This window comes from Antedon bifida, chromosome 3, assembly GCF_963402885.1.
Source record: "Antedon bifida chromosome 3, ecAntBifi1.1, whole genome shotgun sequence".
Lineage (NCBI taxonomy): Eukaryota > Metazoa > Echinodermata > Crinoidea > Comatulida > Antedonidae > Antedon > Antedon bifida.
In genome coordinates, this window is record NC_136228.1 from 25,326,975 (window position 1) to 25,570,767 (window position 243,793).

Here is a 243,793-nt window from a genome sequence, read left to right on the forward strand (position 1 = left end):
TTTGGCTAAATCATACCTGATTAATTTGGAAACTTGTTCCTAATTAAATTGGACAACTCGTACCCGATTAATTTGGCTAACTAGTACCTTATTAATTTGGACAACTCGTACCTGATTATTTGGACAACTTGTACCTGATTAATTTGGACAACTCGTACCTAATAATTTGGCTAAATCATACCTGATTAATTTGGACAACTCGTACCTAATTAATTTGGCTAACTCGTACCTGATTAATTTGGACAACTCGTACCTTATTTTTTGGACAATTCGTACCTGATTAATTTGGACAACTCGTACCTAATAATTTGGCTAAATCATACCTGATTAATTTGGACAACTCGTACCTAATTAAATTGGACAACTCGTACCTAATTAATTTGGCTAACTCGTACCGGATTAATTTGGACAATTCGTACCTGATTAATTTGGACAACTCGTACCTGATTAATTTGGACAACTTGTACCTGATTAATTTGGCTAAATCATACCTGATTAATTTGGATAACTCGTACCTAATTAATTAGTCTGGGCTCCAGACGGAGTTTTGTAATAATATAAATATGTTTGCACATATGGCGTTTCATACGTGTATTACTTGAGTTTGGATACTCCGTCTGGGGAAACACGCATAAGTCACGTGGTTTGACACCAAGAATTCTTGGTGCATAAATTATCCAGTTGACTAGTTTCAGCCGCATGCCATTGGCTACTCACTCGTACGTCGTTTTAATATTCATATTTCAGACTTTCAAAGACTCAACATCTAAGACGATGCGCATGCGCTATGTTACGTTTAGGGTTTAGACAATGTGTACTTGGTTGGGTACATTGATGAAAGTTTCTGAAGGCTAGAAATGATTTTATATGCCTAGTAGTCTGGTAAACATTTGATGAGATTTTTCCCAAGAACATGAAAACTCGTCTTGATATGATAGGCTAGCTTCTCCGCCAAATCAAAGTTTGAATGGATCAGTTATTATGCGGAGAAAATTTGATTTAATTCCCACCCAGACCCTGTCCTGTTCTGTGTGGTGGTGTAGCCCTGTTGTGTGCCGGTCGGTAGTGGTATGTACCTTATTGGCGTTTTATTTGGCAGGTCACACGTACGAGTTGAGTAGCCCTACGAAGGAGGCCTAGGCCAGGACTAAACAATTAATAAACAAAACAACTTGGCAACACGATTTTATATTTCAACAGTTGTTCAGTCTCTATCGTACATTCAGCACTGTACGTACGTACTCGATCTTTTTCATTTTGAAACAAAATGATCATTGGTTGATTCGAAATCCATATTTACATACCGCCCGCCCCATATAGCCAAATACGGTATGATAACCTACGTCATTCTTATCGGATGTTTGCGGTCTGCAAATCGATTTCTATACGTGTTTCACAAGTCTGTATTTTCAGACAAAAATCGCGGTCGAAATAAAACAAATAAATAAAAAAAAAGACAATAAATACAGACTTGGGGCAAGTCTACTAATTAATTTGGACAACTCGTACCTGATTAATTTAGCTAACTCGTACCTGATTTATTTGGACAACTCGTACCTAATTAAATTGAAAAATTCGTACCTGATTAATTTGGACAACTCGTACCTGATTAATTTGGACAACTCGTACGTGATTATTTGGACAACTCGTACCTAATAATTTGGCTAAATCATACCTGATTAATTTGGACAACTCGTACCTAATTAAATTGGACAACTCGTACCCGATTAATTTGGACAACTCGTACCTAATAATGTGGCTAAATCATACCTGATTAATTTGGACAACTCGTACCTAATTAAATTGGACAACTCGTACCAGATTAATTTGGACAACTCGTACCTAATTAATTTGGCTAACTCGTACCTGATTAATTTGGACAACTCGTACCTGATTATTTGGACAACTCGTACCAGATTAATTTGGACAACTCGTACCTAATAATTTGGCTAAATCATACCTGATTAATTTGGACAACTCGTACCTAATTAAATTGGACAACTCGTACCTAATTAATTTGGCTAACTCGTACCTGATTAATTTGGACAACTCGTACCTGATTATTTGGACAATTCGTACCTGACTAATTTGGACAACTCGTACCTAATAATTTGGCTAAATCATACCTGATTAATTTGGACAACTCGTACCTAATTAATTTGGACAACTCGTACCTGATTAATTTGGACAACTCGTACCTTATTTATTTGGACAACTCGTACCTTATTAATTTGGACAACTCGTACCTGATTATATGGACAACTCGTACCTAATTAAATTGAACAACTCGTACCCCATTAATTTGGACAACTCGTACCTAATAATTTGGCTAAATCATACCCGATTAAATTGGACAACTCGTACCTAATTAAATTGGACAACTCGTACCTAAATAATTTGGCTAACTCGTACCTGATTAATTTGGACAACTCGTACCTGATTAATTTGGACAATTCGTACCTGATTAATTTGGACAACTCGTACCTAATAATTTGGCTAAATCATACCTGATTAATTTGGACAACTCGTACCTAATTAAATTGGACAACTCGTACCTAATTAATTTAGCTAACTTGTACCTGATTAATTTGGACAACTCGTACCTGATTAATTTGGACAACTCGTACCTAATAATTTGGCTAAATCATACCTGATTAATTTCGACAACTCGTACCTAATTAAATTGGACAACTCGTACCCGATTAATTTGGACAACTCGTACCTAATAATTTGGCTAAATCATACCTGATTAATTTGGACAACTCGTACCTAATTAAATTGGACAACTCGTACCCGATTAATTTGGACAACTCGTACCTAATTAATTTGGACAACTCGTACCTAATTAATTTGGCTAACTCGTACCTGATTAATTTGGACAACTCGTACCTGATTATTTGGACAACTCGTACCTGATTAATTTGGACAACTCGTACCTAATAATTTGGCTAAATCATACCTGATTAATTTGGACAACTCGTACCTAATTAAATTGAAAAACTCGTACCTGATTAATTTGGACAACTCGTACCTGATTAATTTGGACAACTCGTACCTAATTATTTGGACAACTCGTACCTGATTAATTTGGACAACTCGTACCTAATAATTTGGCTAAATCATACCTGATTAATTTGGACAACTCGTACCTAATTAAATTGGACAACTCGTACCCGATTAATTTGGACAACTCGTACCTAATTAAATTGAACAACTCGTACCCCATTAATTTGGACAACTCGTACCTAATAATTTGGCTAAATCATACCCGATTAATTTGGACAACTCGTTCCTAATTAAATTGGACAACTCGTACCTAAATAATTTGGCTAACTCGTACCTGATTAATTTGGACAATTCGTACCTGATTAATTTGGACAACTCGTACCTGATTATTTGGACAATTCGTACCTGATTAATTTGGACAACTCGTACCTAATAATTTGGCTAAATCATACCTGATTAATTTGGAAAACTCGTACTTAATTAAATTGGACAACTCGTACCTAATTAATTTGGCTAACTCGTACCTAATTAAATTGGACAACTCGTACCCGATTAATTTGGACAACTCGTACCTAATAATTTGGCTAAATCATACCTGATTAATTTGGACAACTCGTACCTAATTAAATTGGACAACTCGTACCCGATTAATTTGGACAACTCGTACCTAATTAATTTGGACAACTCGTACCTAATTAATTTGGCTAACTCGTACCTGATTAATTTGGACAACTCGTAACTGATTATTTGGACAAGTCGTACCTGATTAATTTGGACAACTCGTACCTAATAATTTGGCTAAATCATACCTGATTAATTTGGACAACTCGTACCTAATTAAATTGAAAAACTCGTACCTGATTAATTTGGACAACTCGTACCTGATTAATTTGGACAACTCGTACCTAATTATTTGGACAACTCGTACCTGATTAATTTGGACAACTCGTACCTAATAATTTGGCTAAATCATACCTGATTAATTTGGACAACTCGTACCCGATTAATTTGGACAACTCGTACCTAATTAAATTGAACAACTCGTACCCCATTAATTTGGACAACTCGTACCTAATAATTTGGCTAAATCATACCCGATTAATTTGGACAACTCGTACCTAATTAAATTGGACAACTCGTACCTGATTAATTTGGACAAATCGTACCTGATTAATTTGGACAACTCGTACCTGATTATTTGGACAATTCGTACCTGATTAATTTGGACAACTCGTACCTAATAATTTGGCTAAATCATACCTGATTAATTTGGAAAACTCGTACCTAATTAAATTGGACAACTCGTACCTAATTAATTTGGCTAACTCGTACCTGATTAATTTGGACAACTCGTACCTGATTAATTTGGACAACTCGTACCTGATTAATTTGGACAACTCATAACTAATAATTTGGCTAAATCATACCTGATTAATTTGGACAACTCGTACCTAATTAAATTGGACAACTCGTACCTAATAATTTGGCTAAATCATACCTGATTAATTTGGACAACTCGTACCTAATTAAATTGGACAACTCGTACCCGATTAATTTGGACAACTCGTACCTAATTAATTTGGACAACTCGTACCTAATTAATTTGGCTAACTCGTACCTGATTAATTTGGACAACTCGTATCTGATTATTTGGACAACTCGTACCTAATAATTTGACTAAATCATACCTGATTAATTTGGACAACTCGTACCTAATTAAATTGGACAACTCGTACCTAATTAATTTGTCTAACTCGTACCTGAATAATTTGGACAACTCGTACCTGATTAATTTGGACAACTCGTACCTGATTAATTTGGACAACTCGTACCTAATAATTTGGCTAAATCATACCTGATTAATTTGGACAACTCGTACCTAATTAAATTGGACAACTCGTACCTAATTAATTTGGCTAACTCGTACCTGATTAATTTGGACAACTCGTACCTGATTATTTGGACAACTTGTACCTGATTAATTTGGACAACTCGTACCTAATAATTTGGCTAAACCATACCTGATTAATTTGGCTAACTCGTACCTGAATAATTTGGACAACTCGTACCTGATTATTTGGACAACTTGTACCTGATTAATTTGGACAACTCGTACCTGATTAATTTGGACAACTCGTACCTGATTATTTGGACAACTCGTACCTGATTAATTTGGACAACTCGTACCTAATAATTTGGCTAAATCATACCTGATTAATTTGGACAACTCGTACCTAATTAAATTGGACAACTCGTACCCGATTAATTTGGACAACTCGTACCTAATTAATTTGGACAACTCGTACCTAATTAATTTGGCTAACTCGTACCTGATTAATTTGGACAACTCGTAACTGATTATTTGGACAAGTCGTACCTGATTAATTTGGACAACTCGTACCTAATAATTTGGCTAAATCATACCTGATTAATTTGGACAACTCGTACCTAATTAAATTGAAAAACTCGTACCTGATTAATTTGGACAACTCGTACCTGATTAATTTGGACAACTCGTACCTAATTATTTGGACAACTCGTACCTGATTAATTTGGACAACTCGTACCTAATAATTTGGCTAAATCATACCTGATTAATTTGGACAACTCGTACCCGATTAATTTGGACAACTCGTACCTAATTAAATTGAACAACTCGTACCCCATTAATTTGGACAACTCGTACCTAATAATTTGGCTAAATCATACCCGATTAATTTGGACAACTCGTACCTAATTAAATTGGACAACTCGTACCTGATTAATTTGGACAAATCGTACCTGATTAATTTGGACAACTCGTACCTGATTATTTGGACAATTCGTACCTGATTAATTTGGACAACTCGTACCTAATAATTTGGCTAAATCATACCTGATTAATTTGGAAAACTCGTACCTAATTAAATTGGACAACTCGTACCTAATTAATTTGGCTAACTCGTACCTGATTAATTTGGACAACTCGTACCTGATTAATTTGGACAACTCGTACCTGATTAATTTGGACAACTCATACCTAATAATTTGGCTAAATCATACCTGATTAATTTGGACAACTCGTACCTAATTAAATTGGACAACTCGTACCTAATAATTTGGCTAAATCATACCTGATTAATTTGGACAACTCGTACCTAATTAAATTGGACAACTCGTACCCGATTAATTTGGACAACTCGTACCTAATTAATTTGGACAACTCGTACCTAATTAATTTGGCTAACTCGTACCTGATTAATTTGGACAACTCGTATCTGATTATTTGGACAACTCGTACCTAATAATTTGACTAAATCATACCTGATTAATTTGGACAACTCGTACCTAATTAAATTGGACAACTCGTACCTAATTAATTTGTCTAACTCGTACCTGAATAATTTGGACAACTCGTACCTGATTAATTTGGACAACTCGTACCTGATTAATTTGGACAACTCGTACCTAATAATTTGGCTAAATCATACCTGATTAATTTGGACAACTCGTACCTAATTAAATTGGACAACTCGTACCTAATTAATTTGGCTAACTCGTACCTGATTAATTTGGACAACTCGTACCTGATTATTTGGACAACTTGTACCTGATTAATTTGGACAACTCGTACCTAATAATTTGGCTAAACCATACCTGATTAATTTGGCTAACTCGTACCTGAATAATTTGGACAACTCGTACCTGATTATTTGGACAACTTGTACCTGATTAATTTGGACAACTCGTACCTGATTAATTTGGACAACTCGTACCTGATTATTTGGACAACTCGTACCTGATTAATTTGGACAACTCGTACCTAATAATTTGGCTAAATCATACCTGATTAATTTGGACAACTCGTACCTAATTAAATTGGACAACTCGTACCTAATTAATTTGGCTAACTCGTACCTGAATAATTTGGACAACTCGTACCTGATTATTTGGACAACTTGTACCTGATTAATTTGGACAACTCGTACCTAATTAATTTGGACAACTCGTACCTGATTAATTTAGCTAACTCGTACCTGATTTATTTGGACAACTCGTACCTAATTAAATTGAAAAACTCGTACCTGATTAATTTGGACAACTCGTACCTGATTAATTTGGACAACTCGTACCTAATTATTTGGACAACTCGTACCTGATTAATTTGGACAACTCGTACCTAATAATTTGGACAACTCGTACCTGATTAATTTAGCTAAATCGTACCTGATTTATTTGGACAACTCGTACCTAATTAAATTGAAAAACTCGTACCTGATTAATTTGGACAACTCGTACCTGATTAATTTGGACAACTCGTACCTAATTATTTGGACAACTCGTACCTGATTACTTTGGACAACTCGTACCTAATAATTTGGCTAAATCATACCTGATTAATTTGGACAACTCGTACCTAATTAAATTGGACAACTCGTACTCGATTAATTTGGACAACTCGTACCTAATTAAATTGAACAACTCGTACCCCATTAATTTGGACAACTCGTACCTAATAATTTGGCTAAATCATACCCGATTAATTTGGACAACTCGTACCTAATTAATTTGGACAACTCGTACATAATTAAATTGGACAACTCGTACCTAATAATTTGGCTAAATCATACCTGATTAATTTGGACAACTCGTACCTAATTAAATTGGACAACTCGTACCCGATTAATTTGGACAACTCGTATCTGATTATTTGGACAACTCGTACCTAATAATTTGGCTAAATCATACCTGATTAATTTGGACAACTCGTACCTAATTAAATTGGACAACTCGTACCTAATTAATTTGTCTAACTCGTACCTGAATAATTTGGACAACTCGTACCTAATAATTTGGCTAAATCATACCTGATTAATTTGGACAACTCGTACCTAATTAAATTGGACAACTCGTACCTAATTAATTTGGCTAACTCGTACCGGATTAATTTGGACAACTCGTACCTGATTAATTTGGACAACTCGTACCTGATTAATTTGGACAACTTGTACCTGATTAATTTGGCTAAATCATACCTGATTAATTTGGATAACTCGCACCTAATTAATTTGGACAACTCGTACCTGATTAATTTAGCTAACTCGTACCTGATTTATTTGGACAACTCGTACCTAATTAAATTGAAAAATTCGTACCTGATTAATTTGGACAACTCGTACCTGATTAATTTGGACAACTCGTACGTGATTATTTGGACAACTCGTACCTAATAATTTGGCTAAATCATACCTGATTAATTTGGACAACTCGTACCTAATTAAATTGGACAACTCGTACCAGATTAATTTGGACAACTCGTACCTAATTAATTTGGCTAACTCGTACCTGATTAATTTGGACAACTCGTACCTGATTATTTGGACAACTCGTACCTGATTAATTTGGACAACTCGTACCTAATAATTTGGCTAAATCATACCTGATCAATTTGGACAACTCGTACCTAATTAAATTGGACAACTCGTACCTAATTAATTTGGCTAACTCGTACCTGATTAATTTGGACAACTTGTACCTGATTATTTGGACAATTCGTACCTGACTAATTTGGACAACTCGTACCTAATAATTTGGCTAAATCATACCTGATTAATTTGGACAACTCGTACCTAATTAATTTGGACAACTCGTACCTGATTAATTTGGACAACTCGTACCTTATTAATTTGGACAACTCGTACCTTATTAATTTGGACAACTCGTACCTGATTATTTGGACAATTCGTACCTGATTAATTTGGACAACTCGTACCCGATTAATTTGGACAACTCGTACCTAATTAAATTGAACAACTCGTACCCCATTAATTTGGACAACTCGTACCTAATAATTTGGCTAAATCATACCCGATTAAATTGGACAACTCGTACCTAATTAAATTGGACAACTCGTACCTAAATAATTTGGCTAACTCGTACCTGATTAATTTGGACAACTCGTACCTGATTAATTTGGACAACTCGTACCTAATAATTTGGCTAAATCATACCTGATTAATTTGGACAACTCGTACCTAATTAAATTGGACAACTCGTACCTAATTAATTTAGCTAACTCGTACCTGATTAATTTGGACAACTCGTACCTGATTAATTTGGACAACTCGTACCTAATAATTTGGCTAAATCATACCTGATTAATTTCGACAACTCGTACCTAATTAAATTGGACAACTCGTACCCGATTAATTTGGACAACTCGTACCTAATAATTTGGCTAAATCATACCTGATTAATTTGGACAACTCGTACCTAATTAAATTGGACAACTCGTACCCGATTAATTTGGACAACTCGTACCTGATTAATTTGGACAACTCGTACCTAATAATTTGGCTAAATCATACCTGATTAATTTGGACAACTCGTACCTAATTAAATTGAAAAACTCGTACCTGATTTATTTGGACAATTCGTACCTGATTAATTTGGACAACTCGTACCTGATTAATTTGGACAACTCGTACCTGATTAATTTGGACAACTCGTACCTGATTAATTTGGACAACTCGTACCTAATTATTTGGACAACTCGTACCTGATTAATTTGGACAACTCGTACCTAATAATTTGGCTAAATCATACCTGATTAATTTGGACAACTCGTACCTAATTAAATTGGACAAATCGTACCCGATTAATTTGGACAACTCGTACCTAATTAAATTGAACAACTCGTACCCCATTAATTTGGACAACTCGTACCTAATAATTTGGCTAAATCATACCCGATTAATTTGGACAACTCGTTCCTAATTAAATTGGACAACTCGTACCTAAATAATTTGGCTAACTCGTACCTGATTAATTTGGACAACTCGTACCTGATTAATTTGGACAACTCGTACCTGATTATTTGGACAATTCGTACCTGATTAATTTGGACAACTCGTACCTAATTAAATTGGACAACTCGTACCCGATTAATTTGGACAACTCGTACCTAATTAAATTGGCTAAATCATACCCGATTAATTTGGACAACTCGTACCTAATTAAATTGGACAACTCGTACCTAAATAATTTGGCTAACTTGTACCTGATTAATTTGGACAACTCGTACCTGATTAATTTGGACAATTCGTACCTGATTATTTGGACAATTCGTACCTGATTAATTTGGACAACTCGTACCTAATTAAATTGGACAACTCGTACCTAATTAATTTGGCTAACTCGTACCTGATTAATTTGGACAACTCGTACCTGATTAATTCGGACAACTCGTACCTGATTAATTTGGACAACTCGTACCTAATAATTTGGCTAAATCATACCTGATTAATTTGGACAACTCGTACCTAATTAAATTGGACAACTCATACCTAATAATTTGGCTAAATCATACCTGATTAATTTGGACAACTCGTACCTAATTAAATTGGACAACTCGTACCCGATTAATTTGGACAACTCGTACCTAATTAATTTGGACAACTCGTACCTAATTAATTTGGCTAACTCGTACCTGATTAATTTGGACAACTCGTATCTGATTATTTGGACAACTCGTACCTAATAATTTGGCTAAATCATACCTGATTAATTTGGACAACTCGTACCTAATTAAATTGGACAACTCGTACCTAATTAATTTGTCTAACTCGTACCTGAATAATTTGGACAACTCGTACCTGATTATTTGGACAATTCGTACCTGATTAATTTGGACAACTCGTACCTAATAATTTGGCTAAATCATACCTGATTAATTTGGACAACTCGTACCTAATTAAATTGGACAACTCGTACCTAATTAATTTGGCTAACTCGTACCTGATTAATTTGGACAACTCGTACCTGATTATTTGGACAACTTGTACCTGATTAATTTGGACAACTCGTACCTAATAATTTGGCTAAACCATACCTGATTAATTTGGATAACTCGTACCTAATTAATTTGGACAACTCGTACCTGATTAATTTAGCTAACTCGTACCTGATTTATTTGGACAACTCGTACCTGATTAATTTGGACAACTCGTACCTGATTATTTGGACAACTCGTACCTGATTAATTTGGACAACTCGTACCTAATAATTTGGCTAAATCATACCTGATTAATTTGGACAACTCGTACCTAATTAAATTGGACAACTCGTACCTAATTAATTTGGCTAACTCGTACCTGAATAATTTGGACAACTCGTACCTGATTATTTGGACAACTTGTACCTGATTAATTTGGACAACTCGTACCTAATTAATTTGGACAACTCGTACCTGATTAATTTAGCTAACTCGTACCTGATTTATTTGGACAACTCGTACCTAATTAAATTGAAAAACTCGTACCTGATTAATTTGGACAACTCGTACCTGATTAATTTGGACAACTCGTACCTAATTATTTGGACAACTAGTACCCGATTAATTTGGACAACCCGTACCTAATTAATTTGGACAACTCGTACCTAATTAATTTGGCTAACTCGTACCTGATTAATTTGGACAACTTGTACCTAATAATTTGGCTAAATCATACCTGATTAATTTGGACAACTCGTACCTAATTAAATTGGACAACTCGTACCCGATTAATTTGGACAACTCGTACCTAATAATTTGGCTAAATCATACCTGATTAATTTGGACAACTCGTACCTAATTAAATTGGACAACTCGTACCCGATTAATTTGGACAACTCGTACCTAATTAATTTGGACAACTCGTACCTAATTAATTTGGCTAACTCGTACCTGATTAATTCGGACAACTCGTACCTGATTATTTGGACAACTCGTACCTGATTAATTCGGACAACTCATACCTAATAATTTGGCTAAATCATACCTGATTAATTTGGACAACTCGTACCTAATTAAATTGGACAACTCGTACCTAATTAATTTGGACAACTCGTACCTAATTAAATTGGACAACTCGTACCTGATTATTTGGACAATTCGTACCTGATTAATTTGGACAACTCGTACCTGATTAATTTGGACAACTCGTACCTAATAATTTGGCTAAATCATACCTGATTAATTTGGACAACTCGTACCTAATTAAATTGGACAACTCGTACCCCATTAATTTGGACAACTCATACCTAATTATTTTGGACAACTCGTACCTAATTAATTTGGCTAACTTGTACCTAATAATTTGGACACCTCGTACCTGATTATTTGGACAACTCGTACCTGATTAATTTGGACAACTCGTACCTAATTAAATTGGACAACTCGTACCTGATTATTTGGACAATTCGTACCTGATTAATTTGGACAACTCGTACCTGATTAATTTGGACAACTCGTACCTAATAATTTGGCTAAATCATACCTGATTAATTTGGACAACTCGTACCTAATTAAATTGGACAACTCGTACCCCATTAATTTGGACAACTCATACCTAATTATTTTGGACAACTCGTACCTAATTAATTTGGCTAACTTGTACCTAATAATTTGGACACCTCGTACCTGATTATTTGGACAACTCGTACCTGATTAATTTGGACAACTCGTACCTAATAATTTGGCTAAATCATACCTGATTAATTTGGACAACTCGTACCTAATTAAATTGGACAACTCGTACCCGATTAATTTGGACAACTCATACCTAATTATTTTGGACAACTCGTACCTAATTAATTTGGCTAACTTGTACCTAATAATTTGGACACCTCGTACCTGATTATTTGGACAACTCGTACCTGATTAATTTGGACAACTTGTACCTAATAATTTGGCTAAATCATACCTGATTAATTTGGACAACTCGTACCTAATTAAATTGAACAACTCGTACCTAATTAATTTGGCTAACTCGTACCTGATTAATTTGGACAACTCGTACCTAATTAAATTGGACAACTCGTACCTGATTAATTTGGACAACTCGTACCTAATAATTTGGCTAAATCATACCTGATTAATTTGGACAACTCGTACCTAATTAAATTGGACAACTCGTACCTAATTAATTTGGCTAACTCGTACCTGATTAATTTGGACAACTTGTACCTAATAATTTGGCTAAATCATACCTGATTAATTTGGACAACTCGTACCTAATTAAATTGAACAACTCGTACCTAATTAATTTGGCTAACTCGTACCTAATTAATTTGGCTAACTCGTACCTGAATAATTTGGACAACTCGTACCTGATTATTTGGACAACTTGTACCTGATTAATTTGGACAACTCGTACCTAATAATTTGGCTAAACCATACCTGATTAATTTGGATAACTCGTACCTAATTAATTTGGACAACTCGTACCTGATTAATTTAGCTAACTCGTACCTGATTTATTTGGACAACTCGTACCTGATTAATTTGGACAACTCGTACCTGATTATTTGGACAACTCGTACCTGATTAATTTGGACAACTCGTACCTAATAATTTGGCTAAATCATACCTGATTAATTTGGACAACTCGTACCTAATTAAATTGGACAACTCGTACCTAATTAATTTGGCTAACTCGTACCTGAATAATTTGGACAACTCGTACCTGATTATTTGGACAACTTGTACCTGATTAATTTGGACAACTCGTACCTAATTAATTTGGACAACTCGTACCTGATTAATTTAGCTAACTCGTACCTGATTTATTTGGACAACTCGTACCTAATTAAATTGAAAAACTCGTACCTGATTAATTTGGACAACTCGTACCTGATTAATTTGGACAACTCGTACCTAATTATTTGGACAACTAGTACCCGATTAATTTGGACAACCCGTACCTAATTAATTTGGACAACTCGTACCTAATTAATTTGGCTAACTCGTACCTGATTAATTTGGACAACTTGTACCTAATAATTTGGCTAAATCATACCTGATTAATTTGGACAACTCGTACCTAATTAAATTGGACAACTCATACCCGATTAATTTGGACAACTCGTACCTAATAATTTGGCTAAATCATACCTGATTAATTTGGACAACTCGTACCTAATTAAATTGGACAACTCGTACCCGATTAATTTGGACAACTCGTACCTAATTAATTTGGACAACTCGTACCTAATTAATTTGGCTAACTCGTACCTGATTAATTCGGACAACTCGTACCTGATTATTTGGACAACTCGTACCTGATTAATTTGGACAACTCATACCTAATAATTTGGCTAAATCATACCTGATTAATTTGGACAACTCGTACCTAATTAAATTGGACAACTCGTACCTAATTAATTTGGACAACTCGTACCTAATTAAATTGGACAACTCGTACCTGATTATTTGGACAATTCGTACCTGATTAATTTGGACAACTCGTACCTGATTAATTTGGACAACTCGTACCTAATAATTTGGCTAAATCATACCTGATTAATTTGGACAACTCGTACCTAATTAAATTGGACAACTCGTACCCCATTAATTTGGACAACTCATACCTAATTATTTTGGACAACTCGTACCTAATTAATTTGGCTAACTTGTACCTAATAATTTGGACACCTCGTACCTGATTATTTGGACAACTCGTACCTGATTAATTTGGACAACTCGTACCTAATAATTTGGCTAAATCATACCTGATTAATTTGGACAACTCGTACCTAATTAAATTGGACAACTCGTACCCGATTAATTTGGACAACTCATACCTAATTATTTTGGACAACTCGTACCTGATTAATTTGGACAACTCGTACCTAATAATTTGGCTAAATCATACCTGATTAATTTGGACAACTCGTACCTAATTAAATTGGACAACTCGTACCCGATTAATTTGGACAACTCATACCTAATTATTTTGGACAACTCGTACCTAATTAATTTGGCTAACTTGTACCTAATAATTTGGACACCTCGTACCTGATTATTTGGACAACTCGTACCTGATTAATTTGGACAACTTGTACGTAATAATTTGGCTAAATCATACCTGATTAATTTGGACAACTCGTACCTAATTAAATTGAACAACTCGTACCTAATTAATTTGGCTAACTCGTACCTGATTAATTTGGACAACTCGTACCTAATTAAATTGGACAACTCGTACCTGATTAATTTGGACAACTCGTACCTAATAATTTGGCTAAATCATACCTGATTAATTTGGACAACTCGTACCTAATTAAATTGGACAACTCGTACCTAATTAATTTGGCTAACTCGTACCTGATTAATTTGGACAACTTGTACCTAATAATTTGGCTAAATCATACCTGATTAATTTGGACAACTCGTACCTAATTAAATTGAACAACTCGTACCTAATTAATTTGGCTAACTCGTACCTGATTAATTTGGACAACTCGTACCTGATTATTTGGACAACTCGTACCTGATTAATTTGGACAACTTGTACCTAATAATTTGGCTAAATCATACCTGATTAATTTGGACAACTCGTACCTAATTAAATTGAACAACTCGTACCTAATTAATTTGGCTAACTCGTACCTAATTAATTTGGACAACTCGTACCTAATTAAATTGGACAACTCGTACCTGATTAATTTGGACAACTCGTACCTAATAATTTGGCTAAATCATACTTGATTAATTTGGACAACTCGTACCTTTTTTGGCTAACTCGTACCTGATTAATTTGGACAACTCGTACCTGATTATTTGGACAACTCGTACCTGATTAATTTGGACAACTTGTACCTAATAATTTGGCTAAATCATACCTGATTAATTTGGACAACTCGTACCTAATTAAATTGAACAACTCGTACCTAATTAATTTGGCTAACTCGTACCTGATTAATTTGGACAACTTGTACCTAATTAAATTGGACAACTCGTACCTGATTAATTTGGACAACTCGTACCTAATAATTTGGCTAAATCATACTTGATTAATTTGGACAACTCGTACCTAATTAAATTGGACAACTCGTACCTAATTAATTTGGCTAACTCGTACCTGATTAATTTGGACAACTTGTACCTAATAATTTGGCTAAATCATACCTGATTAATTTGGACAACTCGTACCTAATTAAATTGGACAACTCGTACCCGATTAATTTGGACAACTCGTACCTAATAATTTTGCTAAATCATACCTGATTAATTTGGACAACTCGTACCTAATTAAATTGGACAACTCGTACCCGATTAATTTGGACAACTCGTACCTAATTAATTTGGACAACTCGTACCTAATTAATTTGGCTAACTCGTACCTGATTAATTCGGACAACTCGTACCTGATTATTTGGACAACTCGTACCTGATTAATTTGGACAACTCGTACCTAATAATTTGGCTAAATCATACCTGATTAATTTGGACAACTCGTACCTAATTAAATTGGACAACTCGTACCTAATTAATTTGGCTAACTCGTACCTGATTAATTTGGACAACTCGTACCTGATTATTTGGACAATTCGTACCTGAATAATTTGGACAACTCGTACCTGATTAATTTGGACAACTCGTACCTAATAATTTGGCTAAATCATACCTGATTAATTTGGACAACTCGTACCTAATTAAATTGGACAACTCGTACCCCATTAATTTGGACAACTCGTACCTAATAATTTGGCTAAATCATACCTGATTAATTTGGACAACTCGTACCCAATTAAATTGGACAACTCGTACCCGATTAATTTGGACAACTCATACCTAATTATTTTGGACAACTCGTACCTAATTAATTTGGCTAACTTGTACCTAATAATTTGGACACCTCGTACCTGATTATTTGGACAACTCGTACCTGATTAATTTGGACACCTCGTACCTAATAATTTGGCTAAATCATACCTGATTAATTTGGAAACTTGTTCCTAATTAAATTGGACAACTCGTACCTAATTAATTTGGCTAACTCGTACCTGATTAATTTGGACAACTCGTACCTGATTATTTGGACAATTCGTACCTAATTAATTTGGACAACTCGTACCTAATAATGACGGGAGGTGAAGGGCGCCCCCGTGGATTTGAGATGTTTTGTGCGGATGAGGAGAATGCACGAGAGAGATGAACACGACGAATGGAGTTGAGTGGACGTTTCCGAGTGATAATTGATGTTTATATTACTTGTTAGTTAATAATTTGATGTTTAAGAGGTATAATACGACGTTGGAAATAGAATTCGAGTGTGAAGATGTTTACTGTAGTTCGAAATATACATCGGTTGTAAAAGATTTCATAGATTTGAAGTAGATTATTGGATGGAAAGTTTCAATGTTTTCAATGTTATAACAGACCAAGATCGTTGGAGTTTTATCGACATTGGGATTGTTTTAGTTTCAAGACAAAGAATTGTTGATACTGTTGAGTACTTATTAAACTGTTGTAAAATTGTATACTTATCGTATTCACTTTATTTGGATTCTTTACAATCTGAAGGGGATATACATATTAATAACCCCACACCCCACATTACGACAAATGGCGACGAGGATGGGATGTAGCAGTTTGTAAGTACTGTACAACTACCATATTTATAAACTTCTAGCATAGGCTAGGCCTAGATCCCGATTACGGTTAATGACATTTCCGAAAGTAAACTAGGAAGCGGTTTAGCGATTTATTTATAAAAGAAAGGATTGTACGACGTGGCGTACGTGTGATATAAACAGATTGTTGTGTTTTACCGTTGCAGTGTTTTACCGTTGTAGTGTTTTTGTTTAATGACAGTTCGGCGATTGTGAAGTGCGCCACCTAGTTACGATTGGACTATAGTATTAATTCTAATTTGGAATAAGAGATCGAGTTACGTGTAGATATACTTTTGTGCAGATATTTTGATTGTGAAGGACGCCACCTATCAAGATTTGGACTATAGTATTATAATTTGGAATAAGAGATCGAGTTACGTGTGGATATACTTTTGTGCAGGTTATTTTGATTGTGAAGGACGCCACCTATCAAGATTTGGACTAGTAATACTGTATTGTTGAAGCTAGAACTATTTTGACTTTTAAGCACTATATTTATGAAACATTTTTATTTGTTGATTGATTGGAATTATTTTGATTGATTGATGGTAGAAGTGTAATATTTATGGTAGAATAAGGGTGAAACAAAAAAATTATATACATTACCCGATAGATGTTTATTAAGATTTTGGTGCATTAAGGTACATGTTAGAGATAAGCTCAGTAGTATATAATATTGTGTAATAAGAATTTATTTGTACTGTAAGAGCTCAGTCTGCAATTATGGCCGAAGAACCAGCTGAAGATCAAGCATCCATGCAGGGGATGATGCAGGCTTTGACTGATGTCCTACAAGGGTTAAGAGTTCAGCAAGCTCCACCTCCGGTGAAAATAGCCAAGTATAGAGGGTCTACAAAAGCAGATGGAGATTTGTCACTAAAAGAATGGTTAGATGACTTTCAGAGTTATGCCAACCACTATAACCTGACAGGAAAAGCAAAAGCGCAGTCATTATTGGATCATCTAGCAGGTTCAGCGAAAGAAGAGATTCTTTGCAGAGAAGGAAACGTGAGAGAAGACTATGACCAAATAGTGACAGTGTTAAAGTCTTTGTTCGGACCAATAGAAACAGTACCTTCTCTAACTCGAGAATTCCACAACCGGAACCAAAAAGATGTTGAGTCGCTAGCAGATTTTAGTCGTGTTCTAATGAGATTATATACAAAGATGGTAAAGACAGACTGTACAGAGGAGACGTTGTGTTTTAATTGTAAAGGAAGAGGGCATTACAGTAGAAACTGTCCGGAGAAACTTAAAGAGAAGGAAGCTAAAGGACCGGGAACAAAGCGGATGTCAACCAAACCAATGGAAAATACAGAGTTGGTAGATCGACTGGTCGCAAAAAGTCCTTGTGGTGATGTGGAAATCGGAGGCATCATGCTGGGTTGCATTTTCGACACGGGTGCAGAAGCATCGATTATACCATCGTCACTGTATCACGATAAACTAAAAAAGAATCTTGGTGAATTACAGCCCGCATCTGGAATATTCCTAAATGTTATTGGAGTAGGCGGGATTGAAATTCCAATTGAAGGCTACATCGAGGTACCGATTGAAGTGAATGGTGAGAACTTGATGGGAAGTTTTCTAGTAGTATCAGATCAGTCTTGTACACAGAAGAACACCAGGTATCCACTTCTAATAGGCTGCAACATTCTTAGACATTTGGTAAATTCGCCAATACAGAGCAGTAAGGATACGGTACCAGCTACGCGGAAGCATGAAGTCATGCTTGACGTAGAGGAGAATAACCTTTTAGTGGCTCTGTGTGAAGTGATGGAGGAGCAGGAGAGTAGTAATGTTAATAACGAATGTGCAACGCCTACGTTGTCGACGGACAGTGACAAATTGTTGGCAACAGGAGTGAAACTGAATGGCCTTTCACAACAAGAGGAGGCAGGACTGCGGAAATTATTACAAAAGCATGAAGACGTTTTCTCGAAGGGAATCTTCAACGTTGGTAGATGTACTGTGATTCCTCACCAAATCAAAGTTACAGAAGGACCACCAATTCGATTGCCTTATAGACGAATTAATCCATCGGTAATCCCAGAGGTTAAACGAATGCTCCAAGAGATGCTAGATGCTAAAATAATTCAACCTTCTAAGAGTAGTTTCGCGAGTCCTATAGTGTTGGTCCGTAAGAAAGACGGATCGCTTCGACTCTGCATTGATTATCGTCGTTTAAATGATCGAGTGATAAAAGATTCGTTCCCTCTCCCGAGGATTGAGGAGACAGTAGAGGCGTTTTCTGGGTCGAAATACTTTTCTACAATTGATTTAGCACATGGTTATTTTCAAGTAGTTTTAGAAGAAGGATCCATAGACAAAACAGCGTTTAGAGTGCCGTGGGGCCTCTACGAGTTTGTACGGATGCCTCAAGGCCTAAGCAATAGCCCGTCCACATTCCAGCGCATTATGGAGTATATTCTTGGAGATATGAACCTATCAGAACTGGTACTATATCTTGACGATATACTGATTTTTTCTAGTACGTATGAAGAACATTTGGTTCGCCTGGACAAAGTGTTAACCAGACTCCAGCAATATGGACTGAAAGTAAAAGGAAAAAAATGTGATTTATTAAGACGAGAAGTCAGTTATTTAGGCCATGTGATATCCGATCAAGGCATCTCTGTCAACCAAGATAAGATAGAACGAGTGACGTTGTGGCCTACACCGAAAACCTGTTCAGAAGTGCGCTCCTTCTTAGGATTAGCCTCATATTATCGACGTTTTATAAGCAACTTTGCAACAATGGCAGCACCTTTACACGCGGTAACTGCAGGGATGGCTAACAAACAAACAGGGAAGGCGACTTCTTTCAAGTGGAGTGATGAACAAGAGGAAGCTTTTTCTAAGTTAAAGAATGCATTGACTACAGCACCAGTATTGAAATATCCGCAGTTTGATAAGGATTTCATTATCGAAGTAGATGCGTCACTTCTTGGCTTGGGTGCCTGTCTTTTGCAAGAAGACGAACGAGGAAAGATTCATCCAGTCGCATATGCGAGTAGGGGACTGCGAGGGTCAGAGAGAAATTACCCTGATTTGTCGAGCTTTAAGCTGGAGCTACTAGGATTAAAATGGGCGGTTGCCGATAAGTTTGGTCCGTACATTCAGGGCAAGCATACCATTGTATGGACAGATAACAACGATTTCGATCCAAACCTTCTAAGAGTAGTTTCGCGAGTCCTATAGTGTTGGTCCGTAAGAAAGACGGATCGCTTCGACTCTGCATTGATTATCGTCGTTTAAATGATCGAGTGATAAAAGATTCGTTCCCTCTCCCGAGGATTGAGGAGACAGTAGAGGCGTTTTCTGGGTCGAAATACTTTTCTACAATTGATTTAGCACATGGTTATTTTCAAGTAGTTTTAGAAGAAGGATCCATAGACAAAACAGCGTTTAGAGTGCCGTGGGGCCTCTACGAGTTTGTACGGATGCCTCAAGGCCTAAGCAATAGCCCGTCCACATTCCAGCGCATTATGGAGTATATTCTTGGAGATATGAACCTATCAGAACAAGTCGGCCCTAAACCGTCTCGGCCAAAGTCAAGTCGGCCCCAAGTCAAGTCGGCCCCAAGTCAACTCGGCCTCAAGTCAACTCGGCCTCAAGTCAACTCGGCCTCACGTCAACTCGGCCAAAGAATAATCGGTCAACTCGGCCCCGTTAAAGTATGGAACGCAAAAAGTGTAAAGGAAGGGGATTAATAAAATAATATTTCTTCACATTTTTTTACCTATGAATAATTCTGACTTTTAAAGAATATTAATATTTATAGACAATACGTTTAGCAAAAAAAAAAAATAAGAATGATTTCACCAACTTTCCTTTATTTACGTTTAATAAAATTTCAAATTGCGAAAATTGTTCAAATTGCGCATAACAAACAATTGATTATTAAGCATTCATACTATTATTAATGATTACAATGAACATTTGGATAATAAATAGGAACAAATTGTAGGCCCAATAATGATGATGATACACGTACGTGGGCGCGTATGTTCGTTCGTGCGTCAAAATTCAATAAACCTGTCCGATATGCGAGGACATTCATTAGGTGTAATAAGATTGGTTGAATCATTTGAGGTATAAAATAATGTTGACTCCATGGTTGAATCACGCCTAGATTTCTTCAGTGTATGCATTTGATTAGGCGACAATATCTGAAACCAATTCGTAGCTGCGCCTCCCCCCTGCGCCTTTGGCAGCTATTTCGATATCTACAACTGCTACGTAATTTCGCTGACCGGGGAATTCCCCTTTTTTTTAAACGCAAATCATGGACAAAAACGATATGTACGATCATTTTTTCTATGGCCAAATGGTGGAACGTAGACCTACGTCTTCGATTTACTAAAATGTGGTACTTGCACGTGTTTTTGTAACACGCGGGTACTTCTATTCATATCGGCAATGAGATCATTTTTTATATGAGTATTTTTCTTATTTCTTCATATTTTTTAAAGCGTGGATAGTAATTTAATCATAAGAATATTAAGCACTTTTTGCGTTCCATACTTTATTGTGGCCGAGTTGACCGATTATTTTTTGGCCGAGTTGACGTGAGGCCTAGTTGACTTGAGGCCGAGTTGACTTGAGGCCGAGTTGACTTGGGGCCGACTTGACGTGGGCCCGACTTGACTTTGGCCGAGACGGTTTGGGGCCGACTTGACCTGCACCCATAACAACCCATTAGCACATTTGAAGAATGCAAATCTAGGAGCTACCGAAATGAGGTGGATCGCTCAGTTGGCGTTGTATGATCTTGAAGTCAAATATCGGCCCGGGAAGACAAACAAATGTGCAGATGCACTGAGTCGTTGTCCAAGTAATACCTGTGTTAATTCCTCGGAGTTAAAAAGTGACCTGAACGTGATCGCATCCTGTTTGATGACAAGAGTTCAAGGTGGTTCCATAGAAGTAAATTCTGTTGTACCAACAGTGTTGCCGTCATTTTCACATGAAGAATTGTCAGATATGCAAAAGAATGATGAAGTACTACAAGAGGTGTGGAAAATGTGGAATGCGAATTGGAAAACGGGGCAAGACTATGATCGAGCTGTACCTGGTCTTAAGGGATGGATAAGAGAATGGTCAAAGTTTCGTCCAAGTAATGGTGTGCTGTATCGCATTATTCCTGATTCAATTTTTGGGGAGTTCCAACAATTGTTAGTGCCTTTGAAGTTGCAATCAACCTTGCTAGGAATAGTACATGACAAATGGGCTCACCAAGGAGTTAATAGGACCTATGAATTGCTAAGGAGACGATGTTTTTGGCCTGGTATGCATCATGATGTGAAGAGATATATTAACCGTTGCCTGAGATGTGTTACAACAAAGACGCCTACACCCACTGTACGTCCTCCTATGCGGCATTTGTTGGCATTTCGTCCGCAGGAGATAGTTGCGGTTGATTTTATGAAATTAGACAAAGGAAAAATGGGATTTGAGGACGTGCTAACCTTGACAGACGCATTTAGTAAATTTTCACAGGCTATTCCATGTCGGGATCAGACAGCGTTAACAGTGGCGAAAGCACTTCGGGATAATTGGTTTGTACACTACGGTGTTCCATCAAGAATACATTCCGATCAGGGTGGTTCGTTTGAAAATGCTGTGATTAAGGAACTTTGTCAGATGTACGGGATAAGTAAATCACGCACTACTGCATATCATCCGTCTGGCAATGGACAATGTGAGAGATTCAATAAAACATTGTGTGGCCTGATAAGATCACTAGATGTACAGGAGCGACGAAAATGGCCAGAATTATTAAAGCATCTGTTGTATATGTATAACACAACTCTACATAAGGTAACGGGAGTCAGTCCTTATTTTTTGATGTTTGGTAGACCGCCATCATTACCTATTGATCACCTACTTGATCGACTAGATGACAGTTGGAATGAGGACCATATCCAAACCCAACAGAAGTTGATAAAGAGAGCTCATGAGATAGTGACGAGCAGGCTTAAAGAGGCAGCAAACCGAGAAGCCGATGGTCGCACTAAAGACTTTAAATTGGAGGTTGGGAATAGAGTGTTGTTGAAACGAAATGCGTTTACTGGACGTCATAAGTTATCAGATAGATTTCAAGAAGTAACTCATGTGATTATAGACATGAATGAAGAACAGGATATTTATGAAGTTAGACCAGCAATGGGTGGAATTTCCAAATGGGTAAATCGACGTCAATTGCACCTTGATCCACGTGGCCAGGAATCAGATGCCTTGGAAGATCATCTTCCTATATTTGTATCAGATGAGAATAGTGAGGGTAGTGATGAAAGAGATGACGAGGGTGATGCTTTGTTACAATTAGTTTTTACTCCTTCTGTAGAAAACGAAGAGATAGACAATATGAGTATTTCTGTAGAAAACGAAGAGATAGACAATATGATTATTTCTGTAGAAAACAAAGAGATAGACAATATGATTACTTCTGTAGAGAACAAGGAGATAGAAAATCAAGTTAAGAATATTAAAGATAGGGATAAAGGGTTGAGACGATCAAGTAGATTGAATAAAGGGAAACATGGAAATCCATGTCATTTGCCGACATCGGCAGTAGGGGTTCATGATTAAAATTGTATGCTACTCTGTTAGAAGATCACTTGAGTATTAGGGATTAGCTTGAATTATCTTAAATAGTTGTTATGTTGATATTGCAGATAATTTATGAGGTTTACGTTACATAGATGACAAGTAATTTGAAATTTTTTGAATTTGTTTTTTTGTTAAGTTTTCAGAGAAACATTTTTTTTATTTGTATTGTACATTCGGGGACGAATGTTTTTCAAACAGGGAAATTGACGGGAGGTGAAGGGCGCCCCCATGGATTTGAGATGTTTTGTGCGGATGAGGAGAACGCACGAGAGAGATGAACACGACGAATGGAGTTGAGTGGACGTTTCCGAGTGATAATTGATGTTTATATTACTTGTTAGTTAATAATTTGATGTTTAAGAGGTATAATACGACGTTGGAAATAGAATTCGAGTGTGAAGATGTTTACTGTAGTTCGAAATATACATCTGTTGTAAAAGATTTCATAGATTTGAAGTAGATTATTGGATGGAAAGTTTCAATGTTTTCAATGTTATAACAGACCAAGATCGTTGGAGTTTTACCGACATTGGGATTGTTTTAGTTTCAAGACAAAGAATTGTTGATACTGTTGAGTACTTACTTATTAAACTGTTGTAAAATTGTATACTTATCGTATTCACTTTATTTGGATTCTTTACGATCTGAAGGGGATATACATATTAATAACCCCACACCCCACATTACGACAATAATTTGGCTAAATCATACCTGATTAATTTGGACAACTCGTACCTAATTAAATTGGACAACTCGTATCCGATTAATTTGGACAACTCGTACCTGATTAATTTAGCTAACTCGTACCTAATTAATTTGGACAACTCGTACCTGATTAATTTGGACAACTCGTACCTGATTATTTGGACAACTCGTACCTGATTAATTTGGACAACTCGTACCTAATAATTTGGACAACTCGTACCTAATAATTTGGCTAAATCATACCTGATTAATTTGGACTACTCGTACCTAATTAAATTGGACAACTCGTACCCGATTAATTTGGACAACTCGTACCTAATAATTTGGTTAAATCATACCTGATTAATTTGGACAACTCGTACCTAATTAAATTGGACAACTCGTACCTAATTAATTTGGACAACTCGTACCTAATTAAATTGGACAACTCGTACCTGATTAATTTGGACAACTCGTACCTGATTATTTGGACAACTCGTACCTGATTAATTTGGACAACTCGTACCTAATAATTTGGCTAAATCATACCTGATTAATTTGGACAACTCGTACCTAATTAAATTGGACAACTCGTACCCGATTAATTTGGACAACTCGTACCTTATTAATTTAGACAACTCCTACCTAATTTATTTGGCTAACTTGTACCTAATTTGGACAACTTTTACCCGATTAATTTGACTAACTCGTAGCTGATTAATTTGGCTAACTCGTACCTGTATAATTTGGACAACTCATACCTGATTATTTGGACAACTCGTACCTGATTAATTTGGACAACTCGTACCTAATAATTTGGCTAAATCATACCTGATTAATTTGGACAACTCGTACCTAATTAAATTGGACAACTAGTACCCGATTAATTTGGACAACTCGTACCTAATTAATTTGGACAACTCGTACCTAATTAATTTGGCTAACTCGTACCTGATTAATTTGGACAACTCTTACCTGATTATTTGGACAACTCGTACCTGATTAATTTGGACAACTCGTACCTAATAATTTGGCTAAATCATACTTTATTAAATTGGACAACTCGTACCTAATTAATTTGGACAACTCGTACCTAATTAATTTGGCTAACTCGTACCTGATTAATTTGGACAACTCGTACCAAATAATTTGGCTAAATCATACCTGATTAATTTGGACAACTCGTACCTAATTAAATTGGACAACTCATACCCGATTAATTTGGACAACTCGTACCTAATTAATTTGGACAACTCGTACCTGATTAATTTAGCTAACTCGTACCTGATTAATTTGGACAACTCGTACCTAATTAATTTGGACAACTCGTACCTGATTAATTTAGCTAACTCGTACCTGATTAATTTGGACAACTCGTACCTGATTAATTTGGACAACTCATACCTGATTATTTGGACAACTCGTACCTGATTAATTTGGACAACTCGTACCTAATTAAATTGGACAACTAGTACCCGATTAATTTGGACAACTCGTACCTAATTAATTTGGACAACTCGTACCTAATTAATTTGGCTAACTCGTACCTGATTAATTTGGACAACTCTTACCTGATTATTTGGACAACTCGTACCTGATTAATTTGGACAACTCGTACCTAATAATTTGGCTAAATCATACTTTATTAAATTGGACAACTCGTACCTAATTAATTTGGACAACTCGTACCTAATTAATTTGGCTAACTCGTACCTGATTAATTTGGACAACTCGTACCAAATAATTTGGCTAAATCATACCTGATTAATTTGGACAACTCGTACCTAATTAAATTGGACAACTCATACCCGATTAATTTGGACAACTCGTACCTAATTAATTTGGACAACTCGTACCTGATTAATTTAGCTAACTCGTACCTGATTAATTTGGACAACTCGTACCTAATTAATTTGGACAACTCGTACCTGATTAATTTAGCTAACTCGTACCTGATTAATTTGGACAACTCGTACCTGATTAATTTGGACAACTCATACCTGATTATTTGGACAACTCGTACCTGATTAATTTGGACAACTCGTACCTAATAATTTGGCTAAATCATACCTGATTAATTTGGACTACTCGTACCTAATTAAATTGGACAACTCGTACCCGATTAATTTGGACAACTCGTACCTGATTAATTTGGACAACTCGTACCTGATTATTTGGACAACTCGTACCTAATAATTTGGCTAAATCATACCTAATTAAATTGGACAACTCGTACCTGATTATTTGGCTAACTCGTACCTGATTAATTTGGACAACTCGTACCTAATTAAATTGGACAACTCGTACCTAATTAATTTGGACAACTCGTACCTGATTATTTGGCTAACTCGTACCTGATTAATTTGGACAACTCGTACCTGATTATTTGGACAACTCGTACCTGATTAATTTGGACAACTCGTTCCTAATAATTTGGCTAAATCATACCTGATTAATTTGGACAACTCGTACCTAATTAAATTGGACAACTCGTACCTAATTAATTTGGCTAACTCGTACCTGATTAATTTGGACAACTCGTACCTGATTATTTGGACAACTCGTACCTGATTAATTTGTACAACTCGTACCTGATTATTTGGACAACTCGTACCTGATTAATTTGGACAACTCGTACCTAATAATTTGGCTAAATCATACCTGATTAATTTGGACTACTCGTACCTAATTAAATTGGACAACTTGTACCCGATTAATTTGGACAACTCGTACCTAATTAATTTGGACAACTCGTACCTAATTAATTTGGCTAACTCGTACCTGATTAATTCGGACAACTCGTACCTGATTAATTTGGACAACTCGTACCTAATAATTTGGCTAAATCATACCTGATTAATTTGGACAACTCGTACCTAATTAAATTGGACAACTAGTACCCGATTAATTTGGACAACTCGTACCTAATTAATTTGGACAACTCGTACCTGATTAATTTGGACAACTCGTACCTGATTATTTGGACAACTCGTACCTGATTAATTTGGACAACTCGTACCTAATAATTTGGCTAAATCATACTTTATTAAATTGGACAACTCGTACCTAATTAATTTGGACAACTCGTACCTAATTAATTTGGCTAACTCGTACCTGATTAATTTGGACAACTCGTACCTGATTATTTGGCTAACTCGTACCTGATTAATTTGGACAACTCGTACCTGATTAAATTGGACAACTCGTACCTAATTAAATTGGACAACTCGTACCCGATTAATTTGGACAACTCGTACCTAATAATTTGGCTAAATCATACCTGATTAATTTGGACAACTCGTACCTAATTAAATTGGACAACTCGTACCCGATTAATTTGGACAACTCGTACCTAATTATTTTGGACAACTCGTACCTAATTAATTTGGCTAATTCGTACCTAATAATTTGGACAACTCGTACCTGATTAATTTGGACACCTCGTACCTAATAATTAGGCTAAATCATAACTGATTAATTTGGACAACTTGTACCTAATTAAATTGGACAACTCGTACCTAATTAATTTGGCTAACTCGTACCTGATTAATTTGGACAACTCGTACCTGATTATTTGGACAATTCGTACCTGATTAATTTGGACAACTCGTACCTAATAATTTGGCTAAATCATACCTGATTAATTTGGACAACTCGTACGTAATAATTTGGCTAAATCATACCTGATTAATTTGGACAACTCGTACCTAATTAAATTGGACAACTCGTACCCGATTAATTTAGCTAACTCGTACCTGATTAATTTGGACAACTCGTACCCGATTATTTGGACAACTCGTACCTGATTAATTTGGACAACTCGTACCTAATAATTTGGACAACTCGTACCTGATTAATTTGGACAACTCGTACCTGATTAATTTGGACAACTCGTACCTAATAATTTGGCTAAATCATACCTGATTAATTTGGACAACTCGTACCTAATTAAATTGGACAACTCGTACCCGATTAATTTGGACAACTCGTACCTAATAATTTGGCTAAATCATACCTGATTAATTTGGACAACTCGTACCTAATTAAATTGGACAACTCGTACCCGATTAATTTGGACAACTCGTACCTAATTAATTTTGCTAACTCGTACCTAATAATTTGGACAACTCGTACCTGATTATTTGGACAACTCGTACCTGATTAATTTGGACAATCGTACCTGATTATTTGGACAACTCGTACCTGATTATTTGGACAACTCGTACCTGATTAATTTGGACACCTCGTACCTAATAATTTGGCTAAACCATACCTGATTAATTTGGACAACTTGTACCTAATTAAATTGGACAACTCGAACCTAATTAATTTGGCTAACTCGTACCTGATTAATTTGGACAACTCGTACCTGATTATTTGGACAATTCGTACCTGATTAATTTGGACAACTCGTACCTAATAATTTGGCTAAATCATACCTGATTAATTTGGACAACTCGTACGTAATAATTTGGCTAAATCATACCTGATTAATTTGGACAACTCGTACCTAATTAAATTGGACAACTCGTATCCGATTAATTTAGACAACTCATACCTGATTAATTTGGACAACTTGTACCTAATTAAATTGGACAACTCGAACCTAATTAATTTGGCTAACTCGTACCTGATTAATTTGGACAACTCGTACCTGATTATTTGGACAATTCGTACCTGATTAATTTGGACAACTCGTACCTAATAATTTGGCTAAATCATACCTGATTAATTTGGACAACTCGTACGTAATAATTTGGCTAAATCATACCTGATTAATTTGGACAACTCGTACCTAATTAAATTGGACAACTCGTATCCGATTAATTTAGACAACTCGTACCTAATTAATTTGGACAACTCGTACCTGATTAATTTGGACAACTCGTACCTGATTATTTGGACAACTCGTACCTGATTAATTTGGACAACTCGTACCTAATAATTTGGCTAAATCATACCCGATTAATTTGGACTACTCGTACCTAATTAAATTGGACAACTCGTACCCGATTAATTTGGACAACTCGTACCTAATTATTTTGGACAACTCGTACCCGATTAATTTGGACAACTCGTACCTAATTATTTTGGACAACTCGTACCTAATTAATTTGGCTAACTCGTACCTGATTAATTTGGACAACTCGTACCTGATTATTTGGACAACTCGTACCTGATTAATTTGGACAACTCGTACCTAATAATTTGGCTAAATCATACCTGATTAATTTGGACAACTCGTACCTAATTAAATTGGACAACTCGTACCTAATTAATTTGGACAACTCGTACCTAATTAAATTGGACAACTCGTACCTGATTAATTTGGACAACTCGTACCTGACAACTGGGTGGCCTCCTACTATTCTTTCCTCTTCGTTTTCCTCGGCGACGGCGAAACCATTTCTTCTTTAATAGAACTGAATTGTTAAATGCTATAACCTTGTTTATAACAATATCCGAGTATTGATTTTGGTTTGTGGTTTGAGATAAAACGCCTCAGGAAATGCCCAACTAGACAGACATCGTACATACCTGTTGGTATTGAGCTACAAAAGGTTGAGATGTCACAGATGAAACACTTTCTGGTACTGATGTCTTTGATGCTTCTTTGCAACCATCAACCTCATATGCACCCGGTAAGACTTATTCCATATTTTGTGTTTTTTGTGCATTTTCTAAATTAATAATTTGAGGTTTTGCATTTTTAGTGCCTGTGTATGTTGTAGGTTTGCTGGGTTTAGGTTTTTTTTTATGCATTCATTTATACTCAATCATAAAATCGTGTTGTTTAAATACATTGAAAGTAGTTTACTGCTAAATATTCTTTAATTTTCCATCTTACAGCTCAACCAAATACATCTTATGAACCTGTTAGTACTATGCCATCCACTACAATAACTATCAAACAGAGTGAAGGTAGTTTATTTCATGTAATTTTAATTATTTTGTTTGATGTTTAAAACTAGAAAATGAAAATTACATAATGTAGTTTAATTAATTATACAATTTTGTTTTGGGTTTTCTTGCAGATTGTCTCATACCAGATAAATGGAAGAAGAACTTGCCCGAGATTGATCAACAGTGGATTTCAAAAACCTTATTCACGAAATCGAAGAAGGGGACTGCAGAGTTGGATTCAACTAAACTCAAACAACTTTGGTATTATGCACCTCAACCGGATCCGCTCAACAAAAACTTACCCATGGCCAACAGTTACTTCGGTCATCGTCTTCTTCTTTGGTTGCCCCGCAAGACTTGGCAGGTCAAGCTGGTCTGCCCTCGGCCAAAATGCAAGAGCTATCCACTAACATCAGGCGGCATCCATGGAATCGTTCGTCCAGTCCTGGATTTAGACTGCCACTACTTTCTTGCAACAGAGCAACTGATGTGCTCTAACTGCCAACAAAGACAAATTGGCTGGAGTGAAAACATTTTAAAGCAACTTGATTTAGCGCATCGCCTTCAGTTTCCTGTTGTACTTTCGTATCACTTGGCCTGCGACAACCTGGTCCTGCAGCTTCTAAAGTACAGTGGTCTCGGGAACAGTCCATCACACCTTCGCCAACAAGTCTTAGAACAACACACAAGGCAGTGGAATGAGACAGTGGTTCTCTACTTAGAAAATTGCAAGAGGTTCTGTGGTTCTCGTGATGATTACGTCATTGCTGCTTCTAAATTTGATGAGGTGTCTAAAATGATTCCTGTTCCCTCTGTCCAATGGTTCCTCACCATCTACTGAAACGAAGTAATGGGAAGAATCGACGAACTCCAGGCTTCTATCACATCAACGTTCGGAAGAGTGTTGAAGATTGACCCGACCAAAAGGGTAAATAATTAATAAACAATACTATTTCTGCAATTTACTTTTAATTGAATTTTTTTTGCAGATTGTCGCGAAGCTTTCTTCCTAATAATGTTTTTTTTTTTGCAGATTGTAAGGAAGCTAGCCGGTCCTGCATGTGGAACAGGAGCATGGGCAACAAACGTCGGAAATGAGTACGGCCAGGTGCTCATTACAGTCCTGACTGCTGCAGAAGGATGTGGACTAAACAACATGACAAACGGCATCATTAACCGATATGCTTCAGCAGGCGTACCTCCTCCCGAAGATTCTCTACGTCGATCGTGACTGCTGCGGTCATTCAAGCATAAGGAAGATGTTCAGCGCCTGGCCTGACATGCAAATTCGCCTGGACATCTGGCACTTCATGAGGAGAATTGCTGTAGCTTGTTCAACAGAATCACATCAGTTGTATCCGATCTTTCTCAAACGTCTTTCCGCCTGCATTTTTGCTTTCCGCTGACGATGTTGAACGTCTGAAGCTCGCCAAGCGTGAACAGCTCATTGGAAGCAAGAAGCATTCCAACCCAACAGACGACATCATATTGAAAAACATCAGCAAGAAGGAGTATGCTTTACATTGTCGCAGGACAACAGGAGGGACTCGCGAGACTGCCAACCTAATCCGAGAGCTCCTGACTTCCCTCGATGGTGAAGAATGCCGTGACACAATGGGCGTCCCACTCTTAGACTCTGAACAGACCTGGGATATCTGGAGCTCACAAGAGCGACACATCGCCTGCATCCAGGATCCAGAAGGCATCTCGCTCTACACAAAAACCAGCGAGATGCTTAAGGGTGGAGTTACCTTGCCAGTATATCGTTGCGCAAGAGGCTCCACTTCTTTAGAATCTTTTCACCTTCACCTTAACAGGTTTATTCCAGGTACAGTATTACTTTTTATTTGGTATCTACCAAATTTTCAAACCTATCTACAGATTTTTGTATTATTTCATTATTATGGATGTTTTATTTTTTTCTCAGGTGAGCGTGCTAGCGACTTACATTTCCAAGCTTACCTGATGGATGGACTTGTTCGATGGAATGCAAACCGTGCACAAGCTGCTACCCAGTCTGGAGGACCCATCTCCAGTACATATAGTGGACTGCATCAGCATGCTCTCAACATACTGGCAGAGCAAGTGATTGGCAAAAAAGTGTACAAAAGTTTTATCATTCCAAACAAGTACACTGGAGAACTTATCGGAGTGGAGTACCTGTACAACCAGTCGAACAAAGTGCTCGAAAATCAATTTCATGTCAAAACAGATACCATTTATGATGAAGACTTTGATGAAGAAATTTACACTTTTGATGTTGATGAAGGGTATGACGACAAGACTCAACCAGACTACAAACCACCTAAGCGTTGTTTTAAACCTTGAAATGCTAAAGAACCCTCACCACCCCAGCTGGAGCCCTTGCCTTCATGTGACTGTAATGATGATGATGAAATGAAATGATGAAGGAAAAGCAGCCCTTTTTGACACAGTGAGTTAAATTTGTATTATTAGCTTCTACCTCACGAATTTTGTTTCTGTTTTGAAATACAATGCACGAGTCTAATTATATATTTTGTTTTCATATTTTACAATTTAGGAACTTGAGGATTCCACTGGAACGAAGAACATTCCAGGCTACGCCAAAGTTGAAGTCCTGGCAGACTACCTTATGCAGTTTAAGGAAGACAGTGGAGTGATACTGAACATGTCGCAAAGTTGTGGAACAACCTGGATGCCTATGACAAAACCATTAAGCGCAAAGCATGGCATCAAGATTACCTGACGAAAGGCAGGTTCAAGAAAAGTCAAACTACTTCCGTAATACCTCGTGTTGAAAGCACTCGACGGTAAGGAAGTTTCCAGCGTTTTTTACTTTGTTGCATGATGTGTCTTAAATCTAACTTGTTTCTTTGGTTTTTTTTAAAAAGATGCTTCTTAGGTCAGAACACAGGCCAGCTCAGTGGCCGAACTGCAATCAATATAATATGGAGTGCATTATTACAAAACTATGTGAAGCGTATCCATCTACAGTACCGTATCTATAGAAGGTAAACGTTTCCAGCGCTGGCCGCTCATTACCAAAGGCTACAAGAACATTCGTCGGAAAGTGCTATCGAATGGACACCTGATGTTGTTTGCTAAGCTTCAGTTGATGGAGATAAATCGTACAACACTCATCCAGTGGTGAGTTTTAACTTGTTATTGATGTTATTTTACACTACAGTAAATACAATCAAGTTTTTAAATACTGTGTTTCATTTATTTCCAACAGGTACAACAGAACATCAAAGAAGCAAGAGCGGCAAGTGTTGGAATCTGGCATCTCAGCAACAATACCCAAACTTGTCTCTGATAAAACCCTACTTGAACCTTTAACCAAGCCAGCGGTGCTAAACGTTCATACAAGCGCTCCATCTTTCACATTTGTCCTACCAAAAAACACTTCCGGCCTAGCATGGAAATCGGCTATGGTTGCGGAAAAAAAAGCAACAACAAGAATGATTCCAAATTATTTTTGTAGCCATGGATAGAGTTTTTATACTGTTTCATATACATCTTCAATTTTTGATACATCTGTGATTTTATATTCACTTTTTACAAAATATTTTGTATTTTATGCAATTTGGCCATTGGGCCACCATATCTAATGGTATTCTGAATGTGCAATAAAGTTAATAATAATAATAAAAAAAAAAGTTTTTAATGCTGCCAAATCCAAAGAGCAATGATTAATGTTGTAAATTATTTTGTAATTTTTATAAATTACATTCAGTTTTAATTATTACATTATAATTTACATTATATCATTCATTGCACTTTGTATTTGAAGGTCCCAAGCCCTTACAAAAAAAGCAGAGGGGAAACTTTTGCAGTTGAGTGTACATTATATGGTGAATTCTATATTCTTGTCAAGAGTATTTCCTTAGCAGTGTAAATTCTCAAATATTTTATATTTATTTCAAGAGCAATTCCACTACAATTCATTTTAATGTGAATCAAATAATTCCTTCCACCAATTCTAATAATATATTGTGCTCATAACTCATTAACTACTGCATGGAGACTTTAAATTTATATTTACTAAACTTTCAAAACACAATTAAATCAGGATTATAATTTGAGGTAAAATGGTTAATAAAACACTAAAAATAAGATAAAATATTAAAATTAGGAAAATCGAAATAATAATAAAAATACCACTATAACTAAATAACAAATAAAGATCATAACTCATAACATAATTAAATGATATACAGTATTAACAAGAACATAAATAATAAAATAATAATAAACAATATAATATTTAAATTAAATGACATTTTTAATAATAAGTCTAATAATATTTTCTTTAAAAATAACATATTAATAACATTGATAATAATACTAATAATAAATAACACTCCATCAAAGTTAAGTATTGTACTTTTTGCTCTTTAGTTTCTTTTTGTACAATCCGTTTCCTTTCATTTAAATGTTTTTTCTTTTATTTTCTCTTTATACTTTTATTTAGCCTTCAGGCTAACATAATGTATGTAATGTATGTAAGAACGCACCGTCCAGAAGAACGTGTGCCGCCGATTTAAAGGCGTATGTTCAATAAAGTTATTATTATTATTATTAGTTATATCAAGACACCTTTTACAACTTTAATATTTAATTTTAATTAACCCCATACTGCATGTGGTGCATACTTATTTTACCTCTTTTAAAAATACCAACACTACATGGATTCATGTAACTAATTCAAATTATATAACATCTCTATTGATATATCCGAAACACAACACATATTGTTTTATACTTCCTTAGTCATTTAGTTTTCAGTAGGCCTATTCTCTAAAACTTACTGATCTTTCATACATTTTATTTTTGTTTACAAAAGTTACGATTACACCAACAGCATACTCACATAGTCAATTACCATAAGACATCATTACGCACTCGCATACAATTATATTTCCTATATCATTTCTCACTTCATTCATTCACATCCTCTAATTGTACTTTTAACCATTGTTATAATTCCCGAAATAAAATTGCAGTATTAATTATATGTCGGTATAGTTCTATCAAGACACCTTTAACAACTGTATTATTTAATTTTAATTAATAAAATACTCACGCAGGTTCATACTTAATTATCCCCCTTTTAAAATTACCGACACTACATTATATAATACCTCTATTGTTATATATCCGAAAACACAACACCTATTGTTTTATACTTCCTTAGTCATTTAGTTTTCAGTAATTTGTACAAGTGACTAAAAAATACCATTTAAATTATACAGCACATACTGAATTTTACCAACAATACATGATATCTTGTAACTAATTCAAATTATATAATTCATCTATAATATTAATAATAATAATATTTATTGGTTACTCTCCTTTAAAACGGAGGAACACTCTCGTAACAAGAGGTTTGACCCATACAAAATAAAGTCATACAGTTATTACAATATATATATATCTATAAATCCAAAGGCAAATAACTGAAAAAATGACAATGCTGTGGGTATCAGTGGCTGGATCTCAATGGAGATACAACAAAAAAAGCGAAAAGCTAAATCAAAACGATAAGTAAAACAGCCAGAAAAGTTAGCAGAGCTTTCGGGCAACACTAGCCCTTCATCAGTGCAAGTGAAGGAATTTGGATAACATCATAGTATAAGTGCTGCCTGGGTGGACAGGAATAAAAGAAATACAACAAAAGGAGACAGGGTGTAATCTGAATAAGAGTAGAAAACAAAGAAGGTAGCTTGGTAGAGATATAAACAATTTTGGAATGAAACTAAAAAACAGCTTAAATGGTGGTTAATATTGAAACTTAAATTTTGGTAGTCAATGGAATAATTTTACCGATCTGGGAGTATGTTCCTAATGTTAAGTCCAAAAGGTTTTGTGGTTTTAAGTTGTAATTCCCAGTGTCTTTGTGAGTTTTGTCGCTCCATTTGACATCGTGGTCTATTGCAATAACTCTGAAATTTGCAATCGAGTGACCAGCTGGATTAAAATGTTCGGCTACAGGTTGATCAAGCTTTAATGTTTTGATAGCTGATCTGTGTTCTCATACAGAGAGTGTTTTTTGTTTCTCCGACGTACTGTTTGCCACAAATATTACAGTATATGATTTAAATGACGTTTTTGGTTAGACAATTAATTGATTGATTGAAAATGCGGCCAGTTTGGTTACTCTTAAATTTTTCAGTAGAATCAACCAATGAACAAGTTTTGCAAGATTATATACAGGTACAAAAAGTTAATAATGGTTCACAATTACATAATATCAAGCAGCACAAATTCTACTGACTTATTAACAGTAAATAAGAAAGAGAAAAGAAAAAAAAATCATACAGATACAGATCTGTTATTGTCATACAAACCAAAATAGTACAGTATAAAATTTGTCTTCCTGTTGCGAAAAAGAATACACTCAATTAGTAGAAAAAATTTACAACACTTGCAAAATACCAAAAATTTTATCAACAATGAAAATTCTAATTATCTTATCAATCAATCAATTATTATCTAGGTTTGTTTTTATTAAATACACTGACTGCTGAAGGTAGAAAGGAATTCCTAAATCGAGTTGTTTTAATACGCATCATTCTTAATCTACTCTCCATGCAAGGGATGCGTATCATCAGCGATAATAGATTTAACTTTCTTATTCACAAGATCATTGCACATGTTTTCTAAGGGGTTTAAGTTTACGTTTAAGTTTTTGCTAGCTGTCTTCACTACCCTATTCAGTCTATTGTAATTGGCTTTGGTAATACTAAGTTATTATTATAATATTATTGTTGTATATCCGAATCACAACACCTATTGTTTTATACTTTCTTAGTCATTTAGTTTTCAGTAATCTATTGTTATATATTTGTGCTATGAGCCTGCTTTATCTAGTTTTTTTTGTGCTTTTGTGCCATACCAGCGCCCTACTCAGAATGTTGTGATTTTATTAGAGGAATATGAGTTACATGATGTTCAATACATATATTTAACTATTACGTCAGAGTGCAATATTCTTTTCCAGATTTTTTTAACAACAAAAATGTTATGCGGCGTACGGAAAAAAAATACGGCCGGCTGATCTCATCCTCAGGGAAGAGTGAATTTTCACAATATGGCACTGCTATATCTTTTGTCCAGAACGGGGGAAACTTTAGGCCGGCTGTGGCAATTGCTGTTGTGAAGCAGCCTGTGCTGGCTGGTTTTGTGGTGAAGCCATGCGAAAAAAAAAAACAAGTAATAATTCAATCCAAGTTGTTGTTCAACTCAATAAAACAGAAAACAAACTAAGAATGCAAAAAAATAAACTGTACAATTTTTATTGCAAGTGAAAAGGTGCAGTAGAGTCGCATATAAAAACACTTAAAACACTTGATCCTTAAATAAAGAAATACACAGAATACATTACAAAGTACTGGAATTAACAGAGTGTGTAGTTGCTTGCTTATGAATTGATTAAAGACCCATTCCCTACAATTTGTGACGTTTTGAAAAATAATGCATATATATTACTTTAAAAATATTAAACCAGGTCATTCCTTGTCTTAAATGTACGTTTTATGGTAAATTATGATAAAAAGAAAGAAACAATGCACTACCTAAGAAGCTCGCGGTGAATGCCCTATCGTTGGGCGCCATTAGGCCTAGCCTAGCTAGGCTTAGTTTTGTAGAAGGCCTAGCTGGTAAACATTGGTAACGTACGAACATCGTACGCGAGCTATAGGCCTAGCCTGGCGTTGTATAGTTGCAAAGTGGGTGAATTACAGAAAAAAAAAATCAATCCGTGCGCAATGCATGTTGGGATTTATAGCGGGCCGCTAAAATTATTAGAATCGTCTTATTTTTCACAATTTTAGCCATTTAAAGACGAAAAAAGTTATCTCAATAGGACCATATAGTATTTAGTTTAGTTTGTGACCTTAAATTAGATCTAATTAACTTAAGGAATGGGTCTTTAAACTGACTAACCAAATAAGGAGAAGAAGGCACATTTATATTATCTTACAGGATATGTGGGGATGCCAATTATGACCTCATCGCATAACTTTGAGATGAGCGTAGTTAGTTTTTAGATGAAACTTAAATGACATCTTTGTCTTTAAGAAGAAATCGTAGATGAAATCCTACCAACATTAAGGCACAATCCCTCATTTTGTATAGCACACAACAAGTGTCCATGACAGGTAAATTTATGGGCCCTTTTGGAGTAAAGCTACGGTCACACTACAGCCTCAAGCCTGGTGCGACTCACCGCAATTGAGATTTTTGTAGTGTGACCAAACGTGGATTGACTTGCGCCTGGCTTGAAAATCGATTTTAATCCAGGCAACTCAACCCAGACGCGCTACCCAGATTGACCCTGGGTTGACCTTAGTGTGACTGGGATTGACATTTTTTTTGGAATCTGGCCAATCACAACCATCAACTCTGTGTTGTTTATTGGGAATTTTCCACATGACTTTTTTTCGTGGATCGTTCAATTTCGTCAGGTTTTGGTTGAGATTCGGCTACATATAGGACTCAAAGGAAACCGGTTGCATTGGTCAAGTGTGGTCAGGTCAATTATTACATCACACCTAATGTATATTTAGTAAGGTAGCCGATAAGTCGTAAGTATAACGTTTTAAAAAATTATCATTAGAAACCAGATGAATTTATTTCAACAAGTTAAAATCAAGTTTAAATCGCTTTAAAAAAAAATACCTGTAAGGGGGATGCCAACAAACGAACTTTTAAAAGTCTCTATATACCTTTAATTAGTTCTCTTGTCTTTTCTTTTAGCATAACATCTGCCTTTTTATTAAAATGTTCCGAAATCTGGGAAATCTGTTTCTCAAGTTGAAATAAAATATCCTTTGAAGCAGTCTGTTTGCGAAGCTTCATAATATACTTTGATCTTTTATTTCTCAAATCAACCTTTGTCTTGTCACAAAACTCCTTGGCTGCCTTTGCAAGTGTCGCTCTGTGTTGTTTAGTTATTCTGAAAATTAAGACAGAGTAAATAGAACACCATGTTTCGTATGATAATATTAATAATGTATACTACCAGTAACCACGGTCTTTTCTGGAATAAAAGCGCACTCTGATAAAAGTACTTTTTTTTTTTGTCTTGTGTGGGTTCGTCCCACTTTTATTATCATACTCTGTTATAAATATTATATTTTTTAAACATATTTTTTCCTCTCGTTTATATCTTACAATGTTAAAAGTAATTGTAATAAAAACATTGCATTCATTGTTTTACATTTTAAAAAAGTAATTTAAATATATAAAATAATTAACAAAATGCCTAATAAAAGACGATAAAAATTGATTAAAAACGTACTTTGTTGTACAGTTGTAATTATTCTATAAAGCTCGTGTTCGTGTTCGGGTAGAGAGGCTATAAACTCAGGGGAGGAATATAAAATACCCTCCCTTTTCACCAAGACAAAATGAATGAGATGAGTAAGAAGAATGCAAAAGTTTGAAAAATAAGGTATTTAGAATGGATAGGATGGAATGATCTATTTAATGAAAACCGTAAGGTTAGAGTCCATACACACTGTGCAAGTCCAAAATAGTATTTTGGCTCTGTGTGTATGTGAGACGCTTCATACCCGGATGTAAAACCTTTATATATATATATATATATATATAAATCCAAAGGCAAATTACTGAAAAAAATGACAATGCTGTGGGTATCAGTGGCTGGATCTCAATGGAGATACAAATAAAAAAAGCGAAAAGCTAAATCAAAACGATAAAGTAAACAGCCAGAAAACCGACATTCGAAACCGGAACAGTTTGCTTGATATGCAGATTTTTCTTAACCTTTAGACCACTGGGGTTTTTATGGTATTTTTCATCTTCGATTGGATAGCGAATCTTTTTCATCCTCATCGTATTACGGAGGAGCATAGATATATATTTATAACTATCAAAACGTACTAAAACAGTTTTTCTTATTTATTTATTTTATTTTATTTTATTTTATTTTATTCAATTTTCAGGCACAAAAATACATAACAACAAGACAGCGGTGCAGCACCCTGAGGATTGCCATGAGTGCAAAGCACTATCGAGATGGCTCTCCATATACTGCACTTGAACATATAAGTAAACCATAAAAAAAAACAAAGATATAAAAATTTTAAAACTGCGAGGCATCAAGTTGAACAATCATTAAAATTGAATCTAAAAAATATATATATATAAATATTATGTACAGATAAAAATGATTGTTTAAAGATAAAAATGATTGTTTAAAGATAAAAAAAAAGATAAAAAGTTTAAAGTTGCCTGACATAAGACCGGAGAGCTGTCACAAATGTGTTAAAACTAAATAAAGAATGTTCTCTAATATAATTAGGAATCTCTTGCCATACACGGGGAAAATTAGTGTACAATGAATATTTAAAAGAATTGGTTCTGGCATATTTGTGTTTAAAAATAACTGATTCGGAATACCTTGGATTAAAATCAACAAAATCGTGAATATTAAGATCAATTCGACCATACAAACATTTCATAATAAAAAGTATACTGAGAAAACACACTCTCTGGTCCATAGATGGCAAATTTAAATGTTCGAGCCGTTGCTCGTAATCTTTTACGTAATCTTTTTCTTCTTTTACGTTAGCCCATTTTTGTTCAGCTTTGATAAAGTTACATGCGTGTTCATATTTTATTAAATTGGAAAGTTCCGTTTTTTATACGTTCCATATTGTTTGTGAAACATTTTCTTCTTTTAATAAATTATTATAGGTAAAACCTGACTTATAAATACAAAAACAGAAAATAAAAATAAGTTCATTTATGAGTTTGCTGTTAGTATTCCCTGTAACAATGTTTATCCAACTGGAAAATTGATGGCGTGTTTCGTTGGAAGGGAAACACGTTACAATCATTAAATCAAACTTTCTCCAGACTGGTTGAATTGTTTTACAAAGAAATATCATATGTTTTTCATTTTCTATTTCAGTTTTACATTTTTTGCATAGGTCAGTTTCCACTAACTTCAATAATTTCAGCTTTGCACTACATACTGATAAAAGTACTTTGACAAATTATCAAAGTAAAAACAAATTGTATCAAGAATAAAATTCAGAACTATTTTATGGCCATTAATTTTGTTATACACTATCCCTTCACTTTAAAATATCTGCAAGCTAAAAAATGAAAGCAATACTGGATATGGAACTTTTTACTGTTCAGACTTTACGAAAATAAATGACGTTAAACAAAAATTGTGCTGTGTGAATTAATACCAAACTATATTATTTTGGGTGTTTTTTGGTGTATTCATTATTTGATACATACAATAAAAAAGTGTACATAAATCGAATGAAAAACACATTGCTGTGGAAACACTAATTGTAAAGTTGTTTTCATGTTCAACAATGTATCAAACTATTTGGAAACATTTTGTTTTTGTGTGTTGTTTTTTTCATTTACATTTTTTTTTTCAATGGTTTTAATATTTTGCAATTTTTTTTGTTTGGGAGATTTGTTACCTATTTGCTACTTTTGTAATTGTGTGGTCTAGCAGTAATGCGTGCTCCGAATGGTATTGTCTGCCTTAATAATAATTCGCATGGGAACTACTACACGAAATTAGATGATGCGTCCGGACACAAACTTTTATATCTGATATTTTGTGGAAAAACGACTTTGGAATCATTTTTATTTGTGTGTGTGTGTGCTTTTTTGTTTTTTTTTTTCATTTACATTTTTTTCAATTTTAATGGATTTTTATATTTTGCAATTTTTTTTGCGTGAAGTTTGGTATATCTTATTTGCTACTTTTGTAATTGTGGTTTAGATTTTTTGCTTTAAGCGGAGATATTTATTATTTACACATATCGCGGATTCGAACTCGAACCTACTAAGCATTTATTTCAATGGTCACAGCGTTTTACTCACTGCGCCAGTCTAGCGCCCCCTACCTGGTTTGACTTACATATCATGGCCACTGGTTGTTATGTTATTGTTGTGATATTTGGTTTTGACGAATAAAGATCTTATTACACTTGAGTCTTACGTGTCCGGTCGTCTTTATTGTGGTGTGCCTTTTGCCATACTGGCGTGGTGGCAGCTATACGATTACGAGCCCATCCACCATTATTCGACTAGTACTGGTGAGTAGCCTACCCAATCTAGTAGGCCTAGCCCAACAAATCGAGCTAGCATATCATCACATACTCTACGCTTTCACAGGCGCCGATCGGCTGTTGCTTCACACGTGCAACTGACAACGGGTGTGTAGAAAGCGACGACCTCGAATTGGACGACCCCAACGACCCGGGCGACCTCGAATTGGACGACCTAGAATTGGACGACCCATAACACGAAACCGACGACCCCTAGCCTAGCCTAGCCTAGCCTAGCCTAGGCGTTAGGCCTAAGTGTGGTATAACATCCCGAAGCCGAACATAGCCAAAGATCTTTAAACCATACCTTATATAATACTCGCAAGCAAGCAATTGATTGAAAAAATACAGAAATATCGCCATTTGATACTGAATGTGTCGAAACGAACAAACGAACAGATATGGAACGCCAAGAGTGCATCATTAAAACTGCATTCGACTCAATTAGCACACGAAATATCATAAACATGGCAAACCAGGTCAAAACGGCCCCTTTTTCAGCGGCGGGTAAGGTTTGCTCAGTGGATTGGTACGGTCATTGGTTGGTCATTGGTATTTCGACAAACATATTAAAAAGAAATTAAAAATAAATAAATATTATACATTACATGGTTAAACCATGGACGTATAATTACATCTCGTCTTCTTATAACGAACACTATAGGCCTACCAAGCAGCAGCGTGTTGCGAACATGTGCATGGGGAGGGCCATAAGAATGCTTTACATTTCACATATGCATTGTATACGGTCAAACCTTACCCGCCGCTGAAAAAGGGGCCGTTTTGACCTGGGTTGCCATGTTTATGATATTTCGTGTGCTAATCGAGCCGAATGTAGTTTTAATGATGCACTCTTGGCGTTCGATATCTGTTCGTTTGTTCGTGTCGACACATTCAGTATCAAATTGCGATATTTCTGTATTTTTTCAATCAATTGCTTGCTTGCGAGTATTAAATAAGGTATGGTTTAAAGATCTTTGGCTATGTTCGGCTTCGGGATGTTATACCACGCTATAAGGCCTAGGCTAGGCTATAGGGGTCTTCGGTTTCGTGTTATGGGTCGTCCAATTCTAGGTCGTTCAATTCGAGGTCGCCCGGGTCGTTGGGGTCGTCCAATTCGAGGTCGTCGCTTTCTACACACCCCTCCCCATGCACATGTTCGCAACACGCTGCTGCTTGGTAGGCCTATAGTGTTCGTTATAAGAAGACGAGATGTAATTATACGTCCATGGTTTAACCATGTAATGTATAATATTTATTTCTTTTTAATTTCTTTTTAATATGTTTGTCGAAATACCAATGACCAACCAATGACCAATCCACTGAGCAAACCTTACCCGCCGCTGAAAAAGGGGCCGTTTTGACCTGGTTTGCCATGTTTATGATATTTCGTGTGCTAATTGAGTCGAATGCAGTTTTAATGATGCACTCTTGGCGTTCCATATCTGTTCGTTTGTTCGTTTCGACACATTCAGTATCAAATGGCGATATTTCTGTATTTTTTCAATCAATTGCTTGCTTGCGAGTATTATATAAGGTATGGTTTAAAGATCTTTGGCTATGTTCGGCTTCGGGATGTTATACCACACTTAGGCCTAACGCCTAGGCTAGGCTAGGGGTCGTCGGTTTCGTGTTATGGGTCGTCCAATTCTAGGTCGTCCAATTCGAGGTCGCCCGGGTCGTTGGGGTCGTCCAATTCGAGGTCGTCGCTTTCTACACACCCACTGACAACACCTAGACTTCTGTATACATTTCTTACCATGGCCGGTACTAGAGCACCCAAGCAATGGTGCTTCACCAAGAATGAAACTATAAATACCTTCGAAAACTGGAAGCAAAACCTTATCTACACACTCTCTCTTGATGCAAATTTTGCCCCATTTCTCCTAGATGGTTCTGTTTGGCGTTCCAAAACCAGGGCATCCCCCCTTCGCGGCTTAACTGACGACAATGAGGAGGTACCTGTTGCACGTCGTCATACCGCCCAACAAAAACTCACTATCCTTGAACTCATGCTCGGTCAGATCGCTAATTTTTGCCCTATAATTTCCCGGAATACCATTGTTAAAAGCTCCTCCTCACTTTCACAAATTTGGCAAACTATCCGACTGCATTATGGATTCCAGTCAACCGGCGCCCATTTTATTGATTTTGCTGATATACATTTACAAGATAATGAAAGGCCGGAAGATCTCTATCAGCGCTTAGTTGCTTTCGTCCATGATAATTTACTACGTCAAGACGGGGGCATTTCCCACCATGATGCCCAAATACAGGAGGACGAAGAACTTTCACCCTCGTTGGAAAATTTGGTAGTTCTTACTTGGCTCTCTCTCATCCACAAAGGCCTTCCTAAGTTAGTTAAGCAAAGGTATGGTACCGAGCTCCGCACTCGAACTCTGGCGTCAGTGAAACCGGAGATTTCTCAGGCTTTAGACTCTCTCTTAGAAGAGTTACGAACTGCGGATGATGCGCATGTTTTTCGGTCATCCACATTTCGCTCTCCTTCAGCTTTCACACCCCGCTCCACTGATTCACGCCGAAATTCCTACCCTCGGCAGTCATTTTCCCGACCACAGTTTTCCCAACACAAGTCCTGTCCTATCTGTAAACAGAGCGGCCGATCGGACGACAAGCATTTCCTCAGTGAATGCCCTCATTTGCCCGAGTCAGACAGGAAATACATGGCTAAGGCCAGACAAATTGTTGGCATCATCGATGATAACACCTCGGATGAGCCTGGTGATAATAGTGCACCGTCGACAGCTTTACGAGTCCAAGTTCGCCAGTCCCCATACCTTGACACATTTCACCAACACCACACTGCCAGAATCACACTCGACAGTGGGGCTACAGGAAACATGATTGCCTTTACTGCTGCCACTGCCCTTGGCGCCACCATTAAAAGTAGCTCTCAGTCTGCCCATCAGGCTGACGGATCTTCCCCACTTTCGGTCGTAGGCGAAACAACAATTATTTTCACAAGGGACGACAGGGAATTCAAATTTGAGGGTCTCGTTGTCGAAAAACTTGACGTCGACATTCTTGCCGGAACTCCTTTTATGGAGCTAAATGATATCGCCCTCCGACCCGCAAAGCGGGAAATTAAATTGGGTGACGGTACCACGTACATCTATGGTTCCCAGGTACAGGGCCTTCACCATAACACGGTTCGTCGTGCTTGTGTGCTTCGTGCTCCTGAAGAGGAGACCACTATATGGCCGGGAGAATTTATCGAGGTAGCCATTCCGTCTGACTTTATCCAACAAGATGACGTGTTTGCTCTCGAACCACATAGTAAGGGTACGTTTCCTCGAACCTGGCCAAAGTTTGACTTGGTCTCTAGTGTTGCGGGAAGGGTACGTATCCCAAACTCCACCGACACACCTCAGGTCATCAAACGACACGAACATTTTTGCCAAGTCTGACCCACCTTTGTGCCATTGTCGGCCAAAAATGCTATTCCCCAAAAGTCGCCATCTAAGCCCTGTAAGCCTCCTTCCTCTGTCGCGTTTTCTGATTATGTCAAGCTAGATCCAGACCATATCCTCCCACAGAATGTGAAATCCCAATTCCAATCCATTCTTACTGAATACGATGTTGTTTTCGATCCTATGATTAAAGCCTACAACGGCTCTGTTGGCCCATTCCAGGCTGTTGTTAACATGGGACCTGTACAGCCTCCTCAGAGGAAGGGTCGAGTTCCTCAGTACTCCAGAGATAAACTGGTTGAGCTACAGGACAAATTTGATGAGCTTGAGGAAGTGGGAGTATTTGTTCGCCCCGAGGACGTCGGTGTCCAAGTCGAATATCTTAACCCATCTTTCCTTGTCAAAAAAGAGAGTGGTGGTTACCGTCTGGTTACAGCATTCGCCGAGGTCGGACGATATGCAAAACCCCAACCCTCCCTTTAGCCGGATGTCAACTCCATTCTACGTAACATCGCAAAATGGAAGCACTTAATCACTACTGACCTCACAAAGGCCTTTTACCAGATTCCTTTGTCTCGCGGTTCTATGAAGTACTGCGGCGTTGCCACACCATTTCGAGGTGTCAGAGTTTATGCCCGGTGTGCCATGGGTATGCCTGGTTCAGAGACCGCCCTCGAAGAGCTGACTTGTCGGGTACTGGGGGATTTGATTAAGGAGGGAGTAGTAGCAAAGCTCGCGGATGACCTTTATTGTGGAGGGGACAGTTTAGAGGAGTTAATTTACGATTGGCGGCGTCTACTCCAATGCATTTACAAGTGTGGTCTGCGATTGTCTGCTAGCAAAACGGTCATTTTTCCACAAACTACAACCATTCTTGGGTGGACCTGGTCCCTAGGGTCTATTCGCGCAAATACTCATCGTATTTCAACGTTAAAGGCATGCACTCCACCACCGACGGTAAGAGGTTTACGCTCCTTTATCGGGGCATATAAGGTGCTAGCACGCGTTTTACCTTAGTGCGCATCTCTCATCGCTCCACTGGAAGAAGCCATAGCCGGCTTACAGTCCAAAGAAACAATACATTGGTACGATGCCTTACATGAATCATTCAAAGTAGCACAGAACGCACTTGACTCAAACAAGGTCATAGTTTTACCTCATCCCGATGACCAACTGTGGATCGTTACGGATGGTGCTGTTAAAAGTCATGGTCTAGGCGCAACCTTATACGTTACTCGTGAATCCAAACCACAGTTAGCCGTTTTTTTTAGTGCCAAACTCCGTGCACGTCAGGTCACATGGCTACCCTGCGAGATCGAAGCTTTGGCTATCGCGGCAGCCGTTAAACATTTTAGTCCTTTTATTATCCAGTCTCGACATAACACATGTGTCCTAACTGACAGTAAGCCATGCGTCCAAGCGCTCGAAAAGCTATGCAGGGGAGAATTCTCCGTCAGTCCCCGTGTGTCCACCTTCCTGTCCACCGCTAGCAGGTACCAGATTTCTATTCGGCACCTGGCAGGCTCAGCCAATGTCCCATCCGACTTTGCTAGTCGCAACGCTCCACCATGCTCAGTTGACAACTGTCAGGTTTGCTCATTTGTCAACGGCGAGATAGAGTCAACGGTACTACGTTCATCGATACGTGATTTCATTACTGGAGACGCCAAACTCCCGTTCACCAGTCGGCCAGCTTGGCTAGCCATCCAATCCGAGTGTCCAGACCTTCGGCGTGTAAAAGCTCATCTTATTCAAGGAACGCGTCCATCTAAAAAGTTAACCAATGTCAGGGACATTAAACGGTACCTTAACTGTTGTTCCATTGGAAGAGATGGTCTCCTTGTAGTCAACCGCACTGAACCACTCTCACTTAAGCATGAATGTATCATTGTCCCTCGCCCTGTATTAAACGGACTGCTGACATCACTTCACGTCCGGCTAGATCACCCAACTAGCCACCAACTTAAGTTATCCGTTCGCCGCCACTTCTTTGCGCTTGACTTGGACAAAACCATCGAACAGGTGTCAGAATCGTGTCATCACTGTGCCTCGATCCGTACTGTACCCACCACCGCAATTGAACAGTCCACTAATGATCCTCCGTCGAAGCTCGGAGTCACCTTTGCCGCCGATGTCCTAAAACGCGAGCGTCAACTTATTCTTGTTGTCAGAGAGACGGTGACGTCTTACACCCTTTCGTGTTTAATCAGCGATGAGAAGCATGATACTCTCCGTGATACCTTAATTCGCTTATGCATTGGCATGTGCCCCGTGGAGGGCCCTTCAGCTACCATCCGCACAGACCCTGCCCCAGGCTTCATGGCACTCGTCCACGATCCTGTCTTACTGAAACATAGGATTTCGATCGAAATTGGCAGAGTTAAGAACATCAACAAAAACCCGGTTGGAGAGAAAGCTGTACGCGAACTGTCAGAAGAGTTACTTCGGCAAGAGCCTGGTGGCGGTCCCATCTCACCGACAGTGCTTGCTGTCGCCACATCTCGTCTTAACTCCCGTATCCGAACACGAGGATTGTCGTCTCGCGAAATGTGGACACAGCGAGATCAGTTCACTCATGACCAAATCCCTATTTCTGACCGCAAGTTGATTATCAGCCAACAGCACCTCAGAGCCTCTAATCACGCGCACAGTGAAAAGTCTAAGGCACCCGTCGCGTGTGCAGCACCTGACGTTTCTATTACGGTTGGTGATTTAGTCTACCTGTGGACAGATCGTCGCAAGACCTGTGCGCGAGATCGCTATCTCGTTGTTTCTGTAGATGGAAAGTGGTGCAACGTCCGAAAGTTTACGCACTCACAATTGAGAAGCGCTACGTATCGTGTAAAGAAATCAGAGTGTTTTACTGTACCGACTGACGTTCATCATTCTCCCACACCAACCTCACAACGCCACTGCGACACCTCTGATGAAGAACCTGATTTCACAGTTGATCCGTCTCCATTTCCTCCACCCGAGGTACCATCAACTCTTTCAGCCTCTCCTAATGAGGTGAACGACAAGTCATCATCCATACAGACCCCGGAAGAATCACCAACGGAAGTTCCAGCACAGTTGTCTCATCATGACGAATAAAGATCTTATTACACTTGAGTCTTACGTGTCCGGTCGTCTTTATTGTGGTGTGCCTTTTGCCATACTGGCGCTGAGCCAAACCGTGATTTACAAAATACATTCTGTTCCAAGGATAGGTGTAATTGATTAAAACGTCTACGACGCGATCAGTCGATACGGTTGGGCGGCTGCCGAGACTAAACACCGTTTTAATTTGGTGGCTCGGCATGGTGTTTGTAGATCAGGCCATTGCGGTACACAACGGAGAAGGTTGTGAAGTTGATACACGACGTAACAACTCGCGAAACATAGTGAAATTACTGCTATTTTTTGCCTTTTTTTAGTGTTTATCCTTAAAATTCAGGAAAGTGACATAGCATATTGTGTGCGTCCCATCAATAAATATCAGTGTGCCAAATGTGAGCATGTACCGTTCAGTGGTTTTGGAGGAGATACGTAAAATACGCGAAAAAATTTAGCAGCATTATAGATTATATGTGTACAGCCACATCAAAACCAGGCACTTGGTGAAATATTTTTAGTTAATACTCCAATGATATTCCTCACAATATATCCTTCAAAATGGTGTTTGGATCATTTAAATCAAGCAAATATTCCCAGAGTTATGACAATAAATGTATATAGCATTTATACAACAATTTACTTGTAATTACTGAGTAATTGACAGTCAAAGTTTAATGACAAATCAGACAGGAAGTTGCCCCATGCTGTTACAGATTGAACAATTAACACCTTAGCAACACTACCTTCTAGATAAACAATCATTCTGAAATTTGCCTAGTGGATTGAGAGTTACATGGCTAATATCAACTCTTACGATAAATAACTTAGCTAGGCCCTTTACTTTAGTATGTTAACTTATTGTTAGCAAGTCTGAGTCAGTACACGTCACTTTAGTATTACTGTGTACAGTACTTAGATGAACTATAAAAAAATACATTTTCCTCGACAAGCCTGTACTAGCGATAAGATTTTGTTGACCTGGAATTTTCCATGCTGGATGGGTCATGTGACAAAATTAAACCAATCACATCGCTTCTTTCAGCGTGTTCGTAGCAACAAGGCCGTTTTTGTTTACACTAAAGAGATCTATAAAATCGGTTTTTATTGGTCTATATCGTACAATCTGTGACATCATTCGTTTATTTGTAGATTCATGAAAAAAATACCTATCGAATGATACCAAGCTTTCAGGGGTTATCTACAAAATTACGGCGTAGGAATGACGAAAATAACTGCTTTTTTATAATGAATTACCACGTTCTTTCAATCGAAACATGAGGATAGAGGCTCAGATTTATGTAATATACCACCTTTCCATTTTAATTAGTTAATAAGACATATTTTTGAAATCTACGGTAAATTTCCTATCAGATAATGGTAAAAAAACAAAATGGTCAAAATATGAGTTTCACACATTCAAATGCATTTTACACAAGCGCCTGGTTTTGATGTGGCTGTACACATATTACAGTATATTATAATGTTTTTTTGTAACCCTCATTAAATAAAACAAAAATTGAAGAAGATAGCCTCTATTGAAGTAGGTTAAATTAGGCCAAATAGTCTCAGGGCCGAATCGTCCCGGGCTAAATCGTCCTGGGCCAAATCGTCCCGCTACCATTTAAGATTATTTTAATTACTACTATTAAGGTTAAGGAACCGACTGAAACTGCTTAGATTTCCACCACCTTTAAAAACCGGGACAATGTTAGCAATTTCCCAACCCATGGGAACCGCACCAAGGCAAAGGACATGATTGAATACCTTACACAAGTTAGGTTCTAATAATTATTAGTTATCCGCTTGGTAGAGCGGATAACTCCTTGTTATTGTATGAGATCAATATTTTTTTTGGTTAACCCTTTGTTATTGTCAGGATCTTTTTTTTTTTTTTTTTTCTATTTTCTTCTTTCTTTCCACGAATTTTGTTGCACGCATATCTCTAATTATGGCCAACATAAGATTGTGTAACTTTGTCATAATATTGACCTGTAGCGGTAGATGTGCAAGACGTTTAGTTTTTTGACTTTAGAGTCGCGCAACGTGACTTACGCGCCATTTTATGAATTTCAATGATTGATCATAGATTAAAAACTAGAAGTCATTTTGTTTTGAAACTTAGTGAAAATTTAAGTCATATCAAGCGCAAACTTTCTATGGATTAAAAATGGCATGTTTCACAGTTAGTTAAAATTTCAAAATGCGAAAAATCAATTTCTAATCAACTTTCTACGCATTTCATGGCATTTTAAGCATGTCAAAAATTCCCACAGGCGCGCAATTTTTTTACGCGTGCGTGCGCACTTAGCGCAAAAACACCTTTTTTTTGCTTAATTTTTGTTTTTCCAGCCTTTTCTAGTAATTTTACCAACTTTTAAACAATTTTGACTTAAAATTATGTCATACGAGCTCGTAGAATTGGACAATTCGCGCGCGTTTTTGATAACAAAGTTAAAAAATTCGTGAAAATTATGCCTTTTTTAAAAAAGTCATAGATTCTAAACTACGTGGTGAAATTTTTTTAAATTACAGATTCTGGAAGTTGATAAGTTTTAGATATTGAATAATGAATCGATATGGCTAACCAGACATTGTGACGTCATCGTATGGCCACTCGAATATAAAATATACGATTTTTGTCTCTTTCGTCATAGCTCATCACATTTAATAGAGCGCATCTCCAATTATCCGTATTCTATTGCCCTCTATTTTTTTATATTGTCTAGGTCAATCAATTATCTTTCACATGATTTACCATTTTTAAAATTGCGATGACGTCATCATGGTCAAAAGCGTCATTAACTTTGGTCACTAAATTTTCACCTATTCTGAACTGTATGTAGTACGTATACAGTATATAGTGTATACTGTATATACGTGACGCAAAATAGAGAGTGCACTAACATTTTTTTCAATAGCATAATCGTTGTTCTGTGCGTAATATTCTAACGTATGACGTGCACGTGGCTTTTGGGCTGCGGATAACCTAACTCGTCCGTAGTGACGAGTTCAAATCTAGTTCTGTATTATTAGTTATCCGCTTAGTAGCGGATAACTCCTTGTAATCGTCCTGTTTCAATTTTTGGTTATCCGCAACTTAGTTGCGGATAACCCTTGTTATTGTCACGTTTCTTTTTTTATCTTCTTTGTTATTCTTCTTTCTTTCCCAGAATTTTGTGTCACGCATATCTGTCATTCTTGTAAACATGACATTTCATAACTTGGTCAACATATGGAAATTTACGTGAAATTGTGCACCTCCATATTTTTAATGACGTTAGAGTCGCGCAGCGTAAGTTACGCGCGATTTTATGAATTTCAATGATTGGTCATAGATTATAAACCAAAAGTCATTTTGTATTGACACTTGGTGAAAATTTAAGTCATATCAAAGGCAAACTTTCTATGGATTAAAAATGGCATGTTTCACAAGAAGTTACGCGCGCACGCGCAATTAAAATTTTAAAATGCGCAAAATTAATTTCTAATCAACTTTCTACGCTGATCATGACATTTTAAGCATGTCAAAAATTCCCACGCGCGCGAAAAATTGTATGCGTAAGGTGCGCACGGAGCATCAAAATCATGTGTTTTTCTCTTGAATTATGATTTTAAAGCCTTTCTAGTCATTTTAAAACAAGATTAACATCATTTCAAATTAAAATGACGTCATACGTACACGTTGATTTAGACCATTGGCGCGCGTTTTAGTTGAAAAAGTTATAAAATATTTTCAAAATAATGCTAATTTTGAATCTATTATAGCTCTTCAGGATCAAAGGTGATCCCCAATTTTTTTAACTTAATATGTAAGAAGATAAATTGTAGATATGAATTCATGCAGAATTGTTACCTCTCGGATGTTATGACGTCATTTTATGGCCACACGAATGTAAAATATAGGATTTTTGTATCTTTCGTTATTGCTCATCACATTCAACAGAGCGCATCTCACTTATACGTATTCCATTTTCCACGAGATTTTAATATTGTCTAGGTCAATCAACTATCTTTTGCATAAGTTAAAAATATTTTAATTTTTATGACGTCATCATGTCTAAAAATGTAAATAACTTGGGTCACTTATTTTCATCTTTACAGTAAATTTAAATCTGTTATATCTCGTCAGAATAAAAAGTGATAATCATGATTAAAACGTTTTCTGGAAGCTATTGGATTGTAGATACGAATTCATGTGAATATTTTGCCAATCGGGTGTTGTGACGTCATCATATGGCCAGTTGAATTCAAAAAGTCATATTGTCAAATCTTATGTAAAAGTTCATTGCGTTTAAACGAGAGCGCATCTCACTTTTACGTGCCCAAAATTCTTCAAACTTGTATTAATTCTGTAAATACTGTAATATGCTGTATGCTACAAAATAGGTACAATTCAGCACTTTAAACATACTTAATTCATGTCAACGGATGGCATAATAATTGTCGAAGTTCATATAGTTTAAAGCATATGCATGTTGCGTTTGCGCGGATAACCCGAACTCGTCAAAGTGACGAGTTCAAATCTAGTATATTATTCTTCTGTCTTTCTCCCTCACTTTTTGTGCAGAGCGTATCTCTAAAATGGGTAAACATAACATTTCATAACTTTGTCAACATATGGGCATTTACGTGAAGTTGTGCACCTCCTATTTTTGAATGATGTCAGAGTTGCGCAACGTGACTTACGCGCGATTTTATGATTTTTTATGATTGCTCATAGACTAAAAACCAAACTAATTTTGTTTTGACACTTTGTGAAAATTTAAGTCATATCAAGGGCAAACTTTTAGTTAACTAAAAATGGCGTGTTTTACAAGAAGTTACGCGCGCACGCGCATTTAAAATTTTAAAATGCGCAAAATTAATTTCTAATCAACTTTTTACGCCATTCATGACATTTTGCGCATGTCAAAATTTCCCGCGCGCGCGAACAATTTTACGCGTGCAGTGCGCACGCAGCATGAAAATCATGTTTTTTTCTATTAAATTGTGATTTTCCAGCCTTTCCTAGTCATTTTTAAAAAGATTGACATCATTTCAAATTAAAATGACGTCATACGTACACGTTGATTTAGACCATTTGCATGCGTTTTAGTTGCAAAAGTTACAAAATATTGTCAAAATTATGCCTATTTTGAATCTATTATAGCTCCTCAGGATCAACCGTTACCCCCGAGTTTTTTAACTTAATATGTAAGCAGATATGTTGTAGATATGAATTCATGCAGAATTTTTTCCTTACGGATGTTGTGACGTCATCGTATGGCCACACAAATGTAAAAAATAGGATTTTTGTCTCTTTCGTTATTGCTCATCACATTCAATGGAGCGCATCACGCTTATCCGTCTTCCATTTTCTCCGAGATTTTAATATTATCTAGGTCAATCAATTTTCTTTCGCATGAGTTAAAAATATTTTAATTTTTATAACGTCATCATGCCTAAAAATTTAAATTACGTGGGTCATTAATTTTATCTTTACAGTAAATTTTAATCTGTTATAGCTCGTAAGAATAAAATGTGATAATCACGATTAAAACGTTTTCTGGAAGCTATTGGATTGTAGATACGAATTCATGTGAACATTTTGTCAATCAGATGTTGTGACGTCATCATATGACAAGTTTAATTAAAAAGGTCAAATTTTCATATTTTGCGTAATAGTTCATCACATTTAAAAGGGTGCGCATCTATATTTTATGTATTCAAATTTCTTCTACACGTTAATATGTTGTTCCTGAGATAATTTCCTTCTGAAATTGCTATCCAAGTGTTTCATTTTGATACCGTCGCCATGTTAAAAATTGGAATAAATGGCGGGTCCCGTAATTTCACCTATTCTACACTGTATGTAATATGTATACAGATTATACTGTTTGCATGTATATGCTATATGACACAAAATTGACAGAATTCAGCACTAACAGCATATCATATTCTTCAGTTCTTGTCATAATGCCATAATCTTTATCTGTGTGCAATATTCCAACGTATGATGTGAACGTGGCGTTTGTCGTGGTGCGGATAACTAACTCATCAAAGTGACGAGTTTCATGTCTAGTGCTTGTTTCCATCCTTCCTTTTTGTGGATCGCGTTTCTCTAAAATGTGTAAACATTTCATAACTTTGACAACATATGGGCATTTACGTGAAGTTGTGCACCTCCTATTTTTGAATGACGTCATAGTTGCGCAACGTGACTTACGCGCAATTTTATGAATTTCAATGATTGATCATAGATTAAAAACCAAGAGTCATTTAGTATTGACACTTTGACAAAATTTAAGTCATATCAGGGGCAAACTTTCTACGGATTAAAAATGGCATGTTTCACAAGAAGTTACGCGCGCACGCGCATTTAAAATTTCAAAATGCGCAAAATTAATTTCTAATCAACTTTTTATGCGTTTCTTGTCATTTTGAGCATGTCAACAATTCCCACGGGCGCGCAATTTTTTACGCACGCGGTGCGCACGTAGCGTTAAAAACATATTTTTTTCTCTTGAATTATATTTTTCAAGCCTTTCCTAGTAATTTTAAAAACAATTTAGACCTTTTCCAGTTTAAATAACGCCACACAAACACGTTGAATTAGACAATTCGTGCACGTTTTTTATGAAAAAGCTTTAAAAATCGTCAAAATAATGTCTTTTTTTAAACAGTCATAGTTTCTAAAGTAAACCGTGAACCATTTATTTTTATTACAAAATCTAGAAGTTGATGAGTTGTAGATATCGGATCATGCATCAATAAGGCTAAAAAAACATTTTGACGTCATCGTATGGCCACGCGAATGTAAAATATAGGATTTTTGTCTCTTTCGTTATTGCTCATCACATTCAATGGAGCGCATCACGCTTAACAGTATTCCTTTTTCTCCTACATTTATATATTGTGTAGGTCAATCAACTTTCTTTAGCATGAGATAAAAATATTTTAATTTTTATGACATCATCATGCCTAAAAATTTTAATTACGTGGGTCATTAATTTCATCTTTACAGTAAATTTTAATCTGTAATAGCTTGTAAGAATAAAATGTGATAATCACGATTAAAACGTTTTCTGGAAGCTATTGGATTGTACATACGAATTCATGTAAACATTTTGCCAATCGGATGTTGTGACGTCATCATATGGCCAGTTGAATAAAAAAAGTCGTATTTTCATATTTTGCATAATAGTTCATCACATTTAAAAGGGTGCGCATCTATATTTACGTATTCAAATTTCTTCTACACGTTAATATGTTGTTCCTGAGATAATTTCCTTCTGAAATTGCTATCTAAGTGTTTCATTTTGATACCGTCGCCATGTTAAAAATTGGAATAACTGGCGGGTCCTGTAATTTCACCTATTCTACACTGTATGTAATATGTATACAGATTATACTGTTTACATGTATATACTATATGACACAAAATTGACAGAATTGAGCACTAACAGCATATCATATTCTTCAGTTCTTGTCATAATGCCATAATCTTTATCTGTGTGCAATATTCCAACGTATGACGTGCACGTGGCGTTTGTCGTGGTGCGGATAACTAACTCGTCAAAGTGATGAGTTTCATGTCTAGTTAATTATTACCTCCACAGATAGATGATTGATTGAGTATTAAATCCAGACCAGGATTTCAATTCTGGACCACTTTTTATTACTATTTTCAGACCTGCTAGTGTTATTAAAGTAACGTAACAAGTAAATTAAAATTACATTTTCTCAAGAATTACTTGTCCAAACAACTTCAATTTTGTACAGGCAAGAGTTATAATTTGTAATTTTAAACATAATTTGATTTAATGTATGTGGTCATTTTCCAAAGCGCCCCCAATGGGTAAAAAATGCGCTGCAAATTTGGACACCAAGTCTCATGTTCCTTAAGGTATCAATAAACACATGAAAGCAAAAATTCAAACTTGGCACAAAATATGAAGTAGAGGAAAAAAAGTGACAAATGCTACCCGACTCCTTAAGACACAAAAATAAAAAATATATATATTTTCAGGAGAAACTTATGTAAAAAAAAATATATTCTAAAACTTAGACCTGATGATTAAGTTTGAAATTAGAAGCTTAAAAAAAAAAAATTATTGAGTACATACTTTGGTAAAGTAACATGGATGGTTGTGCCTTGAATTTTAGTGTTGAGGTTCAATCCACTATCTTGAATAGCACTTGCAGATTCCTTAACATGCTATGAATTAGAAAAGTATATACAGTATATTAAGTGTATATATGTAAAGGGGTGCAGGTCAAGTCGGCCCCAAACCGTCTCGGCCAAAGTCAAGTAGGCCCACGTTAAGTCGGCCCCAAGTCAACTCGGCCTCATGTCAACTCGGCCAAAAACTAATCGGTCAACTCGGCCACAATAAAGTATGGAACGCAAAAAGTGCTTAATATTATTATGATTATTACTATCCACTCTTTGAAAAAAATCAAGAAATAAGAAAATAAAAAAATGATATCATTGCCGATATGAATAGAAGTACCCGCGTTTTACAAAAACACGTGCAGGTACCACATTTTAGTAAATCGAAGACCATCATGGAGCTATTATAGTTCCATGGTTCCACCATTTAGCCATAGAAAAATGATCGTACTGTACATATCGTTTTTGTCCATGATTTGCGTTTTTAAAAAAGGGGAATCCCCCGGTCAGCGAAAACATGTAGCAGTTGTAGATATCGAAATAGCTGCCAAAGGCACAGGGAGGCGCAGCTACGAATTGGTTTCAGATGTTGTCGCCTGATCAAATGCATACACTGAAGAAATCTATGCGTGATTCAACCATAGAGTTAACATTAATTAATACCTCAATGATTCAACCAAACAATCCAACCAAACAATCTTATTACACCTAATATATGTCCTCGCATATCGGACATGTTTATTGAATTTTGACGCACGAACGAACATACGCGCCCACGTACGTGCATCATCATATTGGGTGTATGCCTACAATGTGTTCCTATTTATTATCCAAATGTTCATATTGTAATCATTAATAATAGTATGAATGCTAGCTTATTAATCAATTGTTTGTTATGCGCAATTTCAGAACAATTTGTGCAATTTGAAATTTTATTAAACGTAAATAAAGAAAAATTGGTGAAATGCTTCTTTTTTTTTTTTGCTAAAAGTATTATTGTCTAAATATTAATATTCATTAAAAGTCAGAATTATTCATAGGTAATAAAATGTGAAGAAATATTATTTTATCAATCCCCTTCCTTTGCACCTTTTGCATTCCATACTTTAACGGGGCCGAGTTGACCGATTATTGTTTGGCCGAGTTGACGTGAGTTGACTTGAGGCCAAGTTGACTTGAGGCCGAGTTGACTTGGGGCCGACTTGACTTGGGGCCGACTTGACTTTGGCCGAGACGGTTTAGGGCCGACTTGGATCGAAATCATGTGAAGAGCTAGATTAGAAGATGTCTGTGAAGTAAAGTTACTAGTTCCTTATTCAAATTTAATTAAAGGGACAGTCACAAATATTTAACTAGATTTAGGTTATCCTCCGTGCACATCATACGTTAGAATATTGTGCACAGAAAAACGATTATGCCATTGTGACCTAAAGAAAAAAAATGTTAGTCTATTTTGTGTCTAAGTATATACACTATACTGCACACATACTACAAATACTGCAGAATAGGTGAAAATAACGGGACCCGCCTTTTATTCCAATTTTTCACATGATGACGTAAAAAAAAAATGAAACACGTAGATAGCAATTTTGAAAAAGAATTATCTTAGCAACAACATATTAACGTGTTGAAGAAATTTGGATACTTAGAATATAGATGCGCGCTCTTTTAAATGTCATGAACTATGACGCAAAATATGAAAATATGGCTTTTATAACTCATATAATGACTTCACAACATCCGATGCGCAAAATTTGTACATGAATTCGTATCTAAAATTCAACAGCTTCCAGAAAACGTTTTAATCATGGGTATCACTTTTCATTCTGAGGAGCTATAACATATTGAAATTTACTGTAATGATTAAAATAAGTGACCCAATTTATTCACGCTTTTGAACATGATGACGTCAACATTTTAAAAATTGTAAATCATGCGAAAGATAATTGATTAACCTTGACAATATCAAAATCTGGGGGAAAATGGAAAACGAATAAGTGGAGATGCGCTCTATTAAATGTGATGAGCTATGACGAAAGAGAAAAAATCCAATATTTTATATTCCAGTGGCCATACGATGACGTCACAATGTCCGGTTAGCCATATTGATGCATGATCCGATATCTACAACTTCCAGAATATGTAATAAAAATAAACTTCACTGTTTAGTTTAGAAACTATGATTGTTTTAAAAAAGGCATAATTTTCATGAATTAAAAACGCGCAAAAATTGTCCAATTCTACGAGCTACTATGACATGATTTTAAGTAGAAATTGTTTTTTAAAGTTGGTAAAATTACTAGAAAAGGCTGGAAAAAATATGTCTTTCAACCTTACATGCGCACCGAGCGCAACAATTCCTCCATTTTCCATGAAGGATGCCCTCACAACTGATCTTGACCTGTTCCTCTTAAATCATATGCCACAAAATGTTTCTTCTCAATAGTTCCTGGCAAAATTGGTTGTCGGCGACATAATTTCATAAAATTAATTGTAGGAGGAGGATCGATTGTGTATCCCATCGTCCGTCACGGTATGATGGAACACACAAAGCATTGGAATGTTATCGTTGTGTCTGAACACCTTGACTTTTAATGCCACTGATTATCGTGCACCTTGCTTTAGATAACAAACCGAACACCATGAGTTTGAACATACCCTGAGATATGATTAATTAAACGTGTGAGGTATAAACTTTCTGGCTCTAAAAAATAATAATACCTTACCTTGGAATGCATGATGACATCAACCAAGTGGGCAGACCTAAATGAAATACAACCAAGTTGATTGAGAGGAAATTTTCCATCACTAGTATTGACCATAATATTATCCAAAGCACCTAGAGAATGAAGAAAACATTTTATCAATCTGAAAGCAGAGAATAAATTTAACAAAAAATGACCATGGGAGTCTAGGTTGGACCTCACACCAGTGGGATAGCTTTAACCCAATGGGAATTTATATTAAAAGACAAAAATATTGTTTTTCGTTTTTAAATGTAGCTTATTATAGTAGTTTTTCAACTTCCTAGAAAAAATGTTTTTGTTAGAAAGCAACAAATCGAGGATCTGCCATTACTTGAATCAGGGGGTTGTTAATTACAAAAGTCACATCGATTTATCAGTTGATCTACATCCAACGAACAACCAGTCTTATTCTATTAACTGTTGCTAATTGTATGTCTTTTGTTCAGAAAAAAAACCAGGGAAAATATGGCAATATTGATATATTTATTTACTCATTTCTAAAAAATCGGTCAGAAAATTGTGTTTTTTAATACATTACACATTTTCAGTAATTATTGATTAATTATTAGTATTATGTACGTTTTTTTTTAACCACTTATACAGTATGTAATTTTATTTGTTTGCACATATGTAAAGAATTGTGCCTCTGCTGCAAAAGAGAAAACAATAAATTATTATTATTAGGGGTAATTATTAGTTTATAATACGTCGCAAAACGTGTTACACTTGACTACGGATGCGTTTTAGTCGCCGGTGAACGCACTTGTGTAATTTCTCCACTTTGGTAAATTATAGTGTCAAAAATGGCTACTCAATTTTATACACACAATTACATTTGTTTTAGGCCCAAGTAATAATTCAGATAAAAATGTCAATAGGCTTTACATGTAACATCATGATTTGCAAGATCATCTTGATTTGAAGAGCAATTATTCAGGCACCCTACAATAAAAACGTACACGTACAGAGTCATGCGTGTGAAGTCATGCGTTAAAAATTCTAAAAGCTAAAATTTACATTTTGATCAATTTAGAGCATGAATTAGGCCATTTGCATGTTTCAAACAATTACTGGACAAAAACTCGTTTTTGTGCGTGCGATACTTAAGAAACGTAAAAATTACAATTTTTTTGTACAAATCGCATTCTACCGACCATCCTTAATACATTTACCAAATTTGAGTCCATTCCGACTTAAAATAATGCTATACGAGCAGGTTAAAAATGACAAAATGTGCACATTAAGTGCTGAAAATGGTAAAAAATAAGGCATTTTTTGAATGAAAATAATTCTTTAGAATGCACGGTGACCACCACTTTTTAAAATTTATTCTGGAAGCCATTGAGTTGTAGATATAAATTTATGTAAACATTTGACGTAAAAAATGTTGTGACGTCATCAAATGGCCACTTGAAAATCAGGTTTTTTCCTATTTCCTTATAGCCTATCACATTCAACAGAGCGCATTTTGTTTATTTTGACCTGATTTTTGCCACCATTTTCATTTTGATGGCTTCATCATGCATAAAAACTTACATACACCAAGATTCAATTTAGCGTCACAGAATAAAATATACATGATATTTGTTTTCCTGAACTTAGAAACATAGATACAATACAATTTAAAACACAATCGGATGTTGTGATGTTATCATATGGCCAGTTGAGGTTAAAAAGTAGTTTTATAAGTAGTTATACAAATTTAAAAGAGCTCGCTAAATTCATTATCTTTCTAACTTGTCACCTTCAATTTTATTTTGATAATGTCACCATACCAAAAAATTGTAACATGTGTGTCCCGTAAATTTCACCTATGCTACACTATATATTTTATATATTCTATATGGCATATAAATAGGCACAACTAAATAAGCATATAATGCATCAGGTCATAGGATGGCATACATCAACATTTTTCGAACGTATGTTAACGTACGTCATAGTCATATAGTCATAGTCATATATACTTTATTGTCCATTTAAAAAACAGAAATGTGATTTGAAAACTGGCAAAATACAAAAATATAAATATAAAATACAATTTACAAAAACACACAAAAAAAGTTAAGAGGCTAAAAATTGTTAAAATTAGATAAATATTATTATTTAATTTTATATAACACCTAAATAAATTCCTGTCATTTGATTGGACGATTGTGGGTCACATGGCGTGCAATAGTACGCACTATTAAACGATCATTTAATAGTACTTTTTTAAACATTTTGTGTACGAAAAAAAAACGTTTCGCGGATGAAAAAAAATTTAGAATACAAAAATTACATTGAAATACAACAGCGCCACCTGTCGTCCTGCCTCTGTTTGTAAACACCACCGCGAGATATGCAACAGCAGCAGATTTTTGTGTACGATTTGGAGATATATAATATGTACTAATTTCATTCAAAAAGGCATTTAAATTAGCTTTAGATCGTTTTTAGGATTTCGATTAATTAATGGGGACATCCCTACAAGACGTGGAATCGTTGGAAAAACCATAATTAGCCAAGATAAGTTCCAATTGTCTGTCGAAGTTTTGCCTTTCAGCCAATCTAGTACTACTACTAGGTCTGAGTGTTGACAAAGTGCGAGGCACGCCAAATATTTATGCGAGGCATCATTCTATCATTTCCAAAAGTGCGAGGCATGCGAGGCATATAGTTTACAATTTCAAAAAGGTGCGAGGCATATCTTAACGTGCTATTATGCTATATTATAGGCCTAATAATCAATTATTTTTTATTTTAAAACTAGTAGGCCTAGTGTATCAAAATAGAATGTGTAAACTCATCATCATGTTTATTTTTATGTAACGATTGTTTTTTTCATTCAAGTCACATCGTACCAAAACTGCGCCATATTTTTAAAATCTGAACGACAGTCTTCAACTTTCAATAATTGTTATAGCGATACTCATCAAATGACTGCCATGCTTGTTGGCATTTCGAGCGTGTTAATTTAACATTTCTCTCGAACAGAGTGAAAATAATATTTTGTCACACCCCCACGCCTCGATTCGGTAGACCTGAGAGATGGAAAATCCATCTTTACTATTTAGCAGGTAGCGGAACGATTCTGCCCTGAGAGGGTTCGGCCTTATGCTGATTCCCCTCCTATAGCACGTGGTTTCAGCAGCAACGCACATACTCTCTCTCTCAGCGGCGTGCCAAAGACATTTTTGACATTCCATTCTCTAGGAAATCAACACGTGTAACTCTCTTGCAAATTAAGTGAACAGCGATGGACAGGACAAGTTCAATAACTGGCGGCGAATAAAAGGTAACTGATATGCCGATCAAATAACATGCCGCAAAGAAAAAAATTCCGAGAGAATTCTGGAGCACGTGTGAAAAAGACTTACGTCCGACAATCGTAATACTAGGCCTAAAATTAAACTTTAGCTAATATGCTTAGCCCTAACCGAGAGGCCTATGTAGAAAATAATTTAATCAATTTTGCTATAATAATAATTGGTGTAATATTAATAATGATACACTATTTTTTACCAGGCCTACATTATTTTTATTTATTTTTTTCCACGTACTAATAAACCTGGCGCTAGTTTCCTTCGCTTGTATTTTGACTCCAAATTTGATAACTAACTTTATCTTGTGAATACCACACCTTAGAAGTATGCCTCATGAGTACTTTAATGAAAGAATCACATACAAAGTAACAAATAAATCCTTAAATTAATGATTTTACAAGCGTGTTTCTCGCACACTGTTAATTGTGCTCTTTTGGCGTTCCATAGAAACCAAAATATTGAACATTGAGTGTGCGAAATTTCCTAACAGTATGCGAGAAAACGTCTGTAAAATCACGGATTTATCGTTACTTTTATGTGATTTTTCTTCATTAAAGTAGGCCTACTAATTCTAAAGTGTGGTATTCAGGATAAAGTTGGTTAACAAATTTCGAGTTAAAATACAAGGCAGGTGCAAAAGGGAACTAGCGGGCCTAGGCTACTTCAATTTCGGTGATTTCCTGCCTCGCAATTTTGGGAAATGATAAAATGATGCCTCGCATTTTTTGATGATGGTAAAACGATGCCTCGCATAAATTTCTGACTTGCCTCGCTTGCTTTCCCTGCCTTGCGTGCCTCGCTGCCTCGCACTTTGTTACTACCCACTAGGTCTAGCCTAGCTAGGCCTGTTAGTATTAGGCTAGGCCTAGCCTAGGCGTTTTAGCCTTGCTAGGCATAGGATTGTTTGGTCGTTTGTTGACATAATTAACACTAAAGTAGGTGTATTTATAAAATCCATATAAATATAACATTTAACATTATAATATTAAAAACCAAATGCTACTGTTTTAATCAATCTGAATGAAATGTAGGCCGCTTGGCTAGGGCTACCTTTGATTCAAATGACAGGAATCTATTTAGATGTTATATAAAACAAATAATGAATGTTTAATATTCGTGTAATGGTACAAATAATGGCATTTGGTGAATGATGAAAGGTTATATCAACTCGGCGTTGCCTCGTTGATATAACCTTTCATCATTCACCTCATGCCATTATTTGTACCATTACACTCATAAACATTCATTATTTGTATAATATTATATGATTTATTATTATATTGCACTAACAATGATTTAAAGTTTATATAAAAGCATTAAAAATACATGCGTGAGCTATAAAAATAAACAAAAGTGGTTACATTTTATCTTTGTACTCTGGAGTTATAAGTGTATAGCATTAGGTACAAACGAGCACCTAAACCGTTTTGTTTTGGTATTAAGTGCACATAGTCTTATGCCAGAATTCATGAGAGCAAATTGTTTGTGAAGAGGATGTGTTTCATCATCAATGATACTTTTTACTTTTTTTAACACATATTCTTTATACAAGGATTCAACATCAGGTAAGTGCTCTCCTACTAGTCTAATTGCTCTATTTCCTATTCGATTAAGTTTAATTTTATCTTTTTGCATTGTATTACCATAAAAACAAACACACACAAGACAAAAAAAACCATAAAAACAAACATTACAAAAAAGTATTACACTGAGAATTACAGAGTTATAACAATTTAAGTATAGTTTTGTCAATTTGTAGGTACTTCATTTTTCTTAAAATAAACATCCTTTGCTTGGCTTTGCATGTGGCTTTATTTACATTATTTATCCAATTTAGCTTATTGTCAATTATACAACCCAGATATTTGTACTCATTTACTACTTCAATCTCATTTTCATTTATAATCAGAGGTTCTAAGGGTTCTTTAATTTTCCTAAAATCAATTTGCATTTCTTTTGTTTTCTTTATGTTTAGTTTCAGGTTGTTATTGCAGCACCAGTGATAAAAATCACATCCTAGTTGTCTATAGCTTGTTTCATCATTGCCAGTAATGTATCCAGTGATGACTGTGTCATCTGCATATTTTACTATACAACATTCATTTGAATTGGCTCTGAAACTGCTGGTGAACAGTGAAAACAACATTGGGGAGATAACAGACCCTTGTGGCGTGCCAATGCTAACAGTTCTTTTATCAGATAAAATACCGTTTAGTTTAACATACTGGAACCTTTTTGTTAAGAAATTATATATCCATGAAGTCAATGTGTCGTTTACGTTCATTTCTTTAAGTTTGCGTACTAATGAACCAGGTTCAACAGTATTAAAAGCACTAGAAAAATCTATATACAAACATCTTACATATGATTTAGGCACATCTAAATGTTGGTAAATATTATGTAAGTGGAAGAGCACAGCATCTTCAACACTTCTATTACTCTGATAGGCAAATTGGAGAGGATCGAGAAAAAATTTGGTCTGATCAAGCAACTGCCTGAGTACAATCTTTTCTAGGCACTTACCAACATTGGATGTGATAGCTATTGGCCTATAGTCATTAAGTTCCTTGGGATTTTTTATCTTAGGAATAGGTGAGATACAGGCCGTTTTCCATTGATTGGGCACTGTACCACTTGCTAAACTCTCATTAAAAAGTTTGGTATATATCGGTGCCAACTCTTGGTTGCAGACGTACAGTCAACTCTCCCAATACCGGACTCTCCCAAAACCGGAATTCACGGAAAACCGGACTTTTTTGGAGGGCCCAATTTGTCCCTATTCTAAATGTACTGTAATTTATTATGAAAACCGGAATACCCAATTCCGGAATCCGGACAAATTATGAAGTCCAAAACACGAAAATTAGCTTCTGAAAACCGGACTGGCAGTTAAAAAACTCCAAATATTTACGAAATAACAACGTAACATCGTCGTCGCTGACTCAGATTCAATACATTCACAACGTACAAAAGCTTTTAACCACACCCTGACCATGCATGAAGTGCGCGACGTATGCTGTACGATCAAATAATGTTGCCATGGAACGCTACACTGTGATTGACAGGTCAGTTCATTGTTAACCCACGAGGCGGCAATTGCTTTGTTGCGTATCGAACTGCGGTGGGCTTTTTCACATCGAAGCGCTATGTCTTAATGTCTATTGTTTTTAGCAGGGAGTTGTTAACAACTCCCTGGTTTTTAGCATATGAATTGTTTTTAATAAAGTTCAATTTACATTTCACTTTGTGTCTTTGTTTTGTTTAAATTATTGTTAAATTCACAATTGCAATAAGACTAAAAGTTTAACTAAATGTGCATCATTATAAATTTGGAAATCATCATGGCAAAACGTAAACGGAATGAACTTGACTTAACTACGAAAATTAGATTGATATCAGATGTAGAAGGTGGAATGAAAGTAATGGTAGCAACGAAAAAGTATGGGCTTGGAAAATCAACGATCTATGACATTATGAAAGCTAAGGATAAATATTGGAGCAAGAAGGAAGTCAGCAAAGGTACAAAATTCAGAGTGATCAAAACTAACAACTTCGGACATCGACCAGCTTATGTTAGTTTGGTTTAGAACTGCTAGGGACTTTAAAAGTCGCTACAGAGCAAAGTTGTTGCGGAGTGTTTTAGCGAAAGTTGATGATGCACAATCAGCAAGCGACATCACAAAACAAACTAACGTTCTGGATGTAGTAAACTGGACAGCAACATCATGGAGAGAGACATCAGAGACTACAATAATTAAATGCTTTAACCGTTGTGGATTTAACTGTTTGAACAATACCCAGATTGACGACAATAATGTTGACATGGTGGAAAGAGAGATTCGAGAATTGGTTAGAGAGATAGACACCAATTTAGACGTAGAAACATACATAAACATTGATAATTTAATTCCGGTAGAAGAAATTAGCGATGAATGGGAACATGAACTAATCAGGATCTATAATGGTGACAAGGAACCAGTGATTGCTGATGATGAACCAGAAGGCGAAGAGGATGAAAACACTATGATTTTAGAACTTTATCTTTTAGCGAAATGTTATCTATGATTGGTCAAATTAGGAACGGTGTTCGTTCAAAGGCTCATCATTTTGAAATTATCGATCAACAACTTCAGGAATTAACGGAAATTATGGAGAAAGAAATTTTAATTAAACGCAGAAACTCCAAACAGGCGTCTTTAGATGATAAAATGTAAATGTCTGCCATAATTTTAATTTTATAGTGTTAATAAACTTTGAAATGTTACCAATTAATTATTGTGTCATTATTGCTTGGCTCGTTTACCTAATCAATTTTCATCATTGCTATCAAATTACGTCAAAATAAAGGAGCTTAAAAAACATGTGGTCTAGGTGTGGGCGTTTTTATTTGATTATGACACCTCTGCACATGCGCATCAATCAAATCCGCGCTCTCCTATTTTTATCACACATGCTGCTGCTGCTAGCTAGCTCGCGAAAAACAATAAACAGACCGATATTATGTTCACCGTACGTACGTAGGCCTAGGCCTTTTTGCCGTTAAAAACACATTGAGAAACAATAATTTACTACTGTAACATGTTTTATTGGTACATAATGTAACTTTTAAAAAAGGTAAATTAAATTAGCTTAATATTAATAAAGTAGGCCTAGGCCTATCAGTATTTATTTAATTCCAACTACAGTAGCTTGACACAATCATAGCCTAGGCCTCCCCTACGCTAGGCCGCGTACCGGGCAGCATTCGGACCGGTGATTCAAGCATTTTCAGTGACAACGTGATAACTTCAAAAATATGTTTTCAGGAAACCGGAATTTCGAAAAACCGGAAAATATATGCCCACCCTAGGGTGTCCGGTATTGGGAGAGTTAACTGTATTTAATAACACAATTTCCAATTCCATCAGGGTCAGTACTTTTACCAGGCTTTACTTTGGCGAATACATTACGCACATCAACTACATTTATGACTGCATTGTTTACTAATGAAGTCTCATTTTCGCGGATTACTGTGTCTTCATTTTCATTTTTGGTACGTGCATGTTTAAACAAACTTAATTTCAGTAAAATTATAAAATAGGCTACTGAATCTAGCTCAAAAATATTGCGAACTGGGACAAAATTGTAGGCAAAGGATTTTTTGTTTTAAATTAATGTATATGTTGTCCTGAACACATACAACAAATTAACCCTCTGTCATTCACCGTCTCCATATGCAAATTAGCATAAATATGCAAATTAGCTATAAAACCCATATTTTCACGGTATCCTAAACTAACTAGACATACGTCATACGTTGGGATATTGGACACAGAAAAAGATTATGGCATTATGACCTGAACTGAAGAATATGATATAGTGCAATATTCTGTCTATTTTCTGTCATATACTACAGTATACACAGTATAATCTTTATACATATTACATACAGTGTAGAATAGGTGAAATTACAGGACCCGCCATTTATTCCAATTTTTAACATGGCGACGGTATCAAAATGAAACACTAAGATAGCAATTTCGGAAGGAAATTATCTCAGCAACAACATATTAACATATAGAAGAAATTTGAATACGTAAAATATAGATGCACGCTCTTTTAAATGTGATGAACTATGACGCAAAATATGAAAATACGACTTTTTTTATTCAAATGGCCATATGATGACGTCACAACATTTTCACATGAATTCGTATTTACAATCCAATAGCTTCCAGAAAACGTTTTAATCAAGATTATCACTTTTTATTCTGATGAGCTAACAGATTGAAATTTACTGTAAAGATGAAAATAAGTGACCCATGTTATTTACATTTTTAGACACGATGACGTCATATGTCATGCGAAAGACAGTTGATTTGCCTAGACAATATCAAAATCGGGGTGAAAATGGAAAACGGATAAGTGGAGATATGCTCTTTTAAATGTGATATGGGCTATGACGAAAGATACAAAAATCCTAAACTTTATATTCGCGTGGCCATACGATGACGTCACAATGTCCGGTTAGCCATATTACTGCATGATCCGATATCTGCAACTCATCAACTTCCAGAATATGTAATAAAAATAACTTTCAACGTTTAGTTTAGAAATTACGACTGTTTAAAAAAGGCATAATTTTGACGAATTTCTGAACTTTTTCATCAAAAACATGCGCAAATTGTCCAATTCAACGTGTTCGTATGGGTGGGCTTCATCTTTCAGTTCTTTTATGAGATCATTAACAGATCCATACTTAAAAACAATTGCTCGTTTTTTTACAGGTTTAGTAACATTTGCTGGGTAACATCTTCTTTTACCAGTTCCCACCTCTTCCATTGAGCCTCTTTATCCATAACCAAACCTCTAAGATGTTTATCCAGCTGATCTGTACCACACTTACCACATAACCTTTTAATACATTCTAGCTTATGATACTTACTGGTTTGGGGCACAAAGTGAAATTATTTAAGGAATAGTGGTCACGAATAGTTGGCAATTGGTTAGCTGCTAAGTGTGCATTTAAAGTGTTGAGTTTAAGCTGAATATTGGCACAATACTCACAAAGACAGCCAACAAATTTTGCGTTCTTCTGTGGCTTGACATTCTTTGGACGGAGACTGAAAAACTTTGATGGTCCGATTTGTGGATATGCCTTGCAAAATTGAATATACAGCAGTCTTAAAGACCTGTCGATTACTGATGTTACCTTGCCAGTGTGCTTGCTGACAAACTCCATCTGGCATCTCTTGACTGTTGGTTTCATAGAAATTGGTAACCAGCCTAACGATTTCATCTGACATGGGCTTACGGCCAGCTTTATTTTTGCTTGCTTATTAACTTTCGGCTGATTTTGAATTTTTTGGATGCTAGTCTTAACATTTTTTTATCTTTTAAAGTATTCAGAGATTTTGCCAATTTTCTTTTCACCTTAGATGTTGTTGGTGCCGACATCTCTGATGCTACTACTTCCACAATCACCTCATTGAAGGATGATTCTTTACTTGGAATATTTAATTGATGTTGAAATCTTACTGATTTAGAGGGTGATGACTTATTAATTAAATCCATTGTAGTATTTACAAAGTGTGATGTTATTCATTGCATTCCTTTCCGTGCTCTTTCTAAACTCTTTCGTCTCGCTTCACTTGACCTAGTATCTTCACCTCTGTTTTGTAATTCATTCCTGGTTCTTTCTAAAGCACACTGCTGCTCGTTCAATCTCTCCTCTCTTTCACGTAAACAGCATCTTTCTTGATCTAACCTCTTCTCTGCTTCCTTCAATCGACATCCTTCTTCATACAACAATCTTTCTTTCTATTTTTTTGACAGCATATGCTTGTCGTCTTATTTTGTTTGACGCCATTCGTTCTTCGTTCGTCATTGCACTGCGTCTTTCCTGCGTTTTCTTCCTCCATTTTTTTTTTTGTAGTTCGTGTTTCACTTTCTCGCTTCTTGTCTTTGGTTTTTGTTTGTTGTTTTTTTTTTGAGTCGTGTTCGTTTTCTTTTTTCTTTTCTCTGTACTTTTTCATTCTCATGGCACAACCTTTATTGTACTTTTCCTTATTTTAGCTAACTATTTTGATTCATCATCTGTGAGATTACGCTTTTTTACATGTTGTCCAGTAGTGCCATTTCAACCCTATATATACGGCTATATATTTTTGCTTCCTCTAACACTTTTCGTATTTGTTTTTTTTGTTTTTCTTCTCCAGTTTGTTGAGGCTGATGTTTCTTTGGTTGGTTTTCTTTTTGTTGTTGTGGCATCTCAATTTTTGGGGTTAAACGCAATTCTCAATTGGAACGGTAACATTGTTAATCTGTATAGATGAAACAAATGACTAAAACATTAGATTTGCTATAATCTGGGCCACCATCATATTACGTATTATTTTTAAATGTTGTAAAATGTTTTTGGACTTTATTTCTCATTCTTTTATAATTGTTTTTAAAACCAAATCGGGAAAACAGTAGACTAGTATATTAATGTTGAAGTCTATGGAATATATTTTAAACGAAGAGTGAAATAAAGGTTTCCCAAACTAAGCGCGATCTCTTTGTAGGGAGCCGACGAAGCAAGCATGTGGGTTTTGATTAAGCTAAAAAAATAAAGGTTCACCGAACCATGACCGAAATGATACCAGTCACCCCATTTGAGCGCCGGGAGTCGCCGAGCCAGCAATCACGTTGGTTTTGAATAGAAATTAAAAAATAAAGGTTCATCAAACTGAGCCAGCTAAAAATAAACGCGATCTCAATTTGGAGAAGAATTTTATTAGCCAAGCATGTGGTGTTTTGGAAAACCTTATTAATAATTATCGTACAGGGAGTATACACTGTCGCTGTAGAAATACCGCCGGAGTCGCCGAGTCAGCTAAAAATAAACGCGATCTCAATGTTGACGAGAGTTCATTAGCCAAGCACGTGATATTTCGGAAAACCCTATTAATAATTATCGTACAGGGAGTATACACTGTCGCTGTAGAAATACCAGTCACCCCTTTCAGCTAAAAATAAAAATATCGCAATTTAGAGCAGAGTTCATTGCCCAAGCATGTGGTATATATTACTATTAGGAAAACCCTTTGTTGTTTTGCGTTCATAATAAATTGTTATCCACACCCTTGCGTTTTTGCTATTGCTGGATTAACATACTTTGAGTATTATTTATATATGTAATTGTTTTTATCAATTTAAATAAGGGTATTAATTATTATTAAATTTCACTAAAATTCAATTCTTAATACCTTAGTATTATCTTCCGTAGATTGTAATGAAACAAGTTAAATATTCCCTAAACATCAAATCAACAACTCTCATCAAGAGTATAAACAACAGTATCCAAATCCTTCAGAAGAACAGCAAGAAACAGCAAAGAATGAAATCACCTAGATGTCATTTTTGCAGCGAAACCGGACATATTAGCAGTAATTGCCGTCATGGTCAACCAGTGTTTTGTTATATCTGTGAACAACTTGGACACAAAATGAAATACTGTAAAGCAAAACATGTCAAAGATCAATGAAAAGTAGGCGAAGAAGTTGAAGCCGGAACAGCTGTACAAAGTGCAAATACTAATATAACCAATTTTAATACTTCTGTTCCATTAACTAAGGATTATGCAAATGTTAAACCTGATAAAAATATTGTTACTAGTATATATAATTATAACAATAGCTCTTCTAAATGTAAGCAAACTCTTAATTTAATGTGTACTACTTGCCAAATTTGTTCATTATCTTATGACTTTTCTTGTTTTCCTAATCCTTCAATCAGACTTAATAATTGGTGGTGCGACAATTGTTTTATACAAAACGCTTTAATGGAACTACCTTTTTGTAATTACTTTAACAATTTTAATTATGAAATAAGTAGTAAAAAGGGCTTTAAAATTGCCCACTTAAATATACAATCACTTAGAAACAAATTAGACAATGTCAAAACACTTCTCCATGAATATAACTATGATATATTTTGTATAACCGAAACGTGGCTAAGCACCAATATTGATAACAATGAGATTTTAGTAGACGGATACAAAATTTGTAGGCTTGATAGACCAAATACTCAAGCTGGCGGTGGAGTTCTATGTTATATTAGAAGTGGTATTGCCTTTAAAGAAATCCAAGAGCTGAGATCTGAAAATGTTGAAGCTCTTTGGATTGAAATAAATTTACCATATTCTAAACCTTTACTTATAGGTAATATTTATAGACCACCTAATGCTAAAGTTGAATATTTAAATGAACTTGACAACATGTTCCAACAAAGTACTTCATTATATAATGATGTTGTGATCTTGGGAGACTTTAACTTAGATATAAATAATAAGACTAACGCAAGAAAAATTAATAAAATAGCTAAAAATAGTAATCTTAACCAACTAATTAATGAATTTACAAGAATAACTAACACTAGTAAAACAATTATAGATTTGATTTTTGTCACTAATTGTAATATTTCAACAGCAGGAGTATCAAGCCATGGAATAAGTGATCACTCCTTAATATATCTAATTCGAAAAACTAAAAAAACACATATTCCTCCAAAGTTTATAACCTCTCGTTCTTTTAAAAAATTTGACCAAAACAAATTTATAGAAGATTTAAAATGTATTGACTGGGATCAAATCAAGCTTTACTCTAATGTTAACACTGTCTGGTTGCTGTGGAAACACTTATTTGGTGAGTTATGTAATCGGCATGCCCCTTTAAAGACAAAGAGAGTGAAAGGATCACTTCCTGAATGGATAACCACTGATTATATAAGATTAACAAAAGACAGAGACTACTACTATAAGAAAGCTCACAAAACTAATGAACCTGAAGATTGGGACAAAGCTAAACAACTGAGAAATCAAGTTAATAATTTAAATAGGAATTTAAAAAGAAAATATTGTACAAATACTATTAACGAAAATGCTAAAAATCCTAAGAAATTATGGAATACAATAAATAAATTAATACCTAAAACTAAACCCAGTATAAATAATGTATATAAAGATAATAATAAAAACTATACATCCAATAATAAGGACACAGCCAATGTTTTCAATGCTCATTTTACTTCAATTGGAAGTTCTTTAGCAAATCAATTTACTAACTCCAATAATACTAACTCCAATAATTATACTAGTAACACTTCAGAAAATTGTTTTGCGGGTAACAAATTTGAATTTGATCTTCTTACCCCTGATTACATTTTTAACCAGTTATGTAAATTGTCAACTAATAAAGCTATGGGTGTTGATAACTTTGATTGCAAACTTCTTAAACTAGCTGCTCCGATAATTTGTGACTCACTCTCATATATTTGTAATCTTTCTATGTTCAGTTCTAGATTTCCAGATGAATGGAAACTAGCTAAGGTAACACCTGTATATAAAGATGGGGATATGTCAGACCCTTATAATTACCGCCCAATTTCTGTTTTACCCATACTTTCAAAACTCTTAGAACGTGCTGTGCATGATCAATTATACTTGTATTTAAGAACTAACAACCTTATAAATCCCTCCCAATCGGGCTTTAGAAAAGGTCACTCTACAGAAACTACTCTTTTAGATGTTACTGATTATATTTTAGATAACTTTGATAAAGGTATTTCATCTGCTGCTTTATTTCTTGACTTGAAGAAAGCATTTGATACAGTTAACCATGAAATATTACTTACCAAATTAAGGAATTATGGCTTAAATGATATTGCACTTCACTGGTTTAAATCATATTTAAGTGGACGATCTCAAGTTGTTTGTATAAATTCAACAAATTCTGACACCATGAATGTTAATATTGGTGTCCCACAAGGATCAATACTGGGACCTTTACTATTTATTTTATACGTAAATTCACTTCCTGAATTTTTATCATGTAAATGTGTGATGTATGCAGATGATACAACACTCTTATGTAGTTCATCTGACCCTTTAATACTTCAGAATCAACTCAATATCAATCTAAACAAAATTATAGAATGGTTTGACCATAATCAACTCACACTAAATCTTAATAAGACCAAGCTTATGGTTTTCAGCACAAATCAGAAAACGGCAACATTTAAGAATATAACTTTACTTCATAATAACAAAACTATTGAAAGAGTTGATTCTTTTAAGTATTTAGGTGTCATTTTTGATCCTCAACTAAATTGGAAGGAACATATAGACAAAATGTCTTGTAAAATAGCTAAACGTATCGGTGTGATTCGTCGTATTAAGATGTATCTTCCTATGTATACTTTAAAAATGTTAGCAAATGCTTTAATTATTCCATTATTTGATTATTGTTGCTGTGTTTGGTCCAATTGTAACATAAGTTTTTCAGATTCTCTTCAGGTTTTAATCAACAGATTAGGTAGAATATTGTTATCAGTAGACATGTATACCCCTATTAATGATATCTTAAGTACTCTTGGATGGAGTAGACTTACAGAAAAATGGAATGAAAATATTCTTATAAAAGAAATAGCTCCAAGATACTTAACAATATTATTTCAATTTACTGTAGATAACCATAATAAATGCACTCGCTCCCAAAGTAATAATGATTTATCTATTCCGTTATGGAATAACTCTCAGGGTAAAAGAACTTTTGTTTATAGATCAACTAAATTATGGAATTCTCTACCAAATAACATAAAATCAGAACTCCATAATATGTCTTTGGCAACTTTTAAATCTTCACTATAGAAATCATATATGTATTAACCTTTTTGCCTTCACAATTGTAAATAGTTTTATATCTGTTTTCTTTCTTTTTGTTTTTCTTTTATATTTTATTTTTGTTGTAAATATGTTTACTGAACCACTTTGGAAATCAGTACATCTGTATTGAAAGTGTATTTCAGTTTAAAGAAAGAACAAATAAATAAATAAATAAAATAAATGAAATCGCCCAAATTTGATAGGCGCGCATCGTGACAAACCAAATTGCTTAAGTATATTTTTTAAACGCTGATATGTTAGTGTATTTTAATGTCACACATATTTTAATAAAATGAGCTAGACACCACAATATTTTTTTTATAAAAATCGTTTTTTTTGCAATTTTTTTTTTTTCAACATGTAATAGTATTTACTCATACCATTGATCTATCATATGATAAAATAATTTTTTAATAACTTTTACCAATTTAGAGTAAACAGCAAACTAATTATCACCAATACTAAAATACCCACTGGCCCCTTAATTTAAACCCGTATGTATATTATGTGTAGACAAGAATGGCCTGTATGTACCACCAAAAATAAAATTGTTTACTGAAAATCTTATCACATCTTAGAAACAAACCCCTTTAGTGGTAACAGAATAGTCTAATTCTAACCATTAAAAAAAGTCACTAAAATACATTACCCTAGATATAGTGGTACAATCCACCATTAAAAAAAAATCTTAGGTCTAAGTTTTCTAGACACCCATCATCGGATCTAGAAAACTAAGACCTGCGATATCTTAGTCTATTTCGTGCCTGCTTACCTGGATAAACCGACAATATAGCCTCTCTCTCCGAAGAGAGGATACAATTTACGAAAAAGAAAAATCCGTATATCTATCATCGCACCCCTATCGGATAATGCACGCAACCGTAACCACGCCCTCAAGAGGGAGCCATCCAACGTAGTAGCGTCATCATTTCTTTTCGTACTGCCGTTGTGTTAGTACGTTATACAAAGAACGATAGAATTCCAGGAATTCAAGAAAATACAAGCCGAAGCTAAGTTCCTTTGTTCAGTCAATATAGTGATTAGACAGGCTTAGCCATTGTTGTGTGTTGGATACGTTGAAATCCGTTATTCTAGGCTTATCTAGAGGATTCTAGTTACGTTTGAAAACGTTGTTAGGCCTAGAATAGAAATAGTGAATCGTTATATCCTAGCGTGCTAGGATATAGACAAGTACACACGCCGTTGTTATCTACTCCGTTAGGTGTACGTTGTGACAATACGATTGTTAGTTGGCACTATGCCAAAGTCAGAGTGCATAGAGTGCAAGGGTCCCCGTGCTACGACCAAGTGGGATCGGCACGCAAGATGCGTTAATTGCCGTTCGTGTAGTGAGGAGGCTCCGTGCGATATTTGTGTCCGGTGGACACCTGCGAAGTTCGCGTCGCTACCTAAGCCTTGGGATCGTGTGGAGGTCACTGACCCCACGCTGTGTGTAACTCAGGAAACAGTTGTCACTCAGCCTACACCTGCACGCGAGAATGCTCCTGCACGCGAGAATGCTCCTCCCGCGATGCCTGCCCCCGCTGCGGCTGCGGCCGATCCGGATGTTCTCTCCCCGGCGGTCTTGCAAGCTATCTCGGCAGCGGTGAGAGCGTTGCCTAGGGAGATGCCCTCTGCAACCTCTCCTCACACTGGCCCTCCCCAAGTTCCGTACATCGAACTTCGGCCCCCGCTTCAGACGTCTGTGTCTGAGGGCCCGTCCATCGTCAGAGGGTATGAGTCCGATATGACGATGGTCACGCTCTCTGATGAGGAGCGCGCTAGAGAGCGTGAGGGACCGGAGGGTGAGGGCCTGCAGGCATTAGTGCTTCGTACTGTCCCGGCGGTACTCGAGTTTCTTGGAGTCGACTACGCGTTTAACGAGCCGAAGCCCGCGCCATCGTCGAAACGTTTCTCGACGTTCGGTCTACGCACGCCGCTGAAGAAGACTTCCACGTGCCCGGTCGTGCCGCTTGATCCTGAGCTTATTGATAGGATCGAGCTTATAGCTAAGGAACCGAAGATTCCTAAGCCTGCGCCATTTGTTCTCGGAGCGGCCTTTCCAGTACCTACTCAACAGTTTGAACATTATATCACGGTGCCCGTCATTCCGGACGCCGCTAAGGGACGGGTCCGCGAAGACCAAGGCTTAGACGCAAGTAGGACAAACTTTCTTAGTGCGGAGCGTGCTAGGTCTGAGGAGGTCCTGTCAACCGTTGACAGAGCGGCCCGCGAGACGATTCGAGCTACGTCGATGGCCGGATATCTTCTTTCTTTTCTGGCGGACCCAGAACACCCGCCACATAATGATCCGGATATCATTAGTTTGTTGCAGCAAATCACAGGATTGGTGGCCGATCAACAAACAGCGATATCGCTTACGGCATCCGCGGCTCGCCGCGTGAATGTGCTTCAGGCTACGGACATCGCTCAGACCGATTTCCGCCGCTTCACGACTGTCGACTCCTTCGGCGCCCGTGATCTATTCTTCGGGTCATTCTCACATAGAGAAGACAAATGGGCGCGGGAGAGGGAAGCTCGTCGCGAGACTCGAGCTCGGTTTCCAGCAAAACGTCAGGCGAGTCGACAACGGTCTAGATCAAAGTCGACACGACCGCCTCCCCCTCTCCCCGCGGTACCGGCGCGTGCACCCGCACCCGCTCCCCCTCCCCCTTCATCGGCTCAGCCTGCCTTTCAGGCTTCGACCTGTTACCCACAAAATAACAATCCCCACCGTGGTGGTGGAAGAAGAGGCGCCCGCCGCGGTGGCGGTCGGCGCTCGGGTAATGCGAGGCGCCGGTGACGCCCTCGGGGCGCCCGTCCTCACGGCGGAGGACGGGGAGGTGGGGGGTCGCCTACTACGGTATGCACGGGTTGGGAGACCATTACTACAGACAAATGGGTTCTCTCCACCGTGACGCACGGGTACGCCATAGAGTTCACGAGCCCGCCGCTGTGCGGCGGTCCTCGACCAACAAGGGTTCCATTCGAACCCGTAAAAAGACAGGCGCTCATGGAGGGCCTCTCTGCACTTCTCCGCAAAGGAGCGGTAGTGCCGGTAAACGAACTCTATGCGTCCCCGGGACACGAGTCCACCGTATTTCTCGCCGAGAAGAAGTCCGGCGACTGGCGACCCATATTAAATCTGCGGAGTTTGAACAAACGGTTCATCCGTCCCCGCAGGTTCAGAATGGAGACAATTCCATCTATCCTGCTGGGGTTGCGGCGAGGCGACTGGGCAGCGTCAATAGATTTGAAAGACGCGTACTTTCATGTACCTATTGCGGAGCAAGACCAACGTTGGTTGCGCTTCCGGATTCACGATCGTGTTTACCAATTCGTCGCGTTGCCGTTCGGGCTGTCTACAGCCCCACGTGTGTTCACACGTCTAGTCAGGACGCTTGCGGCGTTTTTCCATCGGAACGGCATACGCATCTTCATGTACTTGGACGATTGGTTGATCGTGGCCCAGTCTCGGGACCTGCTACAAGACCATCTGGCGCAGGTCCTCCTCCTAACGGAACAAGCAGGGTTTATCATAAACCGAGAAAAGTCGTGCCTTCTGCCGACACAAACTCCGGTTTACCTTGGTGCAGAAATCGATCTTGTGGCGGGCTTCATTCGCCCCTCACACGACAGAGTACAAAAAGCACGACTGTCAGTGCAGTACCTGATCACATGTCCTGCGCCAACGGCGTACGACTGACTACAGACCCTTGGGTATCTGGCCAGTTTCGTTGCCCTGGTTCCGTTTTGCCGGCTCAGAATGCGGCCTCTACAACTGCATCTGCTGGCCTTGTTCCGTCCAAATTCAGACTCCCTGCAGAAAGTGGTTCTGTCGAATACGTTCATCCGAACGCATCTCGACTGGTGGCTCGCAGAGGGCAGGTTGACTGTGGGCAGACCTATTCAAAGGTCCATTCCGGACATCCGTATAGACACGGATGCTTCCGAGATAGGCTGGGGCGGTTATTTACCGTCCTCAGAAAGTCGCGTCTCCGGCGTTTGGTTGCCCGTAGAGACGCGCGCCCACATCAACCTTCTAGAGCTGTGGGCAGTCGAGCGCACTCTGAAAGCACTCCTGCCCCGCCTGCTGAACCAGCATGTTCTGGTACATTCCGACAACACCACGGTCGTGGCTTATATCAATCGGCAAGGAGGCACAAGGTCCCCAACGCTGTGTTGCCACACGTGGACTCTACTGATGTGGTGCATCAGCCACAACATCACTTTGACAGCGGCCCACATAGCAGGCCGACTGAATGTTGTTGCGGACAGTCTGTCCCGACCGGGACTGCGTCCGACGGAATGGCGCCTTCTGCCAACTGTTGCCGCCCAAATATTCGACCACTTCGGGCGGCCCCTTGTAGACCTGTTTGCGTCGTCAGTCAACACGCAGCTCCCGACGTATTGCAGTCGCGTCAGGGATGCTCAAGCGTGGGCGGTGGATGCGCTGTCCATCCCGTGGAACGGCCTATGGGCGTATGCATTCCCGCCGATTTCGATCATTCCGATCGTCCTGACGCACATTCAGCGCCATCATTGCCGAGTCCTGTTGATAGCACCTTTTTGGCCACGCCAGCCGTGGTTTCCGCTGATCAACAGTCTGCTCTACGATCAGCCTCTCCGTCTTCCGGTACGCGAAGACTTGCTGACTCAGGGCCGAGCCAGGTTCTCCGCTTCGAACCTCCGATCCCTGCACCTGACTGTATGGCCATTGTCAGGGATCAGCTCAGAGACTCGGGCATTCCAGATGGTCCGGCCGCCCTCGCGGCGAAATCCCGCCGGGAATCAACTCTCACCGTCTATAATAGCCGTCTGAAGCATTATTTTAACTGGTGCAAGCGCCAGCCGGTACACCTCAAGACTGTGACATTGGGGCAGGTTTGCGCTTTCCTGCATTACCTGTTTGAGTCAGGTTTACAGGTCCGCACCATATCCGGCTATCGGTCTGCCATAGGTGCAATCACACCGACTTTTCCAGACGGTTCGAGCGTCTCAACATCCACCACAATATCAAGTTTGCTGCGTGGGATGTTTAGAGAACGGCCTCCTTCTAAGGCCTTGGTTCCCCGCTGGGACATCAACGTCGTCCTAGCCGCTCTCACACGTCCACCATTTGAGCCTTTACATAAGGCCTCTCTGTACAACCTTTCGCTTAAGACGGCGTTCTTGCTGGCGGTGGCGTCATGCAAGCGCCGTGGCGAATTGCACGCTCTCTCCTTAGAACCAGGCCATATCAGGTTTGAGCGTGGTGGCGTTCGGCTAGTTTTTAGGAAGGACTTCCTAGCTAAGACGCAGACGTTGAATTTCTCGCCGCCCGCCGTTTTCGTCCCCACCATTGCCTCGATTTCAGGGGTTGAGGAGGACAGGTTCTGGTGTCCTGTTAGAGCGATTAAGATCTACATCAACAGAACCAGAGCTTTGCGAGATGGTGTTTCACACCTGTTTATCGCTTCAGTGTCCCCATTCCGTCCGGCAGCGAAATCAACGATCGCAAATTGGATTGTTGCAGCAATTCGCGCTGGATACGAATCCTCGGACTCTCCTCCTCCTGCGCATATGCACCAGGTGCGTGGCGTCGCCACATCTTGGGCGTTGTTCACGGGAGTCCCTCTCCCTGACATTCTGAAGGCGGCTTGGTGGCGGACGCAATCAACGTTCACTTCGTTTTATCTATCGGATGTATCCGCTAACCAGGCACCAGTGGCGACCTCAATTCTGAAGCCTCGTCTTTAGGTACGTATTCTTCACTTACTTGTCGCCCGCCGCCGACTAGGTTTAGTCCGGTGCTAGACTGGCTATATTGTCGGTTTATCCAGGTAAGCAGGCACGAAATAGACTACACAAACCAACAGTGGTGTTGGTAGTCTATGAGTGCTGCTTACCTGGATAAACGCCCTCCCGCCGTCCCCACTGACAAGTGTACTCATGAAATGATGACGCTACTACGTTGGATGGCTCCCTCTTGAGGGCGTGGTTACGGTTGCGTGCATTATCCGATAGGGGTGCGATGATAGATATACGGATTTTTCTTTTTCGTAAATTGTATCCTCTCTTCGGAGAGAGAGGCTATATTGTCGGTTTATCCAGGTAAGCAGCACTCATAGACTACCAACACCACTGTTGGTTTGTGTAGTTTTCTAGATCTAGAAAACTAAGATATCTTAGGTCTTTGTTTTCTAGATCTTAGTTTTCTAGACACCCTACGAGTTGGCATGGGTATGGGTTTAAAGTGAAAAAATCATGCGTTACATTTTTTTTCATGGCCACCATTTGTATGGCCACCATTTGTATTAAAATATGATAAAAAGAGTTACATTTATGCTAGAGATGCTAGATTTTGGTATAAAAATGTTATAATAACATAAAGAACCTACAGTATAACACAAGAATCTACTGTTTGCCTGAAACATGTAACATTTTCAAAAGGCATTGTAGGATTGTGAGTAATGAAGTAGCGCGCGCCCTCAATATGTTAGGAATGGTAAAATCTTTGCAATACTTTTTTTACCTACATTATCACCCGACACTGACCATACGTCACCATTAACATATTAAATATAATATAATGACTAGCAAAAATCAACAAATAACAAGACAACATTTAGATATTACTGAAATTAGACAAAACCTTATGACTGAAACAAGCAATCGAAAAATATCAAGAGAAACATCAACTTTAAACAGTGAGTGGTATAACTTAAGAAGACCATTTTTAGTAATATTTACCCTCCCCCTTGATATAGAAAATAAAGCCGGATTACGAAATTGATATTGTGGAACAGAAATAGGTAAATACACTTAAAAATTAACATGAAAAATTGAGTTCATAGCCTTAAAAGAAAAATTTAATCAAATAACTTACGCGTATCTGCTAAATTAATTAGAACGTATTTACTAATAAAACCAAATTTACGCGTGTAAAATCGACAAAACTTATTCTGCACACTTCGTAAACCTAGAAGACTGAGCAAGAGAAATAGAGTTGAAAATAACACTGCAGAATTCAAGATTCGACCTAACTAAAGATTTGTATAAAATAACTAAAGCCTTTTTTTATCATTAATATGTCTGCAATGTCTCCTAAGGAAACCAAGAAGTCTACTGCATTTAGAGACTATAAAATCAATATGTTTACCAAAATTTAACGAATTATCAAAAAAATACCAAGGTCTTTGTGAACAGAGACTCTTTCAAGTAAAATATTATTAATATTAAAGTCAAAATAGATTGGTTTTCTCTTAAGAGTAAAGGAGTTGGGATAGTTTGACATGGCAGGACATAAAAAAGCTCTAAAAACGTAGGAATGATACTCCAAAATTGTCTTTGTGCCAAGGATACAAATATGTAGATTTAATACCATTTTTTGTTTAAATATTATTTGATTTGTTATTATGTCTTTATTAGGTCTATATTTTATTGAAGTATTTTCAAATAAAAGAATTATCAAAAATTACTTACTAATTTATTTGTGTAGTTGATCATCATAGAGAAGACTGAATTTTACTAAATTTTGCATTATTATAAATGTATAATCATGTATCAGAGACCTAAGCCATCTATAATCATTAATATTTTGGAGAGGGCGCTGTGAAAATGGGCCTGTGAAGTTGGAAATGGCGACAGCCAGTGTGTCCTTACAACCCAAAGTTCCATTAGGTGTGTTTGACTAAAAACATCCAAAAACAACTGCTGATTTTTAAATATCAATGTGACGATTTTCAACCTTCTGATCACTTGATAAATGATTTTACATTGACAAATCTTGACGAAAACATGATGCATGGGATGCATCCAACATAATTCCCTATTATTCTATTTGTAAGAAATAAATAATGGCTTCTAACTTCTAATACTATACCTTTGGATGTTGTTAGTTTTATTTTTTCCATCAAATCTTTCTCTAAATTGTCAACACAACACTGCATGCTAACATTAATTCTGTCCAAACTGAGTACGTTTTCTTCTATTGAGTGACTGACATCCACCTCAAACTGATGTTTCTTACCTTAAGAACCAAAAAATGACTTTATTAATAAACAACAATTCAATAATAAATCAAAACTAGAATTTAATTTGTCCCTTTGACGAATTATAGGTGATCATTTTTATAAATTTACTGACATTTAATTTTAAAAAACGATGCACGTACATTAAAATATGATCCCAAAATGTTGATGTATAGTATGCCATAATGCATTTTACACTTTTAGTGTGCTAAGTTGTGCCTATTATATGTCTGTCATAAAGAATACATACAGTATATCTATGTACAGTACAGTGTAGCATCTATATATAAATTATGGTTAATTCTGACATAGGCGAGCACAATGCAAAAACTTCGGTACAAATCTCCGCCTTGGATACCTACCTTATCTATCTCAGATGTACCGCGAAACGTAGATTTGATAACATTAATGTGCAGTTCGACGCTATTTTTCCATATTTCTATCTTAGCAAGATATTATAAAGAGTTTTTTAACAACATTTATGATTTCAACAGTAGATTTTCTACTCAATTTCAATTCTTGGCGGTCAAGTTATTTCCGGGTTTATGATAAGTTCACCTTGCAGCAACTTGGTTTCAACTATTTTCTCTCTTTTATACACAAGGGAGCAGTTAAAATAATAGATTTGACCCTAAAGGTGACTGGAAACAGGCACTTTCCATCAATCAATACAGTGTCCCTTTGAAAGACGGAAGAAAAAAACAGATACTATAGTAGGACTGGAGCTTAAGTTGGCCATTAGTCATAGCCATTTTAGTTTTTTGTTTATTTTAGGAACGGACCGCGCGTGTGAAAGGTACAGTAGTTAAAAAAAAAAAATTATACTGCAAATTAATAAAGATCAAATTAAATATACGCCATAAAGAATCGGAATATATTGTGGGGAATAGTATTATAAAATTACATAGGGAGATTTGATGATAAGACATTAATCGAGTGAAATCCCGATAGCTGAGTGTTATTAAGTAAGCTGGCAGGAACTGTAGGCTATCTGTGTCCTGTTAGGACCGAGATGTCTGCCCATGTTGCAAGCCGTAATGTCTTCTTTCTTGGGCCGAAATGGCCCACTCTGTCACGGCAGTTAGTTTCAAAAGATGTTTAAATTAAATAATGTATTAATACTTATGATATGATGATATTTATTTGAATAAACGCCTCTCCAATAAAACATCACTTTGAATAATAATCAACACCCCCCCCCCCCCCCTATAAGGGCCCTACCAAATAATAAAGACTATACTTTAAAATGTTATTAATCATCTAAGACACTGTGAAACAGAATAGTTTAGTTTTACGAATGTCAAGCATTTTCAATAATGGTAACCGACAGAAAACGTAAAAGAAGAACATTCCGAGAACCATCGTCTACACTTCCTAGAGGGGGAGCGAGCGAAGCTAGCTCACCCTCTAGTAGGAGAAATTATGGGACCCACATATGTTCAAATTTGTTGGTATGATGATGTTATCAAACCCAAACATGAAGATTTACATTTTTCGGAAGATAAAGATTAGAGCAAAAAGGTATAATATAAGATTTATATATATTATATTCCAGGGATACGTTTAATTTTATAGTTTTATAATAAAAAAATCATCTAATAGATAGAATCCTAGGTAGATGAAAAGTGGTAAAAACAAATGCTTGGTAAATTGTAGATAACAGTCCGATGAATTCTACTACAAATAGTATAATTGTGTTATAAATATAATACAAAATGTGATTATTATTAGGTGTTTGGTGTTTAATCAAATAAATACCATCCTAATTGGTATAATTAACACATTATTTAGCTTTATAAACATCTTTTGAAACGAACTTCCGCGACAGAGTGGGTCGTTTCGGCCTAAGGAGAAAGACGTTTTAGACGGCGTGCAGCATGGGCAGAAGTATCTCAAGGTCCAAACGGGACACAGATAGCGCACAGTTATTCCTGCCTGCTTACTCAATAACTCAGCTATCAGGGTTTCACACGATTTCAAACAAAAGGTATTATCATCAGTTCTCCCTATGCAATTTTATATAATATTCCCCACAAAATTTGTTAGCAAAATAAACCTAAACCTATACAATTTGTATATTTTCCGACATGTGCCGATCACACTCTTGATCTCGTTTGTTGTGCAATACAATATGCCATGAAGTTTCATCCGGTGAAGATATTTTCACTTCTGATCACTGTGTAATAAATTTTAAATATCCTATAGAGTTTAACTAACACCTTATCAATAATGACGATCGATTGTTATCTAATTTTTAAATACTTAACAAATTAGATTTTATACAAACGCTTTCTCATATTCCTTGGCATTTATTTGATCTTGCTGTTGACATAGATGAGGCTGTTAATTTATTTTATGATTTTATTTTTGCTACTGTCAAAGATCTCGTCCCTGTTTTCAGACCTCAGAGAAAACTCCCACCATGGTTTGATAATGAGCTTTACACTGCATTGAAATCTAAAGAATCATATTTTAGAGAAAAGAAACGTAATCCAAATACGACTTTGTAGATTTAAGTATCGTACCTATGTTAATTCATTATGTTTGTTTCGTTGAGTTTTGTGATTGTTGAGGGCGCCATTTGAAAAAAGTAACGAGGCGTATAAATTGCTTGATTGAGGTTTATTGCTGGTTTTCTGTGTAAAGTTGTTTAAGACAACGAATGTGTTAATCCTAAAGTAAGTTCTTATGATCATTAATTTGTAACGCAGAGTTTTGCGCATGTTTTGAGTTGTAGCTTATAAGTGTTTAGTCTAGCTAGGCATGCTACGCTATGAATGATTGTTATTTATGCGTGTCACTACGGAGATTTTCTGGTGAAATCACCATTAATTATGCTATAGTTAATAATAATAATAATAATAATAACTGGTACTTGATATAGCGCATTATGCTGAAAGCCTCAATGCGCTTTACAAAGACAGAAAATTTAGAAAAATTACAAATTAAAAAGGTGGGTTTTGAGGAGAGATTTGAAGACACAGTGGAAGTAGCCTGACGGATTTCAATAGGCAACGCATTCCATAGAGAAACGGATGCCAAAGAAAATGAACGATTTCCATAAAACTTAGTGGAAGGATGAAATATATGGGCAAGAAGAGACTCAGATCTAGATCTCAGAGACCGCTTAGGAACATAAGGTTGAATAAGTTCAGAAATGAACTTAGATGAAGAATTATGAAGAGCTTTGAAAACAAATAGCAGGATCTTGAAGGTAATTCTTTGTGTTACCGGAAGCCAATGAAGCTGTCTCAGCACAGGTGTGATATGTTGCCTTATAGGGCTTTGAATGACCCATCGGGCAGCTGTGTTCTGGACTCGCTGAATTTTAGAGATATCCTTTGCTGGTAAACTATAGAGTAATGAGTTACAACAGTCTAGCCTTAATGTAACAAAGGCGTGAACAAGAATCTCAGTTGATCTTGAATCCAGGTACTTCCGAATGCTTCCAATTTTACGAATAGCGTGAAGCCCAGCTTTGCAGATGTTATGTACCTGATTGGACATGCTAAGCGTTGAATCCATGACAACTCCAAGGTTTCTACAGGATGACGAAGGTTGAATGAAAGAATTACCAATCTTAACAGAGGCAGTCCAACACGCAGGCTTAAAACGAGAGGAAAAATGAATAAGTTCTGTTTTAGCATCATTCATTACCAGATTGACACCATGCTCTGACTTCGGCAATACAGGATTCAAGTTTACTGACAGCAGAAACATGCTGATTAGGGTTGAAAGTGACATAAAGCTGAGTGTCATCAGCATACGCCATACACTTCACATTGTGAGATTCAATGAGGTTAACCATTATTTAAACGTGAGACAACCTTTTAAGAGCTTATGTGATTCAGTTATGCTACTGTATTTGATACGTATATCTATGTTTAGTGTAATTTGCTGCAATAATAAATAAACAAGTAGTGTTTTTAAAATTCTTGTCGGACTTGCACATGGCTATGATGAAGGTCGCCATTTTTGTTCAGTGTATAGTGGCGTTGCAACCTTAAGGTTGCCAGGATATGATGGAATTATGTCCCAATTGATAGATTTAACATTATTTTCTTAAAGCCCCCTTCCCTACGTTTTTTAGATCTAATTTAAGATCACAAACTATATTTAATGTAAAAATAATACTATATGGTCCTATTGCGATAACTTTTTTCGTCTTTAAACGGTTAAAAATGTGAAAAATAAGTCGATTCTAATAATTATAGCGGCCCGCTATAAATCCCAAAATGCATTGCGCACGGATTGATATTTTTGTTTTTCACCTGTAATTCGCCCACTTTTCGATCGATCGTGAGGCCAAAACAAATGGAAGACAAAAGAAAATACCGGGTTTTCCCCAATTTTTTATCAACGGAGTCTGGAAAAAATAGAAAGACAATTAATGCAGCAACTATACAACGTCAGGCTAGGTATATAGCTAGCGTACGATGTTCGTACGTTACCGATGTTTACCAGCTAGGCCTACAAAACTAAGCCTAGCTAGGCTAGGCCTAAGACCGTCCACGAGAGGTCGATCGCTGCGAGCTACTTAGGTAGTGCATTGTTTCTCACTTTTTATCATAATTTACCATAAAACGTACATTTAAGACAAGGAATGACATGGTTTAATGTTTTTAAAGTGATATATATGTATTATTTTCCAAAAAACGTCCAAAATTGCAGGGAAGGGGTCTTTAAGCATTTGTATTCACTCGTTGTTACACATTGTTTCTATAGCATTTACTGTATTAACTGTATGGTACAAGATTACGAATCCTGTCATCTCATTGATTGGAGAAGAGTTGTAAGTTTGATCAGATTTAATCATATATTTACAGATTCACGAAAACAACAGTATTTTTACGAATTTCATTTGTATGCCTTTATCATGGTTAATGTTAATGATGTGCTTTGTGTTTATTATTGTTATAGAATTGAATAGCATAGCTACAGCTACGTGACAGTTGAGAAATAAAGCTAGTCTATACGATACTCTTCGTTGTAATTTTGTCTGTTCCTTGTGACGATTCCTTATCAGGCCCCAGCGGCACAATGTTGTAATTTAAGTTGTAATCCGAAACGTTTTTGGTCATGGATAAAATCCTCAAGAAAAAATAATAATATCCCTTCGGAACTACATTTCAATAATCAGTCAGCTTACACTGTAAGAGATAAAGCAAACTTTTTTATTCTGTGTTTAGCCCTGTTAACAACGATTTGGATATTCCTAATCTTCCTAAATATCACATTGATTGCTTATCTAAACCTGAGTTTAATCAGGAGGTTATAGAAAAGCACATTAATGAAATTGATTCTCATAAGGCCTCAGGTAATGATGGTCTGAGTAATATTGTTTTGTCTTTAGCTGCCAAACCTCTTTCTTTCCCTTGTAAAATTGTATTTGAAAATGTGTGTGCCCTATTTTTAAAGCTGGTTCTAAATCTGATGTACAGTATGTAATTATAGACCGGTTTCACTGATGCCAAGTATTTGAAAAAATTGTTCACGACCAAATTTTTGAACATATATCACCAGTTATTAGTGACAATCAACACGGATTTTACCCAGGAAGGTCTTGTCAAACCAATTTGTCTGTTCTGTTGTCACATGCGCATGATGCAATAAATGCAAAAGGTCAATGCGAAGTTGTATATACAGATATGGCTAAAGACTTTGACAGGTTCTCCCATTCATTCATTCATTCATTCATTTTATTTACACAAAGCAAAATTCAAAATATGTTGACAAAATATGAAATAATAAATAGTTAATGCCTTGTATCTGGAGAAACTCAAATAAGCTCAAAGAGCTTTAAGACAGGTTCCACCAGGAAAAAAGTTGTTATAAAAAAATTTGGATCAATGTTCATCGACAGAGACAAACAGGGGTTACAGACGGTACATAAACTACGCAAGAGACCAAGTATGGACGAAGACAAACAAATAAATAAGGGTAAAAGAGGTATTTGAAATAGGTCAAAATTTTGGGTGAAAATTAAGTTGGTTTGTATTTTGATATTAGGTATTTTTTGTATTTTGATTTAAATGTAATGAAACTATAATCAAATAAAGACTTGTTAAGGGAGTTCCATAGTAAGGGGCCTGTGTGGATGATTGAATTTCGGGAAGAGTTTCGATTTAGGTTAGATTGGACGTATTTGTTTGAATTTCGGGTATTATAATTGTGAAGCTCGTTATTTTTTTGAAAAAATCTTTTTAAGGTATTAGGAAGTGTGTTATTGGAAAGTCGATACATGAAAAGGACTGTCTGTAATTTGTTTATGTCAAAGATATTTAGGGTGTTTAGATCATGGAAAAGCGGTTTAGTATGTGAAAGATAATTTGATTGGGTACATATACGGACTGCCTTCTTTTGGAGTTTGAATAGTCTGTCAAGTTTAGTTGTTTCAGTACTAAGCCATGGACAAAGAGTTTGATGCTTTGAATATGTTGCTGCCCAGACAGTGTTACAATAGAAGAGGTGAGGCAAGATGAGTGTATTATACAAAGAAGTGATGATTTTAGGTGGTAATGTAGATTTCAGTTTATTTAGTACACCAATGGTTTTGGAGATATTATTGGAGATTTTAAATATATGAAGCTTCCAGTTTAATTTGTTGTCTATTTGAACTCCAAGAAATGATGTGCTTTCAACTTATTTGATAGGGGTGTGATCGATGTATATATTTGCATTCGGATTGTTATTAGTTTTTTTGTTAGTGGAGAAGTGAATGTAGTTTGTTTTACTGATGTTAAGGGATAACTTATTTAGTTTGAACCAGTTTGAAACATTGCTGATTTCGTTGTTGAAGGTTCTTGTTAGAGTGTTGAAATCAGGATGGGAAAGGAAGATATTGGTATCATCAGCAAATTGAACATATGAAAATGAGTTTGAAGCATGGATTAAGTCATTAACATAGATTAAGAAGAGAAGGGGGCCCAGAATGGATCCTTGAGGAACGCCGCATGTAACAGGAAGAAGTTCAGAAAAGTGGGAGTTATAGGAAGTAAATTGCATTCTATTATTCAGGTAGTTCATAAGAAGGGAAAGTGGTATGCCTCGGATGCCATAATATTTAAGTTTTGATAGGAGGATTGTAGTATGGTCAATTGTATCGAACGCGGAGGATTGTAGTATGGTCAATTGTATCGAACACCTTAGACAAATCAAGAAATAAGCCAATGGTGTGGTAGTTTTTAGACAAAGCGGAAGAAATTGTGTTTTGGGTATCTAAAAGTGCAAGTTCAGTAGAATGATTAGGCCTGAAACCGTATTGATTGCTTTGAAGAATGTTGTGAGAAGAAGTTTGTGAGAAAAAGTTGTAGAGTCTGTTATAAATTAGCCGTTCAAGAATTTTAGAAAAACAAGATAATAACGATATTGGACGGTAGTTGGCAAAATAATGGGGATTGTCCTTTTTGAAGATTGGAATTACTTTGGCAGTTTTAAGAGATGACGGAAATGTACCAGAAGACAAAGAAAGATTAAAAATATGGGAGAGGGGTTTGATAATGAAAGGTGCAATATCTTTGATAACTTTGGGATCGATGTCATCAGGACCGGGGCTTTTTCCTTTTTTAAATTTGAAAGTGACTTCAAGAATTTCTTTACCAGATGTAGATGAGAAAAAGATTGAGTTCTTAATTGGTTCTTAAGATAGTTTGAAAAGTTACCAGAGTGAGCATGAATGTTAGAAGCAAGGTTTGGGCCGATTTCTGCAAAGTAATGATTAAATTTGGATGCAATGACTAGAGGATCAGTGAATTTAGTGTTATTATGTAAGAAGAAACTAGGGGGTTTTTTTGGATGTTTTTGCCAAGAATATTGTTTATTGTTTGCCAAGTTTTTTTTATATTACTTTTATAATTGTTAAATTTGTTTGCAAAATGCTGTTTGCAAGATACTTTGATCAATCTAGTGAGTTTGTTTCGATATGTAACATAATTGGTTTTATTAGTTATATTAGGTAATTTGATGTATTTTTTATATAGTTTATTTCGAGTTTTAATTGATTTTATTATTCCTGTTGTAATCCAAGGTTTGTTTAGTTTCCGATTGTTAATTTTCTTTTTGGTCATAGGCATGTTTGTATTATATAGTGAGGAAAATTTGTCAAAAAAAATATCATATGATTCATTAGCAGAATCACTGCGGTACACCTCATTCCAGTTTGTGGAAATCAAATCGACTCCCAATAATGCAATAGATTTTTCGTTGATTTTCCTAGAATAGTAATTTTCTTTCGTGATGTTTTGTTTTTTACTATTTGGTTGGTGGGAGTTCTTTAGTATTTGGAAAACAGGAAAATGATTGGTAATGTCATTGTAAAGGATGCCCGGGGTGATTTGTTGGTCGAGGACGTTTGAAAAAATATTGTCGATAAGGGTAGACGATTTAGTTGTGATTCTAGTTGGCTTGTCAATAAGTGGGTAGAAGGAAGCTGAGTACATAATGTTAAGAAATTCGTTTGTGGGACCATGTATAGTGTGCTTCATAAGATCGAGATTGAAGTCACCACAAATAAATGAATACTTGTTTTCTTTATTTAGAGTGTCTATAGATTTGGAGAGGTTATCAAGGAATGGATGGGTGGAGCTACTTGGTGGTCTAATATACAATGCCTACTATGTACTGTTTTTTGGTTTGGTATCGACTTCTATAAAAAGAGATTCATATGTTGGGCTAGATGGTAGGCTTATGTCATTTCTAATTTTATAATTCAATTCGTTTGTAAATGTAAAAGGCAACACCTCCACCTTTTCCGTGCAGGCAATCGGATTGTACAGTAGTATAGCCATTGATATGAGTAAGGAGAGGGGGAGTATTATTATTGTCAAAGCATGTTTCACTGAAGGCGATGATTGAGAATTTATGGTTTAGCGTATGAAGATAAGAGGTTATAGAGTTTATGTTTTTAGTTAGACTGCGGGAATTCATATGTATTATACTTAGACTGTTATCTATGTTACTTGTTTTGACATTGAATGTATCGCTAAATAGTATTCACATTTTTCGTTGGAGTTTGTTGTATCATTATCATAATCAGTATCGTTGTTTATTTCAAATGGATTAATTTTTAGATTTTGGAGCTTTAAGAAATTTATGATGTGATCATTTTTAAGTTGATTTATTTCGTGTTTGAATTCGTCTTCCTCGATTATGTGATTGAAAGGAAATATTTTACTGAGACACTTATAGCAATATAAATCATTTGGGATATGTCGGCTATTTGGTGGAGATGTGGGAGAACAAATTGAGTGGGCGGGCATGTTACAAATAGCACAGTTGACTTGTGAGTCATTTACCCTTAAACACTTATTACAGAACATACATAACATTGATATTATAAAAGGAAAAAAATAGTATTTAATAAATTAATGCATATGCATGTACACACGTAAAATATAATGAAGATTTTAGATTGCGAGTTATCAGAAGAATAAGTAAGTAATATTGCAATAATCGCAAATTCAATACTTTAAAATTGCATAATATGGAAGTTCTGAATTTAGGAATCTAGGTTGGTTGTTTACTATTACTTATACTATTTATTTATATATTTGTAGTACCATAAATAAAAATTAATTAAATTACAATGAAACAAATATCGTAGTAGTAATAATTGTAATACAGTGTACGTGTTTCATAGAGTAAAATATTGATAGTAGTAAATATTGCTATGTAGGGCTTTAATAGTCAACAATAAATAGATATATACAATTAGTACAATCAATTAGTTAGCTTGGTTTCAATATCAAATAATACGATCAAATGAAATATTGCAATAAAAAAACAATAAACAAATGTTGGAAAAGTCGTTAAAGATAGTACTAGTACTACTCGTTTTAACAACAAAGTTAAAACAAAAATTTAAAAAATAGTAATGATAAAAATAAAAGTATGGAATACATATATAAATATTATATATGCTATATTATATAAAGCCAAATATATAAACGCAACAGAGGGGAAAAATCAAAGAGTCATAATAGATAATAAATTATTTGTATAAACAATTTTTTTTTACAAGTTTTTCACGTTAGAGCCAGCTGAGCTACTCCTGGAGCAGTCAATTATTATTGAATAGTAGTCGTAATAATATAATAAAGGTATTATAAAGAAAAATATTTAAAATACCAATTATCAAATAACTTGATTTCAATATCAAATATTACGATCAAGTGAATGGTTTGGCAATAAAAATGTGATAATGATAATAATAATAATAATAATAATAAAAGACATGTGGCAATAAAAATGGTAAAAATATTAGTCGTAGTAATATATGCATATTATTATTATTACTGCCTTTCCGCTGAAAAGTCTGCCAACATTTCCGCTTGGGCTGCTCCGTAAATCTCTTTTACTAGTTTCTTCCAGTCTGATCTTTCATTGACTAGTTCTTTAAGTTGTTTCATGTCTTTCTTGGTTTTCAATTGTCCGGGATACTTAATGTCTTAATGTGGAGAGGAGGAAAACTAATATAATTATACATGACATAAATGAGTCAAAAGAGGAAAGTGGAATACAAAGGAAAGAAGAAGACCGGCAGAGAGTTCAAGAACTTTTTAAGAGAGCAGGTTATGTAATCGAAACCACAAAAATAAGAATGATTTTAAGAATAGGTAAAAGGCAAGACGGAAAGAACAGACCGATTAAAGTTGTGTTTTATGACGTGCATGAGATGGAAGCGGTTTTGAGATTTTACAGACAAGAGAACAAGAAGGGTTTATCAAGAGACAGATCTAAAGCAGAGAGAGATAAGTTTTCGAATCTAAGAGAGGAAATAAAACACAGAGAGGAAGCAGGGGAGGTAGGATTGCAAATAAAGAATTTAAAAATTATAAAAAGAAAAGATGAGAAATTACGAAGCCAAGAAAAACAAATGCAAACAATGCATGAGTAATATTTTACACGAGAAGCCTGCAAAGAAAATAGAAATTCTAATTTTTTAGAAGAAAATATTACAGAGAAAATTAACATTATGTTGATATATGATCAGACAATGCCAGGATCGCACCAGAAATTTGTTAATATTGACACAATAATTATTTTGCAACTATTGGTATAGCAGAAACAATTTTATTTTTACAAACATAAATTTTGAAGAGCAATGTTCACTTTAAATTATAATCCATGTGATTATTATACAGAGTTGAATTATTTTAAGATAGTTAGTTTGTAATATATTATTGGCATTGGATCGCAATTGATTGAGGTGAAAACAAATAATTAGTTGAAGAAGATGGTCATTAAATGTACTATTGGAAATGATACAATATAGTAAAGTAGACTGAAAATAATTTACGCTGCCTTGCGGAGAGGATACGGAAAACCAAAGGCTAAGGGTCCAATCCCTGACAGAAAAGGTGTTGTAACATGACAGCAAAGGGCATGACACATACTGTAGTGTAGAATGGCCATCGTGTTACCGACCATAGAGAAGTCTAAGTAATAACTTAAATGACTGATGAACATCAAATATGGATTATTACTGTTGAAAAGATAGAATATAGTGAGGAATGGTTGAAAATAATTTACGCTGCCTTGCGGAGAGGAAACGGAAAACCAAAGGCTAAGGGTCCAATCCCTGACAGAAAAGGTGTTGTTGTAACATGACAGCAAAGGGCATGACACATAGTGTAAAATGGCCATCGTGTTACCGATCTAGAGATGTCTAAGTTTTAAACTAAATGACAGCTGCTAGTATACAGCGAGGAAGGCAACGGGAAACCACCTCAATGTTAAATATTCCCTTGAATTATGGCAGTCAATATAGGAGAAATCGATAACGACGTTAACGGAATTCAGGAAGATGTAGTACTGAAAGTCGCGTCCGGCAGGGTTATAAATGAGGATGACGAAAACCTCATACTAAGATAGGCACATGGAATGTGCGAACACTATTAAGACATGGGAAAAAAGAAAATGTAAAGATGGAAATGGAAAGGGAGAATCTTAACATATTAGGTCTTTGTGAAACAAGACTAGCTAAGTATGGAGATATAGATGTTGAAGGTTTTAGACTGATATACTCTGGTGCTGATAAAAAAGGACAGCATGGAGTTGGAATCCTCTTAGATAAAGAGTTTGGAAAGAAAGTTATCAAATCAAATGTATAAATGAAAGACAGACGAATGGTAGCGCTGCACTGTAGCGACACAGCCTTTCCAATTGCTCTGTGTCGATGTACAACGTTTTGGCTGTTTTGACTAGTTTTAGTATATATTTTTGTGTGGAAGTTTGGTGAACAATGTTTAAAGTTAATATTTTTTGGAACTATGCTATGTTTGGTGTTTTAACTGTTTTAATATGGAGTATTAAGGAAAGCGTAGGTGCTAGCACGGTGACAAATAGCGGGGAGGTGCGGCCATTGTTAACGTACAGCAGAGAATTTCTCTTAAGTAGACGTGGCTCAAATACTACACATTCCTTTGCAACAGGTGCGTACTCAAACATTAACAAAACAAAGAAAAGAAAACGAGGCCAAAGAGGAGGCGTTAGAGTTCGATTAAAGAAATTAAAGCATAAAACCCCACTGCCAACAGTTGTTTTTGGTAATGTACAGAGTATAAGAAACAAAATAGATGAACTAAGAGCGAACGTAAAGATCCTAACGGTTTTTCGCGAGTCGAGCATGATTTGTTTGTCAGAAACATGGCTGACGGATAATGATCCAGATTCCTCAGTTGATCTTGACGATTACACATTGATTAGAATGGATAGAAATGAAAATTCAGGTAAAAACAAAGGAGGTGGCGTGTGTGCTTATGTAAGTGAAAAATACTGCAAACCATCGCATATCACTGTAAGGAGTGAAGTATGTAATAAGGACATTGAATTGCTTGCGATTGATATGCACCCGTATTACCTCCCAAGGGAGATACATCAAGTGAAGGTATTTGTGGTCTATATCCCACCATCAGCAGACATTAATATAGCAGCAACCACAGTATATGATCTCATTTCTGAAGCAGAAAATAATTCGCCTGAAGCAGCTAAATTCATCATGGGGGATTTCAACTCATGTTCATTAAAAGAATACCTACCTACATACAAGCAATATGTTGATTGTCCAACTCGCAACAATACGTGTATCGACCTTTGCTATGGAAATATTGATGGGGCATACAAGTGTAAAGCTATGGCGGGTCTTGGCAAATCTGACCACAATATGATCAGCCTCATTCCAATATATAAAACCCGTCTTCGTGATAAACCCTCAAAGAAAATAAAGGTAAAACGTTGGACTGAGGAAGCCAGCGAGACCCTTAAAGGGTGTTTTGAATGCACAAACTGGGATGTATTAACGGAAAATGCAGAAAATTTGAGCGAAGCGACCCTCGTTGTATCCGAATACGTTAGATTCTGTGAGGAAATGATTATACCTGTATCAAGAATTAAAGTTTTTTCTAATAATAAACCTTGGGTGTCCAAAGAACTCAAAGGACTCCTTAATAAGAAAAAGAAATGTTTTTATGACGGAGAGAAAGAGAAGCGGAAAGATATACAGAAGCAAATCAAGCGGAAAATTTCTGAATGCAAAAAGGAATATAAAAATAAAATTGAAAGGTCCTTCCGAAATCGTGACTCATCTAAGGTTTGGCAAGGTTTGCAGAATATTACTGGTTATAAACCGAAGGCAAAGGGTGTTGTTGTTGACAACGAAAAGAAATATGCAAATGATTTAAATGCCTTCTACAACAGATTTGATAAAGTGGACGTTCACTTGAACATGAGGGAAACAACAAAACGCGTTGATGAACTGCCGGAACATTTTCAAATCACTGTGGACGAAGTGAACTTATTATTTAAAAAACTTAACCCACGTAAGGCAAAAGGTCCCGATAATATTAGTTGTAAGACTCTTAAAATGTGTGCCGATCAGTTGGCCATTCCTTTTTGTAAACTTTTTCAATCCTCTGTAAATGACTCAATAGTTCCAATGTTGTGGAAAAAATCAACAATGCATGCCCATTCCCAAAAAAACAAATCCCAAGGAAATGAATGACCTTAGACCTGTGGCCCTTACATGTGTACCAATGAAGTGTTTAGAAAAAATTGTTAAAAGTAAGCTAGTTGCCTCAGTGGAGAATCTGCTAGATATAAATCAATTTGCATATCGTCCAAACAGGTGTGTTGATGATGCAGTGCTTCTGCTCCTTAGGCTATGTTCAGACCCATGGCGTTAGACCATTTTAGCGTACAACGTTACTAACAAGGTCACATTACAAACCGCAGAGAAAAAAATGAGGTGTTCAGACCCATAGCGTACGATTATCGTTACAACGGAAGTGCGTCATTCAGGTTGGTTCTAGTTGCATATTCATGTGCTCTTACCCACGTGTTTTCATCATTATTTCCACTGTATATAGGCCTAGATCTCAGCCCTACAATTATGACAAAACTTGCCGTAAATAAAACATACCTCAGCATTTATTTAAGAAAAATATAGTAAAGCCAAATTTCTCTTTCTATTGTTTTATTTTGTAGTAAAAAACATTTTCCCCAGGCTCTGGCGTTACGAAAATAGAGCAGGCCTCCTAATGATGAAGATGGAGATTGTGTTAACCCATGGTTAACCACATGGGTGGAAAAAATTGATTGTGATTACCAGTCAGTTAAAAAAAAACCTGAATTTTTTAGGAGTTAGGGGGTTTTCAGCATTAAACTTGTCCAGTCCAGTCTGCCTTGTATATATGAATGAGTGACTTGATGTCCCACAACGCTAGTTTTTAGCTTGAATGAAATGCGTGAATGGCTCTTAGCTAGGCCTAAAAGGGGACGGGATCGTAGTCACTATGTTTAAATACAAGGTGCATTTATTTATGTCATTTGTTAGAAAATATAATGGTAATCAATTGATACATGTAGTTTGTAGCTTAGTTTTTTTTTTTTCTGGCCTTTTTGTTGTTGAAATCCATCTCTCACACGACGATACAAGATGTCAGCCTAGGTCAAACCTTGTTTCGCGTCATAACAGGAAACGGTCTGATTGGATACAACGTTGACTTACAGTAGCGTCGTACGCTAAAACGGTACTATCAACCGTTTTCCACTACAACGCTACAACCGTTGTACAACGCGTTGTACGCTAATCCCCAACTGTTCAGACACACATTCTTTTAGCGTCTAACGCCATGGGTCTGAACAGGGCCTTAATAATGTTTCTGAGCACCTAGAGAAAAAAGGTTGCTTTGCGAGAATTCTTTTTGTTGATTTCTCTAGTGCATTCAATAATATTCAACCATATGTTCTGGCTAATAAGCTTATCGATTTAGAAGTTAACCCACTGATTATAAAATGGCTACTTAATTTTTTAAAAGATAGAGAACAGCGTGTTAAGCTAAATCACACGTTGTCCTCATTGTTGAAAGTTAACACGGGTGTTCCACAAGGTTGTGTGTTGTCACCTTTATTGTATACAATATACACAAATGATTGTAAGTCAAATAATACAAAAACTGAGATTATTAAATATGCAGACGACACTGCTCTGATTGGTTATCTGGCAGGCTTCTTAGACAGTATTAATATTTTTCACGAATGGTGTAAAGATAATTTTTTAGATCTAAATATAAATAAAACTAAAGAGATGGTTTTTGATTTTCGGAAAAAGATAAACTACCTTCCCAAGATCAAAATCAATGGTGAGACCATTTCGGAAGTTAAAACTTACAAATATTTAGGTGTTGAAATTGATAATGAACTTAAATTTGACGCAAATAGTAGGTGCATATACAATAAATTACAAAAACGTCTCTTCTTTCTATGCAAATTAAACTCTTTTAAGATTGACCGTACTATTTTACAACTTTTTTATACTTCTATCTTAAACAGTGTAGGCCTACTTAGTTTTTGCCTAATATGTTATTATGGTAATTCATGTTTTAAAGATAGACTTTTACTTAATAAAATAGTTAAACAAGGCAGTAGAATAGTAGGCTCTGAACAAATTCAACCTGAAGTTTTATATAAGGAATTAGTAATTAAAAAATTGAAAATTATTTTAAAAGACCACGCTCATCCTCTGCACTATAAATTTAACAAAAGTCAACGTAGTGACAGACTCCTTCAAAGAAAAATTAAAACAAATAGATATGGCAATTCATTCGTCCCTGCTGCAATAGGATTATATAATGAATGACATGCGCCAGTTTTATTTACTGTAGTATTTTAATCGACTTTTAAAAATTTTATATGTATATTTTGTATGGCTTTTTTATCGTATTTTATATTTTTTGTACTGTATCCATTTTATATTTGTATGTACTGTATTTTTGAAAAGGCCAACAGAGTTTCCCCATGGGGATAATAAAGTTTTAATTGAATTGAATTGAATTGAATTGAAGACTAATGATGATCAAAATTGAAGCACTTCCTGTTAATCTAGTGGTTATACAAGTGTATATGCCTACAACAAATAGTGAAGAAGAAGAGGTGGATAATATTTATGAAGCAATTGAAAGCTTACTAGATTGTTGTAGGAATGAGAATATTATTCTGATGGGAGACTTCAATGCTGTAGTAGGTGAACAAATTGAGGAAGAAAAAAGTACTGGAAAATTTGGACTAGGACAACAAAATGATAGAGGATATAAACTCATAACATTTGGAAATAACCACAATTTTGTAATTTGTAACATTCTCTTCAAGCAACCTTTACGACGAAGATACACATGGGTCCCAGCTAGCAATCACACGTTGTACCGACGTTGGCGTAAGGTCAACAGTTACGTTGGGCCAACAACTTTAGGCGACGTAGGCCCGACGTAATTTTTTCCATCGGCCCTTAGTGGGCCCAACGCGTTGTACAGACATCGGAACAACGTGTTGGGGCGACGTCGGCCAAACGTCGTCGTTTATGGTTGGCTTGACATCTTTTACCGACGTAGGCCCGACGTTACTGTTACCAACGTAGGCCCGACGTAATTTTTTCCATCGGCCCTTAGTGGGCCCAACGCGTTGAACAGACATTGGAACAACGTGTTGGGGCGACGTCGGCCAAACGTCGTCGTTTATGGTTGGCTCGACATCTTATACCGCGACATAGGCCCGACGTAATATTTTCCGTCGGCCCTTAGTGGGCCCAACGCGTTGGACAGACATCGGAACAACGTGTTGGGGCGACGTCGGACAAACGTCGTTATTTATGGTTGGCTTAACAACTTTTACCGACGTAGGCCCGACGTTACTTTTACCGACGTAGGCCCAACGTTATTTTTTACATCGGCCCTTAGTGGGCCCAACGCGTTGGACAGACATTGCAACAACGTGTTCGGGCAACGTCGGACAAACGTCGTCATTTATGGTTGGCTTAACATCTTTTAACGATGTTGGCCCGACATGTGTTTGGTTGACGTCGGCTTAACGTCATATACATTACGTTGGTCTAATAACTTTTGATGACGTTGGTTCAACGTATTTTTTTATTTGTCGTGTCTAGGTTGGCTCAACGTGTTGGGTTGATGTCGGCTTAACGTCATTTATATTACATTGGTCTAACAACTTTTGATGACGTTGGTTTAACGTAATTGTTCTTCGTTGGCCATTAGTTCGCCCAATGTGTTGGGTCAACGTCGGCTTAAAGTCATAGATTACGTCGGTCATCGTATTTTGTATTCGTCGGTTATGCGTGAGCACAACGTGTTGGAGTAGCTGTGTTAATTTACATCGATTCACCGTAGTAAATAGATTGTACCATCGAATGAATATGAATGAAACTTAACAATTAAATAATGCCGGTACTCTGCAAATATTGGATTGGAAATTGTTTTTATTAAAGGTATAATTAGGCCTATTTAATGATAAACAATTTAAGTAAAACATTTAAAAACTAGACAATTAAAAATCAAATAAACTATATAGATTTGAACTCGTCTCTTAAGAATGTAAAAATGTATAATTAATTGCAACGTTTGATTACATTTTAATCAAGTTTTTAACATTTCATCAATTCGGAAGTTAATTTGAGCACACATTTAATCATGAGGGCCACTTTTCATCCTGAGGGGCTATAGATTACAATTTACTATATAGATTAAATTAATTAACCCATGTTGTTCAAATGTTGAGACATAATGAGGTCATCAAAATTAAAAAGTTTACTACTCATGCGAGGAATGATTTATTGAATAAGAAAATATTTAAAGCTGGGAGAAATGGGGTATCGATAAGCGAGATGCGCTCTTTTAAATATGAATAATAGTACCAAAGAAAAAACAAATCCTATTTTACAAAATCTACTGGCAATATGATGCCGTAAAAGCATCCAGTATACGGATAACCAACAATTCAAATAAAAAGTTCATCATCATCATCTATGGTATCTTCGGCTTCGTCGGTGTTTGCTGCTGCTGCAGCTGCTACAAAGAGAAAAGAAAAGCAAGTTATTGTCAATTAACTGTAAATTATATACGTTTACTAAATACACACATAGTGATTACAAACCATAAGCTATAGTAGAAAGCTTATCGCATTGCAATTTATTTAACACAATGTTAGTTTTTAGTAAAAGTTGTACAAATTTCAAAAAGCGCGCACCGCCGCCCTTTTACGTGCCCAATTAATTTTATTCCAAATCTTTTATCTTTTTGCTCAATTCATCATCTTCATGTTTACTTTGATAACGCCATCATACCAAAAAAAATAGAACATAATGTGGGTCCCGTAATTTCACCTATGCTACATTGTATATAGATGTACATATGCTGTAGATAATTATAACTCAGCACTATAAGCGTAAATGCATCAGGTCAAAAGATGCCATAATTATACAGTATCAACATTTTGCGATGGTATTTTAACGTAAGTGCATGATTTGTTTTAAAATAAATGTCAGTAAAATTATAAAATGACATCACTTATAATTCGTTAAAGAGACGAATTAAATTCTAGTTTGAAAATTAGTAGTCGTAATAAATAACCACCAGCATGGATTATTGTTGTTGCCGTCATGATGGTGGTTTAAAATGACTTGATACCTGATTTACAAGTAAAGTACAAACATCTTTAAATACTAAATTTAACTATTGAACTGACCTTTCTTCTTTTGTTCCCTAAGTTTTCTTCCCCCAGCTCTGTCCTTGCTGTATTTCAGCCAAGATTTTATTTTATTTTCACATGTGGCCTCCGTCATTCCGGTCCATGATCTTCTAGCTGAAACTGCAAAGTGTACAAACATTGTGCATCAACAGAATACTTTATCTCATGTGAAAAATATATAATCAAAAGCCTCTTGCTTCCCTATTAGCAAGATAAAACAAGCAATTATGCATTTGAAATAATTATTTTAATAATACTAAATAAGATTTTTAAAATATTATTTTGAAAACGAGGAAGAGACATCCAATTTTATGTGTGCATCTCCGTCCAAAATCAGTCAGACGGTAATTCATATACACACTTTGAAACACCAGTTCTCGTCAAATCACCGAAGCAATGTTGGGACCAGTGTATATCTTGGAATGGCGGGTGCTGTTTATTAGAGTATTTACCTTTTACAATTTTTGAAAGCTTTAGTCCTCTGAATCCCTTCTTATCCCCTCTTCCCATCCAATTAAATTCTGAGGCAAGTGTGTTTGAAAGCAGATGACCCATTATCCTATTGAGGACATCTGTTTCATTGTGGCCACCAAGACTGCATAATCGCAAAATCTAAAATATAAAAATAAAGAAATTGTTAAAACAAGACATTTTCAACATAACGTAGATGAAAAACATTAGTTAATATTGTTGATTAAAGTTTGCGGCACACCACGTAAATTAGTTCTGAAAAGAACTGTTGAGTTTCTCGACGTTTCGATCAATGTGCTTTAATCTTCCTCAGGAGGCCCATTCTCACTCATGAGGATGATCAAAGCACAAAACGCAAATTTGATTTCGCCATGCAAACCTTCAAACAATACATTAATCAATTTGGTTTAACATTAATTGAAATATTTGAATACATCCTATGTAAAGCAGAATGATTAATTAATTGAGAACGTTGTTATTATTATTTTAAGTAAAATATTAAACCTACTAGGGCCTTTTGATTTGCCTTTTCTTTAAGGCTTTCTTCAATATTCTGGATGTCATCCATTGAAGCCGCCGGCAAATCAAAAACATCATTAGTGTCACTGGCTTCCTCCGACATGGTACCTCTTTTTAAAATTGCTTGTAACAACAAGGAATTTTGCCGCACCTGGCCCTTTATTTCTTCAAGTAGCGTAAACATCTCATGATCTATTGATATGAAATAACGTTCTTAATACTTAAATTATTTATGTTTAAACAAATGTTGTAATAATTAGTAATGTTACATTGAAGCAGACAAAAACAAAAGCCCAACAGTTACATCTATGAACACTATAATGACTTGCTTGCTGTAGTTATACAGTATTCTAAAAGTCTCCCTCCGTTATATTTAATTTTTTTTAAATTTATTCTGATTTTAGGCAAATTGCACAAACATATACACAAGATGCTCTACATAAACAAGAACTTATTATTAAGTCTTTGGGAGTGGAGTTGTAAATTGTCATGAGAAAAAAACCCTGACATATGACAGGGCTTGAACCCAGGACCCTTAGATTGGTAGACAAGCATCATAACCACCAAGTCACAGCTAAGTGTGTCATATTGAGATAAAATGGAAATATTATAGATGAAAAATTGAATATTTCTTACCATTACTTTTTGTTTCAAGTGAAGACGTACTTGCTATAAAAAGAAATGAAACGTAACATTATAACGTGCAATATAACCTTGATCCTATTATTGTATCTATCAGTATCTATATGCCTATTTGTCTATTCCCTCCTCCCCTGTACTAGAAACATAACATACCGTACGAAAAGTAATATTGACACTTCCGTCGTCAACGTGTTCATCATTATAATAACGTGGATTAATAGGCCTAATTACATTATCCGTATCAAAATTCACATTAGGCCTAGGCCTACCAATTTGCCCTACAATCTCATTAGCCCTTCTTTTGGCTCTATTGCGGAGAGTTCTTTTACAGTAAATTTTACTATTTACATTCATAGTTACAGTAATACAGTACTGTTTTAATAATTGTAAAATGTTGTTCAAATTAATATAATACAAATGTTCTATTATTACTCACTGTATTTGAAGAAGTCGAACAATTGATGAAACAGAAAAGGTCAATCAGGAACTTTTAAATAATATTTCAGTAGGCCTACAGTTTCGATGACAAAAAGTTTTTGAGCAGCAAGTTCTGAGCGTGATACAGGGACGACAGCGTGTGCTAGAATGTTTTTTGGTCTTTTCAATGGTAAGCTACCGTCAAAATCAATCACGCTTGTAAATCAAATTCCAACAGGCAAGGACATTCGCGGACTGGAAAGTCAATCACAATCCGTTCATGATAAACGAATGCAATGTAAAGTAGTTTGACAGTAAGGTACCCATGTTACCCACATCATAGAATTTTGAAGAATGTTGGATTTGTATTCTATATATTATTATACTGTACTAGGCTCATCAACTAGATGACACGTACAAATAATATAGGCACTCAGTACTAAAAGTGTATATACTGTATATGCATCAGATATGCATCAGGTCATATCATAGTATATCGCAAACATTCAATTCAACATTTATTTCTACCAAAATCAAACATCAACATATGTATATTTAATAAACAAAAATATAATAATAAAAATAAAAACAAAAACAAAAAGCATCATTTGGTCGAGGCAGAGATTCCATACAAAAAAGTATTACATCAAGTACACATAGACCCTGATGATTAAAGATTAAACGAACTGTTTGACAAAAATCCTAGCCGAATGAGAGAACGGAATAAGAGCAGTATGTATAGATACAAAATAGAATCAAATTAAATTACTGCAGTTCCATCACCACCACCTTGTCCCAATTCTTCTCAATTATTTTCTTGAGTCCAGATAAATTATGATTCATTGTAGTATAGGCTTACAGTATTCGTTTTTCCCGCGATAACTCCTATTAGGAGTTGCGGGTCGGAAAGTGTGAGTTGCGAGTCGGAAAGTGCGAATTGCGAGTCAGAAAGTGCGAGTTGCGGGTCGGAAAGTGCGAATTGTGAGTCAGAAAGTGCGAGTTGCGGGTCAGAAACTGCGAGTTGCTAGTCGGAAAGTGCGAGTTGCGAGTCGGAAACTGCGAGTAGATATCGGGGTTGACAACATGCAGAATAAACACAAATACATGCTTTGTTCAAGTACACGTACAGTACATGATTGTAGGCATATGTCAAATGTATTACGTGTATTTAAAGTAACTTTAGCAGAGTACAGGGCCCACAACTACAATGTAGAAGGGATTATTATTACTTATACAGTATTGTTTGATGAATGTGTGATACAGTTGTATTTTAGTTGTTGTTCAACTCGATGATAAAATGTACACAAACTAAGATTGTAAAATGGGTGTAGCAATTATGACCTCATCGCATAACTTTGATATATATGAGTTAGTTTTTGATCAAACTTAAATAACTCATCATCTTTAAGAAGAAATTTAGATTATTATATTTTATTTTATTAATTTCGGCAAAAACAATTATACAAACATAACAATACAAAAAATAGCTAGATTTTGCGCCATGGAGCAACAAAAGAGGCTAACACAGCTTCTGTCGCCAATTAGGCGTGCCACAAAAAAGATGACATCTTACTTTAAGTCACAATCCCTTAATTGGTATAGCACACAACAAGTGTCCATGACAGGTAAATTTATTGGCCCTTTGGTTGGGAGAACCTAGTACAAAAGTCTGCATATAGACTTATTTATTTATTATGATTTATGAAAATGATTGTACAATTTAATAAAGTTAAAAGTAAAGTATAAAATAAAAATGCATTAAAATCATCTGGTATGCTAAACTGTCAGACTTCTTATATTTATTAGAAGGTAGCAGACACAAATACCTGCCCCAGGGTGGGAGTTATTTGCTTCATGGAGACCATGCATGATTGCAATGATTGAAATCACAGGTTAAATCCTTCACAGAAGAATTCATTTTGATTCATTATCTCTGAATCCCCATCTAACCACCAACCCCACCTCAGCTCATCCTCTCATTCTCAACCAACATCCACATACCATACATCCTTGAGATGGTTCAAATGTACACTTTAAATCAGATTATTTTGATACAACATTACCCCTAAATGCCAGTTTTTCCTTATTTTTGTACATGAACCTTTAAACAAAGAAAAATCTGCGAGATCTATCTTTTTGTATGGATGATGGTTATTTCTTTACCATGGAAGAGTTCGTCGTTTTTTAAATATTTACGGTTTAAAAACAAGAGTATATCCAATAACAATAAGCAATACAGCAGACGGAATTGTAATTTATAAACCGGGTTGGGGTAAGAGTCTCCACCAAGTCACATATAATTATACACCATCATTATCGTCGGTATAATGTTAATGTGAAATGTAAAAGAATATTTATATCAAGCACCTTGATTGAATTTGTTGTATTAAAAATCATTGTCAATTCAATGCAAGGTTTCGATTTTACATGAGATTATCATTCTTCATTGATCATCACATTATATATTGTTTATCTATCTATACATTCAAATCTACGAGTAGTGGTGTTCACAGAATGTCTACCCAGGGAGTTGTATACCTATGTACATTCTCCTTTGTGTTTAAATTAAGCATTTTGTAATCAAAATGTTGAGCTATTTGCTAGTTCACCATTCATATCATAACCTTGAATGATCTGTCTTCTGGGACTGTTTAGTGACCTTTGAGATATAAACACAGGATTTTATGAGAATTCTATGCAAATCATGCTTATTACAGTGTATTCTGTTTTCGTAAATGACCGATTGGACTCCAGGACATTCATATCGGCATGTGAATAAAGTAAAAAACAGAGAGCTATGGAAAGTTACAAATACCCAAATCAATTACAAAAAATAGACCCTTTTATCATTCATCATTGCAAAGTGTTAAAACAAAAATCAGTACATTGTTTATTGGAAAACATATCAAATAATTTACATAAATACATAGTCAAATATCGTATGCGGATAAAAAGGTATACATTCTGAACTCATTAAATTATTATTAACCAAATAGGTTTGATTGAATTTCAAACGGGCTAAACGGATGTTCACTGGTATTTGATATGGCCTAATTTTCTATTTATAATTAAATAAATAATTTCTATGTATAATATTAATGACCATTTATTACACTATCCAATACTGATAAAGAACCAAACTTTTATGTATAAGAAAATCCTAAAATTGATTGTATTTGTAAAATAAAATATCACTGTATTATTTTACGAAACCTCATTAGGGCTTTTGTTTGTTGATTATGCCCAGTCGAATTTGAAAAACACTATGAAAGCACCAGCATATCAAGCGAGGGTTCCTAAATTTTTCTTATTCTCACAGATTTCCTCATTACATGATCGTTTTAAAATAATTAGTTAATTAAATTATATCACCGGGCGGCTAAGAATGAATGTTCTGTACCTACAGTGGGTCTGGGGTGTGTGTGTTTGTGTTACATTTCAAATGTGTTGTTTGGGCTGTATATATTTGAACCGATACATATCTTTCATTTTTCTGTACATAGGTCTAATAATATAATTATGAATTATTACAATTGCCCAATTCTACTTAAAACATTCAATAGAATGAATTGAGTATGATTGGACATTAAAGTATGTATTGATTTATAAATCCAAAGGCAAATTACTGAAAAACTGACAATGCTGTGGCTGGATCTCAATGGAGATACAAAAAAAAGAGAAAGCTAAATCAAAACGATAAGTAAAACAGTCAGAAAAGTTAGCAGAGCTTTCGGCCAACACTAGCCCTTCATCAGTGCAAGTGATTTATATATATATATCGTCTCTGGCTTTTTTTTAAAACATTTAGGAGAGTACATCCGGGCATCCGTGTCAAGTCGACTCGATTTACACGTGGAATTAGTTACATATCCCATTCCCAAGAATACCTACAGTAATGCATTTTTGCACGCTGGTAGGAGTTTTTTTTTTATTTGATTTGAGTATTTAAAAACTTTAATTACTCTCTGTTTTTGCATACGCTGTTTTTGATACTTTATTCACATGCCGATGCGAATGTCCTTCAATCCTGTCGGTTGTTTACGATATAAGCATTGGCATTCGGTTTTCGTAAACAACCGACAGGATTGAAGGACATTTACATCGGCATGTGAATAAAGTATCAAAAACAGCGTATGCAAAAACAGAGAGTAATTAAAGTTTTTAAATACTCAAATCAAATAAAAAAAAAATCAAATTATTTTATCATTCATCCTTAAAACACTATATGTTTATTTGGAAATGAAGTAAAAAACATGATGGGCCAATGTCGTGGAGACTTTCTCGCACCTCCAAATATGTTCAGTTACATCCATCAAAACTTAACATCCGCGTTTTCGAAACGGCCACCCGCACACACTTTTTATGTATCTTAACTGAAGGGGTATACGAATGTAATTTAAATAAAATGTTCTGCTGAATGAAATACATTAATAGCTAAAACGAAAACTAAAGAGCATCTCATCAATTATTTTTAGAATTAATATGGTGTGAACTTTTAATTCGCTACTGCCCACAGTCCCACGTATCCCTCCAATTTACTGCGGACTGTAGCACCCCACACACCATTCCCTATTGTCAAACTATAATATCAGCTCACAGAGTTTTAACACGTCACGGGTCTCGCATTTTTAATGAAACACACATTTCGCACAAACACTGTGTAGGCCTACGCGCATCTTTTGTTGAACTTACGCATTACAGTATCTGTTGCTCCGATATTGTAATAAACGTCAGGTTGGTAATTCCCCCTCCTCCCCCAACCGGAGCCAATGCGTATATGTAATGTTGCATACAGCGCAAACAGAGAGCAATTTAAGTTTTTAAACACAATGTTTATTTGGAGAAATGATTTAGACAAATATCGTACAGTACATATGGATAAAAGTAGTATAATTCGTATTTAATAATTTCAAAATCCAAACAAAATAAATAGTGAAATTAGTACATTTTAAAGAGAAGTACCAATTACGAAATCATTTTTTAATATATCCCCGCAACATGTGTAGGCCTAAATATTTTTTCATTCAGCTTTTTTTTTATCATTTTCAATTTCGGTTTTTGACATAGGCCTAATAATAAGTGAAAATATGCTCAAAATGGTCTAAATGTACTTCATTTCATTTTCTATATATATGTTTTTTGTTTATAATATTTACAAATAGATACGCGCCTGTTGTTTATTTATTTTGCTGTCAATCACCGATTTAAATGTGTGTTGAAATAAATAAATGAAATTGATTATTGAATTGAAAATGCAGAATTATTAATATGGGTGAAAACATGGTAATGCTATACAATAATAGGTGTACTATTATCGGTATAAATTATAAATGTATCGATCAAAGTAAATGGCTAAATATTTATGTTAAAAAAGTATGAACCATATATTTCTATGAATGTGTAAATTAATGTATTCCCAATAAAATAGTATAATAATACAGTATGTTGAATAAACTCGGGCGGAATAATACCGTACATAAAAAACATAATCATTTTCTTATCGAAATGTTTACATTTATAATGTAAGTAAATATTTATTCATTTTTTTACATTTTTTAAAACAAAAAAGTGCACTTTTCTGTTGTTTTTTGTTTAATTAATTTTAATTAAAAATTATTACAACAAACCTATCTAACCTTTCTATTATTGTCACTGATAATATGTTTTGAGTCAGATTGTTTTCAATAAAAAAAGTTAAAACAATTCATTTGACTTTCAATGTACTATGTTGGTTCAGGAAGTGTGTGTGCACATTTAAGACCTAAATCAGATGTTGAATCTGAAGAAAAGAAGTATAAGCGGATACTCTTTCAAAGAACTCCAAGAAGATTCACACAAAAATATTTACTTTCCAATAAAATAGTATATTACTGTAGTATACAATACAGTATGTTGAATAAACTCGAGCGGAATAATAACGTACATAAAAAACATAATCATTTTCTTATCGAAAAGTGCCCTCTCTAGTTTTCTATTGATTTATTAATTATTTATAATTAATTAATGGGTAAGGTTAACATGTTTTTAACATTTAATGTAGGAAGTTGGATCTACTCCTAACAAAATTTCATATCTCCAAATTTCAACAACGTTGTCTAATTACTTCAATAAATATCATATTTAACATCACAAATTAGGGTTATTGAAGGAATTTTTGCCTAAAAACATATATAAAAAACGTCGATAAAAAATACTTTTCGTATTTAAAAACAGTTGAAACTCGTTTTATATGTTCAATATAGGTTGCTCTATTCACAGAAACAAAATTGCTTTCATAACCCTTTTCTGTTGGTTTTTTTTTTTAAATCGTTATTAGGTTGAAAAAATGAGTTGGAATTGTATGGTCGTTCATAAGTGTAAATTTTGTAAAAACGTAAATCACAACAATCAGTGAATTATGGTTTGATATTTATTTTTCTTTAGCAATATGGATAGAGCAACTTATATTGAGTATTCACACCAAGTATCAAATGTTTTTAAATACGAAAAGTATTTTTTATCGAAAATTATTAGCAAAAATTCAATCCATAACCCTAATTTGTGATGTTAAATGTGATATTTATTGAAGTGCTTTGTCTACCTTGTTGAAATTTGGAGATATGAAACTTTGTTAGGAGTAGAACCAACTTCTAACATTAAAAGTTAAAAATATTTTAATATTACCCATTAATTAATTATTAATAATTATTAAATCAATAGAAAACTAGAGAGGGCACTTTTCGACAAGAAAATGAATGTTTTTTTATGTGCGTTAATATTCCGCTCGAGTTTATTCAATGCTCTGTAATGTATACCATTATACAATTTTATTAGGAAGTAATTGTTTTTGTGTGAATCTAGGTTAGATAGGAATTGTTGTCATAATTTTAATTAAAATTAATTAAACAAAAACAACAGAAAAAGTGCACCGATTTGTTTTAAAAAAATGAATAAATGTTTACATACATTATAAATGAAACATAATATAACTATTTTAGTAATGCATACACAAGTACAGAATATTATATCAGAAATCAATGAATCATGTGTCTAAAAGTGTCTTTAATTTGCTTTGAGACAAATTTGATGCCATTGGCCTATACACAAAATCAAGGCAATTAGACAAAATATTTACTTAAACAATATTAATACTATTAATAGGCATAAAATAATAGGGTATATCAACTTTCCTTAAAGAATAACAGTATAGGGCCTTACAAATTTATTTAACAAGACAAATAATATATAACATATGAACTATATTAATACTTTGTTCAACAATTTATACACTGCTTACATAATAATGTATTATTTTAATTTTATGTCTTGCGCATTATTTCTTTCTTTATCCACATTTTTGTATCTCATCATTTTTTGTTTTACGTTCGGTAATTTAGAACATAACATAACATAAGTTTATAAGCCCAAATAGTTCATTAACATTCATGTACAATTTTTATTTTTACATAAATTAAATTTGAAGCCTCTGTAGAATTTAGTTACTTTGGAGTATATAATATAATACACACATATATCTTACTACGAATTAAACTTAACCTATGCCTACTTTTTAGTTTTTATAATATCAGCGAACATTACAGATCATGAACGTTATAACATCGTTTTCTGAGACCGTTTATTGTTTGACCATTTGTCAATTCGTTATTAGCTTCTCTTATATTGCGAAAAAATGGAGGTGTATTCCCAATATCTATCTTGACAAATGTTTTTAAATAAATTTAATGTTAGGCTGTTGAAATGAAAATGCAATTAAACGTATTATCAGTGGAATGAACTTAATCGTTTTTCTTTATTTTGCATTTATGATGTATGGTGGTATGGTTGCATTTTTCCGTTTAGAAAAATAGCCAAGTACATATTTCAATATTTATCTTTTAATACCAATAATTGGTTCCTTGTAAATTGAAGATTTTGTATTTTCATTAATTTTATAAGATCTTTGATTACATTCAGTTTCTTGAATGGGGGCGCTATTTATTTTAAATGGAACCATAATTAGGATGACCATCATTAAATCAATCATTCCATTTCAATAGCTGCATTCAAACGATAAGTGTACAGACATTCTCTTAATATATAAAGTTAGATGTCCTAATTAATGTTCAAAAATATTTAGAAACAATCTAAAGAAGAATATAGGCCTACTTTTCTTTAATATCCATATCAAAACATAATATTGCATTTTGTTTGAATCAACTTTTCTATGTGGGGTATTGCATTATTTAGTAAGTTGTCAATCAGTTACTCTATCAAGTTTGGAATAAACACGATATGTTTGTAATATTTAAGCGTTGGTACGACGTTTAAAATCCGACTTAACCTGTAATACAATTGTTACTATAAAGTCAATGTGAAACAAGTCAATGTAATGTCGTTGACAATTGCTGACGTTGGCTTAACAACTTTTATTTGACGTTAAACTGACGCTAGAATAGTGACCATAAATGATTGTATTTTGCGTCAATTTCAAGCGTTGGCACGACGTTTGATATCAGACTTAACGTATACAACTATAAGCCAACGTCTGTATGACGTGGAACAAGTCAATGTAATGTTGTTGACAATTGCTGACGTTGGCTTAACAACTTTTATTTGACGTTAAACTGACGCTAGAATAGTGACCATAAATGCTAGTATTTTGCGTCAATTTCAAGCGTTGGTACGACGTTTGATATCCGACTTAACGTATACAACTATAAGCCAACGTCTGCATGACGTGGAACAAGTCAATGTAATGTTGTTGACAATTGCTGACGTTGGCTTAACAACTTTTATTTGACGTTAAACTGACGCTAGAATAGTGACCATAAATGATTGTATTTTGCGTCAATTTCAAGCGTTGGTATGACGTTTGATATCAGACTTAACGTATACAACTATTAGCCAACGTCTGCATGACGTGGAACAAGTCAATGTAATATTTTTGACAATTGCTGACGTTGGCTTAACAACTTTTATTTGACGTTAAACTGACGCTAGAATAGTGACCATAAATGCTAGTATTTTGCGTCAATTTCAAGCGTTGGCACGACGTTTGATATCAGACTTAACGTATACAACTATTAGCCAACGTCTGCATGACGTGGAACAAGTCAATGTAATATTTTTGACAATTGCTGACGTTGGCTTAACAACTTTTATTTGACGTTAAACTGACGCTAGAATAGTGACCATAAATGCTAGTATTTTGCGTCAATTTCAAGCGTTGGCACGACGTTTGATATCAGACTTAACGTATACAACTATTAGCCAACGTCTGCATGACGTGGAACAAGTCAATGTAATGTTGTTGACAATTGCTGACGTTGGCTTAACAACTTTTATTTGACGTTAAACTGACGCTAGAATAGTGACCATAAATGATTGTATTTTGCGTCAATTTCAAGCGTTGGCACGATGTTTTAAATCCGACTTAACGTATACAACTATAAGCCAACGTCTGTATGACGTGGAACAAGTCAATGTAATGTTGTTGACAATTGCTGACGTTGGCTTAACAACTTTTATTTGACGTTAAACTGACGCTAGAATAGTGACCATAAATGCTAGTATTTTGCGTCAATTTCAAGCGTTGGTACGACGTTTGATATCCGACTTAACGTATACAACTATAAGCCAACGTCTGCATGACGTGGAACAAGTCAATGTAATGTTGTTGACAATTGCTGACGTTGGCTTAACAACTTTTATTTGACGTTAAACTGACGCTAGAATAGTGACCATAAATGATTGTATTTTGCGTCAATTTCAAGCGTTGGTATGACGTTTGATATCAGACTTAACGTATACAACTATTAGCCAACGTCTGCATGACGTGGAACAAGTCAATGTAATATTTTTGACAATTGCTGACGTTGGCTTAACAACTTTTATTTGACGTTAAACTGACGCTAGAATAGTGACCATAAATGCTAGTATTTTGCGTCAATTTCAAGCGTTGGCACGACGTTTGATATCAGACTTAACGTATACAACTATTAGCCAACGTCTGCATGACGTGGAACAAGTCAATGTAATATTTTTGACAATTGCTGACGTTGGCTTAACAACTTTTATTTGACGTTAAACTGACGCTAGAATAGTGACCATAAATGCTAGTATTTTGCGTCAATTTCAAGCGTTGGCACGACGTTTGATATCAGACTTAACGTATACAACTATTAGCCAACGTCTGCATGACGTGGAACAAGTCAATGTAATGTTGTTGACAATTGCTGACGTTGGCTTAACAACTTTTATTTGACGTTAAACTGACGCTAGAATAGTGACCATAAATGATTGTATTTTGCGTCAATTTCAAGCGTTGGCACGATGTTTTAAATCCGACTTAACGTATACAACTATAAGCCAACGTCTGTATGACGTGGAACAAGTCAATGTAATGTTGTTGACAATTGCTGACGTTGGCTTAACAACTTTTATTTGACGTTAAACTGACGCTAGAATAGTGACCATAAATGATTGTATTTTGCGTCAATTTCAAGCGTTGGTATGACGTTTGATATCAGACTTAACGTATACAACTATAAGCCAACGTCTGCATGACGTGGAACAAGTCAATGTAATATTTTTGACAATTGCTGACGTTGGCTTAACAACTTTTATTTGACGTTAAACTGACGCTAGAATAGTGACCATAAATGCTAGTATTTTGCGTCAATTTCAAGCGTTGGCACGACGTTTGATATCAGACTTAACGTATACAACTTTTAGCCAACGTCTGCATGACGTGGAACAAGTCAATGTAATGTTGTTGACAATTGCTGACGTTGGCTTAACAACTTTTATTTGACGTTAAACTGACGCTAGAATAGTGACCATAAATGATTGTATTTTGCGTCAATTTCAAGCGTTGGTATGACGTTTGATATCAGACTTAACGTATACAACTATAAGCCAACGTCTGCATGACGTGGAACAAGTCAATGTAATGTTGTTGACAATTGCTGACGTTGGCTTAACAACTTTTATTTGACGTTAAACTGACGCTAGAATAGTGACCATAAATGATTGTATTTTGCGTCAATTTCAAGCGTTGGTATGACGTTTGATATCAGACTTAACGTATACAACTATAAGCCAACGTCTGTATGACGTGGAACAAGTCAATGTAATATTTTTGACAATTGCTGACGTTGGCTTAACAACTTTTATTTGACGTTAAACTGACGCTAGAATAGTGACCATAAATGATAGTATTTTGCGTCAATTTCAAGCGTTGGCACGACGTTTGATATCAGACTTAACGTATACAACTATAAGCCAACGTCTGCATGACGTGGAACAAGTCAATGTAATGTTGTTGACAATTGCTGACGTTGGCTTAACAACTTTTATTTGACGTTGAATCGACATAAATGAACAACCCAAATGCTTAAAGTCTTGTATCCAATTTCAAACGTTGGGTAGACGTTAAAATGCCTACATAAATTTTACAACCATTAGCCGATGTCGGTGCAACGTGAGGAAAATGACTTTAGTGTGTCGACATTCGCTAACGGTGAACCAACGACTAATGGCGACGTTAAACCAACAATAATTTGCCGACTTGATAAGTTGTCATATATTGGCAAATTGTCAACGTTGTGACGACGTTTGATTGTTGACAACTCTTTACAACGTTTTGCCAACGTTGATGCGACGTGTCAAAATTACTTTAATATGTTGACGTTTGCAGACGTTGTGCCAACCAATGATAACGACGTCAAACTGACGTTGGATTTATGTAATCGCAAGGCACATTTTTTTGTCAATTTTTCAACGTAAATACGACGTCGGCAGGACGTTAGGTTAACAACCATTAAATTCACGACTTATAGTACACGTTGTAATAACGTTGTAATAACGTCGGCAATTTGCCCGCGACTTTGTCGACGTCTGCCGACGCTTGCCGACGTCGGGCCAATGTCAAATTGCTAGCTGGGGTGTCACCAGGAGCAACAGGAAGATACCAACTTGATTACATATTGGTCAGGGAAAGATATAGAAATGCTGTTAAGAATTGTCATGCTTTTCCGGGAGCTGATATTGGTTCAGACCATAATCTTGTTGCAATGATGATGAAGGATATAAAATTCAAGAAAATAAAAATTGGGAAAGCAAGGAATAGATGGAATCTTCAAGCCCTACAAAATAACAACAATGTACAGGAACTATTTAGAGATCAAATAGATATAGATATAGTTAATAAAGAAGAGGCGGATGTTGAAAAAAGATGGTTACAGATAAAGAAAGTGATTATTGACAGTGCAAACAAACATGTCAAAAATAGAAAGGGGAAAAGACCAAAAAAACCATGGATCACAGATGAGATGATAACACAAATGGAACAAAGGAGGAAATGGAAAATTATAAATACAGAAGAAGGAAGAAAGGAATACAGAAGACTAAATAATCAACTAAGAAGAACAACAGATAAGGCAAAAGAAGAGTGGATTAGTAATAAATGTAAGGAAATAGATAATCTACAGAAGGCTGGACGGAGTGACATATCATATAAAGTAATACAGGAACTATCAGGAATTAACACTAAAAGACGTAAGGGTACACAAGCAGTATTAAATAAAGAAGATAAATTACTAACTGATAATAATGAAACAAGACAAAGATGGAAAGAATATCTGGAAGAGTTATATGCTGCAGATCTAAAGCCAATAGTGTGTCCGCTTGAAGATGAACAAAATGTAAATGAAGAAAGTCTGGGACCAATATTTCTGAAAGATGAAATTACAAAAGGAACTAGACATGAAACTCGTCATTTTGACGAGTTAGTTATCCGCACGACAAACGCCACGTGAACGTCATACGTTGGAATATTGCACACAGAAAAAGATTATGCCATAATGACCTGAACTGAAGAATATTTTGTTATTGCTGAATTCTATTATTTTGATTCATATATAGTATACACAGTATAATCTGTATCCATATCACATACAGTGTAGAATAGGTGAAATTACGGGACCCGCTATTTATTGCAATTTTTAACATGTTGACGGTTTTAAAATGAAACGCGAAGGTAGCAATTTTGGAAGGAAATTATCTCAGCAACAACATATTAACGTATAGAAGAAATGTTAATACGTGAAATATTAATGCGCGCTCTTTTAAATGTAATGAACTATGACGCAAAATATGAAAATACGACTTTTTTATTTAACTGGCCATATGATGACGTCACAACATCCGTTTGGCGAAAAGTTCACATGATTTTGTATCTACAATCCAATAGCTTCCAGAAAACGTTTTAATTGTAATTATCACATTTTATTCTTACGAGCTATTACAGATTAAAATTTACTGTAAAGATGAAATTAATGACCCACGTAATTAAAATTTTTAGGCATGATGACGTCATAAAAATTAAAATATTTTTATCTCATGCTAAAGAAAGTTGATTGACCTAGACAATATATAAATGTAGGAGAAAAAGGAATACAGATAAGCGTGATGCGTGAGCAATAACGAAAGAGACAAAAATCCTATATTTTACATTCGTGTGGCCATACGATGACGTCACAATGTTTTTTTAGCCTTATCAATGCATGATCCGATATCTACAACTCATCAACTTCTAGATTTTGTAATAAAAATAAACGGTTGACGGTTTACTTTAGAAACTGTAACCGTTTAAAAAAAGACATTATTTTGACGATTTTTTAAGCTTTTTCATAAAAATCGCGCACAAATTGTCTAATTCAATGTGTTCGTATGGCGTTATTTAAACTGGAAAAGGTCTAAATTGTTTTCAAAATTACTAGGAAAGGCTTGAAAAATATAATTCAAGAGAAAAAAATATGTTTTTAACGCTACGTGCGCACAGCGCGCGTAAAAAATTGCGCGCCCGTGGGAATTTTTGACATGCTCAAAATGACATGAAACGCGTAAAAAGTTGATTAGAAATTAATTTGGCGCATTTTGAAATTTTAAATGCGCGTGCGCGCGTAACTTCTTGTGAAACATGCCATTTTCAATCCGTAGAAAGTTAGCCCCTGATATGACTTAAATTTTGTCAAAGTGTCAATACTAAATGACTTTTGGTTTTTAATCTATGATCAATCATTGAAATTCATAAAATTGCGCGTAAGTCACGTTGCGCAACTATGACGTCATTCAAAAATAGGAGGTGCACAACTTCACGTAAATGCCCATATGTTGTCAAAGTTATGAAATGTTATGTTTACACATTTTAGAGAAACGCGACTCACAAAAAGGAAGGAAGGAAAGAAGAACTAGACATGAAACTCGTCACTTTGACGAGTTAGTTATCCGCTCGACAAACGGCACGTGCACGTCATACGTTGGAATGTTGCACACAGAAAAAGATTATGGCATTATGACCTGAACTGAAGAACATGATATGTTGTTAGTGCTAAATTTAAGTAATTTAAATTTTTAGGCATGATGACGTCATAAAAATTAAAATATTTTTAACTCATGCATATAATAGTTGATTGACCTAGACAATATTAAAATCTCGGAGAAAAAGGAATACAGATAAGCATGATGCGCTCCATTTAATGTGATGAGCAATAACGAAAGAGACAAAAATCATATATTTTACATTCATGTGGCCATACAATGACGTCACAATGTCCGGTTAGCAATATTGATTAATGATCCGATATCTACAACTCATCACCTTCCCGAATATGTAAGTAAAAAAAAGTTTACCTCGTAGTTTAGAATCTATGATTGTTTAAAAAAAGGTATAATTTTGACGAATTTTTGAACTTTTTCATTAAAAACACGCGCAAATTGTACAATTCGACGTGCTCGTATGGCGTAATTTTAAGTCGAAATTATTTTTAAATTGGTAAAAGTACTTTAAAAGGCTGGAAAAACATAATTCACGCAAAAAAAGATGTTTTTAGCGCTATGTGCGCACCACGCGCGTAAAATTGTTCGTGCGAGTGGGAATTTTTGACTTGCTTAAAATATCGTGATCAGCGTAGAAAGTTGATTAGAAATTAATTTTGCGCATTTTAAATTTTAAATGCGCATGCGCGTGTAACTGCATGTTAAACATGCCATTTTTAGTGCACAAAAAGTTAGCGCAAGATATAAATTAAACTTTTGCTAAGTTTCAATTTAAATTGTTATATGGTTTTCAATCTATGTTAAATACGCGAAATTCATAAAAACGCGCGTAAGTCACGTTGCGCATTTCTGACGTCATTCACAATAGTAGGTGCACAACTTCACGTGAATGCCCATATGTTGACAAAGTTATGAAATGTTATGTTTACACGTTTTTGAGATACGCGAGACACAAAAATAGAGGAGAAATGCGCATGCGCGCCTAACGTCTTGTAAAACATGACATTTTTATTCCACAAAAAGTTTGCCCTTGATATGACTTAAATTTACGATATGTTCTGTTTACACGTTTTAGAGAAACGCGACGCACAAAAATGACAGAAGGAAAGAAGTATAATACAGACTAGATTTGAACTCGTCACTTTGACGAGTTCGGGTTATCCGCGCAAACGCAACATGTACATACGTTTAAAATATATGAACGCCGAAAATTATTATGCCATCCTATGACATGAATTAAATATGTTTACAGTGCTGAATTGTACCTATTTTGTAGCATACAGCATATTACAGTATTTACAGAATACACTGTATATGTTATATACAGTGGTAGCATAGACGAAATTACGAGACCCATCTTTTAAAGCCAATTATTAACACGATGACGTCATCAAATTGACTTATAAAGATAACTATTTTAGAAGATAATTATCTAAATAATTACATTAATACAAATTTGAAGAATTTTGGGCACGTGAAAGTGAGATGCGCTCTCGTTTAAACGCAATGAACTTTTACGCAAGAGATGAAAATACGACTTTTTTTATTCAACTGGCTATATGATGATGTCACAACATCTGATTTGAAAAATGTTCACATGAATTCGTATCTACAATCCAATACCTTCCAGAAAACCTTTTAATTATGATTATCACTTTTTATTCTGACGAGCTATAACAGATTGAAATTTACTGTAAAGATGAAAATAGGTGACCCACGTTATTTACATTTTTAGACATGATGACGTCATAAAAATTAAAATATTTTTAACTCATGCGAAAGATAGTTAATTGACCTAGACAGTATTAAAATATCGGGTGAAATTATATTGGTAGTGTTGCTGAAATAATAGCTTATTGCTGTGTTGGCTGGTGTACATGGGTCTTGTCTAAGTATGTGGCCCAATAGTCTCCATCTTGCGTCGACAATATATACATACATATAAACACATCAGGCATAGAATATTAATTCTAAACCGCCCGGTGAAATACTGAAATTTAATTATTTATATATTATTTATAATAATTCTATTCATAATAATAAAAATAATAATATCAATAATAATGATAATAATAATAATAACTAGATTTGAACTCGTCACTATGGACGCCACGTGCATGTCATACGTTAGAATATTGCGCACAGAAAAATGCCATTGAAAAATCTTTAGTGTGCTCTCTATTTTGTGTCACTTCTAAGTATATGTACAGTATTCACTATATATTGTACGTACTACATACAGTGCAGAATAAGTGACCAAAGTTATTGACGCTTTTGAACATGATGACGTCATCACAATTTTAAAAATGGTCATTCATGCGAAAGATAATTGATTGATCTAGACAATATAAAAAATGGGGAGAAATGGAATATGGGTAAGTAGAGATGCGCTCTATTAAATGTGATGAGCTATGACGAAAAAGACACAAATCCTATATTTTATATTCGAGTGGCCATACGATGACGTCACAATGTCCAGTTAGCCATATTGATGCATGATCCGATATCTACAACTCATCAACTTCCAGAATATGTAATTAAAAAAACAGTTCACCACTAGTTTAGAATCTTATCCATTGTATAGTATTGTATGTTTTTAACTGTTGTTATCTTTATTGTAATTTGAACTTGGAAGGCAAATTTCATTTACTTTGTATTTGACAATAAATTTTACCTTGAATTAACTTGAACTTGAATCTATGACGTTTTAAAAAAAGGCATAATTTTGACGAATTTTTTAACTTTTTCATCAAAAACGTGTGCAAATTGTCCAATTCGACGTCCTCGTATGACATGATTTTAAGTCGAAATTGTTTGAAAGTTGGTAACATTACTAGAAAAGACTGGAAAAACATAAATCACGCAAAAAAAAGATTTTTTTTCACTACTTGCTCACCGTGCTCGTAAAAAAATGCGCGCACGTGGGAATTTTTGACATGCTTAAAATGACATGAAACATGTAGAAAGGTGATTAGAAATTGATTTTTCGCATTTTAAAATTTTAAATGCGCGTGCGCTCGTAACTTTCTGTGAAACATGTCATTTTTAATCCATAGAAAGTTTGCCCTTGATATGACTTAAATTTTCACTAAGTGTCAATATAAAATGACTTTTGGTTTTTAATCTATGATCAATCATTGAAATTCATAAAATTGCGCGTAACTTACACTGCGCAACTCTAAAATCATAAAAAAGTTTCCTGCACTTCTACAGTTAGAGGTCAATCTTCTGACAAAGTTATACGATGTAATGTTGATAAGAATTAGAGATACACGTGACACAAAATTCTGGGAAGGAAAGAAGAATATAAAAAAAAAAAAAAAAAAGATTGTGACAATAACAAGGGGTTATCCGCCAAGTGCGGATAACCAATAAAACTGAATAAAACTACGGCAGGTAAACATATCGTAACGGAGGAAAAAACAATGGGTAGTAAATAAACAATGTCACCGTTTTACACCGTAGGGCCAACTGAAATACAGCAGGAGAAAGATAAAACGTTGTTGATATCGTGAATACGGTTACATTCCGAGATTACGAAGATCTGTTGTTGATCTGATAACAATCTTCTTCTTATTTTTCTTCAGAATGCAGTTTATCCGTCCATCGACAGACCACGCGGCTTCCACTGCGTCATGTGCTGCCGTTCGCATAGTAGATTCATACACAGAGGCGTTAAGTTTTCAGTTTTGAGAAAGAGGAGTTTTTAAGAGAGCCAGCCACTAAAAATCAAACATTAGGTGGCAAGGGTCAAAATTTCGAATTGGCTCATATTTTGCACATTGGTAGACCTTGATGTGAGTAAACCTGATGTGTAGTTTGTTTGGTAAAATATCGCTTAGTTTTTGAGAAAATCGAAAAATAACGATTTTCGGCCAATTTTGTTAATTTTTGGTGTATAATTTACATTAAGTTTAACAGCCTCTGGAAGCCAAACGTAGCAACCTAGCATTTTAATATTTTACACTTACGTTAACTAGCATCTTGAAAATAATTTAGTAAAGTTTTAAAAAATTTGATGACATTTTTAAGATTTTTACTAATTAATTACTAATTAGGATATATAAAACAAATTTTTTTTAAATAAAAAAATCATCAATCTAAAGTTTAGATACTAATATTCATGAATCAAGTAAACAAAATTTGGGGAAACTATTTTGCGCTCCGCACCAGAGCCACAAACTTGTAAGAAATTCAAAGATTTTATCTGTCGGCAAGATCAATCAGATGTACCTATTGTTATCTATTTAGCAATCTAAGTCGCTTTGAGCCAAACTTTTATTACACGAAACAAACTTGAAAGATAAACTGAAAGTTCCTGGAATAATTTTGAATTAAGTTGCATGTTAAACACAAACTAAAAATACGTTTCTGGAGACCGCAAACAGAGCACTGAAGTCCTACCTTTACAAGTATGCCAGAAGGAAATCGCTGCACACAGATACATGTTTAGGTTTACGGGCATCGATAGTGAGGTAGACCTAATTCTTAGTCGAGCAGCCATGTTTACCTTGCCCACTGATATACATAGTTGGACTGTTTGTCCCTTGCATCGATCGGAACTTGGCTTAGGTTGGTCTCAAGGAAATATCAACAGATGTAGAGTGCCGCCTGATCTCTCTAATCACATCCAAAGCAAGGGAAAGGGACCCAAGTGCGATATGGGTATTAGCAAAGAAGATACGCAACTAATATTAAAGAAAACAGGAACTTTCCTGCAAGTTGGTTCAGGTAAATATAATTTAATTTTTATATTTTTATATATTTAATGTAATTTAAACTGTTAAACAAAAACCTGTAAGTAAATGTTTTTACGCTTTTTATCAGGTATCTGTTCAACTTGCCATAAGATGCTGAAGTCATTGTTACCTGTAACCTTGAACACTGAAACAAATAACCCTAGTTTCGTCAATCAGATGAGCGCACTAACAACTGTAAGTTAAAAAATACCGTACAGTATGACATTTATGAATACACATTTATTGGCGGAAAGATTAAGTAAATAATGATAAATAATGCGTACAGCCAGGGAAAATTGACCACTTTGTTACCTTTATAACAAGTTCTCAAGACTTGCCATTTGGAGAAAAAACTCTAAAACTTTCTACAGACAGAGTTATAAAAATCCCAAATGTTGTGCGTAATCTTATCCCAGAACAATGTATTCTTCAATACGAGAGTTACTGTCAAGAGAAGAATTTTCAACCTATGAGCCGCAGTACATTGCGTAGAGTTCTCAGCGTTTGTTCTGCTTCTGTACGCAAATCCTTACAGGGCCTTGATTATATCTCTGCCAATGGTGGAAAAGTCTTCGATAGCCTGGAGAACAACGTTGATAAGCTGGGAGATTGCTATGAAATGGGTTTGACTTGGGCCAAACAAAAAAACCAAAAACTTAAAGATGCCAAGCGCTACCTAAAAGGTGACTATAAGGTAATAAGTCACACAAGTCACAAATCAGTTTATTTGATCCAAAAGAAAAAAAAAAAAATACAAAGCAAAAAATATACAAAAGGACCAGGGAGACTTCCATTAAGGCCAAAAGCTGCATGAATGGAAGCCACCCGAACATACTAAGAGGATAATCTATCCTATGATGATCTAATAACAATCTTGTTTAAATATCTTGATAACTGCTACAGTATAAATAGAAAAACAATATAATAAAAAAACGCAAAGTAGCGCATTGTATGTTGCTCAGTAAAGCATGTAAGAAACATTCAAGACTAATTACATTTTTTATACAATTCCTTTTATATATTATTGCAGATTCACATTTCTAACCATTCTGAAGTTGCCGATCATTGTAGGGCATATGCTCTTAGTTCTTGCAAAGACAAATATTACCAGACTGTCTGTGATCATGACCACAATGCAAGATGTGACAGATGTCATATATTTCCAGAAGCTTTGTCTGAAATTCATGAATTTTACGAAGTGCGCTGCTCTTCTGAAGAAAAAGATGACATGGAGTACGTAATTACACGGTCAGTCCAAGGCATCGAGATGTGGAAGGCGCATTTCTTAAGATCCATCCATCCGTGGCACATAACGGTCTTGACGAAAAAGAATAAAGATAGAGAGGTACAGATGCTTACGTTTGTGCATAATTTTAAATCTTGCAGTCAGGATAGTACTACTGTTGTGGCAATCATCGACGATGTGTTGAGGCAGCTGCCATCTATTGCACCCGATATACACTCTGTGTATCTGCGTCAAGATAATGCAGGATGCTACCACTCTGCCCTAACATTACTCTCGTTACCAAAGATAGCGAAAGAAACGAAGATCAAAATCCGACGTATTGATTTTTTGGACCCTCAAGGGGAGAAGGGCGCATGTGACGGGAGCAGGTCCATGAAGGTGTGGATGGCGTATGGTATTGGTGCAGGACAAAATCTACTTTTGAGTAAATTCTGTGTAAAGTAAATTCTCGAAACTACCCAATTTAATTCATAACAAAGATACAACGTCTGATCAAAATCAAGTATCATTTATTACAGTAAAAGCAAGAATACAAGCCAAGACATCTCATGAAGAACAAGCTGATATAAATGACGACGACCAAATAGAAAGTAAAGAAAGTCCTGGCACCCACAGCAAACTTCTTTTGTCGCGAACAAGGTTGCATTAGGTCATATCAGAGGTACTCTTCCCTAGAGAAACACTTAGATTATGAAAATCACAAGAACGCACTAGAACATGAAACACTATATGACAGGGCAATGAAATTATACGCAACACAACTAGAAATCCAGAACCAACAAGAACCAACGATTTGCCACGGTTTGACATTGGCCCCGACCTGCAAATAGGCTGGGCATTAAAGTCCTCTGATAAAAAAACACGATTTTCTGTTCCACAGAAAACCTACCTAGACAGGACAGAAAGCTGATCCATGTGATGTCTCACGAGAGATGAGATCGGCCAGGCACAGCGATGGTTCACATCTATTTAGCAAGAGTGAATTTTTAACAGCACAGCAGATTGCAAATTTTTTCTCATTCTTAGCTAAAAAAAGGACAGATGCAGCCGTTCATGATGATGATGACGAAGATGATGATTACGATAGTAATGAAGATGGTTACGAAGTCGAAGAAAATGGAGACGATTTAAAAACGGAAAAAGAAAGAGAAATTCAATAGAATACAGATATAACCATAAAGCGCAAGAAGCCATACATTGATTTGCTGGGAAAGCTGGTTTCCACGTGCAGTTGCTCGATTGATTAAGGTAGCAACGAAGGTAAAACTGTGTCTGTGAGAATTCTTTAAAATAACAATTTAATATGTGGGACGATTCTGTTGTCTAAATTGTTAGTATTTTAAGTCACATTCTGTAAATTTTTAATAAAGCGAAGGGGTGAAACAATGGTAAAATAATAATTTATTGTTTAGGCTACGAATTATTAGGAAATTTCGCACGAGCACATGAACGTTAACGGTTGTCACCATTCTACTCATTTGCATAACAACAGAGTTCAGCGAACATTTGCGTTAATGTACTTGCTCGTTTTGATTTCGCGCTTCGACGGGAATGTAGAACGCAACACATGTGTAGCACACGCAACATACGCCACAAGTATTAAAACAAATCATGGAATACCTTGGGTTTAGAGACTAAGCCTAGCCAGGCATGTTTAATCATGTTTTGGTGAACGTTTTTCATTGACGCAATTTTTCAGAAATAAGGTTCTCGACGCACGTAACTAAAGTTTTTCGTAATGCTTGCGCACGCACAGATCAAGTTGTTTACAAAGTGGGCGGAGCTTGGAAAATAGGATTAGCGTTAACGTGCTCGTGCGAAAACTCCCTATATGAGAAGATAAGAACATTATGTTGTAAAGCCTGTTTTCCACTAGGCAAAATTATTCGTTCAAATCAAAAATTTTCTAAATTGCACACGCCCAATGGAACACTTTGTTGATAAAAATAAACTGCGCATGCGCGCGTATAATGCAAAAAATGTTCAATTCGCGCGAATAAATTCACCTTGTGGAAAACATAACAGGCTTGATGAAGCTAAGCGAGTTATAATGTTGAGCTCAGATAGTAATTGCTTAATTTCATCATGGGTTAGTCGTTAAATTTTACTAGAAATTTATTTTTAGTTTGTGTTTATATTAAAACGTAATTCCAAATTATTCAGGACCTTTCAGTTTACCTTTAAAGTTTGTTTCTCGTAGTAAAATTTACCTTAAATCTGTAAATAGAGAACAATAGGTACATCTGATTGATCTTGCCGACAAATAAAATCTTTGAATTTCTTAAAACTTTTTGGCTCTGGCGCGGAGCGCAAAATAGTTTCCCCAATTTTTTTTTACTTGATTCATAAATATTAGTATCTAAACTTTAAAATTGTCGCACATGAAAAAAAACGTGTTTGTTTTTAGCCTACTTTTTAAGAGTTTTATATATGCTAATTAGTAATTAATTAGTAAAAATCTTAGAATTTCATCAAATTTTTTGAAACTTAATTATTGTCAAGATGCTAGTTAACATATGTGTAAAATATTAAAACGCTAGGTAGCTACGTTTGGCTTCCAGAGGCTGTTAAACTTAATGTAAATTATACACCAAAAATTAACAAAATTGGCCGAAAATCGTTATTTTTCTATTTTCTTGAAAACTAAGCAATATTTTACCAAACAAACTACACATCAGGTTTACTTACATCAAGATCAACCAATGTGCAAAATATGAGCCAATTCGAAATTTTGACCCTTGCCACTAAATTACGAATATGTCTGATTTTTGGTGATAAGCACTCTTAAGTAGTTTCTTATTTCGAAATACCTCTGCTCTTGCGCGATAGGTGGAGAATTTGACGATAATTCGACGTGGTCTGGTTTTAGTACGTGATTTGTTCTGTTGTATTCCTAGTCCAAATAGATAAGTTCAATGTCGTCGCAAATACGAGACGATATGATATCTAAGGCTATCTTATCAGTGTTTTCGCTATTATCTGTCTCGCGTACGCCGTGTATTAGTAGGCAATTACGTCTACTATACTGCTCAAGGTCATCGACTTTTTCAAGTAAGCTGTTATGATCTTTCGTCAGCCTATTGTTTTTCTCTCGTAGTGACGTCACTGGCTATTGTCTCGTTGTCAAGGGAAACGCTGCTGTAAATATTTTGACTGACCTGGTCAAGAATGGCGTCACTTATCGATCGTATAACACTTTCGTTTCCACATATGGATGCAATAATTTTATCCATAAGATTTGAAGATGAAAGAATATGTTTACTTATTGTCGTAGAAACAATACTTACGAGTTCTTTATCGTCTGAAAGGAGGAGCTCAATATCTCGCATTGTCGATGAGTCCATTGTCCGTAGGCCTTGTTGATGTTGTTCCGAGGTACCGGGCTGATTGACAGCTTGACATTCATCGCTGATCGTGCCTGGGTTGACAGTAGGCTCCGACATAATTTCGGTTGATTTCCCAGTCGATCGTTTAGATTTAGTACTCGTTCTAGTTGACGTCATACTTTTACAATATTAATGTATAATACTTTATTGTAAAGTTGGATGCCGTAATGTATGATTATAGAGCAATTCAATGAAATTTTGTGGGCGATTACAACATTCGTTGTTTAGCTCATAGCATCCGGTTTCATGCCAATAGGTTGCTCTTGTTCAACAATTTGGTCTGTATGGTTTTATGTAGCTTAACAAAAGTTGGTTATTAACACCTCTTAAGGTAGCTGTACGTTTAATGTATTCCTTAAGGGTAGTTACAACACATACTTTGCTATCTGGCGCAAACGTTTTAAAAATAATTCTTGAGCCTTTCTTATTATTCGGTTTTGTATGCTTTAACAAATCATTAACATAAAAAATGGCACCATCTGCTTTAATAGGAAGATTAAACGAGACTTACCTGTAAGTTGAAGTTTGATCACTATTTTATGAATATGTGAGTGAGGTGTAAACTGAGATCCCGACGCGCACGCGCACCCTCATACTTTAAATCAAACATGTCCAGAGTAATAATTTGCAGCGATAAGTATATATATGATAACCTGCATTGTTCTATAATAATAATTGTTTTACTTGGGGTGGGTTGAGGCGGGCAGTTTACACCTCACTCACATATTCATAAAATAGTGATCAAACTTCAACTTACAGGTAAGTCTCGTTTAATCTTCCTATTTTATTTCATATACGTTCGCTGTAAACTGAGATGTTTAAAGCCAACTCTGGAAACATGTTTGAACTGTAAACCAAATAATTGACGGAAATGTTAGTTTCAATAAAACAACTTTATTTCCAAAAGTCTACATTCATTCATAAGGATGTTTGCCTAACGGGCAACTTAAATATGACAACTATCGTGTTGTATTAATAATAAAGCATTTATTTTGCTTATAATCAATAGTCCAACGTTTTAGGATTCTCACCCTAAAAACATCAATTAGAAAACTAAACAACAATATTAAACTGGTTCAAAATGCAAACAGGGGCTATTTGTAGTAGCCAACAACAAACACAACCAATATTAATGAGTTGATGAATCAACTTTTCTCAACAGTGCCTGTTGAAATGACGGATTTTCTACAAATTTTATAGGCTTATTATAATATCTGTTTAGTGTATGTTCGTTTCTCCACCCAGCTGTTTTCATTATTAAGTCAACCGGGACATTCCTTAATTTTGCTGATGAAGATGCAGCCGCTCGGACCGAATGGGCTTTAAATTGTGTTGTATCTACTCCTGCTTCTGATAAACCTGTCCTTATCCATCGAGCAATTGTGTCTTTTGATGCCTCGGCATACGGTTTCTTATGACATATAAAAAAATCTGTCCTTATTTTCCCTTAAATTAGTAGTTTTTTCCCTGTACTTTAGAATTGTTCTGACCGGACATAGGGCAGGGTCTTCACTTTTGTGGAAAACCACCAGTTGACCTGTATTGTTTGGTCTGCTAGTTTTTAGTAATGTACAAATGTAAAAGGTGATTGCTTCATTCTCGATATTCATATTTGAAAATTTGAAATTATATAAGGTTTGAAGCCTACTTGAGGACAATAATGCTAATAACAATGCTACTTTTATGGTAAATTCTTTAAGCGATAATGTATCGTCGTTAATTGTTCGCCTCAGATAGTCTGTAACTAAGCGAACATCCCAAATTTGTGCATATTTTGGAGTCGGTGGGTTAAAATTGAATAACCCTTTCATAAATCTTTTCAGTTCAATAGACTCCTTCATGTTTATATCTAAGATTTCGAGAAAGTTTACAATTGCGCTTTTCGCCATACTGATAGTACTATAGCCTAAGCCCTCGTCCTTCAGCTTTATCAAGAAATCGAGGACGTGACCGGTGTTTAGCTGTTGCCATGTGATTCCTCTGATTTCACAAAAGTCTATAAATTTTGTTAGCTGTGAGTTATATTGCTTCCACGTTGACCGTCTCCAGGATTGCAGAATGACGTCTGCTGCAGTATTGCTTATTCCTTTGTTGTAGAGTTCCGCCCTGATAGCCTGCAGGCAAAAAGGTTAAGTCTGTTATAAAGGGGATGACAATCATCTGAACCATGTAATGTTAAGGCATGTTTGGTATTCTTAAACCTCAGTGGTTCCCCAACCATCATTGATAGTAATTTAGGATACCAATACTGTGTTGGCCAGTTTGGGACCACCATGATAACTATGGCATTATCTGTCAATATTTTTTGCAAACATCTACCTATAAGGCAGAACGGCGGGAAAGCATAGAGCTTGGCAGAGGACCAATTTTGTAGAAATGCATCGATACCAATTGAATCTGGGTCCGGTTTCCATGATATATATTTCGGAAGCTGTGCATTGTGCCTAGAAGCGAATAGGTCTATATCCAGTTCACCGAATGTTTTAGTGATTTTTATAAACAATTCTTTGTTAAGCATCCATTCTGTCTCATCTTTAAACTGACGAGACTTTGCATCAGCTATTATATTATCTCTACCTGGGATGTATTCTGCACTTATCCAAAAATTGTTCTCAATGCACGAAGACCAGATGGCTTTTGAAATTTTATTGCACGCAATTGATTTTGCGCCGCCCATGTTGTTTATGTAAGCTACTGCCGTGGTATTATCAACCTTCAACCTTATGTGCTTAGCTTTTCTCTCACGGGACAATGCTTTAAGGCCGAAAAAAGCAGCCAGCAATTCTAAGTAATTAATATTTAGTGCCCCTGTAGCATATGCAATGTCTAGGTCTTTGTTTATCCACCTTCCCCCTGTGTGGGTATGTCCATCAGTGGCACCCCAGCCTAGACCACTAGCGTCTGTCTCAATTGTTAGGTCGGGGTACCCATGATATATCAATTTATATGCGTCTTTGACATTATTTTGCCACCAAAGAATATCGTCCCGTCCATTGACGGAAATACTAATAGGCCTATCGTAATGGCCTTTATTTATTTTTAGAGCTAGTATTTTCTCCTTCTCTAGTGCCCTATAATGAAGCTTTCCATACTCTACAGCAGGTAGTGTTGCTATAATTTTGCCTAAAAATTGCGCAACTTCCCTAATGGTAGTATGACTTAATGTAAGTATGTGTTTACTTTGAACTCTAATTTCCTCCTTCTTGTGATATGGAAGGGAAACCGTCATACTTATAGAATTTATTTCAAATCCCAAGAAGGTTATGATCTGCGTAGGATTCATTACTGATTTTTCTCTATTAATGATAAAACCCAATGAGGCTAGAAGTTCACTAGTTTCCCTGGCGGTACCGCCGGCCAAGTCTTCTGACTGGTTTATACACAAAATGTCATCAATGTAAACCAACAGAATATGCCCTCTGCTGCGCAAAAACGCAATTGGGGGCTTCAATAATTTCGTGAAAAGTCTAGGCCCTGAGCTAAGCCCATTAGGCAATGCGACAAACTTATACAGGTTGTCTTTCCAAACAAATTTTAAATATTTAGTGTCCGACTCTGCTATGGGTACAGTAAAATATGCATCTTTGAGGTCGACTGACGTCATATATACACCTGGTGAAATTAGTGTCAATGCATTTCCAAACATTTCCATTTTGACATGTTTGTATGTCACATATTCATTTAATTTAGAGAGGTCTAATATCATTCTGAACCCTCCATCTTTCTTTGGCCTTGTAAAAATATTTGATACAAACTGGTCATGTTCATACATGGCTGGTTTGACCACCCCTTTTGATATCAATTTAACTATTTGATCATCAATAGCCTCCATATCCATGTTGCTGAGTTTGTATGGATGAGGTATTTTTCCTTTTAGGTGGTAGGGTATGGCTTTATCAAACTCTATTTTATATCCTGAAACCGCATTTAGGATGTATGGATCCGAAGTATATTTTTTCCACCTATGTATATATGACCTGAGTCGACCTCCTACTATGTCAAGGTTATTATGTTTGTTAACCTTATTGTTAGGAGAAATACTTATATTATCAATCGACTCATACCTCTTCGGCTGTTGTTTTAGGTCCTTTTTCCCCTGATAAAATTTGGTCTGGTTGTAGTTGTTTGTTGACCATTTGTGTCGCCGGGTTTGACCTAAAAAAGGTTTGCCATTTCTATTGTATGGCTGGTATCTGTAGTTGTTGGACCTGGTCTTTGGTTGGTACGACTTAAAATTAAATAAGCCTGCCGTAGCCTTCCTTTCCTCATCCAGTTTTTTAACTGTAGTACTCAGGTCACCAAATAAATACTCTGTAGGCTTAATGCTGGGTTTACATAAATGAGTATATTTGGCATTTATTTCCGGTTTCAACATCTCCTTACGAAGTGCAAGTAACTCGAAGTTCGCATTGGCAAGTAGGCCGATTGTGTCCTGTGCTATCTCCGATGACTCATTTCCATCAACTAATTTAGCAAGGGCGGTAATTCCCTTTATCAAAGGTTTTTGTACCTTTTGAAATTTTAGATCGTTAGACCGTGCCCTTGGTGTAATGGAATCCCAAATAGTTGGATTGACCTTTGGCACCATTAGGGCCTCTAGATTTTCCGGTATAGGATAGCTTTTGATCAGCTCGGTCATTACACTCTCACTCATATGCGAGTGCAATAAGTATGTTAGCGTGTCAGCCAACTCTTGGCTGACTGCTGGTGCCAATTCGTTAGAAACAGCAAATCTTGCTGCAAAACCCGGAGGAAGGGGGCCTTTGACCTTACTATTACTATTAGTGGCTGGCCGCTCAGGATTTTCATCCTTCTTGGATAGTTGTGTACCTGTTACTTCCCCCTCCTCCAGGTCAGACACATCACGTTCGTACTGATGATGCCTATCGTAAATGTTACTCGTGAGGCTAACCACCGAGCTACTGTCATCATATTCATTGTTGTGACATTGTGATGACATTTGTGTCATCAACTGAGATAAAAGGTCGTGCGTTGACTCATTTATTTGTTGAGCAGCCTTCGTCTCTTTAACCTGCTGCTCAACCAACCGCTCAAGGTTTTCAACCCTAGCCTCATAGTTCAGGCCTACTCCGACCTGTTGATTAGGCTGCAGCACGTTAGTGCATGATGGCCCGGCGATAGCAACGGCATCGCTGTTGCTATGCGTATTACCTTCTTTAGGAGGCCTAGTAATAGTACAGCTAGACCCCGCCTTCCTGGCCTTTTTGGTGGGCTTAGCCACCGTATGCTGTACAAGTGGAGTTGTAGCTGCAAATGTTACATTTCCAGCAGAAATCTCCAGCACATCTTCTTGTATTGCAAGTGATTTTTGTTCCATGATCGTTCGGGTGCACGCCGTCTCCAAACGATGGCGCCGATATGAGGGTGCGCGTGCGCGTCGGGATCTCAGTTTACAGCGAACGTATATGAAATAAAATGATCATTTTGTCTACCCTAAGTAAGTAGATGGTTTGGCAGCGTTGGGCCGATAACAAAGCCATAAGCATACACAGTCTATGAGTGAGTTGCTTTAAAGATAAACTCTGTATAGGGTATAACTCCCTAATGTGATTAAATACCACTTTAACGTCCCATATTTCAGTATACCTCGTTATGGGTGGCTTTAGATTAAATGTTCCTTTTACAAATCTACTAATTAAATTATGTGAGCCAATCGTTTGGCCGTTTTCCAGGAACAAACATGACGATAGTGCATAACGTGCTGTATTTACTGCTGAGTAATTGTTTGTTGATTCAAATATCATTGTGAGGAATTCTAAAGCAAGACCTACATCTGCTTTAAGCGGATCGACTAATCTTGTGGCTGCAAAATCTTCCCATCTCTTTATATAGCTTCCGTATTGCTTTAAGGATGACCGTCTCCAAGAATTCAGGATTACGTTGATGGCTGTTTCATTCTATTGATCTCCGGATAATCTACATGCAAAAAGATTGATTTTATTACACAGTGGGTGAACTTTGTTCGTTCCTGGTAGTATAAGGGATAGTCGCCCGCCTTGTAGTTTTAAAGGTTTCCCAACCATAATCGATAATAACTTAGGGTACCAGTATTGCGTCGGCCAATCAGGAACTACCATTATTCCAGTAGCCTTATCATTTGAAATCTTTTGAATACATTTACCGATTAAGCAGAATGGCGGAAAAGCATAAAAGGTAAGTCCTGCCCAGTTTAAGTTAAATGCGTCTACATTTGACGCATCCGGGTCAGGTTTCCATGACACATATCTAGAAAGCTGTGCATTATTTCTAGATGCAAATAAATCCACCTCTAGTGGTCCAAACTCTGTAACAATTTTTTGAAACAAATCTTTATTTAGCATCCATTCCTTCTCATCATCAAAATGATGTGATTTATTATCCGCAATTAAATTATCTTTTCCCGGAAGATGGATTGCAGAAAGCCATATGTTATGGTCTGTGCACCATTGCCATATCATTTTTGCTAGATGGTTGCAAGTCTTAGATTTTGCTCATCCCATATTATTGATATAGGCTATTGCCGTAGTGTTATCTATTTTTAATTGGACGTGTATATTAGATACCGGTACATCTTTTATGAGTGACTTAAGTCCGAGAAAAGCTGCCAGTAACTCCAAATAATTAATGTTAAGTGAATCATTTACAAATGCATTTTGTAAATCATTCTGGCACCATCTCCCACCAATGTGATTAGTGCCATCAGTTGCTCCCCACCCTAATCCCGAAGCATCAGTTTCAAATGCAAGGTTTGGGTCGCCATGAGATATATGTTTATACACATAATATATATTGTGCTGCCACCAGGTAATGTCGGCCCTGCCATTCTCATTAATGGTCATTGTTCTGTCATAATGGCCTTTATTGTGTCTCAGGGAATTAATTTTATCTTTTTCAAGGGCCCTGTAATGTAATTTGCCATATTCCACAGCTGGGAGTGCAGCTACCAGTTTTCCTAGCAGGCTTGCAACCTGTCTAATAGTAGTCTGGACAGACACTCATTAAATATCTCCTCTTTCTTTGATTGAGGGAGAGTAACAGTCATTGTGACTGAGTTAATTTCAAACCCTAAAAAGGTTATTGTTTGAGTGGGCTGTAATACGGATTTTTTATAATTTATAATGAACCCCAATGACGTCAACATTTCACATACTTCTCTGGCTGTGTGTTTTGCTTTGTCTCGACACTTATTAATAGCAAGTATATCGTCAATATAAATTAGGACAATATGGCCTCTACTTAAATATGCTAGTGGAGGCTTTAGTAGTTTCGTAAACAGTCTTGGCCCTGTGCTTAGGCCATTAGGTAATGCCCTAAATGCATAAAGATTCCCTTTCCAGACAAACTTTAAGTACTTTACGTCTGAATATGCTATGGGAACTGTATAATAAGCATCTTTTAGGTCAACTGAGGTCATGTATACCTCTTGGTCTATAAGTGTGAGTGCATTTGAAAATGTTTCCATTTTAAAATGTTTGTAGGCAACATACTCATTTAACTTTGAGAGGATAGTTTGAAAACCTCCATCCTTTTTTGGCCTTACAAATAAATTTGCAACAAATTGGTCAGGTTCGTAATCAGAGGACTTTATTACTCCTTTATCCAGTAATTTTAAGACCTGTTCATCAATCGCAGCCATTTCTATAACACTCAGGTTATATGGATGAGGAATTCTCCCTCTTAAATATTGTGGAATTTGTTTACAAAATTCTATTTTATAACCAGTGACAGCATTTAAAATATATAGATCGGAAGTGAGCTTTTTCCAAGCAGGTAAGTATGACCTCAGTCGACCTCTTACTATTTCATTATGAATAGTTGGTATATCATACCTCTTCTGCTGCTTCTATTGTTGATTTCGATCCCCCTTTTTGTTTAGAGGTTTCTTGAAGCTTCCCTGACTTGGTGAGGCCTGTCGGCCTCTGTTTGATAAAAAAGACTTCGCATTTGATGATGTATTTCGATGGTCCCACTGTTTATAGCGGGACTGTGGGTATGGCTGATATCTTGACTTGTTATTATATTTCAGATTGTTATTAATGACCCAATTGTTGGTCTTTAGGAGTCCGGATGTTGCCTTCCTCTCTTCATCAAGCCGTTTTACAGATTTTCCTAAATTTCCGAACAGAAATTCTGTTGGTTTTGTAGTCGGCTTACAGAGATGTCTATAATCCTTGTTAATCTCCGGTTTTAGGACTTCTTTTCGTAGTCCCAATAACTCATAATTTGCATTTGCCAATAAGGCAAGTGCATCTTGAGATCGTTCATTATGCTCATTTCCCAATGCATGGGCTAGAGCTGTGATGCCTTTTATATCCGTTGAAGCTTCAGATCTAAAGACCTTGATTTTCCGGATATCCCGTCCCACAGGGTCGGGTTTACTTTAGGCACTATTAGTGCTTTTGCATTATCTGGAACCAGATATGCTTTAGAAAGCTCCAGTTGTATATTCTCATCCATTGGAGAATGGAGCAAGTAAGTTATACTGTCTGACAATTCCTTGGTAATCTCAGGTCCTGTTTTCCTCTGCTGACGCAAATCGTGCAGCAAAACCTGGAGGTGGGGCCATAATAGGCTTAGTCAAGGCCGAACCATCGTCGAGAACAGTATTAATATCAATATCATTATTAATATCGCTTGTCTGGTTTCTTGGTGTATTGCATGAATGGAAACCTGAGTAGTTAGAATCTACTGACAAGCTATCATTATCGCCGGAAAAACTTTCCTGGCTGTCATAACTAACCTGTGGCCTAGGCCCATTCAGGTTCTGAACAAGCTGCTGTAGCAAGTTGTTTGTTTGCTCAGCGCGCTCCTCGAGCGCGCACAGTCTCCCCTCGGTTACCAAGGAGGAGGCCTTTTTTACTTTTGGTTTCGTATGCTTCTTCCCCTCAAATATTATCTCCTCCTGATTCTTCGGGGATGATTTTGATGTTGCTTCTTCCAATTCTGGGTAATATGACCTAGATAATCAATTATGTATCTAGGCATATATTGACTGCAAACTTCGTGAAAACGTTGGTTTTACACACATAAATTAGCAACGTGTTGTACATGATGCTAGTACGCTGTTCGCTATGACTGGTTACTGCGCATGCGCTGGTTCGGGATCTCAGTTTGCACCGAACGTAATATGAAATAAAATTGCAAGTTTACTTTCTTATTTCTGTTCCACAATATCATTTTCGTAATCTTGCTTTATTTTCTATATCACGAGGGAGGGTAAATATTACAAAAAATGGTTTTGTTAATCGATTGCCAAAGTTATACCTGTTGATATTTTTTTTTCGATTCACTTGCTTGTTTCCGTCACAAGGTTTTGTCTAATGTCAGTATCTAAATGTTGTCTTGTTATTTGTTGATTTTTGCTTGTATATATTATATTATATTTTATGACTTTCAACCATGTTAATGGTGACGTTTGGTCACTGTAGGTTGATGATGAAATCAAATAAAAAATAAAAAATATACTCCGCTTTATGGCGTATATTTAATTTGATCTTTATTAATTTGAAGTATAATTTTTATTTTGCTACTGCACCTTCACACGCGTGGTCCAAATAAAAATGTCCGGTTAGCCATATTGATTCATGATCCGATATCTACAACTCATCAACTTCCAGAATATGTAATTAAACTATATTTGAACTTGTCACGGTGACGAGTTAGGCTATCGCGCAATGCATCGTAACATGCACATGCTAATTATTATCGCACGATTTTTAAAGTTTGACGTGCATGTGTGTCATTTTTTACATTCATAATTCATCAAAAATTTGAATTCGAAGTGTTCATATGATGTGATTTTAAGTCGAAATTGTTTAAAAGTTGGTAAAATTACTAGAAAAGGCTGGAAAAACATAATTCACGCCAAAAAAAATGATTCCAGGGATATGTGCGCAACGCGCATGTAAAAATTTGACTGCTCGTGGAAATTTTTACTTGCTTAAAATGACATGAAACGCATAGAAAGTTGATTAGAAATTGATTTTTCACATTTTAAATTTTTAAACGCGTGTGCGAAACATGCCATTTTTTTCCACAGAAAGTTAGCGTATGATATAAATTACACTTTTGCTAAGTTTCAATTTAAATTGTTATATAGTTTTTGATCTATGTTAAATACGCGAAATTCATATAATTGCGTGTAACTTGCGCTGCGCGACTCTAAAGTCATATAACGAAGTTTCTTGCACATCTACAGATAGAGTTCAATCTTCTGACAAAGTTATACAATCCTATGTTAACAAGAATTAGAGATACGCTGAAGATAAAATTTGTGGAAAGGAAGAAGAATAAGATAGAAAAAAAAAACAATAACAAGGGGTTATCCGCCAAGTGCAGATAACCAATAATGATACACATGTTACTTATTGTGACCAGCTAGGTCTACAAATCTAAGCCTACCTAGTCTATAGGCCTAAGACCGTCCATGAAAGGACATTCGACGTGAAGTAAGTGTACATTATTTTTCTATTTTTATCATAATTAACCATAAAACATACATATGAGGAATGACCTGGATTAATGTTTTTAAAGTAATATACAATATATGCATTATTTTATAAAACATCTGAAATTGCAGGGAAAGTGTCTAAGTAATGTTATGACCTTTTTCCAGGGAAGTTTAATTTTCATTGATTTTCCAAATAAATGGCAAGAAGGGCATTTTTTTTCTCGGACATTTCCTAAACCATTATGAATAAAATGTCAGCTGCATTAACAGAAGTGGTGAAAAATACCTTCAAAGGTTGCAGCTTATGATTAAAAATCTTTTATACAAAGTATAAATAGAATTTTCATATAATTAAAAAAACCTCACCTTTTTTAGCAAATACTATTCCAGACTGTTTGTAAAATCGCAAAGAAGAATGTTGAAGTATATGATTGTTATAATGTTGAAAAAGTTTGATAGGGATGTTAATTCTCCGCATTTGAATCAGCCTTTGATGAAAAACAGCTGAAATCATTCGGATACTACAAACAAATAAACAAAAAATAAAGGAAAATTAAGATGGTCATTGTAACATTATGAAGTCATTTTATGAATATATCTCACCAAGATGTTTTAACACCTATCATGTATAAATGTAATTATAAAATACAGGAGTTCTACTTGCAACGTCTTTATGGTATCCGATAGTCTGCCGATGAGGGCAGTAGTGGAGACCGCATGGGTAGGGAAAGGAGATGGAATAAAAGGCTGTTATTAAGATGTTTATATAAACACCGGTTTATTCTAGTATCATTTTATTGCTGTCTACCATAATTGGCGACGAGAATCATTAATGAACCTGTTGCTAAGTTAGGCGACTACAAGGATAGAAGCGCCAGTTCCATTTCTACCCACGGCAGGAGAAGCTACCATACCATGGAGACAATGGCGGCGTCTCTTCGAGAATTACATGCTGGCTGCGGCGGATACGGGTGAGTCAGTTGAAAGTAAGAAGGCTATGTTACTACACTGCACTCGTTAGGACCTGAGGGCCAAAGAATTTTTTATTCTTTACCCGAAATTGGAGAAGCAGATGAAAATTGTTATACGAGAGCATTGGTTACTCTAGAAACTCATTTTGCGCAGCAAGTGAGCATGGTTGCAGAACGCTACCAATTTAGACAACGTGCGCAATTACTGGGAGAGTCTGGAGATGGCTATATAGCCGCTCTCAGAGAACTTGCGTCACGATATGAGTTTGGAACTTTTGCCGATGAAATGCTAAGAGACCAGTTAATGGCGAAAACAAACAGCAATAAAATTAGAACAAGATTGTTTACAGAACTTAGAAAAGCTATTATTAGCAATAAATAAATCTAATGAGTTTGGTATCAAAGGTGGTGCTATAAATTGGATTGAATCATATTTAGACAACCGATGTTACAAGGTCAAATTGTTGGGTTGTGAATCTGTAAAAACAAAAATTAAATTCGGTGTCCCTCAGGGGTCAACAATTAGCCCGGCACTTTTCACAGCGTATACTAGACCTATTGCCGATATTATAAAGTCTCATAATGTTGGGTATCATCTATATGCTGATGATACCCAACTTCATTCAAGCTTTGATCCTAAAATACCCGGTGACTTAGAAGTATCTATTTTTAGATTAACAACCTGTATCAATAAACTTAAATTATGGAAAAATAAACTTAAGCTTAATGAGCAAAAGACAGAACTTTTAGTTTTGGTCCATGGTGGATATAATTCATAGGCACCACTGGCTTTTTTTTTTTTTTTCATTAAGTCAATGGGCCTTGTTTGGTTCCTTGTTGTAATTTGGTACCCCAGTATTTTTAAGATATGTAATAAGTGAATGTTTTGAGGTTTTTTATTGATGTATGTTTTCTTAATTAACTTAATTAACGAGCTTCATTGGCTTCCCATTCATTGTAGAATTCAATTTACGGTAATGTACTTTTGCATATTTATAATTGTCTCGCAAACCTAGCACCAGATTACCTCCAAGATTTTATTATACTGTATGATTGTAAAAGAAGGGGACTTCGGTCTGAGAATGATGCCACGCTTTTTTTTATTTTTTTATTAAACCTTTTATTTAGTGAGGGTGACCCTCAACAGCTCAACATGCTGACAATCAAGGAGCCCTCATATGAACATTATAAAAAAAAACATATGGAAAAAACGGATGAACTATGTTTAAAAAAATATAAAAATATATATTATATATGTCGGCATAGACTAGTTACTTTATTTTTTTATTTTTTTGCGTACCGCCAATCTTATGTATGATTTGTTTGTTTAGCTTTTGTTCAAGCTCTATCACGTTTGTGCATTAAGTCCAAAATGTCCTCTCGTTGGATTAGCCAGCCTGGTAGTTTTCCCTTAAAACGCCTAGTAATAAGAGGAGTGTGATGGTTTAGCACATCATTTAAATTTGAATAAAATTAATCAATAAAAGCATCTGGATTATAGTTCCTGATCAAATCATCCCATTTTATCTTTTCAAGGTCTTTGAGGAAAAGGCTTTTATTAAAATTTTTGAAAGATCGAAATGTTTTAGTTATATGCCTGTTTTTAAAAATGTTATAAGAAACCTCAGTTAAAACAGCATCATGATCACTCATAGAATGGTCATAAACCTTTGTTTGGAGATGAATGGTTTTGTTCGATGTGATGATCACGTCGATAATTTGGTATTTTCAGGGTGGGCTGGTTTACTAGTTGCAGAAGGTTACAGTCATCCATAGTTTTCTGTAGCTCTCTTGTGTTCTCGTTAGGTACTAAAAAATCAGAGTTCAAGTCTCCAATGAGAATATAGTCTCTGTCATGTACACGAGTAAGTTCATAAAGATTACTTAGGTCATCAAAGTAGTATGTTTTAGCTGATGGTGATTTGTACGAAGTGGTAATTGTCAATTTGTTGCCACTTTTACTTCTTAAGTTGATAGATATGTTTTCAATTTCAACAACAGCTTTATTTTCAATGTATAGCCCACCATGTCTGTTTCTGTCTCGTCCGTCCGTTTATATTTATCTGGTTATCACCGATTAAGTCGTCTAATTTTGATTCAGCAATAGCGAGTATATGGATAGTTTGATCAGCTAAATATCTGATCTCTATGGTTCTTCTTGTTCTTTTAAGGAGGGGCACAAAGACACTCTACAGAGAGGAGGGCACCTATCTTCTAAGTCATGTTTACGATCCTCTTTTAACATCTTTTTCCAAGAAATCTGCGAAAGAGTATACGGATGTACGTCATAATGGATCGATTTCTCGGAAAAGAAGATCGGATGGTCATTCTGACGAAGTCTCCCGAAGTGTTGAGACGAAATATTAATCGTGAGTACACAATTTGGTTTTGACAAATTAATGACGATGAATCAAGATCGAAGTCACCGAGCATGACCTTGAGAAAGTGAATAAGTTCATATATCTTGGTTCGACCATCAAAGAAGAGGGCTCAAGAACAGAAGTAATTGCAAGAGCACCATAGCCAACAATTGCTGTCGCAAAGCTAAACATTATTTGGAGGTCAAATACAGCATTTCCGGACAATTTTGGACAAAAAGTTCCATAAGGAATATAAACATGTATATTCTGAACAATTTAGAAAAAAAATCAACTCTCTACAACTAGCGGTTGGCGTTCTATGGGTACACTATATTTTTACTCTTAATTTGCATATTTCAGCTAATTTGCATATGTTCCAAAACACTTTTCATAGCACCCTAGGCTCACGCTAGCTAGAAATATTGTTTCAACAAAAGTCTTAAAAAAGTTTATTAAATAAACATAAGCTTAGCTTTTTCGAGGCATAGGCATAGGGCTGACGTCTAGCTAAACCATTTTTAGCCAAAAACAATCAAGATCGAAATAAACTATTTCTGTGTTATATGCTACATTACGCGAGTTTACATATTATTTCAGATAAAAAATATTGAGTTTTATATTGTTTTATCCATACGTAATTACATTGGCATAAAGATATAACATTCAAATGTAGGCTTATGCCATAATGGCCATATTTTGGATAGAGATCCTGCAGCATACTGCCCGCCATGCCATGTCTACCAGGCGGTATGTCTGCCAGGGGAACATATTCTTGATGATACCATTTTTTTAGAGGGAAAAATTTCTGTACTTTGTTTCTGTAAGTAAATTGCGTTACTAAGCATCACTTTTCCTAGGGTTGCGTCGACACCTACGTTTGATGGACCATATCTGAGGTTAGACTAGGCCTAGTGGCATACAGTATATAAAATGAGGGCTAGAAATTGAAATAGCGAATACCATTTTGGTATGGATGACAACTCAACGTGTTCCTTAGTTTATAATCTTTAAATTTTCGGGTGTTCTTGTCACTTTTTAAAATTACCTGAACATACAATTTAGAGAGGTTAAAGGTCAGTATGAAACGTATAAATGGAACCCTTTGGTCAATTAAAGTTGTATTGTCCCCCAAAACATGAAAAATGAAGATCAATAAAATCAAATTTTGAATAGACCATTTTGTAGTTATAATAGAGTTGTTCACTTTCACTTTTTTATACTATTATATTTTGTTAAAACGATCAAAGTAAGAAAACACATGATAAGGCCAAAAAAAAATTATTGTGCTGGCCACGCCCGACCGACCCTAAATCGACGAAAATGAAGGTCGGCTTTTTTTTTGTGAGTCATATGTTTGTTTACATATTTTCTATGTGATCCTAGCTTTGCAATCCTTTTGCGGATCTCATCTAGGCTAGACTACTATACTTATTTACTGGCCTAGACATAAATAAACGTTTACCATAGTAATACATTGTAGTATATTTTGTTTCAATAAAAAACGTTTGCAGGTATTTAATTACACAACTGTTTCGTCATAGACAATCGGCAACGATACATCTTCGATCGATGGCAAACAAAATGCCTAGGCCTATATACTGCTGTGCTAGCTGTGCAGCAAGTTGTAACCAACCGAAATTACATACCGCGCCAACAAGCATATTTTCGGAGAAATTCATATTCTTGTATTAACGGACAATCGTATATGGACATACTTTTTGCATTAAAAAGTTCTTCTGCACTGTATTTGTTGTTCATCTAAACACAGAGTTGTTTTGATTGCGGTGCAGATGGGGTCAATCGCGCAGGAAGAGAAACTCCTGGTCCTGGTAATGAAATTAAAAGTTTTGCTGTTGATCGCTTGTGCACATGCGTCATCTCGCTCTAGTGATTTAGAGATGTGTACTGTGTGGCAAAGATCGTATAGCGCCACGTAGTGGCGCTATACGATCTTTGCTGTGTGGTGCGAAGATTTTTTTGGCAGTTTAATTTGACATCAGTTTGACAGTAAGTAAATAGTAAGTTTAATATTTCTTGTCAAAATCGTCAACGATACAGGGGGCAGTAGGTAGTAGGCCCAAAAATAAGTATAGCAGTGTAACCCTGGCCAGACCTACTCTCTACCGTTAGGTAACCATTTCATTTCATTTATTTATTTGACCAACAAAACATAATACAGTATACAATGTACAAAGATGAATTGGTCAGGGACTGCTAAAGTAATACGATTACTGTAACTACAAGAGTCAGCAGTCCCATGATCTTAACAAAAATAAATACATAATTTTATAAACAAATAAAGTATAAAGCTGTGAGTATACAGAAAAAAAAAGAACAAACATGATATACAAAAAAAATTGAATTAAATATACAAAAAAAAAAAAAAAAAGAATTAAAGATAATTATCATGAAGGAAAGAGTCAATAGATGATAAAAGATGAGGAAAAGATTCAGTAACAGCTAATTGGCGTAATGAGGAAGGTAACTGAGATCAAAGCTTAGGAAAGCGGTTTATAGGAGAATTACGAAGGGCCAGAGTTCAAGAAAAGAGATGATTAAAAGTGAGGTCTTCAGTATGTCTAGGATTGATATTGAGATTCTGGATGACAGAAGAGCAGTCAGTAAAGCCATAAAGACATTTAAAAATAAAGTGAAAAAGGATTTTGTTGCGATGGTTTTCAAGAGACATGAGGTTAAAAGATTTTAACCTGGTATGGTATGGTATCTCTCTTCTTTTACATTTAAGAACTCTTCTTGTAAAATTTCGTTGGATGCGCTCTATGCGGATAGACTGGGACTTAAGTTGAGGCAACCAAGCAGGAAGTCCATAGTCAAGAATGGGTAAAATTAAAGATTTAAAAAGAGACAGTAAAGCAGGTTTTGAAGCATTATTAGCAACACTAAAAATAAGCCCAGACATTCTGTTTGCCTTAGAAACAACATTATTTATATGTTCATTCCAGGATAATTTGTTGTCGAGAGTGAGACCAAGATATTTGTGAGAGGAGACAGTGAGAAGAGGTTGACCATTATAGAAATAAGTGTGAGGAATGTAAATTTTCTTCCGAGTAACATGCATCACTTTTGTCTTCTTTGAGTTAAATGACATAGAATTTGCAGATGCCCACTGGTGAATGGAATGAAGATCAGATTGAAGAATTGTAGAGTCGGTATCTGAATGAATGGGTCTATAAATGAGAAGATCATCAGCAAAGAGTACAGAAGTAGAGTACAGATTAGAGTTGATGTCATTGACAAATAAGTTGAAAAAAAGAGGACCTAAAACGCTGCCTTGTGGGACTCCAGATGTGACCAAACCTTTTAAGGAAACGTTACCAGCAAAACGAACACTTTCCGGGTTCTGTGGGTTAAAAAGGATGAAATCCAATGCCATAAGGGTCCGCAAATGTTATATTGTTGAGCGAGTTTCTTAAGTAGGAGGTCATGAGGAAGTTTATAAAAGGCCTTTGACATGTCCAAAAATACAGCATCGATGATGGGAGGTTGTGGCTTGTCAAGAATTGAGGACCAGCTATGAGAAATATTAGTTAGAAGAGTAGCACAAGATTTATCTTTTACAAAACCATGATGGCCTGGGTACAATAGTAAAAACTCTGATAAATGTGAGGAGATGGTCTTTTTTACAACCAACCAACAACCAGGCCTGTGTTTACATGTACTGTTCATAGGAATTTCGAATATCCCCACACTTAGATCTATTGCTTGAGTTGTATTTTATTTTAAAAAAACAATACAAAACAATAGGCCTAGCTTAGTATGTCATGTGTAAAAATAAATTCTGAAATACCTGTATGTGTATTTTTCAGCTACTTCCTACAAGCACAAGTTATTTAATAGTTTCATTGGATTGCTAGATCAGAGAGGTCTGAGCATGGCTGAAAGCACAGTGGAAACTGATGGTTACAGTTTTGTAACAGTAAGTTGAAATATAATTGTCTAACATCAGAGAATAGATTCATCAGGTTGTTTGAAATCCAGAGAAATAATATTAATTTGTCAAAACCAAATTGTGTACTCACGATTAATATTTCGTCTTGATTATGGGTGCAGATAAAGGTAGATGCACGGTATTGACTGATTATGAGAACAAAGTCCATGCTATGTTGCAAGATGAAAAAACTTAAAATCTGATCCAACCCCGAAATATAAACGTAAGCTAATCTCCATCCTCTCTAGACTGAAAAAAAATAAGAAAATTGAGGACAAGCAGTACAAATTGTTGTATCCTACCACCGTGAACACTCCAAGACTGTACTGTACAACAAAGATACACAAACAAGGTAACCCGATAAGACCTATTGTCGACTATACGGACTCTTTGGGCTATGAGACATCAAGAGCCCTCGCCGATTTGTTGAACCCTCTCATCAGTACCACAATACATCATGTTAAGAACTCAAGAGTTCTCACCGAAGAACTAAGCAGTCTGTACATTGAAGATCATGAAATGTTTAATTCACACGACGTAGTGTCCTTGTTCACAAATACCCCAATAAAGGAATGTCTGAATGTAATAAAGGAATGTCTAGCTGAAGATAAAGATCTTAAAAAGCGTACGAAACTTGACGTGGACGATATTCTGGAACTTTTGGAATTTATTTTAACAACTACATATTTTTTATATTTTCTATAAATCTTGCTAGGATGGCTAATCGTGTGAGGCAAAGAATGCGTCCAGATGATCCTACCAACCTGCAATTCGATTAAGATGAACATTTTTTACCAGAAGGTGAGTTGAATTTTAACACCATTTTTTAATGTAACATTTGAAACTAAACTGTATTACAGTCATTAATTCTCTCCCCTTTAAATGCAATATATCTCATTCTGATTTTAAAATCAAGTTAAAATTATATTTTAAAGATAATAATAAAATAAGAAATATTTGGTAACTTTTTAAAATCTGTTTGATAATTTTAACTTTTATGAATCCTCTTTTATCTGTATGTTTGAATGTTATTTGTATATTTTGTATTGTATTTAAGAGGGCCTTCAAGTCAGCTGTACTACCCTTGCAAAACAAAGTGGGATTTCTTTTAAACTTTCTTCTAATTGTTTGCAGGTTTTCTTAGGTATGACATTATTCGTGGAAGACGACGCCATCTGATTTTTGCCACCACTTGGCAACTGACAACTCTGGCACACAGCAAAAGATTGTATATTGACGGCACATTCAAGGTGGTGCGCCGGCCTTTCACACAACTGATGTCAATACATGCATTTGTCAAGCGAAATGATGCTACAAAACAGGTCCTTTGCTTTGCGCTGCAGGAAGAAAGACCAAAGACTACAAATCTGTGTTTGAGGCAGTAAAAGAGTGTCTGCTAAACTTGACAGAGGTATGTGAAATTGGTTGATTTATCCACATTACGCATCTACAACATTAAACAATGCACCATTCCTGCTTTTGCCAAACTTAAAGTGCTTATTTATGGGTGGGTTGCTTCTACATTTACAACTTGAATAGGATTTGCAGAGAGTAATTAAGGTTTTGGTTTAAAGAAAAATATTTTTGTTTTTTTACAGGGTATAAATATCCAAGAGGTCATGATGGACTTTGAGAATTGAGAATGGCAGTCCATTACCAGCGTTTTCCCTGAAGTCCGATGCTTTGGGTGTGTGTGTCATTGGAAGCAAGCTGTCTGGCGTCACGTACAGGAAATTGGACTGCAGCGAGTGTATGGTGAGCATTTGGGCAATCGGTCCGCACTAACAATGATGTTGAAGGGTGGCATAAGGCCCTTAATAATGTTGCCCAGACTGGAGACCTCCCCCTTGACAAATTAATTCCTTTGCTCCACGACCAAGCAAAGTTGGTTCACGTTCAAATGAGACTTGTAGGCGGTACCAAAGAAAAAAATACAGAAGACTGCACGTGCAATTACATACTTTGTGGGAGGAGTTCAGAGCGGGAACCAAAACCGCTAAGCAGTTGCTTCACGCCTGTTCCCACCTGTATGTAAAGATTCTCGAGTAAAAAATTTCCTGTGTATCATAGTAAGCAGCCCAGAACTGCAAAGATATTTATTGTATAAATATGTTTGAACAATTTTAATAAGCTTATGCTAATATTTAACTTGAACCTTGATGCATAATTTTGTAAAAAAAGTGAAAACAAATAAAACTTAAAGATGTATTGTCCCTTGAAACACAAAAAATGAAGGTCAAAATATTCTAAATTTAAATTAGCCATATCAAAGTAATATTAAAGTTATTCACTTTAAGTCGAAAATTCGAGCCAAAAACAACAAGTTTACGTACTTAACCGGTAAATTAATTTGATTACATTTTGTCTGGAAAATCGTCGCGAGCGAAAGTAAACAAAGATTTCAAACCACGAGTATGCATGCATGATATGCTAATTAGGATTGTTTACAACTCGTCATGGTTGAGGAGGTGTTTTCACACAGATCGCGAGGAAGTTTATGATTATGCATACAGAGTAGCCACACAAGCGCGTTGCATTATGGGATATGTTTTGATTGAAAACTTTGACTGGAAGTCAAAGTTATTTTTTGAACAAAAAAAACGTCTGTATTTCAGTTAAATGATTTTTTTTCGACTAATTTTTGGTGAAAGTTAATAACTATTATGATGCTTCAAAATGACCCACTTTTTTTTTAAATCATTTTTTTTTTTTTTTTTGGAATTATTCAAAGGGACAATACATCTTTAACTTAATATTGAATTATAGATTATTGTCGGATTCATTCATTTATTTTGAGCAGTTTCAATAACAATATATTGTAAAGTAAAAACAAGAACAAGATTACTAGCAGACTCTGGACATTTATAAAACTAAAATAAATTAACATTAAAAATAGAAAGAGATGAGACAAAACAAGTATCAGTAAACAATTAGCGTGATGTCGACTACCTGGATAGCCGAAAAAAAACCCCACAGTCATTCAGGCTATTTCCAGAGAAATCTGCATACATTATTTTAACATAGCGCGCTTAACTTAATATTGCATTATAGATTATTGTCGGATTCATTCATTTATTTTGAGCAGTTTCAATAACAATATATTGTAAAGTAAAAACAAGAACAAGATTACTAGCAGACTCTGGACATTTATAAAACTAAAATAAATTAACATTAAAAATAGAAAGAGATGAGACAAAACAAGTATCAGTAAACAATTAGCGTGATGTCGACTACCTGGATAGCCGAAAAAAAAACCCACAGTCATTCAGGCTATTTCCAGAGAAATCTGCATACATTATTTTTAACATAGCGCGCTTACCTTCCATTCCATGTTTCGTCAGTGGTGTTTATTAATTTCCGCTATTATCAATCATTACATGATTCGAGTTCTTCTAAAATAGATCACGAACATCGGATCATTTCTGTATTTCATTAAAGCATAAGCGTGATTCTACAATCTTATGTTATGGTACTTCATTACCATAACATAGCAAGATTACTTTAATAATTACTATTTGATTTAGACCGAAGTATATTGTAAATATTATTCATTAAAATTTCTTCTTCGAAAGTTATTCCTGTATACAAAATGTGAAGAAATATTTATTTATTTTAAACAATATAAATAAATACAACCTATCAATTAAACGAAAAACGACCAGGCCCAGTTTTTATATTGAATTTTCCATTTTATTTCGTCTATTTAACTACTATATTAGCACTTTTTGCATTCCATACTTTTTGGAGGCCGAGTTGACGGATTAGTTTTTAGCCGAGTTGACGTGGGGCCGAGTTGACTTGGGGCCGAGTTGACTTGGGGCCCACTTGACGTGGGTTCGACTTGACTTTGGCGAGTTGGATCGTCCGTGGTCTCGATCGTCCATCAACCATCATTAGGCGGGATCCAGTCAAGTCGCCCCATACAAAGTCGCCCCATCGCAAAGTCGCCCAAAAACAAAGTCACCCCGACACAGTCGCACCATCGCAAAGTCGCCCAATCGCAAAGTTGCCCCATCTCAAAAAGTATGTTTTTTATTTTTGTTTCTAAGTTTGGAAAATATCAGGCCGTAGTTAAATTTACACACAAGAAGTGTGAGTGTAGGCCCTTATTTAAGCTCTGTCTACACGGATTACACTACCAAACTTTATGTGACAAAAAAATTTGCCTATATATGGACATGATGATGTCATATCACTACCATATTTGAGCATAGCACTACCATAAATTATATGGGCACATCATACTTAGGCTGACCACAATTTGTAAAAAAAAATCCAAACTATTGGGATCATTCGGGATGCATGTGGAGGAAGGAGAATGCATCTCTGTCGTTCTGTTTAGCGGATAAATACCTCGCAAACGTATTACTTAATTAATTTATTATTTTTTTTGCATATAATTCAAATTCATTACTATTGCGAATAATCACTCATATCCAAATGCTGTATGGATTATGTTATTCGACATTGGAGACTTATTGATGATAAAGAATTCAAGAACTGTTAGGAACTCATACAGTACACGGATAAATGGATTTTGTGGCGCAATTATATATTTATCTTAATATTTGAAACATACAGTATAAATATGTTCAATCAAATAAATTTTTTTGCATACACAGATTAATACTCGTCATAAATGATACGGTGACTTTCAAGCATCTACGCTACATTAGAACTTAAACATACCACTATCAATGAAGCAATTTCCCAAATCATATAAAAGACTAATTCTTGACTCATTCCCCACATTATAATTAAACAAGATACAGACGTCTCTATAAGTATGTATCTGTAAATTTGTAAGCTGTATTATTATTTTTATATCCTGTATTTTTGTTGTTCTGTTTTTGTTTTATTTACTTTTTTTGTAGTTATATATATTGTACAGTTTAAGTATTATCTATTTCCATACATAATTAGTTTACGTTTTGTTTTGATGTTATGAATTAATTAGAACTTTGGCTTATGTTATTTGTAATTTTGTCTGTAAAATGTATGCACCATTAACTGATAAATGTGTGCCACCGATATAAATGTGATTCCTATATAATAAATAAAAATAAATACAAATTATCTTCCCATTTTTATGACCGAAATCCCGATTCTCAAATTTAATTGTTTTAAATTGTTTCCTTTTATACATTTTGTAATTTCATTTAAATGTGATTGTACCTTCCATTCTAATTTTATGTGCATTATGTATTTTTATACCGCTTTATAGTATTATAGTATTTTTATATTTTAATTTCTTAGTTTGGACTGTCCGGCTATAGTAACTGAGTTTACTTTTGGCGTCCATAGCCATATAAATTATTTTTTTCTTATCTTGTATTTTACTGTATATTTTTATGGCTTAATAAATATAAAATATATATAAAAATAAATAAAACAAAATTAAATGACACTACACAATCTTTCGATTTTTATTTCATTTATAGTATTTACTTTTTGATATGGAAATATTTTCTAAAAAAGGCTGAAAGTGATCTAAATCAACACAGTATATATGTAAAGGTGAGTCCTGTGTTCATTCTGAACGTAGGGGAATAAGCTGTTAGGAGCTCATTGTACTAAGCCTCGGCATTATGTGGTAGGGTGGCCAGTTCCTTTCCATGCCGCCTTTTTTCTCCCTAGTATTTTCAACTAGGTACTCATTTACAGCTGAGTGGACTGGGAGTTGTCGGGAATTGAACCCGGGTCTATCTGTATGACAGTCAAGTGTCCTAACCACTCGGCTATCCAACTCAGTATATATGTACAGTACATAATTTATATAATAAATTAAGCATTATGTTGTGAGTGCTTGCATGGTGTGGAGTGCACTGTAGCCCTGGATGGACTAAGGCAATGGGCTCAGCTCAGTACCTTGTTTAATAGGCTTTAATAGGTGGTCTACTTTAGCATTTGCCTATCTAGCAAAGCCTAATTTAGGTAAACAAAACATGCTATTAAATACAGTGGAGCTAGGGTTCCTTACTATTCAAGCTATTATTGTTCATCAAGTTTTCAGTCGGAACTTTCATTATGCGAGATATTGAACAAAATCCAGGCCCAGCAGAGGAAAACAAGGACAGGGCTAGTGATAACACAAACACAAGTAATAACAGTAATCATAATCCAACATTTTATTACCAAAATATAAGAAGCCTTAAAAATAAGATCGATACATATCATTCTGAACTGAATGTGCACCTTATTAATAATACATTCGACTTTGTTGCATTTACCGAGACTTGGCTAAATTCAACGGTTCTTGACTCCGAACTTTACTGTGATGGTTTTACAATTCATAGAAGGGACAGGAACGATGGTAGAAGAGGTGGTGGTGTTCTTCTTAGCTTCTAATCAGTATAAGTCTCGACGTCTGGAGCACCTTGAGAAACCAAATATTGAAATCCTTTGGGTTGAAATTAAGCTAAGCAAGACAAAATGAGTGCTGGTTGCTGTTGTTTACAGGCCACCCAACAGCGGAAGAGATATCATATTGCAACTAGCGCAATCAGTTGAAGATGCATCAACCATGTATTCAAGGCATCATATTGTTCTTATTGGAGATCTGAATCTTTCTAATATTACGTGGACCAATAACGAATCTGGAACTGCACCTGCCAACACATTGGGTGAACTTTTTATTGACTGTTTTATCAATGGACATAATTTATTTCAGTGTAATGTTAATCCAACGTGCAATAATAATGTTTTAGATTTAATTTTGTGTAATAAAATTCAATTGATTTAATCTCGGATATTTCTGCTGGTCAGAATATTTTTGAATCTGATCATTCTTCAATTTCATTTATTCTTAAAATTTCAATTCAAAAACACTTTTCTAGGGATTTAAGACAACTTTATTGTTTCAAGGTTTGATAATGTAGTTAGAGTCGCTCTCAAAAATAAAGAGAAATGTTTTCGTATTTCTAAACGACTTAATACACATGAATCAAAAAATGCTTTTTCCGTTGCCAGAAAAGAATTTAAAGTCCTTGAATATAAAAGTTATATGCAATCACTTTCTGGGAATCTTAAGGCAAATCCCAAACGCTTCTGGTCGTGGATAAAGACCAAAACTAAATCGTCTTCTTATCCTTCGGTTATGTCGCATGGGCACAAGGTCGCGGAGACAACAAATGATAATTTATTTTCATTCAGTTTTTAGATCTGGTCCTTCTGTGACCGAAAAACACCAACGTCTGCCTGAGGCTTCTGTCGGCAGCTTTATGGGGTATGTCCCTCAATCCGGTAAAGTGCAATATCTTAACTATTACTTTGAAAAAAAACATTTTATTTCATAATTATTTAATTAATGACAATCCCATTAATAGGGTGCAATCGCAAAAAGATCTTGGTGTTTTTATTTTTCATATTGATTATCTTGTTGGCAAGTGCAATAGACTGCTTGGGCTGATGTGGTGTAATTGTAAACATTTTGACAGGCAAACCAAAATCCACCTTTATTATTCAATTATCCATCCAATTCTCAACTTTAGTTATGTTATTTTTAATTATATTTCGAAAACTCAGTCTACGCGCATTCAGCGTCTGCATAACCATTTTTACGCTACATCAGCCACAACCAGAATCCTGATTTTCATTTCCATGTCCGATCTCCTGAGTCCCGTAGAACCTTTTTTGATCTTGTTTTTTTGTATAAATGTGTTAATTCTTGACTGTAACTTAGTTAGTAATTTTTATCTTAGGAGTCCCTTGTCGTCTTGGAAGAAATCCTACTTTTCATATTCCTTTTAGTAGAGTAAATGTTTTAAAAAATAGTTTTATTAGTAGATTAAGTCAAACTTATAATTCTTTTACTTTAAGAAACCCTGAGTTAGATATTTTTAGTAGTAATCTCAGTGATTTTCATAACATTGTTAGTAGTTTAGTTTAATATTTTTTATTGTATGTGTACGTGTTTGTCTGTGTTCCTTCCTGTAAGTGGTGAACCATGAGGAAAATGAAATAAATAAATAAAATAAATAAATTTTATAATAAATCTTAAACCGGCAAAGGTATCTTATTTTTGGTCACCGAACATACACGCACATGATTGTTTTTTAGACATCACATGCGCCAATGGAATCTGTTTAAATTATACTGCATTGCTAACGATATTCAGAAATTATTCCTATGTCACCGTTTAATAATAAACATGCCATTGGTCAATACTGTTTAAAAAAAGCCATACTTTTTAGTGAAAAAGAGCCAATAGTACTTTGTTTTAAAGTTTGCGTTGTTAAATAGTTATACATCACGGCACGCAATAGGTTCCCTTTGTAATAATGAACTCCAATAGTAATTCACAATTTTTACGTGTAATTAATTTGTGTTTGACGATGGACACCCAACATCGAACGCGAAGACGACCAACTTCGCCTCCAAACTTTCCCTGCATCAAATGCAATAAGGAAGTTACAAGAAAACAGCAAGCCATGGAATGCGATGGTTGCCGCAGATGGCTACATCGGTCCTGTTCTACAGGTAAGTTTGATTCGTATTTTTTACAATTGCTTTTAATAATGTCTGTGGAATAAGCATGAAGGATTGGTAGGATTGGTTGATAATTATATATCTTGATAACCAAAAGATCGACTGAATATAATTTCGGGTAAAGATAAAGACAAACATAATAATAAACTTGTAGGCTTATGATGGCGTTTGAATTCATTTAAAGCAGTAAAACAAAATGCAATTTTAAGGTTGTTTGATATCATTTTTTATAAATCATTTTCTTATCTGTTATGATATTAACTTGAAAAACACTTTTGACAACACACTCAATAGTGGTGCAGTCAACTTAAACTACATACAAAATTAAAAAAACCATTATAAACAAATTAAAAATATATATAGTACAGTACATTCTGCTATTACATACACAGACATTAAATACAATAAAAATAAAAACAGTGTAATGGCTTTTCTTTGAGTAAGACATTAAATAATAAAGAAAATAGTAATAAAGGAAACTGTATAAACAACAATGCTTTCAAGACAGCTTTACAAGATCTATTGTACTGTAGAATCAATTAAATAAATTGTTAATGGTGTCTTGCCATAAACGGTTACCGGTAAAAATTATTGGTTATACAATAAACATTATTGAAATTAGATTAATTAATTCAATTAATAGAACTGGTCTTTAGACATTAGACATTATGGTTGATTGTGCTATTTATGTAATTTTAAAAAGAAAATATGTGACCATTTTAATAAAAGAATTATAGTATATACAAATCCAAATAATCATAATTGTAAAAAGTATATAATTAATAAACATAAAATAAAAAACAATAACATAAATATAATAGAAAAATAAATAACCTACTGTAGGCCTATAGCTAATTTAACTTTTATAATTAGCTTTTATTATTAGCTTTTATAATACTTAATCATTCATCCCATGCGAATTATTACTAAGGCAGGTTACCACACTTATTACAAAAGTAGAAAATAGGTAAAAAATCTCCCAAACAAAAAAATTGCAAAATATTATTATCATTGGAATAAAAAAAAATGTAAATGAAAAAAAACACACACACACACACAAACAAAACGATTCTAAATGGTTTGATAACAACTTAACAATTCGTGTTTCCGCAGCAATGTGTTTTTCATTTGATTTATGTCCACTTTTTTATTGTATCAATGTATCAAATAATAAATACACCACGAAAAACAGACCCAAAATAATATAGTTTTGTTATTTTATACTTTCGTTAGTGTTAGCGCGCACATCTAACTAATTCACACAGCACAATTTTTTTTTAGCATCTTTTATTTTAGTAGAGTCTGAACAGTAAAAAGTAAAGTCTAAAGTTGCATATCCAGTATTGCTTTCATTTTTTAGCTTATTTACAGATATTTTAAAGTGAAGGGATAGTGTATAACAAAACCAATGGCCATAAAATAGTTCCGAATTTTATTCTTGATACAATTTGTTTTATTTTGATAATTTGTCAAAGTACTTTTATCAGAGTGCGCTTTTATTATTTATATATGCAAAGTATATAACCACATATTAAGGCAGAAAAGACCGTGCGGCGGAGCGCAGGTTACTGCTAGTAATCTATTAATCATACATGTATTGTCACAAATTTTCTTTAATATTGTACTTGTCTGTTTTTGTAATTCTTAATTATATTTTGCTTGCATTGTTTGTTCTAGTTTAAGCATTGTTTACTATGTAAAGGCATTTTAATTCTTAGTGTTTTTTATTCACTCACTTATTTATTTAGATAAATAGTATTGTACTCTTCGTACTCTTGATGTTATAATGTTAAACTACAGAATGCTAGTTTAATAACTTAATAAGATAAGATAAGATAAGATAACTTTTATTGATCCTCAAAAGGAAATTCATTGCTCGTCATAATAAACAAAGAAAACACAATAAATACAAATATAAGATAGAACAACCATTCATTATTCATAATAATAATAATTTAATAAGTTAAATAACTGTTATACGTTCATTTGTAGGTATAACACTGGCGTTTTACAATGATTGTGTAATGCGAAACGTTGAATTCGATTAGAAGTGTCCGACATGCACATGTGATGGTATACCCAGCAGACCAAAACCAATTTCAGCAATGGGGGTACGTTTTCAATTTATTTTCAAACAAATCAAATGTTCCTTTTATTTACAGACACTTCAAATTCATCTGCAGTTATTGCTCCCACCGAAATGGTGAATATGTATGGCTACATTGACAATTGGAATCTCTCAATGCTCTCCATCGCCTTTGCGTTTTCTAATTGAATGTTAGATAATTAATAATTATACGAAAGGAATACAATATAAACATTATTTTTTTTATTTCTTCACACAGGATATCGAGTCAATATTGCCACACCATATGCAACTTGCAAGCCCTACCACATGTAGAAGACGTATGTACCGATACTGCTATCCACCGACACATATAGAGGAAGACCAGCAACCGAACATTGATAATGCCACGGACTCAATCGATGACTGGATTGACTTCGTACCAATTGCAGACCAACAACAACGTGTTGATGAGGACCATGACAGCGACTCAGCTGAAAGCATACACGAAAAATCGTTGGATGATCCAGTAGCGAATCAGGAAACAGATGATGACATATGCCAGAAAACATAATGTTGAAAGTAATAGTATACGTACAGTCCTCATCCCAGTGAGGCCGCCCAAAACTTATAGATAGCAACGGCTTTTCATATGTTATGCGAAGAACTGATTCTGTATCGACACATTGGAGGTAAGGTTCATTCAGTCATTCATAATGGTATATTTTTTTTAAATAAACTCCACAGAACAACTAAATAGCGATTGATTTGTACCTGATATGTGCTATATTCGCCATTAATCGTAAGCATTGACTGCACTTCACTTTAAACATCAATTCGTATATGTACGCTGCTGATAATACACTTCTTCCATTTCATGAGTGCATGTATGTCGAAACCTGTAGAAGGCAAAATACTGTTTCGATTTTGTTTTGTACGATCCATAATATGTCACAAACATGTTTTTTATATACAACTTAAATTGGAAGATTTTCATGTAAGCAGTTAATCAAAGCAGATAATCACATAGAGCCCTACAGTTAGTAGCACTCTCAGACATTGATGAATTATGACCTAAATTAACATTTTTTACATGTGTTTTCTTCAAGATGTTCGATAAGGAACTGCAAGGTAATATGCGGAGCGACAGTGATACAAAGGGGCTGCGATGACTTCCAACCAGGACCAGTGCTGCATAGGCATCCAGGGAAACCAGGTGAAGATGTCGTGCCGGAGGTCGTGAAAAGTATAAAGTTTCAAGCCGCTTCAAATGTCTTCAGATCTGCTGCAACAATTGTGGAGAATGTCCTCGTCGAAAATTTCACAGATACACCGATGCCGTCGCTACCCAGAGTCGACAACCTGGTCAGGACAGCAGGATCCGAGAAAGCCAGTGACCAAACCATCCGACGAACCTTGAATTTGCATTGGCACATGAAAACATTCCAGAAGGTATTTTTAACTGACATTGATTTATTGATAGATAAATGTTTTTATTTCAGTTATCTGCAAAGTTAACTTTTGGCTGTAGACAATCATCAGAAGTTTGTATATTACAAACACGATGGAACAACTATTAATGTACCCATTTATAATTATGTACCATCGCCCGCAACTGACCTTAATATTAACCTTCAAATTGTAATTTCATGGAAACAAACCAAAAAACCCCTCCAACAAATCGGGCGTGTTCCACGGGGTCAATTTCAAGGTCAAAATATATGTCAAAGTTTTATTCAACTTAAAATTAACATAAAACACACACAATTAGTATATTTAGATTCCTTATGGTCTTCCTTAAGTTACAAAAATACCTTTGTTTTTAAAATCGAACCTATAGTTCCCAAGATACAGCTCTTTGAAACGTGGCGGCCGCGCCCTTTTTTGCGTAAAAACCACAAATTGAAATTGCGATATCTCGAAAACTGTTGGTCCGATAAAGTTAAAATTTGAAATTTTGCCTTTAATTGCTATGAATCACCCATATACCAAATTTCATCAAAATTGGAAGAGGTAGGGTTTAAAATTTTTTGGGTGAACTGAGATGGAATGACCCTTGAATGTTTTTATATTGTGACCTTTGACCCTGTGACCTTTGACCCTGTGACCCTAGGATAAGATGAAAAATCAAATGTGCTATTCGGAATCTAAAGGGTCATGTTTATATTTGTACTTTCTTATTCAAAATACCTATTGGATTAAGAGATATTAGCATATTTTATATGGCATACTGGAATGACCTTTGACCTTGACCCCAAAGACAAATCAAAAACATTATTCCGAATCTTTGGGGTAATGTTTTATTCGTGTTTAATACATTCTTATACCAAATTCTTTATGGTTTAGGAGATAATTGGGATGAAAGTTGTCAAATGGCAGCCATTTTGATTTTATGCAAATTAGGTCACTTATACTGGGCAGATCAGGGTAGATTTTGGATAGCATTCTCTAATATATTTTGAACATATTTCAACAATAAAACAAACTGTTGCAATTTGTTTGACTCAACGCCTATTTTTCATCTATTTCCACTCATCTAGCGTCACGGTACCGTGACGCTTAGGTTTATGGTCGGCCGTGACGCTTAAAACGTTATCCGTGACGCTTAAAAATATCAACCACAACCAATCTAAAAATTAGATTAATAACAGGCAGGTACTTTTTAGAGCTGAGGCGCAACATGCATAAAGAGCCTAATGCATACGAGACATGTGACATGACCACTTGACGATATTATACAAGCCAAGAAACAAAAAACTGCGTAACAAAGTGTTATAACAACTGAGACGCGCTTTAAGCAGCTGCTGCCAAGAGATGTAAACACATGTTTTGTTACTGCCATGTCTCTCTTTCGATCTCTAGAAGTATTGGCTGTTGTCTGAATCGTCTAAAATGCTAACTTGTATATTGTAAATAAAGTTTTCAGTTAAAACAATGATTGATTGATTGTATTTTTTTTCTTGTAAAAATGTTATGTGTATTAAAAAATAAATATCAATGATATTTTCGGGTGCAGGTCAAGTCGGCCCCAAACCGTCTCGGCCAAAGTCAAATCGACCCCACGTCAAGTCGGCCCCAAGTCAACTCGGCCTCAAGTCAACTCGGCCTCAAGTCAACTCGGCCTCACGTCAACTCGGCCAAAAACTAATCGGTCAACTCGGCCACAATAAAGTATGGAACGCAAAAAGTGCTTAATATTATTATGATTATTACTATCCACGCTTTAAAAAAAATGAAGAAATAAGAAAAATACTCATATAAAAAATGATCTCATTGCCGATATGAATAGAAGTACCCGCGTGTTACAAAAACACGTGCAGGTACAGCATTTAAGTAAATCGAAGACGTAGGCCTACGTTCCACCATTTGGCCATAGAAAACATGATCGTACATCGTTTTGGCGTGCCTCGTTTTTGTCCATGATTTGCGTTTTTAAAAAAGGGGAATCCCCCGGTCAGCGAAAACACGTAGCAGTTGTAGATATCGAAATAGCTACCAAACAAAGGCGCAGGGAGGCGCAGCTACGAATTGGTTTCAGATGTTGTCGCCTAATCAAATGGATATGCATACACTGAAAAAAATCTACGCGTGATTCAACCATATAGTTAACATTAATATTTTATACCTCAATGATTCAACCAAACAATCTAATTACTACACCTATAATAGTTCATGTCCTCGCATATCGGACATGATTGAATTTTGACGCACGAACGAACATAGTTTAGTTTAGTTATAATGGGAAAGTTTAGGCTATGCCTTTTTAAACCCCATATCAACTACATCATCGTTATTGGGCCTACAATGTGTTCCTATTTATTATCCAAATGTTCTTGTAATAAGTAATAATGATTGCTTATCATTCTTATTTTTGTTGCTAAATGTATCATTGTCTAAATATTAATATTCATTAAAAGTCAGAATTATTCATAGGTAAAAAAAATGTGAAGAAATATCAATCCCCTTCCTTTGCACTTTTTGCGTTCCATACTTTAATGGGGCCGAGTTGACCGATTATTTTTTGGCCGAGTTGACGTGAGGCGGAGTTGACTTGGGGCCGAGTTGACGTGGGGCTGAGTTGACTTGGGGCCGAGTTGACCTGGGGCCGACTTGACTTTGGCCGAGACGGTTTAGGGCCGACTTGGATCGAAATCATATTTTCAATATCACACTGAATTAATCGACTCTCTATGGATCGGTGGGATTTACTCTTTCGTTGGTAACGTACGTCATCATCAAATGACAAAGGCGCGATTGATTTGCTAGGCGCAATTCATTGCTAGCTGCTTTGATCGTATAATACATTCAAGAAGGCTATGATTGTTTTACTGTTTGCTAGCGTGCTATGAAGTTTTATTTCCGGCCAACTAGGTGTCTTACTGATGAGTAGGCCTAGTTTTATTTCATGAGGGACTTTCCCCTGACGATTGTATTGAATGCAAAAAATGTTATTTATCGCGTATGTTTACCAGCGGAAAAAGTAGGCTACGATCGTTTTACTGTTTGCTAACGCGCTATGACGTGTCGTTTCCGGCCAACTACAGTTGTCCTACCGATGAGTAGGCATATTTTTTTTTCATTGGTGACTTCCACTTGACGTTCGTACTCGTAGTGAACGCAAAAAATGTTTCTTATCGCGTATGTTTACCGGCGGAAAAGTAAGTTACGATCGTGCTGTTTGCTAGCGCGCTATGAAGTGTCCTTTCCGGTCAACTAGAGTTGTCCTACTGATGAGTAGGCCTAGTTTTATTTCATCGGGGACTTCTCCCTGACGTTCGTATTGAATGCAAAAACATTTTCTTATCGCGTATGTTTACTGGCGGAAAAAGTAGGTCGCTTTGAGCCAAACTTTTATTACGAGAAACAAACTTGAAAGTTCCTGGAATAATTTTGAATTAAGTTGCAATTTAAACACAAACTAAAAATACGTTTCTGGTAAAATTTCAATTACTAACCAATATACAAAATTAAGCAATTAACTAAAAATCACTCGCTTATGATTTGTCAAACCATATTGTTAAAAATAATTCCATCATTTCATAGTTTATAGAATAAAACTGAAAAACACATTTGTTTTAACTTGTTATCGTTTTCCTGTTTGTCGAACCTGGTCGAACTTACTCAACGAGAATGTTTCAAAACATTAACCACAGCAGACAAAACACTTTACTGCGTATATTCGATAGACAACGATATCTTCATTGACGTTGACAACGAAACTGATTTGTTATCCATTTTAGTTTATGTCTTACAATGTAAAGATGTGTTGAAAATAATTCTTATATATAATTATTGTCTGATGGCTTTAAGTTCAAACAACATGGAGATTTCATGTTCTTTTAAATCGGTTGTTGGCGGAGCTTGTGGATTCGATAGAAAAGACCGCAAACAGAGCACTGAAGTCTTACCTTTACAAGCATGCCAGAAGGAAATCGCTGCACACAGATCCACGTTTAGGTTTACGGGCATCGATAGTCAGGTAGACCTAATTCTTAGTCGAGCAGGCATGTTTACCTTGCCCGCTGATATTCATAGTTGGACTGTTTGTGCCTTGCATCGATCGGAACTTGGCTTAGGTTGGTCTCGAAGAAATAACAACAGATGTAGTGCCACCTGATCTCTCTAATCACATCCAAAGCAATGGGAAAGGGACCCAAGTGCGATAGGGGTATTAGTAAAGATTCGCAACTAATATTAAAGAAAACAGGGACTTTCCTGCAAGTTGGTTCAGTTAAATATTAATTTTTATATTTTTAGAGTTATAATGTTGAGCTCAGATAGTAATTGCTTAATTTCATCATGGGTTAGTCGTAAAATTTGACTAGAAATTTATTTTTAGTTTGTGTTTATATTAAAAACGTAATTCCAAATTATTCAGGACCTTTCAGTTTGTTTCTCGTAGTAAAAGTTTGGCTCAAAGCGACTTAGATAGCTAAATAGAGAATAGGTACATCTGATTGATCTTGCCGACAGATAAAATTTTGAATTTCTTACAACTTTGTGGCACTGGCTCGGAGCGCAAAATAATTTCCCCATTTTTTTTTTTACTTGATTCATAAATATTAGTATCTATACTTAATTAGATTAATGATTTTTTTATTTTAAAAAAATGTGTTGCACATGAAAAAAACGCATTTGTTTTTACCCTACTTTTTAAGAGTTTTATATATAATGCTAATTAGTAATTAATTAGTAAAAATCTTAGAATTTATTCAAATTTTTTGAAACTTTACTAAATTATTGTCAAGATGTTAGTTAACGTAAGGATAAAATATTAAAACGCTAGGTTGTTACGTTTGGTTTCCAGAGGCTGTTAAAGGCCAGGTGCGGGCAAAAAATTTCTATTGATCATACATTCCAATAATTATCGATCTATAGTTTCCCCTATGTTTCATAATTTTTGGGATTTTATTTGTGTTACACGAGCTTGTTGAAAATAAGCACTTTCTTATCAGTGGGGGGATAGTTCAAATTACACAGTAAAATCTCTATTCTTTTGTACACAAATTTTGTAAATAGATAGACATTTTAAAAAGCTATGAAAACTAAACGGTATGGTAAAAAATGTTATCAGATGACTAAATATAGGTAATATAACTTGAATTTTACATTTCTGGTATTTTTTATTCAACTTCAGATATTTATTTTCATGCTATAGCAAAAATTATCCACCGTATATCCACCATCTTTTTTCACCTTCTAGGGAGTCACCAGACATGTTATTACATTAGGTTAACTACCTAACTACTGAAAAAAAGTCTTCCTGGTTTTTATGGCAGAATATTGCCAAATTTTGTATTTTACCATATTAAGGGAAATTCATGTTTTTTCGTCTTGATTTCTGTTACAAATATTTGATTTATGTACAATTAACCAGATAATATATTTAAAATTCATGCCTGTACCTGAGCTTTAAAATTAATGTAAATTATACACCAAAAATTGGCAGAAAAATTTTTCGTTTATCTCGAAAATTAAGCGATATTTTACCAAACAAACTACACATCACGAAATTACGAATGTCTTTTTGGTGACAAGCACTCTTAATCTCTTTACTTTTTATTGTCTTTTCTTTTTCAAAGGCGATGATCTGGAGTATCTGTGCAATCGTAGCTACAACGTTCCGTTGGGCTCTTTTTTCAGGCTGGCGGATTACTTACAATGTAACGTTAATACTGTATTTGTAATTATCTATTTTGTTATCAAACAGGTTAAACGTCAAGGGTGCGCTTTCCATTGGATGCTGTGTGGAAGCACATTCAAGCAATTGGCTTACAACGAGCGTACCTACACAAAGACAGAACACATACTCTGCTCAGGGAGTTGATGGCCTTGCCCTTTCTGCCAGCTCAGAAAATTGGTGACGTATTTGATGGTTTGCGAGAACGCGCTCAGACAAGAAAGTTGCACGAGGTATGTCAATTTTTAATTCACTAAAATCAGAGTGGCAAATTCTGGCATAATTATTCTTTCTGGGATAATTTGGCCGAATTTGTACTAGCCTAATCATTGTATTCTGATCTATGATGGGCATAGGTGGTTGAGACGGGTCAGAAAAGGATTCCCAGGTAGGATATTACCCTCTATATACCTGCTGTGTACGGGTACTACGTACGTGGAGTGTTGACAAAGTGCGAGGCAAGCGAGACACACCAAATATTTGTGCGAGACATCATTTTATCATTTCCAAAAGTGTGAGGCATATAGTTTACAATTTCAAAAAGGTGCGAGGCATATTTTAACGTGCTATTATGCTATAGGCATAATAATTATTTATATTTTTATAAATAGGCCTAGCGTATCTAAACAGATTCGTGTATACACTCATCATGTTGCTTATTTTTATGTAACGATTGTTTTTTTCATTTAAAAATCTGTTGGCATTTCGAGCGTGTTCACTTTACAATTAATGTCTCTCGAACATAGCAGACTGAAAATGATATTTTGGCACAACCCCGCACTGCGATCCGGTAGACCACAGAGATGGAAAATCCCTCTTTACTATTTAGTATAAGGTAGCGGAATGATTCTGCCCTGAGAGGATTCGGCCTTGTGGCGATTCCCCTCCTATAGCACGTGGTTTCAGTAGCAACGCACATACTTCTCTCTGAGCGGCGTGCCAAAGACATTTTTGGCATTCCATTCTCTAGGAAATCAACACGTGTACCTCTCTCGCAAATAAAGTGAACAGCGATGTTCAGGACAAGTTCAATAACTGGCGGTAAATAAAAGGTAACTGACATGCCGATCAAATAACATGCCGCAAAGAAAAAAAATTGCGAGAGAATTCTGGATCTAATCGTAATACTAGGCCTAAAATTAAACTTTAGCTAAATGCTTAGCCCTAACCTAGAGGCCTATGTAGAAAACAATTTTGATATAAGGCTAAAAAAAAAAAATAGTTTGTTTGCCCTACACGCCCGCCCCTAAATCGCCGAAATCTAGGGGCGGAGTTTCTAAAAAAGTTTTTTGAATTTTTTTTTAATGAATTTCGATATAGGCTTAGTTTTAGAGCTAAAGCTAAAGAGGCCGTATGCGCCAGGCCTAAGCCTAGGTAGTAGCAGTTAGTACTAGGCCTATTAGTATTAGTAGGCCAAATACCCAGTAGGCCTATACTATTGTTACTAAGAAAATATACACATTTATCGTTTAAATATCCACAAACAAAGCATAACACATTAATATAACAATTTCCGTTTTGAACTCCAATGTTTTATTTACCTACGAACGACGTTGTGCCTACTTTGCATTGCCAATTGATTGTATTGAGCGAACATAGAGAAAAGCGCCGTTGCGTATCTTTTTAACGAAAATAGTCGAGTCAACTACGCCCTCTATCTATTTTATGTTGAAATTTCAACGCTTGTTTTTAGAATCTAGAGATAAGACAAAAGAGATTTTACCGCAAAATTAAATGTGTGGTTTTATTTTTATCTATGACGCTTGGTTGCCCGGTAAATTAAGTATTGTTTTTATGATATGAATTAGTATAAAATACATATTATTTATAGGATACAATATTAAATTTCATTAACATTGTATTTGTTTTACCAAAAACAAGTTAAATATAGAAATATTATTAAACTATCCTTCGTGAAAACACGTAAACAACAACACGCCCGGTAGCGCCCGGTTGACGAAGCGAACTGTTTATTAGGCAGTTTTTACTAAATAAATTGCATGAAACGAACGGGTCAAGTCGGCCCCAAACCGTCTCGGCCAAAGTCAAGTCGGCCCCACGTCAAGTCGGCCCCAAGTCAACTCGGCCTCACGTCAACTCAGCCAAAAACTAATCGGTCAACTCGGCCACAATAAAGTATGGAACGCAAAAAGTGCTTAATATTCTTATGATTAAATTACTATCCACGCTTTAAAAAAAATGAAGAAATAAGAAAAATACTCATATAAAAAATGATCTCATTGCCGATATGAATAGAAGTACCCGCGTGTTACAAAAACATGTGCAAGTACCACATTTTAGTAAATCGAAGACGTAGGTCTACGTTCCACCATTTGGCCATAGAAAAAATGATCGTACATATCGTTTTTGTCCATGATTTGCGTTTAAAAAAAAGGGGTCAGCGAAAACACGTAGCAGTTGTAGATATCGAAATAGCTGCCAAAGGCGCAGGGAGGCGCAGCTACGAATTGGTTTCAGATATTGTCGCTTAATCAAACGCATACACTGAAGAAATCTACGCGTGATTCAACCATGGAGTCAACATTATTTCAAATCAAATGATTCAACCAAATAATCTTATTACACCTAATGAATGTCCTCGCATATCGGACAGGTTTATTGAAGTTTGACGCACGAACGAACACACGCGCTTATGTACGTGCATCATCATTATTAGGCCTACAATTTGTTCCTATTTATTATCCAAATGTTCATTGTAATCATTAATAATACTTTAATAGTATGAATGCTTATTAATCAATTGTTTGTTATGCGCAATTTGAACAATTTTCGCAATTTGAAATTTTATTAAATGTAAATAAAGGAAAGTTGGTGAAATCATTCTTATTTTTTTTTGCTAAACGTATTGTCTAAATATTAATATTCATTAAAAGTCAGAATTATTCATAGGTAAAAAAATGTGAAGAAATATTATTTTATTAATCCCCTTCCTTTACACTTTTTGCGTTCCATACTTTACCGGGGCCGAGTTGACCGATTATTTTTTGGCAGAGTGGACGTGAGGCCGAGTTGACTTGAGGCCGAGTTAACTTGGGGCCGACTTGACTTTGGCCGAGACGGTTTAGGGCCGACTTGGATCGAAATCAAACGAACAATTAAATATCCAAACAGCATTTAACATGATGTTGGCATGTAGTTGATAAAATTTTTTATCATGAAAATACTACCGGTGGTCCAGGCTTAGATTAGTGTAACCGTCACAAAAAGTTGTATACATCCTCACTTATGGCGGCGCCCTACCACATGGACAATATTACTGTTACAGGGAAAATCGCGGATTACTCATTCTTGTGATATATATTCTTTGCTATAACCTATAGCCTCATTATATGAGTATGTTTGTGTAGGAAAGCGGTGCCAGGCTGGGGCCAGCTGCATGTGTGCGCTGATTTCTGTGACTCAGCCCTGGGGCTACTGTCTAAATCATAGTATTTGAGGGCCCCTTTATTATTTAATAAAAAAAAAATAGGCCTAAATAGGCCATTTGGAATAAGAATAAAACCCTCATATATAGTAAATATGGACGAATGAACTAGATGCAACACAATTTCCAACATTGAATTATAATTCCTTTACTTCTAATTTGGCTATCAACATATCGGATTAACTACTACTGTATGTTGTATAATGAAATAATATTTGAGATTGAGTGCATGTTTTAAACGCTTTATGTAACATCCACCAACCACAGAACTTGCTCTATTACTACAGTATCGTTATTAAACTTTTGGATTCAACATTGCTAGGTCTAGCCCCGGGGCTGAGTCACAGAATCAGCGCACACATCCATGCAGCCTGGCACCGCCAACAGGCATTCTCTAAAAAAAAAATGAAAAAAAATCCAAAGTCCTTATACGATGACGTCACACACGTACCAGCACCTCATTGGCTGATTAAGATGTAATGCAATTTTACCGTACCTTTAGCAAACGGAAGTTAGGATACGGTACCGTATCTTTAGCCACGGCGTAAATTTAATTAAGTGGGGCGACTTTGCGATGGGGGCGACTTTGCGATGGGGGGGGGGGGTGCGACTTTGCGATGGGGACGACTTTGCGATGGGGGCGACTTTGCGATGGGGGGGGGGGGCGACTTTGCGATGGGGGGGGGGGGCGACTTTGCGATGGGGGGGGGGGGGGGGCGACTTTGCGATGGGGGGGGCGACTTTGCGATGGGGGGGCGACTTTGCGATGGGGGCCGACTTTGCGATGGGGGCGACTTTGCGATGGGGGCGACTTGACTAGCATCCCATAAGCCCTACCTAGGCCTTATACCCTAGCCAGGCCTATAAGAGGCTAGGCTAGCCTAAGCCTAGGCCCTAGCCTAGGCCTAGCTAGGGGGCCTGGGCCTAGTATTATTAAAAATAAAACTTACCAAAAATCCATGAAAACTTTAAATTAGGGTGGGCCTGGGCCTAGCCTATTTGAATTACTGTAACTTTGAACGTAAAATCGGAAATTGAATCCTGAATGGGGTTAATTTCAATGAAATTCTACGTGGTTGATAGGCCTACGCCGCCTCTCTCTCTCCTAGTATAAAGGATGTGCCAGGCATAAACAAATACCCACGGTTTTATCACTGAAAAGTGGCTTAGGCTAGTTTTTAGTCGCGTTTTTGCACGCGACTCTAGAGTCTACGGGATTTCGATCGTCGGCCCTAAACCGTCTCGGCCAAAGTCAAGTCGGCCCCAAGTCAAGTCGGCCCCAAGTCAAGTCGGCCCCAAGTCAAGTCGGCCCCAAGTCAAGTCGGCCCCAAGTCAAGTCGGCCCCAAGTCAAGTCGGCCCCAAGTCAAGTCGGCCCCAAGTCAAGTCGGCCCCAAGTCAAGTCGGCCCCAAGTCAACTCGGCCCCAAGTCAACTCGGCCTCAAGTCAACTCGGCCTCAAGTCAACTCGGCCTCACGTCAACTCGGCCAAAAAATAATCGGTCAACTCGGCCCCGTTAAAGTATGGAATGGAAAAGGTGCAAAGGAAGGGGATTGATAAAATAATATTTCTTCATATTTTTTTACCTGAATTATTCTGACTTTTAATGAATATTAATATTTAGACAATAATACATTCAGCAAAAAAAATAAGAAGGATTTCACCAACTTTCCTTTATTTACGTTTAATAAAATTGCACAAATTGTTCAAATTGCGCAAACAATTGATTAATAAGCTAGCATTCATACTATTATTAATGATTACAATATGAACATTTGGATAAAATAGGAACACATTGTAGGCCCAATAATGATGATGCACGTACGTGGGCGCGTATGTTCGTTCGTGTGTCAAAATTCAATAAAAATGTCCGATATGCGACGACATTTATTAGGTGCGTAATAAGATTGTTTGGTTGAATCATTGAGGTATTAAATAATGCTAACTCCATGGTTGAATCACGCGTAGATTTCTTCAGTGTATGTATGTTATTAGGCGACAACATCTTAAACCAATTCGTAGCTGCGCCTCCCTGCACCTTTAGCAGCTATTTCGATATCTACAACTGCTACGTGTTTTCGCTGACCGGGGGATTCCCCTTTTTTAAAAACGCAAATCATGGACAAAAACGTCTATTAGACTAGGCTATGAATGAGGTAGGTGCCACCCGGAGAGGTAGAAATTCTCATATGACTTTTCTAGACCAGTTTTTTCTGGGGAATCCAAATATATTGGGTAACCTGATAACTTTCTCGTGAGGGCGCTTTTTTCAAAATGGCCGCCAGTTACAGTAGACTATGATATCTTGGCAACCACTGGTCATAGAGAGTTAATTATGGTGTCAAATTGTTCGGAATGTACATGTTCCTATTTGATGTAATAGCACATTTTGTCCGAAAATGGCCGGAAATACCTCTATTGACCTTTGATATCATATCTCCGTAACTACTCGACACAGAAAGTTGTAATATCCAGAATATAGATGTTTATATTCAAACTAATAGAACATTATCTGTAAAAATGACCGGAAATAACGTTACTGCCCTTTGACCCAAAATGCAAGACATTTCTTCTATCATCTGATCACATTTAGTAATATCTTGTCAATTAATTCATTTTGTGGTAGGTGCCATTCTCATATTGTTTTTTTAGACCAGTTTTTTATATGGAATCTGAATTTGAGGTAAATAGATCGTACCCCGAGAATATTTGTGTGAGAGCACTTTTTCCAAAATGGCTGTCAAAATTAAATTCAAAGCATATATAGGTATTAATATTATGCATGGAGAACATTGAGTCTCTGTATCCTGGAAATCGCAAGCTCATTGAAGATAAGGGATTGTCAGTGCAAGGCCAGAGTAATTATGCATTGCGAACTGCAGTAGACCAACGTGGAGAACAGACGATTAACAGAGATTCTAAATTTGCAGGTGGTATAAAATCTTTCTCTTCAGACGACAAGTCAATTCTGAAATGGTCACTTAACCGTGCACATCAAGCAGAAAATACTGCTTATTTACGTACCTACTCCAATAGTGAGCCTGATGGACATGTATAAAAGCAAGTACGACCTTCACGTATCATCTCATCTGAAGACAAGGTGCAGAAATTGATTCATGTTTTGACAACAGAATATGTCAACCCATTTGACCCCATTTTAAATAGAGATGAATTGTACAATCTTAGTTCTGGAGCGCCAGTGAACAAAAATATTGCGGACGTAATATTTAAAGTCCTGTCAAATGGCAAGTCAGTCCATGAAAGCTTTGTAAAGGAAAGGCTTGAGTCAACTAAAGTGAAATTCCATGACAAGCGCAACAAGCTCACTTTATTTTCGAATAGTGGGAAGAAACTCGAAATCAAGGCAAATGGGAAAGTAAAAGTAATAGAAGCTAATCGGGATGTTTTAGGAAAGCTTCTTGCCACCTTAACAAAGCATGGTAGAATAATTGACTTTAAGAAAGCCTTTGAGTATCCACTTACCCCTGTCCCGCTAAGCCTGGCTAATACAGATGGGACAAGACAAACAACTCAGAAAAGTGTCCTAATGGAAATTTTCATCGAAAAAAGTTCAACAGATGTTATGGATCCTGGTCGAGCACTGCCAGCAAAGGCTACTATCATTGCCTATGTTGTTGACTTGATGGCATTAATCAGAACATTTACATTTTATCCTGATACGCACGAGGATCTTGCAGCAAAGGTTTTCAACAGCATCCCTAAAGGATACAAGCGTGTTGATATTGTTGCCGATGCATACTTGCCAAAAAGCATTAAGTCTGTTGAGAGAAACAGACGCGGTATTGCACCAAAAGTAATTGTAAGCTCAACAATATCAAAGTTGCCCCATGATTTCAACAATTTCCTTGCCAACGGCGAGAACAAGACCAGATTGATTGAGCTTATTCGCTGTGTACTAGTGTCAAAGAAAGAAAGCATTCTAACAGATATGAGGAGTGATGTTATTTACTTTTCATCGTACAAAGAATGCATCTACATTACTAACAGAGATGTTGTATTGGTTCCGGAGCTTAATAGTAGCCAAGAAGAAGCCGACACGAAAGTCATCCTGCATGCAAAGCATGCTTTAACAAATAACAATCAAGGCGTAGCAATAATTCGTTCCCATTCTGGAGACATTGATATTCCAGTCATTGCACTATCTCATTTCATAGATAATGGGCAGAGGGTAATTATTGATACAAACACTGGGAAATACCGAAAGATACTGAAATTGAGCGACATTGATTTAACAAAAGCGCAGAAATCATCCCTTATTGGATTCCATGCTTTCACAGGTAACGATTATAACTCCGCTTTCTTTCGGAAAGGAAAACGTACCTGCTGGAAGCTTCTGGAATCAAAAGAAAAATTTGTTGACACATTCTGCAACCTTGGAGTGTCAGATGTGTCATCAAAAGAGTTGTATGAGGAACTTGAAGAGTATGTTTCACTATTGTATGGAGTGAAGGGGAAAAGTGTAAATCAAGCAAGATATGATATCTTCAACAGAAAGTTTTCCAGACACAACAAGATTACAGATATATCATTACTGCCACCATGTCAGCAGACCCTTGAGTTTCATATACTTAGAGCAAACTTCATTGCTAAAGAATGGCAATCAGCAGACGTCAATGATTTTATCAACAACAGTACACACAATGGATGGAATGAACAAATGGAGCCTAAATGGATTGAGACAGTGATGCCTGCGGATGTCCATGAACTGTTTACACATAATGAATATGAAGACTTTTCAGATTGCAGTGATGTGAGCGATCTTGAAGATTATTACACGACATACAGACTGAAACACTAAAGGGAAGCATGTATGTAGTAAAAGAATTAAATTCTTGGCCTTGTTATGGCTTATTTATCTCATATATTCGGATTGCACATGAAAAACCTGTCCAGAAAATAATATGAGAATGTCAACCTCCAATTGGCACAAAATGAATTAATTGATATTATTAAACATGATCAGATGATATAAGAAATGTCTTGCATTTTGGGTCAAAGGTCAGTAACGTTATTTCCGGTCATTTTTACAGATAATGTTCTATTAGTTTGAATATAGACATCTATATTCTGGACAGTTTGACACCAATTACAACTTTCTGTGTCGAGTAGTAACGGAGATATGATATCTGTTAGATATTGGGTCAAAGGTCAATAGAGGTATTTCCGGCCTATTGGGGCGGGTAAATTGTGTTACTTTCAAAATGGCCGCCATGACGCTACTCAAAACAACTTTCCAAGATAGAAATATTATTATATATACTATACTATATAATATAATCATAGATAAATATAGAGGGTTCTATATATTATAGGCAAATACGATTAAATCATTGTTTTGCCCATACCCGGTATAACCGTGTATACGTATTTCAACGACATCTGTTAAAGGCTGGTTTCCTGTCGACGTAAGAAGCAGTTTTTCTAACGTCAGTTACGATTGTTACGTCAATTTTACGTAAGAAACCAACATTTGACAGGAAACCGCTTACGACAATATTTTGGTGAAATCGACGTAAACGCAAGAAAAATAGACGATCGACAGGAAACCGGGGTATCGAATCTCCGTCTGATACGTCGATTTATTGCGAATTTACAGGAAACCGGGATTTTATTGCTTGCGATCACTTGCGTTGCGTTATTAACGATTCTTACGTAAAGTTGACTTGGAGTCAACTTTACGTAAGCGTAAGAGTCGTAAGCGCAAGATATACAATGGAAAAGGATAGGTCTATTTTTAATAGATACGAAAATACGAATTTCATTAATAAAAGCAGCTTTTTTACACCACCTCTTTACCAAAAAAGGATAAAAATTACCCCTATATTAAAAACGTACAATAATAAAGTTCTTTCTATCCACACTTTTCTTTATTTTATTGACATATCCTCCTTCCGGTAATTAAGTTCATTAACTATTCTTTTATTAGGAGAAATGATTCGATGTTTTTAAAAAATTTAAACCGACACTATTTGCTCCATCTGAGTTTTTCTAATCAATGTTTTTGTTGTTTGTGTTGTTATAAAAAGCATGCTATTAGACTCTGATGCAGTAGATGTAATATTAAATACAGAAGGTAAGATATTTAATAACAATTATTAATAATAATAAAGTTATTAAATAATATTGCCATTCAATATCCCTCCACACTTAATAATAAGAAGCATACAGTAACTACTTGTTAAATAAATTTATTTACAAATACATTCTGCACAATACTATTTTATGGATTAGGCCATTTATATAAATTCTCAAAAATAATAGATGCATACACCATGGCATACAGAATATATAATACCGAAAATCAAACCTTTGACTAAATACTAATTACTTACTTATTAACTAAATACTATTTTAAAAAGCAAACACAAACAATTTTACTGATTACCCTAAGTGATATAGGCCCTACAGTAACTTTCTTTGCATACACTGTGTCACACAATATATATGATACAGGAAATTAAACCTTTAAATAAATCTAAAAAGTTGAATACTAAAACTATAAACATATTTTTAAACTCTGAAACTGTGGTACACTGTACTGTAATTTCTCTCTTTCAGATGGGGCTGAATTAAGGACACAAGTTGATTCAATCTTTCTGGTGTCATTCTTGTATATCTATTTAATAAAGCAAAACAATTACCGGAAGGAGGATATGTCAATAAAATAAAAAAAAGTGTGGATAGAAAGAACTTTATTATTGTACGTTTTTAATATAGGGGTAATTTTTATCCTTTTTTGGTAAAGAGGTGGTGTAAAAAAGCTGCTTTTATTAATGAAATTCGTATTTTCGTATCTATTAAAAATAGACCTATCCTTTTCCATTGTATATCTTGCGCTTACGACTCTTACGCTTACGTAAAGTTGACTCCAAGTCAACTTTACGTAAGAATCGTTAATAACGCAACGCAAGTGATCGCAAGCAATAAAATCCCGGTTTCCTGTAAATTCGCGATAAATCGACGTATCAGACGGAGATTCGATACCCCGGTTTCCTGTCGATCGTCTATTTTTCTTGCGTTTACGTCGATTTCACCAAAATATTGTCGTAAGCGGTTTCCTGTCAAATGTTGGTTTCTTACGTAAAATTGACGTAACAATCGTAACTGACGTTAGAAAAACTGACTCTTACGTCGACAGGAAACCAGCCTTAATGTTTGTTACGATTGTTGCGTTTGTTACGTCTCTTCCGTTAAGTTGAACAAAAATGAACGTCGTTTTGATCGTTCTGAACCGCAGGCTCACGAGCCGATAACGACCTGTAGTGTCGTGTTTGGCACACCATAGTTAGTTGTGTCGCGTTTGGCACACCATAGGTTGTTGTTGCTAGTAATAAAGCAAAGAATAGTAACTCTCCCAAAAATACGTGTCTTATTCATTCGTATTTATTGCACAACATTACATTGGCGACGACGATGGCGACGTTCACGATACCCGCACCAATGCCTCTAGACATGGATTCAGGCAACATGGCTGAAAGTTGGCGTCGATTTGCGCAAAGATTTGATAATTTCGAAACAGCGACAGGCGTCAACGCGAAGCCCGAGGCAACACGAGTCGCCACACTCCTGTCGGTAATCGGACAGCGAGCCCTGGAAACATACAACACGTTTACGTGGGACGCCGAAACTGACAAAACAAAGATCGGCCCAGTCTTAGCACAGTTCAAGAAATTCTGTGATGGGAAGCGCAATATCACGTATGAACGATATATTTTCAACTGCAGGGTTCAAAAAGAAGGTGAGAAATTTGATTCCTTTGTTACCTCGCTGAAAAGTCTAGCAGAGACATGCGAGTTTGGTACCTTGAAAGATAGCCTCATTCTTGATAGGATTGTAATAGGAATCAATAAGCCAAGCCTTAAACAACGCCTACTGCGTACAGAAAATCTAACATTAGACACAGCAATATCCAAAATACGAGCAGAAACGGCAGCAGCCGAACATGCAAACAATCTCAAAGCCTGTATGGAAAGACTGAGAGATAAAAACCTTACCTTAAATAAAGCTAAGTGCGAATTCTTCAAACGCAGCGTTGAATTCTACGGACACATATTTAGTGATACCGGAGTATCACCAGATCCTAAAAAGATTGTCTCACTCCAAAAGGCTGCAGCACCGACTTCTAAAGAACAAACGCGATCGCTCCTAGGCATGACACAATACGTTGCTAGATTCATTCCAAACTATGCTACCATAACAACACCGCTCAGAAAACTCACTCACAAAAACACGCCATGGTTCTGGGGTGAAGAAGAACAGCAGGCATTCGACAAACTAAAGAAAACGCTAACCAGCTCGCACGTCATGGCCTACTTTGATCCAGAAAAGAAATCAACAGTCATAACTGACGCGAGTCCAAGTGGACTCGGGGCCATACTGAGCCAAAACGGTCAACCGCTAGCATACGCGAGTCGCGCGCTTACAAGTGTCGAAACTAGGTACTCTCAAATAGAGCGTGAAGCACTAGGAGTCATATGGGGAATCCAACACTTCCACTTGTACTTATGTGGCAGCGAGTTCGATGTAGTGACCGATCACAAACCGCTTCTTACGCTATTCAATAATCCCGCATCGAAACCACCACCACGTATCGAAAGATGGATATTAAAAATCCAAGCCTACGACTACACCCTGAAGTACCAACCAGGCAATACAAATCCGGCTGACTATATGTCAAGACACAGCCTTACAATGAGCAACAAGACGAAACTGGACATCGCAGCAGAAGAACATGTCAATCTTGTAACAAACAACGCAATCCCTAAATCACTTACTCTGGAACAAGTTCGACGTGAAACGGCAAATGATGGTCTCATACAAACATGCATTAAGGCCATCACTCGCAACAAATGGCACGAGGCTCTAAAAAATCAAGATGACCTCCATTCCGATCTCCAGTGCATGCACAAAGTTCGCAATCAGCTAACATTCGACCAAAAAAACAACATACTCCTACGTGATCACCGCATAGTCATACCCAAGGCACTTAGAAACACAGTAATAGACATCGCCCATGAAGGACATCAGGGCATAGTAAAGACGAAGCAACTCCTCCGAGAAAAAATATGGTTTCCCGGAATAGACCGCATGGTCGAATCAAAAGTAAAACACTGCATACCATGTCAAGCGACGGTGACTGAAAAGAACCACAATGAACCGCTTCAGATGTCGAAACTTCCTAACGGACCATGGGAGGAAATTAGTATTGACTTTAAAGACCTCCCTACTGGCGAGCATCTTCTAGTGATTCTCGATGACTATAGCAGATTCATCACAGTGGAAGTTGTTAAATCAACATCAGCAAAGACAGTTATTCCCAAGATAGACACAGTATTCGCTAATTTTGGAATACCCAGTATAATTCGCACCGACAATGGACCACCATTCAACAGTCACGAGTTTTCTCAATTCACGAAGTACCTTGGCACTCATCACCGCAAAATAACTCCACTATGGCCGCAAGCAAACGGAGAGGTGGAAAGAGTAATGCGTAATCTGAAAAAGGTCTACAAAACCGCAGTGGCCGAAGGTGTTAACTATAAACAATCACTCAATCAATACCTCAGAAATTACAGAGCCACCCCACACAACACCACAGGCAAACCTCCAGCATCTCTGATTTTTAGACATACCTTCAAAGTAAGACTCCCAGAAATAATCAAACAATCAAGCATCAATCAGAATGCAGTCAGAGACAAAGATAACGCTCAAAAATCAAAAATGAAGGACTACGCAGAAAGACGAAAGAAACCTCGAAAGAAACAAATCGAAGTTGGTGACATGGTCCTCGTAAAAGAAAGCGGCATACTAACATCAACGAAAACACCATATAAAACTAAACCATACAAGGTAACTAAAACAAACGGAACAATGATTACCGCAATGCGAGGACGGCACGGGATCACTCGAAACTCATCATTCTTCAAACTTCTCAACAATCATGTCGCAAACACAAATACAGACAGCGAAGACGACTATCTCACAGATGATGATTCTCCCGGAAAACATCCCATAACAACAAATAATGCAAGGCGCAATCCTCAAAGAGTTCGACAGCCACCAGTTTATCTCAAAGACTATGTTCCATAAGTTAATCGTAACTCTGATAGTATTAATAATGATCAGCACTGATAATTACAAATCTGAACTCATAATAACATTTCTATAACACCGCAGATTGTCAATGCTTGGCAACCGAATTGTTTAAAGTTATTGTTTTTAAAGTTATTGTGTTTAAAGTTTATTTTTCTAGTTTTTATGTAAAAGATGGAGGGATGTAGTGTCGTGTTTGGCACACCATAGTTAGTTGTGTCGCGTTTGGCACACCATAGGTTGTTGTTGCTAGTAATAAAGCAAAGAATAGTAACTCTCCCAAAAATACGTGTCTTATTCATTCGTATTTATTACACAACATTACACGACCCTTACGTAAAGTTGACTTTTTTAACTTCAAGCGCTTACGGTCGTCTTATGATCGTTACGTAAAGTTGAAATTTTTTTCTTACGCTTCCGTGTTTGCTCGATCGATGGTTGCCCATGTCAGGCAATTGTTTTTCAGGTAGGCAGCCTAGGCTTAGAAAGGCATACATGCTGTGTGGCATATACTGTACATAGGCCTAGCTACATAAAACATGCCTAGGCCTAGGCCTACATCATAACCACTACTATTTTACTGTAATATAGGCAAGAGGCCTGTACTAAAAATGTCCTAGACCGTAGCCTTCTTGTAGGCCTAGCCTAGGCCTACTTTAGTAATACTAGGCCTAGGCTAGCCTACTACTAAAAGCCTTTTTTAGGCCTACCTACTATATAGCCTAGGCCCCTAGTACTTAGTAGTAGTAGGCCTCCTATACTAGCCTACAGGCTAGGCCCTACAAGTACTAGGCCAATTAAGTGGACCACCATCTGTAGGCCTAGGCTAGCTTTGAAATTAGGCATAAATCTCTCATTTTTTTTAGTGTGACTTTATTTTATATAATAGGCCAAATTTAAAAAAAAAACATTTTAAAATTTTAATGTATTGGATCTACACACTCTACACAATAATTCCAACTTCTAAACTGCAACAAAAATGATCTACAGTGAAACTTCTCTTTTACATGCCCTTTGGTTGGAATGTGTTTAAAAACTAAATCTTTGTAACTAAAAATGTTATCTATACTGTACACATAACTATAACTAATAACAGTAGTTCAGCTGCTTAACAGGAAAATTCTATAAAATTAAAATTTTTAGTCATTAACAAAAAATTAATTAAAAACAAGTGAAAAACACTTTAAATATGTTTAATTATTTTTCTTTGATTTAAAATAATTATTGAAAAGCTTCAACACACTAGTTTTAAAATGTTAAATATTTTTACAGAGCAAATTTTAAACACAAAATGAGGCCTATAATGATTCCAAAGTAAATACTGCCCAGTACATAGGAAATATCACACTTATTTATTATTAACATTTTTACATGCGAACAGAAAGTCTGCTTCTAGTACCACTGAAAATAAAACAAAACATTGATATTAACATTGATAATGTATCAACATTAAAAGTGTATGTGTTGCATTTACAAATTGTTTTGCTTTATTAAATAGATATACAAGAATGACACCAGAAAGATTGAATCAACTTGTGTCCTTAATTCAGCCCCATCTGAAAGAGAGAAATTACAGTACAGTGTACCACAGTTTCAGAGTTTAAAAATATGTTTATAGTTTTAGTATTCAACTTTTTAGATTTATTTAAAGGTTTAATTTCCTGTATCATATATATTGTGTGACACAGTGTATGCAAAGAAAGTTACTGTAGGGCCTATATCACTTAAGGTAATCAGTAAAAGTGTTTGTGTTTGCTTTTTAAAAATGTATTTAGTTAATAAGTAAGTAATTAGTATTTAGTTAAAGGTTTGATTTTCGGTATTGTATATTCTGTATGCCATGGTGTATGCATCTATTATTTTTGAGAATTTATATAAATGGCCTAATCCATAAAATAGTATTGTGCAGAATGTATTTGTAAATAAATTTATTTAACAAGTATTTACTGTATGCTTCTTATTATTAAGTGTGGAGGGATATTGAATGGCAATATTATTTAATAACTTTATTATCATTATTATTACTATTATTATTATTAATTGTTATTAAATATCTTACCTTCTGTATATTTAATATTACATCTACTGCATCAGAGTCTAATAGCATGCTTCTTATAACAACACAAACAACAAAAACATTGATTAGAAAAACTCAGATGGAGCAAATAGTGCCGGTTTAAATTGTTTAAAAACATCGAATCATTTCTCCTAATAAAAGAATAGTTAATGAACTTAATTACCGGACTTAGGAGAATATGTCAATAAAATAAAGAAAAGTGTGAATAGAAAGAACTTTAATATAATTGTACGTTTTTAATATAGGGCTAATTTTTATCCTTTTTTGGTAAAGAGGTGTTGTAAAAAAGCTGCTTTTATTAATGAAATTCGTATTTTTCGTATCTATTAAAAATAGGCCTATCCTTTTCCATTGTATATCTTGCGCTTACGACTCTTACGCTTACGTAAAGTTGACTCCAAGTCAACTTTACGTAAGAATCGTTAATAACGCAACGCAAGTGATCGCAAGCAATAAAATCCCGGTTTCCTGTAAATTCGCGATAAATCGACGTATCAGACGGAGATTCGATACCCCGGTTTCCTGTCGATCGTCTATTTTTCTTGCGTTTACGTCGATTTCACCAAAATATTGTCGTAAGCGGTTTCCTGTCAAATGTTGGTTTCTTACGTAAAATCGACGTAACAATCGTAACTGACGTTAGAAAAACTGCTTCTTACGTCGACAGGAAACCAGCCTTTAAGCGTATAAACGCAAATACATTCTGTATGATAAGTCGTACGTATGAGATAAGTCGTACGTACGAGATAATAAGTCGTACGTACAAGATATTAAGTCGTACGTACAAGATAGTGGCGGAAATTTTTTTTTAAACAATGTCAAAATTGTTTTTTCAGAATTATGCCAGATTATGCTAGATTTTCTTACCGACGGGACATTTTGCCGACAGGAAATTTCACCGACAGGTCATTTCGCCCATCGTGCATTTCGAAAATTGGCCGACCATTTCACAATTAACACTCCTGGCACGGTTTATAATGACGTCCAGTATTTAAGCGAATGCATTTCTTTCACGAATTAACATCCATCTATCAATCTATGTATTCAGTAGTAAATTATATTCTTTTGTTTGGCGTAATTTGTTGCAAAAAATGATCATTGCCGGTGATGTTTAAACTAAATGAAAGCTTAATGAGTATACAAAAACATAAAATTAAACTTAAAAAAATAAAATTAAATTAAACTCTTCCTGATCATTGTACTTCTAATTACTTTACTCAGAGCCTATCACCTGAAGATTGAGGAGGTATTTTATCTCTCTCCTGAAACAGTCTGTAGTGTTAATAAATATGTTGAATTATTAACCTGAGTCTTGATTTTTCATTTAAAATTAAACTTAAACATGTGTTCTATAATCGATGCCATGTTATTATTGTGTACCATGCCCTACATCAAATCAAACATGTTGTTTTGGGGTTTTTTTGCTGGAATATTGGTTGTTATATTCTGGTACATTACCTGCAATATCAAGGATAGCCCAAATGAGCTTATATTTAAAGCATGATAGAACTAAGGTAGTGTGTACAGTTGGTAGTCTGTAATAGCTCATTTTATATTTACAGTGTGCTACATCATATAACATTGGTTATCTAAACTATCCAAGGTAGCCAACTTTAGGGTACTTGCGGTGCAGCGGATCATTAGTCTGTCATTACCCATTTAGTATTGTATGAACTCAAGTTCATTTGGCATAAATCTTCAGTGGTTCCGTTACTCACTCATCTATGATATCCCCATTTTTAAACCTTCCATGGGGATTCTGGCTGGCCTATTGTAGTGGAAAAATAATGTCGAATTTGGTATGAGGAGGTCATGGACATCACATTGTAGTGAAATTAGGTGGTATCTCTCTCTCTCTTTCATCTATTTGGTACCATTTTAAACTCGCTCTACCATCAGAACCATGGAGCTCTGAATCTTACAGATAATTATGGTTATGCATTAGGGTCTCACTATCTTAACCGATCAGCCTTACGCTCAATTCACTATCACCCCAAGTTGAAAGAATTTTTGTTAAACGCATAAATATTTGGTACATCATTTCTTTATTAATGAATACACTGCAACTGTTTCATTATAAAGTGTGCTGAAACAAGTCTCATTAGTCATCCATAAAGCAAACTCTAAAATATAATCTAACACTAGAAATTTGAACCTCTTAACTTACATTTTGTCTATATACTTATGAGCATAACATCCTTAAGTGTTGACAACCTTACTTTTCTTTTGTTAAAACGTTAAACATGATTAAATTCATATATTATACAAACATGCAAAATGAATAAAAAGCTTCTGCAAAAAAAATAAAAAAATAAAACCATCAAAGTTAAAAAACATTATGAATAAAAAAAATAGAAAATATCAAACAACAAGGTATAATTTGAGTCAATATATATATAAATTCTACCCTGAAGTTGTACACACCAGTAGTGTGTTCTATACAATGCAGTAAATGTTGTTCTATGAAGCAATTATGTTGGCAGATATTAATCAATTTAAAAATATTGGACGAAACAAGCTACTGCTACTGTACAGTGCTAACATTGTTTAAACATAGAATCTCGATATCTATCTTACACCTGTAAAAACTAAAGCGTCTTTAAATTACCATTCAAAATAATGACCTACAGTATAAACCCAATCACTATTTGATTCTAATGGTATAGGTATTCAAAATACATTGTGACTAATATTAGCATCCTTTGTTGTACTGTATTCCTTTTTACAAAAATGTTCATATAGTACTATCCAATACCTACACAATTTACATTTAAAAATGTGCTTTTTCCAGTATCTTGCACCATTTAGTTTACAAACAAAAGTCAAAAATCCCTTAGGTGTGGAATAAAATCAGTAATTAAAAACCGGACATCTCAAGCCTAAAATTCTCAATAAAACCTGTTCTGAATTGATACAATGCAGATGTACCTCCTAATAATAACCTACTATACCCTTAGACAATTATTAATGTATGTGTATGAAAATATAATTGTATTTTTATACTTTACAAGACAAGTTGCAAATATCAAAATGGCATATATGGATCATTTTGCATTGCTCTTACAAACAAAATTATATTTAAATATAAAATTATATTTGAGATAATTGTGAGTGTGAAAGACAAATAATTTGGCCCTCTTTTGACACAAAATATTACCTTATTATTGAAGTTGCAAACAGTAACAATTTACCTCAGCATCAGCCTCAAAACAATTTGCCATCAGCTTGTCCTATAGCTGGTTGCAATCAGCCTCAATTTTTTCTACCAATGTATCTTTCTAATAGCAATGATGCCGGAATGTTTTACAAATTAATTTGGAATGGATTTCTTTCTCATTACACCTGGTGTTTATACTTGCATAGTATCTTACATTCAATTATGTTGCAGGACTAAGAAGAAAAGACATCCTTTAATTTACAATCAAGTTTCCACCATCTATACAAAGTAATGCTAGATATACAGTGAACGAAAAATTTGTTCATTCGCATGTGGTAATTGTCCATTTATTAATTTGGTGGCACCTGGCGGGCTTGAAATGCCTTCTGACCACGAATCTGAATGAGCTGAGTGCGGTGACGAGCTTGACCATTTTCCAGGTGAGTCTGGCGAGGGGGTTAAACAATTCTCTGCAAAGAGGTACGCATTTGTGCTTTCATTACTAGGAGGACCTGTTGAGAGCGGAGGTGTAGCATTACTATGATGCGAAGGAGGAGTTGGATACTTGGCAACATGATGCATAACATTCATATTTGACATTGATTGATGTTGATGTGCAGAACTATAGGAATGTTTGCGGGGGTGAAGATCTTTGACCACCATCATTCCAACATGATTATCGTGAGCATCAGACATACTTGACACTGCGTACAAAGAACCCGGGCTCTGGTGCAATTGGTGTGACATCATATTTTGTATGGATACTGAAGGATTACAGTATACACTACCTTTGGTCGGTGACCTCATAACCATGTGCGGTTGCTGCATCTTGGGCTCAGATACCATCGGTGTTGCCACCATTGGTTGTGGCATCTGTTGTACAGTCAAGCTTTGTTGGAGATGGTTTAACCCATCATGAACCCATGTTACGTCGCTGCTCATATTCGACATGTTTGCATGGTGAGATGATCCATTCATGTGTGCCATATCGGTGTACAAGTGAGGTGGTAGTTGCATGAGGGCAGTGCTAGCTGGTACAACACCTTCTTCAAGTGCAAGCCCATGTGGCAACATATTTTGCCCATTTGAGTATGGAGGTGGAGTTCTTTCATAATGTGTTTGTGGTGAGTCAAGAGAATGTACAGGTGACATTCCAACACTGGTATCTGTTGAAGACCGCTTTTTTCTCTGCTTTGGCTTCCTCTCCTTACCATTCTCAGACAAAGGAGATTTTGTACTATAATCATGTATAGAACTTGATTTTGACCTTCCTTTCTTTTTTGAGTGCTTGCCCATGTGATGCATATAACTCAAATCATAATCATCTTTACCAACAGGGCTTAAGCCACCATTCATATTCAAAGTACCTGGGCTAGGAACAACTTTATAAGAATCTAATAATTCAACAATATCAGTCATGTAACTCTCTTGTGCAATATCACGTGCTGATCTATCCATGTGATCTGTAATCTCTCGGTTGACATGGTGATCTAGCAAACATTTTACCACTTCTACAGAATGTTCCTTGGCAGCTATTAACAATGGGGTTTGATCCTGAAATTAAAGGGCAATTATAAAATCAAATTAATTTTTCATTTAAATAGTACCATAATATTTCAAAAGTTTCACACTACTGTAGATTTGAATCAAGAAAACGGAACATTCATTAGTAAACATTTTAACTTGAATTTTAAGCGTTAAAGTTAGTATTTTCTTTGACTTTGTAGGCCTACATTTATTCAACTTTTTAAAAACTAATAGCAATAACTTTCCCATTTTGTGGGAAGTGTACTTTGAATACCCCTGTCGCTATATAACAAGGCAGAGCTATTATTAGCTAAAAATGAAATTTGAAAAAAATAATTTATTTTCTTGTTTTCTTTTACTTTTTTTTAAAAGCCGTTTTTGAAATTCTTAAATCGGGATGGTTTTGACATCGTAAATTTCCTGGCAGGTATGATTACACCATGCAGGATCGAAAATGTGTTTGTATGTAATGGAATTGTCTTTCCAACAAATGTTCGGCTCGATTAGATAAATACATTCATTGACCGGCGGTAGAAGCACATGGTTAAAGGGTCTTACACAACTGTTCCGGTACGGTTCCGGAAAATCCAATCGAACGTCAATGTTTCGTTTTTGCCGCATAGCCACATCATGAAAACAAAACATTTGCATCCATGTTTTTCTATCCTATAGTTTTTAGTCGCGTGGACGCGACTCTATAGTTCACTATGTCGGTCGGTCTGTCGGTCCGGTATCACTATGCGTTTTATCGCTTTCTGACCTTATCTTGATATCAGTTTAATCTAGCTAAGTCAATTTTTCACAGTATATTCCTTATGGCCAGGAATCGATGTGGTTATGTTTTCACAGTGCGCAATAAAAAATTACGCGGTCTACGCACGATTTAACGAAATCACGTTTGTAATCATATTTTCACAACCATGAATCACAATTAAATAAAATTTGGTACTCATAAATTTCAGGGCATAAATCATCATATGGCAATACAATTACGTGCGTAGCGCATGTAACGCATGCGTACGCGCGCTTAAAATTTTCAAAAATTTATTTTCGATGAAATAAGAGTACGTTTCAGGCAATTTTAAGCGTTTACAAAATTGCCATGAGTGCACAGATTTTTGCGCGCGCACTGCGCGTTAAATGTTATTCCGCACTCTTTTTGCCCGATTTCTGTTTTCTTGACTTACTTTTCAACTCGAAATTACGTTATACGAGCACGTCAAAAGTAAATAAATCAATAACGCATTTTGTCATGTCTGTGACACAAAAATATGATATTATTATTTGGACTGCTTGTTTTTTCTGGTTACATTAGAACCATTATCTAATTGTCTTTTGAAAATGTTGACTATTATATAATATTTTAGAAATAATAACACTGTTTCTGTTATTTTGTAATGGACGTGACATTTTATATTACAATATTTTAATAATTAATTTTTTTGCCAAAAATACATTTTTTTTATTAAATTGTAAAGCATTTGATAGAATTCGAATGGAAGAATAAACTGTTTTGCAAAATGACCTTATACTCTGCAACAATTATGATACATATATTCTCTATACATCAGCAAATGCTGATAATTGTACATTTAGGTGGAGATTCTCTTGCAATTAAGGAGTGTCTCTCCATTTTTTATTTTTGTAAACATTATTCAAGAGTGTCCAAATTCATTAAATTAAATTATATTCAATCTAATGGATTATAATGTTTGAAAAATAACTTGTGTGATTATTGACCTTTGAATACTTTGCATGAAGCCTATTGATGGATTGGGGATGGGTATTGATTGTAACACTTTGGTACTGTATGAAGAGCCCACATCGTAAATATGTACAGGAAAGTGTGCCTTCTCCTTATGAACCTATAAAGTTTTTCCGAATAATGCCATATGGGATCCTTATGTCTGTTCTCTGTGGGCAATACCAGCTCTGTATATGGAAATGGGTCAAACATTTGGTCCCATATAGTCTGGCCCATACAGGAAAAAGCCTGGATTTGCCCGAATGATCTTTTTTGGATCTCTATATGGTACACTACATACGGCCCTTATTAGAAATGATTATGGTGTATAGATTGAAACTATTGCCTATCAAATTTTTCTGAAAGACATTTTACTGTATAGTATAGCATTAGCCGTCATCGACAAATTATTCCAAACCACACGACACATTCAGTAAAATAGAAAGTCTCATTGACCATCTTCCTAATTAACGAACCTCGTGAATATTAATAACATACACGCCCACACAACGCGGAACGGCCTAGTACCGGTACTGGACAGAAGTGCATCGTTTAGATGAATGCACATCGATTCAGAATAATTCTATTTTTGGAATATACATACCATATTTTTTTTGTTCAGTTATTTAGTCTACATAAGCACTATTTGCAGAGGGTAAAATGTTGTACTTCCGGTCATTTTTTCGTAAAATGTTTCATTAGAGCAAATATAAATATACATTCTGAATAAATCAGTGAAAAAATTAACTCTCTATGACTAGTAGTTTTTGAGATATGGTAACCCTGTAATTTCACCCTAATTTGTATATTTAAGCTAATTTGAACATCATCGTGAAGAGTGACATCATGGAAAAACGAAGATGTTAAAACAAAAGAACAAAATGGATTAAAACAGACATAGATAGGCCTATATTGTACACAAAAAGCATAACAATTAGTACTAAAAATTGATGATAATAATGATAATTTATAATATTAAAATAACAAATAAAACACTGTAATTTACAATATAATGATTAATCATGGGATGCGCGGACCGATTTTATCCCGGACGGACCAGTTTTGGTGGCCAAAATTGGTCTGGCCTGACAGGTTTTGGCAGCGATAAATGGTCCCCCGGACCGATTTTGGTGTGACAGGTATCAAGATTGAGAACAAGTCAAGCACGTAGATATGTGGTTTTTTTTGTCTTCCCTCTTCACATAGTAAATTTTGGGTATTCCCCTACTCCATATTATATATACGACAGCACATATTTTCTAATTTTGCACTATTTCGTGATAACATACCAAAAAACGGGATCAGATAATAATAGATGCGCTTGCCAAGACAGGGCTGTGAAACGGCCGATAAACTAGTATAGGGAGCGCAAAAAATACATGAGTTTATCAAGCTGTGGAAACGGCCAATAAATACTGTGTAGTCGAAAGCAAAATACATGTGGTCCATTAAATACAGTAGTATGTCTTCAAGCTTGAGCGGTATTTTCTATTCGTAAACATGTTGTTTCTTTTTGCCTTTTTCAGACACAGTAAGTCTGGCAGCTCGAGCGAACGTGAAGTGTCATTTTTGTAAACAATGAATGAAATACGGTACGATCCTATCGACATCCCTTTTTATTAGACGATCAACTGAACGTAGTCCTAGGCCAAGTCTAGTTTTTACTTAAATATTGATTGATGACTGTAGCTAGTTCGCCAGTGGAATAATTAATTATTGCATTTTGCCTGGATTTCCCATTTAATCATCTCAGATTATAATTTTGGGTAGTTTGTATGTATCTGCATATCTCATTTCAGTAGGCTAATTGAACCAAATTTGTGTAGAAATATGGACATTTTAGTGCTTGAGAACTTTTATATTATACACTTTAATATCAAATGTACTAAACGACTTCCTGGTTTTTGCCTCTGTCCTGGCTGACCTTAAACTTGGCTGCGTGCCAGTCACTATAAATAGCAGTCAGTGTTTTGGCTATCCGTTCAAAGTAGGACCACCGGCCGGCAAGATTTTGTCACCATTAAAATATTATTTCATGTTAAAAAAATTCCATGTCGAGTATCTGTCGTCTATTCTATGTTGTTGAGTCGTATGTATATTTTTTAGGTGGGGTTGGAAAGAAAACTGTACATAGAAAAAATTTATAAATTATCGATCAATGTTTAGGATAGAAAGTAACAATCCCAAACCACCACTACAATAGGTAGGTTTGGAAGCCGTTGGATACCGGAACATTTCATGCTAAACTATGTGCGCGTTGGGGGCGGAGCTATTGGGAAACGGAATAAACACAAATTTTCAGGGAACAACAGAAAACGCATCTCTGTGGTTTGGAATAATTTGTCGATGACGCCTTAATAGTATAGCAAACTCAGTTAATTGGAATTTATTTTTTTGACTAATTAGGATCAGTGCTTTCGTGTAAATATTTCTTTAAACTAAGATATAATATAAATGTTACCAAACAACCACCGCACTTGAATATAAATATCTATTATAAACAATTTGCGCTTAGTTCCAACTCTCTATGCCATGTCGTTATTTAGATGAGAAAAACACAATTACAGAAAAATGGGTGTTTCAGTATTGCAAGTATAAACAATTTGACATCAAAATTGGCTCACTTGGGAACAATTTGCTCCTAGTTTTAATTCTCTCCGACTTACTGGCGAAACGAGGTCAAATGACAACATTGCTGAAACAGCCGTTGAAATAAAATATTGTAAGTATTTTTCACTAATTTACCAAGGTATTTTAAATTTTTGTTTTTTCTCAAAATACTATACATTTTGTTTTTATTTCTATGTGCTTGTGTTAATTTGATACATTTAAATAACAATGAATTTCTTGGAAAATCATTTCAGGTCCATTTTAATGTACTATACCATGATAGATTTACGGCAGGATGATACGTTTTGTTGTGCTTATATGTTGACACTTGACATGTGGTTTATTTCATTTAATTTTTCTTTATTCCGGGCTTCATAGAATAAACGGTACATAATATACAAAAGTCACTCAACAATCTGACAGTTTTAATTTATGTTAACTTAAGCTTAAAAAAAATAATAGCTAATTCATTGTTGGTTCATCTAGAAAATTGTCATTAACACATGTGGGTTTAAGCTTAACTTGATTCTTTGAATGGTTGAGTGACCACACTAAAAAACTTACTGATTGAACTTTTTGAGATATTCAGTACACAAAATCTTTACAGAAAGGAATAAAGAAATAAACTAGACATGAAACTCGTCACTTTGACGAGTTAGTTATCCGCACGACAAACGCCACATGCGCGTCATACGTTGGAATATTGCACACAGAAAAAGATTATGGCATTATGACCTGAACTGAAGAATATGATGTTATTGCTGAATTCTGTTATTTTGTGTCATATATAGTATACACAGTATAATCTGTATACATATCACATACAGTGTAGAATAGGTGAAATTACGGGACCCGCTATTTATTCCAATTTTTAACATGTTGATGGTCTCAAAATGAAACGCAAAGATAGCAATTTCGGAAGGAAATTATCTCAACAACCACATATTAACGTGTAAAAGAAATTTTAATACGTGAAATATTGATGCGCGCTCTTTTAAATGTAATGAATTATGATGCAAAATATGAAAATACGACTTTTTTTATTTAACTGGCCATATGATGACGTCAAAACATCCGATTGGCAAAATTTTCACATGATTTCGTATCTACAATCCAATAGCTTCCAGAAAACGTTTTAATCGTGATTATCACATTTTATTCTTACGAGCTATAACAGATTAAAATTTACTGTAAAGATGAAATTAATGCCCCACGTTATTTAAATTTTTAGGCATGATGACGTCATAAAAATTAAAATATTTTTAACTCATGCGAAAGATAGTTGATTGAGCTAGACAATATAAAAATCGGGGTGAAAATGGAAAATGGATAAGCAGAGATGCGCTCTATTAAATGTGATGAGCTATGACGAAAGATACAAAAATCCTAAATTTTATATATTCGCGTGGCCATACGATGACGTCACAATGTCCGGTTAGCCATATTAATGCATGATCCGATATCTACAACTCATCAACTTTCAGAATATGTAATAAATATAACTTTCATCGTTTAGTTTAGAAATTACGACTGTTTGAAAAAAGGCATAATTTTGACGAAATTTTGAACTTTTTCATCAAAAACGCGCGCAAATTGTCCAATTCAACATGTTCGTATGGCGTTATTGAAAGTGGAAAAGGTCTAAATTATTTTCAAAATTACTAGAAAAGGCTTGAAAAATATAATTCAAAAGAAAAAAACATGTTTTTCATACTCTGTGCACACCTTACGCGTAAATAATTTTGCGCGCGTGGGAATTGTTGACATGCGCAAAATGTCATAAAACATGTAAAAAGTTGATTAGAAATTCATTTTGCACATTTTTTAATTTCAAATGCGTGTGTGCGCGTAACGTTGTGTAAAACAAGCAATTTTTTTTTAAACAGAAAGTTAGCGCATGATATAAATTAAACTTTTGCAAAGTTTCAATTTAAAATATTATTTGGTTTTTGACCTATGTTAAATACGCGAAATTCACAAAATCGCGCGTAAGTCACGTTGCGCAATTGTAAACATCCTGAACAGGTTTGCTGCACAACTTCATATGAATGACGATATGTTGAGAAAGTTACGAAATGTTATGTTTGCAAGTTTTACAGATTCGCGTGACACAAAAATTACAGAAAGAAAGAATAATACAGAAAAAAAAAGATGATGAAACAGGACAATTACAAGGAGAGGAGTTATCCACTACTATGCGGATAACTAATGATTTATAAAATAACAATAGGTGACAAAAAAGATCACCTAAAAATGATTTAAACTTACCATGTGGTCTTGAATGTCTCTATTGGCACGATTTTGTAGCAAAATTCGACATGCATGCACATTATTAACAGATGCAGTCCAATGTAAAGCACTCTTTCCATCATTGTCTGTAAGGTTGACATCCGCATTAGCTTCTATCAGATCCTCTATCATGTTAGAAACGGCTAATCTTGCTGCCATCATCAATGGTGTAACTCCTTTGCTAGTTTTTGCATCAACATTTGTTGCTCTGTTACTAACCAATAACTGTGAAAAAGTTTATTACATTAATTATATTTCGGTATCTTTTATTCATCAAAAAGTATATACATAAAACAATTCATGGCAGTATAAACTGAATTGCGAACTGAGTAGTTAAATACATTATACAAAATATACAGAATTAAACAAAATGAGCAAAATGAAGATTAATACAATAGTTAAGTTACGGTACATAGTCAATTAATTAGTAGAAAAATATCTTTAAAAATATATAATGTTTAAATATATAAAAATAAATAAATAGAGTTTTTATTTTCATTCTTTTTCGTTCATTCATTTAGTAATTTAACCATTGATGGTATAGGGGAGCATTGGAATCGTTTAGTTCTACATTTATATTCTTTGTATTTAAGTGAGTTTCGCATATTCATGTTATGTGTTTTATTGTTTAGTGGGAACCATTCACTAAATCTATTGTTTTGTACACATTTGTGAGCAAAATTGGCACAAAGCAGGTCACGGCGGTCTGACAAACGTTCAAAGCCTAACTCAGTCATTGCCGCATCGTATGATGTATAGTTCTCATAGCCTATTATACACCTACAAGGTTATACCAAAATGCCAAACTGGGGCGGCGTATTCTAAAACGGGTCTGAAGTAGACCTTAAATACAATGGACAGCTCTTCCTTATTGAAACCACTTAGCTTAAGAAGTCTCAACATGAATAGTTTTTGGTTCCCCTTCTTAACTATTTCATTTGTATTGCTCTCCCATCTATATCAATCACGACACCTAGTAATTTGACTTTATCAGCAAGTGGTAACACAGTACCATTAATTGTGAAATTCCGGCCTGGAAGTAAGCGGCGGCCAAAGAAAACTTGGAATATTTGGCATTTAGCGGGGTTTAGTTTCAATTTGTTATCGGACGCCCATTGGGAGAGTATATTGATGGAATTTTGAATTATACTATTCTCCCATGGCTTAATTTTTTCCCCTAAGGTAAGATCGTCAACATACTTCCAGACCGGAATTCCAGCTTCATTTCATCAAGAGCGTTATTAATAACGACCAGGAATATCAGAACAGCAAGTAGGGTTCCTTGGGGAACACCCCCAGTAAGGATGACCCACTGCGAATATACGTCTTTGTATTTCACTCTTTGGCGTCTGTCAATCAAAAAATCAATTATCCACTTCAACAAGGAGGCAGGGATATTGAGATCTAATAATTTAGACACTGCTATAGTGTGATCGACCAGGTCAAACGCCTTGCTAAAGTCGGTAAGTACCAGAGTGCAAATATTACTTGCCACATCAGTATTGGAAGCAAGAAAATGGTAGATGTGTATTAGGCAGTGGGTTGTGGAGACGCCCTTTTGGTTTCCATATTGCCTAATGTCTAGTTTTGGTTTGATGGCGTCAATAACTATTTGAGTTACTTTGCGTTCAGCTATTTTAGACAGGGTGGGGGTAAGAGAAATGGGCCTTAACTTTTCTAGCGAAGGCGGATACGTTTTCGGGACAGGGACAACATTAGCTGCCTTCCACTGGGACGGAACTTTACTCTGTGATATTGAGGCGTTAATGATGTTGGTAACAGGCTCACTAAATTCTACTGCACATTCCTTCAGAAGAATCTGAGGTATGCTGTCTGGACCACCAGATTTGGCAATAGACACTTTTCTCATCATATATTTCATATGGTTCAAATTGGGGGGGGAGGTGGTTCAGGACAGGGTAGGTATGCTGGTAGCATGGACGTATCAATTTTTTATTTGTGATGCTGCGAATCTCCGAATGCCATCTCTTAACATTAGTTTCGCGCAAGATTCTAACTTTGCGCTGGGAGTAGCGTTTCTTACATACATTAATTTCCTGGATGATTTTGTTACGGAAATGTTTCCTTAATGGTTCATTACCTTTAGCAAAAGCAGATTGTCGTTTTTTGATAAGTTTTTTAATAGTATTGTTCATCCATGGCTTATCATTGGGGTGGACATTAACATTTTTGGTAGGGAAGATCCTTTCAACAGCACCATTGACTAGTTCATAAAAAAGGTCTGCTTTGGATTGGACATCGGGGGTGCCTAATACAGTGTCCCAAGAAACATTTTGAATCCATCGACCAAAAGCATTAATCTTGGACTGGGGCATTGGTCTACAAGATTTGTTGATTAAGCTATTGTCGGATTTACACATTTTTGGGGACATTATGATTACGTTATGGTCACTATGTCCTATTTGGGATTTGATACAAGGGATATCATACATGTCATTAATGTTCCTCTAGTGGGGGACTTAACCACCTGTTTTAACTGATTGCCACATAGAAGGGAATTAAACTTCAATTTGTTCAGGTCGCCACAGATAAGTATACCTGCCTGTGGTTTTGCTGTTCTAACAAAGTCCACGCCAGTATGTAGATGAGTCAACATAGTTCCACCCAGTGTTGACTCTTTACCTGATGGTAGGTAGGCATCTGCAACAACTAGGTACGGCACATTCCGTGGTAGTCTGTGGTGTTTAATCAGCAACCAGTGAACTTCCAGAGGCTCAGGAACAGTAATATTCTTAATGATCTCTGCACTAAGAGATTCCTTGACGTATGTAACAATACCACCACCAACTTGGTCCACTCTGTTTGTGGTGAACACGAAATAACCGCCTACATTAAAACACTCTGGTGGTGTGTCATTCCGGATCCATGATTCAGTAACAAAACAGATGTCAGGCGAATTTTCATTGAGAAGTATACAGAATTCGTCATGCTTATTTAAAATTGAGCGGGCATTAGTAACAAGAATTTTTGGGATGAAGATATCAACAACACTATCATTACTCGGGCAACTAGTTGAATCAGTGCTTGTTAGATGTGTCACAGTGTCCAAGACAGGTTCGGCAACTGGTGCGCTCACAGTCGACATCCTAGACGCTCTACCTGCTCGACTTCCTCTTCTGGTGACTTTAACTAATCTCAGCTGTTTTGCAGAGGCCCAACAAGTAGGATGCATGCGTAAGATACCACCCGAGTTAACAGGGCTACGCCACTCCGTGTTGTATGAGCGGTTAATTGCAATAAGATCTTCAGCCGAGTATATAAGAACCATCACAGCAACTATGCCTAGCACCACACGCAAAATAAATACAGTACTTGATCATCTACTCACAGTAGTCGTTTGAACAATGGGCGCGTTAGGCCAGCATACCAATAACAATGACAGTCGCGGTAACAATAGTCAGCGGGGCAAAAGCACAAATAGAATCGTAATGTGTTCACTGGTCAGGCTAGCACTGCCATCAAAAATCGAATATGTATTACAGGCTAAAAAGAACGAAATCGCTCTTGTTGATAAGCAAGCCAAAACATACAAGTGTAGACACATATAGAATCACAAAAAAATCACAAAGTTGTGTTGTTAATAAAGGAAAAATTTGGAAAAGTTTGAGCCAATTCGTGCAGCACTGGCGCTCGATCAATGGTTACGGCTCAATTATGAATTAATTGGTCAGTTCAAATGCTATATCTATCCAGCTTAAAACAATTAAAATGTACTTGAAATGGATTGATAAAATAATTCTTTTGCTTTAGATGGTTATTTTTAACATGATTTTTTGCAATTGTGATTTTGCAAATTCTTTTGTTTTCAGATTACTATATGGATGAAGCTAGATGGTATCTGAACAACATGACTAATTGAACTACAGTACAGGCTCCATATTTAGATTTCACCTGGATTTAGTGAGCTTCTGCATTGGTAGACAAAGGAAACAGTAAATTATATGCATATAATCCCATTATATAATTTTGTATAAGATATCTGCATCTAAGAGACACTACTATAAGATAGAGTTCAACATTTAAAAGTTAAAGACCCTGATAGCCGGAGTGTCCAACTAATCTTTTATAATGGTCAGAAACAATGGGTTTTCCACGATTCGTTGTCCAATTAAAATTTTAGATAAACTTTATATAGGACAAATATACGGTGGCCTATAAGTGTCACAGCAACTTTCAAATAATATCACGGCAAATTAAAAATAAAACATCACAGCAATTTAACAAAAATACCACGGCAACTTAAAAATGAAACACCACGGCAAATTAGTATTGAAACACCACAGCAAATTTCAACTACGATGCAGGTGTTCTCTCCTTGGTAAAACGTATACTCTCCCAAACAGACCACCCCCTCCATAAGGAATACACTTTTCTTCCATCTAATATTCGTATCTGTCTGCCTCGAAGCCGTACTAAACGCTATAATAAATCATTTGTCCCTTGTCTATTGTCACCTATAACAAATTTGTCCAGCGCTAACTCATGGAGAGAACACCTGGATCGTAGACTTTTTGATATTTTATATAGTGATTTTATATTGATTGTTTTTTGTATGTGTATTTTTATTATCTCTGCAGTGGATATAAGAGGAATTTCTGATGTATTTTTATATTGGACCAAATAAAGAATAATAATAATAATAATAACTAGAATTTAATTCGTCACTTTGACGAATTATAGGTGATCATTTTTATCATTTTACCGAAATTAATTTTTTAAAAACATGTACGTACGTTAACATACGATCGGAAAATGTTGATGTATGCCATCCTATTATACACTTATAGTGCTGAGTTGTGCCTATTATATGCCATATACAAGATGTACAGTATATACTGTATATCTATACAGTGTAGCATAGGTGAAATTACAGGACACACATCATGTTCTAATTTTTTGGTATGATGGAATTATCAAAATAAACTCGAAGATGACAATTTCGAAAGATAATGAATTGAGCAAATAAATATAATAATTGGAAGAAAATTTGGCACGTAGAAGCGCAATACGCGCTCTTTGAAATTGAATGTATAACTTTTACGAAAGAGATGAAAAAACTTTTTAACTTCAACTGGCCGTATGATAACGTCACAACATCCGATAGGCTTATTTTTTATATGAATACATATCTACATTTCACTAGCTCTCATAATAAGTTATAAACATCAAGGTCAACTTTAATTCAGAAGAGCTGTAAGGTATTCAAATTTACCTTGTAGGTGAAATTACGTAACCACCGTTATTTAAATTTTAAGACGTGATGACGTCATCCAAATGAATATCTTGGTAATTCATAAGTAACATAATTGGTTAAGGTAGAATATTTCAAAAATTAAAAGAAAATCGATCACAGATAAGCGAGTTGCACTCTGTTGAATATAGTGTTCTATGACAAAAGGGAAAAAACCATATTTTAAAAATTCATGTGGCCATATAATGACGTCATACCATTTTGTACGTCTAATGTGTATAAACATTTATATCTACAACTCATTGGCTTCCATAATAAGTTAAACAAATTTGGGGTCACCTTCCATTCTGAAGAGTTATATTCATTTTAAAAAGGCCTTATTTTTTACCATTTTTAGCACTTTTGTACAATTAATGTGCTCATTTTGTCATTTTTAACCTGCTCGTATAGCACTATTTTAAGACGAAATGGACTCAAATTTGGTGAATGTACTAAGGAAGATGAGTAGAATGCAATTTGTACAAAAAATTGGTATTTTTTACGCTTTCTATGTACGCACGCGCAAAAACATGTTTTTGGGCAGTAATTTTTTAAAACACGCAAATGGCCTAATTCATGCTCTAAATTGATCAAAACGTAATTTTGAGCTTTTTAAATTTTTAACGCGCGATTTCACGCGCATGACCCTACGTGCGCGTGCATTTTTATTTGCTAATATTTTTACCCTTGACCTGAAGTTTACGTGTAGTGAATTTTACTAATATGTGATAACGAATTATGGAGATATGATTGATAATGTGATTTCACAAAATCGCGTATAAATGACGTCACGGATGAGTGATAACGCTGAAAAGCTTATTAGGACTAAGTTACAGCATTTGAAAGACATTGTGAAATTTTGGTAATCATTGACATTTAACTTTTTGAGATATTTGTTACACAAAAAGTGTACAGAAAGAAGTACAATAACAATAGGTGATCATTTCATTCTAAATGATCACCTAATTACAGAATACCATGGCGGAAGCGAGTTACCACGGCGGAAGTGAAACCTTTGGAATCTTCGATTTTTTCTGAGGTAAGTAATTATTTGTGCATTGAAGTAAATATTATTATATTAAATATCGCCCTCTATTGATGGGTGTTTCTAAAGCTAAGACCATACAGAGAGAAATTCTTACATTCTAGTTGCCAGAGAGTGAAGTACGGATTCCCTTTCTCGGGTTGCGAATCTATCTTGTGGGGTTAGGAACCACATTAGGCCCACTGATATTTATTCATTACGTCCGTTTGCTGTTTTCTAGTGCGCTATGCAGTATCATTTCCGGCAAATTTTACATGAGCGAGTACCATTCCGGCTTCCGGTGTCATTTAACAAAATTATATAACACTTATTATTGTTCAGTTTTTTTAAAACATTATTACAAAGAATTCATATTACGTTTCTGTATGAATTTTCCAGGAATTTAAGGATGCGTACGAACCCTGCAATTGTGATTTTAATAAAAATGGAATGAAATGTGCAAGATATGTATTCACTTTGATTCTTCCTGATTTATTTAAAAGATAAGCATCCTCAAGCCTTTTTTTATTAGGTGTTTTTAGTTCATCTTTTTAAACTTTGCTAACCCAAGACCTAGCTTGAGGCACTAATGCAGAAACTTCTCAAACACGTCCACCAAGCCTGTGTGTACATGATCTGTGGACAATGTCAGTAAGGTGCTCACCGCTCACCGTTGTCGCTTGTGACTTAAAATAACTCTGTTTATAACTGTCCCCTTCATTATCAAACAACATGGTAGGGTAGGTATTCAAGACAGAGTCTTAGGGAATGGATTTGAATTGTGTGAAGCATAATATTAACATAATCTATAGATTTATAAATCTTTTCACTTACTCTGAACAGATCATATGAATCAGCAGCCACAGCTGTATGTAGTGGAGTTCTCCCATTATTTTCTTCTGCATTTACGTGTGCACCTCTGTCTATAAGAATCTTTGCTGCTCCAGGACACATGAACCGGGCTGCAAAATGAAGTGCAGTTTCACCAGTTTTGTCCGTCTTCGCATTAACATTTGCTCCTTGGAGAACAAGATTTTCAATAAGTGCATATGAGTGATCATTTTTCCCCTCTGGATCCCGATCACTGCTTATTACTGCCAACATTAATGGAGTCTTTCCACCTAAAAACAATATAAATATATATTAAGATTGTTACTTTTACAATTTTCGCCAGCAATAAATAATTCTAGGATCTAACCAGACCCCTGACAGGGACAGACGTTCCTATGCAATTGATTGATACATTTTTTGTGGTATTTATCAAGTTTTTAAAGCTGTTAGAACTACCATTTAATAAAATAATTTATTGAAATTGCCAATGTTGATTTAATATATAAAAATTAATAAAAAATGTAATTTTATATACAATTATTATTTAGAAAACTATTATTCAGGCATTCGCAAAGCGGTCAACAGAGGGCATAATTTGTTTACATCATTCGCATGGCTAAAAAATCATCGTTTTCAGCAATGTTTTAGTCAGAGTGTCAAAGGTTTTGCATTATTGCAAAATTATCCCTAGAACTACTACCCCAAAATCTCTCTGAAAAGAAAGTTTGAAATAAAAGGTTTATTTATGCTTATAAAATACATAACAAAGCTGATAAATATAAGTGGGTTGAATCGGGCTTAATTTATTTTGCATGAAGATGTATAGAAATCCAGAAACATCCAGTTTACCAACTGCAAATTGTACATAAACCATGATGCAAAATTTTAAAAAATATAAAATTTGGCAAAATAATGCTATAAAAACCAAACCTTTTTTCAGTAGTTATAGGTAGTTTAACCTAATGTAATAACATGTCTTTTCTCGCACATATTAGTATATTGTTAATCAATTATCTTTCTTATGGGCTAACACATTTTTCATTTTGATAAAATCATCATATCTAAAAATGTAAATAACGAAGGTTGTATAACTTCATCCATTCTCTAATTTAGTTGCGTGCAACGCGACTCTACAGCTAACTATGTCGGTCGGTTGATCGGTCGGTAAACTTAAGCATGCGACTGAAGCCATGTATATGGCCTTGTTTAATCTGACAAGTGATCGAGTTGCGAGCAAGAAGTGATTTTGTCTTGCCAACTCCAAACTCGTATGCAATTCAAAAATTCAAAATGTGAATTTGTTTTATATTTACATATCATTAAATGTGTTTTTATGTATAAAAAGTACAAACTTGTTTATTTTTATAAAAATGAAATGTGAAAAATTATAATACGAATTCACAGCCAAACTTGGAAAATTATATTGCCCATGCGAGAGAAAAGTTTACACATTCCTATCCCGAAATAAAGACCGAAGGTTAACGTAAACAGTAAATTTTAATGTGGGTATGGTACAGTATAAAATTTGGTCTTGAATGTTTTAAAAGAAATCCTTCCTTACTCAGACCATCAGTATGAACATGCACATGTTAGAACTTGAAACTTCAGCTAGGCATACATACATCAAACATACTTTAAATTCAAAAAGCAAGGGTTATGGTAAACCAAACTTTTTAGGAGGCCCAAGGGTGGTCGGTTTTTGGAGATTCCATGGTATTGTATCAGCAATGATAGTAGTAATAAGTAAGATTAATTTTTTTTTTTTGACGATAATGTCTCTTCAACTTTACCTGGACCTCGAACATCAACATCTTCTGCACAATCTTCATCTTGTGGTGGTGTGAGGCAACCATCTTGATAACCACCATTTGCAATTATATGCTGCGGCTTCCACTCACGCTGGTCTAACTCATCATCTGACAATCTGGTCTGTCCCGAGAATGGCGAGTATGGTTCAATCTAAAATATAAATGTGAGTATTTTTCTATTATGTAAGCTAGACCCATTTTCCATTGTGTGACAGCCAAAAAGTCTTGCACAAAGAAATAAAATAGGAAAACTTAAATGGAACTTTACAAACATTAAATTAATTTTTAGGTAGAATACCTTTCTTCGCTTATTATGTTGTGCATTGTCTCCAAGATGTCTTGTTAAGTGATCGCCATTCTCATCTACTTCAATGCATGCGCTTGTATCATTACTGATACTGTCGGATGATAATGAACCTTCGCGTCCAACTGGCATCTGTCTTGGAGTTTCCTCGTGTGCCCGTTTCTTTGATTCAGAAATTTTGAAATTGTCTGGGAACCAAGTCATACTTGTGCGGAACTTGCGTTTGTTCACGACAACATAAAGCAATCCAAAAAGCAGGATGATGACAACAGCTGCCGAGATAAGATATGTCTCATTTCCACTAGGATCCACCACATCAATTTCTTCATCTATAAAAGAGCAAAGCAAATTATCAACTAGATTGCAACATGCAAAAACAGTACGTTAAAATATATGAACGTCGACAATAATTATGCCATCCTATGACATGAATTAAACATGTTTATAGTGTTGAATTGTACTTATTTTGTATCATACAGCATTACAGTATTTACAGAATACACAGAATACAGTGTAGCATCTATATATAAATTATGGTTAATTCTGACATAGACGAGCACAATGGAAAAACTTCGGGACAAATCTCCGCCTTGGTTACCTACCTTATCTATCTTAGATGTACCGCGAAACGTAGATTTGATAACATTAGTTTCCACTATTATGATATTGTTCCATATTTCTATCTTAGGAAGATATTATAAAGGGTTTTAACACCAAATTTCTGATTTCATCAGTAGATTTTCAATTCAATTTTAATTCTACGTGGTCCAAGTAATTTCCGGGTTCACGATGAGTTCACCGTTCACGGGCATTCACCTTGCAACCATTAGTGGCTATAGCCATTTTAGTTTTTTGTTTACATTCGGATCGGACCACGCGTGTGAAGGTACATTAGTTAAAAAATAAAAATTATACTGCAAATTAATAAAGATCAAAATAAATATACGCCATAAAGCATCAGAGTATATTGTGGGGAATATAGTACTATAAAATTACATAGGGAGACCTTTTGTTTAAAAATGAGTGTAATCCCGATAGCCGAGTTTTATTGAGTAAGCTGGCAGGAATAACTGTGGGCTATCTGTGTCCCGTTAGGACTGGGATACGTCTGCCTATGTTGCAAGCCGTCTAAAACATCTCCCTTCTTGGGCCACTCTGTCGCGGAAGTTAATTATTTATTTGAATAAACGCCCAAAACGTCCCCAATAAAAAATAACTTTGAATAATAATCAACTCCCCCCCCCCCCCAATCTATCTAATAAACGCCCATCCACATTTATACACACAATATTGTATTATTTACAATAACACAATTATACATTTGTAGAATTCATCGCACTGTTATCTACAATTTACCAAGCATTTTCTATTCTTTTTTACCACTTTTCATATCTATTAGATTTTATTTTATTCTAAATGTTACCATATTATTATTAAAATTAAACATATCCCTCGAATAAGCACCTCCCTCAAATGAACTCAAATGTACACGAAATTGATTGATTTTGCGCATTTTACAATTTCAAATGCTCATGCACGCACAAATTTGTGTGTAACATGCCATTTTTACTTCATATCACTTTCTATGAATTATAATTTCAGTTTCATGACAGAATATTTGTTGGTTCTAAATTTATGATCAGTTATATTAATTCATAAAATCGCGAGTAACTTACGCAACGCGGCTCCGACATCGTCAAAAAGCTTGTTTGCACATCTACACTTCAATGTCAATCTTTTTACCAAGTTAAATACAAAGTTATGTTCACAAGCAATAGGTGATATGCTGCGCACAAAAATCGTGGAAAAATGAACTAGATTTGAACTCTGCGGAATTGCAACATGCACATACGTTAACTATATAAACGTCGACAATTATTATGCCATCCTATGACATGAACTAAATTTGTTTACAGTGCTGAATTGTACCTATTTTGTATCATACAGCATATTACAGTATATACAGAATACACTGTATATGTTATATACAGTGTAGCATAGATGAAATTACGAGACCCATCTTTTAAATCAAATTATTAACACGATGGCATAATCAAATGGACATTAACTATTTTAGAAGCTAATTATCTAAAGAATTACATTAATAAAAATTTGAAGAATTTTGGGTACGTAAAAGCAAGAAGAGTACAAAAGAGGAAAAAATCATATTTTTACTCGCATGCAACGCGACTCTACAGCTCACTATGTCGGTCGGTCTGTTGGTCGGTAAACACTAACTTGAACACGCGACTGCAGCCATGTTTATGGCCTTGTTTATATTCGTGTGGCCATGTGGTGACGTCAGAACATCCGGTAGGTCCAACTTTTACATGAATTGATATCTACAACTCATCAGTTTCGTTAATAAATTTGTAAAAATGGAATTGAAATCGTTCCCTCAACATGGGCAGTCCACTTAAGATTGTTTTGCAGGGTTACACCTAGTAGCTTAAATTGAGAGACTGTTTCTAACTCTGAATCATTAATGCTAATGGGTTGAAAATTTGGGATAATCTTAGAGAAGGCAAAATTCATGGTTTGAATTTACATTTACGCTACTAAGCGGATAACTAATTATTATTTTACCATACTAACAATGATAAAATGTTTTTGGGTTTAATTGCTTGTTCCGCAAACTATCGGCCCAGCCAAATTTGGGGCTGCAAAACAATTTTTAAGGGCTGTGGAGTGGATTGAGAAAAACATGGTTATGAGTTAGGCCTCTGTGGTTTGATCTTGCCAAAAAAAAACATATACCAAACTCAACTGATCGCGATGTAACATAAAATCTTGTGCGACACCACGGTGACATGTGTTGTTACAAAGGGGAAAACCCCAGACTGCCCTGAATTTCAGTGGATCATCAGTGATGTTTCCCCTTATTAAACATTACATATTTTATGTTATAGTTAACCATTTAAAAAGCAACATTCTGATGCATTTGATAATAGGTTTTGGTACTTGTTTTAAGTACTATAGTGTCTTATCTATAATTAAACAAAAACACACTGCTTACCATCTACTCGTAGAATTGGTAGGGAAAACGAACCAGCTGATGCTAGTGCACCTAGAAAGGCTGCAGCCTCTGCTGATGTTTCGAAACAGGTTAATGAAGCCTTTAAACAACCTCTATTATCAAGCCTTATATAAACTTTGGTCCTGAAAAAAAAAATTATAATTTAGTACTAATTTTTTTTTATGAATTAGTAGATCAATCAAATTAACTTAGTATTCCACTATGCTTTACATACTATGTTCAATAAAACATGAACAGATAAATGTTGTGATCATAAGCTAACTACTACATGAATTTTATTATTTGCCCAGTTTAATTGAAATCAGCCCAATTGTGTAGTCTTTTACTCCACAACTCTCACAAAACAGGTACCTTGGCATTTTTATTTAGTAATAAAGTTGCACATACCCAAACTCAACTGCAGTATCAGAATATCTTGTTTTACGTCTAGAATTGATAAATCTACGTACACGTTGCAAATTCGACCCACTGTTAGCATCAATATCTGATCGCCATTCATATATCATAGGACTGCCATTTTTATCATTTAAAATGAAAGCGGTCGTACGCAAGATAATACTCAGATTACGTAGAAATGCATGCGATACTACAGGCGTCAGCATAAGTTCGTAATCTATGCTGAGAATAAGAACAAGTGTATCTTCGACATATACAGGTGGATCAGTATCGCAGTCTAAACCATCCCAGACACATTCAGCTGCTTTGCAACCTTCATCACACATTTTATTCATAAATTTGCTTTCACAGTAGGCATCATATACAGTGCTAGAAAGACAATCATATTGTGACATATTAGAATAAACAAGCAGATTTCAAACTAAAGTTAATATTGTATCATTTTGATCACCATTCATTATACATAAATTGTAAGTTTATAACCACATTTTTGTTAATTTGAAGTTCATTTATGATTTAACTATGATTTAATAATAAAAAATAAATTTTCTGCACTTTGTATTATGAATATTAAGTACGTATTTTACCATGACGTCATAAATTTGCGTTCGTAAAATTGAGAATTTGTAAATTGAGGGTCTTTACTGCAGTTAAAATATCTTTATTATAAAAGAGAGCATTTGTATGTTTGTTTGTTTTACAATTTTTGGTATTGCACGCATCCATAAACATAGGAATATATCTTTGCAAATATCTACTAAAACTAATTTGTAAATAGTTTAAATACATACTTGCATTGATGTACTGGTCTTTCACAATCATAACCATCAAATATGCATTCTGCTGTATTGCACTCTGGATTACAGCTATAATCTTGAAAGACGGAATAGCAATAGTCAACTGCACAATCTGCCCACGGATCAACACCCACAGAACAGTCTGTTCCGTCCCAGTTACAAGCATGATTGTTACACTTGTTCTGAAACATTTCATATACATTTGATAGTATTATTATTCAATAAATTAAAATACAAATAAAGTTTAAATGTATGCTCATATTGATATAATCATATTTGTTTAATTTACTTACATCACAAATGTCATTGCCACCTAATCCTTCACATTCTGGATCAGCACACTGGTCATCTGATGGATTTGGCGGACGGGTAACTGCATCAACCTCTCGTCCAATACCACCTGGGAAAGATGGATCATCGACTTCACAACGAATGCCATTGTGTTCCGACGGGCAATCACATAGAAAATGACCAACCTGATCTTGGCAGATTCCATTATTTTCGCAGGGCATTGACATGCACTCATCTTCGTTGATTTCACAGTGAATGCCAGATGTTCCAGTTAAACAGAAACATTTGAAACCGTTGTCTAGATTTTGGCATGTTCCTCCATTCTGGCATGGATCACGGCTACATGAAAGCAGTTGAAGATCACAAGACTTGCCATAATAGCCCTAATAAATTGCAACATTTTCAGAATTATACAACCATTCAGTTTAATTGGCTTAATGTTAATGTAAATACTATTATTATTGTGGAATTAACCCATTTTGATTTTTATTATTTAACAAAGGATTGGTATTTAGAAAATACAAACAATTTTTTACCTTTGACTTGATGATCAAATATCTTTAATAGTAAAATCGCTAATTATTAACAATTTCTATAAAATATCAATTTCTTTCAATACTTGTCTTCATTGAAAATGGTCAAAACTTACATATGAGCAGTTGCAGTGAAATCCAGTTAGTGTGACTGAGCATGTTCCATGTAGACATGGGCTTGGAGTACATTTCTGTATCTCAATGTCACATAATCGTCCTGTAATGATTAAATTGATTAAGTTATTATTATCAGTGGAAATGTCTGGAGATTTGTTGTTCTGCTACAATCAAACAGACTATTCAAAACAATCAGCTGTCTTAATGTCAAGTTCCACTAGATATGTTCAGAAAACAGAAATTTTAAAATAGTTATGAAATGGTTTGGGAAAATTGGGGAAAGTGTGAAAATATTTTTGTGACATAACAAAAAGAAACTTTGTATTACAAAAATATGAATTTAGGAGTAAATCATTGATTGATGCGAAACTATGCTAGTAATTACTTATCTCTTTGCGATTTTTATTTTTGGATAAGTAAGTTAGAAATAAAATAAATTCATATTATCAACCATAGTTTATGTTAAATTGATTTTAATTTGTTTTTCAAGCCCATCTTTCACAAAATTCATAGCCATGCCTATTATGTCTGTGTACACGGAATTATTTTGCATGCATGAGAATCACACGAGTTGTCAAATCTCTTCCCCCTCGATCATATCAACCTCTTGTGAGGTGATTATTTTTTTATTACTATATTGTTGAAATGACGAGCGAAATTGATGGAAATTCATCCACATTAAACAGTGGACGGTGAGCGTGATGTTAACATCGTTTTGAAGATACAGTTTAGGATAATATCCTGGTAACGCAAATACAAAAGCCAGTGTTACTGCACACCGAGCCATATACACTCTTGAATAAAACAATCCGAACAAAGCCAAACAAATTCTGAACCGCGGACCAAGGTTAGAAAACAAGGAAGGAGAGGCGGTCTCAAAGCCAATGCTCATTACCTGTCATTATGGAGGATAACGGAGCAGAGAAATTGCGTAATAAATTGAATGAATTGAAAGCATGTACTCTTTTATCCTAAGGATTATCGTGATGCTAATTTGATATTTATATCCGAGACTTGGTTTAAGGACACTGCTACTGAATATGACACAAACATTGATGGTTTTTCTTGTGAAAGATTTGACCGAAGACTAGATTCTGGTAATCCATCAGTGAAGGTGTTTGCCAACAATCTATGGTGTAACAATGTAACAGTTAAATATCGGCAGTTAAAAATACTAGTTACAGTGGTCTATATCCACTTGAGAACGAATGATGAAAGTAGCTGCATCTGATATTCAAAGTATATTATCAGTAGGTAGGCTTTCCTACCCGAGATGAAAAAATAACTGTTGTTATGTCAACATATGGGTACAAATCTTTGCCGAAGGCAGATGTCACACCAATTTAGGTTCCACTGCCAAATTAGGCACCAAACTTAATTTGGCGTCTAAGACAGCAAATAAGGTACTTAGCAAAATTAAGTAAATTAATTATATTTTCACTTTTTATAATACAGTTTATATAAAGCAAACATACAGTATTGAAGCTAGTAATAAACTACAATATGTATTTTGTATTGTTACATCTGCTGTTACATTACCATTACATTAAATTAGAAATATAAAGCAGACATTTTTTTATTTTCGTCGAATATATCGAAACAGAAGTGCTTCAGTCATGGTCTGCGAATTATATGATACTCCTGTGCCAAAATCTTTTTACCAGAGAAGTCCCTGTTTTTAGTCGAATCACCGCATGTACAGTAGAAACCTAACCTAATAGATTTTGATGCAGTGCAGATTGCCCGTCATGTGGGCTGGCAGTCTGTCCATTAGGGGTACAACATTTCAGCAATACCAATGATTTCATATTTTAGATGGATAAATATCTGTAGATTGCTACTGTAGCCTTTGAGGCCTAAATTGCGTTTTCATTTTTCCCTGAAGCCTATATACTAGGCATTCCAAAATTGAACGCTCTACCTGTCTCTGACTGACTTTAAGACCCAACTGGACATTGACCGTATCGCTATAAAGCTTGCCCACAAACAAATTTAATTGCAACTAGCTAGGCCCAAGCAATTTAAACGATATAAGTGTTCTGTATTTTAAAATCTTAACTCAATGATAGTGCAATTTTTAACATTTTTACATATCTTAATATTGTATTGCTTATTGTATGTATTTTTATCGTGTGTTTGATCTTTGGAATACAAATTTTAATTGCGTATTTGACAATAAATTTGAACTTGAACTTGGACATGTATATCTAGTAATGCATCATTTGGTGATTGTTAACAGATTACACTATTTTTAAAAATCCAAATATTGGGTCTGGATATAATATATAGAAAAATAAACGACTAATGTACTTCTTTATATACTATATATTTAGCCAAATATTTTTCTGAGCAGAGTTTAGTACAATAGACATTTACGAAATATGATGGAGCTGGCTGCTGTTGATGGAAATAAATTATCACTTTAATCAAAAAGTAATTTGTTTCCTGTTTAAAAATCCTGCTAATGCCTCAAACTCATTGTCGCCATGTACGTCTATGAATGTGCATTTCTGGAAGTACATTGGTCGACTTAGGCCTAGCTAGCGAATTTAGAACTACTAGGCCTAGCTTACATTGTAGTCTGCGCGAGCGATTTAATGTGAGGTGTACAAATACTTTCTTTCTTTTACTTGTACAATCTTTGGAAATTTGCGTTTTTCAGACACAACAATATTGTGCAATATCAATATTTTCAGCAACGTACAAATCGTGTTTGATGTGCTTATTTATTATTTGCGAACCAGACAAGATGGTGATTGGCCTGCTGCCGTGGACACAACCCTGGGTTTTGGAAATTAAACTTGCCGATCTCACATATGTGGGTATAGAACATTCATAACAATTATGATAGCGTGTCAGTTGGTCGACCATTTTATGGTTTTATACTGAAATTTAATTTGTTTATTTCTTATGCTCTACTAGTTATTCGAATCTAATTTTGTGTGTGTTGTTTACTAACAATAAAAGGATTCATACAAAGTAATTTTTAAAATCCTGTCATATCCAATTTAAGTCCTTACCCTCGAAACCGGTCTTACACATACAACGGTAGTCATTGGTTTGTTGGATGCAATCTTTGGTTCCTGTTGAGTTGCATGGGTTAGACAAACATTCATTGACATCTCCTTCACATCGTTGACCAACAAATCCTGGAGGACATTCACAATGGAATGTGTTAATCCCATCTATGCATGTGCCATCATGAAAACATGACGTTGAACCACAGTCGTTCCAGTTATCTTCACAATTGTCACCTAAAGAAGAAACAGTACAGTATTATACAAATATCGTGTGCCAATATTAGGTATCCCAATGAAAGCACACTTTTGAAATAATCAAAGTAGTATAATATATATATATTATATGTAATGATATATATTCAATTTTAATTGATAATTACAAAATTTATATAAGTATGTAATCAATGTATAAGTGTGTTTATAATTAAAATCAATGAGAAAAATGGTTCTAAAATCCTGTCCACACATTGAAAACCTTATCATAAAATCCTCATCAATTTTCAAAACATTAACGTTTTGCATATTATTATTAACGCATTTGAACAGAGTAAAAACATTTGGGCACGCTCTCTAACATAGAACAAAAATTCAATATTAAGTATACATATATATATAATAAAAAGATATAATGAACACTAAATACAGAATTTTCCTACCTTAGGGACAAATAGAATAGTTTTATCACTTATACTATCAAACTTACCAGAAGTGCCTGCTTTGCATGTACATCTGTAGGAACCCACTAAATCATGGCATGTACCTTCATTCATACATGGATTTTCAGCACAGTCATTAATATTTGTCTCACATCTTGTTCCCATGAATCCATTTAAGCATGTACACAGAAAGCTGTTAATAACATCCTTACACACGCCTCCATTGAGACATGGGGATGATGAGCACTCATCGTTGTCAGTCTGGCAGTAGCTCCCAGAGAATCCTGGAGCACAGTGACACTGATGGCTTGTGCCAACGTCTAGACATTGCCCCCCATTCTCACAAAGTTCACTTGCACTTTTTCCTGAAAAAAGTATATTTTGTGTTAAAAGGATTTGAATCTACTATTATAATCGCACCGCGGCTTTAGCCAGCTATATTACCAGAGGACTACTCATTCAGAAGCTATATCAAGCAGAAGCTATAGTTCTACGGGTCATGCTCAAATTACAAACCCCAAGGCACATCTGAGAGAAGAGAGTCTATGAAAACATTTTCTGATAATACAGTATTATCGAGATGCATGTAGACGGTAATCTGTAAAATCTTTTAAAAAAAATAATGACTTTGTGCTTGCTGTTAACCTAGGCCGGTATTATAATAATTCACTGTCAAATAATCAAAACTTTATTTTGGCTGTTGATCTCTAGGGTCCAACTGGCCATTTATCACTTGTTGACAATTATCTAGGCTTGATGAATTGACCCCCAGACTTGACCTTAGCAATAAAGATAAACTAACATATTAGATATACCCACCTTGGTGGTATTATTTGCTTTGAGTGATTTGAATTAAATAAATAAACAAGAAATATTTATTACAAAAAAACGCCGCTCGACATTTTAAAATTAATCATTGTTCTTTCTTCAGATATATTAAATGATTAATTATTAAAAAGATGACCTTTTTGGTGGGTGTTAGTAATCTGGTTGTATTTCATTAAATAATTGATATTTCTGCTAATTTTCAACAGCATTTGAAAGAAGACATGTGTACCTTTCCAACAATGTATTATAACAAATATTAATCTACTAATTAAAAAATGGCATTTAAAAATGGTCAATTTTGAACTTTAATGTGCTGTATGTGTGTGACCTCAACCTGTAGGCATGCAACTGAATACCCTCTAGAGACAACGTGACTTCGTGACAACATATTTTTTTGTAAGAAATATTTCTTGTTAATTAATGTACATTTATCCAAATATATATCTAAAATGCTTGTAATGAATGATCATGATGACAGTGATAACTCAGTTACCTGTTCTATTTGCAGCAAGATTACATGAGATTGTAGGCATGTCACATGTTTGTCCACTCCAACCTGCTGCACAAATGCAGTCAAAGAGAGTATCATTGTTACTTTTACATGTAGCTCCATTCATGCACAAATTATGGTCTTGACTACACCAGTTTACTCTCTCCTATAAAAAATATTTACAAAATTAGGTTAGTTTTAAAAAAAATTGAATGGTGGGAATATTATATAACTGATTGAAATATACTGTAGATGAAATTAAGCGACCCATGTTATTCACATGTTTAGACATGACGTCATCATCAAAATTAAAATGTTTGTAACTCATGTGAAAAATAATTGATTCAGCAAAAACTTATTAAAATCTGGGAGAAAATGGGGTATGGGTATCAAACAAAATTATATCCTCTTGATTCTAATAAATATGTCTGAAATATCATTGTTTTGATTGTAAAATGTTTAAATTTCGGCTTAGAAATAAGTGACAAAAAATATTGATATTCCAGTCTCTGTTATGGGTGCGTTTTGTACACAGGTGCGACTTGTACCCCTGAAATATACGGTATGATCAATCTTACAATTTTATAAAAATGTGCATGAGTTACTCTGACGTCATAACAAAAATTACATATACAACGTCTATATATACAGTCAACTCCGCCTAAGTCCAATTCGCGCAAGTCGAAAAATCGCGAAAGTCGAATTTTTATGAAAGTCCCAATTCTTTCCTATACATTACTGTGTAATTTTTATTTGTAAGTCGAATTTGTCTAAGTCGAAATTCGTCTAAGTCGACGTCTTTTTGCGGTCCGAATATACACATTCTTTAGTGATTTATATCGTATAAGTCGAAGTCACAAATCATGTGGCAACAACGCGCTAAAAAAGCCGATGAAACGTACGTAATTCGATAAACAAACGACAGAGGAGATAATGTGGGACCATATCGGTTCTCTCAAGCAGGTTGTATAGTATAGGCGGCGTCCTACAACTCTCGCTAGTGTATAGTGTATGAGTTGTTTCAGAGATGAGAACTTATCTTACTTATACCCATTTTGTGCTAGACAGATGGCAATAAACAATGGATACCGAACCGAATAAGAACCGAAATATATTTATTATACGTTTTCGTATTGTTTCGGGCTTAAACCATAAAAGAAAATACAGTTTATCATTGCCGATAAAAGAGGCTTAGCATTTATTAGGCCTAGCTAGCTAGCTAAGCAAACTCAATTCAAGAAGGCTCATCGCGCGGGCCGCGATCGCGACAGGGTCTACTAGGCCTAGCCATAGCGCTTTTTTAGCAAATCTGTAAGTCGCGTAACTCAAATTTTTATACCGGTCCCATTAGATTCGACTTAGGCGGAGTCGACTGTATTAACCAAGTTATAAAATATTCAATGTCTACAAGTTTGAAACAAAACCTCAAACAAAATTGGCAGAAAAAAGAATAGTGAAAAAAAAGTAACAGAACAAACCAAAAGTATAAAATAAAATATTCCTCCTTTCACCTCTTAAAATTGTTTATACCATCATACTTTAACATTCATTATTTGTATATATATATTTCATTTTCGTGTCTTGCAGTGGCAGCTTGGCCAATTTACAGTAATAAGAAAGCTGATTGGTTGTACAGTTTTTCGTTTGTGATTTTACCAGTGGACATCAAATTTGACAAGAATGAGTTGAGTGGTTAATTTTAAAAAATACAATAGATTTGGCAGTTTAAATTCTAGAGAATGTAATTTAAATAAAAACTTTTTTTTGTTTATAAATTATTTCAAAATATCACAAAAAAACAAAAACAGGACTGACGCAAAAAAACTTACCTGACATCTCTCTCCCCAATAACCACTTTGACAATTACAAGTGTATGAACTAAGGCCATCTAAACATGTACCACCATTTTCACATGGGTCTGATAGGCATTCATTGACTGATGTTTGACAGTTTGGACCAACATAACCAGTCTGACACACACAAGTATATGAATTGACACCATCATGACAAGATCCACCATATAAACATGAGCTGAAAATATGAATAATATTGTTATATTAAATAAACAGAAAATCTTAATATAATAAAAATGTTATATGAAATGCTGTAGTTGAAAAACATGTAATCCATGTCAGCCTACTCCCACGATATCTGTTGGCACTATACTGCCACATTAAAGATATGGGCCTATCTTATTGATATTATCACTATAAGGTAATATTTTTAGGTTAAAATAATCACTTTTGCAAAGATACAAATCAGGGTTGGATCCAAGATGTTGGGAAAGGGAAGGGAGGAAAAACAGGAGGCATTTTGAGCCAACGTTTTACTAAGCTGGTTGAGAATATTTATATGATCAGATTGATATGTAATGAAGACTAAAAGAACTACAATTCAAGTCTGTTGCATGTTATGTTCCAGACCGAATTTAGTGTCTAAAATTGTTGGATTAACCTATCCATTCGATTCCGTAAGTCAAGCGTCTTAACTACAAACACTCCCGTGTTTGGCATCAAAGTTTTAAAGTTTTTAAATATATTTTTCTCAATGGATGTAGAAAAGGTATGGTATGGTCATTAGGTATTTTAGTTTAGATAATATTAATGTTAATTGATATCAATCTTCAGATTTTGATTTATATATTTCTTTATTTTTTCGTTTTTTCTAACTATTTGTAATGGATTTTTTCTCTAAAATGGCATAAGCTGCATATAGACATGCATCTGAAGTAGAGCATTTCACTTTGAAATTGAGTGACTTACATGCCAATTTTGTGTAGTATTTTGTTACTTTACGTTAAATTGTTTACTTTACTAGGCCTGTCAACCCTAAACACTATTTTGTTTCTACTGCAGGCCTACATGCGACGGTATCAAAATTCATGAAACATCATAAAGTATTGATTTGTTTGGTGAGTGGGTGAAGCTTGTGTGTTGTATATTGGGAATTAGCATTTAAGTTAATGTTTACATGCTCATACAAAAACACCTTAATTTCAGTTTTTTACCTTGGTGTACAGTCGTCATCATTAGTTTGGCAATAAACGCCACTGAATCCAACTAAACATGTACATGTGAAGCTGTTGACATAATCATTGCATGTAGCACCATTTTCACACGGGTTACTTGTACACTCATTCTTTTCTTCCTCGCAGTTTTTGCCAACAAAGCCACTGATGCATTCACAGGAGTAATCAGCTGTACCATCCATACATGTACCCCCATTTGTACATGGATCTGATGGTTTTAACAAAAATAAAAATTACAGTTAAAATACAAATAATAAATAAGAATTGTGTCAGTTGAACACAATTCTATTTTGAAACTAGAGAGGGCATAATTTCAGACCTCCAAATTTTTAAAGTAAGAAATTCAATCTACCCTCCCGCCTGCACCCTCTTGCACAGTTTATATTCTATAGGGTTATTTTTTCTCGGAGCATCCATGTGGTGTTGATTTCAAAATCATATTAGCCCTATCATATTCAGATAATCATGTTTAACTTCTCGGTACGGTATACGGTATACACGTTTCGAGTGTTCATTTCTACAAATAAAACAATTTATAAGCCAGTTATATGATGCATGTGTATTATTGTTACTTCGTTGTGGCCTAGGATCAGTGATTCTACACCATGTCATGCCAGTCTTGACTGGCTTTGTGCTCTTTACATAGTACTTTGGTTATCGGCCAGGTATCATGGTCACTGTGTTTTTTATGTTTAGCGAGTTGAAGTTCTGATCAATAAAGATCTCATACTACAATCGTTTACTTGTGCATGACAAACGGGAATTTTGAAATTTTCAAGTAATTTTTTTAAAAGTTAAGACTAGTGAAAAAGGGTGAGAGCTTGATCTTGGGTGAAAAGGTGTGGGAAAAATTACAAGTAGAACAAATAAAGAGAACAATTAATTTGGTTTGGAAAAGTTAGGAAAATAAAAACCATCTTTTACTAACCTGGAAAGCAATCATCAATATTTTCAGTACAATGAATTCCAGTGTAACCTTCTCTACAAAGACATTGGTACAATCCATAGGTATTGTTACAGAATGCACCATTACGACAAGGTGAGTTGACACACTCATTTATGTCTCTATCACAGTAATTACCTAATAATACAAGAATTTAACCAGATTACTTTACTTACTTACATACAATATCAAACATTATAATTGAATTGCATGAAATTTAAAATGTTTTTATTTAATTTTTAATTCCCCTGAGAGTTTAAACTGGTGAAGCAAGGCTTAAAGCTCTCTTGAGTTTATTTTGCTTTCTACATTCTACATCTAGTAGTCATTATTTGTTTACTGACAATATATATTCATATGTATGTATCATGAAATAAAATGAGTGAATGTATCAAATAGCCTTTTACTTTTCTTATTCCAAAAAAAAATTAATCCCATCATAAAAATTCTAATTGTCTACTTTACCTGTAAACCCAGGCCTACAAGAACAGATGTAACCATGTTGCGATTCATATGGATTACAAATGGCTCCATTACGACAATTATTATCAGTACATGGATCAGTCACGATACTGCATGTCACTCCAGAGTATGGTCCTATACAAGCACACTCAAAACCATCAACTTTATCAATACAATTTCCTCCATTATTACAGGGATTCGGTGTGCAATCATCATCATTGATCTCACAGTTGACTCCCGAATAACCAGCAGGGCAGCGACAACAGTAATGATCAAGTTCAATATCACTAGTACAAGTTCCACCATGTTGGCATGGGTTTGAAGAGCATTCCTCAATGTCTACCTCGCATTGTGTTCCGCCATATCCACTGACGCATAAGCATGAGTATTGTCCAAGGCTATCAACACAAGTACCACCATTACGGCACGGATTACTTTCACATTCATCGCCCTCAGTGCTACATCTTGGATCTGTAAACCCACGAGCACAGATACACTTGTAGCCATTTATTTGGTCAATGCATGTACCATCATTGACACATGGACTCGAGAAGCATTCATCATTGTTCATTTCACAACGAATTCCTGAGTATCCTGCAATGCATGTACACATGTAGCCATTGATATTGTCTATGCATGTAGCACCATTCAAGCAGGGATTGCTAGCACATTCCACCAAGTTAATTTCACAATTTACACCTGTAAGTATATAAAAAGTAAAACATGTAAACATTAAATGCTAGGAATTTGGTCCCAGGAGTAGAACAGTTATATATGGTACACTATAAAGGTGGAATTCCAATTGCACAATATTCATTGCCACCTGGATATTATTGCACAATGTTTTGTTTTTACAAAAAGCATGCAATATAGTACCTCCAATCGTTACAATAGGAGAAATTAATGCATGGCATGCAATACGAAATCAAATCAAATGGTAAAATGGAAAGATGGATTACACAACATCTAGCATTATTTGTCATCTAGGCATTGTCTCAATGTTCTTTTATTACAACATCCTAACAAAATAATTGATTCATTTTTTAAGCATGCAAGAAATACTAGCTTACCAGTGGTTCCATCTAAACATGAACATCTGTACTCCTTAAGTAAATTTATACATTGACCACCATTAATACAAGGATTACTGTCACATTCATCCACCTCGATGTCACATTGAGGACCTTCATACCCGACCTCACAGTTACATGTGTATGAGTAAACACCATCAATGCATTCACCATAGTGACAAGGATGGGTGTTGCATTCATTTATATCAGTTTGACAGCTATCACCAGTATAACCTAAAAATATCATATTGTCATAATATAGTATTACTATGATAACAACGCATTCTACATTTAGGTATTATTTTAATTTTAATAACATTAAAACAACATAACATGGTTGCATAGTGTATCCATGAATGCACTAAATATAATTTACAGGTTATACATTCAATCTTGACAGTGAAATTCATTTGCTAAAGTAAAAAACCATGGGTGACAGTTTGAGCACAGCGCACAATCTATCTTGAGCACGCTCTTCATGGGCTTAGGAATGATAGAAAAAATGTACCCCTACCAACAGAAGTTGCATATGCAGACGACCTCGACTTCATTAGCCTTAAAAAACGCCTATCAAATTTTAATCTAAATGTAAATAAATAAACGAAAACAGGGTACACAAAAATAAAAAAAAGGAGAAAACGAAGAATGGAGAAATGTAAAAAAATGGAATATAAGCAGAAGGAAACAATTGGCATCAGCAGTGCTAAGCAAAATGACAGCGATATGGATGCGTAGATACAAAGCTAAAGAGAAAGTATGAATCAAATTATACAACGTATATGTAAAACTGGTATTGATATACAATTATCTTGTAGGATATAGAGTTTATCTGTGTTGTTTTATACACAAGGACTTTATTTTTCTAGAAAAAAGTAGAGCTATTCTAAAAAATATTAACCATGCCTTGTTCAGTGATATCGAGCTCATGCCTCATGGGCGTCGCTTCCGATGCCCGGCATGTAGAACAAACCAAAAAAGGAATTCGTTCTTGCCAGTGGCCATCCGACTTTTAATTCTTGAACTTTGACTCTTGTTATATTGTACTGTTTTGTGTATTGTGATATATTGTATATTTTGTAAGATCATTTTAATCCAGACCTTTTTATTTGAAATGCCCCGTGTGGGATGATTATCAGAGTGTTTATTGATTCTAGACGTAGGTGGCAGCATACACAATTTCGTTATTATCAGATATCTAAGTTAGTTATATCAAGCGTGTATTATTATATTATCCTGGAAGATGGAAACATTACATCATTTAACGATCTAATCACACTTACAAACAACAGAATTTGGCAAGAAGATTTTACAAAATCAATCATACCACTAGAAACGAAATTAAACACACGAAGTTGTGGGGAACACAGGACTAAAAGTATCATTTCACAGGTAGACTTACATCAATATTCTCAGATTATATTGGAAACGACAAATTTGGTTTTGTTAAAGGCAAAGTACAAGAGATGCTATAGGCATTTTGCATGTGATGAAAAGTCACTAGAACATGGCAATGAACTATACATCTGTTTTGTGGATTATGAAAAGGCTTTTGGTAGGATTAATTGGTAAAAATGATGTATGATGTGATTACAGAAACAGGTATTTATTGTGGGAGTTATATATGAACCAAGCTGCAGTAATTATGATAGATGGAGAGTTATCAGAACTAGCAAAGATTGGTAGAGGAGTCAGGCAAGGATGAATTGTTTCGTCTAATTTATATAATATACGAGGAGTTTCTACTCGCAAAAGCACTAGCAAACTGTACTGAAGGAATGAAAGTCAGAATACAAACAATAAGAATTACTGACGACAAGGCAAATACTAATGATGCTCTTCAAATATTAATGGATAGAATAAATTAAGCAGGGAAAAATTATGGAATGAAGATCAATAATAGGAAAACTAAAGTCATGTGTGTTACATATATAAATATATTGATGAAGAGTTGATAGAACAGGATAGGAATGGTAAAAGGAAAACTTAAAGATTACATTCAATTTCTGACCGGGAGATAGCCATCATGGACCTGCCAAATGGCAGATGACAAGGTAGGTAGCATCTCACAGAAAACTTTGGAGAAACTTCACAGCAGAAATAAACCGAGCAGCTGAGGCGAAAAAGCCAGAAGACTATTCGGTGGAACAGCGTTAAGTTATTATTCTTGGAAACAATTAACATACTTGTACAACTTGGGAAAGGAATAATGTTAATTAACATTAAATTCCAAGACATTATTATCTTCCTTACCATTTTTGCAATAACAAATGAATGAATTGGTGGAATCTTCACACGTCCCTCCATTAAGACATGGCTCCGATAAACATTCATTAACATCATTTTCACAGTTGACTCCTATGAACCCTGATGCACATTGGCATGAATAACTAGCAAGGGAATCTATACATTGACCTCCATTCTGGCAGGGCCGGCTGTCACACTCATCTATTTCAGATTCACAGAATTCACCAGCATATCCTAAGAATATAGTCATACATATTATTAACTGTTAGTCAAACAACTAAATTCTTTTTTTAAGTATGAGAAAATCGTCTTTTTAACTTAATTAAAAAATTCTCACATTTACAGATAACACAATTTCAATACCATCTGTTTTAAATTTATTTTCTTAAATATAAATGTATGATCGAGTTTATATCGTACATTCATTTTTCATTTTAAAACCGTGTTTTGATCACAAATATGTAAAATAGAAACGTAATGTCTAAAAAATTCTATTATTGTAGTAGCAAAATGTACAGCATTAATCTCGAAAAGAAGCCCATCTTGAAAAGAAGCCCACTCAAAATATTACAAAAATACATCTATTATTTTCTTGATTTCTTGAAAACAAAAAAATAACCTTTACTTATGCAAAAATCATAAATAATTATTTTAGAACTACAAATTTGACAACTTTTAACACAATTATTTCTGGGTTAACAGTCATTGATGCAGCTTTATATTAATAGTTCTAATACTTTATTTCAAACAATTCATTTTTCCTAAAACAGAAATGTGTTTACTTGGGTAAGAGCAAAACCATATTGTGTGCGTTAAACATAATTTAATAACTGTTTTGAGGTTAAAAAAGATTATCAGTATGTTCTGAGAAATTAACTTTAGCTACAATTCAAACAAAATTGTTTTGGTTCAATACTAAAGGATAATACTAAATGTATTTCCGTATACTTCAATACAATAACTCAAATTGTGCACTAACATTCAGCTTCTGACTAACTTTTCTAATTATTTTAATACATTTACAAAGGTTACTAGGAACACAAGCTATGTTCTTTCTAATTTAGTTTCCCTTAAAATAAACTTTGTCACGTACTCTTTCAAATTTGTTGCAATTAATTACAATTTGATGTGTTGTGAGAACATGTAAACAGTAAAAATATCAAGATCAAAAATAAGTGAATGTTCCATGAATGTTTTCTGGAAAGTATTTCATTACTTTTTTACCCTTGTAATTTTGAAAACTATATTAATTATATGTAAGTATAAACTAAGAGGCAAAGGCACTTTGAGCTTTGACTTACCTCTTAAACAGACACAAAAGAAGTTTCCAATACGGTTTAAGCATGTTCCATGGTTCACACATGGATTTGATGCACACTCATTGGTATCTTCCTCACAGAATAAACCTTCATAGCCTTCAACACATGAACAGTGGAAAGAGCCAAATGTATTCTCGCATGTTCCTCCATGTTCACACGGATTTAGATCTGCAAAAATTATTAAATAAGGAGGATAACTTAACTGTAACATTGTATCACTAAGTTCCATGGTTAGAATATGTTTCATGAGCCTTATTTCTGCTGCATGTCAAAATATTAGTAAGTAAGTAATAAGAGTGGTATTTGAGAGGATGGTGGGGGATTTCGGCTTGGTATTTTAATTATCTCTGGGAAGGGGATGGGAGTTTGAGGTGGGGTTGTAGGCCTTTCAACATGACTGAAACTGTACTGGGAATGTACAGTACAGAAAGAAAGTACTGTAGTTTCGTAGATAGAACGTAGGCTACGTTGTTGGCTTCGTAGGTTCCATTGTTTGGCTTCGTAACCTCAATAAACAACTTTCAATGAGCTACGTTCTGAACTTCGTAGGGAGTTCGTAACCTATATAAACAACCCTGCGATGTTCTTAGTGAAGTAATTAAGAAGGTGTGAAATTAATGTGTTAAATTTAACTGGCGGAGGACCAAGTTGTAAATTACTAAAAAATAAATAATATTTTTTAATCGTAATCTTTTCCTTCGTGCGTGTTTACCTACTCAACGGCGAATATAAATTTCCCACAATGTAAACGTAGAGACACAATCCAACACAGGTGAACCGCAACGAACAGGCCAACTAATAATAATATAGCGAACGTCCAGTCCATCCAGAAACGATGCCGAGAAAAAAAAGATCGTAAACAATTCATTCTAAATATAGGATCAGAACGTTCAATCGGTCGCTCAAAAAGACTGCCGACAGAAGACCGTAATTAATACAGACCTAGTTTTTTTTTGGTCACATGGCATGAAACGCGATACTCTCTGCTTTACCGCAATCTTTCACGTGTTTTTTTTAAACTTAGTACAAGAGGGTGGCTGCCGGTCTGACGACGATTAATAAGATCGTGTACCTGGATTTTGTGTCACATGACATGAAACATAATACTCTCTCTCTGAAACTGCTCACATGTTTTTTCCACTCCAAATTCTGTTCGGGCTTTTTTCTTTACACATGTCGTAATCATTTTAAAAGGCCTAAGCCAGGCCTATGTTAAATCTTAATATGGAATATATATTTATTTTGCATATATTTTGTTGGGTTAGGTGTCGTTGTTTTTATAATTCGTAGGTATTTCAAGGTAGGATTAAATAATTTTTAGTGTAGGCCGCCGAAACAGGCTAGCCTCGACTTTCTCTACGTGAGCTGAGGTCCACCCGGCCCGATGTCGTTTCGTCGGCGGATTTCCGTTCAAATTAGGATAACCGATACGTAGGGCGGCTACAAAAATTGACGTCTACTATCTTTAGATAGGATTTTAATTAGCAAACAATACATTGTTTGTCTGCATTGTCAATGCTTCTAAAGGCAATAACAATGGTGTTTACTAGCCCTACGAACCACCCTACGTAGGCGCGCCTAGATAATTATCATAACAATACATCGTAGGCTGCGAACAATACATCGTAGGAGAGAACAATACATCGTAGGAGAGAACAATACATCGTAGGCTACGAACAATACATCGTAGGCTACGAACAATACATCGTAGGTTACAAACAATACATCGTAGGCTACGAACAATACATCGTAGGACAGAACAATGACCTACGATCTACCTACGCGTAGGCTACGAAAGGCTACGCGTAGATACGAAGCAGTAATTTCTTTCTGTACTGTAATGTACAAATTACGTTTGAAAACCGCCACTGAGGGGTTATGGGTTGGGGTAATGGCTTAACAAAGTACTTAAACCATGCCTATAAGATGCATCGCCCTTTTATTAAGACACTAAAGTTGAGTTGAATTAAAATTTGCGGTATCAAAATGGGGTAAAAGGCTATCAAATTGACCAGAATTGCAGTAGGAAATAGTTAAAGTATTTTAATTATCCCTGGGAAGGGGCTGAAAGCTTGGGGTGGGGATGTAGGCCTATCATAATTGTTACTGGAAACGTCTTAAACACATCACCCAGTATCTGGGATGTGTTGTTGGGAGGGGGGAGGAGGAGGAGGGGCTGAAATACTGGCGTAATGATGTATAACATAATTAGAATTGTACTAGGAAGAAGGCTGGGGGATACAGTATCAAAATTAGATATTTTAATTATCCGAATATGACACCTATTCATTTACACAGTTTACAACATACCTAAACGATAGGCCTATCATAGCTATGTATGGAAGCTAAAATTTGTCCTGGGAAGAATTTGTTTTTAAAAAAGGAGCATGGGGTGTTATTGAAGATGGGTGAGGTTGGTGAATAGTGAGATACTGGCGTCGGGTGTTATGTACTGAGAGGGCTTTAAACTAATTCTGAAATCCGCCCTGGAGTGGGTATAATTGCTAGTATATCATAAGCATTAATTATTTGTATACTAATTTGTCATTGTGTCTATATAAATTGAATAGAATAATAAAAAGTTTTTTTATGAAATAGTCTTTCGAAATACTTCTACTTCTTCTTCCTCGAAATATTACTGGGTTGTTTAAATAAACTATCCCATTTTTTATAAAAAAAAAAAATATTACGTCTGAACTAGCCTAATCTATATTTTCCCTCAAGAAAAATATAATTCCCTTCCGGATGTCAAATGTTATATTTTATTTGCAGCCCTAAAGATAGCTTGTTAGATAATTCTTCTAACCTAAGAGACACTCATTAATATCTTGATCACAGGCTCCTCCTTCATAGCCTCTAGGACACACACAGCGTGCTAGACCTGTCAATGGATCAGTTTCACATCGCGATCCAGGGTGGCAAGGACTGCTATGGCAAGCATCATCAAGATGACACAAGATACCTAAGATAATAAAATAATTTAAATTAAATTAATAATACTTTAAATATATGAATTTTAAGATTAAAAATGTAAATAATAATTTCCTAAATAATCCAGGTATTCTCATATACGATGTGCGAGCCCAGGCAGTAATTCTGTATATTTTCTACACTTATATTTCACAAACTTTTAAATTTCAACAAAATAAATATGGTAATAAGACCAGTTCTTGTTTTTTAAATTGTAAAAATAAGACCTTTACATTTTAATTGTTCATAGTATGTTCTAATTTTCAATTTTTTAAAATCACTTTCATAAAAAATATAAGGCTAGTGATTTATAGCTTGTATACAAGGCTTGACATCCATATAAAATAAATTTCGTACCAGTTTTTCCAGGAGGACATTCACAGACATATGTTCCAACATAATCTTGACATTTAGCGCCTTCTTGGCAATCTGCATCGGCACAATCGTCTATATCAATCTCACAACGATTGCCCTCATAGCCATTGACACAGTGACATGCATATGAACCAATTAGATTCATACAAGTTGCGCCATTTTCACAAATGTTCATGTCGCACTCATTAACATCAGTTATACAATAAGTTCCTTTGAGAAAGTAAAACAAAATGTTATAATTGATGACATCATTTAACAGAACAAAGGAATTGCACTAAAGAGTAGACCAAAACTCTAAGCTGCCAAACTCCTACAGTTGCTAAGGAATATATATTCCAGGTTTAATAAAATTTAATAAAATTTTGTTTAAATGTGATTAGAAATCAAAATCTCATTTTGAAAATTATTTCGTAATCACGGTACAACAACAACGTGGGAGTTAAGTCAACATAATCAAATAAACTTAACTTTACCTGTAAAATTGGCTGGGCAGTGACAGGTATATGAGTTAATCCCATCTATACAAGTTCCACCATTACTACACTGGTGATTCACACAGTCATCGTCATTGGTGTCACAGAAATGACCAGAAAATCCTACAATGACAAAGAGGTTCCACAAATTTGAATTATTATATGGTTACAGTACAGAAAAAACTGAAACTTTACCTACAAGCTGGTTTTATAGGTTGGTGGCTTCGTACAGTACACTCAATAAACAATCCTAAACAACTCTCAGAGGACCAAGTTGTAAATTATTACTCAAAATATAATAACAATTTTGTTGGTCACATGGCATGAAACATAATACTCTCTGTACAGAACTGTACATTAAATTGTTAATGTGCATTGTCCATGCTTCTAACCCTAGGAACCCTACATTTGATTCGCAATTGATTTTTTTTTGTAACATATTTATATTATACATACAACTATATGAATGTTTATTATCTCAAATATTATGTTTATTTAAATTTTATAAACACATTTAATGTAGTGTTAAATATGTCAACGACCAAACAATTCTACTAGGCCTAGCTAGGCTAAAACGCATAGAAAGGCAACGATACCATTACGCAATGATACCATTACACAACTGAAACTGATCTAGGTTAATTCTGGTTTTTTTTTCAATGATTCCACGTCTTGTAGAGTTGTTCCCATTAATTAATCAAAATTATACAAATGATTTTAAAGCTAATTTAAATGCTTTGTTGGTCTAAATTAGTACGTATATCTCTCCAAAAATGTTACTTCCGTCGTGATACAAGTATACTGTATGTATATTGTTGTTTAAAATAGCCGGCGCTGTTGGAGTTCAAACGAGTTTGTTACCAGAATAGTCTTTTTTTTCGTACTCGAAAAAATGGTCAATCGTCAAATCAAATGACAGGAATTTATTTCAATGTTAGTAGGTGTTATAGTACAGTAAGTAGCTAAATTTACAGTATGACGATTGTAGCTACCCTTTGCATGTTAATGATGGCCAATTGACCACATGCTTTTTTTAATAACATGTGCCATGCACTCCAGCTGGGATGATGCCTTGGCCACTAGGCACTACTGTAGGCCTATTCAAGCTTGTTTTACTGTCGATCACTGAGTTACGTTGAGTTGCGTTGAATTGACAGGATTCAATGATTCAACTTCAACTTTAACATTACAATAGTTAAAACTGACCAATTAAATGGTTCACAAATTACGTCATTGCAGTTTGTGAAAAAATAGGTACACGCTGACAATTCTTGAAACACAAACTTTTAGGGTCGAATACATAAGGTCTACGCCTAGATTAAGATATTAGCGAAAACATGTCCTAATTTTCATGCGGGCCTGGCTGCGCATGACCAGTCTTGGTTTTCCAATCCTTCACATCTGTGTGTCCCAGCAACGCAACAAAGAAACCATTAATGATCGCATAAAAATGTGTAACTATTAGCAGTCCAGCTCGATCATCGGTATCGTTATTGTATTTTCAACTTTAATGATTTGAAAATTCAACGCAACTCGCCGTAGCGTTACGTCGACAGGGAAGAAGGCTTAGATCGGCCTAGGCCAGACAAATTTTTGTTTTATCAAAAAATTATGTTATTTATTGTTAATTGCCTGAAGAAATAATCGTTCGAATGCTGTTCGTAAAATAGAAGGTTCTTAACTGAAAAGGACATAAATGAGAAGGTACTTGAAATTCAATTCAAGAACATAGCATGTAATGTTATGGAAAGGTGGCCTATGCTTTTGGCTCACACCACCGATATAAAATTCATTGTTGATTTCCATCAGGCCTAAGTTAAGATAATTAGCACTTTATAGGCTACTGAATCTAGCTAAAAATATGGTGAACTAGGACAAAGGTTTTTTTTTCAGTTTTAAATGAATGTATGTTGTCCTGACCACATCGTGAAAATATGGGTTTTATAACTAATTTGCATATTTATGCTCATTTGCATATGAAGGCGGTGGGTGACGGAGGGTTGATTTGTTGTACGTGATCAGGACAACATATACATTCATTTAACACTGAAAACCTTTGCCTACAATTTTGTCCCGCTCATATGCTAGATTCATTTTTAGCCTATTACTGTTATAGGGGCATATAATTAATCCCTATTTGATTAAACACAAATTAAAATTATCCTGGCCTGAAACATTTCTATTGTGGGAAGTGAACAAACAACAAACAAACTCTAAACTGATTTATTGTAAACAAGGCATGCAGATGATTGGCGGATTGGCAACAATTAAAAAACAGTGAAATTTTATACAGTTATTTTACATACCTGTGGTACAGATACATGCTTCTGAGAAAGCATCAAGGCGTTCACATTCTCCTCCATTCTTACAGGGAGAGACTGCACAAGGCACAAATATATGGTCACAGTGGGTTCCCCTATATCCTTGGGCGCATGTACACTCATAAGATCCAGGGTTATTAAGACATGTTCCACCATTCTGACAAAGGTTCAAATGCTGGCTACACTCATCTATGTCATTTTGGCAATTTGATCCTGTAAATCCACTAGCACATTGACATGTATAACCATTTTGATTTGTATGACATGTTGCACCATTTAAACATTGTCCAATGGCACAGTAGTCCGTCTCATTACATAACATACCTTTTACAAAAAAACAGACTAAAAATTAATATTTAAAGTAACATTTTAACATTGGATATTGCTAAACAAATTATTACCATATTATTACAAACCTAAGTAAAAATACAGTACAGAAAGAAAATACTGCAACTTTTCCTATGAGCTGGCTTCGTAGATAAAATGTAGGCCACGTTGTTGGCTTCGTAGGTTACATTGTTTGGCTTTGTAACCTAAAATAAACGACTTTCAATGTGCTAAATTTTTATGTTCACGTCGGACATGATTTGACAATTAATTAATACAATAAACACAATTGAGGAAAAAAACACCAATCAATATGAATTTTGAAATGCAAGTATGAAATTAATAAACAATTTTAATAAAATACTTGATTATGAACAATTGGAACTTAGTGTGAAATAAAAAGTTACAGTATATTTATAGGGGAAAATGCTAACAAGATGCATGGTTTTATGAAATGAAAAGGATTTAAATGATATGTCCTATCCTTAACAAAAATGTCTGTTCCTACAAAAAATGTCATCAATATATTTTTTAATATGATATTTTCACAAAAGTTTCAAAATATTTGTTTATAATGTATTGCATATAGTTTTTAAAAGGAGAAAATAAAATATTTAATTGGTATCAATACTTTTAACTGAAATATAAAAAACACCATAAAATTACTATTAAAATGTCGCAGATAGGACAATTATGAATTTTGAAATGTCTATATAACATTTAATAACAAAATATGTGTTATAAAATGCTTGATTTTGTACAATAGGGACATAGAGTAACTATATCTGGCAAAAAAATGTTTAGACACAAGATTGGTCGGGCCTTTTTCTTTACACATCAGTGGTCTCACCAGCTATACTTTGGTGTGGCGGCACCTTCATGCTTTAAAATTTTAGTAGGAAACTAAAGTTATAACAAAAAATCTCCGCCTACTACTACCCATTAGCTAGCTCACTCTTTTAACAATATTGACAACCATCGATCAAAAAAAAATTTTCGCTTACTATACTAGACTACGCATAGCATACAGGGGTATTGCTAAACTGCGCAAACCAAGCACAAACCTCAAAAAACCCTGCGCAAACCTCCTCCAAATGGCTTTTTATTGGTTCTATCATGACTAGGACTATCATAGCAGGTAATTTATGAAAAATTATGAATTTGCTGTAAGTTGGCTTTTTTTGTGCGAAAAAAATAATTTTTTGGGTAGACTAGTAAAACATCATTTTTTGGGTTAAAAACCCAGCGCAAACCTCTTTGGGTGAAAAAATATCAATTCTGGATTTACGAAACATTTTAACAAAAGAAGACAATTTATTTTTCAAACAATAATTTTTTTTAGTGCATATTTTCTCAATTATTTTCAAGTAAGATTATTTATAACATTCCATTTGCAAAATAACAAAATAATAATAATTTACAATGCTCTTTTTCCTTTTTCTTTTGTCTGGTTTTGTGAGCCCTTTTTGAATTATTTTGTCCCTTTTTTTTCATAAATTACTTGCTATGATAGTCCAAGTCATGATAGAACCAATAATAAGTGATTTGGAGGAGGTTTGCGCAGGTTTTTTTTAGGTTTGCGCGATTTACACTGTAAAATCTGACATTTTACCCAAAAAATGATGTTTTTCGTCCAAATTACAGCAATTTCATAATTTTTTTTTCATAAATTACCTGCTATGACAGTCCTGGTCATGATAGAACCAATAATAAGCCATTTGGAGGAGGTTTGCGCAGGTTTTTTTTAGGTTTGCGCAGTTTAGCAATACCCAGCCAATATGGCTTTCTTGAATAAATTTACAATGTATTATATTCAGAAATTGTAGTTTCATTTTAGCTTAATTTTAAACTGTTAATCTCTCATATGCTCTGAGCTGAGGCCCACATGCACAATGTAGACTCGTCGGCAGACGTCCGGCCAAATTAAGATAACCAAATCGTAGGGCGGCTACAAAAATTGATGTCTTCTAGCCTTATATAGGATTTTAATTAGCGAACAATACATGTTTGTGTGCATTGTCAATGCTTCTAAAGGCGATGACAATGGTGTTTACTAACTCTACGAACCACCCTCAACGCATAGATAATTATCATAACAATACATAACAGGCTATGAACAATACTTCGTAGGCTAAGAACAATGACCTACGACCTACTACGCATAAACTACGAAGCAGTATTTTCTTTCTGTACTGTATAAGGATGTAAAAAATAGGTTTCTACTATCAATGTGGAAAAAATGTAAACATACCTGTATATCCAAAAGCACACTCACAAAAGAAATGTTCTAAAGATGTTGTCAGTTGACAATTTCCACGATGTAAACATGGCTCTTCACGCCGACAAATATTATCTAAAGGAATGTCACAAATTTCACCCTCATACCCAAGAGGACAAATGCAACTACGCTGTGCCCCTGTTGTACTGAGCTCCACTTCACATATAGCTCCATGTTGACAAATATGATTGTGGCAGGGATTAACAAAATCACAGAATTCTCCAACATACATAGACGGACATCTGTGTAAGAGAACAAAGAAGTAAAACTAATATTTAACTAATAACTGGAAAAACACTCGCATTCATTGTACAGCAACTAAAAGGTGTGATTATCAGGAATATATAAAATTTCAATGAGATAAGCCCAGGAACAGATACAATTTACTAGAACTAGCATTGAATTTGTTACTTTGAAGGAAATCTTGAAATAAAAGCACAAAAATTGATATAATGCCATTCTATGACCTGATGCATACGCTTATAGTGTTGAGTTGTGCCTATTATGTGTCAATAATATAGAGAATATACTGTATACAATGTACACTATCTGTATACAGTGTAGCATATACACACATGGCTCGAGATATTTTTTTTTTTTGACTAGCAAACTTTGCTAGTTTTAAAAAAATTTACTAGCAAAATCAGCAGCATAACTAGCAATCACAATTTTTTTCCGTTAAAAGAGTTAAATTCTACAAAAATATGAATTTATTTAGGTGTAGGCCTAGGCCTAGCTTTTAGGTGTAGGCCTAGCTACTGTAGCTAGGAAAATCTGTAGTTTAGTAGTAGTACCCATTTTAGCCAAATTCAAAAAAGATCAAGACATGTTTTCATGCTAGCCAAAGCAAGGGCGTTTTGGCCTATGGATGATTCGTCCCGAGACGTTTCGGCTCACCTTTTTTAGGTCGAAACGTCAAACTTTTAAAATTTGAAGCAGAACAAAATTGACTATGTATAAAATATTATTGGCGGGATTATTGCCGATGACAAAACTGAGTTTTATATTGTTTATATCCAGACGTAATTAAAACATTAAATTTAGTTGCCACCGAGCGAAATTGGTAGGCCCTAACTAATCCGTCCAAGCTACGCCCGCCTCACTCATCGGCCATGGTCCGCTGTCTCTAGCTCGAGACTCATCTATCCAGGAAATTCCATATCGCGATAAGCATGATGTTGGACTCAATATTACTCAATAGTGGGCTGATTAATAGTTTGAAAAACAGCTTACGGCATCTCTTAAGTGAATTTTTATTCAACGTATTCTTCTTTGATGAATCCTTTGCCCATTGCTGTGTAAATCAGTAATTAAAGTTTTGATGCGAAAAGTGTGTGTAATTTAATTCCACAGGTAAACAATAGGCATAGGCCGAGGAGACGTTCTTCTCGAGCGCAAGATCATCGTAAACAAAATTGGAAGAGTCCATTAAGTGTGGGGGTGTTTACTATTTACGAACCTATTAAATACGCGCTTCGACCACTGTGTAGGCAAAATATTTATTTCGTTAAATCCCTAAATTGATAATCGCATATTCTGTAATCACGTGACTGATGATTAATCCTCAGCGTTGACTAAATGCACATGCTTTTGTGTTAGGAAAAAGCTTGCTGTTTATAATGCACATCGTCATCGTTAACAACTATGCTACCACATGATTCACGGTGCTATTCGCGTTTCCTTGACGTAAATCGGCGGCGTGTAAATGAAACATTTGTTTTCACCAAATTGGTTCCTACAGTACAGAAAGAAAGTACTGCAACTTTACCTACGAAGTAGCTTCGTAGATAGAACGTAGGCTACGTTGTTGGCTTCGTAGGTTCCATTGTTTGGCTTCGTAACCTCAATAAACAACTTTCAATGAGCTACGTTCTGAACTTCGTAGGGAGTTCGTAACCTATATAAACAACCCTGCGATGTTCTTAGTGAAGTAATTGTAAAAGGTGTGAAATTAATGTGTTCAATTTAACTGGCGGAGGACCAAGTTGTAAATTACTAAAAAATAAATAATATTTTTTAATCGTAATCTTTTCCTTCGTGCGTGTTTACCTACTCAACGGCGAATATAAATTTCCCACGATGTAAACGTAGAGACACGATCCAACACAGGTGAACCGCAACGAACAGGCCAACTAATAATAATATAGCGAACGTCCAGTCCATCCAGAAACGATGCCGAGAAAAAAAAGATCGTAAACAATTCATTCTAAATAATAGTATCAGAACGTTCAATCGGTCGCTCAAAAAGACTGCCGACAGAAGACCGTAATTAATACAGACCTAGTTTTTTTGGTCACATGGCATGAAACGCGATACTCTCTGCTTTACCGCAATCTTTCACGTGTTTTTTTTTTAACTTAGTACAAGAGGGTGGCTGCCGGTCTGACGACGATTAATAAGATCGTGTACCTGGATTTTGTGTCACATGACATGAAACATAATACTCTCTCTCTGAAGCTGCTCACATGTTTTTTCCTAGTCTGGGCTCCAGACGGAGTTTTGTAAAAATATAAATATTTTTGCACATATGGCGTTTCATACGTGTATTACTTGAGTTTGGATACTCCGTCTGGGGAAACACGCATAAGTCACGTGGTTTGACACCAAGAATTCTTGGTGCATAAATTATCCAATTGACTAGTTTCAGCCGCATGCCATTGGCTACTCACTTGTACGTCGTTTTAATATTCATATTTCAGATTTTCAAAGACTCAACATCTAAGACGATGCGCATGCGCTATGTTACGTTTAGAGAATGTGTACTTGGTTGGGTACATTAATGAAAGTTTCTGAAGGCTAGAAATGATTTTATATGCCTAGTAACATTTGATGAGATTTTTCCCAAGAACATGAAAACTCGTCTTGATATGATAGGCTAGCTTCTCCGCCAAATCAAACTTTGAATGGATCATTTATTATGCGGAGAAAATTTGATTTAATTCCCACCCAGACCCTGTCCTGTTCTGTGTGGTGGTGTAGCCCTGTTGTGTGCCGGTCGGTAGTGGTATGTACCTTATTGGCGTTTTATTTGGCAGGTCATACGTACGAGTTGAGTAGCCCTACGAAGGAGGCCTAGGCCAGGACTAAACAATTAATAAACAAAACAACTTGGCAACACGATTTTATATTTCAACAGTTGTTCAGTCTCGATCGTACATTCAGCACTGTACGTACGTACTCGATCTTTTTCATTTTGAAACAAAATGATCATTGGTTGATTCGAAATCCATATTTACATACCGCCCGCCCCATATAGCCAAATACGGTATGATAACCTACGTCATTCTTATCGGATGTTTGCGGTCTGCAAATCGATTTCTATACGTGTTTCACAAGTCTGTATTTTCAGACAAAAATCGCGGTCGAAATAAAAACAAATAAATAAAAAAAAAGACAATAAATACAGACTTGGGGCAAGTCTAGTTTTTTCCACTCCAAATTCTGTTCGGGCTTTTTTCTTTACACATGTCGTAATCATTTTAAAAGGCCTAAGCCAGGCCTATGTTAAATCTTAATATGGAATATATATTTATTTTGCATATATTTTGTTGGGTTAGGTGTCGTTGTTTTTGGGGCATTCCACAGTATTTGGTCCGTGGGTTTAAAAATTTCATTTACTGATTTTGATGTAACTCTTGGCCATTTCTCAAAGTAGACATGTTGAAGTTTATTAAATAACATTTTTTTTATTTTTCTGATATTGATTTTTTAAGTTATTGAATATTAAATATGAAAAAGTCATATTTGGCGTTACGGACGGGACATTTTTAATCCTATTTATTTCATAAACTATGCATCTTATTACTGTTTTTTCAACAGATATAGTTACTTTATGTCTCAATAATACATAATCAAGTATTTAATTAAAATTTTGTTGTTTATTAATTTCATACATCCATTTCAAATTCATAAATGTCCCGTCCGCGACGTTTTAGGCGGTTTTTTTACATTTATTTTAAAAGTAATGATGCAAAAATCTTGATATTTCATTTTCTCCTCCTGAGGACTATATCTCATTATATTATGAACAAATTTTTTGAAAATTTTAGATTTTGATGAAAATATCATATTTCAAAAATATATTGTTACGGACGGGACATTTTTGTTACGGACGGGACGTATCATTTAAATCTTAATTATTTCACAAACCATGCATATTTTGAACATTTTTTTGCCAGATATAGTTACTCTATGTCCCTATTGTACATACTCAAGCATTTTATAACACATATTTTGTTTATTAAATTTCATATATACATTTCAAAATTCATAATTGTCCCATCCGCGACATTTTAATAGTAGTTTTATGGTGTTTTTTACATTTCAGTTAAAAGTATTGATACCACAATTTAATATTTTGTTTTCTCCTTTTAAAACTATATGCAATACATTATAAACAAATATTTTGAAACTTTTGGTGAAAATATCATATTCAAAAATATATTGATGATATTTTTCGTAGGCACGGGACAGACATTTTTGTTAAGGACGGGACATATCATTTAAATCCTTTTTATTTCATAATAAAACCATGCATCTTGTTAATATTTTTGCCCATAAATATACTGCAGTTACTTTTTTTTCAAAGTAAGCTCCAATTATTCATAATAAATTATTTTATTTAATTTAATTGTTTATTAATTTCATACTTGCATTTCAAAATTCATTTTGTTTACTTCTGAGACATTTCGATTGGGGTTTTTTCCTCACTTGTGTTTATTGAAGTAATTGGCTTTAAAATTGTTATTTAATTCCTAATTTTAAATCTTAATTTTCAACTCTTAAGGATATTAAATTGCAATAGATTTAAACAAGTTTTTTAAAACTTGGTATTTTTTTTATTAAAAAAACATTACTATCAAAATTTATTGAATGTTACGGATGGGACATTTTTTTTATGAATGTGATGACAATATTGTAAGAATTAAAAAGTGTTTTTGTACTGTAGGCTGAGAAGTACTGTACAAAGGTGTTAACTGTTTATTAATCACAAAACATTGTGGTCTGTATTTAAAATAACAATCCACAAAAGAACAATACCGAAATCCAAAAAAACATGACCAGTATGAATGGGAGTATTGGGTGCGGTCATCGCTTTGTCGATTTCATTGTTTGGTGAATTTGCAACCAAGAACCTTTTATAAATCAGATACTAAATAATTAAGATTGAATTTTAATAGAAGTAGGCCTACAGTTATTAAATCCAAGCAAGGATAGAAGAAAATTTCAGATGCAACTTGGATCCACTAACAAATTCAGACGTCAAGCGCCAACGCCAATTTTTTAAGATTCGCCTTAAATGTGTTAATATCTTGAAGTCTTGTTTAATATGCCAAGCATAACTTTTATATTAGTGTAAATAAATATTTTGATAACATTTTATAATATTTTTTCTCGTTATAACTCTTCGAATAATTAATTTTATAAATAATATTTCATATTTATGAATTTTAATATTTTCACTTGACATAAACTTTTAAACAGTGTTTCAAAGGTTGAATTATATTTTGATTTGTAAATAAAAGATTACATTGATGTAAAAAACTTATTTTTAAATTTTTTTAATAGCAAAATTATACAATTTTTAAACGTGGACAAAGTTGTCCTGTCCGCGACGTTAGAAATGTCCCGTCCGTAACGACATATAAATCATATTTATTAATAAATTTGCAGTTCAATTTTTATAATAAACATTCAGTTATCTAAAACAACTATCTGGCAACATAATAATACAAAACAAATTTTAAAATCTCTTTTAAATGAGGAGAAATATTACAATACGTAAACCTTCTCAAAAGTCATGTCCATTTGCCGTCCCATCCGCGACGCATACAATTTTCATAATAAAATTTTTGTTGTACAGTCTTTTTTCTTTTTTTGACTTTCACAATAAACATTGGCCATATATGTATACATTTATTCTACTTTGAATCTTGTATTCTTTTTTATTTCTAAGATATGTCTAGTTATATTCTCAAAAATGTCCCGTCCGTAACAAAAAAATACTGTGGAATGCCCCTTTTATAATTCGTAGGTATTCCAAGGTAGGATTAAATAATTGTTAGTGTAGGCCGCCGAAACAGGCTAGCCTCGACTCTCTCTACGTGAGCTGAGGTCCACCGGCCCGATGTCGTTTCGTCGGCGGATTTCCGTTCAAATTAGGATAACCGATACGTAGGGAGGCTACAAAAATTGACGTCTACTATCTTTAGATAGGATTTTAATTAGCAAATAATACATTGTTTGTCTGCATTGTCAATGCTTCTAAAGGCGATAACAATGGTGTTTACTAGCCCTACGAACCACCCTACGTAGGCGCGCCTAGATAATTATCATAACAATACATCGTAGGCTACGAACAATACATCGTAGGCTACGAACAATACATCGTAGGCTACGAACAATACATCGTAGGCTACAAACAATACATCGTAGGTTACAAACAATACATCGTAGGTTACAAACAATACATCGTAGGCTACGAACAATACATCGTAGGAGAGAACAATGACCTACGATCTACCTACGCGTAGGCTACGAAAGGCTACGCGTAGATACGAAGCAGTAATTTCTTTCTGTACTGTATTAGCCGTTGTCGAAATAAAGATCGGCGGCTAGCGTGGCTAAGCTAAAAAGTACGTATTTTTTCAAAAAATACACTAGCAAACATTTGCTAGTTTTGAAATTTTCAACTAGCAATTATCAAGAATCTACTAGCAAAATACTAGTTTGCTAGCGTGAATTTCGAGCCCTGACACATATAATAGAAATTTCCCACGGTAGAGGCACGATGGCACTTACTCCATGGTGAACCTCAATTAACTAGTACTGTATTACTGTAGGCTAGGCCAAGTTCTAAAAATAATATAGCGAACGTCCAGTCGATTCAGAAACGATGCCGACAACAAAAGATCGTTAAAATTCTAAATATAGTAGATTTTTGTTGTTGGTCATATGGCATGAAAGTGGTGGTCGGAAATTCCGACTAGTGGACATGGACTTTTTTGTAATACAGTACAGTATTACGTCATCGAGAGGATTACCAATGATGATGATGATTGTTCGCACATGGTCGGTCGAGTCATGAAATCAACCATAGTTCAAAGTTCACGTGGTGATTGATTTTTTATTAGAGAAAATCGGTAATCCATGACACGTGTGTTTACCTCACGAGCGGTGGTCAGAGTATACACACTACACAGAGAAACTATCTTTTTAGGCCTAGCCAGTACTGTAGGGCTGAACCTAACTATACCGATTATGTTATTACAGTAGTTGGCCGTTGGAATTTTAATATTTGTAGATTTTTTGCGATTGGGTGTTGGGAAGGGAAAATAAATTAAGTAAAGTTTTCATCCAATACAATGGACTTTCATGACTAAACATTATTTTTATTTCTAGGCCTCCTACTGACACTGTTTGCTCTTGCTGTGATGATTTTTACCCCAAAAATAACAAAAAAAACTAATTTAAAAACAATTGTTATCAAATGTGTAGTACACTACAACATTCAGTAATTTTTATGTTGGTTTGATGGGGTTTGCTCTGCTTTTTTTTGGAGGTTTGCAGGGTTTAGCAAAAAAATAAAGTAGTAAACCAAAAACCAAAAATAAAGTAGTAAACAACAGAAATAATAATAATTTACTTACCGACACCGGACAGAGTTATCTTCTACTTCACAGGTTCCACCATGTTGACATGGGTTTTGAATACAGGGATCTATGACCATAAAAGTGAATTGTTAGAATAAAGTGGAGTTTTCGAATATAGAATCATTTGGAAATGGGAATATACTACTGTAGGCCTAGCCAGTACTGTACTGTAGGGCTAGACATAACTACTGTATACTGATTATGTTGTTATTAGTTGGCCATCAGAATTGTAATATTTGTAGACTTTATGTGATTAGGTATTGGGTAGGCAGGCTGTATTTCAAAATAAGTAAAGTTTTCATTTAATACAATGCAATTAGAGGAAAAATGGCAAAATCAGCAATGTGGTCATGTTACAGTACAAGAGTAGTCAAAACAATATAGATTATCTGATAAAAATCCTAGAAAGTAGGAAAAATGTTGCCATTTTTCCCCTGACTGAATGGGTTTTGATGACAGTTTTATTGTGCTTGAGACGATGAATAGACATCTGGGGTAGCACTAACATTTCATTTTGTTTAGCCATTTGGCGAAAGTCCAATTTTTTTATTTAGCCAAATGAATCGGTCATTAGCCAAAATTAAAAATTGTTGAAATATAATGGTAAAAACATTTTAGTTAATTTATCTATGTCAATAGGTCTATTATACACTGTTCCCTGAACGTTTTTGTAAGGTACCTGTATTTGGGGAGAGAGAGCCATGCCTAAATCACTGTATATATGATTTGAAAAAATAATTGTTGTTGTATTATATGATCAAAACAATTGTTCAAATTGTTTTTAATCATACAGCATTCATACAGTTATCAATTTAATAAGAAACATTTTACAGTTTTCTGAAATCCCCTGAACGCTATGTTATTTTTGTTTTTTTACGCTTGGCTGGTGGCTTCCGTACGGCGCGAAAATCGTGTCCTAAGACTTTCACGGTCACCCACCGTCACCGCTGCGCAGCGGGTGAATGTTTTTAAATTGGGTATGCTCAAGAGGTGCGAAAGTGCAGTAGCGCAGGCCTAGGCCTACAAAATTATGTACGACGGTACGTCGTATATGCTAAAAATATTTCTAGTAAATGAACACTTGTATCGTTGAACGTGCAGATAATATAGGCCAGAGCACAGCAGGGAAAAAGTGTTTCTGTCGGGGGAGAAATTTATACCATCCCGGCTCGATTATTTATTACCCAACACAGAAGCCGGCGGCCGGCCTTGCTGTTTATATAGTCCGCAATAAATGCATGTGTGTGTTTAATCCCTGTTAGACTCTACCATTTCCCGAATGTTGTTTTGTTTACTCTACTGACGCACTGCACGCATGAGGAAACTTTATTAAGGGTCAAATATGAAACTACATTTGGAGCCTAAAATGCATACTGTAAATATTGATTTCGATAAGATCATTCATTGAAGATAATATGTTTCTTTTGAATCTGAAAAGTACACCCCTATCGAAAAATAGACAATCCCGGTAAATAGCCGACCGTCGGCTGTTGAGTCGTTGATCGTTTGTGCAGCGCAACACGTGATAGTTTGGGTAGACTCATCCATGTGTCGTGTAATGTCTGTCTCTCTGTGCAGTATACCTCCATCATATTGAAATAACAAAGAGAGGCCTGGTACAACGAAACAAGTTGAAGTAAACAACATTATAACGAATAAATGCTTGAAGATCGACAAATGGACCTTTTAGATGGACTTTATGCTTTCGCCAAAATGATTATTTGATTATCTATTTTATCATATGTCATCGCCAAAATGGCTTAAATAGCCGTTTTATTTTTCACCAATCTGGAAATGTTTTCGCCCATGGCGACCGGCCAGTGCGAGCCCAGGACATTATTATTTCGACACGATCTAAAATATTTGTACACAATAACGAGAGATATGAATGCGTCGAAATAACAATGTTAGGATGAAATGGGCCTTGCATTGTTGGGAAGGGAGGCTGTATTCCAAAATAAGTAAAGTTTTCATCCAATACAATGGGGCTTTCATGACGTCTTTATTGTGCTTGAGACGATAAATAGAGATTGTTATTTCGACACGATCGAAAATATTTGTACACAATAACGAGAGACATGAATGCATAGAAATAAAAATGTTAGGATGAAATGGGACTTGTATTAACGCATCATTGACAAAATCTCAACGAATTCATGATGCATCGGATGCATCCAAAATTGGGAGGTAGGTAGGTCTGGTCGGTACTCTGGGCTCGCACTGGCCGATCGCCAAGTCGCCATGGGCGAAAACGTTTCCAGATTGGCGAAAAATAAAACGGCTACTTTAGCCATTTTGGCTATGACATTTGATAAAATAGATAATAAAATAATCATTTTGGCGAAAGCATAAAGTCCAACTAAAAGGTCCATTTGTCGATCTTCAAGCATTTATTTTGTTCGTTATCATGTTGTTTACTTCGAGCTCCATTTTCGTCAACTTGTTTCGTTGTACCAGGCGTCTCTTTGTTATTTCAATATGATGGAGATAGCAGAGGTAGACTGCACAGAGAGACAGACGTTACACGACACATGGATGATGGAGTCTACCCAAACTATCACGTGTTGCGCTGCACAAACGATCGACGACTCGACAGCCGATGGTCGGCTATTTACCGGGATTGTCTATTTTTCGATAAGGGTGTTCTTTTCAGAATAAAAAAAAACATAGTATCTTCAATGAATGATCTTATCGAAATCAATATTCATGCGTTATGCATTTTAGGCTCCAATAATGTAGTTTCATATTTTACCCTTAATAAAGTTTCCTCGTCCTTGCAGTGCGTCAGTAGAGTAAACAAAACAACATTCGGGAAATGGTAGAGTCTAACGGGGATTTAGCTAAACACACACGTGCATTTATTGCGGACTATATAAACAGCAAGGCCGGCCGCCGGCGGCTTCTGTGTTGTTGGGTAATAAATAATCGAGCCGGGATGGTATAAATTTCTCCCCCGACAGAAACGCCTTTTCCCTGTGCTTTGGCCTATATTATCTGCACGTTCAACAACGATACGAGTGTTCGTTTGCTAGAAATATTTTTAGCATATAGGCCTACGACGTACCGTCGTACATAATTTTGTAGGCCTAGGCCCCTGCTGCACTTTCGCACCTCTTGAGCATACCCAATTTAAAAGCATTCACCCGCTGCGCGGCGGTGACGGTGGGTGACCGTGAAAGTCTTAGGACACGATTTTCGCGTGGTACGGAAGCCACCAGCCAAGCGTAAAAAACAAAAATAACATAGCGTTCAGGGGATTTCAGAAAACTGTAAAATGTTTCTTATTAAATTGATAACTCAATGAATGCTGTATGATTAAAAACAATTTGAACAATTGTTTTGATCATATAAAATACAACAATTATTTTTTAAAATCAAATATACAGTGATTTAGGCATGGCTCTCTTTCCCCAAATGCCTTACAAAAACGTTCAGGGAACAGTGTATAGACCTATTGACATAGATAAATTAACTAAAACGTTTTTACCATTATATTTCAACAATTTTTAATTTTGGCTAATTACCGATTCATTTGGCTAAATAAAAAAATTGAACTTTAGCCATCTTGGCTATAGATAAACTGATTTGACTAAAAAAAATATTTTGACTTTCGCCAAATGGCTAAAGAAAATGAAATGTTAGTGCTACCCCAGATACTGTACTACTTTCTAATCATGTTTAATGGACACTTAAATGCATTTAACTCAATACTATAGGAGTTATTTAAAAATAATAGATCTGATGATACTTACTGTGTTGAACTTTAGTATTTATGTAAAAAAGGAAATCATTCCTTTTCATTATTATGCTATTTGTTACCTTAAATTTTTTTTAAATAAATGTAATCCAACCATCTCAGAGATTTACTTAAAAGGCAAATGCAGTCGATTTAGAAAATAACAAACCAATGCCATAGGCCTATATCGTTTCCAAACGTGCCACCCTCTTATTTTTTTCGCCAAGTGTTTTCAGGCCTGCCATATGACCAAAAAAATGTCTAGGTCTGCGCGATCGACGTTCTGATAATAGATTTAGAATTTTAACGATCTTTTGTTGTCGGCATCGTTTCTGGATCGACTGGACGTTCGCTATATTATTTTTAGAAGTTGAAGTTTTATGCTTCTAACTAAATTTGAAGTATTTTGGGTCTACCCTGTAAGGGGCCCCACTTAAATACCATAGGCCTATATTCCGAATGAACTGTGCAAGAGTTTTTTTGGTAAAGTAATAATATTACTTCATCTATCTTAAATTATGCCGAAAGTACTGTAGCAAGTATATAGGGGTCCAGCGCTAATGCAGTTTCGTACCCACCCCTTAAAATTACTCAAAATCTTCATCCAACCTACTCACAAGTTGGCTACAACATCCTGCAATCATAAAATTGTAAAAAATCAATATTTTTTTTATTTATAACTATTTTTAATCAATTAATACTGAGCACCCTTCAGAAATACATCGCCAGCTTAGCTTCGCGAAAATCATCGCTAGGCATGCCGATAAAAGTACTGAGGCCTCACAGGACATTAACTCTTGATAGAGTAAACAGTTGTGTTCTATAGAGGGCGTAGTTACTAATGTTTAAAGCACGCACTAAATAATAATTTGCATTATTTCTGACATGAATTTTTTAATTTTTTTTAGGATTTTTATAGGATGATGTTATTTTGCGGCGAGACCATACAGTATTTCAGCCTCGTGTTTGCGAAAATGATGTTGGGATAGTCCATTTGCGTATAGGGGCAACCTTTTACGTTCGACAAATTGTTGATTATTCATTTGATTTTTTTTCATGAAATATATTATATAATACTTTTGTATAATTCCGAATTCCAATATATTAATAATGGACAAAAAATACGGTGGAAACAAAAACATGTTTCCGTTTTCTTCTGTTAGACTACCCACGATGAAAATGGTATTGGCCTTGTTTAACTTTTTCGCTGAGCCTACTAGACTTCGTAAATTCTTATTTTTACCGATATTTGGAAGTAATAATAGTTATTTTTATAATTACTTTAACATATATATCCAGCACCCTAGGCAGTACTGATCTATGTTTGTTAGACTCGCGTAAATAATTTTTTTTAAATAGTTTTTTACGAAGTCCATCTATATTACTCCCGGTGACTATATGACGTTTTGTCGCGTCGTAGTTCCGTGAATTAGGAAGGCCCAGCCAAGCAGCAGGGCCTACCTAACTAGGGTAAAGCATTACCAATACTACTGTAATGTAATTGTAGTTGGTGTCTATTTTGCTTTTAATTCTTAATTATTATTGCAATATATATTCATATTGCTATTTATTTGATTTTTAATAAATTATGATTTATTAATTAATGATGATTAATATATTTCCGTAGGTTTTTAATCAATAATGGCTGATCCAACTGAAGATTCTGTTCCGTCTTGTAGCAAAAGCAAACCCACTTTTATGAGATTTAAGAGAGAACTTGGAGAAAGAATAAACCATAAAGACAAAAGCGGGCAGCGGAAAGTTGAAAGAAAAACTTAAATGACTTTATTTATACAAAATCCTGATTTAATTGTTGGTAAACTAAAAGAATTGATCACTTATTTATTTAAAGTGGACAAGGAGAGTAGGTGGTATAGCGGTACAGTCATTTGTTTTTGGTCCAACAATGGTCCCATATTAGAGGTTTAACATTAATTAGTTATCTTATTAGTTTTCAAAAATTATAGTAGTTTGGATAGATTGTGTTTGAAAATACACTAGTTTTTAGCAAAAATTGTAAAAATATGCTAATTATATGCATATTTTTAATTAATTATTAATTTATTAATTATTAAATTACTATATTATTGAAGATTAAGTTATCATTATGCATTGTACCAAATATGAAAGCCGTACTTCTACAGATTATGCAATAAATGGCAAATGAATATTAACTGTTAGTGTTATTTTATGTACCATTCTCAAAACAAAGAAATACAAAAGAATAACCTTTGACCCAAAGTCCAAAAAGTTCCTAAATTAGCAGTGTAAAATAATGAATATCTCGGCAACCGTTTGGCCATTTTAAATGACTTAAAGTGTTTTGAAAATGAGAAAAGTAGCTTTTTCTGATTTTCGAACTTTTAAAAGCATGTGTTTAGATAATAATTATGAACTAAAATGCCTGCTAGAAATTATTTTTACTTCTGTTGACACTGAAAACATCATTTCATGTCTTTCATTTTTTCTTTTTTATCTTCTATCCTGTTGTGTTTATTAAAATAAAATAAAAATATAAAATTTAATAATAAAGCACGAGTGTGGTCCATCCAGCCGAAGCTGATCATTAGGGACCCTCACAAAAATATAATTTGACAATAACACACAACACTAAAATTAAAAAGAATTTCTAAAAATTAACAACATAATTAAACACAAAATATTTCTTTATGAAAAAACTTAAAAGTTCGTTTCATGAAGAATATTTTTTATAGCCATATAATATGACCATAACAGCGTCCTCTATAGATCGATGCCCTATGAGGCCTCCATACTTTTATCGGCAGGCCTAGCGATGATTTTTGCGAAGCTAAGCTGGCGATGGATTTCTGAAGGGTGCTCAATTATTAATTGATTAAAAATATTTATAAATAAAAAGTTATCGATATTTTACAATTTTATGCTTGCAGAATGCTGTAGACAACTCGTGAGTAGGTTAGATGAAGTATTGAAACAATTTTGAGTAATTTTAAGGGGTGGGTACGAAACTGCATTTATTAGCGCCGGGGTTCCCCTAAATATAGGTCTACATTTATAGACAATTTTAGTAGGTGGTAATTCAAAAGTACAGTATAGTAGTCGGGCATCCGCGAGTAGTAGCACTAGGCTAGGCCTAGAGTAGTTACATACTCATACTGTACAGTGTATTATTATATAAAGTTAAACAGACATTTTTACCGACGTTTTAGTTAGCATTCATTTTTTTAAATCGAATGCTAAGTTTGAGAAACAAAAGTAAATAAACTAGAATAGTAAAGTGTTAGTCATCAAAAGTTATGATAAACCATAGGCCTACTAAATTATGTATCCCCATAAACTACTTACTGTAAACGTTACTTACCTTGAGCAAGAGTAACCCATAGGCCTCCATTGAGGTTAAGCACAATCGTAATCAATAGAACTGTTTTGAATGGCGGAACAAAATTTAGCGTCCGACAGCGATCACGCAGGTCCATCCTGCATACGATATTTTTCAGATATTTTCCACTTATAACATACCAGTAAATGTAAATATACAAAACAGTCTGTACTAAATAAACAATTATATCCCAAATGAAGTATTAATGTTCCACTTTTAAGCCATGAATGTTTGAAACACAATACCAATAGTTGTACTAAATACCATATAGTACCTTACTTTCGTTATCCAACAACAAACTTTAGTTGTGGGTCGAACACAAAGCAGAGGCGCAGACGAATTCCACAGATATCCTTCCGCGCTGCATGGCCGTTGTAATTTTGTTAACGTTTGACTATTCATATGCAAATTACTTTTAAACCTCGCACGCTTTACGAACGAAAATAATGAGTAGATTATGATTATAAATTGTACTTGAATAAAAAAGACTCTATTGATATATAATGAGTACGATTTCGCAAACAGGCACCGATCTTTATTTTTAGCGGAACGATGTGTGGAGGGACTTAATATCATCTTACAACCCCATGGTGTGACCAATCAGACGGCAAATAATAGCGATAAGACAATTAAGATGTTTTTGGACTCGTTTTAGTTTTTCTTATAAATTATACAGTATAATGTATACGGTAGGCCCCCCTTCACCAAAACGATAAAATGTTGAGTCAACTTTAGCCCTATTATTGTCAATTATTTGTAAAGCTTAGGGCTATTTTGTAATCAAAATTAAGCCGCCTTTAACTGTTAATATTAAAGTGTACAGAAACGTTGTGTTAAATGTACCTAATATGTTAAAATGGGATGGGAAAACAATTATTTACCTGATAAAATGTACATTTTCTGATGTTTTTTTTGTTAAATTTGTTCTTTTTTGTGTTCGTTTTTTTCCTATGGAAGTGAATTAACTTTATTTAAACTGTTTTAAGGCCTTTTCAAAGTCTGATTTTATCTT

General features: G+C 35.3%; 7 protein-coding genes, 2 long non-coding RNA genes and 2 pseudogenes across 10 annotated transcripts; 5 read left to right on the forward strand and 6 right to left on the reverse strand.

The window, feature by feature from the left end:
- Positions 1-30,221: 30,221 nt before the first annotated feature.
- Positions 30,222-31,468, forward strand: LOC144838328 (uncharacterized). Its single transcript, XM_078693666.1, has 3 exons — positions 30,222-30,365; positions 30,574-30,645; positions 30,759-31,468. Exons 2-3 carry the CDS (start codon positions 30,609-30,611, stop codon positions 31,466-31,468), a joined length of 747 nt encoding a protein of 248 aa, XP_078549792.1. The 5' UTR covers positions 30,222-30,365; positions 30,574-30,608.
- A 9-nt stretch (positions 31,469-31,477) lies between these two features.
- On the forward strand, positions 31,478-33,529 carry LOC144838329 (uncharacterized). Its single transcript, XM_078693667.1, has 5 exons — positions 31,478-31,555; positions 31,661-31,822; positions 31,969-32,455; positions 32,555-33,061; positions 33,170-33,529. Exons 1-4 carry the CDS (start codon positions 31,478-31,480, stop codon positions 32,953-32,955), a joined length of 1,128 nt encoding a protein of 375 aa, XP_078549793.1. The 3' UTR covers positions 32,956-33,061; positions 33,170-33,529.
- Positions 33,530-33,599: 70 nt separating this feature from the next.
- LOC144838330 (uncharacterized) lies at positions 33,600-34,103 on the forward strand. The gene is made up of 2 exons (XM_078693669.1): positions 33,600-33,756; positions 33,845-34,103. The coding sequence occupies exons 1-2, from the start codon at positions 33,701-33,703 to the stop codon at positions 34,101-34,103; spliced, it is 315 nt and encodes a 104-aa protein (XP_078549795.1). The 5' UTR covers positions 33,600-33,700.
- A 4,995-nt stretch (positions 34,104-39,098) lies between these two features.
- LOC144836927 (ribosome-recycling factor, mitochondrial-like) lies at positions 39,099-168,410 on the reverse strand. Its single transcript, XM_078691871.1, has 6 exons — positions 168,278-168,410; positions 139,237-139,391; positions 83,502-83,648; positions 60,128-60,240; positions 57,355-57,446; positions 39,099-39,571 (listed from the first exon to the last, which is right to left on the reverse strand). The coding sequence occupies exons 1-6, from the start codon at positions 168,286-168,288 to the stop codon at positions 39,334-39,336; spliced, it is 756 nt and encodes a 251-aa protein (XP_078547997.1). The 5' UTR covers positions 168,289-168,410; the 3' UTR covers positions 39,099-39,333.
- LOC144837288 (uncharacterized) lies at positions 69,740-71,202 on the reverse strand (annotated as a pseudogene).
- On the forward strand, positions 78,503-81,376 carry LOC144837290 (uncharacterized). Its single transcript, XM_078692338.1, has one exon. It carries the CDS (start codon positions 78,503-78,505, stop codon positions 81,374-81,376), a length of 2,874 nt encoding a protein of 957 aa, XP_078548464.1.
- LOC144836946 (uncharacterized) lies at positions 101,518-104,432 on the reverse strand. Of its 2 annotated transcripts, none has more exons than XR_013611415.1 (3): positions 103,134-104,432; positions 102,679-102,801; positions 101,518-101,999 (listed from the first exon to the last, which is right to left on the reverse strand). It is a non-coding gene; the product is annotated as an uncharacterized LOC144836946 (long non-coding RNA). The 2 variants fall into 2 exon arrangements; XR_013611414.1 differs by having other exon boundaries at positions 101,518-102,002; positions 103,134-103,637.
- Positions 128,999-134,332, reverse strand: LOC144836898 (uncharacterized). The gene is made up of 2 exons (XM_078691817.1): positions 132,485-134,332; positions 128,999-130,534 (listed from the first exon to the last, which is right to left on the reverse strand). The coding sequence occupies exons 1-2, from the start codon at positions 133,756-133,758 to the stop codon at positions 130,501-130,503; spliced, it is 1,308 nt and encodes a 435-aa protein (XP_078547943.1). The 5' UTR covers positions 133,759-134,332; the 3' UTR covers positions 128,999-130,500.
- Positions 135,417-137,555, reverse strand: LOC144836931 (uncharacterized; annotated as a pseudogene).
- A 9,379-nt stretch (positions 168,411-177,789) lies between the features above and the next one.
- LOC144836951 (uncharacterized) lies at positions 177,790-180,819 on the forward strand. The gene is made up of 2 exons (XR_013611419.1): positions 177,790-177,904; positions 178,937-180,819. It is a non-coding gene; the product is annotated as an uncharacterized LOC144836951 (long non-coding RNA).
- A 706-nt stretch (positions 180,820-181,525) lies between these two features.
- LOC144836851 (uncharacterized) lies at positions 181,526-243,066 on the reverse strand. Its single transcript, XM_078691731.1, has 27 exons — positions 242,764-243,066; positions 235,685-235,754; positions 228,009-228,277; positions 225,416-225,754; positions 223,110-223,232; positions 222,619-222,846; positions 222,098-222,253; positions 219,274-219,459; positions 217,979-218,206; positions 215,729-215,962; positions 214,662-215,357; positions 214,182-214,334; positions 213,233-213,461; positions 212,055-212,256; positions 210,229-210,391; positions 208,955-209,272; positions 208,252-208,485; positions 205,231-205,331; positions 204,584-204,964; positions 204,285-204,472; positions 203,485-203,862; positions 203,077-203,219; positions 200,055-200,389; positions 199,739-199,907; positions 197,952-198,238; positions 190,822-191,067; positions 181,526-184,226 (listed from the first exon to the last, which is right to left on the reverse strand). Exons 1-27 carry the CDS (start codon positions 242,876-242,878, stop codon positions 182,967-182,969), a joined length of 7,431 nt encoding a protein of 2,476 aa, XP_078547857.1. The 5' UTR covers positions 242,879-243,066; the 3' UTR covers positions 181,526-182,966.
- Positions 243,067-243,793: the final 727 nt, after the last annotated feature.

Excerpts from the sequence above, each read along its gene's own strand:
- LOC144837290 (XM_078692338.1), top strand. The coding sequence starts at position 78,503 with ATGCACGGGTTGGGAGACCATTACTACAGACAAATGGGTTCTCTCCAC.
- LOC144838330 (XM_078693669.1), top strand. The coding sequence starts at position 33,701 with ATGTTGTTTGCTAAGCTTCAGTTGATGGAGATAAATCGTACAACACTC. Across the intron at positions 33,757-33,844 it reads CGTACAACACTCATCCAGTG|GTACAACAGAACATCAAAGA; the intron begins GTGAGTTTTAAC and ends TATTTCCAACAG.
- LOC144838329 (XM_078693667.1), top strand. The coding sequence starts at position 31,478 with ATGGGAAGAATCGACGAACTCCAGGCTTCTATCACATCAACGTTCGGA. Across the intron at positions 31,556-31,660 it reads AGATTGACCCGACCAAAAGG|ATTGTAAGGAAGCTAGCCGG; the intron begins GTAAATAATTAA and ends TTTTTTTTGCAG. Across the intron at positions 32,456-32,554 it reads CCTTAACAGGTTTATTCCAG|GTGAGCGTGCTAGCGACTTA; the intron begins GTACAGTATTAC and ends TTTTTTTCTCAG.
- LOC144836898 (XM_078691817.1), bottom strand. The coding sequence starts at position 133,758 with ATGGAACAAAAATCACTTGCAATACAAGAAGATGTGCTGGAGATTTCT. Across the intron at positions 130,535-132,484 it reads CTAAAACAACAGCCGAAGAG|GCTATCAGGGCGGAACTCTA; the intron begins GTATGAGTCGAT and ends TTTTGCCTGCAG.
- LOC144838328 (XM_078693666.1), top strand. The coding sequence starts at position 30,609 with ATGCCATCCACTACAATAACTATCAAACAGAGTGAAG. Across the intron at positions 30,646-30,758 it reads AACTATCAAACAGAGTGAAG|ATTGTCTCATACCAGATAAA; the intron begins GTAGTTTATTTC and ends GTTTTCTTGCAG.
- LOC144836927 (XM_078691871.1), bottom strand. Across the intron at positions 57,447-60,127 it reads ATGTCATCATGCATTCCAAG|CATGTTAAGGAATCTGCAAG; the intron begins GTAAGGTATTAT and ends TCTAATTCATAG. Across the intron at positions 39,572-57,354 it reads ATCCATGTTACTTTACCAAA|AATAACTAAACAACACAGAG; the intron begins GTATGTACTCAA and ends CTTAATTTTCAG.
- LOC144836851 (XM_078691731.1), bottom strand. The coding sequence starts at position 242,878 with ATGGACCTGCGTGATCGCTGTCGGACGCTAAATTTTGTTCCGCCATTC. Across the intron at positions 223,233-225,415 it reads AGCATGTATCTGTACCACAG|GATTTTCTGGTCATTTCTGT; the intron begins GTATGTAAAATA and ends TTGTCATTGTAG. Across the intron at positions 212,257-213,232 it reads GATGACGACTGTACACCAAG|CTCATGTTTATATGGTGGAT; the intron begins GTAAAAAACTGA and ends TCATATTTTCAG.